Below are 216,337 nucleotides of genomic sequence, written 5' to 3' on the forward strand. Positions count from 1 at the left end.
ACTGAACAGCTCCGCCCGCCCTTTTGCAATTCTGCTCCTGGCCCTGCTCTGCTCTGCTAAGAACACGCCCTGCCCCCCTCTTCCTGCTTGGCAAACTCCACTCAAGCGTCCAGGCTGGGCTAGGACCCCCTCTCCTTCCTCCAGCTGTCCTCCCCGGCCTTCTAGGCTGGGTTAAGTGGCCCACGTGCACCCACGGTACTTGTGCATCACCCCATCACCACACTTACCACATTCTGTTTGTAATACTCGATTTTCTCTTTGTTTCTGTCTCCCCCATAAGTGGGAGCTTTTCAAGAGAGGGCAGGGATTGTACTGCTTTCATTTTACGGTCCCCAGCCTCCTGGTATTCACATAGAAGCTGTCCAGGAAGTGTTCACTGGATGGGTACCTTCCTCTGCAGGCATCTCTTCTGGCCCTCAGCCTCCTCCCATTTGGACCACATCGGGGACTGCCTTAAATGGCTTTCCTATTGCAGAAGACGCACGACCTCGTGCTTCAGTCCCACTGCCTGGTACGCGATAGGCACAAAATAAATATGGGATGGATGAATAAATATCAAACCATAAATCCAAAAACAAGAACAGTAAAGGCCCGAGGTTATTAGAACTTAGATGTACTAATAAAAAAATTGGGTCTATTTTGTAAATCTGAGTATTGGCTTATTTAGTTTGTCTCCAAGAGCTCTCTAAAATAGAAGTTAAAATCCGTATCTATGAGCTGTTGGCAATACCTTATTTAAAATTTTTTTACTATTCTTAAAATTATAAAAATAATACATGCTGATAGTAAAAACAGAAGAAGGAAATGTAAGCAATACAGAGGGTTTAGAGCACAGAGTTGCTCCTTCTTCCCTCCTGTCCCTCTCCCCAGAGATAACCACTGTTACCAGTTTTCGTATAACTTTCCAGATATTTCATATGCATCCACAAACATACACATGTTTTATTTTCTTATACAGTGGGATGCATACTGTGCCCAGCCCTCCTCAGCTTGCTTGCTTTCACTTACTTTAGGGTCTTACACATTTTCCATGTCAGCACCTGTACATCTACTGCACCTTAAAAATGGCTGCATATTATTTCTTCGTATGGATGTATGATAACTAGACACTATGAGTAAGCAATCAGTGTTTTTTTTTTAATTAACAATTCTTTTTTAAATTTTATTTATTTTTGGCTGCGTTGGGTCTTCGTTGCTGCATGCAGACTTTCTCTAGTTGCGGCGAGCGGGGGCTACTCTTCGTCGCGGTGCGCAGGCTTCTCATTGTGGTGGCTTCTCTTGTTGCAGAGCACGGGCTCTAGGCACGTGGGCTTCAGTAGTTGTGGCACACAGGCTCAGTAGTTGTGGCTCTCGAGCTTTAGTGCACAGGTTCAGTAATTGTGGCGTATGGGCTTGGTTGCTCCGCGGCACGTGGGATCTTCCCAGACCAGGGATTGAACCCGTGTCCCCTGCATTGACAGGTGAATTCTTAACCACTGTGCCACCAGGGAAGCCCCTGGGTCCTTTTTTTTTTAAGAGAAGGAGGATCTTTGAGGTAACTTCCCAAGTCGTGGGCTTCAGAATAGGAAATGAATTTTGGGCCCCTCTCCCGTAGGAGACCGACCACCTGGTTTTAACAGACTTGTGGAAGTAAAGAGGCGGACCGGGAGGTGGATTGGGAGAGTCACAGACCTGTGTTCTAGTCCAAGTTCTACTGACCTGCTGGTGACCTCAGTAGAGTCACTCCTCTTTGGGCTTCCGGAAAAGGATGAGGTTGGACAGGTCATCTGGTCCCTTCCAGCTCCAGTGTCCCCCAACTCTAAGAATGGTTGCTAAGAATAGTTCTGATCTTGGCTACCCACAGTTTACAGACTGCAGTCCAAGCTCCTAAGCCTGGCATTCAAGTTCCTTCCCAATTTGGCCCCAACCTACAGTTCCAAATTTATGTCCCAGTTAAATGCCCTGGACCCCATCACAGAGTTCCCTGAATACATCCTGCAATTTCAGGCCCCTGGTTTCCTGTGCTGTTCCTTCTCTCCACCTCACCATCCCTGTCCTGCATCTTCTTTCAAGGCCGACCTCCAATGCCATCTCCTCCAGGAACCCTTCCCATCCCATACAAATTCCTCCCCCAGCTCCTCAGCTACCCCTGAATAACCACTCATCACAAGCATCTGTGCCTTTTAGTTAATTCAGTTTTGCATGAGTTTGAGGGGATGACTTGAAGTGCATAAGATCTGGATTCAAACCTCAGATCTACCTCCTGTTTTTACTTTAAGCAGTCTACTTCACTGCCAGTCCCCAGTTTTCTCAACTGTAAAATGAGGAAAACAGTATCAAGTTTTGCAGAGTTACAAAGGATAATGCAGTTAAAGAATCTCACGCGATGCCTGGCTCAAAGGCCCTGAAGGGTTTGCTTCCATCTTCTTTAGAGACCAGCAGGGCAGGAACCCTGTCCCATCCGTCCAAGCACTTGTTTGTTGGCCATGCAACCTAACTGCAGCCTGACCAGCCATGTGCAGGGCTTGTCACAGGCAGGGACCTCACCCTGAAACAGCCCATATTGAAGGGATAGCTGAAGTAGTAGCAAGATGAGGGCAGAGCCTCCATGCCTGACATCCAAGAATCTGTACCAGCCAGTTCACCAGAGCCATTGTGTCTCACCCCGTTTGCCAGTGCCTCTTGTGAGATGAAAGTCATCCACTCCGGACAAATGGGGTGTGGAAGGGAGAGTGTGGAATCTCCACCCTTGCCTCCCAGCTCTGTGATTTAGGACATTCTGGAACCTCTGAGCCTCAATTTCCTCAACTGGGGAATGTGAGAGATCCCTGTCACCAAGGGCTGATAGGTTTGTTTTGTTTCATGAAAAGTGTTTCAAACAATGCCAGACCTATTAAAACTCAATAAACATTAAATGTTCCATCTCCCCATTTTCCTCACTGTATTATAAGCTGCTTAAGGAACAGAAACTATATATCATATTTAAAAAAATCCCTCATCATCTAGCATGGGGATAAGCACATTACAGAGGATCAACGATTGTTGTTATTCAGGTTGGTAATGACAGCAACCTCCTGGAGGTAGCCAGTGCTCAAAGCAATCACGTACCTGAGTCACCTGATCCTTAAAGCAACCCTGTGAGGTAGAGAGGGTTACGCCCATCTTGTAGATGGAGAAACGAGGTCCAGAGAGATCAAACAATATTTTCAAAGTCTCGTAGCCAGTAAATTCGGGACATGAACCCAGGCATCTCATTTCCAAATCCCACACTTTCCCTCTAGGGGGTGGTGCAGCTGACATGTGAGTATTTCTGCCTGATATTCTGGGGTTTCACCTGTGGCCCCGTCATAAAGCAGCCTGGACACTTTAAATGTGGCAGGGCCGTGGCCGGGGCTCCTTGTGACAACATCTGGCTTGGGAGATGGCGTTTGATCGTTCTCTAAGTTGATTCCCAAGCACTGACTCTCCACGTTGTGTTCGCCACACACTCTGTTTTCAAATGTCTTCAGTGGCATTGCTGCAAACGTGCTTGCTCTTGGAGACTCTGCCCCTGCCTCACCTTGGCCACCTGCTGGGCCAGGATGACTGTGGTCTCAGGTGAGTCTCGTCCAATACGTGGCCCTCCATCCAGACTCTCTCCCTGTTTCTGAATGGAGGCAGAAGGAGCCATGTCAAGTTGGGTGTCACCCTCCTTCTGGCAACTAGAACCCAGACATCTCACATTCTTTTCTTATGGCTTCACTGTAGAGCAGTCATTTCAGTGAAGGCTCAACAGTTGCAACAGGAAACCTCTCTTGCCTGTGACTAACACGGAGTGAGGTGGAGCCATGATGCTTCCTGCCAGTTCAAGGAAACGCCACAGGCAGGGGGGCTGGGAGGCCCTGGCTCTGCTTGCTGGCTCACATTTGCATATTTTACTCTTAAAAGAAAAGGTGTCTAGTGGTAAAACATCTTCAGCTATAAAACAATATCCATTTAAAGCTGTAGCATCTCATCAAATTTTAGTACAAGAGATATTAACCTCATAGGTAGGAAACAGGGAAAGGGACTGTCACTTGCCCAAAGTTGACATTTCATGAACTCGGTTTTTATGTGCAGATACACTCACTTTTGTGTATCTTTTCTACACCATGAGACTATCAATTCCAGTATCTGGAATTTTGAATTGCATCTGTTGGTGGTAATTAGAGAAAGGAAGATTTAGAGATTGAAAAAAGGAGAAGGGAAAAATCAGGAGAACTTTGAGACAAGCATCAAGAGAGAAGAAGTAGAGGGCTTCCCTGGTGGCGCAGTGGTTGAGAGTCCGCCTGCCGATGCGGGGGACGCGGGTTCGTGCCCCGGTCCGGGAAGATCCCACAGGCCGCGGAGCGGCTGGGCCCGTGAGCCATGGCCGCTGAGCCTGCGCTCCGCAAGGGAGAGGCCACAACAGTGAGAGCCCAGCGTACCGCAAAAAAAAAAAAAAAAAAAAAAGAGAAAGAAGTAGAAATCAGGATTGCTTCCCATGAGGGGAAAGGGACTGGTGTGTGTTTGGTCTGAAATTATCATGGGCATCACTATGGCTGTATTACTTGGGAGCTGGGAGGCAGTTGAGCATCACTTACGTAGGTATCCTTCAATCCTTTTAATAAAAGTGCCTCAAAGCATCACAAAACTCCATGGGACTCTACCCTGGGGTCATTGTGGGGATCAGCAGATGAGGACAGCAGCTCTGAGAAAAGAAATCAGAGGCTCTAACAAGTAGATGGAGGACCAGGCAAAGCACAAAATGTGCTTTTTAGTATACATATGATCCTTAGTAAAGCAAAGCTGATGTACCGGCGTCTCACTGAAAATGTGGAGAAGAGAAATCCTGCAAAGTTTCTGATGAGCTATGGTGGTAAGTGGAAATTAATTGTATAAACCTCATTATCACCAATTAGATGTGTAAAATCTCCTAAATGTGCTGCTTCTATGACATGTGACATATATCATTTTATCTTTGTGAACTCTATTTTTCATATAAGGTCTCAGGTGTCTTAACCTCAAAATCTCCCACCCAGCCCCAGGTGTATAGGTACATACTCAACTCACTGTCTGGCAATCAAATTGCTCCATCTGGAGACCAAGGCATGTTAGCACGAATGTTGTAAATGCCCTAATGAGACGTGTGCTCCATGCATTGGGAAGGATGGATCCTGCCTGAGAGCTGAGGTGGGGAAAGTGGAGGAGATGGCATTTGAGCAGGGTCATCAAGGAGGAATAAAGGTTCTCCTGAGACAAGGGAGGACACTCCTGACAGAGAATACAGCACGAGAAAGGTGCCGAGCGCGAGTGTTCAGAAGCCCCTTGCCCGAGATGGAGGGAGAAGGCGCAGGGCGTGAGACAGGGAAAGTCGTGTGGGAGCCACATTGTAATGGACCCCAGGCCAGCCCATCGGGTTGCAGGCGGCAGGGAGCCATCAAAGGGTTTTGAGCCTCAAAGTGCTATTAGCTCTAGTTTTGGAAAATAACTGGCAGAGGAATGAGAAATGTTTGGAAAGGTGAGAGGTTTTGCAACCTACCCGTGGGGAGGAGATGAGGGCCTGAGGTGGGCGGTAACTGTGTCGACGGAAGATTGGACACTAGCCAGAGAGAAACTCGGTGGTGGAACTACCAGGGCTGAGTGACGGATGAGACGTTGGCGGTGACAGGTAGCGAGGGCTGGCGACATATAGCTTGGGTGGTTAGCCAACGGAGCTGTGACTGAGACCTGAGCACAAAGGACAAACAGGCTTGGGGAGGAGGCTTGGAGGAGGGGTTTGGTGAGGATACACTCTCCTCACATATGCTAATGTTTTCTTCTTTGGAGTAGCATTGTGGTTCCTTAGATTCCAAACTGACATCACCAGGGGCTGAGGTCTTCCAGACATAGCTCTGTAAGTTGGTAAAGCCCACGGATTCTGGAGCTAGGCTACCTGAGATCAGAATGTCTCAATGTCCTTATTTGTAAAATAATACAGCACCACATCATCCGAGATGACGCAAGGATTAAAAGAGGCGATTTGGGTCAAGTGCTTAGGACGGTGCCTGGCACATTCTGAGTACTATATAGTTAGTGGATGAGGCCACAGGTAGACTGTGGGCAAAAGTTATGCCCATTTCCTTCCCCCTTCTGTCTTAAAAGTACTTCAGTTTGATTCCAAACCAACATTTGGAAGGCAGACAACTACGTTCATTCATTAAGTAGTGATCATTGCACTGTGGTAACTGATAAGAAAGTAGGAAGCTTTTTGTAATTTTCCTTTTTTTATCATCATTACTTTCATCAAAGGCATTTATTAAACAAATACTGGATGTGGGGCTCTATATGGAGCCATGAGAAATGGCCCCCAGTCTCCAACTTCCTGCCTAGTTAGGACAACAGGACACACGCTGAATCAGGCTATACTAAATGCCAAAAACAGGAGGCGCTGTGGGTGCAGAGGAACTGAAAGAATGGAGCTCCCTTTGATGCCTTTTCAGACAGAGGGGGGACTGAAGTAGGCTGGGGTCGGGGAGGTGGAGGCAGGTGGTGGGGGGTAGTCCCTATCCTCTGCGCCTGGGGATGGGTGGTGCGGTGCCAGGGGATGAAATGCAGACTCTGAGGCCGATCCACCCACTCTGATCCTCAGGCAGTGGTGAGAAGGGGGCAGGCAGGGGAGCCCCGTCTGATCAAGACGCAGATCCCTGGGCTGCACTTTGAGAAAGACATTGTGGCTAGATGGGCGTGGCGAGGGGCTGGCCCCTGCCTGAGGGCCCCAGCAGGCTGACTGCTTAGGGTGCCAGGGACCCCAAGCAGAGACTGTCCCAGGGAGACTTTTATTGCTGGTGTGAATTTCTAAGAAGAGAAAGGCGAAAGTCAGTAAACATGTTTTATAACATTTTCTTATCCTCTAACATGGTAAAGAACACATTTTTGCTACTTTAACTTAGGGAGTTTTAAAATTCAGAGACCATTTTTTTCATTTTAGGTAATGTTTAACTTAATCACTTAATCTGAATTAACGTGGACAACAGTGGTGACAAAAGATAATTACATTTAAGTGGTATTCTAACTTAAAAATTCCTTTGGGAATATCTGTGTGAGTCAGCCTGTTCAACTCAGATATCCATAAAGCATGTACCTTACATGTTTTATGGATATTTGATATTTGATAATTTTCCAGAAGGAACTCATTGTTGCAGAGGGCAAAAGGCCAAGTCAGCTGAAATAGCAGGTTCTTAATTTATAGTCAATAAAGGACTCTTTTGTAAGTTCTTCTCAAGTCGTAGTGTATTATCAGGTAAGTCCGGCACTACAATCACTTTATGCTTAAATACTTCACAAGGGAACATACACTAAGGGCTTCTTGAAAACATTTTGTGAGACAATACTGTGTGAATTTACTCGGCTTTCAAGAATGCAAAGGCATTTTAAATTTTAAAAAGTCACCGGCTAAATACTCAAGATAAAAATACACACTTTTAAACACTTCTAGCTATCTGCAATATTTAATAACTCAACAGAATTTTATAGCCACCATACTTTGGAAATTCTATTCAAGGTTTTCCTTGAGACTCGGAAGTAATGCTTCTTCTTTCCTTCTAAGCAGTATAGCTTTCTGTGTCAACATACGGTGGAATTAGTACTTCTTTTTTTTCCCCCCCTAGGTGGCTTTGTGCCAATGGAGGGAGGAAAAATCCCAAAGAGATAACAAAGCACTATAGACACTCTGCAGGTCAGTGTTCGGCCTCCTTCCTTTGGGCTATAGAAGTACCACTTCTGAGTGGCAGTGACAGGTCTGCTGCTTCCCGGCCAGAGGGAAATGCTACCCTTCAGGTGAGATAAGGCTCCTCGCCCTGTGAACAATCATTATGTTCCCATAACAATGTTGATTGATCCCATGCAAGAGAAGCCAAACCTGGCAGGTAGGAGACACTCCCATTCCTTTTAAGTCTAACACAGAATCTCACGCTGCCTAAAGAAACCTGCATTTTTTTAAGGATTAAAACACAAAAAACCCCAAACCAACAGAACTACGTTCAACATGTATGAGCTATTCCTGTAGACTAATGAACTGTTTGGGACAATGTTCTGTATTCTCGTGGGACAAGACGCTCATTGTATTTTCACCGGATTTAAATTTTTAAAGAAAAATTTTAACACATTTAAAGTTTTTGCTTTAATCTACTGTGATGAGACCTTTAATTGCTGTAGCTGTAGATGGATAGATTTATCTAAATACATCAAGTGAGAAAACGTGTAAAATGTTCAATAAGTAGATAGGTGCTTAATGAGTGCGTTTCACAGCTGTGCTTTCCGAGATGTTTTGATGATCTAAGACAACTAAAAATACGAAATTTCACTCAATTTCAGCACATGCATGCTATCTTTGCATGGCCATGAGCTTAGACTGATCACTGAGAGACATAAAACAATTTGAAGACTTTTTTCCCAGAAGTATCTGCTGTATTCTATTTTCACCCCCTAGAAGTATCTGATTTCACACTTTTACAATGGTTACTGGATCTGAGACCATGTGAAATCCTACTTGGTTCTACTTCCCTTTAGGGTGGTCCCCTAAATTGTAAAATTATGTTTCACTGCAGCGGTAAGCAATTTAACTAAAAAAAACAAAACTAAATGAGATTTATTCATAAAAGAGATTCCATCCAAAGGAACAAGTATCACAAGTCCCTCTAATGGCAAGATAATTTATTAGTTCCCCTGAAAGGGGAATCAATTTGAAAAGATTTGATTCCCGCTTCTGGCAGGGGCAGCCTGCCCAGGAATCCAGTTCCTCCACGCCCACGCCTTCCAGGGGTGTAGGTCTCTTCCCCGTCAATGCTCCTTGTGGGCTCTGTTTGCACATCCATTATGGCACTTTGCCTGCTTCTGCCTTATTTCATAACCATGTTCTTTTGCAGTTTAGAAATAGCTGAGGCAAGTATTTAGGCAGAGAAGGCTTGAGGAGACCACCTACAGGGTGCCCTGTGCCAACACGGGTGGGGTGATGGCAGCACAGAAGGAATGGCTGCCCAGCCTACTAAGGTGCCCTGAGGGTGGAAAGGACCCAGAAGTAGCTCCCAGCGAGGATATGGAAGGCGGCTGTTGGAGCTGAGTGGAGCTGAGTGCCCCTGCCTGTGGACGGCCCTGAGGCCAGTGGTTCTCACACTCTAATACGAAATTTCACTCAATTTCAGCACATGCATGCTATCTTTGCATGGCCATGAGCTTAGCCCTCCCGGTGTATGAGAATCACCTGGAGGGCTTGTTAGCCAATTCAACTCTTTACTCAGCTGAAGTCCCACAGCACTTCAGATCATGGTGCCGATTCCATAAAATTCATATTCAAATAATTTTCCAGTCAGATCTTTGGAAAGCAATGTTTTAAGTTATAGAAAGACATGCTTCTCATATACTCCCCCCAGTCCCACCCCTGAGCGGAGTGTTGTCGCTTGTTTCAACAGTGCGTCTCTTTTTATAGCAAAGTATTCCCTTGTATGGATGTACACCGCATCCATTCGCCTGTCGATGGCCATTTGGATTGTTTACCTTTTTTTGTGATCTCAGATAAAGTTGCTAAGAATATCTGTGTACAAGTCTTTGTGTGGAAAATGCTTTTATTTTTCCTGGGTAGACACCTAGTAGTGGAATGGCTGGATCATATAGTAGATATATTTTTCACTTTTCAGAAACTACCAACCTGTTTTCTAAAATGGTTGTACCATTTTACATTCCCGTCAGCAGTTGGGAGCACCAGTTGCTCCCAATCCTTGCCAACACTTACTATGGGCAGTCTTCTAAAATTTAAGCCATTCCACTGGGTGTGTAGTGGTATCTCCTTCTGGTTTTAACTTACTTTTTCCTAATAACTAATGATGTTGAGCACCTTTCAAGGGCTTATTCATTGTCTGTGTATTTTCTTTGCTGAAGTGTCGGCTCAAATCTTCTGCCCATTTTTAATTGGGTTGTTTGCTTTCTTATTATTGAATTGTAAGAATTATTTATACAGATACGAGCCCTTTGTCAGGGCTTGTTTTTGCAAACTTTTTTTGCAAATATTTTCCCCCAGCCAGTGGTTTAAATTTTCATTTTCATAAGTGTCCTTTGAAGAGCAAAGCTTTCTCAAAAAGAGACAGATAACCTGAATAACCCTATAGATATTAAACAAACTGAATTTATAGTTGAAAACCTTCCCACAAAGAAAACTTTCCCAATCCAGACCCAGATGGGCTTCACTTCACTATCTGCTAACAAGTTCCATACACTTAAAAATATTGAGACAGATTGCTCAAAGGTATAAAAAGTGTGCTCACATCTAAAAACTATTCAACCACAGGAAAAGCTTATCCACCTACTGCCTGAAAGGGAAGAGGGGGATTACTGCAACAGTAATAGCATGCATTGAGCACCTCCTATATAAGAGGAAGAACCCAACACAAATGCTTCTGGAAAACAAACAAGAAGAGAAGGGGATGCTTCATAACTCATAACTCAACTCTGTGATTATAGCATTACTCTGATACCAAAACTGGATAAAGAAATCACAAGAAAAGAAAGCTACAGAACAACATTCCTTATGAACATGGATGCAAAATTTCTTAACAAAATTTCAGCAAATTAAATTCAACAGTACTTTAAAAGGATAATAGATCATGACTAAGTGGGGTTTATCCTAGGAATCTAAGGTTGGTTTAACATTTGTAACTCAGTGTAAACTACCATATTAACTGGCTAAAAAAGAAAAACCTGCATCTCACAGATGCAGGAAAAGCATTTGGAAAAAAAATCAACATCAATTCCTGACCAAAACCTCTCAGCAAACTAAGGTAGATGGGAACTTGCTCAACTTCATAAAGAGCATCTATGAAAACCTTTTCTCTCTATACTAACTCCCTAGGAGATCCCATCTAGTCTCACCGTTTTAAAATATTACTTATATGCTGATGATTCCTACATTTAAGAACTGCAGCTGATCCTTTTGACATAGGTTGGATCACATCTTTCTTTTGCTCAAAAATGTCCAATGGCTTCCTGTGACACACTTGGGACAAAAGCCAAAGCCCTTATCATGGCCTTGAAGGCAACCTCTTCCAAGCCATCTATTATCTCCCTCCCCTTCAACCCCCAAACTCCAGCTGACCCAAACGATTTGCTATTCCCTGAATCCATCAAGCGTACTCCTGCCTCAGAGCCTCTGCGTGTTTCCTCTGCCTGGAATGATCTTCCTCTGGATGGCTACAGGGCTTGCTCCCTTCATTGTACTTCATACAGGTTGGTCTCGGCTCAAATGTCACCTCCCCAGAGGGTCCTCCTTCAATTACTTTTTACAAAATGGCCCACCTGATCACTTACCCTTTACTTTTTCTTCATTACACTTCATTACCCCAAATATTATTTATTTGTCGACTATTTGTCCCTGCCCAATTAGAATGGATGATCTTTAAAGGCCCTGTTCAGTCCTGTACCTCCAGGGTCTGGCATGTGCCTGGAACATAGAGAAGTTGCTCAGTAAGTGTTTACTGCATCAATAAATGAACTATGAATCAGAATGCCTCATTTTCCAATATCCTTACCAGGTATTATAAACCTTTATAATCTTTGCCAATCTAATATGTGGGAAATAATATCTCCATAATTTGTATTTAATATGAGTGAGGTTGAGTATCCTATCATGTTTTTTAGCTTGGCCTTTGTTGTTGTTGTTGGGTTTTTTTTTGGTGGTACACGGGCCTCTCACTGTTGTGGCCTCTCCCGCTGCGGAGCACAGGCTCCGGACGCGCAGGCTCAGCAGCCATGGCTCACAGGCCCAGCTGCTCTGCGGCATGTGGGATCCTCCCAGACCGGGGCACGAACCCGTGTCCCCTGCATCAGCAGGCAGACTCTCAACCACTGCGCCACCAGGGAAGCCCTGTTGTTGTTGTTGTTGTTGTTGTTTTCAGAAAGCTATCTTTTCATATCCCTTGTTCAGCTTATCTTTTTCCTATTGCTTTGCAAGTGGCATTGATACATTAAAGGAATTATTCCTTTGTCCATCATATACTACAAATATATTTTCCCAGTTTGTCATTTGCCTTTGCCTTTGTAGTCACATTTTCAATCTTTTCCTTTTGGTTTCTGGTTTTGAGACATCTTAGAAAGTCCTTCCCCAATCCAAGATCATCATAGCATTCACACTTGTTTTCTTCTAATACTTTATATATGTATATATAAAGGATTATAATGTTTAGATCTTTGATCCATCTGGGATTTATTCTGGGATATAAAGAGTTAAGGAAGTGATCTAGTTTAAAAAGAAAATTTAGCTTTAAAATACAATGAATACAAACTCCTGGATACCATTTATACAACATTATTATTTTAACAATGAGAACATTCATAATTTAAAAAATAAATCCAAACAAATTTCACCTGTTTTCTTTTTTTTTTTTTTTCCAGTATGTGGGCCTCTCACTGTTGTGGCCTCCCCTGTTGCGGAGCACAGGCTCCGGATGCGTAGGCTCAGCGGCCATGGCTCACGGGTCCAGCCGTTCCGCGGCATGTGGGATCTTCCCGGACTGGGACATGAACCCATGTCCCCTGCATCGGCAGGCGGACTCTCAACCACTGTGCCACCAGGGAAGCCCACCTGTTTTCTAATATACATTTTAATAAGTGGTTTGATACATATATTTGTATGTATGTACATGCTTGCAACAAAATTTTTTGTTGCAAAATATATTTTGTTGCAAAAAATATTTTTCACCATTCTCTGTAATATCATATTACAATTTGACATTACTGTCACTATTAAAATATTTTCCCCAGGAAGTTTCCATTTCATTTTTCTCAACATTTTCTTGCTTTCCTGGATCTTGAAGATTTCTTTTTTGTTGTACTGTATTTTGCTTTAAAAAGTCTCTTTTCTATTAAGCTCACTTCTTCATGGAGAAGGGAGGTCTTTATTCTTAGCAAGAAGGAGAAAAGATTTAGTATAAACTGATAACTCAGAGAGAAATTTGATTCTTCGTAGGTTGTCACATGCTTACAATAGCTAGAAGGGGAAGAAAAAGGAAGACACTACATTTAAAGGTCTTTTAGAAACGTATGCATCCATCCCTTGAACATCCCCCAAAAAACTTAAAAAATATATATGGTTAGGCTTAAAATAGTACTCTGAGCTGGAAGAAAACAGAACAATCTGGAAGCAATCCTAAATTTTATAAAGGAAAAAGATTTCAGCACTGTCCCTGGCCACCATGCCATGGGACACAGGTGGTACAGAGCCAGGTCTCATGACTTCTTCCACTCCAGGTGGGCCCCCCTCCTCTTACCATGGTCAAGACAAACAAAAGCAGACAGGGAGAGATTCTGGACATATTTTAAAACAAACGAAAGAAAATAATGTATGTTGCAATTCTGTATGTATTATAGAAAGAAGAGTTTACAAAGCAATTTTGCTTATTTTAAAGTAGTAGAACCTGAATCTGATCAAATCTCTCACTACCATAAAATCTCTAAAACACTAATTAAAACTGCTAACTCTATCAATCTCTAACTATATCAAGGTATAAGCAGGGGGACAGGAGAACACCTTAAGTGGTATCATGGTCTGTAATCAGTAAAATCTAGACTATGGGAAATTGTACAGGACACATGACCTGGATTACTCAATAAGTAAACTGCAAGGGGGAAAAAAAAGAGATAAAGGGGGAATTTATGAATTAAAGCACTTAAGGGATATCTCTACCACCTGCAGTGTATGGACTTTACTTGGATTCTGAGTTATTTAAAAAATTACGTGGGCTTCCCTGGTGGCGCAGTGGTTGAGAGTCCGCCTGCCGATGCAGGGGACACGGGTTCGTGCCCCGGTCTGGGAAGATCCCACATGCCGCGGAGCGGCTGGGCCTGTGAGCCATGGTCGCTGAGCCTGCGTGTTCAGAGCCTGTGCTCCGCAACGGGAGACGCCACAACAGTGAGAGGCCAGCGTACCGCAAAAAAAAAAAAAAAAAAAAAATTACGTGACAATCAGGAAAATCTAGACATTGGCTACTTGTTTGACGAGATTAAGGAATTACTATTAGTTTTTTTTAATGTCTGATTAATGGTACCATGGTTTTATTTAAGAAAATTACAATGTATGGGATTTTCTTCCACATAATCTAGGAGCAGAGGGGTGAGGGAGTTGGGGCATGGGGGAAGCAAGTCTAGCCATGTAGACAACTGCTGAAGTGGGGTGGCTACGGGTACAGGGGCGTTCATGATATCGTGCTCTCTGCTTTTGAGTGCAATTGAAATTTTCCATAATAAAAAGTTTTAAAAAACAAGTGAACAGTATACAGAGGATATAAATGTATAGATATTATGATTTATATAACATATATGGCCTTAAATTCCTGAAGGAATGTTTCTATTTGCACCACAAAGTTTGCCACCCATCAGTTGTAACTATGGGTAACTACTCTTGGTTCTTTCATCTGTAAAACAGGAAAAAATAACAGTACCACCTCATAGGATGGAAAAGAGGATCGCATGAGAATATATATGAAGCACTTAACCAATGGTTGGCACACAGTAAGGGCTCAAAATTGTTCACTTTCCCTACATTCCTTTAAAATTGATTTTTAAATTTTCACCTAAAATCTTAAGCATATTTTAATAATACACAAAAAAGCTAATACCCTACTATGTTCACTAGTAGGAAACTGAAAAGCCTCAACTGTTTGTGCATTGACTGGTTTAATGGAAAAATCAAATGTAAGTCATTGATGGTGCCCTCTTGCTTTTCTTCTTTTCTAACTTTTTTTTTTTTTTTTTTTTTTTTTTGCAGTATGCGGGCCTCTCACAGCTGGGGCCTCTCCCATTGTGGAGCACAGGCTGTGGACACGTAGGCTCAGCAGCCATGGCTCATGGGCCCAGCCGCTCCGTGCATGTGGGATCTTCCCGGACCGGGGCACAAACTCGTGTCCTCTGCATCGGCAGGCGGACTCTCAACTACTGCGCCACCAGGGAAGCCCTCTAACTTTTAATTTTAGCTATATTAAGAGATTCTTTCAGACAAAATATTACCAACAAAAAGGGTAAAAATATTGTTCTCTTGCCTAGGGACCATAAGGAAAACTCTGTTTTTTACAACAGAAAGCTAAGAAAAGGTATACGAAGTATCTGCTACAGTAAGACTTTTTATTTCTAAGTTGAATCAATAACAATATCTTCTAAGGATTACATTCCTTATCATAAACTCAGAAAGTTTAAATTTTCCTAAAGTTTTAAGTGATAAAACCAAATATAATATATAATCATTTAAATTCATCAAGATTGTTGGCTCTGCCTCAGAGAAGAAGGATAAACACCTTCGAGTATCTGAAGTGCTCTTGCGGCCTCTCTCTGCTTAGTTCTCAAGGCCTGAGTGTTCTCAAAATTATTTTATAGTACAATGTTTGTCTCTTCTGAACCCGCAAAAATGAGTCCTTCTGTGTAACAAAATTCTCCATGTAGCTGAAGATCTGCTCTCTTAAGCATCAAAACATTTCATTGTGACCATTTTGGATGGAAATCTTTTAAAACTCAGTTATACATTACTTGGTTATTATTAAGCAAAGCATATTCAGCATATTTGTTAAAGCCTTTACAATTATATTGTGACAACCTGTCCACTTTTACTGTGGAAATATTAGAAAATACAGGTAGAGAGGATGCACACAATTTGGGGACACGTTCTGTGTTAAAGCTGAGACAATGGTCTGGTTTATTTAGTTCTGTGGAGCTATTGTGTGTCATGAATGAACTTCAGACCACTGTAATTTGAGTTCTTTTGTCTGCTTCTGCTTCTGATGCTGGTTCCTCTATTGTTTGTCAAATGAATATCATTTATATTTGCTGTCAAGATGCTTATCAGCAGACACCTCTCAGTCTCCTGCCTACCCTGTTTCTTTTGATGATGAGGAATTTGGAAATCAGACAACTCAGCCTGACAGAAACACACCTCCAGGCAGAGTGAGCAGGCTCGAGTGAGCTTTCTGAGAAAAGTGTATAAGCTTTAGTCATGGACTCAGTGACCTTTTGATAGGTTAGCTGAACCCTTGTTTGCTTACTCTGTGGTTCTAGGCTATGGTCTAAATAGGCAGGTGGTTCGATGGATGATTTTGGTGCATAAAATCATGGGATCATAAAATTATTCGTCTACATGGTTTGGTGTTTAGCCTCGTAATTCCTGCAGAGAAAAATATCTTGGTTGTTTCATCTCCGACTATACCAAGGTCTATTTATTTGTAACTAACTATCTTTTATTACAGTATTAAACCCATGAGGAACATCCAAAAGTCCACTGATCGTGCGACGTGAAAAGTGTAGGGTACAGGCTCCCCTCTAACTTCCCCAGGCTGACTCTGCAGACACAACAGCACCAGCACGTCACGTCCTAACAGGCCCGGTCCTGTGTGTGGGCCCCTCGCGGGACAGGGCTACAGCCTTTTCTCCTCTTCTCGAGGAAAACTTAAATCTTTTTTTTTACATCTTTATTGGAGTATAATTGCTTTACAATGGTGTGTTAGTTTCTGCTTCATAACAAAGTGAATCAGTTATAAAAAAGCCATTGCACTGACTGCTCAAAGGCCTGCATCACCCCAGATGCGGAGCTGACCGAAGGCTGGGATTCTGGCCTTCCGTGGTTGCTGTTAAGACAGTTATATTCCTTAACCATTCTAGACTCGGCTAAAGTTTTTTTGAGCAGTAAATTTTAATACAGATAACTTCCTTTTAGTATCTTCTACTGTATTTTCTACATTTTATTTATCTTGATTGATACTCAACTCAGGAAGTTAAACTCTTCAACAGAAAATTAGTTTTGTTTAAAAAAAATGATCATAGTTATCATTTATCGAGTATTTACTATGTGACAGACACCATACATCTCATTTAATTCTCATGAACACCCTATGAGGCAGCTTCTATTTTCCATTCATTCATTCAACAAATACTTGGTGAGCACCTACCATGTGCTACGCACTGTCCTAGTCTCTGAGATTTTTCATTAAATAAGACAGAGTCCCTGCACTCAAGGACCTGACATTCTAGTGTATGTATAATAATATAAATAAATATATAATAATATGTAATAAATATATAACAGTACGTTATATATATAATAATACATTCAATAGTGAGAAAAGCTATAAGCAAAAAAGATAGGCAGGGGGGTTAGAGAGTGATGAAGTGTGTGTGGGTGTGAGGGCAGAGCTGTGATATTTTAGACAGGATGGCTAAGAAAGGCCTCTCCGAGGAAGTGAAATTTGAATAAAAACCTGAAGGAAGTGAGCCTCTGTAGACACACGGCGGAAGAGCATTCCAGGCTGAAGGTACGACACGTGCCACGGCCTGCGCGGGGAGTGTGGCTGGCAAGCTCCAGGAGCGGCCAGGAGGCCGGTGTGAACCTGCGCGGTGAGTGTGGCACGCGGAGGAGCGGGAGGGCAGAGAGGAGCGGGGCTGGCGGCCCCACAGGCTCTCCTGACTTTACTCAGAAGGAGATGGGAGCTGCTAGAGGTTTTGAGAAGGGGAGGAAGGTCAGTACCATACCCTGCGTTTACAATCAGGGCAACAGAGCTGTAGAGATGGTAGATAACCTGCCCACACGAGCGAGCGGCAGGGCTGGGATATGAACAGCTGGATTCACGAGCACGTCCTCTTAACTATGGGAATGTGCCTTACAGACAATTCCTATGTCAATATGGGAATGAGATTAGTATAAAAATATAAGGTTACAATCAGAAAAGTCTTTATAATCTAAAACTTCTTCCAGCTTTATTGAGATATTACTGACATACAACGTATGTGAGTTTAAGGAGTCCGACACGATGGTTTGACACATGTGTATATTGTGAAATGATTATCACCGTGAGGTTAGTCAACACGCCCATCCCTTAAACAGCACTCAGTGTGTAATTCTGAGTGTCTTGATTCTAAGTTCACCACCTTCTAATTCCAACAAATAACCTATCTGGCTCTTACTACAGCCAACTCCTTCAGGCCAAACTAGAAGTTTCATCATGTTTTTTATCCTGTCATTTCTAAGAGCATCACATACCTTTTACAGAATTTCTGAGTACTCAGCCAATAGAGGGAATTCTTGGTCATCAGTGACTGGCCTTTCTGCTTCAGGACTCCCTGGAGGCTATGCCCATGGAAACAAGGTCTATCACCGCCCTCTTCGGTCCAGCTGAACTGAAAACTTGAAGGGCTTTGTTTTTCAACAGTTGGTGTTGAACCAACCAGTGTGATAAACTGTTTTTGTAGACTCACGACCATTTCTGGAAATGAAGGAAAAAAGAAAAGGAATAAAATAAAAACTAATGTGAAGTCACGAATGAAGTCTCTAGTTTACTTGATAGTAATGTGCCAATGTTAGTTTCTTAGTTTTGACAAATGCACCACGGCGATATAAGAGCATAACACTAGGGGAAACTGACAGTGGATGAGGATGTCAAGGAACTACTTAAAAAGGCTTTAAAAAGGTGAATTTTATGTTACGTACATTTTATCACAATTAAAAAAAAAAAGAATGAACAAAACAACCTAAAGGCAGTTCTCCAGATAAAGAGTTCTGAAAGTCATAGATATATGGCATTTTAGATTTTGGTGGAAACTTAAGTTCTGTTTTGAATAATGCAATGTTCCTGAAATAAATAGATAAGATTCCTATGGACATTTCTTGCAGAGGATGATGTCTCTTTGGATGTACATCGGAACACTTCCTAAAGAAGTGAAGAAAGTACATACGCGTTTACTTTTCAAGTTAAGATACTTAGCTTTTCTACAACTGTATTGTTACTTGGCATTAACAAGAGGAAATGCAGCTCACCCCTTCTTTTATACACCACTGATCTGTCAATCGCTGAGTGGTAGAGTGGTTTTTCACTTTTCCATAGATACCTGTACAAGGTAGAAAAACATTTGGAGCAGGATGGAGAATAAATGGACCTCAACACATTTCAGAGAAGTTTCTCTAAAGCAGTGTCTGAAATTCGTGATACCCCGTGTAATAGCTCTGACTTAGAATGACCTACTGACACATGTCTGTATAGAGCTTATGACCTAGGAGCAGGCAAGTAGCACTGAAGGAGGCAGCAAGGCCACAGAAAGATATGCTCCTCCCCAAAGGCTCCCAGATGCCATAAGATCCCAAAGAAATGATTAATTACATCAAAATGCAGAAACAGGGGCTTCCCTGGTGGCGCAGTGGTTGAGAGTCCGCCTGCCGATGCAGGGGACGCGGGTTCGTGTCCCAGTCCAGAAAGATCCCACATGCCGCAGAGCGGCTGGGCCCGTGAGCCATGGCCGCTGAGCCTGCGCATCCGGAGCCTGTGCTCCGCAACGGGAGAGGCCACAACAGTGAGAGGCCCGTGTACCGCAAAAAATAAATAAATAAAATGCAGAAACAGCTTCCCTTACCATAAAATTCCCTTGCTGTCTGCTCTCATAAAGTGGAGCCACCTAAGAAATAACTGTTCCTCCCTGTCTTTGGCCAAATGCCCTTCTGCTGAGGATGAAGTACTGGTACTTCTGATTCTGATAACCTGTACAAAGTGAACTGTAAGTGCCCATCTTCTGATGTAGAGGTGTAATCATGGTTAATAGGTGATGGTCTTCCTGAAAATTATGGGTGAACTAAATTTTAATGAACCATACCACATTTAAAATATTCAGAGAGCTTCTCATTTTTGATTCTTTCAAATATCTTTTTGTTATTTGTTTTATCAAATAATAAGTGACAACATACTCAAGGTAAAAAATCTCTTAATAATAAAGAAGTTCCCTAAACAGTCTAATCCCACTCCCTAGATAAACCCACTGTTAAAAATTCCTTGTGAATACCTAATCTAGATAGATTTTCTTATGTATTTATAATAAACGCCCATACAGGTGGCAATTATGCTATAGTCAAGGAGGCACTCTTACTTCCTTGGGGTCATATGCCCAAGAGATGGGATAAGTGGGCGATCTAAAATGATAATACTGTTTAGATAGTCCTTCTTTAAAAATTTACTTTACTTTGTTTACCTCTTCCCAAAACTACAAAAGCTACAAAAAAACAGAGGTCTACTACAAAGTCCTAACATTTTCTCCAGGATGCCACAAAGCCCTGTATGCTTTGTTTGTCCAGTCTCCCCACGTGACTTGTTTCCCCACTGTTAGAAATTAAGGTTGAATTTACATGTAGTAAAACTGACCCTGTTCAGTGCACAGTTCCACTAGTTTGGATAAACACATACAGTTGTGTAACCACCACGATTAATCTACAGAACAGTTCCACACTCCAAAAATCTCTCATGCCTCTTGACAGTCAGTCAACCCCTCTCCATACCCACAGCTGAACTTATCTCAGACAACCACGGATCTGTTTTTCTATCCCTATAGTTTAGCCTTTTCCAGAATGTCAAAAAATGAAATTAGACCATATGTAACCTTTTGAGTCTTTCATTAGCATACTGTATTTATGATTCACTCATATTTCTGGATGTATCAGAAGTTTGTTCCTTTTTACTGCTGAATAGTATTCCATTTTACAGATATGCTACTGTTTATCTGTTTACCAGCTAAAGGGCATCTGGGTTGTTGCCAGTTTTTGGCCACTGTGAATGAAGTATATATATCTACATATATTCATATATAGATCTTTGTGTGAAGTTAATCTTTTGCCCATTTAAAAACCTGAATTGTTTGTTTTCTTACTGTATGAGAATTCTTCATATATTCTAGATGCAAATCTTTTATCAGATATGTGATTCACACATATTTTCTCCCAACCTGTAGCTTCTCTTAACGGCATCTTTTGAAGAACAGAAATTCTTTCTTCTGATGAAGTCTAATTTATCTTTTTTTTCTTTTATGAATCATGCTTTTGGTATCACATCTAATAAAATTTTTGCCTAACCTAAAAGGCTGCAAAGATTTTTGGCAAGTGCTTTGAAATTTTCCTCCATGTTCTTCTCAACATCTCCATGGAAACTGGAAGTCATCAAAGCAGTCTCTAAAGGGGTTTTTAGGCTTTCAGCTACTGTTTATTAGTGTTTTTCATAGTCCCATGCATAGGGACCCATGCTTAGTAACTTCTACCTGACAATATGGAAGATGATGTCCAGAAGAACAGAGAGGAAAATTAGAAATTTACGTCAACAATGGAGGTGGGGTAGGGTAAAACAGGTAATCAGCACGCAGTGGGGCTCTGTGCCCACACATCAGTCAGTAGTGACTTACATAAGTTACCTCACTCAGCCCAAAGCACATACTCTATGAAGGATCTTGGTAATGGATCCCCTGGACAAGCTCCTCCCTGGGGCCTGGTGTCTGTCTGGAAAATGCCATTTTGATACTAGACGTACTTTTTTTGGTCACTAAATTCTCCCATAAAGTAGCTAAAAGTCAGGAAGTCTTAGATGTGCAACTGATTGTAGCACTGCAACATGAGTTTGGGCTCTAATAGCTATGTCTGAAGTGTAAGCTGTTGCCCAGTTTGAGTTCATGAATGCCTATTCACTACTGAGACGCCCAAGTGGCATGGCCCCTGAATACCTAGCCTCGCAGTATCGGTCAAGACAACCCCAGCTGGCCCCCAAAATGAAGGTCCAATGGCTGATTCTCCAGGACAACCTAAAAACACAGGATAACCTTCCGTTCTTGCTGCTACTCTTACACCTGCTGAGATCCAATGACTTCTCCAACAAGGAAGAGGAAGGGCCCACCCAGTTCCCCGGGGGCCCGCGGCTTTCAGAAGTTCACCTCCCACCTCTTCTCCCTCATCATTATCCAACCTGAACAGGAAGAAACTGCTCATCTTCTCCCCTTTTTGGCAAGGATCCTCTCTCCCACAGCACTTTATTCATCCCTATAAGTCTGTTTCTCTGTTTAAATGCTCTCTTAAATTTAGAGGAAAAATAATCTAATTCTACCTGCAAAAACTGAAATTTAGTTGTTAGAGTATAAAGCGGGCATTACTAGCCCTATTTTATTGATGAGGAAACTGGAGCTGAATGAATTATCATTTTAACTAATTTGAGGAACATTAACTTTTCTCAAGGGATATAAAATTACTTGATCAAATGAGTACTACTGTAAATTTACATAAACTAGAGAGATGTTAACTTTTTCTTCAAAGTCTCACAGAGACTCCAAGTTTTAAGAATAGATATAAAACCGTTCAAATCAGAGATCTATAGCAATGTACCCTATATTACGTAAGATAGTGTCTCTGAAAATTTATGAGCTAACTATGTTTTAGTGCACTGAGGCTAAGAACTTAAGTCCTTTGCCCACAGTGAAACAGCTGGCTGTCATACAATCAGGATTCAAGCCCTGCACTGTCTCTAACGCTACGCTCTTTCCACTTTACCACAATGGACCTACGTCAGAATGAGAGCTCAAAGTCAAACAGTGAGACGGACTGAATTAAGTATACTACTTTCTTTCTGCTTTCCTTTGTTTTGATTTTTATAGGGAACTTTATTTGGGGGGAACATTCCAATTACATATGTCACAGGCCGACATTTGTAATCTTTGTAATATTGGGAAGCATAGATGGGAGATGATCCACTTTGAGAAAGGAAAGAGGCAGGAATATCAGAAATGCAGAAGAGAGTCATGCGAATCATAAACAGTTTATGACTAAGTACAATATGGTACCCTGGATTGGATCCCGGATCAGAAGAAGGACGTTAATAAAAAAGGACATTATTAGTTTAGTTAATAGTAACAGAAAGAAGAAAAAAGTTAATTTGGATAGATGGGTCAATAGTTCTAGAAAAAATGTCACAATGCTGGTGAGTCTAAACTGATGAAACTTCAGCTTTCAAATGTAAAGTAACAGACTTGAAAATAAAGTAGGTAAATCTAAAACTAGAAGAGATAACATACTTTGCCCTGGCTTCCTCCCATTTTTGTTTTTTTTCATCAACAGCTTTCTTCATAACTTGGTACCATTTTCTGAAATCAAACCATGGCTTATCTGAAAGAAATGAAATCCATGATTATTAACCAAATATGTCACATTATTATAACACACACTGTTCCTCTGAGTCTTCACTCACTGATGTGACTCAGTATTTACATACCAGCCCCTGGAGACTACGGAGGGAGATGCTGCTGTATCCATGCTCTAACACCACTGCTGAGTAATCTGCCGTCACTCCCTTCTCTGAGCTCCTACCTGTACTGTGGCCCTAACTAAATTATACCAAAACCAAAAATGTCTGTTTCTCCTAGATTTGACTATCACCCCCCTGAGAACAGAAGACATATTTTGTTTATGTAGAAGACTACACAATCAGGCCTCTTCCTCCTGACCCAGATCCCAGCACAGTGCCTGGTACAGGGTGGTGCTCCAATACGTCTAGGGATACACGAATTAAGGGACAAACGATGGCTAGATGTGTGCAATGGCACCAGACTTCTAGTTTCATCAGATCCTATTTCTGTTCTTCCTAATCCTAATCCAAATCCAAAGACTCTGGAGATAAGTAAGAAAGTGGATTGCATTGGACGGGTGGAGTGAGTGTGTGTTCAAGACGTCAGGGTGAGATAGACAACAGAATTGAATATATAGTCAAGCATAAAACTACACTCCTCACTCTTTTCTTCAATCCATGTGGGGAGATGGGAAGAGTAGGGAGGAGAAAAATGAAATTCAAGGTAAAGCAGGAAAGAGGCTTAGAGAGCGAGGAAGTCTGAAGAAAGGAAGGCTGGCAGGAGGAGGATGGCTGAGTGAGAGGCTGAATTTCTTATATATTCTCTAATGAAGACAGTCTACCTTCAATGTCTAGTTAAAAATCTTTCAACTGGCCAATATAATCATTACTTATGGCCTTGTAGACCACAGAGCAACAGAGCCACAGAGGACAGGCAACTACCAGAAGAGCTATAAGGAAGAAGGAAAACTATAACAATTAATAGAACACAAGGTTCTTTGACCTTAAGTGAGTCACAACTTCTTAAACTCCTCATCAGTAATGTGGGAAGGCAGGGGGACAGTGGACAGCTAGGGAGCAGAGAGAATGGGGACCACAATCCCTGCCCTGCTGACACTGTAGGTTTATTTTGAGGGTCACAGGAAGACAATATGTCAAAGCACCCTTTACTCTAAATGTCTGCACAGTCAATGAAGGCCCTTTAACGTCAGAAAACATCTTGTCCAACCTTTTACTCTATGTAGGAGCCAACATGAAGCAATGTGCAGAAAGAAGCATGCTGCACATTCTGGAAAGAACACACAAACTAATGCCACCATTAAACCTAAGCTCCTAGAGCCAACGAACATATATGTGGACTCCTAAAAAAAAAGTCAGACTCATAGAAATAGAGTAAAAAAGGGGCTGCCAGGGGCTGAGGGGTGCGGGAAAGAGGGCGAGATTGGTACAAGGAGACAAACTTTCAGCTGTAAGATGAATAAGCTCTAATGTAAAACATGGTGGCTATAGTTGGTAATACTGTATTGTACACCTGAAATGCAATAAGAGAGAACGTAAATATTCTCACACATACAAAAAGGTAAATATGAGAGGTGATGGATGTGTTAATTGACTTCATGGGAATCCTTTCACAGTGCAAACACATCAAATTGCTACAATGTACACTTTAAATATCTTACAATTTTATATGTCAATTATACCTCAAAAAAGCTGAAATTAAAAATTAAACAATGAACATAAACCCTAGTGAGAACATTAAGAAACTGGAATTGAATGTAAGAATTCATGCCTTTACCACACTTTATTAAGTGGATATTAGGCCAGTCACTCTGCTAAATATTAAAGATACATTAAAAAAAAGAAAGTAAAAAAGATATGGCCGCTCCCTCTAGAAGCTTGCAATCTACCTACTTGTCTGCCTGTCTGTCACTTACACAGCCGTCACTACGAGGCAGATACTCCAGGCACTTTACAAATACTGGCAGCCTAACAGGGATAGAAATGCTTAGTCCGCTAGTTACAATTCAGTGTTTTAAACAACTAAGAGAAGTCTGGACAGGAGTGGCTGTGGCAGGGTCATCGGTTCTGGTTTGGGAAGAGGTGAGCTGGGGAGTAGGTGTGAAGAGAGGCCGAAGAGGGCATTTACGTTGCGTCTTGAAGCATGAAGATGGACTTGCCAGGGACAGAAGGAGTTGGGGGGAAGAAGGAAGGAACACTTCAGGTAGAAGGACCAATGCGAGCAAAGGTTGAAGGCACTGGAATAGACAGTACACTCACAAAGCTGCCAGTAAGTTCATGGTCTCGTATGGCTAGTGAGTAGGAGCTGGGAACGAAAAGGCAGGCTGGCCTTTACACACAGTAGGAAGTCACTGAGGTTTTTTAGTAGCCTTGAGATATAATTAAATAATTATACATATAAAACATTCTGGTACAAGGTACAATTTGTATATATGTGTACATATATGTGTATATTTCTCAAAGTTTCTTCCCTGCGTTTATTGTATCTTTTAATCCACCATTTACAATCACTTTGAATTTGATTCATAAAAAAAGTAAGTACCTTCTTCATTCTTTTCATTATATTTCTCAGCAATATTAGACAAAGACCTGGAGATACAAATAAAAAAATCAATTTATTTAGAAATCATTTATTGGAAGACAGTTATATTTTGAATTCTTCTGAAGGAAACGTATAGAACAGTACTTGAAACTGATGCCAACTTTTAATGGAGAAGCTATCACTGAAACAGGGAAGGAGACACTATAAATACTGCCACTCTGTTGCCATTTTAAGATTCTTTTACTTTCCAAAATAATCTTTGAAGACACATAGTGCCAGAAGCCTAAAGGTACACAGATGAAGTGCTAAATGACTCTTTAGGATTTTGTATGATGATTTAAAACTCAGGAATCAGTAGAGCAATGAGAAACACGTGTATCTACCTAAAAATAGGAAGAAAACATGATCCAAACAACCTACTAAGGGAAAATGAAATCTCTCACAACTAGCTGAGTCAAAATATTATGTACGAAGTAACTGTTGCTACTAGTCAATGTTCTATTAACACCCGAGAGTCTCTATTTTCTACTGAGATATAGCATATGGATTCCTTTACTCTGAATAATTAGGTAAAAGCAATACAATTTTCTCCTCATAAAATTGACATACACTTACCATTCTAAATTGTCATCCAATAAAAAGAGCAGTTTCAACACCACCACAATGACAGCTACAGCTTGTACATCATATTTAACAGCTTTTGCCTTTTTAGCTATAGGATCGAATGTTAGAAAATCCACTTCTCCCATTCCAGTCACTTTTACCACGTGGCAGGTTAAATCATGCATTTCATCTGTTGAAGAATAAAAGAGTAAAATGTGAATTAAATTCTTTGGCTAACTAGACTATACTAATGTGTATATCTGTGAGATAAGTGTATCTTAAAATATGATACTATGCTAGAACTCTGAGACATACATTTTGTAAATAAAATCAACCAAGAAATGATATTTGTATAGAAAAATTAATGGTTGAACGCTAGCAAGGAGTATCTTCTCCTATTTTGACTTCCCCAAACATCTGCTATTTATAGGACACATCTTGCCACCTAAGGCACAGCCACACATCGTTTTTCTATTGTTTCATCCATGTTTCTTGTCTGTGTTTCTACAGCAATTTGCATTTACCTGAAACTAACTCTCCTGTAAGACCAAGAGCTTCTCTAAAAATGCACTCACTCACCAGCAGGAAGCCTGGCTAGCACACTGGAAGCCTGATGTGCATCTCACCAGCTGCACTGCTTTCCCAAAGAAACTCTATGCTCAGCACAGACTGCATCTATTATTCAAGGCTGAATAATGTGGGACTTGGAGCCAGAAAATCTATGGCTTATGTATTTAGGCTTTCTAATCATTAGCTTTGTGACTCCAAATTAGAGTCACCTAACCTCAGTTTTTTAATTTGTAAAATGGGTTATGGTGAGGATAAACATTAAATAAGATAGCACAAGTGAATATACTTTGAAAACTCTAAATTACTGAGCAAATTTCTTTACTCACTAATTTAAGTACCCAGGATGTACCATATTCTATTTTAATTAAATTCAAGTAGAATGGCTATTATTTATAAGAGCATAATAAATTGTATTGTATTGAATCTCCTACACGCATTCAGTCATTATATCCTGTTGATTCTATTCTCTTAATGTAGTATACTTTAATTTTATAGTAGTATATACAATATTACACACAGCATATATATTACCATATATAGTATATAGTATTATATATAGTATATATTATTATATATAGAATTATTACTATAAAGAATGGCATTTCTTGAAAACTGTCTCCTCAATTTATTTAAAATTAATTATCTTGAAACTTTCTCTTATGCCAAAAGTACAGAGTAATAAAAAAAAGCAAGTGGAAGAAGTTATGAGGAAGGAAGCCAGGACAGCAGAGAAAAACTAAGCAGTACAGGATTCTGAACTGGAGCATTATGTGGAAAGAACACTAGCTCTGGAATGGGACGGCTGGATTTAAGTATGTACTCAGCCATCTACCAGCCAGGCGTCACTCAGTTTGCCTATGTTTCATCTATAAGTGAGAATACCCACCTGCCCACCCTTCCCACCTTCACAAATGAGGTAATATAGATGGGGCACTTTGGAAACTCTGTAATAAAGTTCCCCACAAATTATATACTGATTGTGAAAGCTGCCAGAAATTCTCTCTGGCAGGCTCCTCAGTCCCAGTATGAGGGACAATACCAAGAAATGTGTTTGGAGTTCACTCAAAGCCATCAAAGAGGCAGTGCTTACTCAGTAAGGGTGTGTGTGACATGCTTGCTAAAACCTTCCTACCGAGTTCCAGAGACGACACCGTCATACATAAAGGCACTGAGGAGGGGCATTTGTTGCCCCAGTATGCTTAAAACCACTTTTAGCTTTCCAGGAAAGGGCCAAATACATGGGTTTCTTCTTTTTGATCAACAGCACCATAGAACTGATAGTACTATAGAGAGCAAACTTTAAATTTTGAAAATGGCAATATTCTAGAGGTCTTCTTATAATCTTACGGGTGCTTTGTCAATCAATGACACATTTTACAATATAAATCTTAAGGTGCAGGGTCTTCCCTGGTGGCGCAGTGGTTAAGAATCCGCCTGCCTATGCAGGGGACACAGGTTCGAGCCCTGGTCTGGGAAGATCCCACATGCCATGGAGCAACTAAGCCTGTGTGCCACAACTACTGAGCCTGCGCTCTAGAGTCCGTGAGCCACTACTGAGCCTGAGAGCCACAACTACTGAAGCCCGTGTGCCTAGAGCCCGTGCTCCACAACAAGAGAAGCCACTGCAATGAGAAGCCCACGCACAGCAATGAAGAATAGCCCCTACTTGCCGCAACTAAAGAAAGCCCGCGAGCAGCAACAAAGACCCAATGCAGCCAAAATAAATAAATTAATGAAAAAAACAAAATCCTAAGGTGCAGGGACTATTACATGTTAGTCTGTCGATCTATTTTGTGTGTTGTTTCCCCCCCACAATTAAGTAATACAGACTCAGTACAGGACATTTACAAGATACATAAAGGTAGAAGAAAGGAAAAAAGGCATTGCCATAGCTTAGAAATAGCACTTCAATATTTTGGTATATTTATTTCTAACATTTTAATGAATCTTTTAATTTTATGTAGCTATGCTTATATATAATTTTATAATTTGACCCATTTCATTTTTATTATAACATAAACATTTGCCATGTTTTATATACTCTTCACAAACATGATTTTAAAAGCTGCATAATGTTCCACTGAATATACATAACATTGTTTACTTAAACATTACCTTTCTGTTGGATATTTATTTCTAATTTTTCAGTATAAATAAGGAGGTCAATAACATTTGTGTATAATTTTTTTTTCTATATTTCAAATTATTTCTATTGAACAGTTTGTGAGAAGTAAAATTTCTCTATCCTGGTTCTTTTTAATACAGTCTCCAAAAAGGCACTTAACATATCAGATGCTAGTAGTGTCTCTCTGCCTATTATAATGGTTTTAATTCTACTGGTTACTCTCAGGAAGACTTAGGTAAGAAATAGTATTATATCACACACAGTGGTCAGAAAATACTGCCACCCTCATCTCTGTCCAACAGCAACTACGTGAGCTAGACACTTTCCATAACCCAGCCCGTGTCAGTTACGCGTTGGTAATTCCTTGTATTCCTTCCATATCTTAGCATTCCCACTATAAGCTCAGGATTTTGGAGTATATGAGAGAACACAGGAGCTTTCCATATTTTGAAAGAACCATCAAAAAAGTAAATGAAAAACACCAAAATCCAAAACAATAATCTGATCTATGTAACATGCCAAAGCGCAGAAATCAGACTACAAATTCTGGAGTCTTTTTAAAAAAATTTTATTTATTTATTTATTTATGGCTGCTGCGTTTGATCTTCGTTGCTGCGCACAGCACTTCTCTAGTTGCGGCGAGCAGGGGCTACTCTTCGTTGCAGTGTGCAGGCTCCTCACTGCGGTGGCTTCTCTGTTGTGGAGCACAGTCTCTAGGCACGCGGGCTCAGTAGCTGTGGCACGCAGGCTCAGTAGTTGTGGCGCACGGGCTCTAGAGCACAGGCTCAGTAGTTGTGGAGCAGGGGCCCAGCTGCTCCGTGTCATGTGGGATCTTCCCGGACCAGGGCTCGAACCCGTGTCCCCTGCATTGGCAGCTGGATTCTTAACCACTGCGCCACCAGGGAAGTCCCCAAATTCTGGAATCTTAATCAAATGGCTAGTGACTTCTGAAATCTTAACCAGAGATGTACATTCCTTAGCTTAATAAATGATGTATTTGGGGCTTCCCTTGTGGCGCAGTGGTTGAGAGTCTGCCTGCCGATGCAGGGGACACGGGTTCGTGCCCCAGTCTGGGAAGATCCCACATACTGCGGAGCGGCTAGGCCTGTGAGCCATGGCCGCTGAGCCTGCGCGTCCGGAGCCTGTGCTCCGCAATGGGAGAGGCCACAGCAGAGAGAGGCCCCCGTACCGCAAAATAAATAAATAAATAAACAAACAAATAAATAAATAAATGTATTTGAAAAGTTTAAATTATTTTTCCTTTTTAAAAAAATATTTTAAAAGTATACACTTAATATTTACATTTGCGTATATATGTTACTCCAATTTATGTTTATAGTTGAAATTATACCATACATACAGTTTTACATATTGCTTTTTTCATATAACATATTTATTTTCCTCCCCTATTAAAAATACATTCAATCACATTTTTTATATTGCTTAAGCAATAATATAGTCACACCATGTTTGTATTTTCTGTTAAGAATAGAAATCCTGCATTTCTCACATTTCTAGTTTAGCAAGAAATTCAAGAATGGATTCCATCGGCAGATTCCATTCGGGCTACCTGTGTCTTGGTATATTGTGAACAACAGCTAGTAAGGCTGTCTTCACATTCTGTGTTTCATCCTACCAGACCTGGAACTCCATTTCTTTTAGGGACTGGAAATAGCAATATATTAGCGAACAACAAAAATGTTACCATAGATTAACTTCTGGGATTTTTAAAATTAGAATTCTTTATGTAATAATCATGCTTCATGCAAATGAAGAAGTGCTGCTTTTCTGGGGGGAGTGGGTGCCTAGGTAATTAATAACACATACTGAAACACGTGTTACTTTACTTGTACTCAGCAAACTTACTGTAAAAACCGAACATATTCTCTCAAAATCCCTCACACCAAAATAGAACTAATTATTTCTGAACAGTGTCCTTTTATCCATTTTAAATGGTCCAAAATATTTTAAGAAAGGATTTTAAAATTAAGCTTCATGTTACTATGGACCCTGTCAGGTGACTCTAATAGTTTCTGATTTGAGAAGATGCAATATATTGTTCACAACAATTTAGTAAGTCAAAGCTTGTTCATTATATACACCACACACTTACCAGGGAGATTGACTTCCATCAAGTATTTCATACACAAGATGTTTGGATGAAGATAGCAGTCTTCAGTTATGTCTGGAAAACGTGGCAAATCTAAAAATGTGGCAACTTCAATTACTTTTTTATAGATATCTTCATAGTTAGGCCAAGACTGGAATGAAAGAGATAGTCAAGGTAGCAATTTTTACAACACAAATTATTTTAAAAACTACTTTCTGATTTTAAAAGTAATATGGGGACTTCCCTGGTGGTGCAGTAGTTAAGAATCTGCCTGCCAATGAAGGGGACATGGGTTCGAGCCCTGGTCTGGGAAGATCCCTCATCCCATGGAGCAACTAAGCCCGTGTGCCACAACGACTGAGCCTGCGAGCCACAACGACTGAGCCTGAGCTCTAGAACCCGTGAGCCACAACTACTGAGCCCGAGTGCCACAGCTACTGAGCCCGTGTGCCCGGAGCCCATGCTCTGCAACAAGAGAAGCCACCACAATAAGAAGCCCATGCACCGCAACGAAGAGTAGCCCCCGCTCACTGCAACTAGAGAAAGCCCAGGCGCAGCAACAATGACCCAACACAGCCAAAAAATAAAATAAATTAAAAAAAATGTTTTTAAAATAAAAAACAAAAAAATAAAAGTAATATGTATTCATTGAATAAAATTTGGAATGTAGAGAAAAGCATTAAGGGGAAACGCCCATAAATCCCAAATATCCTCACTAAGCAGTTTTCAACAGTAATAGTGGTCAATTAAAATTCTATCTGGCTCATAAAACTCTTACTGGCCTTACCCATGGTAGAGTGAAATCATTCCTTCTTGCCAATCATGGAAGAATCTGGTATACAGCTGCAACCCAACTGGAGTTACAATGTCGTCATAATCACTCCAAAGCACGACTTCCCTCTCACCCTCCTTCACCAGCACCCTCTCGCCAATCTTCAAATTCACAGCTAACAGATTTAGCTCAGTGTTACATGATAGTCACATGCTTCTATGTGAGAGATGACACCAGGGTTTAAGTCTAGTAGATAAAAATGTGCAATTCAAACTTCTATTTTCCCACATTAATAGCCTATAAGAGTATCTTATAGAATTCAGGAAAATCTATGAGCTAATATTAATAAATTAATTCTGTTCACTTTAAGATCACCCTTGTAGTTTATTGGGTGTGCTACTTATATTTCTGCAATTTCCAAACATTCTTCTTATTAATACTACATATAATTTTTCCTCATTTACTCATCTACTCACATAAAAATATTAAATTTAGAGTCTATTCTATGCAAGATACTTTGGGCAATATAAAGTTGAATAAAGCAATCTCTTCAAGGAGTTTATACTCTAGAAAAGGGATCAGTGTACAAAAATAACTGTAGGATAAGATAGAAAGTTATCGAGTACTACAAGCAAGATTTTTTTTTTAAGGCTTATGGGATTTCAGAAAAACTAACATTTCCGATACGGCAGGACCCCATTAAAACTAGGCCTGAATACAAACATTCTGGAAACCTGTTTGGCCGTATCTGTTAAAGTTGAGTGTGGACATATTCTACAGCAAAGCAGCTCTAGCTACATATACCCAACAGAAATGTGCATGCATGTCCATGAAAAGACATGCACTAGAATGTTCATAACACTATTTGTGAAAGTCCCAAGCTAGAAACTACCCAAATGCCATCACCAATAGAGTAAGTACAAGAATAACTATCTAGTAAATTTTGATACAGTCTCACAGTGGAACATTATACAGCAAAGAAATGAATGCTCTACATGCAACAGTATGAATGAATCTTCAAAACATAATGTTAAAAGAAGCCAGATGCAAAAGAGAATGACTCCATGTATGTAAAGTACAAAACTCAGCAACTCAGCACCGAGCTTCTAGTCTACACGGTTAGAAGTCAGGAGAGTGATTGATTACTCTTGGAGTCGTGGAGGTAATGACTGCAAGTGAGCATAAGGGTGGAGCTCCTAGGGTGCTAAGGTTGTTTCCTGATCTCGGGGCTGGTTCAGGTTATGAAAATTCATCAGGTTGGGTACATTTGTGATATGTTCACTTTTCTGTATGTATGCCTATTTAAAAAAAAAAGTGGTAAGAGAGAAAGATAATATCAGCTCAATAAACTATTTTGTGTAACAGAATCACTTCATACATCACCTTGTAGGAGAAATAATCTAATTGGCAAATTCAGAGTTGGAAAGACCTTTAAAAGTATATGGTCTAACTTTACAAAATCCCCAGCAGGTATATGTCTAGCCCTTCTTATAAATCTCCAGTGATGGGAACTCAATACCTTCCCTGAAGGTAGTCTATTACATTTTTAATGGGTTTAATCATTAAAAAGTTCTTCCTTATTCTAAGGAAAAATCTGTTTCCCAACAATTTGTGCCAATTATACCATTATGTCATGTCTTGCCCATTTTCTAAATGTGTGAAGGTGTTTGGAAGCCAACTGAAGGAATGAATATTTCTCTGTTAAATGTTTCTTTGGTACATTCAGCTCATATGCTGATAAAGCTCATAAAGCACAAGGAAATGCTTTATAATGGTACAAGACTATGCTTATAGGGACTTCCCTGGTGGTTCAGTGGTTAAGAATCCGTCTTGCAATGCAGGGGAAGCTGGTTCGATCCCTAGTCTGGGGACTAAGATCCAGCACGCCGTGGGGCAACTAAGTCCACGTGCCACAAATAGAGAGCCCGCACACCGCAACTAATGAGCCTGTGCACTGCAACAAAAGATCCCGCGGGCCTCAACTAAGACCCGATGCAGCCAATAAATAAATAAACAAATATTTTTTAAAAAGAGTATGCTTATAGAAAACAATCAAAGTGTTAACTATGCCTGATTTTACTTTGCCTGAGGTTACAACCTTCTTTGTATTGTATTTATTTTGATACCACTATTTCAATGTCTAAACTCCAGTTTTATCAGGAAAAAACAGGCTTTCAATTAGCTATATTATTAACATATGATTAATCTGTAGCTCAAGAATACAAAGTAAATTTCTGTCAATCCAAAATAGCAATGTGCCCTTTCAAGTCTTTTTTTAAATGTTGAGATACAGTAATTCTACTTGTACGCTAAAATACTATTAATTGTATTCTAATCTGTGAATTTAAAAGAGAAAAAAGGAAAACATATATTCTCAGTGACTTTTGGCAAAAGCTCTTTTTTCTTTATAAAATTAACTTATTTAGACATCTGCTGCATTTCGCACAAAATCTGAAGCATCTTTTCAAGTTAAAACAATTAACATTACTGACAAGATTTATGGCAACCCTAACCCTTTCAAATAATGAAGGTAGGAGATGAAATTAAGTACTTTTATCTGCAAACAAAACAAACAATAGAGCAGTGAATGTTCCCCTCTGAAAAATAACCATCTCAAAAAACCAATTTAATGGATGATAAATTCATGACAAGTAATTGCAAAGTCATTAATGAAAAGGAATCTGGTAAGCTAAAACACCCACAATAACATCCACTCCCTTCCGCCACGGACATCACTTGAAGTGGTGGCCCAGCTGTCCCTACAGGGCTGGCTATGGACTAATCTCCCTAGACATCTGCTCCTATTCCAACCAAGGCAGCACTCTTGAACCACTAGCTCAGCAAAGTATCCAACCTTGGGCAGAAGGCTGGGAGTACTGTTACACAGCATTGTTTTAGAGAATATGATCACAGTGTCACATTTTTCTTTCTGTCCCATTGTCCTTAGCCTGGAGAGGTGAATCAGGCTCTAATTTTGACAAGATTGCAAAACATGGATATATAATAATTACAGTGAACATTTAATGACTGCGTTAGAATAGTCTTACTTTGACTTTTAGAAAATGCATGCATGTACAGAACACACCCAAGGAAAGGGTCTCATACAAGCTGCTGGGTCTTTGTATTTTCATTTGGCGTGGGGAATCTCTGATGTATTAAGTAGAATAAGAGGACTACCAGAATCCTGTTTAAAACTTTGCATATTTAGTTAAGGTATAATAGCACTTTGTTTTATACTGGTTTTTGGTTATCTGCTAATTAGTCTACTTTTTTTTTTTTTGCGGTACGCGGGCCTCTCACTGTTGTGGCCTCTCCCGTTGCGGAGCACAGGCTCCGGACGCTCAGGCTCAGTGGCCATGGCTCACGGGCCCAGCCGCTCCGCGGCATGTGGGATCTTCCCGGACCGGGGCACGAACCCGTGTCCCCTGCATCGGCAGGCGGACTCTCAACCACTGCGCCACCAGGGAAGCCCTAATGAGTCTACTTTTTACCTCAAATTTTTTGTGGAATAAGATGTAATAACAAAAGAATGACAGAGGCAGAGATAAGAAAACTAGTCTGTACTGCTCAAAGCACCATTTCTATCAGTACCACTTGCAAGGTGCTTGCATAAAATATTCCTAGATCCCACACCAGACTTAATAAATCCATCCCTGACACTAGGACTAAGAGTCTATAGTTTAAACAAGCTCTCCACAATATTCTTGTGCAAAAAAAAAAATAATAATAAAATAAAATGAAGTGGCTCTCAACCTCATTTTTCTTGTCGCCTGGAAGAGACCCTCAGATGGTTTTACTTCACAAGCTTGACAAGAGAAGCACACCCACAAATTCCAGTGATGGTTGAGACACTGTGGGAAGCCAGGAACAAAAGAACACATCAGCTGGTTTCTATTCATGTAGTCTGGCAGTAGTAATTCTGGAAGGGAGTGGGAGTGAGGGAAACTGAGAACACCTGTTATCATTACACTCGCCTTAATTTCCCTCAGGTAGATTTCAAACCTGTTAGATTATTACTCTAACAAAGATTGCACAAACAATCCCAAGAGCTACACACAGCCTACAGAGTAAGATGGTGAAAAAATCTAGAGTTTGAAGACTCAGAGTGTTATCAAACCTTGATCCAACAAGACAGTCATTTGGAGAGGCTGAAAGAGTGACTGACAGCTCTGGAGGAGTCTTTTTCTTCCTTCAACCGACGGGACCTAGTTTCACAAAGGGTGTAAGTTGCTCCAAGGCAAAGTGAATCATCATGGCAAAGTGCCACTCAGTGGGTCTGGCTGAACCAGCATTACATCTTTTCTTTTTACTCATTCAGAGAGGATGCTGTTGATCAACATTCAAAATACTGGAGATGGACTTTGGAATGAATTTCCAGTTTCCTCTTTATTACTTCTTGCTGAGTCTAGTGAGGGATGATGAAATGACTAATTCTTGAGAGGATTTAGAATTACTGTCAAGGACCATGGCAGAATAACATGTATGTTACATATTAACTGTTAAGAAATTGGTCTGTGGGTTTTAAAATACATAAAAATAAAGAAAATCAAGGCTGAAAAGATAGAAGTATCCCTACTGTGTGTTAAGTCATTGGCAGAATAAATTCTATCTGTAATAGAGATAAGTGTGTCTAGGCCCAACCTTGGTTCAAGCAGCAATTTGACTATTTGGTACTCCATATGGAGATGGTATCCCTGAAAAAGAATAGATTTTTAGTTTATTCTACCAGATGAACTGAAAGATTTTTGCTAGAAGTAATTGATGCTTCAAATCAGCACCACACTTCAGAAACGACTCAAAAATAAAGCAGCAGAAGAGGCAGAGGCAGAAAAGGGAGGAGGAGGTTATCTTTAAATTAGAACACGGACCTCCCTCGTGGTGCAGTGGTTAAGAATCCTCCTGCCAGTGCAGGGGACATGGGTTCGAGCCCTGGTCCAGGAAGGTCCCACATGCCACGGAGCAACTAAACCCATGTGCCACAACTACTGAGCCTGTGCTCTAGAGCCCAGGAGCCACAACTACTGAGCCCGCGCACTGCAACGAAGAGCAGCCCCCGCTCTCCGCAACTAGAGAAAGCCCGTGTGCAGCAACCAAGACCCAACGCAGCCAAATAAATGAATTAAATAAATAAATAAATTTATTTTAAAAAATAAAAAATAAATTAAATAAATACGGAAAATGAAACAGCTACCTACCGGGAGTTGGGAATCACAACTCAGTAAAACGAGATGGCTGGAAATACTAAAACTTAATTTGCACACCTGTCTCCTCTCCTGAACTTTGCTCTTAAGTCAGGGTAATGGCAGGAAGACTCAAACTCTTATGGCCCGCTTGTTAGAAGAAACAAACCACATCAGTACTCCGTACTCTGTATTCCATTACCCTATGTTTTAAAGTGAGTTTTGTCAGATTTGCTGTTAGTGGGACAGAGGGGCCCACTTAAATATTAACAGAACAATTTAATGGAAAGAAACAGTTCACACAGGATAATGGTTTCAGGGTCTTTAAAGCTTTTTCCCCCCCTTCCCTTTGATTTGTTTTTAAGGTGTGCTCAACTTTCTGGAATAACAAAAACAAAACCAAACCAAACACAGAAGAAAAACAGTCCCCAGCAGCCCACACACACAAAACCCCACTGGCATTATCTTCATCACCATCTCCTAGAACAATTGCACCTTTTTTCATTTCTGGTGGAGGTACAGCTGCTGAAGAAGCCAAGACTTAGTAGAGAAAGCTAAGACATGGAAGGAGGAAAGAAAATGCTTCCTTTGTTAATGAAAAGCTGTTTCCACTTAAAAGTTTCAACATACTATGGAATAGTGAATGCACTTTTGTAAGCAAAGGCAAAGCATACAATGAAGAAAAGCTGCCTGTCAATTAAGTAAACAGTCATTTGAAGACATCCCAAACCGCCTCCATTTTTCTTGAAAAAGTGGGGGAGGGGAGGAAGGGAATATGGACATGGGAATACTAGACATGGCTGAGGATGTGTCTAAAAGGTATAGTAAATATGACACATAGGGCTTCTAGAGTGCTATAGATTCATTTAATTATAATACTAAGAAATCACAAGGCTAATATGTTTTTTAGAAGACCACAAGGCTATAATAAATTGTTCTAGCATGCATTAAAAACGAGTGCTTGGGAAAGCATTTTATTGAATTTCACAAATATTCCAGTGAGTTTATTTTCCTTCATGAAGCAATGCCTTAAGACAGGTAAGGACAAGCTAGAGTTTCTGTTACACAACAGCAGGCTCTTGTGATAAACCTGATTACAATACCCTGTCAGAGGTGAACTTCCTGCTTTGCTATTAAAAAAAAAAAAGTACAGTGCCTCACCCTTACTTATTCTTAGTGTTGTTTTGAAGCAAAGATTCAGCTGAGAAAAAGCTAATGCTACATGCACCTGTTAACCCAAACTTAAAATAAGACTTCCTATTGCAAAGGAAAATTAACAAGGAATAAAAATGTCAGAAGAAATGACAAAGCACTGTAATATATTATTCATGAAGGAAGGATAAAATGAACTCCACATGCCTTATGATTCACAAAACAGTTCAATTCGCATTTTTAGTCTGCTGGAATTATCTTAATGGTTGTAAATCTATCAGCAGTAGCAAAAAATACTCTTTTATGTTCAAAGTCTAATCTTCTGGAAGTTTGTGGTGAATACATTATTTTATGTGAAATACGGTCTTGGTCCTGGGGATGAGGTCATTTCAGAAACATGCTGTCGACTTGCACAGACCAAGGTAAACCTTATGAATAAACACGAATTTATGAACTGATGACCAGCTGAACAGGAGGCAGTTATTCGTTTTGGCCCCAGGATCAGAGCTGGGAAAAACCTATCCGAGTCCTCCTTCTTAAGATGTGCCTGTCCTCCAAATATTCTGCTGACTGTGGAATACCTATGTTCAAATTTCACATATCTGTACTAAAGGAGGTTAAAAGCTGGTATCCAAAGAGTAGACAATCCCCAAATAATTTTGATTCGATTTTGGCAGGGTTACGTGATCATTTTTGTAGCAGGCTAACCTTTGTCATTATTCAGTTTTCCTTAGATGAGCATAAACCTTGGTTCTCATTCCTTCTCTTGGGAAGCAGAGGTAGGGGGAGAAGTGGACTGAGCATGCTGGGTACTAGGGGTGGGCACTGGCAAGGGATCAAACTAAATCACAGACAATTCACATGAAATCACTGGTTTCACTCAGCAAACAGGAGGTATGATTCTCCTAAAACAAATATCATCAATGTAGCCTCAAACATACATTTTCTGACTAGAGTAATTTACTATTGGTTTCAGTATACTGGTGAACAGTACAAATAACTGATAAGATTATTTATCTCACACACTGGTTTTCATGAGTGATACTGACACACCCATAACTCAGCTTTTTAAATGTCCTTGCTTATAAGCAGAAGTTATATCCCTTACACATTTACCACTAAAATATCAGTGGAATGCTTTTTAATTTTCTCAGTTAAATGCCACTACTGAATAGCCTCTGGGTATATTATGTAATAAATACAAAAGAAGCAGTCTGGATGTTTACCACTTAGGTGGAAAAAAATCCCCAACAAATCTATTTGAAATCTTCTCTAAATAAAGCATTTAAACTAATTCTGTTTTTCAGCTATTTCAAATCATTTAACCAATAAACACAGAGTTCTTACCATGTATACATAATGATTATATATTAGGTCTTATGTATGATAAAATAGAAGCATTACACATGATCCCTATTCTCAGAGTAGTTAGGGATGCAAGAAATATACAAACAAACCCGACTGTTACATCTACCAGTGTACTCCTTCTCTAGTCCCCCCTCTGTGCCTCCCCCTCCAGAGGTAACTAGTATCCTGAATTATGCTTACCATAAACTTATTTTTTTAAAAATAGTTTTATCAGGCACATAAACATATTTTCATAAATATATTTAGCTTAACTTCTTTTGTGAGCTTAACAAAAGTGATTTCATATGTATGTAGCTTCCTAAGTCTTGCCTTTTACACTAAACAGAACATTCCTTAGAGTCATTCCTGTTGCTTGTGGCTGTAGTTGATTCGTTTTCACAGTTGTTTACTATACCATGTCTGATTATGTCACATTTTATCCATTTTCCTTGACAGACATTCAGATTGTTTTCAGTTTTGTTTGTTTTGTTTTTTCATTACCTAGCTGCCTTCTTTAGCCTTTAATCCCCAAACACAAAACTCCATCAATAGAAAACTAGTCAGGTAAATTGTGGCATATCTATACTGTGCAGCTCCTAGAAAAATAAAAAGTTAATAAGTAAATTGCAGTTATATAAGAGAATATCCCTACTCTTAGAAAATATACACTAAAATATTTAGGGATGATGGGCCATGATAAATGTAACTTACCCTCAATGATTCAGAAATAGAATTACATAGATAGATACATAGATAGGGAAGAACAGCACAAAGGATAAAATAAAATATTAACAATAGTTGAATCTGGGTAAAGGATATATTTTTATTTTTGCAGCTTTTCTATAAATCTAAAATTATTCCAAAATAAAAAGTTTATTTAAAAAAAAGCTAAGATACAAGTGAAAAAGGTAAAGTACAATAGTTACTGTTACCAAGACATAATCTCATATATTTTTATGCTTATACTTTCTATCAAAATCTCTACAAGAAATCACTCCCCTATTTTACATAGCCCTGTCCCCTCAACTCAAGATTAATTTAAAAATAGTCAACAAAAGAGATTATTACTAGGCAGGTATTTCAAAACACTCAGCTAAAAAGCATCTGAATATTGACTCTATTTCTAAATGTCTAAAAATGAGTATTTAGAACAATTCTGTTTCTGCCCTTAAAGGATTAACTACAATGGGAAACTACTACGGGAATTTACTTCCCATGATAAACAGAGAACTGGAAAAAATATATGAAACAACAGTTTTAGGCATCGGGTAACAGGAGGCACAGGACTATATAATCGCTGAGAGAAGAGAAACAAATGGCCCCAGATTACTGCCTGGAGGCAGTCTCCAAGCTGTAGTGCAGGGAGCAGGGAGTGAAACAGGGCCCAGTGGTCTTGCTGAGTTAAGCAGAGAGAGATTAGAGTTCCTGTTAGCTGAGGTGGCTATAATTTGCAGGCAGAGTACCAATGAGGATAAAACTGCAGAGAGAGAACTCTGGAGGTCTGCAAAGGGGTCCTCTCAAGTCTTTGGCTGAGTACCAATCTGTGCATGTGTGAGAAAAAACCTGAGGCCAGGGGAGAAAAAAAAAATCACTGGATTTTTCCAATGAATGCAAACAATTCTCAGAGTTTGCATAAGGCCCCAGCTGGAGTGGAGAGACTTCACAATACTGGGGGCTCTGGGTAGAGTCTCCCAAAGGGACATGCCTTAGTAGTGGGGCTTCCTTAGCCTCACAATATAGGCTCTGGAACAGCCATTAAAAGAACAAGCTTCTAAATGATCAAACTGATATCTAAGTTACCTAATCATACACCAGAACAAAAATCCATCAGCAACACAAAATTCACACTGTCTGCATCCAATCAAAATTACCAGGAATGCAAAGCAGGAAAATATGGCACATAATCAGGAGACAAATCAATCAATAGAAACAGACCCAGAAATAACTGAGATAACAGAATTAGTAGACGATAGCCTTAGAGCAACTACTGTAAATATTGTCAATAAACTGGAGGATGTAAAAGAAAACATAATGAAGGAAACGAAAAAGATGAGACTAACATGGAACTTCTAGAAATGAAAAATACAGAATCTGAAATGAAAAAATTACTAGATGGGTTTAACAGCAAATTAGACATTCAAGAAGTAAAGATCAGTGAATCTGAAGATATCATCGTAGAAACTATCCAAAACAAAACACACTGAGGAAAAGAAAAAGAACAGAAGCCTTAGTGAGCTGTGGTCTAACATGTAGTTGGAAGGAAGGAAGGAGAGAAGGAAGGAAGAGATGGGAAGAGAAAGGAAGGGAAGGGAAGGGAAGAGAAAGGAAGGGAAGGGAAGAGAAGAGAAGAGAAATCAGACAGTCCTGTAGAAAGAAACATTTTTAAAGTGCTGAAGGAAAAGTACAAACCCAGAATTCAATACTAGTGAAATGTTTTTTCAAAAATGAAGGCAAAACAAAGACATTTTTAGACCAAAAAGAATTCACTGCCAACAGATCTGTACTATAAGAAATGTTACAGGACATTTTCAGACAGGACGAGTGCCAGAAATGGCAAAAGGTGGGTAAATATGAAGTAGTTCTTCTCATTTTAATTTCTTAAAAAGATAAACAACTTTTTAAAGCAAAAATAATTCCAACGCATTGTGGAATATCTAACAGGTAAAGATAAAATGTTTAACACTAAGGGATGGGAGGAGGGAAGTGGAAGTATATATATTCTTGTAAGGGTCTTACACTATACATATACTGGTATATTATTGAGGCAGACTGTGGTAAGTTAAAGATGAATTTTATAAACTCTAGAACAACCTCTTAAAAAAACAGAGGTATGGTTAATAAATCAATAGTAGAGATAAAGTGGAATCATAAAAAAAATCTTAATTCAAAAAAGGCAGAAAAAGAAGAAACAAGAAATTAAGACTAGATGGGACAAATAATAGTAAGATGGTACAAAAACAGAACAAAAGACCATACAATGAGTAAAAGGCCTAAAGCACTGTAGTTCCAAGTCTGAGACTACCATCTGCAGGACCTTGGCAAATCATTCTACCTGTCTGAGGTGTGTACTCACATGTAAAATTGGGAAGATGGTGAACCATACTCATGCAGGGGTTTAGTAAGGATCATAAATGTCTCTTGAATTAAACTGAAAACAATGTGAAGGTTGTGAAGGTTAGGAAAGCCTATGAAAATAATTCCTTAAGTGGGTAAATGGAGGATAATATTTAATATTAATATTTAGTACACTGAAAACCTTCTGATGAAGAGCACAGGGAAAATAACCTTTGAGTACTATAAATAGTGACAAAGACTCATAATTAAAAGGACAGAAGCGCTGCCATTGGAGACAGCTGAAAAGAGATCTAGAAGAAGACTAACACAAGCAAAGGACTTAAAATAGTGCCTCTTGAGGGACTTCCCTGGTGGACCAGTGGTAAAGAATCCACCTCCCAATGCAGGGGATGCGGGTCTGATCCCTGTTCAGTGAACTAAGATCCCACATGCTGCGGGGCAACTAAGCCCATGCGCTGCAACTACTGAGGTCATGCGCCTCAACTAGAGAGCCCGCGTGCCACAAACTACACAGCCCACGCACCCTGGAGCCTGCGCCACAACTAGAGAGAGAAAACCCACACGCCACAATTAGAGAGAAGCCTGCGCGCCGCAACAAAAGATCCCGCATGCCTCAATGAAGATCCTACGTGCCACAACTAAGACCTGACGCAGCCAAAAATTTAAAAATAAATAAATAAATATATTAAAAAAATATATGCCTCTTGAAACAACATAATAACTTTCATCTCTTCTCTCCAAAGCAACATAGTGTGCAAATAACAACAAAAAATACTGTTTTTTAAATTTGAAATTACCTAATGGTCTCTATATAAAACTTTTAGTCTCCACACTGCACCTATTTGCAATGCACACACCTAACATTACAGCTGTATTTTGAGGATCGCGTAACCTAAAGGATTAGATGTAGCCACGTAAGGAAAACAAAACATAACAATTCTACTCTTCATTAAATTATGACTAATGTCCATATTTGAATAGAACAAACACTCGATGACATTTTTTAAAACTCCAACACCAAATAAGTCAGGAGAGGAATATAAATCACCAAATTACTCTTGCGTCTTATAAGTGACTACGAAGTAAAAAAGAAAATGACATACCTCTATAGCAAAGATTCCTTTGTCACGCCCATATAATTTCATCTCTTCTGGAAAATGCTGAAAAGCATTTATATAAGGAATATGTTCCTCTTCAACGAATCTATATTTTTAAAAAGAGCTTCAGTAAAAGATATGTACTGATTTGGCAAAGTAAACAAAAGAGGTAAAAATGTATTTCAAAGACAAGGTAAGAATCAGTTGAGTATACCGTATATCCTACATATATGTAAGGATAATTAATCTGAAAATATCTATTATTCTCTGTACCCCTGTGTGGAGAAAACATTTAGTTGATTAATAATCTCTTAAGTTTCTGCCCAAATAGATAAAATATTTCCAAAAGGTGTGTTTATCTAATTTGTCAGTTTACCACCAGGCTTGCAGACATGGCATTCCTTCCTCCTATTCCTAGTTCCTCTCACATGATTAGCTCCTACTAATCTCTTAAATCACTTCTTCAGCGGGACCTTCCTTGATCCCTGTTTTCCTTGTTAGAATACCTCCTTGCCCACCATTCAGTCTCTAGTACCTATGACAGTGCAGGGTAGGTGACTGTCACTGGAAGAACAATTAAACAAAGGAACATTTGTTCACCACTCCATCTCAATGTCTGGTACATAATAGCTGATCAAATATTTTGAGTAAATTATTGAGTTTAAAGAAACTAGCACATATATATAAATAAACACTCATACATACTTACCTACAATTCATTCATTCGTTCAACAGAAATTTATTGAGTGCTATATACCCAACACTATTCTAGGCTGGGGGATACAGCAGGGAACGAAACAGTAAAATATTCTTGTTCCCATGGAATTTACATTCTAATGAAAAGAGAAAGATGAGAAAACAAATAAGTGAAATTTATAGTATGTCAGATAGGAAAAAATGGTAAGAAGAAAAATAAAGTAGGGAATAGAGAAAGAGGAATGGGCACAGACTAACAGCATCCCATATACCCTCCGAACCAACACACCACTACTCCAGGCACGTCCCCTGGAAACACTGTCTCTGTTTATAATATTATTATACTTTTCAAAAGCTTCAATCTGTGACAGACTGGAAATTTAACAAATTGGTTCTTCATTACAGGTAATTTAAGAAGCACTGCATTAGAGGAAAGTTGTCTCTACCTGTAAAACATATCCTGAACCCCTTCATCTCATTCCATTTCTATTACCACCACCCTAACCCAAGCCACTACCCTCTTGCTTTGAGTACAGAAAAGATCGCCCGGTCTCCCTGCTTCCACCTGCGCCTACCTAGAATCCGCTTTCCTCACAGTTGCCTCAGTGACCTTGAAAACATTAATCAGGTTATGTGTCTCCTGCTAAAATCTTCCAGTGGCTACTATCACACTTAAAGCCAAACTCCCAGTGGGAATGGGGTTTCCTTTTGGAGTGATGAATATATCCTGGAAATAGAGGTGATGGTTGCACAACCTTGTGAATATGCTGAAAACCACTGACTTGTACACTTTAAAAGGGTGAGTTGTATTGTATATGAGCTATACCTCCAAAAAAAAAAAAAATCCAAACTCCTAACTTGGCTTACAAAGACCTACGTCTGGCCCCTGTTTATTATCTCCCTGTCCACATCTTCCTACTCCTCCTTCAAGTTCTTACTCCCATCACTTCAGCCTCCTCTGCTCCTTGATCACACAGAGCTTGAAACTGCGTTAGAGCCTGGCCCTAGCAGCCTCCCTCTACCTGGAATGCGAGTACTTCAGGTTTTCAGCTGCTGGCTCTATTTTCAGTCAGAGTGCGGCTTAAACTCCACCTTCTCAGTGAGGCCTTCCCTAATAACCCATCTAAAGTAGCCATCTGGTCATTCTCTATCACATCATCCTACTTCTTCTTTTTTTTTTTTTTTGCGGTACGCGGGCGTCTCACTGTTGTGGCCTCTCCCGTTGCGGAGCACAGGCTCCGGACGCGCAGGCTCAGCGGCCATGGCTCACGGGCCCAGCCACTCCATGGCATGTGGGATCTTCCCGGACCGGGGCAAGAACCCGCGTCCCCTGCATCGGCAGGCGGACTCCCAACCACTGCGCCACCAGGGAAGCCCCATCATCCTATTTCAATCTCCTGAACAGCACTTCACTGTCTGATCATTTTTTAATTTATTTGTGTATTTGCTCATCTAGTCTTAAACGTCACGAGAGCCGGGACTTGATCTATATATGGTTCACAACTGTATTTCAGGCGTCTAGACTCTAGAACAACACCTGTGTATAGTAGGTATTCAATGAATATTTGTGGAACAAATACATGTTAGCTATTTTTATTTATTATCATTGTTATTGTTAGGGAGGTAGGGTTCTTTAAAGGCTATACAAGGGCTATGAATTTATCCTAAGGACTGTGGATGCTGCTAAAGGATCTAAACAGGGAAGTGACATGCAGGATCAGTATAAATGTATGGGTACTGGGGCCAGGCAAATAACGTATTTCCCAGGCAAATAACGTATTCCCTTCAAATCAATGTGCTTTAAGTAGTTTTTCAATAGTAGTTCTCAAACTTTAGCATCCATTAGAATCCCCTGGAGGGCTTATTAAAACAGAGACTACCAGGCCCTGTCCCCAGAGTTTCTGATTCAGAAGGTTAGAATGGGTCCAAGAATTTACATTTCTAACAAATCACTGGGTGACGCTGACGTGGTTGTTCGGGGGCCACACTTTGAGAAGAGCCTGTGATTTAGAGCTCTTTTCCAAGAAAAGCAGAGAAAGGGGATCAGTGGTGAAGTCTCTTTTCCTACTGCTCCAAGCAGTTAAACTGGGTCCCAAATTTGTATGTCCCACAGGGCAAAATAAAAGCCCTCCAGCTAACTAGATCTAATCTCCTTGAAGGGAATTCCCCTTGGAGGCGGAAGGGAGGAAAGAGGGAGGAAAGGAAAGAGCCAGACAGAGGGGTGGGGAGAGAGGCAGAAGGAGAGGGGGGAGAGAGAGAGACAGATAGACAAAGGTGCAGGAGCTTATCCCATCCTTCCAACCACATACAATATTTTCCTTGAGAAGAATTTTCGGGCAGATATTACTTTCTCCAACTTGTGAGATTTCTAGGAGAGTTGCATTACCCCCTTACAGACGGCCCTGCGTAGGATGGCTAACCCTGTTATCCAGCTCCAGTGACATGATTAGACTGCTGTTTCTATTAAGATCCCTCTGGTTTTCAGGAGGAAATGGACAGGAGTGGCATAAGACTCACTTGGAAGGCTGCTAAGTAACCCAGGTGAAGAGAGAGGGAATCGGGGAAAAATCGTTTGAGAGTTATTTTGGAAGTATAATTGAGAGGACATAATGATTAACTCTATTAACTATATGTAGAGAGAGGAAGGAGTCAAGGATGAGCCTCAGGTGGCTGTATGGGACGCAACATGGCGCAGGTATTTACGAAGAAAGGAAACACTAGAGGAGGAGCTGGAGTGAGGAGAGAGATGATGAAGGAGTGCCCAGAAGGCAGGTGAATATATGAACATATGGGTCTGGCCCTCAGTAGACAAGTCTGGGCTGGAAATCCAGATTTGAGAATCATCATCGTATAGATGGTAATTAAAGCCTTGGGAAAGGATGAGATCACCCAATGAGGGCATACAGAACAAGATGAGGTTTATAGTTATTTATTTTATTTTTGGCTGTGTTGGGTCTTCACTGCTGTGCATGGGCTTTCTCTAGTTGAGGTGAGCGGCGGCTACTCTTCGTTGCAGTGTGCAGGTTTCTCATTGTCGCGGCTTCTCTTGTTGCAGAGCACGGGCTCTAGGCACGCAGGCTTCAGGAGCTGTGGCACGTGGGCTCAGTAGTTGTGGCTTGCAGGCTTTAGAGCTCAGGCTCAGTAGTTGTGGCACGTGGGCTTAGCTGCTCCGTGGCATGTGGGATCTTCCTGGGCCAGGGCTTGAACCCGTGTCCCTTGCACTGGCAGGCAGATTCTTAACCGCTGCGCCACCAGGGAAGCCCCGAGGTTTTTAGCTTAACAGTAAAATTCACTGAATCATGGACTCTCTGCATGTACTGCTTTTTGTGTTTTCTTTTAAACATCTTTATTGGAGTATAATTGCTTTACAATGGTGTGTTAGTTTCTGCTGTATAACAAAGTGAATCAGCTATACTTACACATATAAGCCCATATCCCCTCCCTCTTGCATTTTCCTCCCACCCTCCCTATCTCACCCCTCTAGGTGGTCACAAAGCACGAGCTGATCTCCCTGTGCTATGCGGCTGCTTCCCACTAGCTATCTATTTTACATTTGGTACTGTGTGTGTGTATATATATATATATATATATATATATATATATGTCCATGCCACTCTCTCACTTCGTCCCAGCTTACCCTTCCCCCTCCCCGTGGCTTCAAGTCGATTCTCTACGTCTGCGTCTTTATTCCTCTCCAGCCCCTAGGTTCTTCAGAACCTTTTTTTAAAAATATATATTCCATATATATGTGTCAGCATACGGTATTTGTTTTTCTCTTTCTGACTTACTTCACTCTGTATGACAGACTCTAGGTCCATCCACCTCACTACAAATAACTCAATTTTGTTTGTTTTTATGACTGAATAATAGTCCATTGTATATATGTGCCACATCTTCCTTATCCATTCATCTGTCGATGGACACTTAGGTTGCTTCCATGTCCTGGATATTGTAAACAGTGCAGCAATGAACATTGTGGTGCATGACTCTTTTTGAATTATGGTTTTCTCAGGGTGTAAGACCAGTAGTGGGACTGCTGAGTCATATAGTAGTTCTGTTTTTACTTTTTTAAGGAAACTCCATACTGCTCTCCATAGTGGCTGTATCAATTTACTTTCCCACCAACAGTGCAGGAGGGTTCCCATTTCTCCATACCCTATCCAGCATTTATTGTTTGTAGATTTTTTGATGATGGCCATTCTGACTGGTGTGAGATGATATCTCATTGTAGTTTTGATTTGCGTTTCTCTAATGATTAGTGATGTTGAGCATCCTTTCATGTGTTTGTTGGCAGTCTGTATATCTTCTTCGGAGAAATGTCTATTTAGGTCTTCTGCCCATTTTTGGATTGGGTTGTTCGTTTTTTTGATATTGAGCTGCATGAGCTGCTTGTATATTTTGGAGATTAATCCTCTGTCAGTTGCTTCATTTGCAAATATTTTCTCTCATTCTGAGGGTTGTCTTTTCGTCTTGTTTATGGTTTCCTTTGCTGTGCAAAAGTTTTTATGTTTCATTAGGTCCCATTTGTTTATTTTTGTTTTTATTTCCATTTCTCTAGGGGGTGGGTCAAAAAGGATCTTGCTGTGATGTATGTCAAAGAGTGTTCTGCCTATGTTTTCCTCTAAGAGTTTTATAGTGTCTGGCCTTACATTTAGGTCTTTAATCCATTTTGAGTTTACTTTTGTGTATGGTGTTAGGGAGTGTGCTAATTTCATTCTTTTATATGTAGTTGTCCAGTTTTCCCAGCACCACTTATTGAAGAGGCTGTCTTTTCTCCATTGTATATTCTTCCTTCCTTTATCAAAGATAAGGTGACCATATGTGTGTGGGTTTATTTCTGAGCTTCCTATCCTGTTCCATTGATCTATATTTCTGTTTTTGTGCCTGTACCACACTGTCTTGATTACTGTAGCTTTGTAGTATAGTCTGAAGTCTGGGAGCCTGATTCCTTCAGCTCCATTTTTCTTTCTCAAGACTGCTTTGGCTATTTGGGGTCTTTTGTGTTTCCATGCAAATTGTGAATTTTTTTGTTCTAGTTCTGGGAAAAATGCTATTGGTAGTTTGATAGGGATTGCATTGAATCTGTAGATTGCTTTGGGTAGTATAAACATTTCCACAATGTTGATTCTTCCAATCCAAGAACATGGTATATCTCTCCGTCTGTTTGTATCATCTTTAATTTCTTTCATCAGTGTCTTATAGTTTTCTGCATACAGGTTTTTTGTCTCCTTAGGTAGGTTTATTTCTAGGTATTTTATTCTTTTTGTTGCAATGGTAAATGCGAGTGTTTCCTTAATTTCTCTTTCAGACTTTTCATCATTTGTGTATAGGAATGCAAGAGATTTCTGTGCATTAATTTTGTATCCTGCTACTTTATCAAATTCATTCATGAGCTCCAGTAGTTTTCTGGTAGCATCTTTAGGATTCTCTATGTATAGTATCATGTCATCTGCAAACAGTGACAGTTTTACTTCTTCTTTTCTGATTTGGATTCCTTTTCTTTTTCTTCTCTGATTGCTGTGGCTAAAACTTCCAAAACTATGTTGAATAATAGTGGTGAGAGTGGTCAACCTTGTCTTGTTCCTGATCTTAGTGGAAATGGTTTCAGTTTTTCACCACTGAGAACACTGCTGGCTGTGGGTTTGTCATATATGGCCTTTATTATGTTGAGGAAAGTTCCCTCTGTGCCTACTTTCTGGAGTGTTTTTATCATAAATGGGTGTTGAATTCTGTCAAAAGCTTTTTCTGCATCGATTGAGATTATCACATGGTTTATATCCTTCAATTTGTTAATATGGTGTATCACATTGATTGATTTGCGTATAATGAAGAATCCTTGCATTCCTGGGATAAACCCCACTTGATCATGGTGTATGATCCTTTAATGAGCTGCTGGATTGTTTGCTAGTATTTTGTTGAGGATTTTTGCATCTATGGTCATCAGTGATATTGGCCTGTAGTTTTCCGTTTTTGTAACATCTTTGTCTGGGTGTGGTATCAGGGTGATGATGGCCCCATAGAATGAGTTTGGGAGTGTTCCTCCCTCTGCTGTATTTTGGAAGAGTTTGAGAAAGATAGGTGTTAGCTCTTCTCTAAATGTTTGATAGAATTCGCCTGTGAAGCCATCTGGTCCTGGGCTTTTGTTTGTTGGAAGACTTTTTTTGTTGTTGTTGTTGGAAGACTTTTAATCATAGTTTCAATTTCAGTGCTTGTGATTGGTCTGTTTATATCTTCTATTTCTTCCTGGTTCAGTCTCAGAAGGTTGTGCTTTTCTAAGAATGTGTCCATTTCTTCCAGGTTGTCCATTTCATTGGCATATAGTTGCCTGTAGTAATCTCTCACGGTGCTTTGTATTTCTGCAGTGTCAGTTGTTACTTCTCCTTTTTCATTTCTAATTGATTTGAGTCTTCTCCCTTTTTCTTGAGTCTGGCTAATGGTTTATCAATTTTGTTTATCTTCTCAAAGAACCAGCTTTTAGTTTTATTGATCTTTGCTATCATTTCCTTCATTTCTTTTTCAGTTATTTCTGATCTGAGCTTTATGATTTCTTTCCTTCTGCTAACTTTGGGTTTTGTTTGTTCTTCTTTCTCTAATTGCTTTACGTGTAAGGTTAGGTTGTTTGAGATTTTTCTTGTTTCTTGAGGTAGGATTGTACTGCTATAAACTTCCCTCTTAGAACTGCTTTTGCTGCATCTCATAGGTTTTGGGTCATTGTGTTTTCATTGTCATTTGCTTCTAGGTATTTTTTGATTTCCTCTTTGATTTCTTCACTGATCTCTTGGTTATTTAGTAGCGTATTGTTTGGCCTCCATGTGTTTGTATGTTTTACAGTTTTTTTCCTGTAATTGATATCTCGTCTCAGAGCGCTGTGGTCAGAAAAGATACTTGATACAACTTCAGTTTTCTTAAATTTACCAAGGCTTGATTTGCAACCCAAGACATGATCTATCCTGGAGAATGTTCCATGAGCATTTGAGAAGAAAGTGTATTCTGTTGTTTTTGGAGTGAATGTCCTGTAACTATCCATTAAGTCCATCTTCTTTAATGTGTCATTTAAAGCTTGTGTTTCCTTATTTATTTTCATTGTGGATGATCTGTCCATTGGTTAAAGTCCCCTACTATGACTGTGTTACTGTCAATTTCCCCTTTTATGGCTGTTAGCATTTGCCTTATGCATTGAGGTCCTCCTATGTTGGGTACATAAGTACTTACAAATTGTTATACTTCTTCTTGGATTGATCCCTTTATCATTATGTAGTGTCCTTCTTTGTGTCTTGTAATAGTCTTTATTTTAAAGTCTATTTTGTCTGATATGAGAATTGCTACTCCAGCTTCCTTCTGATTTCCATTTGCATGGAATATCTTTTTCCACCCCCTCACTTTCAGTCTGTATGTGTCCCTAGATCTGAAGTGGGTCTCTTGCAGACAGCATATATACGGGTCCTGTTTTTGTATCCATTCAGCCAGCCTATGTCTTTTGGTTGGAGCATATTTACATTTAAGGTAGTTATCAATATGTATGTTCCTATTACCATTTTCTTAATTGTTTTGGGTTTGTTATTGTAAGTCTTTCCCTTGTGTTTCCTGCCTAGAGACGTTCCTTTAGCATTTGTTGTAGAGCTGGTTTGGTAGTGCTGAATTCTCTTACCTTTTGCTTGTCTGTAAAGGTTTTTTTTTTTTTTTTTTTTGCGGTACGTGGACCTTTCACTGTTGTGGCCTCTCCCGTTGTGGAGCACAGGCTCTGGATGTACAGGCTCATCGGCCATGGCTCACGGGCCTAGCCACTCCGCGGCATGTGGGATCTTCCCGGACCGGGGCACGAACCCGTGTCCCCTGCATCGGCAGGCGGACTCTCAACCACTGCGCCACCAGGAAAGCCCGTCTGTAAAGGTTTTAATTTCTCTGTCGAACCTGAATGAGATCCTTGCTGGGTAGAGTAATCTTGGTTACAGGTTTTTCCCTTTCATCGCTTTAAATATGTCCTGCCACTCCCTTCTGGCTTGCAGAGTTTCTGCTGAAAGATCAGCTGTTAACCTTATGGGGATTCCCTTGTATGTAATTTGTTGCTTTTCCCTCGCTGCTTTTAGTATTTTTTCTCTGTATTTAAGTTTTGACAGTTTGATTAATGTGTCTTGGCGTGTTTCTCCTTGGATTTATCCTGTATGGGACTCTCTGCGCTTCCTGGACATGACTGACTATTTCCTTTTCCGTATTAGGGAAGTTTTCAACTTGCATGTACTGTTAATCACATCTGAGAAAAGCCTTGTTATTTGGTTGATGTGGCCAAATTCAAAGGCACTATCCTCATTTACCAGAGGCATTTTATTTAATCAAAGGGCCTAGTGCCTATGATGATGATGAAGAAAACATAAACAACAATAACCAGCATTGAGTTCTTATTACGTGCCAGGCACTGTGTGCTTTTCATGTAGTACTAATTATTGAAAGTAGTCTCAAACCCTCTGAGGTAGATATTCTTATTAGCCTCATTTTACCAATGAAGAAACAGAGGCAGAGAGAAATTAAATAACTTACTCAAGGTCCTATAACACATAAGTGGCAGAGCCAGGATTTGAACCCAGGAGTCTGGTTCTAAATCTGCGCTCTTAAAATCACTCTACACACTAAAAAAAACTCAAATGTTATTATTTAGAACACATATTAAGCAAGGGAAAATTAACGCATTAATGATTTTGGCACATCTTCTATTTAATGAGAAATTCTTACACAGAACGCCATAATTTATTCATTAACTATAAAACGCGGCAGATTACCTTGAAAAATGTAAATGCTGACTATCTACATAACAGGTTCTTTTAATAGCTTTGTTTTTAATTTTGGCTTATAAACACAACCTATATTTTAGCTCTTAACAATACCAATGTATGCTTTTGTGTAACTACTACTAACATTTGCCAATGTAAAGGTCATCTGTTCATCTTCTCTGTCAAAAATGAAAAACACTTAATACTACTACTCAGTTAATTAAATGTCAGTTTTCATCTTCAAAGCACTTTACTCACATTAGATAATTAATTTTCTAATACCCCATTGTAAGATAAATAGTATTATTTCCACTACATAAATAAGGAAACCACGGAGATGAATTATTAGCCCAAGGAGAATTAAATTTCAGAGTTAGAATTCAGACTGCCCAATCTTTCCCTTCCTTAATTTAAGCCTCCTTGTAAAATCCAAAATACCCAAGGTTGTCTCCTAGTGCACACAGATAGTCAGTAGAAGCATCATTATACGAGAGGCCCAGCTTACCTCAGAAGATCCGCAAGAGTGATTGTCTCCCTCTGCCAAAGCAATGACAGGTAGCAGAAAGCTAGCGTCCGTGGCACAGTCATCTTCACAATTCCCTTCTCCTTTCGCAGTGAATACTCAACTCCGTCAAGAGATCCAGAACAGACAGATGCTGTTTCTAAAAGGACAAAGGGAGATTTTTAAAAGCACAAGCAACTATTTTGGACAACAAAGAAGAAACCAGCAAAATCCAAAGAGGTATTTTAAATATCTTTAGGTTACTGATATGATCTTTACAAAGAACAATTTGGCAATAAAGAGCAATAACGATTCAGAAGAAAATTGGCCAAAAAGGTAACTGCTGGTTCTTTGTTGGGAGTCGGATGAGCTGAGATTCCAAGGAGGGATTTGTCTTGTTTGAATTTTTGTATAGTTAACAGGAACAATTTTTCAAATAAATAAAAGGACAAACAATTACAAAGCAAAAAATGTGTAATTCCTTTGAGTCACGCCTCAACTCACGTGTCCCCTTCTCTGAGAGGCTCTCCAAACACTAGCTAAGGCAGCACCCCCTCCCACTCCCATCCTCCAGGCATCCTCCCCCACGGGGCATTATTCCATCCTCAACTCATTCATTCCACAAATACTTATCCACCTCATTCTTTGTGCCACTCTTCTACCTCTGGGGAAATGACAGTGTACAGTCTCTCATCTCTCCTAAAACCTACATACTAGTAGTGACAGACAGTAAATAAACGCCCCCCCCACACACACAAAAATTTGCAGACAGTGGTTAAGCACAACACAGATGAATAGCACTGGAGCGGCATACAAAATGATGGAAGGGAAGAGACATGTGCTATTTTACACAGGTGGTCAGAGAAGCCGCTTTGGGGAAGTGACATCTGAGCAGAGACCTGAATGAAATCAGAGAATAAGTCTTAAGGATCTGGAGAGGAACACCAAGTACATTAGCAGAGTCAACCTGAAGGAACATCAAGGAAGCCAGTGTGGCGAGAGCACCACGGGTGAGGGGCAAGTGTTAAGACATGACAGGAGAGAGTAAGAAACCATATTGCTAAAGGGCTTTGTTGGTCATGATTTGTACTTTAGATTTTCTTCTAAGTACGTAAGAAGTTTCTGGAGAGTTTTAAACAGAAGAGCTACATGATCTCATTTATGGTTTTAAAAGGTTCCCCTGGCTGCTATGAAGAGTGGAGCTGGGGCGGGCACACGGGAGACCACGATTCCAGGTCGACAACGACAGGCACTTGTACTGGAGCGGCGACCCTACAGATGGTGAGATGTGGCTGGATTCTGGACATATTTTGAAAGCAGAGTCAAGAGGATTTACTGATGGACTGGATGTGAAGAATGAGAAAAAAAGAGAAGACAAGTAGGATTCTAAGGGTTTTGGACTGAGCGACAAGAATGGAGATGCCAGTCACTGAGACAAGGAAGATGGCAAAAGATCAGGTTTGACGAGAAATCAAGATATCAGAATTGCACAAGTGTAAGATTTTATTAAGCATACAAACAGAAATGTTGAGGGTAGCTGAATATAAAAAATCCTATAGTTGAGAGGATGGGCAAGAGATAGGAATTTTAGGGTTGTCAGGATATAACTGTCAGGATATATCCTGAGGGTTGTCAGGATATAACTCCTTTAAAGTAAGGAGTGAGGGTAGATTTAAAAAGCAGGATGAGGAAAAAAAAAAAAAAAAAAAAAAAGCAGGATGAGGAATGACCCTGAGAAACTCCAAGTTTTCTCGGGCAAAAACTCTCCAAATTATCCCTCAAAATCCCCTTTTCCGGGCTTCCCTGGTGGCGCAGTGGTTGAGAGTCCACCTGCAGATTCAGGGGACACGGGTTCGTGCCCTGGTCAGGGAGGATCCTACATGCCGTGGAGAGGCTGGGCCCGTGAGCCATGGCCGCTGAGCCTGCGCGTCCGGAGCCTGTGCTCCACGACGGGAGAGGCCACAACAGTGAGATGCCCACGTACCGCAAAAAAAAAAAAAAAAACATGCAAAGATTCAGGGTCAAGGCATGTTGTGGCAACACTGTTTATAATAAGACAAAAATTTCAAACAACCAAATGACTGGAATAGAAATGTAATTAAATAATTCCATGCAAGGGAGCAGTGCATAACAATTTACACAATGCTTTAGATCAGTGGTTTTCAAGGTGCAGACCCTGGAGCAGGTATATTAGCATCACCTGAGAACTTACTAGAGCCGCAAATTACCGAACCTACCAGTCTGTGGTTTAACAAGCCCTCCAGGTGATTCTGGTGGATGCTAAAGTTTGAAGACTACAGTTTTAAAGAAATATACAAGGACACAGATTTCCATAAAATATTATGTTAAAACCTTCTATATATATTATATATATAATAACATGTAGGGACTTCCAGTTAAGATGGCAGATTGAAAACATACATTAGGCTCTGTTCTGTCCCACTTCAATTATAAAGACATTTTCAAAAGATATAAATACGAGAACAAATAACATGGAAAAGGAGACAATGGTAATAAAATTTTAAAAGCTGGAAAGCAAATGGATGGCTGATTATTGCCTTAGCAGTGCTGAGAAAGCTGGATTCACAGCCAGCAGTAGGGAAAGCCAGAAAGCAATCTAATTTTCCCCTGGGGACCTCTAAGGAAAGCTCAGGAATCGATTAAACCAGGTACCCCTGGAAACTGAGTGAAGTAGGACTAATACTGGGAGGAGAGCTTGAAAGTCCGATTAAGAAGAAGTTAGGCACCCAGACTTCTCCCCAAACTCCATGCGGCCAAATGACTGCTCCCCAATCTTGCCAGAAAATTGGAAGTTTCTCCTCTAGAGACAGTAAAACAAAGGGCTCTCTGGGATAGGGCGTCAGTCACATACACAGTTGAAGTAGGGGTATCTTACTGAAAACAGGAGGATTAAGTGAACGTTTACATATTGAGTATTGAGACAACTCCTTCCTCCCCTGAGGCCTTTTTCCCATCCAGTTCCCAGAACAGGCAGGTTTACAACCTCCAAATGGAAAATCTGATCAGCTAGGGGGGAAATAAATTAAAGATGACAATGCTGAAGGTTCACTAAGAAAAGAAACCAGAGCAAAGCTGACAAGATTAATCATGGGTAGAAAGTTTCAATCAACTTTTCAATCTCCATTCTTAAACAGGACTAGCCTTCTTAGGCTTGCTAAACACTTAAAGAAATCCTCTAATATAAACAGGCAAGGCCAAAACAAATTTTCAAATCCGTGGGAAATAATATTAATATCCTCAGCAAAATAAGAAAAGATGCTCCACAAAAATGAGGGCGTGAACCAAGAGGGAAGATGAAATGAGATCAAGGCAATAAGAAATTTAACGAGAGAGGTGACAGAATCCTTGGAATGGTGGTAAAGAGATCCCAGAGACAGCTGGGACACAGGTCTAGAAATACATCATTCTAGATCAGAGCAGCTCAGAAGCTCCAGAAAGTCTATTACAGAAGATGAAATTGACAGAATATCTAAGGAATTGAGAGATTTTCAGAACTGAGGGGAAGTGTGGAGATACATTAGTAACAAATTATGGATTAGTAATAAATAAATAGAAAACTAAACAAATAACAAGACAATTATCAACTCTGGAAAAACCAAAAGATATACAGAAAAAGTAATCATAGTAAGCTATGTGGTTCAGTTCTGACTAGCATTTATACACTTACAATTTAAGCACCAAAAATTGATCCAGTAAAAAATTATATTGGAAAGATAGAGAATGAGAAATTCATAATTGTGTGTTGGTAACTACATGGGGAGGGGGGCAGTGAAGGATAAGTGAAAGAGCTAAGGCTTCATCTTCCATAGTGGGAATTTAATCGCTAATGTCCAAAACCGGAAATCAAGATGTAGTACTAGAAGCATGCGATAGGGATACGCAGGTTGCAAAAGAGTTGAAAATGAATGCCTCTTGGAAACAGGACATTTCGGGGAGACAATGGACTGCAATTTATTTTTATTTGTTATTTTTGTAATTTATTATAACAAGTCATAAATTTATTTGAATTAACATGCATGTAGAATTCTGATTAAAAAAATTTAAAGAATGATGAAATAGCTCACATTTTTGCAAAACAAAATAATAAAACTCTTTCCCTTTCTCTCTATATATACATGAATAAAAAACCTGAGCTACGACGAAGTGAGAGAGTGGCATGGACATATATACACTACCAAATATAAAATGGATGGCTAGTGGGAAGCAGCTGCATAGCACAGGGAGATCAGCTCGGTGCTTTGTGACCACCTAGAGGGGTGGGATAGAGAGGATAGGAGGGATGCTCAAGAGGGAGGGGATATGGGGACATATGTATACTTATAGCTGATTCACTTTGTTGCACAACAGAAACTAACACAACATTGTAAAGCAATTATACTCCAATTAAAAAAAAACAAAAACAAAAAAACCTTTTGGAGTATAGTAGAATTCAGTGGCAGTGGTTACTCTGGGGTGATACAATAACTGGTGATTTTATTTTCTTTATGAATATCTGCATTTCTTTGGCCGCACCGCACGGCTTGTGGGATCTTAGTGCCCCAACCAGGAATTGAACCTGGGCCCCGGCAGTGAAATCCTAACCACTGGACCGCCAGGGAATTCCCATGAATACCTCCATTTTATAGTTTTGTAATAAGAGTTGTCTGAATAGTTACACTTAATGTAAAAATGAAAATAAGGCTCTAAGGATCACCATTTACTAAAAAACAAACATGCAAACAAAAATCCCTAACATAGGTAAATAATCACGATGCTTTCTTTAGAAGGCTTGGATGGGGGTACTTTCCTGGTGGTCCAGTGGGTAAGACTCTGCACACCCAATGCAGGGGGCCTGGGTTTGATCCCCGGTCAGGGAACCAGATCCTGCATGCATGCCACAACTGAGAGTCTGCATGCCGCAACGAAGATTCTGTGTGCTGCAACTAAGACCCAGCACAGCCAAAATAAACAAAGAAACCAAATAAATAAATATATTTTAAAAAAATAAATAAAAGGCTTGGATGGTTTAGAGTCGTAGTCCTCTGGGACTATCTGAGCCAGGCTTGCCTGAAAGCATGGAGAAGGAAACTCCAGAGACTCCATGCAGCCCAATTGTCCTAGGATTCTAACTTCTTTGGACACAAAATGTAACTTAACTGATATCTGTGTCATTGTGCAGTCCAACAAGAAATGTAGATATGCTGAAGAAAACAAAACAAAACAAAACAAATCAAAACCAATGAGGATATGCTGATAATAGGAATTTTTAATCTTTGGAGGGCTAGGGGCTTGCAAATAAGCACTCCACACTTCTGAAGTGTTTTGCTGAAAATGTTATATAACCATGCTTAATGCAGATTTCAACAACCCCTCACACCAGAGGTTTGGGAAGCTCTCTCTCAAAGAACTCTATCAGCACACATCAAGATTCTAGCAATCTATAATATATTCTTGGTCTGTTCTTTGAGCTCTGTTTTCCACCACTTTTTCTTTTTTAAAGGAGTGTGGAAACTAATATGAATAAATGCTTTCAGGAGGTCTATATCTGTAACCTTAAATATATTCCTCATCTACTTTAAATTATGGAATTAAAGCAGAAGGTAAGACACATGTATACACACACATAATATGGTACGTTTTATTCAGCCTGCTATGCTGAGAAATTGGGCGACTCATCTTTGACTCTTGTCTGTCTTACCTTATGGCTAAGTTCTGCCATTTCTCTGCTGCAACTTTTCTCTGAAAATTCTGAGCCCACACCTATCCTTACGGAGCTAGCATCCTTTGTGGATCTACTTACTGTTTAGCTCCCTTTAAAAATCACACCAAAAAACTCACGTAGAGACGATGTACCTTTTTAAAAATCGCACTAAGATTTCATTTAGTTTACCTTTCTCCTTGCCATATGATTCAACAAGTCATTCTTCCTTGCTAGGCCAAGTTTCCCTCCTTGGAATATGAAGAGATTAGACTATTTTTAAGATGCATTGCCAGCTAGTTTGATTCTCATCTTACCTGATTGTGATGCTTTGATGATGGGGAAAGGCTTTTGAGTGTGGACATCAGGCTGAGATTCTGCTCCACTTTCAACAAAAGAAGGACAGCTCAGGTCACTCAGCAGCTCAGGCTCACTGTCCCAGTCTGAATGACTTGGATTATCTTCTAATACCTATTTTGTAAAATGTATAAATTATGATTTTACAGGAATTTACAACATAATTAATTTCCACAAACGTCAACAATTCCTGAGCATCACAAACACCAGAAAAGGACCCCTCTAGAGACCTGCAGCCGTCCGCCCAGTCCCCGCGACTGGAAGAGCCCGACTTCCGCACGTGCTCCCCAGCACCTCCCGGCAACACTTCTTGGAGAAGGGCTTCAGTCAAGCGTGAGCAAGGAAACAGGCAGACATGTCAGGCCTCCTTCTCTCTGTAACTAACACCTCTCTTGCAACACCAATAAAAACATCAAGTGTCAATAATGACTCCAGGCACACTAAGGCTTGACAAGGATATACTATCTCTTACCCTTGTTTAATTTTTCACACATGTATTGTTGGAATGGTGGTCAGAGTGTCCCTAAGAAAAGTCAGCGGGCTGGCTACCTAAAGGCCTCACTGACTGACATTACCTTGGGGAACTGATCACAGTCAAAAAGCCATGCTCTCAACCACGCAGGCCAAGAAACTTGATCTTATTATGAAGAGATAAAGCTCATGTTAAAGAAAACCACAAGAGAATGAGACAAAAAAAATCAGGGACAGGATAATGCTTGCGTGTTCTGTCAAGCACATCCCCTCCGACAGGCGAGCCCACGAGGGGCCAGGCAACCATAAAGCTGGCTGATAAGCGGAGACTCTGAGAAAACCGAAGCAATCCTGAGGAAACGTCCACAGGCTCCCGCAGGCAACCGTCTGCCGGCGGCTCCACCACGCGCTCTGCCCTCCATCGGATTCTTCCGGTGTGCTCTCCACGCTCCCCTCTAAAGCCAGTGTCTCCCTTTGTGCACTCGATCCCACCCACCTTCTACTCAAAGGTTAGCACTCACTTCTATTCGTTCTCCATCAAGAATTTCTTCTTTCTCCTGTATCGTTCCTATCAGTGCACCATCATGAATTCCACTTGAAGAAAAAAATTCCCCTTGACTCCAGCTACAAGGCGATTTCTCTGTACTTCTTCGCAGCAAAGTGCCCAGAGAGAGCTGTCCAGACTCGCTGGCTCCAATTCCTCTCCTCTCCGTCCCCCATTCCAGGCGGAGTTTTGATCCCACTGCTCCGCTCTTCGACTGTCAGCCCTCTCCCTTCCTGAGCTGGAGGCAGCATTTCTCCCAGTGGATCACTCCCCTCCTCTTGAAACACTCTGTCCCTTGGTTTCTAGAATGCCCCCTTCACTCCCTAGGCTTTCCTCCCACCTCACCAGTGGCTCCTCAGGCTTCTTTGCTGATTCCTCCCTCTTTTATCCCAGACACCTTAACCCTAGCATGGCCCAGAGCTCAGTTCTTGGTCCTCTTCTCTGTCTTCACTCCTCAGGGATGTCATCTGGTCTTGTGGTTTTAAATACCATTCACTACATATATTGCTTTCAATTCTAAAATGCACTCCCATGTCTCCGCATTCTAACATCCCTGAAATCAGGATGTGTCTTACAATCAGAGGCATGTCATGATTTAATCTGCAGCATTATCTTTTCTTGGAAGTACTTAAAATAATGGTGCATCTTACAAACAATGGCATTTTAGTTTTGATTATAGTGTAAGCTGCCAGCTTCTAAATTTACATCTCCAGCCCAGACCTCTCCTCTGAGCTGAAGATCTGCATATCTGAGGACGTGACATTTCCTTTTGGATGTCCAAAAGCTGTCTCAAATTTATGCCCAAAACTGAACTATCATTATTCCTGCTCCACCTGCTACTTCTTTTCTTTTTTATTTATTTTATTTTTGGCTGCATTGGGCCTTCGTTGCTGTGCGCGGGCTTTCTCTAGTTGCAGCGAGTGGGGGCCCCTCCTCGTTGCGGTGCACGGGCCTCTCGTTGTGGTGACCTCTCTCGTTGCGGAGCACGGGCCCTAGGCGGGCAGGCTTCAGCAGTTGCGGCACGCAGGCTCAGTAGTTGTGGCTCGCGGGCTCTAGAGCACAGGCTCAGCAGCTGTGGCACACGGGCTTAGTTGCTCCACGGCATGTGGGATATTCCCGGACAGGGCTTGAACCCATGACCCCTGCAGTGGCAGGCGGATTCTTAACCACTGTGCCACCAGGGAAGCCCCCACCTGCTATTTCTAAACTTCTTGTTCTTAGGACCTATTTCTTTCACTGCTGGGTCACTAAATTCTGCATGTGGAACCTACGAGACCCCAACCAAAGAAGGAAACACTGGGCCAAGTTTCTAAGCTCTTAACAAAAGTCTGTCAAATAGGTTCAGAATCTCTTCCCAGCCCTGGAGAGTAAGTATCACACATAAAACACATCAAAGCTTACCAAACCCACGTTTCTCAGCAGTGGAATCCGCCCCTACCCCAAATAAAATGATCCATGGCACACTTACAAAGCACTAATAGCAAACTGCTAAAAATCTAACTGCTTTGACGGATGGGGGTGCGTGGTGAAACACCCAGATGATAACTGAGCTGAATCTTGAAACACCGAGTAAAGGAAGTAGGTGTTCCAAGCAGAAAGAATAATATACGCAAAAAAGCTTTCAATAGCACAACGGTAGAAATTCCTTAAGCTTCTGTTTAGAAACTTAGCCACAAATTTCTTTGTTTTCAACTGGCCAAATAAGACATCAATGTCTTATTTGGGGTCAGTGTCTAGATCAGTGACCCTGTCCTTCTGGACTGTAAAGGAAACCTCTTCACTGAAAACCCTCTGACAAGCAACATAAACCCAGGTAAGGCTGAACCTCATCTTCATCTCTACCCTTCACTAGACATGTTTTCTGGTCCCACTTTTCAGATTTGTGACTTACCGTAGTTTTCCTTCTACTGGTATAAACTGGGTTTTTACAATATGCCTGCTTGCTCTTCTGAAGGTAGCGCTTCCAAAAATTATGTAAAACTTCATTCTAAGGTAGAAGGGAAATGAGCGGTGCTTCAGGTTATGATGACAAACATACTGGCACATCTACACCACAGAATCGCTACTCTCCTGTCCTTTACATACTGCTTCCATCTATATGTATTCTTACCTTTCTTACCTAAATTTCCTTAAGAAGAATGATCATTTCAATGTCAGGTATACGGGAAGCATGGAATAAATTCTTCTTAATCTTAGATTTTAGTTCCTTATGGTCACCTAGTTGAATCCCTTCCTTTGACAAGTTAAGCAAATTAAGATTCAGAGAAAGAAAGTAACTTACATGTGACTACACTTCCAGTTAGGGGCAAAGCTGCTCCTGGGTCCAGTGACCTATTGACACCCCTCCCTCTTACTGCCCCCACCCTCGTCCAGGTGAAAGTAAAACAAAACAAACAAACAAAACAATTTTTCCATTTATTCATCACCTACCTGCTAGGTACAAGGCATCCATAAGCTTTAACACAATCCTGCAAGATAGCTACTATCTCTTATTTTACCACTGAAGAAACTGAGTAACTTTGCCAAAATGACCTAGCCAATAAGTAGAAAGGCCATGAATGGGATTTGGAGTCGGTCCTGATTCCAGAGCCTGTGTTCTGGCTGTGCCATTTAACTGGTCAGGTCTAAACGGTTATACTCACGGGTTAATTTCAGAGAACCTGTTTTCAGGATTAATCCCGATGAAGCAGATAGAAGGCTACACAGGTATAAACCCTACTGAAGCTAGTTGGTGTAACTAATAGAAACCACTTATTGAAAAACACTTATACACAGGATGACTGCAAGGAGAAACCAGATTCACAAAGCCCAGACTACCAGTAATCTTACCTGACGCAGTGACTGTCATGGGTAAGGCTCAGAGTCCACTTAGGCCATGCACTGGCCTACGGGTCATCCTGCCAGCCTGCCGCAGACACTGGTTTGAACAGCAAAGGCTGCTTTACGAATCTCTTCTTGGTGACTTCAGGAGACACTGACCTTTCTCCCTTTTCTTTTTGCTCTTATTTTCATTTATGAGCATACTGCTATATACCGTCGTGTTTACTCACGCCACATATGCATGAAACCCTCTCTCCAGCTACGCTGAATCCAGCAGCATCACTGTCATCTGGAAACTTGTTAGAACTGCAAATTCTTGGGCCCTACTCCAGACCTACTTAATCAGAAACTCTGGAATGAGGTCAAGCGATCTGTGTTTTAACAAGCCTTTTAGGTGATTCTGATACACACACACTCAAGTTTAAAAACCACTGGTTGAATGTATCACTCCACAAAGCGCATTCTCTGGAACTCGATGGATGCTACCCACACGTATACATGCCAAAGGATTTTGCTCTCAAATTGTGAATACTGCATACGACATCCCCTAGGAAATTAAAAAGCACACTAACACAAAAAAGGCACCAATAAGTGGGCAAAGTTATTTGTTTTACTTTAACCCAGTGTTTCCTAAATACCTGAAGACTAAAACCTTATTTTCTTTTGGACGTATTACTTATTTCTATCCTGTAGAACACACTTTAGGAATTGCTGGTCTAGTAAAAGGATTAAAGCAAAATCATCAGAAAAATGATTCTTTCTAGTAGGCCTAATGTTATTACTGATAGCCCTCCTTAGTATCACTCTAAGTCTACTGTTCTTCAAACAACAAAATGTAAAGCTAACATCTAGGCACAAATGGACTTACCTTTAACTCTGGGCCTACTCCAAGGGTCTGTAAGGCTTTTGCTTGTTGATAAAGTATGTGCTGAAAACCTTCGCACACATACCAATCCCAGCCTTTCTCTAAATGACAAATGACAGGTTTCAGATATTTGCATTCCCAACTTACTAAATGTAATGGTGCTACATAGTTACAATTGTGTTTTATACACTTCAACTGGAATTTTTTCATACCCCTGAGTAGAGTTTCCATTCTTATACTCTCTTGCTTCCCATCTGGCAAACCTGTACATAAATGCTAAAGCTAAACAACATATTTATAATTTATCAGATTTTAAATATTTTAAATTATTTATAGTTTTTCTGAAATGTTAATGTTCAGAGACAGAAAAATGAACAGTCACCACATTAAAAAAATGAAATAAGTTTTATAAATGTATACTGTACTGAACAATGGCCAGCAGAATCCTAAATGAAAGGATACTCAACACTCAGCCACTGCTTGTATGACTCCTCTGTTCCAACTCACATGGAAAGGGAACAATGAGTATTTGGAGAATGAACGAACAAAAGTGAAGATGTGAAGCTCCAAGATCGCAGGAAAGGGCAATAAGAATATACAAAGAAAGTAAACTGCTCAACGGCATTCTCCTTTTCTCAAGATGGTTCTAGGTTCTTGGGTGAAACTGAAAGCAAGGAAGTTAAGATTTATTGAGCTCAGCCTAGTTACCAGGTATTTTAAGTAGATTATTTTCTTCCAACCTCAAAACAACCTTAAGAGATTGTGACGAGAACTGCCACTGCAATGGACAAAGCTACATGTTTAAATAAAACTACCAGTTGAAGAGAATGTTAAAATCTGTTAAGACCCTTATGTTTTACCCCTCCCTACTGGACAAATACTGTAACTCTTTGAAAAATATGTTATGAGCGCACAGCTTCTGAAGTCTGTTACCATGACTCCAAGAGGTTCTCTCCCCTCAGAATGTCACAGGACTCCTATGCCCTTCCCTTACCTCAAATGTCACAAGGCCTTCCCACCCCTGCTGACTAACGCACTTTCTGGAAAGGGTCTTAGCTTGTATAGGAGTAAAATAGGAAGCCTGTAATTTTGACGTTTTCCAAAGGTGAGGGAGTTTAAACTCTCCAAGCTCTATCCATGTGTGCTCTCTCCTTCCTGCACACTGCTCTGACAAACTGATAAAGTCGTATTTTAAATTCTCAGTCTGGGTTCCTATTCTATATAATAAATGGTATTACATTCTCACTTTACAGATGAAGAAGCAACTAAGGACAAAGAGGTTGAATATAAGACTCAACATTTAATTTGAAGCACCTGACGTTCCTTCAGCAATTTAAGTTTAAAATATACAATTTTAACTATTAGATAGGTCAAGTCCAAATTAATCAGGTTTTACTCTAATAAAATTTAATTAAAATTAATCAGGTTTAGCCTAATAAAAATAGTCACCACTAAAGGTTAAACAGGAACATGAGTTGGCATTTTGGCAGTCTCTCTGTTATTCATCTAAGAACAGCAATGTATTTCATATAGATATTTCATTAACATTTATATATATAATGTATTTCATGTGTGTATCCTTAAAGCTACCTCAGATAGAAGAGTCCACCATTACCATTAGCCTAGTTTCAAACCTGAGAATCTGGCCCTAGGCAATTAGTCACAGAAATAAAAAGCATCAGCTAAACTTAACCTCAGATTCTTCTCAATAATGGTTAATTATTATGTACTCACTGGATTAATGAAATAGAGTACTTTTCAAAGCACACCCATGCTGAGCTTATTTTAAGGGAAAATAATTTTCCCTATTTTAAAAGGGTGTGTTCAAAATTCAGTGTGAGAAATGGATTTCTGAAAGCTGAATATCATGTTTAACCTGCCTAACCTGACAACTCCACAGCTGATTCATTTCAGAAAATAAGCATTTTTCTTTAAAAGCACAGAAAATCATATAATAGATAACAGATACAAAACAGAAAAACATACACCAACACACAAAAAGAAATATGCTACATTTGCCAAGATTATTTTTGGCATAATAGTTGCTCCACTGGAAAATCAAGTCATTAACAATAAGCAGAATAAAAAATGGACATGTTTTAAGACATCTGCTTCCAATTTTACAATCAACAATTATCCACTCTAATTCTACTTTGGATTACCTGCTTAAAATTCTGGCAACTTCTTTAGAATCTATTTAAAATTCCATTCCACATCCCCAAATCATGAAAGTGAAAACATGATTGAAAAATGCTAAGCACATATGAAGAAAGAGCTTACCAAGTTTTCGTTTTCTTTTAAGTCCCCGGTTGATGGCTTGTATTTTAGTATTAGGAATAGCCCCAGTGTTTATAACTTCCCTAGATCTCTGCAGGAAATAGAAGCAGACCATTAAAAAGACCATAAAAAGATAGTTTTACATCTCCTTAACTATACTGCCAAGCATGTTCTGGGATGTATAATGAATCAGATTGTGAGTGCCAGGACCAATGATGGTAATATTTTGGGAAAATTAGATAAAGTGTAACATTCTGGTTAGCCTTTATATTGCTTTTTTTTTTTTTTGCGGTACGCGGGCCTCTCACTGTTGTGGCCTCTCCCGTTGCGGAGCACAGGCTCCGGACGCGCAGGCTCAGCGGCCACAGCTCACGGGCCCAGCCACTCCGCGGCATGTGGGATCTTCCTAGACCGGGGCACGAACCCGTGTCCCCTGCATTGGCAGGCGGACTCTCAACCACTGCGCCACCAGGGAAGCCCTATATTGCTTTCTGATTCAAAATTTCTCAGTACCTAAAACTGTGCCAGGAACACAGTAAACACTAAATAAATGTATGTCAAATGAATAAACTTTTATTTTAAATCGATTTTTAATTGTCTGAAACCAATCGTAAAGTCAAATTTATTCACTTTTTTCTCTATCCAAAACATACTTTGAAATTAAAATAACTTCTGTATTCACTGTAGTCAGCAATGCCTAAGCTACATACAGATTAGTTTCATCCTACTTTTCTATGTGTTTGAATAATACTCTAAAACAGCTTTATTTATGAAATTATAAAAGTGCTACTTTTATTCTTAATCAAACCTATAGGATTTTAGAATGACTAAATGCTGAGTACAGTTCATCCCAAAGTCTTCAATTCTAAGTTCTCTCAAGGGCTGGTATCTAAGATTCTGGCTCTCTCACAACCAAAATATAAAAGAATTAGGTCTAAATGATGGGGAAAAGGTGAAGATTTTTAACCAACAGGGAACATTTGTCCAAATTTAGAGATTTGGAATGAAATTTATCTTCAACTTTCATTAAGAACAAAAGAAATGTCTCTAACAGGATTTTTGGAATACATCCTCTCTTGTTAAAGAAACCACATTCAGAGCAGTTCTGGTGGACTGGGTTGGCCACACTGAGAAAATAAGACATGTCAGAATACACACCAAAGCAGTTACCCAGCAAAAACAGGTAAAACCTATAAACAGTAGGCAAGAAAAAAAAAAAAAGGGCTTAAAATCTGGATTAGACAAAATGTGAAATAACTAAAAGGTAGAAAAAGCTACATATACAAACTGAAGCTGTAACTAATTAAATTACTGAATAGTTATATTGTGGAATATTTATACAGTCAATTAACACGTCCACAAATGTTCAGAATAACACAGGACAATATTTATTAAGACAGAACATTCAGTGGTACTCACCCACATCCCCTTTCCCTTCTCATACACAGAAAAAAAAAAAAAGAAGACTAAATGGAAGCTATGAAAAGAAATGTTGTATGTTGAGATCACTGATAATTTTAGCTTTCATCTTCATAATTTCTAAATTTTCTACAATAAATCTGCTCTTATGATCATAAAAATCTATTAAACTCACACAATTCTAGCATACACCTTTATTAAATACCCACAAAATACTTCCGAGAATGTCTATAATATAAATTGGCCGGATTTAAGACCTGAAAACTTTTTTCCTGTATAAAATCAATCAAGATAACATTCTAATTCCTTTATCAATTCAGAAGGCCTTCTTCCAGACAGTGGAGTATCTAAAACATGGGAATTATATACAGAGTGAGTTGAAGGGCAATGAAAGGAGCAGAAAAACAGGGGAAGTTGTGCCACAGCCTCCACTCTTTGCAGGTGCAAACCACCATCTCGTCGGCCGTTCCCCACCCGCTGGATTTCCACACCGCCACGCCACACCCCCGCTCTCCAGGAAGGACTGATTGTGTCACACTCTATATGAAGACAATAAAACCACTTAAGTTGTGCAACACAGAGCTCTGCCTATCACATGGGAGGCACTGAGACAGGTTCTGCGTCTGTTTAAAGATGGTGCCCACCCTCAAGAATGCTGCATTCTTGACAAGTTATTCCATACAGGCTGATATCTTTCAAATGTGGGAACAGTGGCATTAGGGGCTTTCAAGTTAAAAAACGACTGCAGCAGATTTTATCAGACAGAAACAAACAGAAACATTATCAAAGACAGAAATAAAAGAAAGCAATTAGTTAACGTAGTTTAATTTCTCCAAAAATAGTATATGCTGACTTCATCTGCTAACGATAAACAGTCCATTTAGACACATCTTCCTTCACCATGTTTACATTTGCACTGCTGGTACAAAAGCAAAAACTATTAATGCCTCAATATACATCAAAGCAAACTGCACATATTTAAAGTGTACAAGTTGATGTGTGCGTATGTATGTATATCCACGAGACCATCACCACAAACAAGGTAATGAACATATCCATCACATCAACAATTTCATCGAGTACATATCTTCTTTTTTTTTTTTTTTTTTTTTAGTACATATCTTCTTAATACTCTGTGTGACCAAATGGGAAGCAGACTGAAGAACAAAGACTGTCTCAAGGAAAAGCTCTTGGGTGATTGAGTCGCAAGCGACATTAACCACTTTTCTCCAGAAAACTATTTTTTACTTCATACATTTTGTCCAGGCTTTTAGTTGTTTAAGGTGGGCTCCTGTTACTTCATCCTGGCCAGAAGAAGTTCACACAGTTACTTATATTTGTCCCAAATTTACCTTTCTTATATAGGCCTATACGGCAAAGGTAGTATATCTGTTCCTTCCTGGCTCTGTAGACTTTGAGCAAATCCTTTTCCAGAGAGCAGAATCCTGGCATGTTTAGCCTGTCCCAGAGGACCTAGCACTCCCAGTGTGAAGGTAGCCTCATTTACCAAGGTTCCACAGCACAGTAGGCCAACCTCTACCTTAAGAGACAGGAGTGGTGGAATAAAATGACCACTGACGTTGGAAGCCTGAGGTTCAAGTCCTGGCTCAGCACTCTATCCATGTGACTATGGCAAACTCACTCAACTGATGAGCCTTGCTTGCCCCATCTACAGATAGGTGTAATAGTATACACATCTCACGGGTTGTTATGAGGGGATGAATTAATGGATGAGAAAACACTCTGTAATGTGTAAGGCACTGTACAAAGATATAATGACGATGAAGCACATTTCTCATACTCCCAACAGTCTTTCTAACATTCTGTCTTCCAAACCTCTAAGCTACCACAATACATTAAAAACTCTTAAATAAGTGGTAACTAATAAAAATAAATACATCATCTTGTAAGTGCAATTTTAATTATTTCCCCTTATATACATACCACACAGTCTGAATCAGGAAAACATTTATATATGTGGCCCAACATAATTTCAAAAGCTCATCCTAAATCTACCTTACAAAGTCTTCAACCCTTGTGTAAGCATTTGAGGACCGCTTACATTTTTCATATTTGGACATTGCCTGAGTAATAAAAATAGATCAGTTTTGGGGGGACCTATGCCACATGTTAGGCTGAAACTGCAACTTTTAAAGCACAAGCAAATTCATAAATGAGGTCTGTTACTTACTTCTGTAACATTGTGGCAAGAAGTGCAATAATATTTGCCTTCATCAGTGAGACCCCAAGAGACAGCAGCACACTGAGAACAACGGTCTTTGAACTCTTTCTGTAGGAGAAAAGGAAAACCACATTCAATACATTGTACCTAAACGCTGCAGTTCTACTTAGAGGGTTCCCTACAATTTTACTCTATAAATAAAGAATCACTGAGAATAGAAAATATAGCAGAGGGATTATCTATAAACAAGAAGAACAGTTCAGTCTGAGCCATCTGAAACTGAATTAAACTATTAAATGTTTCTAAAATATGCAGTGTGTGAGGGTGAAAAAAAAAAAGACAAAGAAGACAAGGTGGTAGGGGTAAAGTGGGAAAAAAAGATGAGTAAATAAAACTCCTTGAACATGCTGTGAGGAAAAAAGATGATAAGATTCAAGAATAGAGAAGATTTAAAAAATATAAATAGCATACCATTTGGAACTTCCTCCAGGACACTAAGAACACATACCCACCACGAAGGAGCCACAGTTTTATTAGGGTTGTTTCAAGTTTCGATTTGTTCACGCAGCAGTATAATGTATAATGTATAATGTATGTACTAGGCACTTAACTAGGTGCTGGGGATTTGAGGGTGAGCAAAACAGACAAGATCCCTACTCATAACTATATACGACGCTAATGGTGAGTTCTAATTGCTAATTTCATTAACCTAGCATCTACAGACGTTAACCCTCATTCAGTAGACATTTATTGAGCGTCTACAATGAGTAAGGCCTTCCATCACCATAATGCTTCTGTACATACATAGACTGGCACCAAATTATCCATTCGCAACTCTCTGGTGCGTGAAATCTTATTATTGTTGATCTAATTACCGACTGTTCCTCTAACACCATCAAAGAGTGGCATTTTATGAAGTGGGTCAAAATGCATGCCAAATCTACTTCAACAAGTTGGTCAAGTTTTCAGCGACTCCATGTGGATAACTATTGTAATCTTGGAGTGTCCCCAAACCCGAATATGGAATTCCTGCACAGGCCATGGCTAAGATTCGCAGAGACACCAGCAGGGGTTACTTGGGGGCGTTCTGGTTCCAAGCCCCGCCTCCCTCGCCTAACCTCCAGCATCAAAGGGAACTTCTGGGTCGTCCCGTTTAGAGATGAGACACGTGGGTGGCCACCCCACAAAACCCACAACTTCAGCCTCCTCCCGAAACATACCCACATCGACGAACACCCCACCGTCCCTTCACCCACAACCTCACCCAGCCAGAAACTCCAGCCTCTTCCCCCAAAGCGCGGGCACACGCGGCCCGCCAGCCCCGCCAGCCCCATCCCTGTCCCCACGCCGCAGCCTTCCGCCCCGTTCCCCTTCGGCCAGTGGCCGCCCCCACAGCCAACCGGCGTCCTCCACCCCTACTCCTCAGCCTCCCTCCCCTCCCGCCCCGCCGCCCTGCGGCGCGGCACTCGGCCCCCTCACCGCCTCCTCCAGGTCCATAACGACAGCGCCGCCGCCGCCGCCGCCGCCGCCGCCGCCGCCGCCGCCGCCGCCGCCGCCGCCGCCGCCGCCGCCGCCGCCGCCGCCGCCGCCGCCGCCGCCGCCGCCGCCGCCGCCCGTTACCCCGGCAGCGAGAGCAGCTTCCGGGAGCGGCGGGAAGAGCCCTCCGGGCGGAAACCGATACCCTTGACTTTGGATTTCCGTCTCTTGCTAGCTCAGGGATGAAGCGCCACTGATCCTGCATCCCCAGGCAGCATCCCTTTCCTAGTCGAGGTAACTAAAACCAATCAGTAAAAAAGTGGGCGGTGCCTACTGCTGAGAGGATTCAGTCTCTGTTCCGGCAGCCGTTCCGGCCCGGCAGCTCTCCTGCTTTCGGGCTGCGAGGGGGGAGCGGTGGAGTGGACGCAGAGCGCTCGGGGCTCTCCACCTGGTTCTGGCACAGGAGAGGCACCGGGTTCTGGAGAAAAGAACACGTGGTTGAGTTAGACCTGGGTATGTAATCATGGCTTTTCTGCTTCTTTGTGCCTCAATTTCCTCCTCTGTAAGAATTAGGTGTTATCTGTGGGTCCCTCGCGATGGAGCCGCACATGGTAAATGCTCATTAAATTTAGCTTTATTGTTGTCCCTTCATTGGGCACTTTCATTTCATTAAACAGGCGCTGTTTTAGGTCTTGGGGATTAAGCAGTGAACAAAGTAAACAAAAATTCCTGCCTTTATGGAGATTATAATCTGGTGGGGAGAGACAAAAATACATAAGGAGAATATGTGGTATGTTAAACGGGCATGAGTGCCAAGGAGAAAAATAAAACAGGAAAGGAGAATGGGAGCCATACTGTGGTTTCAGTTTTAAATGGAGTGGTCAAGAAAGGTCTCCCTGAGATGGTGACCTTTGAGGCAAGGGAGCAAGAACCATGTTGGGAACCTCATTCCCGGCAGAGGGAACAGTGAGTACCAAGGCCCTAGTCCTGAACCTCATGCCGGACCATTTAAGGATCAGCAAGGAGGTGAGCGAGTAGCTGGAACAGTGAGCCAAAGGGAGAGTAGAAAATGAGGCAGGGACAAATTACAGCTCTAAGGACTTAGACTTGGAGAAATTAGAGACGCCGTTGGGGGAGTTACACAATCTTACATGTTTAACAGATTACTTTGGCTGTTGTGGGGAGAGTAGACTGCTAGGGGGCAAACGTAGAAGTTGGGAGGCAAGTCAGGAGTCTGTTACAATAATCCTGGTAGCTTGAACCAGGTAAAAGCAGCGGAGACAGTGAGAAGTAGACAGATTCTGGAAATGTACATTTTGAAGGTAGAACCATAAGGATATCTTGATGGATAAGAAGCCCATCAAAGCAGCTGTCGAGGATGAAGGGAGTCAAGGATAACTTAAAGATTTTTGTCCTGAGCACCTGGAAGGGTGAAGCTGTATTTGACAGAGTAGGGGCAGACTATGGGTGGACAAGTTTGGGAGGGGGGTAGAGGAGGAATCAGGAATTTGACTTTGGACCTGTGAAGTTAGAGATGCTTATAAGACCTCTAGGTAGGATGAAAAGGCAATTGGATATAGCAGTCTAGCATTCAGAGGCAAGTTCTGGACTGGAGATATATATTTGGGATTTATCTCTGTCTAGAAGGTATTTAAAGTCATGAGAGTAGAGAAGATCACCAAAATCTCCTTATTCACCTGTCAATTCATTTCTTTTGCAAAGTCGTTAAACACGCACTATGTGGCAGGCACTGTGCCAGCAATTGGGAAATGAGAGATAAACAGGACAGGGTCCTTGCCTTCAAGAGGCACCCGGTCCAGTGGAGCATTCAGTCTTATTATTTTAATCATGGCATTAGATAAATGCTCTTCTCCAGCTGTGTCACCCAGGTCATTTACCACGCTTGGCTCTGAAACTTCAAACTCTTTCCAAAAAACCTTACCCATCTTCAAAGCATTAAGTATTGTCATATGAACAGCTTGATTATAGGCCTGTAATTTTCTAGACAAACCCTGATTTCAAATGTTGAAATTTTACAATGGGAAGGGGGCACTGCTGAATGCCCAGCTAAACTGGAGTTAGTATGTTGAACTGAAATACGAGCACCATAGCATCAGGAAGTTTTGTCTTTTTGTTTATTGCTGTATACCCAGGGCCTAGAACAGTACTCAGCTTATAGAATGTGATCAATAAATATTTGTTAAATGGATAGATGACTTTGTAAGATTTTTACATATATGCAAAAGAGTTTAAAGAGATGACGTATCTTGATTTGAGGCTTTGGACATGTGGTTGCACAGAAATGAGTCACAGATTTTCCCAGCCATTCCTTAACAGAAAATTGAGTGTTTTGAGCAAAGTCAGACTCCTTGGAAGAAAATGTTTTCTTAGACTGTAAGACTTAGATGACTATTTCAGCAGAGAAGCTTTAATATGCATTTCTTAAAACTGGTTCACATGCCATTGCTGACCTGTCAGATTGGCACAGATGATTTTTGCTTAATGGAAATAATCAGTGGCAGAAGGGCTCAGTGAGATGGACTCTGTCTTGTACTGCAGGTGTGAGTGAATGTGGGCATATTTCTTGAGAAAAATTCAGCTGCATAACAGGTGATATGGTGGAGCAATATTGAGGCAATGCCAAGAAGAGGAAACAGGGAAATAAAATTAGAATGGAGATAATAAACCCTTACAGGGATTGAAGAGTCCCTGGGCCAAGATTTGATATAACACCAAAGCCTGATTGAAGGTATTAATATATCTAAAGAAAGAATGTGTAATCAGCAAGAGATGTATTTAGCCCTTCAATCCTAACAAAAGGAGGACCTAACCATAGCAAGGACCCCCACACCACTCTTATGCCCACGCAGTTAACGTCCCCAGGGAACCATACCTCTTAAGTGACAGATACAGAATCCAACACAAACTATTATTCAATTCTGCCTGTAGGGAGAGAGGACACTGAATATAAAGGATATTTTCTCTGGGTGTAGATTACTGGATTAGCAGTTGTTCTTTCAGCTCTCTGAAGACATGGTTCCATTTCTTCTAACTTTCATTGTTTCTGTTGAGAAGTCAGCTGCAAATGTTATCAACTATATGCTAAGTAACTAGAAAATTCCTAATTGTTTGGAAATTAAGCAATAAACTTCTAAACAGCCCAATCAACTGAGCAGTCACAATGGACTGACAGAACATTTTGAACTGAATAAAAATGGAAATGTAAAATGCAATGTAAAATGCAAAATTATGAAAGTGCATTATGAAATGCACTTAAATCTGGAGGGCAATTTAAGTGCATTATGAAATGCACTTAAATCTGAAATGCACTTAAATCTGGAGGGCAATTTATAGCCTGAAATTCATGGATTAGAAAAAAGAAAGGCTGAAAATCAATGATAGAGACATACATCTCAAGAAGTTAGAAAAAGAAGGTTAAACCAGATAATAATAATAATAATAGAAGGAAGGAAATTAAAAAGGAGATTAATAAAAGAAAAAGCAAACATTCAGTGGGGATGGTCCACAAACTAATATTAGCTCTTTAAAAAGAATCATAAATTCAGTAAACCCTGGAAAGACCAATCAAGAAGAAAAGCAAAATTAACCAATATTAGAACAATAAAAGTGACATCACTACAGATACCATAAACATTAAAAAAATCATAAGAGGATACAGCTCTAAGACAATAAATTTGAAAATGTTGATGAATGGACAGATTCCTAGAAAAACACATAATCAAGAGCTATGCAAGAAGAAATACAAGATTTGAACAATCTTATACCTATTTAAGAAACTGACTCTATAAGTAAAAAAAAAATTTCTCACAAAGAAAACCTCACTCTCAAATGGCACAGCTGATAAATTCTACCAAAATTTTGCGAAAGAAATAACACCCATCTTACACAGACTATTCCAAATAATGAAAAAAGAGAGAGCAGTTACCAATAAATTTTGTGAGTCTACCTTAAACTTGATGCCCAAATCTGACAAGGATATTTCAAGAAAAGTAAAAATTGAAGTCCATTCTCTCCTCAGGACAAATGAAATATCAGCAAATTGAATGCAAGTCCTTTGCTGTATTCAACAATATATAAATAGAACAGTAAATCAAAAGGACATTGGGTTTATTCTAAGAATGCAAGGTTGGTTTAACATTGAAAAACAATAACAACAACAATTTAAATAGTAATCCAGATAGTGTGGTGCAAGGATAGACAAAAGATCAATGGAACTGAATACAAAGTCCAGAAACTGACCCATAGATACATATAAGATAACCTGATTTTCAACAAAGGTGCTGCTAAAATTCAGTGGGGAAAGTATTGTTCTACAATAAATGATTCTGGATCATTTGAATTGAATTCATATGAAAATTATTGACCCCCTATCTCACACAAAAATTAATTTGAAATGAATCACATACCTACATGTGATAGGTAAAACCATAAAGCTTCTAAGAAAAAAAAAAGTAGGTAAATATCTTTATGGCTTAGGATAGGATAGATTTCCTTAAACGATCACAAAACAGCACTATCCATGAAAGGAAAGATTGTTATATTGGACTTCATTAAAATTTAAAATTTTAGTTCATCAAAAGACATTGTTAAGGCAAACAAAAGACTGAGAGATGGTATTCATAATTCATATATTCAACAAAAGAGTTATCTCCATAACAAAGAATTCTTACAAATCAATTAAAAAATAATTAAAAATAGGCTAGACTTGAACAACTAGTTCACAAAAGAGGACAGCTAAAAGAACAATAAATATATGGAAAGGTGCTTAACATCATGAGTCATCAGAAAAACGAAAATTAAAACAACAATGACAGGGGACACGGGTTCGTGCCCCGGTCCGGGAAGATCCCACATGCCGCGGAGTGGCTGGGCCCGTGAGCCATGGCCGCTGAGCCTGCGCGTCCGGAGCCTGTGCTCCGCAACGGGAGAGGCCACAACAGTGAGAGGCCCGCCTACCGCAAAAAAAAAAACAAAAACAAAAAACAACAATGAGATGCCACCACACATCTACCAGAACGACTAAATATTTTTTAAAAATTGAAAGTATCAAGGTTCGCCAAGAATATGGATGAATTGGGTCTCTTCTACTTTCCTGATGGGAGTATAAATTGAATATTTTGGAAAAGTCTTGGAAGTTATACTAAATCTATGCTAATTATGACCTGGCAATTCCACACCTAGATATATACCCAAGGTAAATTAGTGCATATGTTCACCAAAAGATATGTACAATTATTTTCATAAACCTTTCTTTATAATAGCCAAAAATTACAAACAACCAAATGTCCATCAACAGGAGAATGGACAAGCAAATGTGATTTAGTCATCCAATGGAATACAGTACAGCAGTGAAGAAGAATGAACAACTGCTACATAAAACAACATGAATGAAACACAATGACATGCAGAAGAAGCCTATGGTGAATTTAAAATGGCCTTAAATTTTTTTGCCATTTCTCGCATTGGTTCTTGAAGTAGAATATGATGTAATAAAAACCTGGGACTTCCCTGGTGGCTCAGTGGTTAAGAATCCACCTGCCAATGCAGGGGACATGGGTTCAAGCCCTGATCCCACATGCCACGGAGCAATGCACCATAACTACTGAGCCTGCGCTCTAGAGCCCACGAACCACAACTACTGATCCTGCATGCCACAGCTACTGAGGCCTGTGCGCCTAGAGCCCATGCTCCACAACAAGAGAAGCTACCACAATGAGAAGCCCATACACCGCAACGAAGAATAGCCCTCGCTCACCACAACTAGAGAAAAGCCTGCGCTCAGCAATGAAGACCCAACGCAGCCAAAAATAAATAAATAAAATTTTTTTAAAAACCAAAAACATGTGCCCAGATCTAATCCTATCCTAACACATACCCCTTAGACAGCAAAATACCAGAGAAAAATTTTGAGCATGCATACCCATTATACAGATATGTATTTTTGTGTATATTATATATATGCAGGACTGTTCTAGTGATGTATATTATAGCACTCATAAATATATAAAATAAATGTTTATATGTTTATTGATAAAATAAATAAAAATTTAATTTACTTATTAACATAATAAATAACTTTCCTTTCAGTGAAAATACTAGTAAGAGTTATGTAATTAAAGAGTTCACTAGTCTTTAAATCTTGGCTTAATACTGTAATACAGTGATTTGTAGTTTTTGTCCTAAGTTCAATTTAATACTTCTTTTTAATGGCAGTCATAAAAGAAAAAGATACCTCACAAAGATGCATAGAACCAAGTGTTTTCATAACAATGGACACATGTGCAAACATCTAGTCTCAAAATGCTCTCTCCATAGCATGTTACTTCGAAAAAAGCAGTAACTTTTTTTTTTTTTTTTTTTTGCGGTACGCAGGCCTCTCACTGTTGTGGCCTCTCCCGTTGCGGAGCATAGGCTCAGGACGCGCAGGCTCAGCGGCCATGGCTCACGGGCCCAGCCGCTCCACAGCATGTGGGATCTTCCCAGATCGGGGCACGAACCCGTGTCCCCTGCATCGGCAGGCGGACTCCCAACCACTGCGCCACCAGGGAAGCCCCAAAGCAGTTACTTTTTTATGCATTAAACAACTGAGTGCCTAGCTTGTGCCAGACACTTTTTGTTTTTGTTTTTGTTTTTATTTTTGGCTGCGTTGGGTGTTCGTTGCTGTGCGCGGGCTTTCTCTAGTTGTAGCGAGCAAGGACTATTCTTCGTTGCGGTGCGTGGGCTTCCCATTGCAGTGGCTTGTCTTTGGTGCGGAGCCTGGGCTCTAGGTGTGTGGGCTTCAGTAGTTGTGGCTTTCAGGCTCAGTAGTTGTGGCTTGTAGGCTCAGTAGTTGTGGCTCGCTGGCTCTAGAGTGCAAGCTCACTAGTTGTGGTGCACGGGCTTAGTTACTCCACGGCATGTGGGATCTTCCCGGACCAGAGATTGAACCTGTGTCCTCTGCATTGGCAGGCAGATTCTTAACCACTGCGCCACCAGAGAAGTCACCAGACACTTTTTAGATAAAAGGAGGAGATAAAGCAATAAACAAAAACATCTCTACCTCATGAAGCTTACATTCTAGCTGAGGGAGACGCATAATAAGCAAATAAATAATTATAAAATATGTCAGATAGCAAAACACTGCCACGAGGAAAAAGAAAGCAGAATGTGAAGATTGGGGGTGGGTGGGAGTTGCTATTTTAGACAGAATGGCCTAGGAAGGCCTCTCAAAGGTGAAATTTGAGAGAAGACATAAAAGAACTGGGGGACTGGGACTTCCCAGTGGTCCAGTAGTTAAGACTCCGCTCCCAATGGAGGGGGCCCCGGTTCGATCCCTGGTTAGGAAACTGTATCCCACATGCCGCAACGAAGATCCCGCGTGCCGCACCTAAGACTTGGCCCAGCCAAATAAATAAGTGTTAAAAAAAAAAAAAAAAGGAACTGGGGGCCTAGCCATTTAGATTTGTTGGGGGTTAGCACTCCCGGTGCAAAGACCTTGAGACAGTAAGGTGGTCCTTAATAAGCCAGGAGGAGGTGGCAGAGGGCAGGAGGTCAGAGAGGTGGCCGGGCCAGGTCATGAATAAGTTCTTGTGGATAATAGTAAGGACATTAGAGTTTATCCTCGGTGAGATGGAGAGCAGAAGAGTGACGGCAGCTGACTCATAGTTTAGAAGGATTGCACTGGGTGTCTGGAGAGTAGATTGGAAGGGGCTGGTGGAGGGGCAGGGAGATCACTCTGGAGGCTACAGAAATGACCCAGGTGTGGGCTGCTGGTAGGGTGAGGGTGGAGATGCTGGTGAGAAGTGGTCACCTTCTCCATAAATTTCAAAGGCAGAAGTAAAAAGCCTTTCCTTACGGGAAGGGGTGTGAGGAAAAGAGAAGAGTTAAGGATGACAGCAACGTTTGGGGTCTGAACCTACATAAGAATGCAGTTGCCATTTTACTGAGACAGGGAAGACTTAGGTGCGGGCTTATGGTAGGGTTTGGGGAAAAAAATCAAGAGTTCAGTTTAGAAGATGTTTAAGTTAGTGATGTCTATTTGATATCCAAGTGGAGATGCTGAACGTGCTGTCACATAGATGTTTGATGCTCAGGGGAAACGTAGGAACTGGAGGTATAAAGTGGGGAGTCCAGAGCCTGGCTAAGTCATCAAGGGTCTGAGAGTAGACAGAGAAAAAGGTGTGAGATCTAAGACTGGGCGCTGCAGCGTGTGCACGAGGAGGGGCCAGAAGGAGGACCCGGAAAAGGAGCCTGAGCCAAGTGCCTGGGGGTAGAAGGTGGCCAGGAGCATGCGGTGTCCTGGATGCCAAGTGAAGAGAGCGTGGCCAAAAGGAAGAAGCCCTCAACTGTGTCCAGTGCTCCGGAGAACTACGAGAGGACAGGGACCGGGGGCCCACCGGCAGATTTGGACAATGGTACCATCAACAACAAGAAAGCCAAATAGAGTGTGTTCAAGAGCGCAGACCTCACTTGTCAGGAACTCTGTTGCAGACAGAGGCGGGGGAGCCGTAGCTGGTAGGCGATGTAAAGTCCAGAGAGACTTTGGTCTGCTTTTGTTTCTTTGCTTGCTTAAGACGTTTATAAGCTGATGGAAACGAGCTGTCAGAGAGGGAAAAATGCTGATGCAGAAGAGACAGGGCACGATTTCAGGGGGCTCTCCCTGAGCTGCGAGAGGGGCGCGGGATATGCGGCCCAAGCAGAAGGGTTGACCTTGTAGGCAATTCATCTGTGAACTGAGAGCATGTGAGCAGGCTCAGGCACTGGTGGGAATGGCTGGAAAGGCTTTCCTGAGTGTTCCAGTGAGATGGGAAGCAAGTCATCAGCTGAGTGGGGTGGGGGCTTGTACGAGGTCTAAGGAGGGATGGGAGGTGTAATAGCTCTTGGAAATGGGGGAGTTAAACCAGAAATCTAATAAATTGTCAGGCAGCATTAGGGGCCCCCTGGGCGTCTGTGATGTAAATATAGAGATAAGGCCACTCAACACATCCAGCCATTCAGCTGCTCGCTTGGTTAAAACATCCCATTTACTCCAAAGGGACAAGTGAGGTGTATTCACAATTCCAAAAATATCTGCCAGGCAGTATGCCCCTGACAGCCACTTGTTATCACATGTCCAAATCTGATACTTTCATTTTGTGTAAAAAGAAAAAAAAGACAACTCATCTGCAAGTCTGACAGGTCTTTTCAGTATTTTGCCATGAGACAACCAACAACCTTCGAGGTAGAAAAAGGACTTTCACGGGTATTCAGCCCATTACAGGTTAGGGTGACAGTCCTGTGGCATCTGCAAGGTCTTGTGTTTATAAAATTAGCCAGACCCGTGGCATCCTGCAGCGATGTGCACACTTCTGCCTTCCACCTTTGCTGCCACTCCCTGCTAGTGCATGAGGCCATGGATGGATTTCACCCGCGGCATTCTAGGCAACCTTATCTCAGGGTCCTTTTATTATTCTAGTCAAAGCAGCCACTCTTTCATTGGTTATATGGACACAATCTTACCCGAAATATTGCTTTTATAAAAGAAATTATTTACTGTTGAGAATATATGCTCCCGGGTGCATCTTCCCATTAGCAGCTCCTCGAAAGTAATTCCTTCCATATTTCATTTTTGAAACAATCTAGTGACTACCACGAACAGGGACTTGTTAGAAACGTCTGTATTTTATCCAACTATATAGCAAACCTTCAAATTGCAAACCTGTGTAATTTGTTCTCATACTTGTTTCTTCTAAATTTTCAGCACTTTCTACGTCTTCCAACATTATTTGTTGTCTGTTATTTCAGCCATATTTATTACAACAGAATAGAAAACTGATAACTATAAAATATAACTTTAGGGAGTAGAGAGATGCTTTAGAAAACGCAGCTGGGCAGGTAGGTACCGTGACTAGGTGGGGTGAGTGCACAGAATTTTTATGGGGTCATCAGGGAAACCTCTCTGAAGAAGGGCCAGGTGAGCCAAGGTGGGAATGCACTGAGAACCGTGCAGGACTATGGGGGACTGTGTCCCAGGGAGAGCGACAAGTCCCGAGACGGAACCGGGCTTGGTGTGTTTGAGGAACAAAAGGAAGCCTGTGTGTCTGGAGGGTAACAGGTGAACAGTAGAGTCATTGGCCTCGGGGTCAGATGCTGGGCAAGGCCCAATTGCTGAAGGTCTCCTGTACCCACGGGGCTAATACGAGGCCAGTACACCCTTACAGCCCCTTCTACGTGTTACACCAGGTGTCCCTGGTGGGTCCTGCCTCCTGGCCACCATCACTGGCTCGTACCAGGGAGGCGAGAAGGGACTCCTGGTGGATCAGCTGCGGCTGCCTTGTCCTGCCCACTTAGCCCAGACCTGTGTGTGGGGATAACAGGCTTCACAAGATTCTGACTCAGAGAGAGCAGGGAGAGCCTGGGGGAGCAGAAAAATGGGGCCCCACATAGGCATAAGCCAGGTGTTGGGGCTTCACTGGGAGGGCAGATACTCCCACCCCAGGAGTGGAGGAAGGACGGGCCTGAGGACACCAGGGTGCAGCCCCCGCTTCTCACTTTTCTTACTGAAATTCACTTCCACCTAAGGGCATGCATTTGTTAAAACCCTCCGCGAGTCTTCCGGCCAAGGGCGCTAACAGCGCTGCTTTCCTTGGTGAGTGAGAGCCAATGCATATGTAACGCCTTCTGGGCCAAACACCAGTCTAAACCTGTGAACTCCTTTGAATATTAGCAGCAGCAGCAGCCCCATTTTACAGACAAGAAAACTAAAACAAAGAGATTTTAAATTTCTGTAAGTGGCCGAGCCAGGAGTCAAAACCAATTAGCCTAGTGGAGAACATGGTTTTGGCCACATGGCCCTCTCTGGAAGGTCAACCTCATGCAATACGGCAAAATACGGCCCTCCACAGTGGGTCCCTGTGGCTTAGCCAGTAATAAGATATTGACTACGTTAAGAACCTCAGATGATATTGTAAGGCTCAGAAAATGTTTGAATATAATTACTCTTGGTTCAGCAGAAGCTGAGGGACAATTCAGTACTGCAAACAATATTGTTTTATTAAGAGAAATTCTGTATTTCAAGACCACAAGTGACCTAGTAGCTACTGATTTAATGGGGAAGTTATTGGAGGAGTTTGATGTGTTTCACTCTGTCAAATCCTAGCCCCAATAGGGACATTATTTAATTAGCGAGACTGTATCAAACCAAAGATCACAGAAAAACCAGAAATGACTTAGAAATTATTGCACTGATTTGATGAATGCTCTGTGTTTCAACTTACATCATCTGTAAGCAGTTTTATTATATAAACAGATATAGTTTGGTTTATTTAGAAAATAGAAGGGAATGTATTTTTAAATTGTGATTTACATAGAAACTTATACATAATATATATTTCCCTACCAGTTGCTAAATATGAGTATTTTGAATATTTCTTCTGAGGCCACAGAAGGTATTTCAATTTAATTCTAAATGTGTTGCGAAGTCGTTGAAGGGATTTGAACAGAGGAATGACAGGCTCTAGTTTCTTCTTTTAGTTGTCGTTCAGGTCTCTGTATGGGGAACAGCCACAGACCACAAGGGTGGAATGAAGATGGCTAACTGGGAGTGTCGACTGAAAAAATGCACCACCTAAAAGTTGGGAATCATGTTTTATTCAGCGGACATACTGAGGACTTGAGCCCGGAGACAGCCTCTCACGTAGCTCTGAGGGATTTCTCCAAAGAGGTAAGGGAGGAGCCAGGATATATAGGAATTTTTTGCAACAAACAAACAAAAAACAAAAAAAACCCAGGTAGTCGGAACGTCAAAAGATTACTGTTAATTAAAGAAAAACCAGGATCTCAAGTTAATGCATTTAGCACTTTTCTGCGTACGGGCAGGTGCAGGACGCTCATTGAAATCGTTTCTTTGATATGCACCTTAGCCATCTGGGGCCAGTATCCTGCTCGCTCCATCCTGAACACCCTCCGGGTGCACCATGGGGATGTGGGGCACCTGTGGTTGCTGAGGGCTCGATGACCGCAACAGCCTTTGTTTACTCATATGGCAGGCGACATTCTCTGTCCACAGGAGGCTGTTACAGGAATCCAACCCAGACATGGGTGTACTTGGATAAGAGCACCGTCGTGGGCAATGGGATATAAATATACTTTGGAGGTGGAGCCAGCAGTGGATTGGGTGTAGTTGTGAGAAAAATCCTAGGGATCTAGGATAACGTTGTGAGGTGAATGGTGGAGCAGAGATGGTTATGAGTGGGTTTGGGGTGAAAATCAAGATTTGGGACACCTCAGGTTTGATATGTCTCTTAGAAATACAAGAGGAGACATTACATTTAAATGAATCTGGAATTCAGAGATGTTCTGGCCGGAGACGTGGATTTGGGTGTCCTAGTGTCAAAATGAGATTTAAAGCCCTAGGACTAAATGAGAACACCTGGGGAGCGAGAGTAGCGAGTGAATGAGGCGAGAGCCCCGGGCTGAGACGCGGGCTCTGTGACCTTTAGAAGTCAGAAGGGCAGACCAATCTAGTAAAGGGAGTACAGAAGGAGCGGCTAAGGGGAATGAGGAAAACGGGCAGAGTATGGTGACCAGAACCACGTGAAGAAAGTGTCAAGAAAGAAGAAACATCAAATGCTATTAAGAGTTAAGCATAAAAAAACCCGACAAAAATAGTTAAGCATAGAGTTGAGCTTAGCACAGGACTTAGCAAGATGCGCGGCACTGACAAGACGGTTTTAGTAACGTGTTAAGGATGACAGTTGAATTGGAGTGGGCTCAAGGCAGAGCCGGAGGAAAAGGTAGACCGTCAGTAAAGGCCTGTAAGGAAGAGCAGGGAGGTACAGAGAGGGTAAAAATGTGAACTATTACAGCAGGTTTGTATGTGAATGGAAATGAAACATTGACTGGGGTGGGGGATAGAATTACAGGATCAAAGTCCTTGAGTGGATGAGAGGGACGGATCTGACCCCAGATGAGGCCACCCTGAGGGGCTGCATTATTCTCACCTGACCAGGCCATGGAAATTCCTGGAATGTGGCCACCTCTCAGCCAGGCTGGGGCCCCTGTCTGCCGGGTGTGGCCACATCTGAGCATCGGAGCTGGTTCCACCGCCTCCTCAGGACCTACCCCCCTCCCCTGGTGTTGCCAACATCCCAGGGCTTGGAGCCCAGGACAACTCAGCTAGATTTTAGTTAAGAGGTTCTGCTGAGTGTGGAAATAGCTAAATACTATTTCTAGGAGGCGACAGAGCAGAGACTCTGCAATCAGGAGAGTAGATTTGAATCTTGGCCCTGAAACTTCCCTGCCAGCTGTGCGACCTGGACAAATCACTTCTCTGAGTCTCAGGTTTCTCATCTGCAATGTGGAGATGATAACTTTACCAAGACGCCTTCTGAGATTGTGAGGTAGAAACGGGATAGTGGGTGTGAAAAGGCTCCGTCAAAGCTCTGTAAGCTGGGCCGTGAGACGCAAATGCCGTAAATTGTCACGAGGCTTCATTCGCTCTATCATTCCCCCACTCATCTCTCAGAACAGGCACAGCTTGTAGAGGAAGCATTTCTTGGGACACATTCCTGGGCACTCCTCTCTGTGGGTTTAATTTTCATAACTAGACTTTTAAGCTTTTTTAAAGATAAGAGCAAGTGCTTGGCTCCTTGTGAGAGCCTCCAAATTTCACTACCGACATAAATATATCACGTCAAGATCACCAGCTGAGAGGGAGGGGAGACGTATTATTATCTTCAGAGCTTTCTGGGAACCTATTAAATGCTAATAACAAAGCACTGGGATAGTCTAGAGTGCAAACACCTGTCACATGCATGAGGCTCCTTTCTCCTTGGGCGCCCATCAACATTTCTGCTGGAGGAAGAGAGAATCAAGTGTGTCCCCGAAGAATGGACCCTCCGAGTGCTCCAGGACCTGCTAGCGGCCTGGCCTATCCACACCTGAAGCTGAAACCCCCTGTGTTTTGCGTAGTGCTAGGGAGAAAGGTAAAGAAACGAATACGGGCTGGGTACAGAGTGTTTAGAGCCATAAAAGGCCCATGACTCAGGTTATCTCATCACTGAGTTGGGAGGTAATCGTTCTCTCCTCATCAAACTGGGAGGGAAATTGAGGCTCACTGGCTCACATGGCCAACAAGAGCCAGAGGGGGACACGGTAACTCATTTCTCCCTGCTTCAAAGCCCACTCGTTCTGCTAACAGAGTAGGTGCTTCCTAAAGGTTTTCGTAGGGAACGAGCGAGTGGATGAATGAATAAAGTCCTCTGGATGCAAAATTGCCTTTTGTCAAAGGACATCAACAGCCATAGGCACAGCCCCGATTACACAGAAGCAAAACCGCCTTGTAAGATTCATGTGAGGTCTCAGAGTGTGGCCTGAAAAGCTCAGGAGTTTCCCAAACTCTCGAGTGATAAGATCACAGGCAGGTTGCAGAACCTGTTGGGGGCTGGTTTCTGCATTTCTAATCTTGGGGCAAACATGTCTTGCTCCTCCCTCCCTTCCAGGAAGCAGAGTTAACAGAACACAGGTGTTTGTAGCTCTGGCCACGAGCCTTAAAGTCCTTGAAAGATGAGTCCTGGCGCGCGACCCTCCCGTGGCCAGTACTGGCTACGTAACTCGTGGGGCCCAGCACAAAATGGAAATGTTATGCCCGTGGATTGAAAATTAATAAGAACTTCAAGGCGGTGGCCTCAGAGCAGTAAATCGAGGCTGGGGCCCTTCTGAGTATGGGGTCCCGTGTGACTGTACAGGCCGCACACCCACGAAGCCAGCCCTACCTGTGGCTGTTGATTCTGGAGAAGGGAAGAAAAGATCTTAAAAGGAGATTGGTGGGACATCTTGGGAGCACCCAGAATAGGACAAATCAATAAAGTCACCATGGAGATCAGGTTCTAGTTTCTTGAAAGACACAATTTCAGACTAGAAAGAGGGTTAAAATTCATCTAGTAAAGACAAATATCATATGATATCACTTATTTGCGGAATCTAAAAAAATAGTACAAATGAACTTATTTACAAAACAGAAATAGAGTCACAGATGTAGAAAACGAACTTACGGTTACCAAGGGGGAAAGGAGGAGGATAAACTGGGAGATTGGGATTGACATATACACACTACTATACATAAAATAGATAACTAATGAGGACCTACTGTATAGCACAAGGAACTCTACTCAATACTCTGTAAGGATGTATACGGGAAAAGAATCTAAAAAAGAGTGGATATATGTATATGTATAACTGATTCACTTTGCTGTACACCTGAAACTAACACAACTATATCAAACTAAATCAACTATATTTCAATAAAATTTTTTTTTAAAGTATTAAGTCCATAAGGACCAAGGAAATGGGAAGAGAGGCAATGGTAATTGAAGAGGATTTGAAAGTGGGCATGTGGGGTAGGAGGACGCACAGACCAGAAATGGGGGAATTGAGTGAAAATCTGAATACTGCCCCTCCCCCTTCCTAGAATGCCAGTAGCAAGTTTTATATCCCCACCCAAGGCAGGAGATAAGAATCTTCTCTGAAGTAAATCCCAGAGACTACCATTTGGGATTCTTTACAATGAGCTGGTTTGAAGTTCTGTCCTATTAGACTGAAGCCCTAGGACCCAAGTCTGGCTTACGTGCAAAGAGATTTCTAGGCTCCCAAGTGAGAGCCGATGGCTAAGTACCTCCAGACACAGGGGAAATCTTTTAACTTGAAGACAGAAAACAAACAAAAAAAAAAAAAAGGGAAAAAGAATTGGGAGGATCAGAGACAACCTCAAACTGACAATCTCCCTGAAAAGAGTAGGGATGATCTATGAAAGAAGAACCAGAAAGCTTTGGGGAAAAAAAAAAAATCCACTAAATAAGGAAAACCTCTGGAAAGTTACATATACGACTCAAAATAAAAATTCAATATAAAAAGTAGGGCTTCCCTGGTGGCGCAGTGGTTAAGAATATGCCTGCCAATGCAGGGAACACGGGTTCAATCCCTGGTCCGGGAAGATCCCACATGCCGCAGAGCAACTAAGCCCGTGAGCCACAACTACTGAGCCTGTGTGTCACAACTACTGAAGCCTGTGCGCCTAGAGCGCCTGCGCGCCTAGATCCCCTGCTCCGCAACAAGAGAAGCCACTGCAATGAGAAGCCCATGCACCGCAACAAAGAGTAGCCCCCGCTCGCCACAACTAGAGAAAGCCCGTGTGCAGCAACGAAGACCCAACACAGACAAAAATAAATAAAAATTTTTAAATCTAAAAAAATAAATAAAGCAAGAGGATAAGTCTAAGAGGTTAAAAGCCAACTACTAGAAATGCCAGATAGAGAGCCAAGGGAACAAAATTATGAAGGAAACTTCTCAGAACTAAAGCATGATTTTCCAACTCAAAAGAGCTAGCTCAAGGGATGGGCCTAGCACGGAGAATGAAAAAGACCCATGGTCAGGTACACCACGGTGAAGTTTTTGACTATCAGGGATACAGAGAAGATATTATAAACTTCTAGAGAGAAAAAGAAGAGGATCAGAATCAATGGACCTCTCAACAACACTTTGGGATCTAGTGGACAATGGGCCAATGCCTTCAATATTCTGATTTATATCCTACACTTCTATATTCAACCAAACTGTTCATCAAATGAAGATAGAATAAGATACTTTCAGACAGGCAAGAACGAAAATCATTTACTTCCCTTGTACCTTTAGTGAACTACTGGAGGTAGTGATCCAATAAAACGAGGGAGTAAACCAAGAAAGGAATACATGGAATCCAGGAAGCAAGGGATCCGAAGCGCAAGAGGCAACATGAATCCCCACGATGATGGTGAATGGAAATTTCTGGTTGACATTGGTACCGCATACAGTTTAAATTGGAGAACTTGGAAGGAAGGCTCTGAGAAGAAGGTCTCTAGGAATAAGATGAACATGATATATTTGAGATTACGGAAAACATTATTAATAGAACTGAAGCAGGCTTTATTGGGATATTAGGAAAAATTAAATGTGTAGAAAATCAGGCACATGAGAAAATGAGTAACTCCAGTAAAAGTGAAGGACTGAATAACTAAGGTGTTATGGGGTGGGCAGAGAGTTCGAGTGATGCTCTAGTGAATGACATTTGCACAATCATAATTAAATATGTCCTGACTATAACTACATTGGGGGGAGAGGGAAGTGGAAATGGGAAGGTGAGGGAGATCTGAGTCCTTATTTATCATTGTAGGGACTCAGGAGTAGTGTCTCAAAATGTAAATTAATGATTAAGAAATAGGGATAGCTCCAGTCCATGGTTTTTAATATCATCTGTAAGATTTCCAAGTTTAAAATGGTGAAGGAAAGGTGTTCCCACTTCTTTTTTTGCTCAAAAACAACCAAGGAAAATAGCAAGAAACACAAACTCTATTCTTGACACTTAACAGACATTGCAAATCTGAACCATTAAATGTGAACCGCTAAGTGGCTAGAAGAATGACAAAAAAGTGAACGAAGATGAATCCAAATGCCAATAGAAGCATAATTTATTTATAATAGAATTGACCAATTTTAAGTCTACATGATGAATTTTGACATATGTCTTTAGTAGTGCAACTGCTGTCAAAAATATGATTTAGAACATTGCAGTCAGTCCCCGCCCCCATCCCTGAACCCCTAGCAACAGCTGATCTGCTGTAACCACTCCAGGTTCTCCTTTTCTAGAACTTCATATGAATGCATATAGTATGTAGTCTTCTGTGTCTGACTTTTTTCACTTAGTAATGCTTTTGTGATTCATCATGTTGTTGCATGTATAAGTAGTTTATACCTATTAATTGCCGAGTAGTATTCCGTTTAGGTATAGATTTTTCTTTATCCATTTACCAATCAATGGACATCTGGACTGTTTCCAGTTTTTGGCTACTCTGAACAAGGCTCTTATAAATGTTCACGTACAGATCTTTGTGTAGACATATATTAAATATTTTCACTTCACTTGAAAAATACACAAGAGTGGAATTCCTGAGTCATACGGTAAGTGAATGTTTAACTTTGTAAATAAATGCTAACCCATTGCTCCACCTTCTAGCCAAACTTGGCATTGTCTTTTAAATTCTATCCACTGCAGTGGATATGTAGTGGTATCTCCATTTGGTTTAAATTTGCATTTCCCTAACAACTAATGATGTTGAACATCTTTTCATGCGCTTATTTGGCGTCAGTGTTTCTGATAAAATGTTCAGATCTTTTGCCTGATTTTAATTGTCTTGTCTCAATATTGAGAATTCCTTACATATTGTGGACATAAGTCCTTTATTTTGTGTATGTTTGCAGACATAGTCTCCCAGTCTGTGGCTTGCCTTTTCTTTTCTTTCTTTTTTTTAAAAATTTATTTTATTTATTTATTTTGGCTGTGTTGGGTCTTCGTTGCTGCGCGAGGGCTTTCTCTAGTTGCAGCGAGTGGGGGCTACTCTTCGTTGCGGTGCACGGGCTTCTCATTGTGTTGGCTTCTCTTGTTGCAGAGCGTCGGCTCTAGGGTGCGTGGGCTTCAGTAGTTGTGGCACACGGGCTCAGTAGTTGTGGCGCATGGGCTTAGTTTCTCTGCGGCATGTGGGATCTTCCCGGACCAGGGCTCAAACCCGTGTCCCCTGCATTGGCAGGTGGATTCGTAACCACTGCACCACCAAGGAAGTCCCACCTTTTCTTTTAACTAATTGTGCTTTCAAAGAGCAGACATTTTCAATTTTGATGAAATCCAAGTTATTGATTTTTTAAATTTTATGTGTCCTATTTTTTAAATCTTTGCCTAACCCAAGATCACTAAGGTTTTCTCCTATTTTTTTAAAGGTTTATAGTTTTAGCTCATTTTCGTACGTATAGCCACCAATTATTTTAGCACCTTTCGTTAAAAAGATTATCCTTTCTTCCATTTAATTGTCTTGGCACCTTTGCTAGAAAACCAGTTGACCACATGTATGTGTGGATCTATTTCTGGACTTTCTATTTTGTTCCCTTGGTCTATATGTCAACCTTTACTTGAATACCATTTTATCTTGATTTCTGTCAGCTTTATAGTAGGTCTTGAAACTGGATTGGGTGAGGCCTCCAACTTTGCTCTTTTTCCATGTTGTTTTGGCTATTCTACATGCTTTGCATTTCCACATAAATTTTAAAATTTGCTTACTAAATTTTTCAAAATAACCCTGCTAATATTTTGAATGTCATTGTGTTGACTCTATAGATTAATCTGGGGGAGAATTGGCATTTTAACAATACTGAATCTTCCAGTCCATGAGTATGGTATGTCTCACCATTTGCACTCACCTTTAATTTCTCTCAGTAATGTTTCATAGTTCTCAGAGTACAGTGATTGCATATATTTGTTAACTGTATCCCTATTTCATAGTTCTGTGCATGTGTGCTTGTGTATGTGTTTGAGAGAGAGAGAAGAAAAGGGAGGGAGGTAGAGAGTTTCCTTTATGTTCCCAAAGTTGAGCAAAAGAAAATTGGTTAATTAAGGATTGTGGTTAGCTGAATTCCAGTTAAGTAAGATTTTACTGTATTTGGCATTCACGCTAATAGCTCTGATTATGTCACACCCCATGTTCAGAAACCTTCACTGGGAAATAATTATGGGATGTGCTCAAAGAATGTAGTATCAATTTACAAAGGGAAAAATTGGAAACAACTGAGCAAGCTGATTAAGTGATGCTATGCTCTTACCTTGCAGCCATAAAAACGACATTAGGCAACAGTGTTTTTCAGAACGGGGTCAGGGTGTCTTACAGGGTCAGGCGGACATCAGGGCTCCCACCCATGTTCTGATCACAGTAGTTCTACTTATATCCCTTTTGGCCTTTGAGGTTCCTGGTAGGATTTTGTTTAAAAACAGAGTTCCGGTGCATACAATGTTTAAAAACCATTATTGCAAAGAATTTTTAATGACCAAGAAAGATGTTAATGGAATTATAATCAGATTAGAAAAGAATATATGTTTTATGTCCCTGTTTGGGGAAAAAAGAAATATGTGTACAGAAAAAAATTGGTAGGTTATACATGTTTCAAAATATTAATAGCAATTATATCTGCACAGATTGTGACTTATTTCTGAATGTTCTCATATGTATTTTTCTAAATATGTACAGTGTAAAGTGTATTGTTGTTTAATGAGAATAGAGTAAACTACAAATTCCTTAGTGTGTCATTCAAGGCTCTCCACCATCTGATATTAAAGGTCTTTCTAGATTCCTTGGTAAACCTCAGCTCATCATAGAGTTACAAGTTTAGTCTCGAAGAATTACTCACCGTTTCCTGAATACGCCCTTCATTTCCCTGTCCCCACACCTTTTCTCCAGCTATGTTCTTTCTTTTTTCTTTCTTTTTTTATTTGGCTATGCTGGGTCTTAGGTGCGGCCAGCAGGCTCCTTAGTTGCGGCTCGCCAGCTCCTTAGTTGTGGCATGCATGTGGGATCCAGTTCCCTGACCAGGGATCGAACCCAAGCCCCCAGCATTGGGAGCGTGGAGTCTTAACCACTGCGCCACCAGGAAAGTCCCTCCAGCTATGTTCTTAGTCCAGAATTCCCTAATCACAGACCCACTGGTGTTTAACCCATTCAAAGAAGATGTGATAAAATGTACATTAAAGGGGAGAAAAAGACAATTCAAAGCCATATAGAGAGTATGATTTCAACTAGTTTAAAAAACACAAAGAAAAAACTGGAAGGAGCAATGTAAGTGATTTATAGAGGCAGCACCTCTGTATCAGGATTATCGATCTTTTGTTTGTTGCATTTTATTACACTTTCCACATCATCTACAGTGACCTATTAAAATAGGAAAAAAGGAAAATAATCATAGCCATTTATAGACCTATATCAAATGCTAATCCCTCCAAGAGCTTTTCACAGAATAATAAATTTTTTAGATTCTCCGGCCTGCGTCTCCTAACAATTTCACTGTATCTGTGTGTTGCATGGTATAGTATGAAGTGACCTGAATCTGTAGGCAGAAGACCTGGGGTTAATCCTGGCCTCTCCACTTGCTGGCCTATACTTGGCAAATTGCCTTACCTCTCTGAGTGTCTGATGCCTCCCAGGGCTGTAGTAAGGATTAACTGAGACAACATGAATAGGCTCTGTAAACTGTAAAGTGCTTTTCAAATGTATGCTGTCTGATTCTCCCACGAGGCTGAAGTTCGGTCATCCCAAACTATCCACCATAGGCGACACTCAACAAAAGACTGTTGATCTAAATCTTCCCACAGTTCCAAAAGAGAGCAAAAATCTCTTTGTATCCTGAAATGTTACCAGTAGACTGGGATTTAATAAAGGCCTGTGCTTCGGAGAGACTGTGATTTTCGTTTTGATTTCCCTTTGCTGTTCCCAGGACCTGTGGCCTTAATGAGCCATCCAGTCATCAGTGGGCTCCAGCACAGCCTGGGGGTGCTAGTCAGTGTCACTAAAATAAGAAATTACAGGCCAGAGCAATACTTACCCTGAACATGGCTCTGGGTTTATGACACCTACCCCCAGGAGTTAACTTCAAGACCCTAACCAAGGGGCTTCCCTGGTGGTCCAGTGGTTAAGACTCCGTGCTTCCACACACTGCACAGGACATGGGTTCCATCCCTGGTCAGGGAACTAAGATCCTGCATGCCGCAATGTGGCCAAAAAAAAATAAAGAAAAAAAACAAGACCGTGACCAAGAATGTTACAGAGATTAAGCGTTTGTATTTGTGAGCTCAGAATGAACATGTCCAGATCGAAGCCTGCACTTACTAGAATATTCGTTCCAAGGGCAAGGTGTGGGAGAAAGAGTATAGAACTGCAAACCAGAATTCCAGTCCCAGTGTTGCCACCAGGGCCATGTGTCCCTGAGTAAGTTCTTTCTTTGCTCTGGGCCTCAGTTTCTCTATCAACAACGTGAGCATCTGGACCAGCCTGCTTCCAGCTCCGGAGTTCTGAGATGTTAGCATCCCTATCAGCTTAGCTTCCCAGTGCCCCAGCTTGTGCCCTGCTATGGGGACCCTGCCTGTGTGACCTGCTGCTGTCACATCCTAGCCAGGGCCTCTGCCTTGTCCCCAGGCACACGTGACCCAGGCGGGCTGAAACGCTGATGGAAGCTCAGTGAGAAGGATGGCCTGACTTCGGGCTTGAATTGATTTCTCAGGCTAAAATCAGACAGACGGGGGAGGCAGATGAGTACCAGCCAGATGGAGGTTCTGTGGAAAGTAGACCCAGGACCTTTGAGGCTTTGCTTTTGTAGGGGAGCAGGGTCTTCCTTCTACGTTCCTAGGGTTTTTCAGCTGGCCTGAGAATTAAATTGACATAAGACAGGTCAGCAGGAGAAAAGCATACAGATTTATTTAACAGAAGTTTTGTGTGACACAGGAGCCCTCAAAGGACATGAAGACCCAAAGAAGTGGCAAAATCTCTGTGCTTTTATACGAGGTAAAACAGAGAGAAGCAATGGTGGAAAAGAAACTAAAATAAGAGGATCGGCTAAAGGAAGATAAGAGTTATTTTAACAAGGCACAGAACTCTGTGGTCTCACCTGACCATTCTTGACGATATGCATGTTACTGTCTCTCTGGTGTAGGGAGGGCATCTTTCACATGGGAGTTTCATCTCTTGCTTTTAAGAAAAAAAAAGGAAAGTCCGGGTGTTCTTCTTGTACCTGCTGTTTTTTTTTAAGTGCCTTTAACTCAAAATGGGCGATATGCCAGAGTGGCGTGTTTTTGGGGTGGCGTTTGGAGTGGCGTTTTTTGGGGTGGCGTGTTCTGACCTCCTCCTTGAATTGATGGTGTTGGACCAGATTTTTTGTAACAGCAGTCATTGTATTGGGCCCTGGCCTGTGCTTGGCAGTCCACAAAGTGCTTCCACACACATTGCCTCGTTGTGCAATGAGTCTCCTTACTCTGAGGCTACAGGTTGGGAGACAGGCTGTGAGATTTCCCCAAAGACAGAGTCACCTGTGGGGAGTCAGGGCCTGCACCCCTGCCTCTCCCCGCAGTATTGTGGGCCATAGTGATCATGTGTTCACATTGGGCCTACCATCGGGCAGGCACTTTTTGCCTTGAGTCATTCAATCTTTACAACAACTCTGCAGGGGGATAGGTTTCACTAAGGAGGAAACCAAAACGGAGCAGTGGAGTAACTTCCCTAAATTCATGCAGCCAGTAAATGCATCTAAGGGCTGGAACCTGGGTCCATGTAAGTCGAGTCTGAGCTCTTAACCTCTCTACCCTGCCCCCACCCCCCAGTGCCTGGAAGAGCAGGAAGGTCTGTCCAGGAGCCAGGTTTCTGGTTCTGTGACTTCATGACATTTCAGTCTGGGCTTCTGGAGGACGAGCCCTCTTAGGTTTGCTCTCATGATCTCACCTTTTCTCTCCTAACCCCAAAGCCGGAACCACGTGGCATGAACTGACTCTCCTCTGCGTGACCCTGGACAGGTCCCTTGACCTCTCTGGACGGGGCTTCCTGGTCTGAGAAGGCAGAGGAGAGGCACGAGATGCCTGCTGAGGGCCCTGTGCTCCTGTGTGTGCTGGTGTGTCCCCCTAAGACCAAAACCTGTGTGAAAAACACAACTCCAAATCCCTGCTCCGCTTCTGAAGTATCATTGGAAGGATTAAGGAAGAACAAGGATCCAGACTGGCTAGGAGTCAAGTAGGCCCTTGAGACCCATGAGGCCTGCATTCTAGAAACTTCTAAAAGTCCCAGAATTCACAAATGCCAGTAGAGCGCACAATTTCTCCTAACAACAAATGCTGAACACTAGAACTGAAAACATTCCCGGGACCGCTTGGACCTTTAGGGAGCACAGTGGTGCTGCACAGGAGCCCCCTGGGAGACCCCCAGCTCTGTGCCCAGCCACCCAATGACATTTCAGAAAAAGGACACGTTACCACGTGTGGTGGCTTCCCGGGTGGCTCATGTAAGCCAGACTCTGAAGGCCAGAAACCACCTGGGAACCTTTGGGCCCCAGAGACTGAACATCCTCACTGCTAGCAGCCAGGAAGCCTTTTGCAATACTTCTGTCAACTTTAACATCTTTGCACTCTTCCCTGGGAGACACTGCAAATGATGAGAAGACATTTCTGGGGTCTCTCACCATGTAAACTGGGTGACCCCAAAGAGGGAGTTTCTTTTCCCTGCACGTGGAACTGAGAGTGAATCACAGGAAAAAACACTATGTGCCTCAACACAAGGCTTTGAGATGAAAACACACACGTGAGATCCAGCTGCCTCGTAATTTCATCCCGTTCAGTTTGACAAATATTTATCACTGCCTCTGCACAGAGCTGTGCAAAATACCAGTGGGAACCACCCCAGGGAGCCTCTAGATGCTTTTGCGTCCCATCATCACCTAATCTTAGGTGCTTGTGATGGTTCCGACTTTTCAGAATGAGAAAATGAATGTTGGACAAGAGAAAACGACTTGTCCAAGATAACACCATTCATAAAATGGTTAATCCAGAATTTTAACCCATTTCTATGTGTCTCCAAAACCTGAGACTGAGTGAAAAGGAGAGGGTAGTTTTCTATAGATATAGAAAAAACACTAGAAGGAAACACGGAAATGTGAGCAATGCTTCTTGCTGGTAGTAGGGCTACAATCATTTTTTGTGTATCCTTGTGCTTTTCCATCTTCCAATTTTTCTCTGTCCTTGGACCTGAGGTGCAGAGGATGGCACTAAACGTACTCCTCAGTCCCTCTCTAGCTTTATTTATTTATTTATAATTTTAAAAACATTTTATTTATTTTTGGCTGCGTTGGGTCTTTGTTGCTGCACGCAGGCTTCCTCTAGTTGTGGCGAAGGGGGGCTACTCTTCGTTGCGGTGCTCGGGCTTCTCATTGTGGTGGCTTCTCTTGTTGTGGAGCACGGGCTCTAGGCACGCGGGCTTCAGTAGTTGCAGCACTTGGGCTCGGTAGTTGTGGAACACAGGCCCTAGAGCACAGGCTCTAGGCATGCAGGCTTCAGTAGTTGTGGCACGTGGGCTCGGTAGTTGTGGCTTGCAGGGCTCAGTAGTTGTGGCACATGGGCTCAGTAGTTGTGGTGCACAGGCTTAGTTGCTCCGCGGCATGTGGGATCTTCCCAGGCCAGGGCTCGAACCCATGTCCCCTGCACTGGCAGGCAGACTCCTAAGCGCCACCAGGAAAGCCCTGCAGGTTTATTTAAATGATGAACCAATTCCCTTTATCCCCAGACCCTACTCCCGCTCCTCCAGACAACAACTCCTCTACGTGTTAGATGTGTATTGCTTTGTTAGTACTCTTGTAAAATGTGTTTTGTTTTGTGTATTATATATTTAATTTACCTAAGAGAAAATCTCATTTTGTTTATCACTTTTAAAAATACTCAGTACTCAAGAAAACAATTTTTTATTCCAGAAAATGTCCAGCTTTTAACAGTCGAGAGGATAATATAGCACCTTGTTTATCCATCACCCAGCTTTGGCTGTCGCCAGTGCGTGGCCAGTCTTATTTATCTATACCTCCTCCCATTTCTTAACTCTTCGGATTATTTCAAATCAAATCCCCCACATATTATTTCACCTGCAAATATTTTAGTCTATATATTTAAAAGATAAACGCTCTTTAGAAAATATAAAACTATTATCGCACATGAACAGAATTAAAAATAACTCCTTAATATTATTAAAAACCTAGTCAGTATTCATAGTTTTTGTCTTAAAATTTTGGGGGGTTAAAATTTGTTTGTTTGAATTGAGATCAATGAGGTCCATACATTGTGATTGTTTGCTATGATTCTTCAATCTCTTCTAATCTAGAGGGGTTTCCTCTATTTTATTTTCCTTGCAATTTTTTGCAAGGAAACAATCTTGTCAAATTTCCTGCACTGTGGGTTTTGCTGATTACATCTTTCTGGTGTTGGTTAACATGGTCCTCTGTCCCTGGTATTTCCTGTAAATTACTAGCTACATCTAACAGACTCCAGTTGTTTTGTGGGGTTTTTTGTTTATTTTGTCTGGACAACTTCCTAGGTGGTACCATCAGGAGGTGTGTTTGTCTGGTTCTCTCTCTTTGGTGGTGTCAGCCATTGGAGATCATTGCCCAGATCCATAATTCATTAGGGGTTGCAAACTGGTGCTTGTATTAGTCTGCCTGGGCTGCCATAAAAGATTAACACAGACTGGGGGCCTTATACCACAGAAGGTTATTTCCTCACAGTCTGGAAGTCCAAGATCAAGGTGCCAGCAGGGTTGGTTTTCTGGTGAGACCTCTCTACGTGGTTGCAGATGGCTGTCTTCATGCCATGTCCTCACATGGCCTTTCCTCTGTGAGCCTGATGAAAAAGAGATCTCTGGCATCCCTTCCTCTTCATATAAGGACACCAGTCTATTGAATTAGAGCCCCACCCTTATGACCTCATTTAACCTTAATTACCTCCTTAAAGGCCCCATCTCCAAATACTGTCACACTGGAAGTTAGGGCTTCAATGTATGAATTTCAGGAGGACAAAATTCAGTCCATAACAGTGATATTTTAATTTCTATCATTCTTTCTTTGTGTATTTGTTGGAATATATATATAAAGAGAAATGTTCCTTCATCACCTATTTGGTTTAACTCTGAAGTACAGTTCATTTCAGAAAAGCACGATAATTACTTGATTCCTTCCCCTTATTTATCTGCTTTCAAAATAATGAAGCAGTTTCCTGGTATTGTCTAAAAGCAGTCAATCCTTTTTTGTTTGCTTGTTTTTTGGCATCATTATGAACTCATGAATATAAACACGTTCAGTTGGTTTCCACTGTGGTTATTATCATTATTGGTGCTTGAAGCATCCCATCTTTGGCCAGTGGGAGCGTCTTCAGGTTGGACACTGAGTTCTTTTAACATGACTTTAGTGTCCTCATCTGGTTCCTTGAGAATCTGATCTGACCTATTTAGACCTGGAGTCAATCAATCATGATGTTCCCCAGAGATGCCTCCACAAAGAAAGTTCCTGTGGTGGGATAGGGAAGGGGGGGGAGGGGGGTGGGGGAGGGAGATGCAAGAGGGAAGAGATATGGGAACATGTATATGTATAACTGATTCACTTTGTTATAAAGCAGAAACTAACACACCATTGTAAAGCAGTTATACTCCAATAAAGATGTAAAAAATAAATAAATTTTAAAAAATTTAAAAAAAAAAGAAAGTCCCTGTGGGTGTCCAGGGGTGGAATTGCTGAGTCATGTATTAGATTAGATTAAATTACATTAACCTAATTGGTTAATTGCTGGACGAGTTCCTGCTCCCACTGCACACTTCGAGGGGCCTCTCCCTGCTTCCTGCCTCTCCCCTCCCTGGCTCTTGGCTCATTGAGCCCTTTGCTGTGGGAACCCAGCCTTTTGTTATTCTGGTTTCCTTTTCTGTGGTTATTGATGTTTAACAGCATATGTTTGCTTGCCTTTCAGATATCTCTTGTGTAAAATGTCAGTGGATCTTTGGGATGGGTTATGTTGTGTTAGGTAAGGAACAGTTTTATTTTTCTCCTTAGAGTGAGCCAGTTTTCCCAATACCATTTACCTTTAAAAAAAATCTATCTTTCCCCTATTGATTAGTGATGCCAAGTTATCTTATATTAAATTTGCAAATATGCACGAGTCTGTCTAAGTGCTCTGCTGTATTGCATTGGTCCATTGGTCTCTTTTAGGGCTATTTTTATTACAATGGCTTTGTAGTAGGTCTTAACTTCTGGTAGGGTAAATCCTCCCTCTTTGCTTTCCTTTTTAAAAGATGACTTACCTAGTCAAGGATCTTTTTTACTTCTATGTAAATTTTAGGGTAAATGTCTAAGCTCCTGTAAAAAAAAAATCCGATTCTTTTAACCTGGAAATTTCTCCGCCTTTCTTTGTCTTTCATGACTGATGTATTTGAAGAATACAAACCCACTGTTTTGAGAACCTCCTTCAATTTGCATTTGTTGGATTGTTTCCTCAAGATTTGATTTGGATGTCTCAGTTTTGGCAGGACCCGTGCGTAAGTGCCACTGTGTTCTTCTCAGCGGGTTACACCAGGAGGTACCTGATGTCAGAGTGTGTCATCACTGTTGATGTTTACTTAACCACTGGTAAAGGCAGAGGCAGTGCACTCTACCTTCTCCACTGTATTTCTCTAGCATAAAGATATCCGTCTTTTCTCTTTGTAATTACTAAATAATCTCTGGGGAGCTACTTTGAGACTGTAAATATCTGTTTACCCAACGATCTTTTACTCAATGGTGTGAATATTCTTGTTTGAATCAGTTACTCAGTGATGGTTGCAGAAGGTTTGTTTTCTAACTCTCATCCCTTCCACATTTGTCATCTTTCTACTATAAAGAAGAGCCTTCCCATCTCCCCCAGTTTATTTGTATGTTGGTTTAATTTTTAGGATCACTGTGGACTCATGCATTCTTTTTGATTCAATATGTTATAATTCATTATTGTCATCATTTTTTTTTTTTTTTTTGCGGTATGCGGGCCTCTCACTGTTGTGCCCTCTCCCGTTATGGAGCACAGGCTGCGGACATGCAGGCTCAGCGGCCATGGCTCACGGGCCCAGCCGCTCCACGGCTTGTGGGATCTTCCCGGACCGGGGCACGAACCCGTGTCCCCTGCATCAGCAGGCAGACTCTCAACCACTGTGCCACCAGGGAAGCCCAGATTCATCCACTTTTAAAAAGGGGGAACTGAGACACATACAGGGAGAACAGCACATGAAGACAAAGACAGAAATGAGGGCAATGCTTCTATAAGCCAAGGAATGCCAGAGTTGCTAGCAAACCACCAAAAGCTAGGGGAGAAGTCATCTCCCTCACAGCCTCAGAGGGCACCAACCTTGCTGACACCTTGATCTGGGACTTCCAGCCTCCAGAACTGGGAAACAAAACAGTTCTGTTGTTTTAAGCCACCCAGTTTGTGGTACTTTTTACAGCAGCCTTAGGAAACTAATACACTCACCTTTCTCTGTTCCTTACTTATGCCTCCTTTCTCCCACAATGAAAACTCTGGCTCCTAACAATATCTCATTTTCTCAGTCTTATGATACACAAAAATTGTCTCAGAATTGTTACACTCCTATCTCTACCAACCACAAAATTATTAAGTAAAGTTAAAGATTCTTTGCAGTTCTTTTTGTGTTTATACGAAGGGTATAAAGTCAAAGTACTGCATTCAAAGCTACTTGGATTAGTTCTTTTTTTCCCTCCTTTTTCTTATGCGGTTATCTTATCGATTTGATATATAGTTCAGTTTATTTGTTTTGGTTTTATTCAGTTTTAGGGGTGGTGAGCTCCCCATCCATACTGATGGAATTTTATTTACTCAACATATGACACATTAACAAAGTTCCAAAAGTTTGTCAAAACTATGCAGAAAAAAGTATATTCAGAGAAATATCATTCTCTTTCCTTTCCCTTTCACTCCATTCCTCCCCACCCCTGTGGGTAATTAAATGTGGTTTCATTCGTTTCTAGTTTACCCTTCTTGTGATTTGGCAAAAATAAGCAGATTTGTATGTATTTTCTTATTTCTCTTTTTACACAAAAGATAACATACAATGTATCACTCTATTTTTCTACTTAACAGTATATTCTGGGAATCGTGTTCCATAAGAACTTTTAGAACTCTTTCTCATTCCTTTTTTACAGCTGCCTAGTGGTGCATTTCGTGGGTGTACCATGTTTAATTCATGCTCTCTCTGATTATGGGTATCGAGGCAGTTTCCACTATTTTGCTATTACATATAATGTTGCAGTGAAGAACCATGCACATAAGTATTTTCATAAAGTTGGAAATAAATCTTCAGGATAAATTCCTGGAAACGGGGTTGCTGGGGCAAGGGTTAAATACACGTCTAGTTTCATTCGGTATTGTCACATCATCCCCATAGGGCTTTACCCCTCTGATTTCCACCAGCAATGCCAGAGAACGCCAGTTTCTCCACAGCCTCTCCATGTGGTGTGTTGTCAAGCTTTTGAATTTTTGCCAACCTGATGGGTGAAAATGGCATTTCAGTATAGTTACAATTTGTATTTCTCTTATTATGAGTGAAGTTGAACATTTTTTTACTATGTTTAAGGGCCATTTATTTCATTTTTAGTGAATTGTATGTCCATGTTTTTTGCCCAGTTTTCTGTTGGAACTTTGGTCTTTTCCCTCACATTTTAAAGAGTTCTTTAAATATTAATCATATTCGTGTTTTATCTTTGATATATGTATCACAAGTACTTTCCTTCAGTATGTCATTTTGACTTTGCTTATAGTGCTTTTTGCCATGTAAAAGTGTCTTTTCTTTCTTTTTTTAAAAAACTTTCCTTGGATTTATCCATTTATTAAACTTGGATTTATCCATTTTTTAATTGAAGTATAGTCGATTTACAATGTTGTGTTAGTTTCTGGTGGATTTATCCACTTTTAAAACTGCATCTGGATCACGTTTGAAATGTTAATGGCTAAACAGTAATAGCATCCCTGTTGAATCCTAAGCAATCAGAACACTTGCTTCTCTAGATTTTGCCAAATGCCAATCATACTGGGCTGAGCTAATCTACCCCTCTTTCTGAAACTATTATGGCAAATAATTAAAATAAGACTTCCTCTTATTTTCTTTAACTTATTTATTTGGCTGCGCCGGGTCTTAGTTGCGGCACGCAGGGTCTTCGTTGTGGCGTGTGGAATCCTTTAGTTGCGGCATGCATGTGGGACTAGTTCCCTGACCAGGGATTGAACCCAGGGCCCCCTGCATTGGGAAAGTGGAGTCTTAACCACTGGACCACCAGGGAAGTCCCAGGACTTCCTCTTACTTCATCTTGCTGGGCCACAAACTGTCCCTTGCTCCGAGTTCAAACTGTAACCACCTTCTAGCTACAGTAAGGGGGGCCTGGGGCAGAGCCAGACGCTAACGGTGGACCATCTGGTCGATGTATTGTCACTGTGAATTAAGCAGGAGACGGCCTTGGGAACCAGAGAAGAGTCCTAGGGTCCAAGGGAGCTGATTTTACTGGTTATGACGGGGACCTATTTCTCTCATATGATTTGAGGCACTTCAGAAGGCTCCTACCTTCCATATTTGGTCATCTCCAAATACGGGCCTGCCATTCCGCCTGAAATTTCACTACGGGTCCCCCCTTTGGGCTAAGACATTGAAACAGAAGGATAATGTGTGTATACATACCTGCTAGTCCAGAGGCACAGAGTGGTCGTGAGCTTATCAGCTCCTTCTTAGCAGAGCTTGGAAAGAATGGGACATAGGAAGGTCATGCTTTGATAGGAAGACTGAGCCTGGGACCAAGGGTGACAGAGGGCATTGAGGTGGGAGGACGTGCCCTCGTGTGACCATGTAGAGAAGGATGTGAAGCTGAGGGTGCAGACACGGGGCAGAAGTGTCAGGACAAGGGGTACCATCTCTGGGAACGGTCCATCTCTTCTCCACTTCCTTGCCCAGGTCCTCAGTGCAGGATGTGGCTTATTCCCTAGTGACCCTGCCTACTCCCCTCACATGCAGCCAGAGTGGTCTAGAGCCTTCCAGAGGCTCCCTGTCACCTTCTGAGTCCTAAACAAACCCCTTACCCTGGCATTCAAGGCCCATCTCTCCAGGTTCCTGTCCCTCCAAGTTTGCCCACAGACCCTATGAGTCTTCTCTGAACAAAAACATTGGAATGTGCAAGGTGACAAGGACAGAGTATTCATGACAACTGGGGAACTGTGATGTAAAACTAGGACGTTGCTCGTAAATCTGGGTTCAGGTGCAGCCAAGGTGGGAACTGTCTCAAACACACTCTCAGACCTCCAGGTCCTCCCTCCGTCTTGGGGGTCCTTTCCCCATCCCTGGCATCACCGAGGCCCCGCATTCTGAAAGGCTCCAGGGTGCCCCTCTGGCAGAAGCTGTCTCTGGTCCCCCGCAGCAAGTGCCCCAGCTGCCTTGCTGAATTCAAGCTGTCTGAGCTCTTGGCCCCGAGGGAGGGGTGCAGGCGCCACCTTGTGGCCCCAAGCGTTTATGGCACTGAAAGCTGCCCCTGGACGGGAGAATTGCTGTGGATCCCAAAGCTTGAGGGCCCAAGACCGTGGGTGGGAAGACCGCATGCTCCCAGCCTGCCTGTCCTGACACCCCAACCCCGCTAAGATGGGTCACCGGGGTGCCCCGGGCCTCCTGACAGGGAAGTTGCTTTTAGCGCTTGGAAGGGGAAGGTCCCACTGGTCTCATTCCTACAGGTCCTTATGTTTCTCCATCCCCGCCCCCCAGGTCTCACCAGCTCTGAGGCTGCCAAGTGGGGCTGCAGCAGGATGCTGCCTTGTTGGGGTGCCGTGCGGCGTAGGAGCTGAGGATGAGCTTGGCGTGCAGAGAGGCCCGGGCTGAACAGCCCGCCGTCACAGGCACACCACTTGATCTCTCGGGGCCTCCGATTTCCTCTTCGTAAAGAGGGTAATGATTTGCAGCACGGACGTTCCTGAGAGTTGGAGATATGGACGTAGACTCTGGGCACTTAACAGGTGCTAAAAATGGCAGCTTGGGAACTTGAGTGGCGGCCGGCACCTTCTCCAGGAACGCACTCCCTGCCCTGTCTGGGGGACGTCTCCCCTCAGTGGCCCCTGGGTGCCCTCATCGCTACCCTCAAGCCCCTGTTGGGCATCACTTACTTGCTGGCATGCCCACCAGCTGGGAGATGGTGCATGGCAGGCAGGTGCAAGATCGTCTGCCACAGTGCCAGGCACCTGGTACGTGCTCAGATGGACACGTGGGTCAGATGTGACTCCTGACGTGGGGGCGGTGAGACCAGCGTAAAATGGACGAGAAGGTCGCCCTCAGGTCTTCTAAGATATGGTCAGTGAATGGAGAAGTTGGGGGGAAAGCACTCCCTGAGTTTCTCTCAGGAGGACTTGAGTGCCAAGATGCCAACCAGGAGACCAGAGCTCTGCCCCACCCAGTCAGAGCAGCAGGGCGCCCACTCCATCGTGGGAAGGGAGCTAGAGAAGACAGAGCTGCCCCCGCGGCGCCCACAGGCTGCGTGAGGTGAGGCCTGGCGGGACGAGCGCGTGGGTCTGCGCTGGCTCCAGGAGAGAGGAGCCTTGAGCTGGGGCTCTTTTCCAGAGCTTTCTGGAAAAGGGGACTGCACTCCCTTCCTGTGCAGAGCCTTCTGAGTCCACAGGATAGAGGAGAGACCGTGGGGTGGAGGGCGGACACCGGCTGGGCTGCAGGGCTCTCGGGCCTCAGGTCACCGAGCAGGTTGACCTCTGGGGGAGCTGGGTGGGCTGAGCCGGCCGGGCCTCCTAGCAGGAGCACCGAGCTCGGTGAGGCCGCAGCCTCACCTTCTGCATGGTGCCTTTGCCACGGTGCCCAGACGTTCCCGGGGCCGGGCAGGCTGCGGGGCTGGGGCTCCGGATGCATTCTCGGGGCAGCTGGAGAGCCACACTCGGCTGGCCTCCCTGTGGGTGCTGCCCGGCCATACAGCCCTCTCCGGCCAGCCGCCTGGTCCCTGGAGGAGATGAGGGCAGAGCTCTAGCAGGCAGCTCAGATACCCCTGTCCTGAACCCCAAATGTGCTGGACCGTTCCCAGAACTCTCCACAGAGCAAAGGGGAGGCCTCGGTTAGCCAGGAAGGAAATCGCCTTCCCTTCCTTCCTCCTGCTTTGATTCACCTCGACAAATACTTACCATCACCTGCTCTGCGCTGGGCCCTGTGCTGCCCCGAGGGCTCCCGTGATGGCAGAGTGCAGACGGGCGGGCAGGTCCTGCAGTGCAGCCCCCTCCTGGCTTGGTCTGAGCCCACTTTCTCCAGGAAACCTGCCCGTGCACCCGTGCGAGGTCGGTTGGTTTGAGAGCAGGAAGGCACCTCGGGCTGGGGTAGAATCTCACTGCCGCCTCCCAGGGCCGGGGGGCATAAGAGGCTTCTCTGGGGTCTGGTCTCTCGCCCCTCACTGGCTTCAGTCCTTGGGTCCGAGGCGGGCGGAGGGAGCTGCGAGTCTGGTCAGCACCTTCTCTGAGCTTTCAGGCTGCGTGATCCCTGTGGCCTCCCCGGCTGGCGCCCCGGGGCATGGCCTGAGCTGCGTCCCTCCTCCTGGGCTAATCGGGCCTGCCACTCGGAGGCCCAGCTCCCCTCAGACGGTGGCCAGGATGTGGATAGTGCTGGTACAGTTACCCACACGTGATAGCAGGACAGTAGCAGTGGGCATTAATCATGACACAGGCGACATCTGCCAGGAATGGGCTGGACCCACAGGAGATGGAAACTGAGGCTCCGAGTGGCGAAGTGACTTGCGCATGGCTGCACAGCTGATGGGGCAGGGCCTGGGGTGGTCACAGGTCTGCCAGCCTTAGGGCTTCCCACACTTTTCTAAGTCAGGGAGTGTGTCAGTTTCCTAGAGCTGCTGTAATGGAGGGCTTGAAACAACAGAAGTTTATTCCCTCCCAGCTCTGGGGACCGCAAGTCCGAGATTAAGAGTACCAGGGCTGTGCTTCCTCTGAGACTTTTCCAGCTTCTGGTGTGGCCGACGCTTGGTGCTCCTTGGCTTGCCCTGTGTCACCTCAGTCTCTGCCTCCGTCACCTCTCCCTCTGTGTCTCCATCTTCACGTGGCATCTCCTCTTCCTAGAAGGACATCAGTCATACTGGATTAGGGCCCACCCCCATGGCCTCACCTGCAAAGACCCTCTTCCAAATAAGGTCACATTCGCAGGTACGAGGGGTTTTGGACAAGAACATATCTTTGGGGGAAAGGGGGACAACTCAACCCACAATCGAAAAGAAACAGATCAGGGGCAGAGCCTGAAGCCATGAGTTCCCGGTTTGAAATTTCTTTAGAGTCTCAAGTTTCATCTTAAAAATTCTTGCATTTCATACATTATTCTCTATTTTAAATTCATGTTTGTTTTCATAGGAAATATTATTTCTTCAAAGCTCTGACACTTTGGTGAGGAGGAACATGTATATCCTATGGCTTCATGAGCCTTCAGGACATTTCTAAATTTCCTCAGGGGAATTTATATCCCAGTTGGAAAAGTATCAACCAGCAGAAATTCATTTAATTCCCTTAAAAACCCAGAGAGGCAGATATATTTAAACAAAGCGGAAACTGAGGCTCCTAGAGGTTCATGATCTGCTGAAATCACCCCATAATGGAATTCGGTTCTTCTGGCTCCTTGATCGGCTCTTCTGCTGTAAGCGTGTGACCCGGGGGGGGGGGGGGGGGGAATAGGCGTGTGCCCTTCACCACACGCCCACATGTGCAGGGAGGGATTTTTGTACCTGTTGTGAAGTTCAGTTACATGAATTCTGGAACATAAACATAGTTTGCTACATAAAACCATAAATTTTTCAGTAAGATAGAAAAGAAAATCTACCCACACCGCATTCAAACGTTATATTTGCAAATACTCATGTTAGAAACGCCCTTCAGTGTTTACTGAGAAGGGGCGGTGTTCTTCATCAGCTCTGTTGGTTATTTAGAAGGTCGTTAGTGGACTCTGCATGGAGAGAGTTGTTTCCAGCAGCTGCTGTGAGCGGCTCTGAGTGAAAGTACTCGTGTTAGGTGGGTGCCCACCCGGCTTCACCCAGCCCCGCCCGTTTACCCGGTCGCCCACCCTCCCTCCACGCAGCAGACCTCTGCTGGGTATCACTGGGTGACACACGCCTCTGCCCGCAAGGAGCTCGTGCGCTGGAGCACAGGGGCCCCTGACACGAGACTTCCTCGTACCCGGGAAGGAGCAAGGGGGAGCCTCGGGCGCTGGGAGAACAGCCCCGTCCGCGTGCCAGGCGGGCCGAGTGTGCGTGTGCACGTGCGTGCGAGTGGGCAGGTGGCAACCCCAGAGCTGCCCATTGGCTCGGCCTCACCTGGCATCCATGGCCCCGCCCTGAATCCGCCTCCTCGCCTCCGGGGGTGGGTGAAGCCAGGACACCCGTTGCAGACGTGAGCACCTGCCCAAGCCAGCCCCGGACGCCAGGCTGGGACCACTGACACCCCTGCCCTGCCCAGGCATCGCGCAGCCTGGTCCTGGCCCCCCTCCCCTGTTTGCTCCCAGAGGCCGTGGCCCTGGTCTGGGGCTGTGTGAGCATCTCCTTGTGTTCACCCACAGATCCCAAGGGTTCTCAGGAGGATCTGCTGGAGGAAGGAGATAATTTAGGCGACACCCATGCAGGGTGAGTCTGAGGTCTGCTCGGGAGGCTCTCGGGTCTTAGTCCTGCCACCCCGTTGGCTGAGGGATCACCAGCTACTACTTCTGAGTGTCATGGCGCAGAGCGCCGTGCTGCCTCCCCAGGGCCACTGTTGTAATCCTCTCTGCAGGGATCGCTTGCTTCCCTCCCCAGAGAGGTTAGGTGACTTGCCCAGTGTCTCCCAGCCAGGATCGGTGGAGCAGTACTGCCTGCCGTACCCTGTGGCGTCTCGGTGTTTCCGGCCCCTTGGTCCTGGCCTGGGGGAGGATCCCGGGACGCAGAGCAGACGTTTCTCATGGAACCAGCCAGCGCTGCGTGTCAGTGAGAGAAACTGGACGGGCCACAGTGCCCACATCTCCCAGCTGCCTTGTCTGGGTGCCTGAAACTTCTCCACTTTAGCACCTTTCCTCTGTGTGGAGTTAACCGTGTCAGCATCCTTGGGGAAGCAACCCACGCCGCCACCAGCACCGGTACAAACAAAACCTGGCGTAGATGTCCAGGCTGGTCCTGGGTGGGAACGGCATCCCGGGTCCAGGATCTCGCTGAGTCCTCATCTCTATTGTGAGTCTGAGGTTCCAAGGTAGGAAACTGAGGCCCAGAGGGGCTCCCAGAGGTGCCCAAGGTCACCCCACAAGTAAAGAATTGATGTTCAACTCTTTAAAGTGTGGTGATGACAAGGACATTTGTAAGTGTCTGAAACTGATATGCCCCTGGCACACCAGCACTGAGGCTAATCTGGGAACAAATTCGAGTGAGATGCCACCTGCAGGCTGGTAGCAACTCTTTATGGCAAGGGGAATACAGCAGTAATAATACTCACCGCCGCCTTCAAGGGCCCTCTCGGCACAGTGGTGATCCCAAGCGCTGAGCACAGAGTGATCATGTTTGATCTTCAAACAACCCTGCAGACAGGCATTCTCATTTCCCAGTTGAGGATGTGATGGCGGCAGAGAAGTTATTGATCTGACCGAGACCAGCCATTGGTGTGGGGAGGATCTGGTCCTGACCCCAGAGCTTTTCAGTTGCACCCACTCGTTTTCTAGAAGTTTCGCTACATGATTAGGAACGTCCTTTGCAAACATGATTATTTGTATCTGCCCTTATACCAGATGCTAGGCTGAACCAAGGGAAGAGGTTTTGTCCACACCAGGTGAGCATGGGGTGCTGCAGGGGGCAGCAGTCGGGTGCCCGGCCGGGAACAGATGTGGGTCCTCCCGCCTCCCGATACGGTCCCACCTCTCCCTCAGGCTTGCCGCTCAGCAGGCCAGTCCTTCCACCAAAAACCCCGACGGGGGCTGCGCCAGCCTTTGTGAATGAGGAGGGAGAGGGGTCGACAGAGTCTCGGGGGCAGAGGGACAAGGAGAGGCCCAGGCAGTGGGCCTCTGGGGTGGAGGGTGGCAGTGAGGAGGCGTGCCCTCTGGGTAAGGTGAGTGTACCTCAGGCCAGTCTGGGCAATGCCCGGAGCCTGGGGGGCACTGGGGTCAAAGGCTCCCAGAGGAGCAGGGAAACTGAGGCCTTCAAATGTGTCTTCTGTGGACCCATCCGCTCAGCAGCTCCCCCTAGAACAGCTGCGTGCGCAAGCACGGTGGCCCCCGGGCTCTGTGAGCCTCTCGCGGGGGAGCCGGGCTGGGGTGAAGGGCACGGAGCAGGGCGTCCACTGGGGCTTTACAGGAGGCGGCACCAAGCTGCACGCACGGCGGGAGAGCAAAGAGATGGTCTTGTGGAGAAGAGAAGCCGTAGAAAGAAGAGCTGCAGCACCGAAAGGGGTGGGGAGGGGCTGCAGCACTGGAGCAGGGCTGGCGCACATCATCGTGTTGCTGGGCTCCTAGCTGCCGTCAGGAGCAACCCAAGTTTTAAAGAGAGAGCGAACCTCTGAGAAGAGAAGGTGACGTGTGTAAAGAGATAAGGACGCGGGGTCAGGGACGATGGCCTCGGCGGCCGCAGCTCCTGAGCCAGTAGGGAGCAGGCGGCCACTCCAGCCCCTCGAGATCCAAGCCACAGTGACAGGGCCGTGCTACGTCCAGCTCGGAGGGCTCAAGGGAAGCTTCTAGATAGAAAACTCTGTTGGAACAGCCACCAGTCAGTCACTGGCCGAGGGCCACCCCAGGGGACTGAGCAAGTGCTGACCAAGTGGCTTCAGGAGCCTGAGGTCGGTGCTCCCAGGAGAGCTGCGGGCGAAGCCACAGGGAGCGCCGGCAGCTGACGCCCAAGAGGGGTGCCCGGAAGGAGTCCCAGGGACCCGGGTGTCTGGGTGGAGCCAGACAGTGTCCAGCGTGGCGAGCGGAGGCGAGGGAGGCCCAAGGGCCGCCCGGAGCTCTGCGGGCGTCCGTCGACTTGCTTCCACTCTGTCTTCATCCTCTTTCCCTCCCAGCCTGTCTCCAGTGCTGGGCGTCTCAGGCTCAGATCCTCCAGACAGTCTGTCTGCGGCCCCCAGGGATGGGAGACGATGGTCTCCTGGCTGCATGGGGAGTGATACGCACTGCGGGTCCAGGTCTCTGAAGAAAGACTTTCCATCACTCCCCTCTTACCAACGCCAGGCCTCCTGTGCTTCATCAACTTCGAGAGCTTCAAGGGCCTGCGATTCTGCAAGGCAAACTTGACCCTTACCGCCGTTGACCTGCTCTGCAGGCCCTTATGTGTAACTTCAGTGCTGCTACCTCCGTTACCTTAGCTCCATGTGCTTCCGGACAGTCCGTGAACTCTCACTGCTGTTGCCCCTTTGTCTTTGAGCCCCCATCACTCTACGGGGCTGGGGGAACCACAGGTGATAAGCACACGGGCCAATCTGCCATTGCACCGGGAACCAGGCTCTAACTATTCACCCATCAGCTTGCCTGGGACAGATGCCAGCCCCGGGGTCAGAGGCAGGACTGGCGTTGGGGCTTGGAGCCAAGGTTCTGACTCAAGCAGAGACAGGGCTTCAGTAAGAAGTCAGGGTGGAGGGCGGAGGCTCCAGGGGACTGCCAGGCCCGCTTGCGAAGTGGCTGTGCAGGCTGGCCAGGGCAGGGCACACATAAGCTGGGGCTTTGACTACAGCAGGGTGACCGGGCAGGGCTGGCCTCAGAGGGTCAGGAGGCCCGGAAGTAGATGGTAAGCAGCAGAGCTCCAAGGGCCCCGGAGCGGAAGGCAGGGCATCAGAGAAGACCAGAAAGATGGGCTGGTGAGGCCGGTGGGCATGGCAGGCAGTGTCCAGGCACCAGGGCAGGGCAAGTGGCACCTCCCACTGTGGTCCGGGCTGAGGGCGGGCCCCGCTCTGGACCAGAAGCTCTCTATCCGTGGCCCCCGGTCAGGATGGGCCGCAGCACCGTGGCCTGGGGGGGAGGCTAGGCAAGGGCCCTGGGTTAGGGTGGAGAGGCTAGTGGGCCCAGAGTCACAGAATGCAGAGAAAACAAGACAGACCCTCCAAGGGCTGGCGAGAGTATCACTCTGGAGGAAGCCGCCCAGTAGCAAGTGGATAAAAAACACATTCCTGGAGGAGCCCAGAGACAAGGGGACTTGGGGGAGGCTCTCAGAGGAGGGCTGACTGAGTCAGAGTGCCATTAATCCTCATCTCTGCGGGTGCCACGTGGGGAGGGGCAGCCTGTGGTGAAGGAGCCTTCAGCCAACGCCATCGCAGGTGGGTCAGGGCGGGGCAGTGCCCAGCAGGCCCCTCCGTCCCAGAAGGGTTGCTGCAGGGCCTGGGCCTCCGAACCCTAAAGGATTTATGTACCCACCAGGCCTCTGGATGTCAGCCTTGCAGGCTTGGAACCGGATTTGCCAACTCGGCAAGATGGATCCATCTCTGGAGGAAGGGCTCACGTGGACCAAGCTCACGTGACTGATGGATAAAATGTCAATTTATCAATAATGAATGTCATATGGACCAACTTTTTGCTTTTTGGCTGTGTTGGGTCTTCGTTGCTGCACACAGGCTTTTCTCTAGTTGCGGCGAAGGGGGGCTACTCTTCGTTGTGGTGCGTGGGCTTCTCATTGCAGTGGCTTCTCTTGTTGTGGAGCACTGGCTCTAGGCACGTGGGCTTCGGTAGTTGTGGCGCATGGGCTCAGTAGTTGTGGCTCTTGGGCCCTAGAGCTTAGGCTCAGTAGTTGTGGCGCACAGGCTTAGTTGCTCTGTGGCATGTGGGATCTTCCCGGACCAGGGCTCGAACCCGTGTCCCCTGCATTGGCAGGCAGATTCTTAACCACTGCACCACCAGGGAAGTCCCTTGTTGAAGTCTTGAGGAGAATTCCTTCTTCTTGCGTTTTAAGTTCTGGAGGCCAGAAGTCCGAGATCAAGGTGTCAGCAGGGTTGGTTCCCTGTGAGAGGTGTAAGGAAGGACATGTTCCAGGCCTTTCTCCTTGGCTGGTAGATGCCACCTTCGTGCTCACATGGTGTTCTCACTATATGCAGGCCTGTATCCGAATTTACCCTTTTTATAAGAACACCAACCGTATTGGATTAGGAGCTCACCCTGCTCCAATATGACCTCATCTTAACTAATTACATCTGCCAGGACCCCATTTCTAACTAAGGTTGTTTTCCGAGGTCCTGGGGATTAGGACGTCAACATATGAATTTTAAGGAAACACAATTCAAACCATAACAGAGACTGAATTCAAAGGAGCGTAGAAAACCAGGTCTGGGCATAGCCAACAGCCATGGCAGTTCTCGAGGCTTCAGAGCAGGAATTAAAAGATCTGATTTAGAGCCCACACAGTTGGGCCAAGCAGCTAGCTGCCCCTTAGCCTCTCGAGAGGACTGGCTCACCATGCCCAGGTGCTGTGTCTCTCTCTTCAGAATTCGAATCCCAGCAGGGAGCAGCTGGCTGGTCTAGTTGAGCCAAGAGCCTGACCCCTTAGCCTGCAAGGGGGCGGCAGGAGACAGTGGGGAGCTGAGGACAGGGCCCTCCGAGGTGGGCCCTCCAGACCGTGTCCCACGTGGAGGAGTCACTCCAGCGTGTACTGGGGGAGCGGCAGGGAAGAGGGAAGGGGCCTTCCAGCCCTGCCTCTTTTAAGTGGCTTTCACACCTCTGCTGTGATCTGTGTGCGTTGATGTCACGGCCTAATTCTCAGAGAAGGTTCACAGATGCGGACTCTGAAGCTCAGAGGTCTGGCCAGGAGCCTGGAGACCCAGGTGCCCCTGACTCCACCGGGGAGCCCTGGGCCAGCCCTCTTTCATGGGGAGCATTTGGGCCAGGTGAGCTCTAAACACCTTACAGCCCAAATGTCTGCACAGGTAGTGTGTGTGGAGCAGTTTCTACAGCGCCTGCGTCCTCTCTTCCTCATCTCCTCCTAAGAAACTGAGGCAGCAGCCTCCCACCATCGGGGAGGGAGCTGGGGCCATATTTCCAGGAGGGCTGGCCAGGGGAACGTGCCAGGCTATTTTTGCCAAAATCTCGGCTTCTGTACACTGGTGCCGAATAGAAATATGAAGACGGAATTTAGGAGGAAAGAGAAAGTGTAACTTTACTCTTTGCCAGGCAAAGAGGGAACACTGCAGCCTAGCGCCTCCGAAGACTGTGCCCCCCACCCTTCCAGAGGGTAGTGAGAAGTTTTATAGCAATAGTTCAAAGAGGGCGTGATCAGCTCATGGACATTCTTCTGATTGGTTGGTGGGGAGGTAAGTGGGAGTCGGCATCATCAACCTTCTGGTTCCAACCGGTCTGGGGTCCACGTGCTTGTAGGCAGCATAACTTCTCCCACCTGGAGGGTGTTTCAGCATCTGCAAAACAGCTCAGAGATATTGTTGCGTGTATCCATTGATGGGGCACCAGCACTTTGCCCCAAGGCCGAACTATTGTTCTCTTGACTTTGTTTCTCCCTTGTCTTGCATTCCCTCCCTTCCCTAATTAACAACTGCTTGAATCTGCCCCTTGGAACTCAGGGAAGGTTATGGAGGCTGAATGAAGCCTGTTTCCTGTAATCAGAGAAATGGGGGACACAGACATCATGCCCAGGAGCCCCACAGGGCCCTGCTCGGTATCATTATCTGTTGGGACTTCCCCGCAGGGCCCGAGAGGAGCCAGTGGGCGTCCCTCCTGAGTACACGGACCTTCCACCCGCTGGCTCAGGCCAGGCCTCCCGGCAAGGTCAACATCCCATGCGGCCCGGACCCCCATGCGGTCACTGATGGGAGGCCTGGGCCAAACTCTTCTGAGTGGCGAGCTACCAACATGCAGATGGCGTTGGGGAGTGAGAGATGACCTTGCAGTGGAGGTGGGATAGAGACCGCCGCCGCCAGCCCTGGGTGCGTTCCCGCCTCTGCCCGGAGGGGCCTCGGCTGGCAGCCAGCTTGCCACCTCTGGGTGCAGCCACAAGCTTGAAGCCCGGTGTCTGAACGGCCACAGGGACTGGGATGTCTTTGAGGAATCACAGAGAGAAGGATGTCCAAGCTACAGGAGCCTTCAGCTAGGAAATGAGGCTCCGAGAAAGGCGGTACTTGGACAACTGGACAAACCAGACACTGAGCTGGTTCCTGACCTTCAAACTTCTGCTCTCTGAGAGTTCCTCAAACTGGGGTCCCCTGGGTCTGCTTGGGAGTCTAGGAATTCTTTACAAAGAAGACTTTTAATTGGGTGTTTGTAACCTAAGAAAATCTAAAAGGAATACGATTTGCATATCCTGGCTCATCCTGACAAACGTCTAATAAGTGGGGGACAGCCATGCGCTGTCTGGGGCCCAGATCACGTGGGGGCTCTTTGAACTACTGCAGGCTGGTGAGAGAAGGACCCAGAGAAGCTGGATGATGTCATGGCCCCCGGCTGGGGAGGGCGGGCAGCAGGGAGGGAAAGGCGGTCAGCCCCAAAGAGGAGCCAGGCCTACGGCTCTGCAGGTCTGAGGTCTGCGGTTCCCGCCAGCCTCCGGCAGCTCCAGGGCGTGCAGCTCCTCTGACACAGCCCCGTGATTCATGCCTCATCTTGGCTCAGTAACTGGAGCCAAGCCAGAGGCAGAATTTTCTAGGCTGTGTGGCAACAAGATCAGCCATCCTGAGAGAACTGGGTGTGCCAAGGTTGGGGGGCGGGGCTTGCAGCAGAAGTTGGGAGGCTCTGAGTGATCCCCAGGGCAGCAGGGACTGTGCAAGAGCCATAAAGAAGAAACCGGCCCCAGACACACGCAGAGCCCCTCCTTCCAGGCACGTAAATTGCATGCCTCCGTTGGGTGCTGCCCGCCTCCTACCCCTTACCCACTACCTAACACAGATCTTCACTCACTGCCCTGAGGACAGCCTTGCAGGGAGGGACAGAGCCAGGCTGACACCAGGAAGCCCACGGGTGGATAGGCAGGTGTCCGCCCACGGGTGGGTAGGCAGGTGTCCGCCCACGGCCGGTCAAGTTTCTGCGATATTGGTCATGGATTCTGTTTGGGCCTCTGAGAAGCTGCGCTTTGCCCTGCCCTGGAGGTGTTGACAGAGTGGCCTGGAAACCTGGGTCAGCAACGGGCAAATCCCGACAAGTGGCCCCAGTGCCAGGAGAGACTTAAGAAAGCATGAGCTCAGCTGGGGACCGAGAACCCACTGTCATGACACATCTCGTTTCCGGGCCCGCCCAGAAACCCTTTCTCTGGAGGCAGCGTGGCGTAAGGGAAGGGCCGGAGCTTGGAAGGCTCGCTGTGGGTTGTCACAGAGCCCTCGGTTCCCTGGGGTTTGGGCTGGAGCATCTCGGGGTCCCCCTGGCTGACCCTCTGGCCAGGGACTTCCTTGGAAGCTGGCTGACTCGCGCTGTAGCCAGCCTGGGACGAAGGAGTAAAACCCTCAGTTAGTAGAATCCTTACCGCCCACCCCACCCCCCGCCCTGTCCCCAGGACAGCCTAGACCAGGGCCATTGGTGCCCTAGGGCCACCACCAGTGGGAAATCCCAAAAGGACAGGGAGCTTCAAAAGGGGGACAGGCTCGCAACTGACTTCATTTGGAGCCAGGCTCCAAGAGGCTTAAGAAGGCTTTAGGGTTCTGCTGGCAGTGGGTATGAAAATCCCTTTGCTACAAATGCTCTGAAGCAAGTCATGAATTTCTCTCATCCATCCATCCATCCCCACCTGCTCGTCTGGCCCAGCTGATGTCCGGCGAGCATCCTAGCACAGATGTGGCTGCGGCAGCTCCTGGGCTGGAAAAGGAGTAGTCCTGCCAGTCCAGCCACTTCAGCCAGCCCCAGGCAGCACCACAGACTCAGACCTTGAGATACCGTCCACCAGGGATGGAGCAGGAGGCCTGATGAGGACACAACTTACAGCCAGGGGGACACGATTCTGCCTCAGCACAGCCTGGACCTCCGCCCTGAGAGCAGGGAAGGGCCAGGCTGAGGGAAGTATAGCCTTACCCCGAGGATCCCAAGTCCCTAGGTAGGAGAAACGCGCAAAGGCTGAGATGAGGAAACCAAGACGTAGAGGGAAAAAAGTGCCTGGCCCAGAGTCACTCAGAGTCAAGGTTGACCCAGGAACCTGGAAGGGGAGGGAGGAGAGGAAAGAAGGAGGGGAAAGAGGAGGGGAAGGAAGAGAAAAGGGGGGCTCTGGAGCTGAGACTGGAATTAGCAGGGGAACTGCAGAGATGTCCTAAGCCCCAAGCCGGCTCGCCTGGCCTTCTCTTGTCCAGAGGTCCAGTCGCTGGGCGTTCAGGGACCCACACAGCCCCACCTTCTCCCAGTGGCTAGGCCTGTGTTCCCGCTGCTGTGTGCGCCTGCCCTCTGGTGGCAAGATCTGCAAGTGCATCACCACTGTAGGATGCAAGTCCATTCAGCACCTACTGTGCACCAGGCGCAGAGCTGGTAGTCAGAGAAAAAGGAAAATGGCCCCAGTTCTGAGAGCGCATGGATTAGGGTGGAAGACAGAGGAGAAAACAGGCCATGATAATACAACGAGGAAGGGACTTACACTGGGGAAGTTTGGGGTGTTACAAAATAGGGCTGGTTTAAAACAGGACAGCCTCAAATCTGAGAGTAGGAGCCTTTCCCAGCAGGAGGCACCGCCAGGTCCGGGAAGATGTTGCCAGCCTCCACTCCGGAGGCCCTAGGCTTCCCAGGAGGGGTGGGAGGGCGCCAGGGGTACTCTCCAGTACTGGTCTGTCTGCGGCCAGAGCCCCAGAGCCAGAAGGGACGCCTGGAAGAGGTTTGTGACCATGTCTGCAGACGAGCCTTGGGGCTGTGGCGTGAGGGGTGGAGAGGATCCCAGCCCTTCTCCCTGTCTGAGCCCAGCCTCACACTAGAGAGGCCTCGGGGCCAGTTAGTTAAGTACCTGGGCTTCGGAGCCAGACTGTCTGGGGCCTCACGGCACCATGTGACCTTGTGCAATCCCTCTCTCCGGACTTCAGTTTCCCCATCCGTAAGATGGTAGTAAGAAGGCGAGTGCCCACCTCAGAGGGTGGCCATGGGAGTAAAGCACATGGAACGGCATGTGGCACGTGGTAAGTGCTGTTTACACCGGTCCTTCTTTCTTTTAAAAGTGTCCCCTCTCGGGACTTCCCTGGCAGTCCAGTGGTTAAGACCCCACCTTCCAATGCAGGGGGCGCAGGTTCGATCCCTGGTCAGGGAACTAAGATCCCACATGCTGCGCGGTGCGGCCAGAAGTTTTAAAAATAAATAACTAATAAAAGTGTCCCCTCCCTCGGTCTGATGCCAGACAGTGCCCATGGGGCAGAGACCCCAAAAGAGGTGTCCCGCCCGAGGACGCTGGCTCTGCTGAGCCTGGAACCAAGAGCCGGGCACAGGCCTGGGTGCTGCAGAGACTGTGTCCTGATTCCAAGCGCCCTCGTTTGATTCCCCGAGGCCCGGAACTGCTCCCCTCTGGGCGGGCTGCTCTGGATTCTCCCACGGGCCCTGTGGGCAGCTGCAGGCTTATTTCTGAGCTGCATCGTCCAGTTTGCATGAAAGCATTGGCTACAAGCCACACATCTATTGAACTTGTCTTTCTGGGGGCGAGTTCTCAAGCCTCACCACTCAAAACGTGGTGTCATGCTAACCAGCAACATCGGCGTCACGTGGGAGCTGGTTGGAAGTGCAGACCCTCAGGCCCCGCTCCTGACCTACAGAATCCGAACCTGCATTTTAACCAGAGCCCAGGTGACTCACGTGCCCATTACACCTCGAGGAGCGAGAGTGTCTTAAGCAACGGGGCTCAGGGGGCAAAGGCATTGCAGGGTGATGCACGTGCCCACTGGGCCTTCCCTGGGCAGCACCCCTGCCAGGGGCCAGAAATTCCAGGGATGTTGGCCAGGTTCAGAGCGTCCTGGCCTCCACACAGCCCGGGCAGCGCTGACCAGCAAGTGCTGAGAGGGACAGAGGCACACAGGCCCCTGTGAGCCCAAGTCTGCCCAGGGGGAGTCAGGAATCTGAGCTGAGACTTGAGGGGAAAATTGCAGTTGGCCAGGCAGACGAGTGGCAGAGGGCGTTCCAGGAAAGGGGACAACCTGTACCGATTCCAGGGCTGGCGTTTTCAGAGGAGAGGACTTCGCAGACCTCATCCTAACACCGTCAAGCCCTGGGGCAATCGGAGGCCCACATCCTCTGTGGCTAAATATTTTAAAGCTATAAATCAAGCTCATAAACTATTAAATAAAGTATGTTCCGGCCTCTTACCTTGACAAATATGCCTTCACGAGGGCCTGCAAGGCCAGGTTCAAATTTAGAATTTTGGGCCTCCTTGGAGTTAGACACCAAAACGTGATGGTGCGGGGGAGCCAGCTTTGCCCGCCCCTTCTGATCCCACCCACCCTGCACCACGAGGACACATGCATACGGGCACACGCGTGCAATCGGCCCAGGCTGCCCATCCTCACACCCCTTGCCCCACAAACAGCTGCCTCGGGTGGCCTCCAGGAGGACAGACCCCAGGAGCAAGCCCTCGGAGTTCCTGGAATTGGAGGAGGGTAACCCTGGGAGGGCGTCTCCTTGACCCCATCGGGGGCACGCCAGCTGGAGAGGCTCTGTGACAACGAAACTATGATACCCTCTATAAGATACACTCTAATTTCAGGGATGTTAAAATGTCAACAAAATGTGCATTTTTTTAAATTTAATTTTTTATTGAAGAATAATTGATTTACAACGTTGTGTTAGTTTCTGGTGTACAGCAAAGTGATTCAGTTATGTGTATATAACTGATATATATATTTTTTTTTCATATTCTTTTCCATTATGGTTTATTACAGGATACTGAATATAGTTTCCTGTGCTATACAGTAGAACCATGTTGTATATCTATTTTATATATAGCAGTTTGTATTTGCTAATCCCAAACTCCTAATTTATCCCTCCCCCACTGCTTTTCCTCTCTGGTAACCATAAGTTTGTTTTCTATGTAAGTCTGTTTCTGTTTCGTAAATATATTCATTTGTGTCAGATTTTAAATTTCACATATAAGTGATATCGTATGGTATTTGTCTTTTTCTGACATACTTCACTTAGTATGATAATCTCTAAATCCATCCATATTGCTGCAAATGGTGTTATTTCATTCTTTTTTGTGGCTGAGTAATATTCCATTGTATATATGTGCCACATCTTCTTTACCCATTCATCTGTCAATGGACATTTAGGTGGCTTCCATGTCTTGGCTATTGTGGATAGTGCTGCTATGAACATTGGGTGCATGTATCTTTTTTTTTCCCTAATAGATTTTACTTATTTATTTATTTATTGGCTGCGTTGGGTCTTCATTGCTGCACGTGGGCTTTCTCTAGTTGCGGTGAGCGGGGGGCTACTCTTTGTTGTGGTGCGAGGGCTTCTCATTGCGGTGGCTTCTCGTTGCGGAGCACAGGCTTTAGGTGTGCGGGCTTCAGTACTTGTGGCACGTGGGCTTCAGTAGTTGTGGCTCTTGGGCTCTAGAGCGCAAGCTCAGTAGTTGTGGTGCACAGGCTTAGTTGCTCTGCGGCATGTGGGATCTTCCTGGACCAGGGATCAAACCCGTGTCCCCTGCATTGGCAGATCCTTAACCACTGCGCCACCAGGCAAGCCCCGTATCCTTCTGAATTATAGTTTTCTCTGGATACATGCCCAGGAGTGGGATTGCTGGACCATATGGCAACTCTATTTTTAGTTTTCTTGAGGAACCTCCATACTGTTTTCCATAATGGCTGCACCAACTTACATTCCCACCAACAACAACAAAAAAAATTGTGCATCTTACATTGGATGTCCAGCAGCCTTCTGATTCCCTGGCTGTGAGAGTGTTTTTAAGCCTAATGTTGCACTGAATCTATAGGTCAATTCACATAGTATTAGCAATATTGACAATTTTAAACCTTAATGATGTTAAATCTTCTGATCCACAAACAAGGGATATCTTTCCATTTATTTAGGGCTTTAATTTCTTCAAATGGTGTTTTGTAGTTTTCTGTGTAAAAGCCTTTTTACAAAGTCTCTTTACAGTTATTCCCTCTTCAGAGCCTTGAAAACCCTCTGTGAAGTAGAGATCACACTCTGTACATCAAAGATGCCTCAACTAGTAAGTGACAGAGCTGGGATTTAAATCCCTGGCCCGCCAGCAGAGCTGGGCCTAGACTTGCTCTGCTGGGGGCCGCTCGTTCCAGCCCCTAACTGCATAGGGACCGAACATCTCTCCTCTGTCTGGGAAACCTGCTGACCTGGTGACAGTCCCTCTGACTTGGAGGGGGGGTTGGAGGGAGGGACAGGGGCAGGACTGGCATGAGATGCTCAGGGTCAGGGAAGGAGGGTCCAGGGGAGGGTCCCACACACAGGCTACAGGCAGGGAGGGAACCTGTTTGGTTGAAACAGTGTCCCCAGCCCTTGGCTTCGATGAAAACCACCTGGGCGCTTAAAAAGTTCCCAGCGTCCAGGCTCCACCTCAGACCAATTAAAGCCGAACCCTGGGAGCAGGGCCAGGGAATCCGTGATCTTAAAGTAACCCAGGTGAGGCTGCAGCTCGGGCGGGGAACCGCCGGGTCAGGTGGTGAAGTTGGCCGTCAGTCCTGACCCATCAGCTCTGCCCCAGCACACACTGAGGCCAGCAGAAGAGTCCAGACTTTAGATCAGACAGACCAGGCTACAGTCCCGGGTGTGGATCTCGGTTCCATGTCACAAGTTCTGTGACCCTGGGTGCTTGACCTCTCTGACCCTCAGTTGATGAATCTGTGAAATGGAGACAGGTATACCTACCTTGAGAGACGGGATCTGTTTCTCCTCTTCTTGAGCCTGGACTGGCCTGTGACTGCTCTGACCAGCAGGGTACAGCAGAAGGGACGCTGCACCAGCTCGGGGTCTAGACTCAAGAGGATTGGCAGCTCCCCCCTCCATGTCTTGGGCCTCTTACCTGACTTTTCAGGTGAGGAGAATATGCGGCTGAGAGGTGACTTGCCCAAGTAAAACTATCAAGCGCTCACTGCTTTCCTGGCTCTGAGGGAGGAAAAGGCAACATCTGGGGCAGCAGATTTGACCAGACTTTTGGAGTTTTGAGTCCTGGCTCTGCCACTCCCCAGCTGTGTGACCTTGGGCTGCTAGATAACCCTCTCTGTGCCTAGGCCACTGCTTTTGTAAAATGATGATAAATGGTTGCACCTCAGGGCTGTTGCAGGGGTGAACTGAGAGTACCCTGTCTTGACACAGCGGCTAACAGCTACTGTTAGCAGGGAGGCTCTGCTAGCCCCGGCCTGGAGGTCATGAGGGGCCTGGCCACAGCTGTGCTGATCTGGTGGCTTATTTTTGAGGAAGAAGCGGGACCCAGCACGGAAGCGCCTGGGAAAACCCCCTGTTTCCCACTGGTCCCCTCTTCTCCCCTCTGGAGACAGCAGAGCCATCCAGGGGGTGTCAGGGTGGGGCAGGATTTCCCCTCTTGTGACAGACCCCCACTTCCTCGGCTTGCGTATCACGGCCAAGGTTCAAGTGTCGGGCGGGGCTGGGGAGGCAGCGTAAGTTTTGCCCTCCTCCTGAAGCCAAGGGCCCGTGACCCCACCTTTTCCTAGGGGTGAGCCAGATGCCAGGTGGGCCTCCTGGTCCCTGGATGCACAGGTCACCTCCTCTGGGCGCTCCTGGTTCTGAGGCCTGTGGAGGCACGTGGTCTTGCCCAGGTGTGCCCGGTCCCCAAGCGCCTCGGGGTTCCTGTTCCTCACGCGAAAACCTCAGACCTTCTCTGTGCTTCTCCCTGGTGAGCGCGTCTCCCCGAGCAGCCCAGACCACCCCTGCGTGGAGTCCGTCTTCTCACTGTAGTGCATCGGTCACATCTCAGATGACAGTGGACAGAATCTGGGGCCAAAAAGGGCCTCAGAGATGATCTGATCCAGCCCTTGATCAGAAAATCATTTTTATTGTAGTCAAATATAACCGTGATTTACCATTTTAACCATGTGTAAGTGTACCGTTCAGTGGTGACTGATTTTTATAGCTGAGGAAACATTCATTCAAATGAAATTCTCAGCAGAAGCCTGATATAAAACTTTCCACGTTTTGTGGCCCATGAAGGGCTGGGCCTCCACAGCCCCTGCAGGAGCTGGGAGGGAGCAAAGTGCAGGGCACGGAGGACAGAGGCGGCCCTGGCCGTCGTTCCCGCCACCGCCCCTGCTCTCCATCAGGCATTTGGCCCCCTCGTCCTCGCCCTCCAGGCCTGGTCTGACCCGTGAACACCCCGTCCACTCGGGGACTCGTGGCCTGCTCCCCAGTGCCCACTGGGACCTCCAGCCACAGGTCAAGGCACTGTGGACAGTGGCTTATGGCAGGTCTGGGTGATGGACGAGGGGATGCTGGGCCTGAGCCTACCAGATAGGGACCAGGACGGCGAGATGCTGTCTAAAGCACTAAGGGTGCCCATTCAGTGCCAGGAAGGACCTGCTGGCTGGCAGAGCCGCCCACAGAGGCACAGTTCTGAGATGACTGGGCAACCGTGGAGCTGTGAGCTCAAGACACAGGCCCATGGAGGAAGGAGCCTGGCCATGGGCCAGCCCCCAGGATCCCTGTCAGGCGCGCTTGGACTGGAAGGGACACATTGGCTCCGTCCGTGAGGTGTTGGCACGCTGCCCGTCTGGATGCATTTCTTCTGAGTGAAAAGCGGGTCACGAGTGAACCCCTTGGATGAGGGCTTGCGGTCCTCTGCCCCCGCCCAGCGGCGGGAGGCACAGCGTGAACAAGGAGGGCCCTTCGGGGACGGAGGGAGGGTGGGAGGAGAGAGGAGGACCCTGTGTCCCTGGTGGGCAGGAGGGCATCCAGCTGCAGAAGGAGGCTTTAAGTCAGGAGATGTGATGATTTTGTCCTCCACATAGAGGGCCCACCACGCTCCCCTCCTTCCAAAGGCTTGAAGGAGGAAAACAAGGAATATAGGAGACGTTCTGTGAAGAAAAGCAGATGAACAAAGCACTTACAGTTCAGATGAGAAGCCTCCAACGTGAGTGAGCACATCTGCAGCCTGAAATCCCACAGCTGGACGGTGAGGTGCCGGAGCCGCCACCGAGACCTCACATCCTGCCTGCACCTCACCCAGAGCGAGTGCTGGACCTTCGCAGAAAGGCCGCGGAGGGGGGAATTTACTGCGCGGAGGTAGAGAAGAAGCTCCCCGACGTGCGTGGAAACATCAGCCTCACAGTCACTGGAGTGACCTCCTGCAGGAGGAGACGGGAGAGGAGACAGGAGAGAACAACCTCCTTCCCTGCAACAGAAACGTCTTATCTCTTCTGAGAAGGAAGCTAGAGAAAAGTGGGCGCCAGCTCTTCCCACTGAGGGGAAGCCCAGCTAGTGAGAAGCGGGGGGGACGCGGACACCAGTCGTGGAGCAGAGGCCCGGGGCCGTGGGTCAGCAGGTCCCCGGGGCAGGAGGCCGCTGAGCCTCCAGGACTGAGGGACCCGGCTCACTTGCGGGGGTGATGCCACATTCGCAGCAGCAGCCCCGCGGGCCCAGAGACCTTTACCCGTTTTCTCTCCTAAAAGCAATTTTGATCAATAGTTTTTAGTTTAATTGATACCGCACCTGCTCTTATTGAAGTTTAATAAAATTGTGTTTCCTAAGACAGTGTTCTTCAAAGATGGATGATTTTGATATAATCATTACGAATACATTATTTCCACTTCATTGGACCCTCTAGAGCTAGATGGGATAAGTATTGCATTTTGATTGAAACACAAGGTCCACTATTACTTAACCTGTAATTGAACTTGGACACGCCAAGATGGAGACGCGTGAAAAATAAATCCATTTCTATATTCTGGGGAAAAAACCGATGAGAGTGGGCTCCTGCCCAGGATGTCTACTGAGGGGAGCCCTGAAGCCCCGGAGCTTTTCCACGGATTTAACCCTTCACGTTGCAGGTGGGGAAACAGAGAAGCGATTTCCCTGGGTAACCCTGGGAAATTCACGGCAGCACAGGTACGAGCGCCATGTCTCTTTGTTTCCAGTCCAGCTTTGAGCCGCGAGTTGCTCAAGAAGAATAGGCTTCTCGGCCCCCACCTGTAATTCTAAGAAAATTTAATCAGCTTCCTGGTGCTTTACAAAAAGAGCCAGCTCTTTCTACCTGTTTGCAGCCTGGCCTGATGTTACCTTGGCAACAGCTGTCAACAGAAATATTGCCTCCCCCCCCCGGGCCTGTCACGTCCTTTATACCAGACATGTGTGTGCCCAGGTGAAGGCGCAAAGCAGCTGGGCCTCGTAGACCCGGCCTCGGGGCTCCTTTCCGCTAAGATCTGCTTACTTATAACCCAAAGGAAATTTGTCCTAAAAACAGGATTTCCGTGCTCGCTTGGCTAGTTTTCTTTTTGTACTCTATAAGGACTTAACGGGGAGAACCTTGCCGTTTGAAGAGGTTATTTTTAACAGCAGTATTAGCCTGACATCCTAAACATGGGACGTTACAGATCAGTAGGAAAACCTACCGGACCTCACCGTCCAGAGGAGAAAAGGAAAGCCTCTCCAGGAGAGCTGATTGCCCAGAGTCTGTGTAATTTATTGGCGATGCAGGACTTGGACTTGGCTGGAGTCCTGGTTGCCTTTTAGGGGTTTGGCGTTACTGCAGGTCTGGTTTGCTGACAGCAACGCCGTGTAGGTGCTGCCATCCCACGGGATGGGCACAGGCTTGTTCGTGGCCTGTATTAGAGATGGGGCACATTCTGGGGGCTAGATCCTGAGTCATCTTCTGGGAACCCCATTCTCTTGCTCCCAACTCTCCCTTCCCTTGTCTCCCAACTGTCCGCCACGGGCTGGAGACCTGGAATCTCTAGGGTTTGGGCAGGGGACGGACTGAGTGAGGTGGGCAGGGAGGGGCTGGTGAACTGGTCATCTGTCCCCACTCGGCCTGCACGACACCTGGGGCCGGAGCTTTGTGTCTGTTCCGTCTCCCCTCAGTCAGGATCCGAGGTCCATTCTGCTCCCAAGGCCCCTCCTGGACTTCCACAGGCTCCACATGCGCCCCTGGCGTCTGGCTGCACCCCCAGGAGGGAGGAGGGCTTGACCTCTCCCCTCTTAGGTCTCCAGCTGGGCCTGAGGATTCAACTGACCTAAGACAGATTAACAGGAGAAAAGCATGCAGGGCTTTACCTGCACATGGGGGCCCTACAGGAAAACGAAGGCCCAGAGACGTGGCAGAACCTAAGTGCTTATATACTAGGTTGGATGAAGAAAGAAAACTGTGGAAAAGGAACGAAAACATCTGGAGAGGCTACGGGAGGAGAGTTAGTTCAACAAGGTCCGTCTGCACGGCATCCTCCCTGGCTTGACTCCCTGTCTCTGATGATGAGTGTTTCTTCCTCCTGAAACAGGGACCCCATTTTGATCTGCCGGCAGCAGGGATGCTTTCTGCGTTGGGGACATGTGACGAACCACAAAGACCCCTTCATGGGGGACACATATTAAAATAGGCAGGAAAGTAGATTTCCAACCGCCATCATGGTCTGCACCCCCGGGGAGAGCTGTGGACCCCGCTGTGGACCAAGGACGGCACTTGCTCCTGGTCACCCAGGCTACCAGCTGGGTTCCTCGTTTTACTAAAACGCTCACCTGTTCGCTGTACTGCCTCCCCGCCCCCCCACCAGAGTGATCTCATGTGCGTGGTTGTCTTTTCCATGACTTGCAGGATGCAACTCAGGCAGCATCCCCCCTGCAGGCAGCCTTGCTCTGAGCTAAGAGGAGATGTGCTACAGGGGAGGGATGGGTGCAGAGAGTCGGGCTGAGGTTACTCCAGAGTCACACTTCAGATCCCATCGAACCCTCCATTTGGACTGTCTGGAGGGGCTCACGCTCACCAGTTGCCAAGGGCTGTCCTGCTCAGAACACCTTCCCCATGCTTGTCCTGGAGAAATTCTGCTCTTGCTTCCAGAACCAGTAGCTGAGGAGCCATTTCCATAGTTGAGTTGGGTTCCAGTACTAGACAGAGGTCCTGTTTTGGCTTTCCATCATGAGTGTCCCTTTCATGTAGAGTGGTCCCCACTTCCTGCCTGCCTCCCGCTATGGGAGCAGGGAGTCAGAGTTCCCCCTCTTCTGCCCCCGACTGCAGGGCTCGCGTTGTGGTCCAGACCGTGACTGTGTCATCAGTGGTGGAGGTAACCGTGCTGGGGCCCAGAGCCGGAGACGCAGGCTGTGACAGCAGCAGGTGTGCCTAGGTGTTCTGACAGCAGCGGGGTCTGCCTAGGTGGTCTGAGAGCAGCAGGTGTGCCTAGGTGGTCTGACAGCAGCGGCTGTGCCTAGGTGGTCTGACAGCAGCGGGTGTGCCTAGGTGGTCTGACAGCAGCGGGGTCTGCCTAGGTGGTCTGACAGCAGCGGGTGTGCCTAGGTGGTCTGACAGCAGCGGGTCTGCCTAGGTGGTCTGACAGCAGCAGGTGTGCCTAGGTGGTCTGACAGCAGGGGGGTCTGCCTAGGTGGTCTGAGAGCAGCAGGTGTGCCTAGGTGGTCTGACAGCAGCGGGTCTGCCTAGGTGGTGTGACAGCAGCAGGTGTGCCTAGGTAGTGTGACAGCAGCGGGTCTGCCTAGGTGGTGTGACAGCAGCAGGTGTGCCTAGGTAGTGTGACAGCAGCGGGTCTGCCTAGGTGGTCTGACAGCAGCAGGTGTGCCTAGGTGGTGTGACAGCAGCAGGTGTGCCTAGGTGGTGTGACAGCAGCGGGTCTGCCTAGGTGGTCTGACAGCAGCAGGTGTGCCTAGGTGGTGTGACAGCAGCGGGTGTGCCTAGGTGGTCTGACAGCAGCGGGTCTGCCTAGGTGGTGTGACAGCAGCGGCTGTGCCTAGGTGGTGTGACAGCAGCAGGTGTGCCTAGGTGGTCACCACTGCCTTTGGCTGATCTCACTGTGGCTCATTTGATTTCTGCCTCTGACTTGTAGCTTCCTATCTATTCTGTGAGCCTGCAACGTCCTTAAAAAAGTAACAGCAACAAAACGAAAAGCAAAAACAAAAACAAAACAAAAGCCCTTGTTTGCTGCAGGCGGTCAGAATTGATCTCCGTTTTGCAGCCAAGAGCCCTGATGGATGGAGAATCCTGCCTGGAACTCTGGGATCCCGTGTGCTTCTCTGAGGTGGTTCGTACATGCAATGCTTCAACAGCAATGATGGCTGATTCCTCAAGCCCTTTCTGGGAACTGGGACCTTGACAAGAGTTCTCGCATCAGTTCTCGGAGGCCTAAGATCTACAGTGATGTCCGCGGGCTCTGATGGAGCAAGTGGAAACGGACTGGAATTACTGGAGGATTTCCCAGCACGACAGTGTGCAGTGACGCGCTGCCTGGGTGCCTAGATCCCCCCGTCTGAGTCCCAGGGCGAGAGTGCTCAGTCCCCAGCGGCCAGGAGGTCAGGTCCTGTCCCCAGGGCAGCCTGCATCTGTGGTGCCGAAGCCATGGCCAGGCATCCTTTGGCATTTCTTCCATCGAGGCGTGAAGTCTGCATCCCCTTCCTTGAATCTGGGCATGTGCTGGGACTGCTTGGGCATGGATCGCAGCAGGAGGAAGGCTGCCCAGGTGTCTGCGCCGAGCCTGGAGAAACCAGTGGCTTCCGTATGGCCCTCGTGGTGCCCTCTCTCCGGGAGCCCTGACCGCCCCATGAGAAGACCAGTCGTCCTGGGTCGGCGTGGCTGTGGTCAAAATAAACAGTAGATATGACTCAGGGCTGCGTCTTCTGTTTTTGTTTATGTTAAGTGTGTTTGTTGGCCCCTCCGGGGGAGCAGGGGGAGATAGGATGGGGTGTGTCAGGTGTCGCAAAGGGCCTCGGCAGCCAGGCTCAGGCCTGGGGACTCATCCTATTGACAGGAATGAACCTGAGCCCTTTCTGAGCGGCGGGTTGGGAGCAATCCCCGTGGCTCTGAGTGGGAAGGTCACGGGGCCGGGGCAGCAAGGGCCAGGAAGCCAGGTGGGGCCACTGGAGATCTGGGGACACGTCTGCGGAAGAGACCGGGAAGGAGGCACCTTCCCCGAGCTGTGACGGGCTCAGCCATTCTCTTAGCCTGAAATCCTTCATCCTAGTGAGTCCTGAAGTCCCCGACTCAGTGATTCTGAGAATTCATGATTCCTCGATCCCACGACGTGAAATGCCCGTGTTTCTCCAGTTGTGTGATCTGGTGATTCACAGAAACTCTCACCCGGCAGCTCTAAAATTCTCTGATTCACACGCTCTGCTGAATCAGCCCTTGCAGTTCCTGCCAACCCCTGGCCCATGGCTTCTCCTGGGAATTGAGGAAAGGCTGTTTGTTTCTGTCTTTTCTATTCAGACAGGTGTCTCTGGGGGGCCTCTACCTTCCTCTGAGGTGGCTGAGATGGGGATTGTGCAGGTGGGGAAGATCCCGGAGGCAGCTGGAATAATGCGGAGTGTGTGACCCCCGTGTGCCCCGGGTGCCCGAGTGCTGAGGCGGGAGCAGAGCCCCACCTTTGGGGGGAACTGAGAGGTGCTCGTGACCCAGGGCCCATCACCCACTCTGCTCACGCCCACCTGCTGGAGCAGCACCCCCAGGGCTGTGGTCTCCCTGAAGAGCCCTCCAGAGACAAGCTTCTGGGGTGGGGTCGCACCTTGTCTTAAGCCACGAGCTGGAGTCACCCAGTGGCATCCATAACCACTGGAGTTGACAGGAGGCCTGAGGACATGGGAGACAAGCAGAGTGGCCTGTGGATTTGGGTGACAGGGATTATGGGGGACAGGTGAGCGGTGCTAGTGGCAGGGCCACAGAAACGAGAAGCCTGGATCGGGGACTTGGATAGGCCTGCTGGCCCAGGGCCCACAGTGCCATGAGCTGGTCTTTATTCTTCTCCCCCTGAGCCAGCCTCTCGGCATCAAATCCAGGAGATGAGGCCCCGCGTGCCAGGTTGCTGTGAGGCCCAGTCAGGGAAACAGGGAAAGCTGTTGGCACCGCGCCTGGGACTCTTGCTATCAGTTTCTAGTGGCTCTTTTCAGGGCCGTGCGTGGCCGTCTCTGCCGGCCAGGCCTCCCTGGCCCTCGTGTGCACGAGTCTCCCTGCAAGTGGGGGTTGCTCTGAGACGGTATCAAGAGAAGGAGGCGGTGTGGGCGGGAAGCCAGGCCTACCTCTAATCCACATGGCCCTCCTGGTCCCTCCTTGGTCAGCCTTGGGGTTTGGGGAGCTGCTCTGAGTTGGAGATGAAATGGGCCACAACCATGGTCACTGTTGGTTATGAAAAGTGGGGGAGACATGATCCAGCATGCGTGTACACATCCATTCATCCATTCATCTATCCATCCATTCATCCATCCTTCCATTCAACTGTCCATTCATCCATCTATCCTTCCATGCATCCGTCCGTCCATCTATCCATTCATTGATCCATTGTTCCATCCATCCATCCATCCACAATTTATTAAGTGCCTACCGTGTCTGAAAGAGTGCACCCCACCCCCTTGGATGACTTTCTATGCCCCTATCCTGCTCTGTTATTATTATGCCTTTGTTCATCTGTTCACTCTCTTTCTCCCCCACTAGAGTTTTAATTCCATGAAGACTTTGTCTTATTCACCACTGCATCCACACATCTAAAATCAAGCCTGGCACTTAATAGGTGCTTGAAAGCATTTCTTCAATGTATGAATTTAACCCCCCTCCTGCAGCAACCCTGGGAATAGGTGTTATTATCCTTCATTTATAGATAAGGAAGCAGGCCCAGAGAGGCCAAGTGACTTGCCCACGGTTTCATTATCAGTAAGTCGTGACCTGGGAGATGAAGCCAGGTTTCCAGAGCTGGGTCTAACCCTTCATACTGCTCCATGCTTCGTGAGGAGGGAGAGAAGGGCACAATTAGTTCTCACTGGGCAATCAAGGGAGGCTTCCTGGAGCAGGGGGCCATGGGCAATGGAGGGTGGGCGGGACGTCCCCAGGCAGGGGAGTAGGTGAGGACAGCCAGCTGAGGAGACTTCTTTGGCCAAGGCCTGGGGGATAGGAGTGTGGAACCGGCCTCTGGGGTGAGGAGGGAGGCCTTACAAGATCCAGCCAAAAGCCTGCCAGACTTCTCGGAGCTAGAAGCAATCCTCCACCCCTGCTGGTGGCACTGTCATTAGGACATCGGTGCTGAGTCTGGCCTGTCCTTGTCAATCAACTGACAGCAAGACATGTCCCCAAACACCTCGCTGAAAGGGCCTTTCTCCCAGGTTGTGGGCTCAGGGGCACCTCTGCCGTGCAAAGTGGGCTCCCCCTGGGCCCAGGAAAAGGGTCAGCTTAGCCAAGCCTGGCAGACAGCCGGCCGGCCTGGGAGCCCTGGTTACACTCTCCCTACCTGCTGGACAACCTCTTCCCCGCCCTGGACCTCAGCATCCCCATCTGTAATCGAAATGGTTACTACAGCCCTTTGTCACCTGTGATGCTGGTGACCTCACCCAAAGCTGACTCTCCTGTGCATCTCGCTGCAGGTGAGGTATCTTTTCACATTGGACCCCTCCTTTGATCATCAATAACCCCGTGAAAGAGGCAGGGCGGGATCAATATCTCCATTTTCTCAGATGAAGGAACTGAGGTTTGAGAGAGAGAAAGTCGTCGGTCCAAAGTTGCTGAGTCAGTGAGTGGCGTGTCCTGGTCTGGAATCCCAGCTCATCCCTCTGCGGCCACGAGGCCGGAGACTGCAGTCAGAATGGTGTCATGTTCTGATTCTGCTGGGGTCCCTGGCCAGGGTGTCCCTTTTTGAGTTCTCCTGTCATGCCACCCTCTGCCCACCCCCAGGGAAGAGGCAAAGGGCCCCCCTAAATACACCAGAAATGACTCCCCTCCTCTGATCTAAACCCCCATCCGCGTTTGGGCCACCACACTGGAGCCTTCTAAACTGCCCCGTCATTGGGGCCGTCCTGCGGTTCCCACACTGCCCATCCCAGGGAGGAAAGCTCGGGTGAACTTACAACCTGACCTCATTTCCGGGAGAGATTTCTTTAACCCAGAGAAGCTAGCCTAGCTGGCGCTGGGCATGGGGGCATTCTCAGGTGGGGACAGCAGCTTCTTGGGGCCAGGCTGACTGCACCAGCAGCGGATTCTCAGGGTAGATGCAGGGGGACCACAACTCTGGCCCCTGGTGGACAAACAGCAAGCCCTCGTGGAGGCCAAAGCCTTTGTTCTAGAACTCTGGGCTCATTACTTCCCTTTGCTAGGCCTCCCTGCCTACAAAGCGCGGTAATCCCCCTTCCCCAGGCTGTCCAGATCCAACAGGACAGACGAGGCAGGGAGAGGGGGGAAGGGTGCGGGGTTCTAGGTGGCGACGCAGACCTAGATTTCCGCCCTGGTTTTGCCACTTACTAGCCTAGTGGCCTCGTGCAGGTTACTTAATAATAAATACCATTCACCTGCTAGGATTGTTTGGGGTCAGGGGGGTTAATTTGATAGAAAGCACTTTGAAGACTGCTGAGCTCCCCAGGGGGCTGCTGTGTTAGGGGTTATTGTGACAAGGTCCCAGCAGTGGAACAAGCAGAGGGATTAAGGCTCTGAACAGCGTGATGGTTCAGGGCCAGACAAAGGCTCAGGGCATGAAGCCCTTCGGAGATGCAGATGCTAAGGACGGGCTCTGGGTTGTAGGGTGGCAGAAGGAGCCAGGGCCAGATGGGGGTGTGTTCTGGTTTGGGAGGAGACCTTGAGCTGTGGGTACGCTTTTGGGTGAGCTCCAGGGAGGGGACCAGATGTGAACGGTCGTTGGATGAGTAGGGAAAATGCACAATGCCGGTAGCTGAGAGCCTCTGCAAGGCTGCCTGGGCCTGTGCGGAGGGCCGTATTCTGAGACATCACCTTGGCTGGCTTCCCTGCAAGACTGGGGGAGCTGTGCTTTGTGAGGTAACAGAGGAACAAGGTGGGGGCTGTCGTGGGGTGGGGAGAGCCCCCGAATGCTCGAGTTTTAGGGCACAGGTGGAGACTCGAGAAGCCCCGAGATCCCCCAAGAGGAGAGTAGGCCTTCCCTCACCCTGTGCTCCCTCCCTCTGTGCCTCTCAGCCACCTGGTTCCTGCCTTTTCTCTAAGGCCTGTCCCAGAGGGACAAACATTTCTGTAGGTTGTGGGCCCACTGTGTGTCAGGTCTGGACACGGACACGGGACCACCGAGGACGCAGACTCGCTGAATTCTCTCAACAGCTCCGAGAGGAGGTGTCATGACCCCCGTGTGCCCACGAGGAAGGAGAGGACTTGGGGGATGGGGCTCTGGCCGTCGCCCAGGGCCCCGGGGCTCTGGCCCAGCTCTCCCAGCAGGTCCTGTCCCCTCATGCAGCAGATCCGAGTACAGGTGGGGGTGCTCGGGGTTTGTGGCCTGTCCGGGGGGCGGCTCCCACAGAACCCTTCAAAGGCCCTTGCTCTGGCTCCTGCTACGTGTGCTACTTTAAAAAAAAAATCTAGAATGAAAAAGAAGAAAGTTTCTATTTTTGATGAGACACCAACGAAATGAAGGCTTTTAAATTATTAAAATCCAGAAATAAATTATTTATTCAGGTCAGCCTTTCATTTCACGCACATTAACCCCACCAGCACACTGTCACGAATTTGCTGAGTGTCCTGGCAAGTCATTTACCCTCCAAGGACCTCGGTGTTCTCTTCTGTAGGATGGGTCAGGGGCCGGCAGGGGGCTGGGTTTCCCAGGTGCTGGAGGAGCCTGCCGGGGGGAGCCCAAGACCGGCCAGAGCAGGCCTGTCTGTTCCCTTCATCTCTCTTCGTCCTGTATCCTTGGCCTTCACGATCAGACCTTCCCTGAGCAGCTCAGGTGGGTGGGAAGGGGAAGAGCTACTATTAATAATAATAGTACGGGCCAGCCCTGCACAGTGGTTTATACATCCAACTTATTTATCCTACAACAACCCTCTAAGGTGGATAATGTTACCATCTCCAGGTTACAGATGAGGAAATTGGGCACCGAGTAGTGAAGTGCCTTGCCGGATATCACCCAGCTTGGAAGTGGCACAGCTGGAGTTCAAGGGCAGGCAGCCTGGTTCCCGCACTGACTACTGCAGCACACGGCCTCGCCTTGGGTGTGAGTGAGGCCCTCAGGAACCTCCCAAGATGACTCTTCTTGCAGGTGCCGTGCCTGTTCTCTCTGCCTTTGCACTTGCTGTTCCCTCTGCCTGGGGTGCCCTCCCTGCCCCAGGACAGCAAAAATGTCACCTCCTCCAGGAAGCCCTCCCATCCTCCCTCTGTGCTTCCACAGCATTCTCCCACTTCCCTGTGAAAGCCCTTACCCGCCGAATCGTCCTCATTTACACACCTGTCTCCCCACCAGACTGTGGCCTTCTTGAGTTCAGGTACCGTGTTGGATGAATTTCCACAACCCCAGCACGGTGCCTGATGTAGACCGGCTGGTGTTGAATGAATGAGCGAGTGAGTGTTTGAAGGGATGTGACTCCCTTGCCCGTGGGGGAGGGTTGCGGGTTGCCTTATGGCCTGGCCCTGGGAAGACCCCTAAGTTTGCCATCTCTGGCATCCCTGAGATTGTTCTCCCACCAAGAGACTCAGCTTGGCGGAGAAGACATTGGGTTTCCACGTCTGCCCGAGCAAACATTTCCACAGAAATCCCAATAGATGCCAGTGGGTGCAGTGGGCACTGCCCCTCCTCCCACAACCTGCACCCCTCCCGCCTCCGCAGGGCTCTGAGCCCAGAGCCAGCCCTTCTTCTGTGGGTTTCCACTGGGTTTCTCACAACTGCCCTATCTGAAGCTGCTTGCCGCCGTGCCATCTTCGCCCCACACCCTCTCTGGGTGATGAAGGGGCGCCCTGGCCCCAGGCTGTCGGCATTAGGGAGTCCAGCCCCACCATCCTCAGACGGGAAACCTCGGCCCAGGTTGGGGAAGCAGAGGGCTCCCACCCCCTGCCCTGGCTTTGCGCTGCCGTCTGCAAGCCCCTCCTCCCCTCAGACATGGGCGCCTGCACCTCCCCCTCCCCCAGGGCCCTGGGGTCAGGGGGCCTCACAGGGCTCACCTGGCAGAAGCTGAGAGGCCCGAGAATTACAAGGTGTCCGGCCTCAGACCCTGCCGAGCACCGGACCCACTGCCCTGCGATCCCGGTTGAGCCTCTGGGGGTGGGGAGGAAGGATGGAAAGGCACTTGGTGGTAGAAGCTCAGAGAGGTCCGTGGCTTTCCTGAAGACACGTGGCAGAGTGGCAGAGGCAGGATCCGAGCTCTGGTCCCTCCGGTGACAAGGCCAGCCTCTACCCACTCTCCGGCCAGGAGGGAGCCCACTTTCCCCACCTAGATATGGGGTGGATGGCCCCTTCTGGAAGCACGGGCAGAGCGCCTGGTGTGCATGTGGGGCACCGGCTGGTCAGCGGAGGGTCCAGCCCGAGGACTGAGAGCTCACTTGGCCCTTGAGACCATCAGACCATCAGAGAGGTGAAGTGACTTCGCCCAAGCTCACAAGTGGTGGCCCAGGGGACGGATATGGGACCTGTCAGACTCTGACCACTTCCGTCTGTCCACGTCCCCCCCTGCACGGCTGTTTTCCCAAAGCCAGTTATTACCTCTCACTGCCAGGTCCCTGCTCTGCTCTCCCTGTGGGCTTTGCCTCATCTGTGGACTCGGCACAACTGCCGGTGAGGGAAGAGGGCCAGGGGTGCGTGGCCCTGAGGCAGGGACAGAGGCCCCATGGTCTGGCTTTGTGCAGCCAGCCGGAGACCAGCTAACAAGCTTATCGTTTCGTGCCCAGGCCTGCCACGCAGGCAGCTGGTCCTGCCATCCCGGATCACCTCAGACTCCCACTGGACCCCAGGAGTCTGCCTCCCAGCCCAGACCCTCAGACACCCGCCCTCCCTCCCTCCTGTAGTCGATGGATCTGTGCTTGGGCCTATGGTGTTCCACCACCCACACGGACCGGCCCAGCCTGACATGTCCAGCTCTCATCACCATGGCAACACTCACCACCCCCGTGCGGGACCACTGTGCTCAGCTAACCCGTGGCCTGTCTCCTGCCACTGGCCACCCATTTGGGTCGGGAGACACCCACACACCCACTCAGGCCAAGACTCGGAGCTCACTCGTGTTCCTGCCCCCCCCCCACAGGCCAGAGTGACGGTGTGCATGGGTGTGCACAGGCATACGTGTGCACACGTATAGGCGCAGGTGTGGAAAACACTGACAGCTCATCCGACTCTGGTCTGTGGGACTCGGGGGCTGCCGGCAACGCCTAACTGTGTGTCGTGGGCCCTCTGGGGGGGTAGTCTCTGTCTGTGTACCTGCACCTCATCAGCTTCGCGTGTCTGTCTGTCTGTCTGTCTGCGTCTCGGCAGAGGCCAGGGAGGGGAAGGGAATGCGTCAGAGATTCTGGACAACAACTCCTTTCACTACATTTCTCCAACCGCTGGAGAAGGACACCCTCTCCTCTGGCCCGTTCTCCTAGGACGTTCAGGACCCAGCAGTGGCTGATGGGGGCGACCCACTTACCATCTTTGCTGGGCTCTCCCCTGGGGCCAACAGTTACACTGGACTTTGGCCCTTGGAATCCACATCATCTTCTCTTGGGGCACCACCTGATTCCATTTTCCTGTGCAAAACACAGAAGCTGTGGAGAGGGGCCCGGGCAGGACATTGGGAGAAGGGAAACGTAGTCTTGGTTCTGTTGACAGCTGGCCCTGTGACCTTGCTCAGGACACCGTGCCTCTGGGCCTCCGTTTCCCTGCCTGTTAATGATTTCTTGTGGACTTTCTATCCATACCATCCAGAATTCCATCAAATGGCAACTGTCCCAATACATCTTCCTCTCGTCTTCACGACAGCCCTGTGGGTCGCCTGTTATTATCCCTGGACGATAAGGAGGAAACTAAGTGCAGAGGATGCTGGTGGGATGGGGGCCCAGCCGCATCACCCTGACCAGAGCCTTCGCTCTTTCTCTCACCCACTGCCCCCCGTGCTCTGCCCGCAGGTTCCAGGGCCAGGATGGGCCCTCTGTGCCACCTGCCACAGCACAGCCAGCCCCTCACGGGCAGGGGGCTGCCACTGACAAAGGGCACCCACCAGCCCTGCTGGGAGACCCCTCCTCACCCTCACCGTGGACAGGGCCAGATATCAAAGGGGGGAGTGTGGGAAGGCAAAGGAAAAAGACAAAGCCGTCAGGCTGCCCGGCGCTGGTGAGTAATGACGCATGGAGTTCCGAGATCAACAGGCAGGGCTCGGCTCCAGGGCCGTGTGGGGATGAGCCTCAGAGCTGGAGCCGGCAGGCGGGAAGGGCTGGCGGGCGCTGGGTCAGGTGGTGGAAGGCGGCCCGGGCTCCGTGCAGGGCAGTAGGGCAAAGCGGTCACCGGACCCTTGTTTAAATGCGCGTCCTGGTCCAGCCCGTCTGGGGTGGGGTCTGAGTTTCTGCATTTCTCACGAGGTCCCAGGTAACGCTGCTGCTGCTACCCATGGTCTGGGACCGCCTTTTGAGCGCCTGAGTGTGGGCTGAGAGGTCACACGAGCCGGGTTTGAACTTGGATCTGGCCCTAATTCGTTGTATGAGTGGGCATGTGAGTTCCCAACTCAGCAGGCCTCCGTTTCCTCACCTATAAAGTGGGGATCATAATAGTACCTGCTTCAGGGAAGCGGTGGTGAGGGTTCAGAAGTTAATCTGTGTTAATCTGTGTCAAAGCCTGTAGATGGTGCTTGGTGAGTGTGTTATTATTCTACAGTGCCGGGCTGGAGAATATGTGCTTTTCTGCTGTGGAGAGTGGGTCGCTGTTAAGTGTTAAGTGGGGAGTGACGTGACCGAAGTCTCACTGGAAAGACTTCCTCTGGGAGCTGCTGGGAGTTGAGCTGGAGGTGGCGGCCGGGCCTGGGGGAGCCGCGTGGGGCTGTCTCAGGAGGGGTGTGGGTGAGAGAGGAAATGGAGTCTGGAAGTGGTGGATGGGAGGGACGGAAGGAGAGAAGGGGCAGGAAGGATGGATATTTCCGAGGCAGATCTAACCGGAGGTGGCCTGGGAGGGCCTGGTAGTTGGCATTGAGGTCCTTGGGTTCTGCTGTGTCCGCTCACCGCTTCCACTCCTCAGCCCGGCCCAGCTGACTGTATTTGACTATATTATTTGGGAGCGCAGCAGGCAGAATTCTGAGAGAGGCCTGCCTGCTGGTTTCAGCCAGTCTGGACACTGTAACCTTGACTCCAGCTATTGAAAAGAACCCCCCTGTGCAGAGAGCTATCTGTAACAACACATTCGGGGGATTCGCAGGGAATGACTGAACCAAACTCCAGAAGGAAACATAAGAGTTTGTGCGTGTGGGTATGAATATGTACACACATCAAGAGTATAACAGGGCTTCCCTGGTGGCGCAGTGGTTGAGAGTCCGCCTGCCGATGCAGGGCACATGGGTTCGTGCCCCGATCCGGGAGGATCCCGCATGCCGCGGAGCGGCTGGGCCCGTGAGCCGTGGACACTGAGCCTGCGCGTCTGGAGCCTGTGCTCCGCAACGGGAGAGGCCACAACACTGAGAGGACCGCATACCGCAAAAAAAAAAAAAAAAAAGAGTATAACAGAGTGGGCCTTCCCTGGTGGCTCAGTGGTTGAGAATCCACCTGCCAATGCAGGGGACATGGGTTCGAGCCCTGGTCCGGGAAGATCCCACATGCCATGGAGCAACTGAGCCCGTGCGCCACAACTACTGAGCCTGCGCTCTAGAGCCCGTGAGCCACAATTACTGAGCTCGCGTGCCATAACTACTGAAGCCTGCGCACCTAGAGCCCGTGCTCCACAACAAGAGAAGCCACCGCAGTAAGAAGCCCAAGCACCGCAAGCAAGTGTAGCACCCGCTCGCTGCAACTAGAGAAAGCCTGCGCGCAGCAACGAAGACCCAACGCAGCCTAAATTAATTAATTAATTATTTAAAAAAGAGTACAACAGAGTGAATTTTGTTAGCAATTCCTGATTTTTCCCTTCAAAAGAATTGAAGGCAACTGTAGCCAGTGTGGTGAAACAGGTGTTTTCTCTTCTACATGCAGCCCTGTTCTGATGTCCCACATTTTGTTGGTCCTGTCCTGGGGGTGTTTTATTCTCTGTAAGTCTTGGGCCCCAGCTAGCCCACAGGGGCCTTTTGTGTGAATTAGGGAAGGGTGTCCCCTCTGGACAGATACAGCCTCATGGGCACATAGTGTAGTGAGTGGAAGGCAGACTGGATTCTAGTCCCCACTTGTCCCTCAGGTGGGCGCCCTTGTGCAGTGGACAACCTGCACAGCTGTATGTGCCGTCTCTGCACACGGACCACACAAGCTGTTCAGGAAACGGACGCTGTAGAAAATTCTTTAACTGTAGAAAATGCTTTATCTGGGCATCAAGCTCAGCCCTTTATCCCAGGTTCTTTCTTCGGGTGATTTCTTCTGGGCCTAGGTCTCCCCTTGTTATTCTCTGCACCCTGCATCTGCTGGCTTTAGGCTTTAACTCAGGGAAAGCCTACCTATTGCTGCAGCTTCCTGGGCTGCTCTTTGGGGTGAGGGCCCCGAGTCCTCATTTTCTTTGTTGATGGTATTATCTCCCAAGACGCGTGCTTAAAATTGCTTCGGGCTGGACCAATGATTCTAATAGGGGGTCTACACCGAAATGGCATTATTCTGTTGTGCAAGGCTGTGACTGCCTATTGTAACACCAGTCAACATCACCACCATTCAGAAGGGTTACTCTGCACCTCATGCCAACACCATGCCAGCCACAAAGGGAAACCTTTATTCTTTTCTCCAAACTTTCTATAATGCCATATAGCTTTTCCAACATGAATTATTTTGACTAAACCAAACAAAACATAAAGAAATACCCTTTTGGGGTAGGGTTGTTTAACCAGAAGAGATCTACCTAACTGCACCAGAGTTGTCTAGAGCCAGACTGCCTGGGACCAAATCCTACTCTGCCACTTACTAGCGGTCATCTTGGAGAAGTCATTTAACCTCTCGGTGCCTCCGTTTCCTCATCCATAAAATGGGGATAATAATAGTACCTACTTCAAAGGCTTGTTATGGGGACAAAGTGAATATACGTAAAGCTCTTGAAACCACTCCAGGAACAGGGTCAATGCTGTGGGCGTGTTAGCTCTTGCTCTGGTGACCAGACCAAGAGGAGAAATTGGTCAGATGCCTTGTTGAAATCCTGATTCCGCCTCTCTCCAGCCTTCTCTGGTTTCCACACTCAGAATCAATTCCAGTGTCTTCTGGGTTTGTTTTACATTTTTTCTAGTGTCTCTATCAAAGCTCCCAGGACAGTGTCCGTCACTCTGTGGCTCTAATGGTAGCCCATGCCAATCTGCTCAAATAGAAGCGCTCCCGGCAGGCAGGGACCCCCTCCTTCATTTTTGCATCCTTCATGGCAACAAAAAGCCTGGTACGAAGCCAATGCTTGATCAAGGACTGTCGGCGAGTCGGTGGCTGCATGACCAAGGGCATCCTTTCTCGTCTTCACCCCCCACTTCCCTCCTGGCACCAGTAGGTCCTCAACAATTTTGTTTGAATCGAACTGAATATATTCTGGAAGCTTGAGACCACACATCCTCACTGAATGGGTGTCTTGGAAGCCCCGGAAGGTTATGGGATTTTTTTCCCAAAGGGTGCAGTAAAATCCTGAAGGCAAAGGGGTCCTTCTGCCTTTCCAGATGGACTGAATGCGAGGTAGAGATGTGTCCAGGAGTCTTCCACCCACTGCAAGGTGTTCCCAAGTAGTTGGCAGAGACGTTTCACATTTCGATTACCCTGCCGAGATACCCACTGCCCACCTTTCTGGAAGCATCTAGAGTTTCTCTCCGGTGCACTGTTCTTCTAAGTGATAATTCTAGAAACCCATTCCTTTGTCTTTGGCAACAACAACCCAATTCCCAGGACTCCAGCTGGAAGATAACAGCCTTAATTCCCAGACCCCTGGGGGGAGGAAACGCCAGACAGAGTCCTCCCAGCTGTTACGGTTCTGTCTGCACCAGGCCACATGCATCGAGCCCAAATGACTACTTGAAGCGTTATTAGAATTCAGGTTGCCCCGTCATCACGATTCTCTCTGAGCTGGGAGACTGGGAAAAAAATAAGGCAGATTGTGTGCTGTGTGCAAAAGCCGGACCAGGGAGCCTCTGAGATTAATTACACCTGGTGAATGCAATGTCTGGGAGCCCCGGGGAAGTGCTATCTGGGGGAAGCATAAACCAGGCTCCCCAAAAGGAAGTAGAGATGAGCTCCATTCCACTGTGCAGACAAAATTAATGCTGCTTATCAAAGCCCTTCCTCATCAATATAAAGTTGGATTTCTATTAGTCACCAAGGGCCATTTGCCTAGATGCAAACGGCCTGACCGAGCTGGACGATTTTAGCGCAACGTCTGATGGAGGTTGTGGGGAGCCGACAGCCCGTGCCAGTAGATTTAACAAGCACTGGGGCTTTTTCCTTTGGCTCTGAGGCTAAGCTCATTATCCAAGGAACAAATGGAATATGAAGGCTGCATCGGCGCTGCCAGAGACCATAAGAAATTCGCTATGAAACAAAGTTGGTGCATTGTTCAGCTGTGCAGAGAAGAAACTTGGAAGCAGAGAAGGTAAAAACAAGGGTGGAAACCCAGTTACACGGCTCGCTCTGTGATTTTCTGCAAGCTCACGTTCACGTCTCTCACCACCTGGTGCTCAGCCAGCACACAGACTTCCTCAGACAGTTTCCAAAGAGCCCTCTCTGACCCCCATTGCACAAAATCATCCTAATTACAAAGCAACTCCCAACCAAAATGTCCAATTGTGTATCCTCACCTTCACTCTTTAAGCAACAAACAAGAACCATCTGACATCTTCCTTTCTCAATTCATATGCCTCAAACTCAGTCAACTCAGTACCTTCTGAACTGCTTCTCTCTCCGACTCTCCCAAACTCGCTCTCCCTCCTGTGTTCTCTCTTCCAAAGCCGGAACCCTCGGAGCCCTCATAAACCCCTCACTCGGTCAGTGCTTATCCATCCTGCCTGCACGGGAGGGTCACCTGGGTCCTTTTAGGAATTACCCGTGTCTCCTACACCACCCAGACCAATTCACTGAGACTGATTGCCAGGCCCAGGCGTCAAGACCCCTCCAGGTGACTCTCTACTTCTCTTTACTTGCCCACCCGGGCACCAGGTCACATAGACCTTACCTCCTGGGCTTTTCTCCTCTCTACGTCCCCTCCCTCCCGCCTCTGCCTCTGCCGTTCCTGTAGACAGTTTGCACTTTTCACCTGAATTATGACAGTAGCATTCTAATCAGTCCCTCCCAACCCCAAGTCACACCTCTCTGCCATCTCTCCTCTATTTGCTGCCAGAATGATTTTTCTCCAGTGCACAACAGATCTTGTCACTGCCTTTCTCTCCCTCCCTACCTTCCCCCCATTTTCTAACCATCCACTATAACCAGGACCTCTTCTAGGTCTAGAGAATTATAGGGTGGAACAAAAAGACATCTTAGTCTCTGCTTTCTTAGAGATTATATTAACATTGGCTCGGAGGAAATGCTAAACATCAAACTATATCAGTAGGTTTTTTGTTTTTGTTTATTTTTGCTGCGCTGCACAGCTTGCAGGATCTTAGTTCCTGGACCAGGGATCAAACCTGGGCCACGGCAGTGAAAGCACCATGTCCTAACCACTGGACGGCCAGGGAATTCCCAGTAGTTGTTTAATAACAACTGTGTTGTTATAAAGCAGAAACTAACACACCATTGTAAAGCAATTATACTCCAATAAAGATGTCAAAAAAAAAATAAACTGTGGTTCATACCTGGAAGAAGTAAGGGGTAATATGAGAATGTTTTCCCTGCTTAAAATCTCCCAGCAGCTCACATACAAGACTCCTGGCTGAGGGTTAAAGCTCAGCTGTTCCCATTCTTACTGGGCTACTTAAGGGCCGTCTCACCAAACAGCCCCTCCTCTGAGTACACAATGCTCTCGTGCCTGAGCCTCTCTCTGCTGCCTGGATTTCTTTCCTCCACTTCTCTCGTCCAACTCAGATGTCACCTCCTCCAGGAAGACTTCCCTGATATGCCCAGCATGGATTAGTTGTCCTTACTCTGTGCTTCCAGACTGCTTCTGCCTTCCATTGTCCTTACACTTTCCCTATCACATTGTAGAGGTCTGTTATGGGTTATGTATCTGCCAGGGCCCCTGAACCACCATTGGACTGGGAGTGCCCCAGAACAGGACAGTCTTTCAACCGTGCTCCTAGCACAGGGCCTGAAATGCATTCAGTGAATTAATGAATGCAGAATAAAGCTAACAGTATCTGATTAGCGGGAACACTGAGAAAATTCTAAGGAAAGGGGGAAATTTTGTTTATTTATTTATGTATTTATCTATCTATCTTTGAGACTTTACTGAAGTTCTGGAGATTGGGAGTCTCCTGGCTCCCTCTGCCTCTAACAGGAGTGCTATAGTTGAACCCTGACAAGCTCTTAACCAAGATGTGAACTTAACATAACAGAAGGGAGTAGAAGTATTGGGCTGGAAAAACCCGAATGAACTTTTTGGCCAACCCAATAATACTCTAGTAATATTTGTGTCTTGGATCTCATATTACTACAAGTCATATTTATGATAAGTAAATAGAGTTATTAAAAATCAAATCCAACGTAAATATTTCAGAAGCCTTGCTCCCTGGTTTCAAAGCCCTGTTGATGTAAAGAACCCCCTAGAATAGGAGCCAGACAGTCCCTTTATACTCACAGTCCGTGACACTAGGTTACCACGTATGTGGGATCAGTTTGTAAACCATGGGCACTAAACAAATGTCATTCGTGAAATGCAATCCTAAAGCAAATAAGTAAGCACACCTCTTTTGCGTACTTACCCATGTTTAACCTTAGGAGCTGCTCACAGCCAGGAACACCCGTTGCCCTAACCTGCTGGCTAAGTCACCCAACCCCAGGTTCCGCCGCTTGCAGCTACACCCCACCTCTGCAGCCGGTGGGCCTGACCTCAAAGAATTCTGATCAGATCGCAGTGACACAATGTCCGTGAGAGGTAAATCGAGGATTATTTAACCAAACTAGTATCTAGAGGTCAAGAGGGATAGGAGCCCAGTGGCCCAGCTGGTGTCACAGAGGCTGCTGAAGGGACACAGGACGTCAAAGGCGGGCCACCAAGGGAAGTGCTTCAGGTCTCCGTCTGTGTCTGGTTGGAGAACCTCAAATATGGTCACGATGGACAAGGCACAGTTGTGCGGACGAGGCCAACCTGAGCGTGAGCCCCAGCTCCATCCCTCCATCACGGACCAGCTCCGTGGCCATGAGCAAGCCGTTGGGACTGGGCCGCCCTTTCCTCACCTGTGATAGGAGAGACGAATACCGCCTACTTCCTGGGGCTACCTCGACAGGAAACAAGTGAATGGCGTGGAGGCCGGCCTCTCTGCGGGACCACGTCAAAGGTCCAGTCTTTCTGTCTGGTCCCTAAGAGATGAGGGCCGGGGAGGGCACTGGAAGGGCAGCCACGGCTGAGGCGGGCACTTTAATCACAGCTCTGCTTCTCACAGCCCGTTGAAACAGAATCTGTGCTCATGGCCTTGGAGGTTTCAGCTGCCCTCCCAGGTGGATGCGCCAAACCTATTTCTCATGGGACTGATTTAGGAGATGCTGCTAATCGGTCGCTATGGTTTCTTTATTTTCTCTTGACAGAGAACAAATTAACCCGGCTTAGGAAGAGTTCTTTCAATTATGTCCCAGGGAGAGAAAAAGTAGGAAGAGGAACCAGTGCTTGAAGCACGGAGGAGCTGGCCGACCTCAGAGGCAGTCTCGTGTCTTCGGGGGGACGGCTGGAAGAGCTATCGAACCCACTGCCAAACCCGGGGACGCTGATGCAGCCCCTCCAGCCGGCCCGTTGTGGACCCACTTCCTGAACACTCCTCCCCAGGCCTCCCAGTCTCCCTTTTCACGCGTTCATTCAGGACCAGGTACTGACTTAATGCTATTGTACCAAGAAAATAAATAGGGCGGGCTGGCCAGGGAACATGGGCGGGGGGTGAAATCTTCAGTAGAGCTGTGAGGGAAGGCTGAGTTAGGAAGCGACAGCTGAGTGAAGGCCCGAGGGAGTGGGGACAGAGACAGGAACGACTGTCTTTGATGAGGCCAAGTCCCTGGGAATGGCCTCGTGGAAGGGCTGCCCCTTCTTCCCTGACTGCTGAGGACTTAACATGTATTATCTCATTAAACCTGAGACCCCGTTGAAACCTCCATACCAAGGGGGAAGAGGGGGAAGGATAAATTGGGAGATTGGGACTGACAAATACACACTACTCTTTAGAAAAGAGATAACTAATAAGGACCTACTGTGTAGCACAGGGGACTCTGCTCAATACTCTGTAATGACCTATATGGGAAAAGAATCTAAAAAAGAGTGGATATCTGTGTACGTATAACTGAAGCACTTTGCTGTGCAGCAGAAATGAATACAACATTGTAAATCGACTATACTCCCAAAAAATTAATTTTAAAAAGTAAAATCAATAAAATAAAAAATACAATCTCCATTTTACAGGGGACTGTGATGGGGGACTAGAGCCCAGACAGAAGAGGAACCTGCTCAAGGTCGCCTACCCGGTAAGGAGCAGAGCTGGGATTTGTCCACTTATACCCTTAGCACAGCACTGCCCCCAGAGCCTGGGGAAAACACACCTCCTGACTCGCCATGCCCGATGCCGCACTTGGCAAAGACAGGAGTGGAAACCTCTTCTGGTTGAGGTTATCAGGGAAAGCTTGCTAGAGAAAGAGGCATGTGGGACAGGCCTTGAAGGCTGTGTAGCATTTCAGTGGTCAGGGATAAATGAGGTACAGGGAGAAGCAGACAAATGCATGAGAAAGGCCTGAGAAAGGCCTGTGCAGGGCAGTGAATAAGCCCAATAACGGGAGTCACAGGGGAACTGAGCAGGGAAGCGGTGGGCCAGAGTGGGAAAGGCTTGAGCGATGCAGACACAGCAGATCCGCTGTTGGTTCCGCATCTGGGCTTCGCTCCCACTGCTGCCTGAGATCTCTTTTGTCTGTGAATGGTGGCAGCTCCCGAATTTCCACAGGAGGGTTGCCCTGGCCTCTACCTGCCCTTCAGCGCTGCCACTGTCTGTGGGGAGGGCTCTGTGCCCAGACTCACTCTAAACAAGGGCGGGTTCCTCGGAGCATTCAGGGCCAGGCAGGCTGGGTTCAGAGGGGTCTGAGCGCCTGCGTGGGGTCCAGTTCCCCGCCTCTGCCTTCCTTCCCTCACTCCTTGTTGGGAGCTGGGGTGTGGACAGGTGTGTAGTGGCACAGGTAACAGCAAAGGTAAAAAATAAAAGCCAGCTGTGTGTGGGCAAGTTGGGAAAAACGAGGAAGGTTAGAAAACGTGGTGTCCGGGGTCTGCACGGGGACCTGCTGAGGGCTGGGCGCGGCCTGGGTCCAGATTTCCTGAAGATGGAACTTCTGGGAGCAGGTGTGATCCTGGACAGATAACGTGGCGGGCAGTTCTGGGGGTGGATGGGGCTCGGGCCAGCCCTGAGAAATGTAACTCAGCTGTCTGTGCTTGAGGGGCGGTAGCGGACAAGAACCAGGAATGGAAGAGAAGAGAGCCCTGGAAGCTCATCTCCAGCCATCTGGCGTCGACACCATAGCCTTGTGCTGCCGTGGGCAGAAAACCTCTCGCTTTGATGAACTTGTCATAAAGTAATATTTTTTTTGTCTCCCATCCTGTATTAGTTTTCTAACTCTGCCGTAACAAAGTACCACAGACTGGATGGCTTAAAACAACAGAAATTTATTGTCTCATTTCCCCTTCTCATAAGGACACCAGTCATATTGGAATAGGGCCCATCCTACTGACCTCATCTTAACTAATTACAACTGTAATGACCCTGTCTCCAAATAAGGTCACACTCTGAGGCGCTAGGGGTTAGGACTTTGTATTAGTTTTCCAGAGCTGCCATAACAAAATACCACAACTAAAACAACAGACATTTATTTTCTCACAGTACCTGAGGCTGGAAATCTAAGATCAGGGTGTCGGCAGGTCCGGTTTCTCCAGAGGCCTCTCTCCTTGGCTTGCAGACAGCCGTCTTCCCTCTGTGTCCTCAAGTGGACTTGCTTCTGTCTTTGCATTCCTGGTGCCTCCGTGTGTCCTAATCTCCTCTTCTTATAAGGACACTGGATTGGATAAGGACCCACAGAAACAGCCTCATTTTAACTGAATCACCTCTTTGAAGGCCCTGTCTCCAAATACAGTCACATTCTGGGGTACCAGGATTAGAGCTTCAACATGAATTTTGGGGCACAATTCAGCTCATATCAGGCTTTAACGTATCTTTTGGGAGGGACACAGTTCAACCCATGACATATATCATGTAGCACGGTCTCTTTTTTCCTTCGAGCCTCAAACATTTTCTCAGCTCCCATTCTGTGCCAGGTCCTGTGCTAGATGCTGGGGATACACAGAGAGAAGCCAAGAACCAAAGTGCTGTCCTTCAGGAGCCCCCAGTTTGCAGGGGGAGGCAGACCGGTCATGATTGTGGCACGGGTGATAACCCCAAACTAGAGGCCCAAATGGAAGGGGCTATGAGAGCCCAGGGCCAAGCTAGCTCTACCTGGGTCAGGGAAGGGCTGGCTGGGAGTCAGGGCTGTGCCTGCAGATGCTCTGAAGCACCAGGGAGGCTGGTGCATTCCGGAAACTGCAGGTGGTGACATGATGGAGCACAGGGGGGGAGCGTGGGGAGAGGAGTCCAAGCAGGTCCAGCTGTTGGGGTTTAATGGGTGACCGTAGGCCTGGGAGTGAGCTGGTCTGATCTGACAGGTGATCAGAGTGTTTGTTTGAATGAGTGAATGAACAGATGAATAAAGAAATGAATCCATTAGGCTCACAGACCATGCTAGACATTATAGATGATTCAGAACAAATGAAAACAACAGCCAGTCTCCCAGAGGCCAGGAAGATTAAGTACTGTGCCCAAAGTCACCGTGCTAGGAGCGGGCAGGGCCGAAATATGAAACCACACAGATGGGACCCTACAGGCGGCCCTCTACGCTGTGCTACCTACACAGCCTTATTCTCCACCCAGATTCATTTAAGACCAGCGGTAAGGGCAGGGAATCAGGAGGGGAGCGGGAATGCCTCTCTCCCGAGACAGTGCCACTCTGTGTGCTCATGGCCTTGGGCTGGCCTCCGCTACCACTCTGACCCACAGCTGCTTCCTCGCTGTTGTTTCTCAATTGTGGGTCAAAGGCCTTTCTCTGGGGCCTTTTCAGGCTCCTGTGTGACCATCCATACTCAGCTTTCCTTCTTCCCCGCCCGGCACTCCTGCAGGAGCCCCTCCCGCCTGCCCTGAGCTCCCGCAGTCCTCCTTGCAGAGCAGCATGGCCCAGAGCCGCGGCTGCTGTGACCCCGTCAACCTGGATGGCATCTCCGACAGGTTCTCCTGGCTAAAGCGTCTCTTCTGGCTCCGAAGGCTGCTTCTCTCCCTGCAGGAGTCTGCTCTGGTCTCCATGCCCACGCCGTCTTTCTCTGAGCAGGGGGTGCCCGGCATGACAGAGTACCTCCCGCCCTGGCTCCCGGTCCCTCTAGCTGGACATGCTCCCATCTTATCTTTCCTGGGATCCGTTCTTCCATCCTGCGCCCACGTATCTTCGTCACTCCCCAGCCCGTCCTCCCCAGCCCATCCTCCCCTATCCTCCAGCGTATAACTGGATCTAGCAAAGGAAAGGGGTTAGTATTTGTGGTAATTACACCTCACGTAGGCACGGGCTCTAGAGTTCATACATCTCAGGTGAGACTCACCGCAGTCCTGTTAGATTCGTGCGCTCAAAGAGCGCCACGCTCTGTGTGTGTGTGCACATGTGAGCGGTAGAGTATTGATGTTCACTGAGCACCTACTGTGTACCAGGTGCCGTGCTAAGCCCTTTCCTCCATGCATGTGTGTACATGGGGGCAGGTTCTAGCCTGAGCCAAGAGTGCCCTTGCTACTCAGAGCACACTTCAGAGACTAGACAGGCAGCTCCAAGACGCACCTGTTTGGCAGGAGGGATTGAGGAACCCCTGGATCCTGAGGGAACCCCAACTAGGCGGGCAGGCTTGGCCCGGAACAGAACTCGGTCTTTGGGAAGGACTGACTCCAAGCCGGGGTGCAGTACAGCTGCACAGCGTGGCCTCCAGCCCAGGCTTTGGGGGCTCAGGTGTGAACCCCGTGGATGTAGTGACCTTGAGGAAGACCCAAATGTCAGTGCCATGGTCACTAACAGTTCTTCAGGGCCAGAGCCGATATTGCTTTGGTCCCCAGTAGGATGCCAGAGAGGGCAGGGGCACTGGCCACAGCATGCCGACCACCCCAGAGGATGAGGCGCCGTCGGCCTCGGCACTGGGACCTCCCACCAGCAGCCCCAGATGGTGTCCAGAGGGGAAGGAGCCTCTGGGGGAGGGGGAGGGGAGGAAAGGGTCCGAATGTGAGCCTCAGAGACAGGGGCTGGGAGACAGAGGAAGACTGGGCACCAAACATCACTGCGGGCAGCCCGAGTGGGCGCTGACAGATCTCCTCAAAGGGTCTTGAAAGGTGTAGGGTGCGGGGGCTCTTACAAGTGTCAGGCAGCTGTGGTTTAGCACGCGGGGCCTGGCCCAACTGCAAGCTGGCTCATTTCCACAGCAGACCCAGGACATGGGCATCTTCCCTTCCACTAAGGCTGGGAGAGGCTCGGTCACCTGTACAAGGTCACTGGTCTGACAGGTGGGCAAGCTGGGATTTGAACCATTTGGAGGCTTAAAGAGAAAGAGGAAATTCTTTTTTTTTTTTTATTGGTGTATAGTTGATTTACAGTGTTGTATTAGTTTCTGCTGTGCAGCAAAGTGCTTCAGTTATACACATACATATATCCACTCTTATTTTAGATTCTTTTCCCATATAGGTCATTACAGAGTATTGAGTTCCCTGTGCTATACAGTAGGTCCTTATTAGTTATGTATTTTCTATAGAGTAGTGTGTATATGTCAGTCCCAATCTCCCAGTTTATCCCTTCCCCCGTTTTCCCCCCTCGTAACCATAAGTTTGTTTTCTACATCAGTGACTCCAGCAATCCCACTCCTGGGCATATATCAGGAGAAAACCATAATTCAAAAAGATACATGCATCCCAATGTTCACTGCAGCACTATTTACAATAGCCAGGACATGGAAGCCACCTAAATGTCCATCAACAGATGAATGGATAAAGAAGATGTGGTACATACACACAATGGAATATTACTCAGCCATAAAAAGGGAACAAAATAATGCCATCTGCAGCAATAAGGATGGACCCGGAGACTGTCATACTGAGTGAAGTAAGTCAGACAGAGAAAGACAAATATCATACGATGTTGCTTATACGTGGAATCTAAAAAAATGGTACAAATGAACTTATTTACAAAACGGGAAGAGGAAATTCTTGAATAAACCGTCCCAGGCAAGGCCGACGAGCAGGCAGACAGTCAGAGAGGCGGCACTCGGAGCGGAGAGAGGTCATCTCTCAGGGTCTGGAGTGTAAGCTGGGCCAGCCTTAGAAACAAGGCCCGTCCGACCTGAAGGGGAGCCCACCATGGTATGCAGATTCCATGCTGCCATCGCTCCGTCTGGGGTTGGACCTGTGAGAACCACGACGAGTGAATGAACAGACTTAGTGAGAATCCAGGCTCGTGCCAACTAATCAGCATTTACTAAACAACCGTGTATCCCAGATGCTTCCCTTTTTTGTCTGTCTTTTTTCACTGTGAAATATGCGCTTCGATGTCCAAGACTTTTTTTCCGATATGTCCTCGTGGAGGTATAACTGACATTCACTGACCTGCACACATTCAAAGTGCACAATTTGACGAGTTTGACATACAAACACCCATGAAACCATGAGCACCAAAATGTCCCCGTGCCTCTCCATCACTGGTCCCTCTCGTCCCTCTCCACCCCTCCATTTCCAGGCGGCCACTGGACTTCTTTCTGCCACTATACATTAGTTTGCATCTTCCAGAATTTCAGACAAATGGAATCGTGCAGCATGTGCTCGTCTCTGGCGCCGGCCAGGTGATGTCTGACTTTTTCAGGAGCCGCCAAGCCGTATTCCAAAGTGGCGGCACCATTTTCCTTTCCCGCCTGCGGTGTGGGAGGCTTCCAGGGGCTGCACGTCTCCGTCAGCCCTCCAGATGCATCAGTCTTGTCCATCTCGGCGCCCCCGCAACGGGCATGAGGTGCACCGGCCGCATTTCCCCGGTGACCCGGGGGTCGCGGAAGATGCTCCGCCGTCACTGTCCGGCTCGACCCCGCGGCTGGCCTGGGGGCTGGGCGGGCTGACCCCGTCAGGCACGGAGGCAGCTCCGGCTCAGCGCCCGTGGCCGCCAGCGGCTGCGCGGCAGAGCCCCCTTCGCCCCTCTCGCTCAGCTCCTGCCTCCTGCGCCGGCGCGTGCTCCGTGACCCCGTGAACTCTGAGCCGCGGCTGGGCCTCCAGTCAGGGCCGGAGCACGCGAGCTTCTGGAAGGGATCCGTCTGCGGGGACGAGTCAGCCAGGCCCCCCGCGGCTCCGTCTGCAGGAGCAACACACACGTCAGCACTTAGCACCGAGCCCGGCCGGCTGCCTCCCTCCGCGGAGAAGGGCTCCCTCGCCGCTGCGTTTCCGCACACTCCGCCTCCGGGCTCGCGAGCCAGGCCTCCTGGAGCTCAGGCCGCTGGGACGTCTCCGGAGGCCGCGGGTCCGCAGGCGCGCGCGGCCCAGGTGTCCTCGGGGTGTAGACAGGCCTCCTCAGCCGGCGGGCCACGTCAGACCCGGCTGGTGGCGGAGGAGGAACCGCGGGTCAGCTGGGCCAAAGGCCCCTGAAGGTCTGAGGGAGATGCAGACAGTGGGTCGGGGAGGTGGGAGGAGAAAGCGCACGGCGCCTCTCCCCAGCCAGCGGCCTCCTACCTGCGGCAAGGGCTCAAGGCGAAAGGCGAGAGGTGCCCATTTTAAATCAAATTCAGGCCTGGACCTTTGAAATTCCTGGACTGAGCCCATTTTATCAACTAAGAGCCACCAGAAAAGCCACAGGACTAGAGTGTTCAGAGGGAGGAGACGCTGCCTGGTGGTTTCGTCCCACGAGTCCAGCTCATGCGGCGTGTTGGTCTGCTTTGGTCTGAAGGAACGAGGCCAATCGAAGAGCTCCTGACAGGTGTGCCTTGGTCTCTTACCTGTGCGACTAGCCTGGCTGGTAAGTGGTGGAAGGATGTGACCCAGACCTGTCCAACTCAAAGCTCCCACGTGTGTCTGCCTCGGAGGGAAGCTTCCTGTCCGGTAAGAGGAGAAGGCCATGAATGCAGCTAAAATAAAGTAGGATTGAGTAAGTGCTACCATAAAACCCACAAGCTGGAAGCTGCCCTAGAATAGAAGAGGAAGCCATGTCTGAGGGTGCTGGGGAAGAGTAGAAACCAGGGAAGGCTCCCCTGAGGAGGTGGCGTCTACACTGGGCCTGGAAGGGAGAACGTCAATAAGCAGAGAAAGGAAATAATTTTTCATGGGTTTTAAAAAAAATTTTGTTGATTGATGGATTGAGTTTTGGCTGCGTTGGGTCTTTGTTGCTGTGCACGGGCTTTCTCTAGTTGCGGCGAGCGGGGGCTACTCTTCGTTGCGGTGTGTGCGCTTCTTATTGCTGTGGCTTCTCCTGTTGTGGAGCACAAGCTCTAGGTGCACGGGCTTCAGTAGTTGCAGCACACGGGCTCAGTAGTTGTGGCTTGCGGGCTCTAGAGCACGGGCTCAGTATTTGTGGCGCATGGGCTTAGTTGCTCCGCAGCATGTGGGAATCTTCCCGGACCAGGGATCGAACCTGTGTCCCCTGCATTGGCAGGCGGATTCTTTTTTATTTATTTATTTACTTACTTACTTAACGGCTGTGTTGGGTCTTCGTTTCTGTGCGAGAGCTTTCTCTAGTTGTGGCAAGTGGGGGCCCCTCTTCATGGCGGTGCGCGGGCCTCTCATTATCACGGCCTCTCTTGTTGCAGAGCACAGGCTCCAGACACGCAGGCTCAGTAATTGTGGCTCACAGGCCTAGTTGCTCCACGGCATGTGGGATCTTCCCAGACCAGGGCTCGAACCCGTGTCCTCTGCATTGGCAGGCAGATTCTCAACAACTGCGCCACCAGGGAAGCCCCGGCAGGCGGATGCTTAACTACTGTGCCACCAGGGAAATCCTTTCATGGGTTTTTAATTTACTTCTTCCCGTAACTCTCCCCTCTCCCCCTTTAATGGACTGTATTGGGAAGGAGCTCGAACAAAGCGGGGCCTTTCCTTATCTAGATTTTGCCATTTCACGTGAAAAAAACCCCAAATCACCTCTAATTTTCCTCCTTGGGAAGCTTTCTTCTAAAACACTCATCCGTTCAATAGGCATTTATTAAGCACCAACTACATACCAGGCACTAGTAGCTCTTCATGGCTTAACCCACTTAACCTCGACAATCCTTTGAAGTGGGTACCAGTATTATTCCCATTTTACAGATGAGGAAGCTCAGGGACACAGAGATTAATTGCCCAAGGCTCCTGGTGAGTAACTGGCAGAGCTGGGATTTGGGCCCAAGTAGTTGGGCCCCTGAGTCTAAAAGCTGGACCATCACCCTCTATTGCCCTTTCTTTAATAGAAAACTCAGGGTGACTGGCCATTTGGAAAGGGGGAGAAAATGTGCCACCACTATTCAGATGGTCTCCCATAAACTGACGCAATACTTCCCCGTGTCTGAGGCAGCTCCTTCTGCGCAGCCACAGTTAGCTTCATGGCTCCAGCCTGTGGTCAGAGCATCTGCTCCCACCACTCATGGGGCTAAATTGTCAGAAGAAGGAAAAACCATACAGCAGGTGTGGGGCAAGGAAGGGCTGGTCTCTCCCTAGGCACCAGGAGCCGCCTGGGGAGCTTGGGCTCCAGAAAGGCCTCTAGCACAGGCCAGCTTGACTTCCCCTGAGGGACCTGCAGGACCCAAGGGATGAAGGAACCGAGACTCCCCACGGCCACCCTAACATGAGTGTAGCTGATCATGTCAGCCTCCCGTGACCTCTCCCTGGCCCAGATGCTCCACGGGGTCCTCCCAGCCCTAACCCCACACACGCAATCAGTCGTCCGGCTTCTGCCGCGCTCCCTGCATGCTAACCTTCCGGCTCCCACCCCATCACCTGAGGCCCTCAGCATGTCTTACCTGAACAGCTGCAATAACTTCCTAATCAGTTTTCCTGTCTCCAGGCCTGCGACCCCTTAAGTCATCTTCCAGCTCCCAATTCACTTCTTAAAGTGAAACTCATTGTATTGCTTCCCCTCCTCAAGAGCCTTTGGGGGCTCCCCAGTAACCTACTGAAATAAGCATTAACTGCTCAACTTGGCAGTCAAGCTGGCACGCATCCATCCCAGGCCACCAGCCTTCACCGGCACAGAGGAAGTGAGAACAGTGTGCTGCAGGCTTAGGGGTCAAGTCCTAGCTCTAGCACTTGCAAACAGGGTTACCTGGAGTAAGTCCCGTAAAGTCTTAGAGCCTCACTTTCCTCATCTGTTAAGGGGAGATAGGAAACAACCTCCCAGACTTGCTAGGAGGCGTAAATGGGGAGATGCATGTAAGTGCTCAGCAAATGTCCCCTCCTTCCCTCTGTAGAGAGGTGTCCATTGGCTGAGCTGCCTCGGAAGCAGGGTGAGGACAAAGCAGGTGGATTTGGCCAGGGGAGATGAGTTCCCCTCTGCGCTTTCATATCTACATAAAGAATTTCACAGATGTTTTCCGCAGTGAAATTAGATCCTGACACATATTCAGGGGACTCCCAGCAGGTGTTTCTCCAAGAACAGAGAGTATGGGGTGGTGGGGACACACCTCCAGTCCATCAAGGCCGCAGGCGCTGAGTCACCAGCCCGGCCCAGACGTAACCGGCACCATGAGGAAAAGCAAACAGCATCGAATCCGCGAGAAGACCATTTACAGAATTCATGGGGGCAGGGAGCACAAGCCTGTTCCTTTCCCACCTTGGCAGTAGAGATGGAAGGGCTGATTTGCCCAGTAAGACATGAATCATGGAGGAGCCAGTGCAGATCCCCTGGCCTCAGCAGTCCTGCCCTTTTTGTGCCACGGGCCCCTTTAGTAGTCTGGTTACTGCCAATATTATTTTTGAATGAATGAAATAAAATACATAGGATTTAAAAGGAAACCAATTATATTGAAAGACACTTGACAGAGAATGCGCAGTATGGTAGCATAGGAGTGTCATTAGGGAAACATTAGATAACAGGATAGCAGCAGACGTCAGCCTTGGTTTGACTGTGTGATGATGCACGTACCCTAGATTTGGAGCCGCCCATAACAACTGTCATGTTATCTGAACATATCTGTGACTGCACGGTGATAAAGACACTAATAATGCACTATTAAGTGCTTTGGTTTGTTGCCCACATGTATGATTGAAAGAAATGACAAATTTCAGTTTGAGATTAGGGAAATTACAGATGCTTTTTTTTTTTTTTTTTTTTGCGGTACGCGGGACTCTCACTGTTGTGGCCTCTTCGTTGCGGAGCACAGGCTCCGGACGCGCAGGCTCAGCGGCCGTGGCTCACGGGCCCAGCCGCTCCGCGGCATGTGGGATCTTCCCGGACCGGGGCATGAACCCGTGTCCCCTGCATCGGCAGGTGGACTCTCAACCACTGCGCCACCAGGGAAGCCCCCAGATGCATTTTTTCTGAGTAAGGTTATAGAAAATACTATGGCCCCTGTTCTGTTCTGTCTCCCCATCTCGTGCACCTATACGCACACAGATATCTCACTCTGGGGGAGCCAGTTGTCCTGAGAGACTCTGCGTGGAGTCTGGAGGTGCTCAGGAAGGAACTGAGGACTCCAGCCAATAGCCACTTGAGTGACCCTTTTGGAGGTGGGTCCTTGAACCCTTTCAAGACTTTTGATGATGCCGGTCTGGCCCACAGCTTGACTGCAGCCTCGTGAGAGACCCTGAGCCAGAACTACCCAGCTCAGCCACTGCCGGATTCCTGACCCTCAGAAACGGTGGGAGAGAATAAACTGTGGATCAGTAGATAATACATCAGCCTCTGATTTCTCACTACCCCGGCCGCAGAAGCCCCGACCACTCGGGAGTGCCGGGCCACCATCCCTGTGTGCGCCCAGCACGTCCAGGCACAGGCAGACATTGCTAAGGGCCTCTGGAAGTAACCGAGGACGGGCGTCTTTGAGGATGCTCGGGGGCCTCCAGGTGAAGGCAGACCAGAGAATACGATTTGCTACAGAACGGTGCTTGTGATCATTTTCGCCAGGTGCTCTCTGGCCAGGGAGAATACGAATCTCACATCTGCTAAGTGCACTTCTCAGTGTAAATTCTCCCAAAGGTAAATATTATGAACTTTTAATAGGATCCAGGTTTGTCTAATATTTGTGGAGCACTTACTAAGTACCACATACCTAATCCTTACCAAAGCCCTGTGAGGGTGGCTGTTCATCTCACTTTTGGATGAAGAAACTGAGGGTCAGAGGTAAAGGAATTTGCCCAGTTTCAAAGCTAGTGAGTGATAGAAAAGGAATTCAAACCCAAAGTCTTTGGATTCTAAGTGGCCTTTCCACCGTACCATGCTGCTTCCCTCAGGGCAGGAGGGGTCAGAGAGAGGGTGGGGACGTAGCACAGCCCTCCCCAAGGTGCGGGGAGGAGGCCGCGGTTCTGGATTCATCAGGATCTCTACTGGCTCCCTCTTGAATCCTCTCTTCTGCTGCAGGAAAGAAGACAGGAAACTCACAGGTGCGTGGAGGCCTGTCCACGGTGGGCTGAGGGAGTGGCCCTGGAGATCACAGCAGGGGATCCCCAAACGTTCAAAACAGTTTTATTTATGTTAAAATAATACTTTCACATAGTTCAAAAATTCATACTGTATACCTTTTCCACTCCTGTCCTTCAACTAACTATTCCCCTTTCCCAGAGGCAACTAAGAAACCCAAGGTTTCCTGGGTACTTGTATTAGTGTCCTCTTGCTGCTGTAACAAATTGCCACACGTTTAGTGGCTCAAAATAACACAAATGGGGCTTCCCTGGTGGCGCAGTGGTTGGGAGTCCGCCTGCCGATGCAGGGGACACGGGTTCGGGCCCCGGTCCGGGAAGATCCCACATGCCGCGGAGCGGCTGGGCCCGTGAGCCATGGCCGCTGAGCCTGCGCGTCCGGAGCCTGTGCTCCGCAACGGGAGAGGCCACAACAGCGAGAGGCCCGCGTACTGCAAAAAACAAAACAAAACAAAACACAAATTTATTACCTTTTAGTTCTGTAGGTTGGAAGTCTGACACAGATCTTATTGGCTAAAATCGAGGTGTCATGCATTTTAATTTAAAACTTAAAAAGCAATGTTGCACGTTCAAATGTGGTATATACCTAATTTTAACCTACTGAAAATGTGCAACCTATTAATTGCCCTGCTTCATGACCATCATTTATTTTTAAGGAAATAGGATGCATAGCATATAACAAAAGTAACTATTGCTTTGTGAAAAAATAAAAATCACAGCAGGGGGAAGGGTGGGATCCAGGAGGGAGCGTGGGACGCTGGTGTAGTGACGGGGATACAGTCAGATCCAGTGTGACTTCAGGCTTTCCAAGAGCCAGAGCTGACAGCGCAGGGGCTGCCTTGGAGGAGGGGCTTCCAGCCCGCAGGGCCTTCTGCCGGGGTGGGGAAAGGGAGGTGAGGGTCGCAGAGGACATCACCCTCCAGTGGGGCAGGCTCCCCACATTTTGAGCGTGGAGACCCTTTTGAGACATTTTATAACACTGTTTTACATCAAAGCCCCTCGTGATGATGATTGTGCTTTTAGTATCCATCATCTGAGAAAATGTGCGAGGATGAAAAGCCATTATAAATTTAGGAATGCCTTTAAAAAACTATCTTTTATTAAACACGGCAGCTTCTACAGATGTGTTTAAAAATAATAAGTACAGAGCCAGGCTTGGAAATATGCCAATCCCTCAAATGTGTCATTCTCTTCCCTTGGGAAGAGAACCTGGTGGCAAACACATCACCCACCACTGGGTACCACCAGACCAGAAGCCAAGCATCTCGCTGCTGAAGTGCTGCCCCTTCCCTGGGTGGTCCAAACCCACCTCAGTTACTCTGCAGTGCCAGAGGCTCCCTCCACGAGGGAGGTTGCCCCAGGAGAGCAGCAACCTGTAGTACATTTAAGGTTCCCAGGCAGCCCTCGACTAACTCAGGCCCCTGTGGATACCCTGCACAGCCTGCTCAGCGGGAGAGGAAGCCCAGAGCCAGCTGGACTGGCCACCTGCTGCCATCGCCCTGACCCCCTCTCTCAATGCTCACTAGTGACTTCCCTGAGGCCCCTTTCAAGGCCGGCATCACTAACCTCTCCTGAGGTCCGCAGCTCAGAAACACGTGTTCAAGGCCCCCAGGAAGAGGGGTGATCTGACTGACTGGAGAGATTTTAAAAATACTGGAAAGGCAGAGCCCCTTCTTTTTTAAAAAAAAATTTATTATTTATTTAATTTATTTATTTTTGGCTGCACTGGGTCTTCGTTGCTGCACGCGGGCTTTCTCTAGGTGCGGCGAGCGGGGGCTACTCTTCGTTGCGGTGCGCGGGCTTCTCATTGCGGTGGCTTCTCTTGTTGTAGAGCACAGGCTCTAGGCACACAGGCTTCAGTAGTTGTGGCACGCGGGCTCTGTAGTTGTGGCTCACGGGCTGTAGACCGCAGACTCAGTAGTTGTGGCGCACGGGCTTAGTTGCTCCGCGGCATGTGGGATCTTCCCGGACCAGGGCTCGAACCCGTGTCCCCTGCATGGGCAGGCGGCTTCTTAACCATTACGCCACCAGTGAAATCCCAGAGCCCCTTCTTAAAAAGAATGCCCTGGCTTCACTTTGGCTCAATCCTGGAGAGACCACCATTAAATTGTCCATATTTGTGTATTCATTTTGCAGAGACCCAAATTCAAACACAAATGCCCACAAGGGAATTAAAACCTTAAATACTCACGGGCTGTGGAGCGTATCCCCCTGGAATGCAAGGTTCCTGGTGGGGCAGGAACCATGTGTGAGTTGTCTTTGTATTTCCATGCCTGCCCCACAGCAAGGGCTCCGGACCTGTTGGACGGATGGATGGATGGATGGATGGATGGATGATGGATGGATGGATGAACAAGGAGTGAAAAATACACAAATAGAGGGGAGAGGAAAATCAAAAAAGTCTGTGTCCTTGCTTGTTTCCGGGAAAGAAGCACGCTGCTCCGGACCTCCCACCATGTTTGTGCCTGGACAGTGGGTCCCGGGACCTCCTCAATGGCGTCGGCCATCTGTGCAGAGAAACAGCTACCTGGGCCCACAGGCCCGAATAGAGGTCAGGCTGCCTCTGCTTCCCGAGCACGCACGTCACCTGGGGAGGGAGAGGGAGCCCCGGGGTGAGATCAGGCCCCCCTCCTTGGGAGGAAGGGGCACATGGGTCAGTGAGAGGGCTGATCCCGTCCTGGGGCTAGGAAAATCAAAGGTGCCGGCAATCCTAAGAGAATCAGAAAGCAGAGCAGCCGGTCTGTAAAAGCAGGGCCTGGGGCCACCTCTCCACAGGGGCTTTCTGGAATGGGACCGCAGGCTTATCTCTAATCTGCAGAACCAGGCTTGCAGATAAGGGAAGCCTCATGCCAAGAGATGCCGCCCTCCCTGGCTGCACAGCCACAGGAGGGAGCTGGGAGAGCCTCTCTTTCCCCTGCTGCTCCCCTGGGGCCTCCACGTGCCTACAAGCAGAGCGACATCATGTGAGGATTCCTCTGGTTGTTAAACGGATGCAGTCACTGCAAAGGGACAGCAAGAGAGCCGTCTGACAGGACCATGAATCTTTCAGTGCCGTCCGTCTATGATAGGAAAGGAGGCTTTCACTCCCAGGCCTGCCAGGCTGCCTGAGGATGCGCTGAGGGTGCAGACCTATTGGGTCACCTAGGCCAGCCAACTGGTTCCCTCTGAGTCTTAGTTTCCTTACTTGTAAAATGATAATAACCCCTTTCTCGTAAGGTTAGGATGAGAACAAGAAATAAGGTGGGTGTGTCAGGCCCACATGCCTCTGGCTCCCCTTTCCTGCCAACAAACCAGAAGCCAGCTTCATTCAGGTATCCCCGTGCTTCAGGAGAGGCAGTGCGTCTTCCCAGCTCAACAAGCGTGCGTCCTGACTGCGCTAAGCCAGCTATGGCAAGCCCATTTCATCTCAATGGGTAGTTTATGAATAGGCATGTAATTTTATTCTGGCTAAGGGGCCAGGAGGGGAAGCATCTGGGGGAATTTGCAGATGTTTCCTTCATCTTAAAAAGAACCATAAGGAAGGGACTGGCTCTTTTGATGGCCTTTGGGTGTTGTTAGATAAGGATGTGATACTTGGAGCTGCTGCAGCCATGTTTTAACATAAAGGGATAATACTGAACAAAAAAGCCAAGAGGTTAAAGATGGCGGAGCACAAAGATGAAAAGAACCCCGGTGCTTGGTGGCAAAGTTGAGCTGTTGAATTAATTGCCCTTGGAATGTTCCCACCTTGGGACATCTTGTTAAGTGAAAGAATCCTATCCTACGGTTCAATGCACAGTATAGTGGTGGTCCCGAGTGTAGGCTCGGAGCTAGACTGCCAAATCCAGGCTCTACCACTTACGACTTTTAGCACGCTTATCTCTTTCAGTCTTCCCATCTGTAAAATGGGCATGGAGATAATAATTATATCTACTTTATGAGATTGTTGCAGGATTAAAAGGGTTAATATGTTGGCCATTATTATTACAAGCCATTTGGGGTCTTTTCTGCTTTTTATAGCTGAAAGCATCCTGATATATTAAGCGCCGAGCACTGAGTAGGTATCCAATCAGTAGAAGCTGTGTCCACTACTTACTAGACTGAAGGAATGTGTGTGTGTGTGTAAAAATGGCAAAAATGATCAAATGAGCTTCTCAAGGCACCAAGGCTGGCACTGGAGAGGTAGGGGGTCGAATAAGGGGCAGCTCAGGAGTGACATGTGAGGAGTAGCAGAGGACAGTCCTGTGCGCGCACCAAGAGCAGGTACTGCTGGCCAGGACTTGTTCCCTGTGCGTGAAGGCCAGACAAGATCAGACAGGAGCACAGATCATCCCAGAAACAGATCCAGGTCTCTGTGGACCTGGGCTGGGGGGGCGGGATAGCCAGTGCTGAGCTGGAGCCAGAATAGGGAGTGAGGGCCCAAACGAAAAAGCCTTGGTTTCCAGTGAGAGGAATACTCTCGCACTGAAGTATGAGAAGGGTTGTAAGGTGGACTAGAAGGGAAGCTGGGAGCAAAGAGGAAAGCTTCTGATTACGGGGGACACCCCCCCGAATCAGAAGGAACTGAATACTGAAAAACCCTCCAGGTGACGGGAACCATTGCGGTTGAGTCCCCAGTGGCCAGAAAGCCAGCAGGGGGGCCATTATCTTGGACTTGGAGGAGGCTTTGGAGGAGCACAGGAGAAGACAGTGCAACGCAAAAGACCTGTGCAGCGGCAGCCCGGGCCAGTCCCCGGCCCAGCGTGCGATTCAGGCCAGCCCTGGACTCAAGACTCAGCCACGTCGAAAGTCGCAGAGAGGTTTCTGGCAGACTCTTGGCTGTTCAAGGAGTCCCAGAGGTTCATATCTTTTCAAGGAGAAGGAGGAAAAATGTGACCCCGTCCCTGCTCTGCACCCTACATTCCCCCACAGATCAATCGCTTTATAATGCACAAATACAGTAAACAGTGACCGTCTCTGAAAGAGAAAAATGAAATTTCCTTAAATCCTTCTTTATCTCTGGCATTGGAAAGACTCAACCCCAGTGTGGTTAGTTAAGGAAACACCCTACGAACCTCTCTGGGAAGGACATAAAGAAGGCGGCGGCCCAGCAAGGGCTCCTGTGGACTGGGACTCATCCAGTGACAATCAGAAAATTTCAGAGAGTATGGAATTTAGGACCAGACTGTTCCTGAGTCATCCAGGTCAGCACCTTTGGCTGCCATGTGGGAAGAGGAGCCCCAGAGAAGTAAGCACCCCAGGAGCCCAAGTCACCCTGGGGGCATCTAGCCCAACTGGCTCATTTTCTAGCCGAGGTAACTGAAGCCTGGCCAGCTTCAAAGATTGACCTCCAGCAGCTCAGCAGACTGGGGCAGAGGGTGACCAGGTCTCTGAGTCTGAGGCCCTTTCTTCTTTACATTCCTCCTCCCCAATTCCCCACCTTCCTGTATTGTTGAGAAATCAACCCACAAATGCCTGTCTCCTTCCCCATCCTATGCAGACAGTATTCCAGACTGTTACAACCTCGAATAACAGCCCCCTCGGTTCCCCGAGTGAACATTTCCATTTTTTCAAAACTCTGCATTGATGCAGTGGTTTCACAACATCTGAATTATATGTTTTCAAGAGCAACTCTTGCAAAACATGCAATTTCCCGAAGAACACTGTTTGGAGCTTCAGCGATGACTCCCCTACCCAATTAGAAAAGCAGAGTTTGGCTCCAGGGCAAGTCGAGATTTTTAAACCTTCATGACAAATTTGCATAAACACTCTCTTTTAAAATGAAAATTGCAAAGGAAAGCCCAGGCTTCAGATGACAGGCTCTGCTGTAACGCAAGGTTCACTGAAACTCAGCTCTAATTTAAATGTTTCTCTTTCCAGAAGACGGGTTTGGAAGAGCCTTCTGGCCATACCGGACCCTGGCAGAGATAAGGAGGCGGATTTTTGGAGCCAAAGCTGGATCTTGACCAGCCTCAAGTCTCAGATTCAGTCTTAGACCCCGAGGGCCTCGTGGGCCCCTGGAGCACAACCCAGCCAGTGGTTTCTGGGCAAGGAAGAGCCCGAGGACTCACCTGGGGGGCTGCCTGGGGGGAAATGGGGGACACGGTGGCTGCTGACAAAATAGCTCATGGTTTGAGCCTGTCCAGGAATGAACAGAGTTGGCCAAAGACAGGAGAAAGATCATGTTCTTGGATTTTTGCGAACCTAAGGTCAAATTATCGGCTAAGGCCACCTTATTGATGTGTGACCCTGGGCAAGTCACTCATCTTCCCTGAGGCCTCATTTAGCACCTCTCTTCAGTGGCACTAACAATATACGCTGTGGGCATGTTGTAATAACAGAGGTCACAGAGACTTTGCCGTTGCAGGGAGTGGACAGCATGATTTGGGGGAAAGTGGGGTGGCGAAAACTCTCAAAGATTGGAAATTAGTGAATTCTGCTATGGGGACACCAGAATTCCCAACCTGCTCATTATTTGACCTGAATTCTGTTCCGAACGTATATGAGTGTGATGTATTCCTCACTGGGCTTAGTAGCACTGTGATAAGGACCAGATGTTAGACTCTTTTTAGAGGGTCTTTTTAGAGGGTCTGTGGAGGTAGGAGGGTAGCAGTGTCCTGAATTAGAAAGAGCACTGAACCGCGGGTCCAAAGAGCAGGTGTGACATCCACTCTGGTCTTAATAACTATGGCCTAGACCTTTCCCATCTCTGGGGTTCACGCCCACCTCTGGGGCTGGAACAGTGGTTCTCTATCCTGGCTGCACGTTAGAACCACTTGGGGGGCTTTAAAAGCATATCAGCGCCCAGGCCTCATTCCCAGAGGCTCTGATTTATCTGATCCAGGGTGGGGTGCAGGCATGCGCATTCCCCGCTGATTCTAACGGGCAGCCGGGATGGAGAACCCCAAGACCTCCATGCCTTTGCGGCCTCACCTTCTCTGATGCCCAGGAAAGATAAGATGCAGAGCACAGTGGAACAGGCCCGCCGGGGGTCAGTAGACTTCAACACCATTGTCTTGCTGTGTGGCCTTGGGAAAGTCACCCGTCCTCACTGGGCATCAGCTTGTCCCGCCTGCAAAGCGGAGAGAGGGAGAAATTCAGGGCCAGTTTCAAATGACGTGAGGCAATGCGTCTGGCGGCTCTGTGATCCTGAGACCCAGACCCTCCACCACAATAGAGACCGTCGGGCTCAGTTTCCCTGGAAACCCAGGCCCAGAGGTTCCGAAGACCTGTGCTCTATGAACTCCCGTTGATCTTCCCCTGAGCCTGGGAGAGACTCGAAGGGAAATTACGAATAGTGCTGCTGTAAACATTCTTGTGCGTGTCTTTTCATGAACATAGGAACGCATTTCTATCCAGGAGTGGAACACCTAGGACGCAGGATATGCGTGGACGCAGCTTCAGAGGGAAAAGCCTCCTGAGAAGGCAGCGTTTGAGTCAAGGAGGGAGGGAGCTGCCCTGTGATGTACGCAGAGGATGGTTCAGGAAGGAGCGGCCAGGGCAAGAGCTGGGTCCTGGGAGCCTGGCCATGTGCCCAGGAGCCACAAGATCGCCAGCGCCTGGAGGGAAGTGAAGGCAGAGAGCTGAGATGGAGGAGGGGCCCGGGTGACTCCAGGCTGCCGGCTGAGGTTAGCCTGGGGAGGACACGGTGAGGGTGAGCTCAGCAGTGCTGCTCTGAGCAGGATATGCTGAGATGCCCACTAGACCGTCCAGTGCGGTGTCTGCGTACGCTGCGGAAATGAGTCTGGAGTTTGTGGGAGGGGCTGGTCAAACAGTGACAGCACACGTACATGCTAATGGGAATAAAGCACTAGAGAGGAAAAGTTGATGCAGGTGACAGAGGAGAGGCTGGGATCTGGTGCACATCTGTACCTGAGAAGGAGCGTGCACAGGTCGTGGAATAAGGCTGGCGGAGGAACTGATGGAGATTTGGAGGGAGGAGAGGGCTGAATTCATCACCAAGAGAGTGGAGGAGTGACTGGGTAGGGGAAACGTTGGGTTGCCAGGAAACTCAAGGATTTAGTGGTTGTGAATGAGGGTCATGTGTGATTCAAGTTTGGCGGTTGTAGATTACAGCTGTGATGACCGAGAGGTCATCACCACTGGTGGTGACAAGGCTAGATATTTTTTTTTTTTTTTTTTTTTTTTTTTTTGCGGTACGCGGGCCTCTCACCATTGTGGCTTCTCCCGTTGCGGAGCACAGGCTCCGGACGCGCAGGCTCAGCGACCATGGCTCACGGGCCCAGCCGCTCCACGGCATGTGGGATCTTCCCGGACCGGGGCACGAACCCGTGTCCTCTGCATCGGCAGGCGGACTCTCAACCACTGCGCCACCAGGGAAGCCCCGACAAGGCTAGATTTTGACCATGGAAACAGGGGCTAAGGTAGGGTTCATTCATTCAGCAAACATGGATTAAGCACCTTCTACAGGTATAGACCCTGTGTAGACCTGTGCAGATTAAGCACCTGTGTAGCCCCTCGGTACTGAGTGGTGACTAAAATAGACACATCTATTTCCAAGTCCAGAATTTTCTGTCACATGAGTTTCCATTAATCACAGCCTGGCATTGTACTAACAACTACCATTTACTGAACGATTACCTCATGCCAGGATCTAAGCTAAGAAAATGTCCATACTTTATCTAATTTAATTTTTACCCCAAAGAGTTTTCACTTCCAAAATGTTACAACTTGGGCATTTGACCTGGACTACTTAAAGCTGTTTCTAGTTTGCCTGTTTTTTGAAATAGAAGTGGGGTTGGATTAAAAAGTTGGTGGAGAAACAAACCACTTTCTACAGGTGGCCCTGGAGTAGAAGGACCTTTCGCTGCAACGAGTTCTCATCCTGGAAGCTCCAGGCCCTTCATGATGCTGAACCAAGCTGGTCTCCCCGCTTGCGAATTATTTTCCTTCTAGGAGTTTTTCACTGCAATGTCTTATTTCTGTTTCAACTCGTAAACTTTGGGAAATGTCCTGTATTTGAACCTGAAAAAGAAACCCAACTTTATGTTCTTCCTCTCTACTGAAGAGGAAAAAATAGGGGACACTAGTGAACTGTGTGACTTTGGACAACCTCCCTACCATCTCTGAATCGATTTTCTCTCACCTTTTCCTGGACTTGGCCATGCCCCCTTTGCCCTTCTCCTCTGCATAACTCTTCCTACGCTTCCGGTTAGATCATCCCCGTCAGCACACAGCATGTGCTGTCACCTCCCATAGTATAATTTTAAATCCTATAAACAACAAAGACTGACTGTATAGCACAGGGAAATATATTCAATATCTCGTAATAACCTATAACGGAAAAGAATCTGAAAAGGTATATATATATATATATATATATATATATACCGAATCACTTTGCTGCATACCTGAAACTAACACAAGATTGTAAATCAACTATACTTTAATTAAAAAAAAATCTCTCTGTAGCTTCCTTCTCACTCTCTAGTCCCCTTCAAGGCAAACGTCCAGAAAGTGTTGTCTAGGCAGGTGTTTCTACTTCCTAATCCTCTAATTCACTCTTTGGAGACCTTGCTTCCCCACCAAGCCTGCTCTTGTTGAGGTCGCCAGTGACCTTCACATTGCCCCACGCAGTGGACAAGCCTCCGTCCTCTCCCACCTGGACACTCAGCCCCACTCGGCACGGTTGACTGAGTTCCGGGGTGCCGCCCGCTTGGAGCTTCCCTTCTGCTTCTCTGGTCCAGGCCCCGTTTATTGGCTGGATCCTCCCCTCTCCTCTTCCTCTAGATATTGCGGTTCTTCAGATCTGGTCCCAAGCTTGCTTCTTTTATTCCTTTTCAACTCTCACCCTAGGTAATCTCATCAATTCTCACGTCTCAATTCCCATTTTTAGTTTTAATTTATTTTGTGGACTAGGTGATACACACAGTACAACATCTTTAAAGTACACAAGGCTTACAATGGAAAAACCGTGTCTCTCCCTTTCCTGTTGGCCACTTCCCAGAGGCAGCCACTGATCCTAATTTCCTGTGCACCCTTCCAGAGATGTCCTATACATTACAGACAAGTGTATATATTTCTCCCCATGTCCGTGTTACACAAAGGTCCTGCGTGTGGTGGCCAGGAAAACGTGCTCACCAGCCTCCTGCTGCAGGGAGTACAGCTGGCCGACAGCCCAGCTGCTGCCCTCTGGATCCACTGCCTTTCTTCCCCGAGGCCTGGCTTCCTTCAGGGCATTTCCAGCTCGTGACTGCCAGCAGGGGCACCTAGGCAGGCCTGCGCCTTCTGTGAGACAGGAAACTCCCCTGGACAGGCCGCTTCGACGTGGGAACTCCCCATTAACCTGGTGGAGACTTTCTTGCCCTGAGCTGCCATCAAGATGCTTCCTAACTTCTCACCCTCCCTCCTTCCTGCTCTTCTCCCACAGGTGTGAGACCTGCACCCAGTCCAATGGCTGCCGCCACCCCTACCTTCCCCTGATCCCTCCCCCAGTAAGTGTTTTGTACTCTAATCCCATTTTGGAATTGGCTTCTAGTGGGACCACAACTATCACATTGCTGAGCTATCATATTTCTCCCTTAAAAATATTTTTAGAGAAATTTCCTTTTTTAGTATATATAGAGATTTCTCATTGTTTTCTCTGCCCCATCTTATTCTCTCACTTATTTAACCAGCCCCCTACCAACGGGCACTGAAGTCGTTTCCAGTCATTTGCTAGCACCCTTGTGCACACATCACCTCCCCAGGCGCGAGTTCAGCTGGAGGACAAACATGCAGTGACAGCGGCAGGTCACACCCCAAGTGTGACAGGGGTGGCCAGTTGACCTCCTTAGACGTGGGAACAAGTCACACTCTCAGAAATACAGGAGCTCGAAAACTTGGCCGCTCCGTCTGTGTCCTGGCATTCTCAAACGCTTTGATCTTTACCAACCTGAGAGATGAGAAATGGTATCCCTTGTAGTTTATTTTCCATTTCTCTTATCACAATGAAGGGACATCTTTTCATATTTTTACGGTCCATTTGTGTTTCCCTCTTGTGCAACTGGTTGTTAATAGCCCTTACCTAATTTCCTATAGTTTGTTAGTCATTTTCTGAATGATCTGTAGACGTTCTTTGTTGATTTATTTTAGCATTTATTCATTATGCCACTTGTTTAGCTGTTTTTTTAACTGAAGTATAGTTGATTTACAATATTGTGGTGGTTTCAGGTGCACACTTGCTTAATTATTTGTTGTTTGGGGTGGGGTTTTTTGCTATAAATGATAAAAACAGTGTCAATTTTACTGAAAGTTTCTGCCTTGATTTGCTCATTTGCATAATGAGGATGGGAGCGTGACTCGTTACCCACGTGGGCTCATGGGCCCCAGTCCAGGGGCACAAGCACCTCACCAGCCTCTGGGAAAAAGTCCTTTTCTTTCTTTTGCTCCTCTAACCCCCACTCCCTTTGTTTTTTTTGTTCTTCTAACCCTCCCAACAGCTCCAATTCCCTATATTAAACTCCCTCTGAAGTGCCTAGAATGGTTTCTGCTTCCCTGGCACTGGACTGGACGCCGACTGTCTTTGTCAGCTACAGCTGCTGTAACAAAACATCTCAGAGACTAAGTGGCTTAAACAAGAGAAAATTATTTCTCACAGTTCTGGAGCCTGGGAAGTCTGAGTTCAGGGTGCCAGCGCAGGCGGGCTCTGGTGAGAGCCCTCTTCCCGGCTTGCAGACAATCACCTTCTCACTGTGTCCTCAAACGGTGGCGAGCCAGCGAGCTCCAGGCTTTCTCTTCCTATCGGAGCACTGATGCCACCCGAGGGCCCCACCCCCATCACCCTGTCTATACCTAATTACCCCACCTCCAAATATTACCACTTGGGGATTAAGGGTTCAACATACGAACTTGGGGATGGAGGCAAAAACATTCAGTCCATAGCGTTGACTGATATACTTAACTGAGAACAAAACGTGCTTTGTGATTCCCCGACTTCATCTACTTTGCACATGCTAGTCATAGTGCCTAAGGTGCCCTTTCCCCTATTCTTTCCCAAGTGACTCATTCTAACCATTCAGCCCTTTAGCTGAAACGTCACCTCCTTTGAATGACCCGCCCTTATCCTACAATCTAGGTAGATTTACCCCACAGACACATTAATCTCTACTCTGCATCCTTTGTTCTCCCTTCACTGTGCTTGTCACAGTTTGTAATTATTTTGTTTCTTTATTTCCATGGCTCCCCACAACCCTACACTAAACCATAAGGTGCTTGAGGGCAGAGTCCGCTTCATCATTGAAACTCCAGGGCCTAGAACAGTTCCTGACACAGGGTAGGTGCTACATGAATAAATGACTGGAGGAAACGCTAAGGATGGTAGACATAAATTGAGATTGTGGATGTGGAGTGCTGTATGAACACAATATAATTTTGATATTGCTTTTAGCATAATTATTATTGGCCTTGTATCATTTCTTTCCACTCCTTCCACGGTTCCCTGGGCCCGATGACTGCTCTAAAGATTGGTGAAATTGGTCAATTTTTTCCAGGGACTTCATTTTCTCGCATGCACACCTCTCAGGGCTGAGCTGGAGGCGCAGCTGCCAGAGGTTACCATGGCAATGGCTTGACAAGAGAGTCTGGTAGCTGCAGCCTCATGTCTGTGCTGGTGGAAAGGGCAGCTTTGGGTGACAAGGGCCTTGTCCATGGACTTTGGGGTAAGGGGACAAGGGTGCTGCAATCTCCTCAGGGGAGCCTGGCCCCAAGCCTGTGGTCTCCACAGCTGGGTGTGTGGTTTTTTGAGAAATGGGAACAGAATACCTGTGCTTTAGCAATTAGTGACTGATGAGAAAATACAGAAGGAAGCTAGAGACCTAGAATCAAATCACTTGACAGGCAAATAGTTACCGGGAGGGCAGGAGTCAGCCAGCTCCCTCAGCCAAATCTATCCCTACCTGTTTTTTTTAATTCAGTTAAAGATTCTTTCAGTTCTATAGTGCTTTACAATTTTCAAAAGCTTCACGCACATGATTTCACATAAAATAACCCTTTCCCCCACTACCTCTATATTGCCCCTCCCCCCTCGGTAACCATTAGTTTGTTCTCTATATCTGTGACTCTGCTTCCTTTTTTTTTTTATTTATTTTCGGCTGTGTTGGGTCTTTGTTGCTGTGTGCAGGCTTTCTCTAGTTGCGGCGAGCGGGGGCTACACTTCGTTGCAGTGCGCAGGCATCTCATTGCGGTGGCTTCTCTTTGTTTCGGAGCACGGGCTCTAGGCACGCGGGCTTCAGTAGTTGTGGCTCATGGGCTCCAGAGCGCAGGCTCAGTAGTTGTGGCGCACGGGCTTAGCGGCTCCGCGGCATGTGGGATCTTCCCAGACCAGGGCTCGAACCCGCGTCCCCTGTATTGGCAGGTGGATTCTTAACCACTGCGCCATTAGGGAAGTCCTCTACTTCTTTCTTCTTTTATTCACTAGTTTGTTGTATTTTTTAGGTTCCACATAGCTGAGTAGTATCCCATTCTATATATACGTACCACATCTTCTTTATCCATTCATCTCTGATGGACACTTAGGTTGCTTCCATACCTTAGCAATTATAAATAATGCTGCTGTGAACATTGGGGTGCATTATCTTTTCATACCTCTGCCTGTTTTTGTAAATAAAGTGTTATTGGAACTCAGCCATAACCATTTATTACATATGGTCTCTTTGCTGTTTTTATGCTGCATGGAAGAGCTGAGTATTTGCAACAGAGACTTAATGGCCCACAAAGCCTAAAATATTTACTAACTGGCCATTTACAGGAAAAGTTTACCAACTCCTGGGTATGAAGTTTTTGAAGGTCGGGGAAGGAGAGAACCAGAGATAGTTTATATGGCCTTCTGCAGGTGCTTGTGTTTTCCTTCGGAACGCTGTTTCGCGGTGGATTCTTTAATACATTATCGAAGTTACTCCTCACAACAGTTCCCTTTTACCTTTTAAACTTAGAGGAATAATTAGAGTTGCCAGGTGTCTTAGTTTGTTCTGGCTACTGTAATAAAATACCAAAGACTGAGTGGCTTACAAACAACAGAAATTTATTTCTCATAGTTCTGGAAGCTGGAAGTCCAAGATCAAGGTGTCAGCAGGTTTGATGTCCGATGAGGACTCACTTCTTGGTGCACAGATGGTTCCCTTTTGCCGTGTCCTCACTTGGCAGAAAGGGCAAGGGAGTCTCTTTCATAAGGGCACTAATGCCATTCACAGGGCTTCACCTTCATGATCTAATCACCCCAAAGACCTCACCTAATACCGTCCTCCTGAGGGTTAGGATTTCAACATATCAATATTGGGAGAGACACCAACATATAATCTGCAGCACCAGAGTTAGCAAATATTGCGTGGAACATACTTATTCTAAAAACACCTATTCACTGTCTACCTGAAATTCACATTTAACTGGACGTCCCTTATTTTAGCTGGCTGTTGATAACGCGCTCAAGATTACACAACCAGTAAGTGGAAAAGCCATTCTTTCACCCAGGGCTTAAAGCTTTAAAAACTATCAGCATGGGTATGGGCAGACTGTGAAAAAGCCACTGGCTTAGAAGGCAGAACCAGAACTCCTGGGCCCACCACAAACAAGCTCTGACTAGGGGAGAGCCATTTAACTCTCCAAGCCTCAGTGTGTCATACTCATAAAATGGGATAATAAACCCATCTTCCGTATCTCCCTGGTTAAGAATAATAGTAAACTTCTCTAGTCCTCTGAAAGATGACAGTGTAAGAGAGAAAGCATCTGGGGCCCCACAGAGGGGAAGTCTCTTGTCTTTCAGAAATAGCTCCAATTCTCCAAAAACATCTGGAAAAATTTTCCCCAGAAACATTCCCCAGAGCATTCTCTGTCTTCCAAATCTGCAGGGCTCAACAAGGCATCTGCTAACCATGTAGGTGTGGACCTCATTCTTCCCTGATCGCTGTCGGATTCCTAAGTCGAGGCACCCCTTGTGCGGGGGAGGTTGAAGTGACCCCTGACCTCAACGTCGTTACAGCACTGACCCAAGGGCCAGAGAGGAGTCAGATGCCAGGCCTCCCCCTGCGCCCCTCCCTCTGAGGGGGGAATGCGCTCTCTCGGGTGGAAATCCCTCAAGCTTGGCCTTGCCCGCTGCAGCTGAGCGCGGGGAACCCCGGTAGCGGTAGCTGGCGGGAACTAGTCCCTTGGGATTCTGCCTGGCAGAATCACCTGTGGAGTTTTCTTCCATTGGAATAAACCTCAGCCCCTTAGTGTGGCCTTCAAGGCCTCCATGGGATAGAAAATGTTATCCCCATTTTGAAGCTGAAGAAGCTGATGCTCCGCGAGGCAAACGGACTTGCCCAACGTCTCCCGCTCGTGCTGGGCACAGGCAGGGCAGGCCAAGGTCCCCACCCAGAGCTCAGCCTCCCAGAGGATCTAGGGCCTGGAAAATTCACATGTACCAAACTGGTTCCTGGGGGGCCAGGGTGGGCTGCTTCGGGCCTCCGGGAGCCACAGAGCTCCTGGCGGCAGGACCATGTGTGATGGGTTCTAATGAGGCTGGTTTATTATTTTTTAAGTTTATTTTGCCCACGAGGCTTGTGGGGTCTTAGCTCCCCAACCAGGAATCGAGCCTGTGCCCCCCGCAGTGGACGCGTGGAGTCCTAACCACTGGAGCGCCAGGGAAGCCCCAAGGCTGGTTGAAATAGAGCGCCAGAGGGGTGCCACTGTCACCTCCCACACCTGGCAGGGAAGCATCTGGAAGCTCTCATTGCTGGTGAATCAGAGAGACGGCCCCTTTACCAAGTGCACATTGAGGGTGCACGTTGAGCTCAGGGGACACCAGCTTTGGAAGCAGGTGACCCCGAGTCCTTCCCCAGCTCCTCTGTTGCTGTGTCCAGCTGTTCCACCTTTGTGGCCAGCTGACTGCTCCATGCTTCTAGTTAGGATCTAAGACAACGTGGAGGGAAACCACTCCGCCGATCAGAGGACTCGCAAACGCTTCCTTATCATAGAGATTTTACATGTTCGCTGCAGATAAACTACAAAAATAAGGATAACCAAAAAAACACCACGTAAAAGTCGCACATAATCTCACACCTAGAGATTAACCATGTAACGTGTTTGTGTATACCTGCTAGAATTGTGTGTGTGTGTGAGTGTGTACACTCTGGAATATCACTTTGGCGGGCACTTAAGTAACCCATCAAAAGAACACGAATCCCCTGCCGTTAGTTCTGTAGGTTACATGCAGTCATTTACTCCAATAGCCAATGCTATTAGGGGTGAGCATTCTTGTAAATAAATCTTTGAGCTTATTCTCTTAGAAGTAAAGTTTCCGTGGCAAAATGTCCTCTTATGACTTTAATGTATATTTCCATATTCCTTACTTTTGGTTTTATATGCAAAGCTGTATTTTCTTGTTCCTTTTAATTTGCATTTCTTTTCTCTCTAATGTGGTTGAGGTTTTATTTGAGTGCTTACGGGGCGTTTACATTTCTTACCCTGGACATTCTGTCCATTTTGCTATTAGAATATTTTTCCTGATTTATTTCTTTTTTAAGTGTTCTTTTTTTTTTTTTTGCGGTACGCGGGCCTCTCACTGTTGTGGCCTCTCCCGTTGCGGAGCACAGGCTCTGGACGCACAGGCTCAGTGACCATGGGTCACAGGCCCAGCCGCTCCGCGGCATGTGGGATCTTCCCAGACCCGGGCACGAACCCGTGTCCCCTGCACCGGCAGGTGGACTCTCAACCACTGCGCCACCAGGGAAGCCCCGTTGTTGTTTATTAAAGGCTTCCAGGCAGGAAAGACAGGAGCGGAGCCGTGCATGAGGCAGGTTCAGATGACGCTGACTGTTCCTGCAGACGTTCCCTACAGGCCTCTGGGAATATCATTAAGCACTTTCAAAAATAAATCCCCCTCCTCTTTCTGAAATGACCAAGATGACTTGCCAAGAAGGGCCCAGGCAGCAAGATGCAGAAAGCAGAACTGGAAATAGCAGGTGCAGAGGCACGTGCTCTGGGCAGCCAGGCTCCTGGCCGTGTCCCCATGTCCCCATGTCCCTGTGGCTCTGTGGTCCTGAGCAGCGTCCTAGCCTCCCCAGTGCCACCTCCCACTTCGGGCTGGGTAGGAGGGTCACGCGTTTCTGGGGGACCAGTTCTCTTTCCAAAACTGCTGACTAATAAGGAGCATTTGAAATAAGAAGCCTGCTTCTTAAAACAAAGCTACAGCTGAATTTATTGAGCCCCTGCACCAGTCCCTGGACATCCCCTGGGGAATCAGAGTGAGCAAAGTAGAGCCCCTGCCCTTGAGAGGCCCCCAGGCAAGACGAGAGTCAATAACAAATACCGGACACCGGTGCCTGTGATGGGTCTAAGAGGAAGGGACACGTGGGAAGGAGCATCCGGAGCTGGGCAGTCAGAGGGCTAATAGCAGGCAGTAGACAAAGGGAATAGGAGGCAAGGACGCGGGTGTACCCCAGAGGTGCAGTCCTGCTGGAGGCTGCAGGGCGAGGCGGCAGCAGGGGGCAGGATGTGGGTCTGGCGGGGCCGATGGGACCAGAGGTCCAGGGCCTGAGGTCAGCAAGGACTTAGGCACCAGGGAACCACTTGAATGTAAAGCAGGGTCAGATTTGCATTTCAGGACTATTGTACCAAGGGGCAGTGTGGGCTGGACCCAGGGGGCTGGGCAGGAGATGCTCACTCATCTTGCCCTCTCCCTAGACCTGGAGCCCCCCCAAAGGTAGGACAAGGCCTTTCCTGTTTCCTCGATACCAGGTCACACCCAATCACGGAGCAGGTGATGGATAAATATTTACTGAATAGACACATGAGTGACATGAGTGAATGCATCAAGTACACACTTAGACCGATATTTTCTAAAATAAATTCCCAAACCAGAAGATTAATTGCTCAAGGAGGGACAAACTTGCTAGATATTTACTTACTGCTAGTCTTGGCCGGGTCCTCACATACGGGATCGTGTCCAGTTTCACACAACAACTCTCCCATCCGCACTTGACAAATGCAAAAACCGAGACTCAGAGAGTTTACTCTTTTGTCGGAGACCTTAGATGTCATGGCGGAGACAAAATTTGAAACCAGGTATTTTTATGTCAGGTCCACTGTTCTTTCTAACACAGAGCGCACACCTGCATGTAAAAACGTGTATTCTGCATCTCCATTGTGTGGGCGGGAATGTGTGTGTTCACCAGCCATCCTCTGCGAGTTTCCGTTGAACCGCTGTGTAAACGGAGGTGGCTCAGCCCTGAGGGATTCACGGGAAGCCCCCGCCTGAGGTGTCATCAGAGATAAAGCCAAACGCACACCCAGAGGACCCGGGCCGCCTTGGTTTGCTAGGAGCAGAGGCTGCCCGGCTGAGGGGAGCACGGATGCTCCAACGGTTGTCTGCAACTGCTCTGCATCTGGAATGTTTTTAAATAGAGTGATTTGCCCTCTAAACATGCGTGCTTCCAGCTAATCTCCTTTCCAAGCAGAGCGTGTCATCACCGGGGGATGCCAAATCCCAGCAAAGTCCAAATGGAAGGGGTCACTCGGGCCCCTCTGGGCCACTCTGCAGGGCTGTCACGGCAGGAAGGTGGAGGCACTGCGGTGACAGGGTGGTGGCCGGAGCGGCCTCCGTGACGGGAACAAGCTTTTGTCTCTAGGGACGCAAAGCTCCTGCGAGCGTGAGGACAGACTTGTAGCCTTGCACGCCATCTGCCCCGGGTTCTCGGAGACTTTCCAGAGAGCACCCTGTGGTGACATTGTCAGGGCCCCAAGTGGGGAGACTGAGATAAGCTGTCACCCGGCACCTGGCGCAGAGCAGGCTCCGGCTCCTGAGACTCCTCCCCACGGCCCTGAAGTGGCTTTGGCCCCCTCATGCTACACAGGGGAGAGCTGAGACGCAGCAGGACCTGGTCACTCGCCCAAGGTCATGCAAGAAGAAAGTGGCAGTCAGGACTCCAACAGGCTTAGCTGGGTCCCAGGCCCTGGCTTCTGGGAGTCGAGTTAGAGGGCTAGGTCCGTGCAATCCTGTGCCGAGTTCACCCGCAATATACTCACACTCCGTGGAGGGCCACAGTCTTTTATCTCTTTTGCTCTCTGCTGTGTCTCAATTTTCTAGAAACATTCCTGGCACATAGTAGGTGCTCAATACGTATTTATTGAATAAGTAACTGGTGGTTATCATTTTTCTTGTTCTTGTCGTTTGGTGAAGAGTGTGGGAAGAGAGCTGATGAGGAAGGCGCTTGGTCTTTCAGAATTCCCAGAAGCGTGGAAAGAGGTGGACGCTGGGGGAGAAGGGGAGGCGGGGAGCGTGGCCTGGGCTTCCTGTTAGCACATCACCCAAGCTGGAGTCACAGGCAGCAAGTCTGATCATGGTCCTCCTGCCGAAACCCCTTCGATGACTGTGGGCTCAGTGACGGCCCTTACTTCGCACGACACTCAAGGCCTCTGCAAACTCACCTTTACTGACTCTCTTACTCACACATGAGCGGGAGCCACGCGAGGTTACTCTCGTGTCTTCCAAACACAGTCACGCTTTTCTGGCTTTGCTCACCCTGTTCTCTACTTTGCTTTGCGTCTGTCTGGTGAACTCCTACTCATCACTCAAGGCCCAGCTCAAATGTTCCCTTCTCTGCCACATTTTCTGTCCTATCATCTGTTGGTGCCTCCATGTCCCTCTGTTCCAGCCCCCATCCTACTATGTAGTAGCTATTTGCTTCTTCTGTCTCCCCTTCATAGCCTCATTCATCCTCGTGGTCACAGAGTATGGGTTCAGTGAGCACCTGTTGAATAACTGGGCGAATAATGTCATGATGGGAATGCCTGCATGGCTGGGAGGGGGCGAGAAGGAGAGTAAGAAGGGGCCCGTTCCCGGTGGGAAATGCTATGATACATGTTGCTCAGATATTTGAAAATTTTGTGCACATCCTTTCCACTCCAGCTGCCATCTGCCAAAGCCAGCTCTTCAAGGTTTGAGTTATCGGATGGACCAGGGAAACCCAGGAGCAGAAATAGATGTTAAAGTGATTTACAGGCTGCAGAGACAGAGCCTGGGGGAAAAGTTAAAGGATCCAGGAGTCATTAGCCCAGGAAGGGGGAGCAGAGGGGGTTCCTCCTGGAGATAAGGAGCCTCCTTCACAGACAGCTCGACCCCTGGGGATGCAGCATGAAGGCTCCCCGGCAGACCAGCCTTCTCCCAGGGGCTGTGCTTCCTTCTGCTGTACATCTTCTCACCCTTCCGTCCTCCACCCTCTGGGCCCTCCTAGGCTCTAAATGGGGCTGTGGAGGAAAGCATGAGGACAAACTTTACATCCTGGCCACCACTTACCAACAGGACAAGCCACTTCACATGCTGGCTCAGACACAGGCTCAGCAACGGCCAGCTTCTCCCCATTTCCTCCCTCCTCACCACTCCACCCCCAGCCCGCCTCTCCCCGCAGCTGAAGAGGAACGAGGGCAGCCTGCCTCCCCGCAGGCCAAGCCCCAGAGGCCATCGTTTCAGAGAAGAGGCAGAGAGGGCCGGGGCAGAGCGCACCGCAACACCCTCCTGGGCCCCCAAGCACCCAACACGTATCCACCTTCTCTCCATGCACACATGTACACGCATGTGCACACGTATGTGTGTGTACACACATGCAGACACGTACAGGCATGTGCACACGTACACACGCGTGCCTGCTGCTCCTCAGCTCACCGAGCTCCCTTGTCTCCCATCTAGACCAGGAGGTCCCTGAGGGTAGGGACCGTGTCTCATTTTCTGTTTTCCCCATGCCTGGCATCCGACAGGCACCAGTACATGTTTGGTGAATAAATTAATGAGTGCGAGGGACGAGCATCTTGCTCCGTGGTGGTCGCGGTATTTGATGTGTTCTGTGGGATGAAAGGTACATTAAAAACTTTTAGAAAAGAGCTGGAGAGTGCAGGAGGCAAGTGGAGGTCTCTAAATCCCATGGCCTTACGGGTGGCGTCACGGAAAGGGGCTCTGGGTTTCTGGGGACGGAAATAAGGGTTTTTCTCCCTGCATTATCCCCCTCCCTCCCCCCAGCAGAAGAGCCAGCAGCCTAGGTCCCAAGCTTTGGAGGCCTTTGTTACAGGCCCCAGAGTCCTCTCCTCCCTGTCCTTTGTTTCCTAGTCTGCTGGAGGAAGGTGGAGAAAAGAGGGCCCCAGGGGCCAGGGAGGGGTGGGAGCCAGCGAGGGTCATAGGACTGTAGGGTCCTGAACCTGCTTGAAGACCCTCGCCCTCAGAAGGGGGCACACAGGGAGGCTGGGCTCAGGGCCCAGGACGCCAGGCTGCAGGCTCAGAGGCAGTGGGGCCTCGGGCTGTGCTGTGCAGCTGGGCCAGTGGACATCTCAGCAGGAGCAGTGGGGAGTTTGCACATTGCAGGGTCGGGATGAGGGCCCAGGAGTAACCGACAGCGCATTTCTCCCTGCGTGGCAGGTGGGCTGAATTTGGTTTAGGAATACACACGCTCATAGTCAGGCCTCACACAGGTCACCCACGATCGCCTCTGCTGAACAGGCGGGAGGCTGGGTGTGGAACAGGACCCTCGCCTGGATGACAGCTAGAGAGAAGCAGGGTTTGTGTTTCTCTCACTTTGCAGGCACACCCTCCCTGGCAGCAGGGCAGGCCCACATTCCCAACCTGATTCTGTCCAAACTTGAGACTTTCTCCTAGAAATGTCACCAAACTCCCCCTAGAGTCACCCTCCCTGTCCTGCCCCAGGAGCCCAGGGCATCCCTGGAGGAGGTTTCCTGCCCACTCTTCTCCGATCCTTACCTGCTCCTGGAGCCCAGAGGTGGCAGGTGGTGGGTGGCATTCAGAGGAGCCCTTCCACTTGTCCGAGGCCAAGCAGGCTCTCAGCAGTGGGCCAGGACTCGACCCAGGTCTCCAGACTCCGAGGTCTGGCCCATCCTGCTGCCCTGGCCTCGACTGCTGGGCAGCTCAGGTTGCCCCAGAGAGACCAGTGAGCTGACCAGTGAGGATGGGGAGACTGGGGGACACTTGGCTTCCCAGCTCTGGGCGTCAACTGCTAGTTACACTTTCCACTGGTCTTACCACTCCGGGCAGACCGTCTGTGTCTGTGTCCCTGGTGGGAGAGGGTGTCAGTCAAAATGGGACGGTAAGGGGGGCTCAGGGACCCTAACACATGGGTGTTGGCAGTCAACTACCCAAATCCTCCCTGGAGCTAGTTGCTCAGAACTCAGTGCCAAGAGCCATGGGTGGGTGGCACTCAGGAACCAGAGGTAGTGGCCTCACCCCAGGCAGCTCCCTCACCCCAGTGAGCAAACACAGTATAGGAGCTTGTGTACATGTGACTCTGGCACAAAGAGGCCAACCAAAGCCTCTGAGCTGGGTGTGGTGGGTGTTGGCGGCCCCGTGGTGGTGAGTGGTGGTGACAGGATTCCTCGTTTCCCTGGCAACCTAGTGGAGGCTGTTCCACAAATACCAGCCAGTGGCTGCCGCCGCTGGGCGGCTGGGAGGACTGAGATCTGAGATCCGAGTCTGCCCGGCTGCCACCAGGTGCAGGGGGGCCCTGGCCCCCTTCTCAGCGGCCGTCCTCTGTGGTTGGTTCTGCGTATATTTATTTTGTCATTCAGCAAATCCCTTACATCTCTGCGTACCCATCTGTGCATCTTGGTACAGTCTCTGCCAGCAGTGTCCTTTCTCCTTTGACTGGTGAACTCCTCCTCCAACCTCAATGTCCACTTCAAATAGCCCCTCGTATGGTCACATGACCATCCCGAGGTAAGCTCAGGACAGTCAGTGGAAAAGATAAGCTTTATTCAAAAGGCCTCAAGGAAGGTCTAGGCGAGCAGATCAGGACAGAGGGAACAGCTCAGGTCAAGGACAGGACTTCGGGGTGAATAAACCGTTAAGACTCTCCATCAACTGTCTTTAGAGGCATCGCAGAAGGAACACTATCTTGCCCTGACTGGGTGGCCTGGGACAAGCCCCTTTTCCGCTCCAAGCCCCAGAATCGCCTTTCCTAAAATGGGGACATCAGAGAAGGTAATTCTTAAAGACCCTCCCAGTGCTGACAACTTCATGACTCTGTGATTCTGGGGTGCCCTTTCCTCTCTCTCTGAGTGTTACCTATCTTCCTGGGGAGCTTACATCCTACCTGTCTGTCTCCCAGGCCGGCCTCTGTCCCACTGGCCTCAGCCTGAGGCAGGGCTGTCTTTACTAGGTTTTCTAGCGTGGGATCCACCGGCCGCTCTCCCCGGAGAGTCCCACATATCTCCCCAGTCTACCTGGGGTCTCTGCCACTTCCACCCTCACTCTTGCCAGGATTTTCTCTACAACGGCTACTCACTTCCTTTTTTTCTCAGATTCTCTCCAAACTCTTTCCCCGGCCTCAAAAGGATTTTACTCCTTCTGTGGTAGGAAAACCACCGTGTGGTTAATGGCGTGAACTCCACGCTCTGAGGCCTCTGGACTTTGCTCATGTTACTGAAACCAGCCTTCCGGGAAAAGACGGCAGAAAGAACATCTAGTCTTACTCTCTCCCAAAACCTCACTAGGGCTATGGTAAAGAGATCCACGTATGCATGCGCACGCACACACACGCGCGCACGCGTGCGCACGCCAGGAGAGCAGACCACAGCAAGGTTTGAGAAGCTGGGAAGCAGGTGGAAGAATGGAACTGACTTAGCAGATCCCAGAAAGTGAAATCTCAAACCCACAGGGAAGAAAACTAAGAACTAGAGTTGTGCGTCTCAGAATTCTCAAGGAACTAGGAGTATCAGGAAACTTTAGAACTCGGAGTAAAGGCGTGGCTGAAATGAGGAGGGTTAATCTAAAGTAGCCAAAGAAGGAGGTGGGTCCTGGGGTCCCCTCCACTCCTCACTAATGGGCAACTGCCCATTCCCACCCCAAGGGAAGACTGGAGATTTACACCCTGGAAAAAGGTAAAAAGTGACCCTTTGGATTGGAGGATATGGGGGTCTCACCACAAACGGCGGGATTAAGTTAATGTGGGAACTCTGAATGCTAAGGTCATACCCCCAGGCCCCCTGCCTAAAGCCTGGGGGCTAAGTCTTCACTCTGGGGGTGGAAGGGGGCCGCTGGAAATGTCCTCTCTGGAGAAAGGAGCCCTGGTGAGCGTCTGTTCTCACTCGTGCATTCAGACCACACCACGACCCATCACCATGACATTTCAGTTTACTGTGGCCCAAGAGAAGATCCTACCGGCTTCCAGAGAGAGGAAACAAGTCACATTCAAAAGTCGAGGCACGAGTTTGGGTTCTTACAGAGGCCCTGGAAGCTAGAAGACCTTTCAGAATTCAAGGGGTAGTGATTTACGATCTAGAATCCTATAAACAGTGAAACACTTCGTCAAGTGAGAAGTTAGAACAAGGATGCTTCCAGACACGCAAGAACTCAAAATACTTGCCTTCAATAACCCTCTTCTTGGAAACCTCTAGAGAATGTGGTCCCTCAAAAGGAGTAACCCAAGAAAGAAGAGGCCACCGGACCCAGGAACCAGGTGTTCCGACACAGAAGAGCAGCAGAGGAAGCGCCTCTGCAGAAGCCAAGACAGAGGCCGGGCCACAGCTGAGCTCGGGGCACGGGGTGACAGGTCCTGATCAGGGCGGTGCGGAAGCACTGGAGAGACGGGCTTCTCCAGGAAGATGAAACCGAGAGAGCCCCAGACACAACTGAATGTCTCGGGAAGACCCTTTGACAACTGGCAAAAAGCCTGCAGTGGAATCGGTGATAAATACACGGAGAATCAGGCTATGAAGCAACACGGTGATTAATTTCAGGGATAACAATACTCTGCAGAGAAGGAGAAGGAGCCATAAGTCATACTTCACCACACTTTTCAACTATAGAAAGTGTTTCCATGGCTTAATAATATAAAGAGTGGCTGGATCTAAGCAAAATTGCATCACAGTTCAACGGGGACCAAGGGGTATGGGAAGGGCTCACACGTCCCTGAGGAGCAGCGGGTGGAAGTCAGGAGACAGTGTCCACACGGAAAAATTAAACTGTGGGTGTGCACGCGTGTATCTGAGACGCAGAGGCCAGCCCAGATCCTCGGGGAGCAAGATTGGGGGTGACTGCTTCGGGGCGGGAAACATGGGCGGAGCGTCCGGGACTCCTGTTGTGTTTTCACAGCCCACCATCTAGAGCACTCTGCCCCCTTAGTAGATGCAGCGCGTAAAACTGAAAGCACAGGGGAGCGCAGGGTGGCTGAGGCTCCTCGCTCGGGTGAGGTGAGCAACGGCCTCGTGGAGAGCCCTGGACAGCACGGAGGGGCACGTGCCTGTGGACCGGGATCTACTTCTGGAGCCTGAGTGGCCAAATTACAGGCTTCCTGAGGCAGCCTACAGCGCAGAGGCCCAGAACCAGTGAGAATCCCGAAGCTTCTCAAGTCCCACCCTGCGGGACAACGACGGGAACGCAGCAGCAGGCAGTGGCAACTTTCCAGCCTGGCCTCACCGTGGACGGCGGTCACCCACACCTGATGCAGCCCCAGGTCCCAACCCCCCCCGGCCTGGCGCCCCTTGGGTGCTCTGAACGTTTGTTTGAATTCATGTCATGGACAAAATGTTGAGCTAAATTTGATCTCAAACCTGGTGTGGCGGGGGGAGGGTAGGGGGGTGGTGTAAGTCTTTTTAAGGCCATCTTCAGGCTATAAATAACAAAATAAATACACATGTGTGTTCTGGCCCCGGACTTACCCCTTCTGATCCTCACATCCTCTAAGGATGTTATAAGGGAGGCGTTTTAATTTTTCTCTTTGCGCAGAAGGCAAAACTCAGAGTCTGGGAGGTTAAAGCATGAACCCAAGGCCGCGGGGCTCCTTGTGGAGCCTGAGAAGATATTCTCAAACTCCCCCAGCTGTGCACGGGGCATTTTATTTATTTGTTGCCTTTTATTTCACCTTTAATTTCTGTTTCCATCAGGCCTCCCAGAACCCACAGCAGGGAGGAGGGAGGCTGAGGCGTCCAGGCACTGGAGACGGTGCGTACAGACCCCAGTGGAGTGATCAGCTGGCCTGCCCAGCTGCACCTTCTCTCCTCACACAATTCATCTGAGACAGGCTCAGGAAGCAGCTGAGGGAGGGACTTCCTTTACACAGCCAGGGGGCATCAGATCTGGAGGGAGAGCAAGGGGAACCCATCCTGGGATCTGAACCCTCCAAGAGGGACTGAGCAGAGAGGAGGGTCAGGGGAAGCGGGAGACGACGTGGATCAAGCCCTGGGCCTGGGTTAAGCCCTCCACCCAGGCTCTCATTTAATTGTCACAACAATGTTATACATAGGAAACATTACCCCCACCTTCCAGATGAGGAAACTGAGGCCCAGAGGCTCCCGACGGGCCAGGCTCACCCAGCTGGGAAGTGGGAGGTGGCACAGCAGGGCCCTTCCCACCTGCCCACACGGACAGACCAGAGTGAGGTTGCTGGGAGTCAAAACTGCCACGTGGGACCTGTCCTTGGTGTCGCGAGGCACACCTCAAACTGCAGAGGGATTGACTCAAGAGAGGGCGTTAGCTGGTGGCGGGCCTGTGGGAGCTCGGTATTTTTAGTCATTTTGTCATACAGACCAGGATGGAGAGATGGGAAACCACAGGGGCTGGCACAGGCCTCGGGATGAAATCATGAGCCCAAAATAGGTGGAGCCGCAGCCCTCCGACGCCTGTCGTGGAGCCTCTGCGCTGACAAGCCACAAACACACTGGGTCCTTTTTTTATTTTTGTTTTTGTTTTTTGTGGAGGGCCCCAGACCTCTTTTAGAAGGTATTAAATCAAAGGATGTTGGAGCTGGCAGGAACCTTAGAGATTGCAGAGTCTGATCCCTCTCTGCGTGATTGGGGTCACTGAGGCTGGAGAGCAGGGAAGTTTCATCTAAGTGAGCGGCAGAGTGGGGACCCATCCAGGCCCCTGGGCTGCATCCTCTCCCCCGTGCCCTACTGCCTCTGCACCAGCCTCCTGCCCTGGCTGCCACCCCATCTCAGGGGCGGGATGAGGCAGCGTGTGGAGCCTACAGCTGCCACACAGGGAGTTAGAAGGCCCTGGGCTTGGGGACTGTGGACCCACCGCTTTCCTTTTTTTGTGATGCCCATTTCTCAGATCAGAATGTTGTGGTTTTTCATGAGATTCCAAGGATACAGCATGTAAACACGACTTCCTGCTCCACCGACCTGGGGGTGTTTCTGGAAGCAAGGTGGTGTACAAGGTGGCATAGGCATCCCTGCTGGAAGCCCCCAGTCCCTCCTTCCTCCATCCTAGCAGAACCAGATGGTGTCAGGTACCCGCTCTCACGAGTTGTCAGCCCCCAGCACCAGAGCCTCAGGACCATGGTAGTGACCTCATTCTCCTGGCTGGTCACTGTTCAGCGTGGGCTTGTGACACAGTTCTGGCCAATAAAAGATGAAAGGAAGTCTGCAGGGGGCTTCCAGGGAAGGCTCCTTCATGATTAAAAGGGATAAAAAAGCACATGGGAAGAAAGAGTCCCTGGACACTGTCATGAAAACGTGACAACTGGGTCCATTATAGCTTTACCACGAGGGGCTCAACTTGAGGGCAAAAGACAGCAGAGCAGAGAGAGGAAATGAACTTGGGTCCTTGTGGCAGATCTTGCCTCTGACTGCTTGCCATGTGAGCTCACAGGTGCGTTTACCTTGGGGGCTTTTAACATTTGAAGCCCAGATCATACCAGATGCTACCGATGAGTCTGAATGGAAGTACACGGTAATTTTATTTTTAATGCCAAGGCTGACTCAGGACTTGGATCTCCTTGTGACCCTTTCAAATGATGGTGCAACCTCATTTATCCAGCAGCTTCCCTCTTTTATTTGAACTTCCTGATGCAGACTTTTAGCCTCTCACCTGCTCCCAGGGCCTACATGTCTTGTTCAAGGTGTGTCACTCTTAGACCATGAGGTCAGGCGTCATGACGATGCCAGCAGACATGGTGAGTGCGTTCTGCATGACCCAGCATTGCTGCTAGTCCTTGGCAGTGCTGGGCACCAGACTGGGGAAATCTGTCTTCTGGTCCATGCTGTGTGATCTCCTCTCCCCACCTCATGGTTCCAGCATCTTCCTCGTGTTCTCTCGCCATTCCTCACCTGGTACCTGCCCTCAGATGGTGGGCGGGATCGAATTCCATGCAGGGGCTCAGAAGGCTCAATTCTGACTCTGCCACAGATTCTCTGGGGAGGAGCCATGTCTCCAGTCCGAGCCTCAGTTTCCTCACCTAAACCATGACGGGGTTGGGTTATAGCAAGTCCTGCTTCAACCAGGACAGCTCTGTTTATGCCTCTGGGTTTGATCTTATATCTGCCCCCAAAGATTTAAATTCACTGGATGAGATTACCTTTAAGGGTCCTTCCAGATCTGATGTCGTCTTCTACCCCACGTGGGAACAATCTAATGCAAAGCGTGCACCACAAGTATCCACAGGGCAGGGCAGGGGATGTGAACAAGTGAAGAGGGCCCAGTGCGGGCAATAGGGAACGGTGAGGACTGAGGTAAACGTAGGAGCATGGACAGCTAAACGGACCGGCTGTATTTTAGGTGTTGCCTTGAGGGAGTTCATAATCAGGGCTCCCAGAGTTTCTGATTTTTTGAGAGAAACCAGGAATCTGACCTTCTATGGGACATATTTGGGCTCAAGCCCAATGAAGGAAATCCAGCATGTGGGCTACCAATTAGCAATCCTTCGTGTGCGGGGCAGCTCCCGTGCAGAACTGTTGAGCCGAGGGATGAATCGAAGTGTAATTGGAGTGACTGTTTACTCAGTGTCCCTTGAGTGCAAAGCCCTGGGCTCCGAGCTTCACGGGCAGCATCTCATTCCCTCCCCGCCACGACCTGCGACCTCTGGGGACCTTGCCAGAGTCTGCCTTCCACCCCGCCCCCTCCCTCGTGAGTCAGTTTTAGCCCCTGTGAAGCCCTGCAGTTTGTCCCTCCCAAAGGCAGCCAGTCCTGAGCTGAACCACAGAGTTTAATCTGGGAGAGGGCTGGAGTGGGGGCCTGTGAACACGGGGTGGAGGTGGTGCAGCAGTGGTAGGAGGGAAAGAGCGGTGACAACGCTGTCAGCGCCTGTGTCGTCAAAGCAGGGGCCCACCTGTCAATGGCCTTGACTGCACTCTTTGCCCTAAAGGCCCAGGTGAGTAGGTGTAGTTTGAAGGCAAGAAACTGGGAAGGGAAAAAAAATCAACAGTTACTGAACACCTCCTGTGTCCCAGGCCCTGTCCTTTATGTATGTTACTTCATTTAATCCTCACAACGACTGATGAGGGTGATATCCCCATTTTACAGATGAGGAGACCGGGGCTCAGCAGGTGGAAAACATCAAATCCAGGCCAGAGGTCTGGTCCATTTAGCTCCAAAGCCTGTGCTTTCCACAGTACGAGCTGCCCTTCCACATCCTATCGCAGACAGGCGGTACGGTTAACTGGACTAACTACAGCTCCTGTGAAGACAGATCTTACTGCACTTGGCTCTTCAGGGGGGCAAAACAGCGTGGCCTGTTCCATATGTCTGCCCACCAGGAACAGCGAGGCCGCAGCTTACAGCCTCCTGCTTTCCCGGACAGTGTGTTTCTTCCCACTGTTCTCGGCGAGGAGTGGCCCCAGCCCTGTTGGCTCCTGTCATTCCTGGCTGGTCCCCCGTGATCAAGCCGGGAAAGGCAGGTGGTCGGAACAGCAGCGTGTGTGTGTTGAGCTTGTGACTGTAACTCTGGGTGCGTGTGTCTGTCTGTCTGTCTGTGTGTAGTTAAACCTGATGGGGAGGGGGTGAAATTAAAATGTGTATGTGTATTTATGTGGCTAAGTGCCAGCTTGTCTGTGTGTGTGTGAGAGAGAGAGAGAGAGAGAGAGCGAGAGAGAGAGAAACCTAAATTTGTGTGCATGTCTCTGTCCTTCTGTCCTTCTGTGTGGCTGAATTTCAGCTCAGACCCCTGTCGCCGGAGCAGCAGCTCCTTCGAGCCAGCGTGAGAAGGTTGGCAGCCCTACCAGGCTCCTCATAGGAATCCTCCAGGATTAGCTGTCAATCTCCACTGCTCTCCTCCCAGATGGGTCCGGACAGGTCTGGATGAACATAAATTCTGAATCTCCTGTGGGCCACGTTTCTTCCATAAGATTCCCCTCTGTCTTCTGGAATGAGCAGAGTGAGATCAGACTGAGGCCTCATTCTGGGGGCTCCCCTCTAAATCACAGTGCCCCGAGGCCGCCTTAGAGCCCCGTGCTCCTGGGACATCAGGGTCTTGGGAAGGCAACAACACTCTTCCTGGCAGGGATGGAGGTCCTCCTTAGCCCCTCCCCACTGTGGCCCCAGCCTGGAAAGACCCCAGTGCTCAATGGACACGGATCCCAAGGGGCAGACATGACATCCCCCTCTGTCTCTCTCCCAGGTGTCACTAACTAAGGGACCCTGGAGCCAGTGCCTTTCTTGCTCTTGCCCTCATTTCTAACGACCCTCAAGTTGTACCTGTGACAGGGGCCCAGAGACCCACCTTCTCTGTAAATTTCAAGCCCATTCCTTCCCAGGAAGCCCCTCAGGCCTGGGGAAGCATCTGGGATGTGGAAGGAGTACTTGCCTTCACCTCCAGACCTGCCTCCGCACTCACTGGCTGGGGGGTCTGTGGCCAGTGGGCTCCCCAAGCCCCTCTCCTCTCCTGAAGCAGAGGTTAGGTTCACGTCCACCTCAGCTGAGACAAACAACTGAGTTCTGTGCAGTATAAACTCTTGGTGAAAGAACTTTGCCCAACTTTTTCTCTATCGTGTATGTAAAATACCTTTTGCTTTTTGTTATCTGTACAAGTTTCTTCTGGTTAAAGGTAATATATCCTTTTTCAGTGTTTACTTTCAACATTTCTGAACTCTTATGTTGTAGATGTAAATGGAATAGAGTGGAATTTTGTCTTTTATCCAGTCTCACAATCTTTAACACGATTATTCAATCCCCTTTAACATAGTTTCTGATTTATTTCTGGTTAAATGTAACATTTTTGTCATAATGGTATTGTAGTGCTATATTTTTAAGTCCTTATCTGGTAAAGATACATCCTAAAATATTTATGAATAAAATGATGTGATGTCTGGGATCTGTTTTAAAATACTCTAAGAAGAAAAATGAGGGAGAGAATTGAAACTCGATTATTAAGTGTCTGGGATGATGGGTACATGAGGTCCATTACACTGTTATGTCTATTTTTGTACATTATTTAAATTTTTTATAATAAAATATTTTATTTAATCTGCCATCTTATTTTATAGTTTCTAATTGTCCTGCCTATTCTGTTTCCTTTTCTCTCATATCATGCCTTCCTTTAGATAGATTATGTTTTAGCATTCTACTTGTTTCCCCTTACTCATTGGGAAATTACATATTCTGTTTGAATGCATTTAGCGTTTACCTTTAAAATTACAACCTGCAATCCTAGCTTAGCCATCTTTTTACTCTGCTCCCTCCTTTTAACTCCATTTACTTCTCCGTCAGTTTACAGGCAATTGTTGTCATGTATTTAAAACCCTACAGGACATTGTTTTCATTGCCGGATACAGTCCGTCTTCATTTAAATTTATCCACATATTCCCTAGTTTCTTTGTTCCTAGTATCTTCTTGCACTTCAGTCTTTCCAACTGGAGTTATCTTTCTTCTATCTGAAGTAGATTCTTTGGAATTTCCTATAGTGTAGGGCTTTGTGTGACAGACTCTCTTAACTGTCCTTGCATGAAAACACCTTAGTCTTTATTCTTGGAAGATATTTTGTTGAGTGTACGATTTGAAGTTGGCAATTATGTCAGCAGATTGAATTCTGTTGTCTTCTGGCTTCTGTCGCTGCTTTGAGAAGTCAGCCCTCAGTCCTGGTGTCGCTCATGTGAGGTTTCCCTCCAGCTGCTTTTCAGATGATCGCTCTTGGTGGTTTTTCTGAAGTTTCACAACGATATAGCTAAGTGTAGATTTCATTTTATTTTTCCAACATGAGATTCATTGTGATTCTAAAGTTTGTGGATTAATGTCTTTCTTTTATTAGTCGTGGAAAATTCTCAACCATTAGGTCTCAAATATCACCTCTGCCACATTCTTTTTCTAGGATTCCAATTTTATATGTATTAGACTTTTCCACTCTTTCTCTTGCCTTTTCACCCTGAATTTTCCATCTTTCTGCTCTTTCATGTTGCTCCCCGGAAAGCTTCTTCTAGCCTATCTTACAATTCATGAATATTCTCTTCAGCCATGTACATTCTGCTATGGAACCCATTCTTATAATTTTGTGTGTTTTTTTAAACCTGCATTGGGTCTTTGTTGCTGTGCGCGGGCTTTCTCTAGTTGCGGCGAGCAGGGGCTGCTCTTCGTTGTGGTGCGCAGGCTTCTCATTGCGGTGGCTTTTGCACGGGCTCTAGGCACGCGGGCTTCAGTAGTTGTGGCACATGGGCTCGGTAGCTGTGGCTCGCGGGCTGTAGAGCGCAGGCTCAGTAGTTGTGGTCCACGGGCTTAGTGGCTCCGCGTCATGTGGGATCTTCCCGGACCAGGGCTCGAACCGTGTCCCCTGCATTGGCAGGCAGATTCTTAACCACTGCGCCACCAGGGAAGTCCCCATTCTTATAGTTTTTATTTCAGTTATTGAATATATTTATTTCTATTTGGTTCTTTATCAAATTGGCTCCATGACTTTTGATAGTTTCCTATTCCCTGAAGATATTTTCAGGCCTGCCTTTATTTTGTTAAACATAGTCGGCATAGTTGCCTTGTAGTCTGGTTCTTGCACGTGGAGCCTAGTTTCCTTGAAAGCCTCGTTCTCTAGGACTCTTCTAGTCATCGTATTTTAAAAATTACTTGTGGGAATAATTTGCCAACCATGATAAAGATACCTTCCCCCAGAGAGGATTTCCATTTGCTTTTCCCACACCTGGAAACATTACCAAGTTCAAGGCTTGAAAGTTTACGACCCAGGGGCTTTTCCACTTCCAGATTTTAATTCTGTGTCTCTCACCTCAAGAATCTGTCAAACTTGGGTTTTAAACTTCTGGGTTTAGCAAATGACCTTGGTGCCAAAACATCTTCAATTGAGGCTTAGCTCTCCAAATGCATGTTCCTTTCATTTTGGATATGGTTGTTCCTCGCTGTCTTGAAATCTCTTTAATGCTGTGATGAAGATGCATCTTAACCATATGTTTTTGGTTCCTTTCAGTAGCAGAATTAACCCAGATGAGCTGCCAACCGTTCTGGAAATTAGAAGTCCTTTTGAATTTTAGACTCAAGATTCTAAATGTTTATCCTAGAGCAGTGCTTCACAAGCGTTAATGTGCGTACAAATTACCTGGAGATCTTCTTAAAATGTAGACTTTGACCTAGTAGTCTGGGGTAGGGGTCTTGGACTGGCATTTTTAACAAGCTACAGAAAATGCTGTTGCTGCTGTGGTCCGTGGACCGCTACTCTGAGTAGCAAGGCTATAGAAAACGCTTTCCCAGAAAACACTGGGAATCTGTAAGTTCCTAAAACAGGGCTCCTGAGTTTCCTAAATGGGTGTTATAAAATCAAGTGTCTCTACTCTCCTTCCTCCTTATTTGGAACCTATGGACTTAAATTTATACTTAATTTTAACAAACCTTTATCTGGTTTCTCAGGAGAGAGAAAATCAGGAGTATGTGTGTGTGTTGGACATTGAGGAGGGTCTGTGAGACATGGAGATAACTTAGATCTTTGGTCCTTGAATGACCTTGAGCTGCCTCTTCTGGCCAAAGCAGGGTCAAGTATAACAAGTAGCCTCCAGGTTTAAAAGCTCATTATCTACAGCAACAGTCTTCAAATTTTTTGGTCTCAAGACATCTTACTCTCTTAAAAATCATCAAAGAACCCATAGAGCTTTAAATTATGGAGGTTGTATTTATCAATATTAATTCAATTGGAAATTAAAACTGATAAAGTTTTAAAATATCTCTTAATGAATTTTAAGTAATAGTTACCCATTACTGTGAAGGTAAATATGTTTTTAATGAAAAATAACTGTGTATTTCAAACAAAAAAAATTTACTGAGAAGAGTGACACTGTTTTATATTTATAGCTGGAGTTTTACACCATTTTGCATTCAGTCAATTGTGATATATTGTTTGGTTGAAGTATTTAAAGAATAGCTGGCCTCACAGATAACGTAGTTTGAAAAGAGGAAGATTTTAATGGTCTTTTCCAGGTAACTGTGGACATTCTTCTTCAACATTACGTAAATTCTCAACAAGCGGTAGTTTCTTAAAGATAGTTGCAACGTGGAATCTGAATCCATATCGATACACTTTTTCTACTCTGTTACATCAAAATCCATTATTCTGTCTTGTACTTTGAATGGATCTTTTATCTATGCGTGATTCTGTAACAATGCCTTTGTTGTTTGGAAGATATTGGTTCGTTGAGTTATACAGAGCTTCCAAATGTTGACACATTTCATCATATAATATTAAAAAAAAAAACCCACGTTAATCTTTAACCACATCTCGTCAGTCTTTAAGTGCTAGGAGGCGATCAGCTTAAGGTGGCAGATACAAATTTTCCAAATTCTAATTTCACTGGAAAACTTGAATCTTCTCATCGGCAACAAATACTGTCAGTTGCTTTCCTTGAAGTGACAGGCCACTTTGTTCATTTTTGTGGAAATGTTTGCCAAACATCCAAGTCAGAATAATCAATCATCCCTTGCCTATCAGTTGTTCTTTTCAAGTAAAAATGATGTTCCATGGAAAAGGCAGCCCATTCAGCTCGCAGCTCCATCACACAAGTGCCTTTCTCCGGACGACCGCCGCGTTTCAGTATGCATAAAAGTGCCTTACGGTTATTTCCCAGTTCTTCCCACAGAATGCTGAAAGGCCGTGTCTTTAAAGGTTGAGATTTAACAAAATGAATAATTTCTACTGCCCCTTCAGGGACATTCTTAAGTGCAACTGGTTTCTGTTTTCCACTGTGAGCGCAAGGTGGTGAACAATGGCCACTAGAAGAGTTCGGGGTCTCTGTCTGCTTTGATCTGTGCTAAGGCACCCGCAGATCACTCAGCACTGCTTTTGCATCCTCAGGGCAACTGTCAGCACAGAGAAAAAGGCAGAACATCTTAGTATTTGTATGACAAAGTCTTGTATGACAAGACTTTTGATTTCAAGGACTCCCTGAAGGGTTTCAGATTTCCCTAGAGATTCAAGGACCACAATTTGAGAACCACTGATCTGAGATTTTTTAAAATGATGGTTAATCCTACTGTAAAATATGCCATTAACAACATAGAAACAATGAAGTAGAACTGTATATTCTCACATGGAATTTTTTCCAAGTCAAATTTAATATGTTAAAATTTAAAAAGTCATGGGATAGTAGTATTTTATATACTACAGCATTATCGCATTATGTTAAAAAATATATACGTGGTCTATATGACACATATACCATACTGTTTGTAATTATAATTTGAAATTAGTAAATGATAAATAGTAATTAGTTATAGATGTATGACACATACCATACTGTTAGTCATATCTTCTGGGAAGCTTCAAGCTTTCATTGATATGCCTGTATTTGAATCTATTATAGTAACGTATTCACATGTTGCTTCTTTCCATGACTAAACAATTTTTTAAGATGAAAGGGGGGGAAGAGCTCATTATCTCAGCTTAACACCTCCTCCCTTCAAGCCTTGAGTCTGGCAGGCCTCAGGAGGCAAAGCAGCCCGATTCTCTGCTACAGCAGCTCTTTCCCAGGAAATCTCCCCACATTTGTTCCTTCAGGAGGCTGAGGTGGCCCGGGGGTTGGGTGGCAGGTGCAGAGCTGGTCCCCCGGTTGTGTGATCCTGCCTGGAGGGCCTCGAAGAGGCCAGAGGGATGCAGCACCTTCTCTTTCAAGGTTTACAAACAGCCTGGCTTTTCTCACTTTGGAGAGGAAGGGAGCCATAGGGAGAGAACTGGATGCTTTTTCCCTCTTGTTGTTTAAAACATTTGCAGAATCTGTAGGGACAGAGGCAAAGTGACTCTCCCACCTCGACCTCTGACCTCCGGATGGCAGCAGGTGGCTCAGGGGTTGGCGGGGAAAGGCTGGACTGAACTACCTCCCTGGGGGTGGAGCCATGGGAGGCCCTGGGAGGAAATTTGCTCTACAGGTGGAACCTGATGCCTGAAGGGGCCTCAGAGTCCCCAGGTGCAGAGAGAGACTGGGTCGAGGTCCTGACCCCACCCCTCCGAGATGGTGAGATCCCAGACAACTGACCTCATCTCCCTGACTCTCAGCTTCCTGATTGGTAAATGAGGATACAATACTCTCAGGCTCTGTTGGTGAATGTAAAGGAGGTACTGTGTGGACAGCATCAAGCAGAGTCTGGCGCATGGCAGACAGCCATTAACTTATGAAGAATATGCACTAACATAACGTGGGGAGAGTCTCACTGGGGTCTTGTCGTAGACGTGCCACTTTGGGGGGAAGAGGCCAGAGGCTGGCAGGCAGGAGCAGGGCGACGCTGGCAGGCGCTGGGGCTCTCGGCGCAAGTCTGGGGTTGGGACACAGAAGAGCCCCCGTAGAGGTGGAAAGACGAATGTCTAGAGGGAACCAGAACAGGAGGAAAGTCACCAGGAAAGAACCTGACGCAGGAAACCAGAGAGCTCGGCAGGCAGCCCGTCCTGCAGGTGGGCAGGCAGGGCTGGCCAGACTCTCCGAGTGCTGCCCTGGCCTCAGCATCTCCAGTGTGGCCATAAAGGCAGCAACGCAGCGTCCTTCCCCGTTCCCAGCCCTGAGCCCGGGGGCTGTAAGGAAGGCCAGAAGGAGGTGTCAGTGGAGGTCTACCATGAGTCTGTCCTGTGACGTCCCAGTCCCCACATGCTGGGCCACAGCTCCCCAGATTCTCCCAGCCTCTGACCCAGACTGGCCCTAAGGCCTGGGCTGGCTTCTCCTTCCTTCTCAGGACCCTCGCTGTATGCGGAGGGTACAAATAATGAGTGCCACGGGTGTTTGTTTATTCTTTCATTTATTTACTTTTTTGTTTTTTTCGGCCGTGCCGCACGGCATGTAGGATCTTAGCTCCCCAACCAGAGCTCGAACCCACGCCCCCTGCATGGAAACCCAGAGTCTCAACCACTGGACCTCCAGGGAAGTCCCTTATTCACTTCTTTTTAAGAAGTATATATTCTCAGAAGCTGGAATAGATGAGTAGATTTGACTACTGTATTTAAAAATTTGTGTGGCAAAGATAAACAATAAAGGAAGAAAGGAATAAAATACAATAGTAAGAGATCTCAAAAAAAGGAAGGAAGAAAGAAGAAATAAATAAAATTAAACAACAAACTGAGGAAATTTTATAATATATATGAAAACAGACTAATTTCCTTAAAATATAAAAGACTTCTACAAATCAATAGAAGACTTCTACAAATCAATTGAAAAATAAACAAATATGAAAATGGGCAGAGGACATTGTAACTAAGCAGTTCATTACGAAAGAAATTAAAATAATCAAACTACAAAAAAATACAACTTTACTCATAATTAAATTAGTGCCAGTCAGAACAGTGAATTATATTTTCCAGACTGATAAAAAATCACAAGGGTTGATTATATTGTATGTCATGATGGTAAGAGTTTCTAGAAAAAGACACTTACACCCTGTACCTAGGAATTTAATATGTTGCCATCTTTTTGGAGAGCATTTGATAATTTCCAGATACTTTTTCTATGTCCTAGCAGTTTCATCTCTAGAAATTTATCTTATAACTATCCCTGCACAAGAGCAGAAAAGTGCATATTAAAAGGAAGACTATTCATGCTGCATTCTTTTAAATATCAAGGAAAAAATCAACTTAAATATTCATGAACACAGGATTGTGTAAATACATTTTTCTACACTTACATTATGGTATGTTATGCTGCCGATAGAAAGACTGAGGTGGATCTATACACACTGACGTGGAAAGTTGTCTAAGATACATCAGTGAAGCGTGAGAAGCAAAGCCAGGGACAGAGTGCATCACATGACCGGCGGTATACGCATCTGCTCACAGACTGTGCTCCTTCACACCGTAAATACCCGGAAAGGCCTCTGAGGAGCAGGACTGAGAAGTGACAGAGAGCATTACTTAGTTTTTGCTTTAGACCCTTCTGCAATGTTGGAATTATTTTAAAAACCAGTTTGAAATTGGTGCTGAGCACCAGTTCTGGACCTGGCACCATGTTAGACCCCGAAAGAACAGAGATGAAGGTCACACATGCTGACCTTGAGCAGCCCCACAGTTAGGACAGGAATGCAAACAGACAGGTTGGGTACAACGTTTTGAGAGTGACAGAGTGGGCACAGCCTTCTGTGGGGAGGAGAAGGGGTAGCCCCGTTTTGGAGGAGCTGGTGTGTGGGCTGAGATCTGAAGGTCAGTGAGGGCAGGTGGACCTAGGCTGAAAGAAGGGCGCACACGGGAGCATGGAGCCCTGTGGGCAGGGTTCTATGGCTGTGGGTGAGGTGAGAGGCATGGTTGTACAAGGGACCAGAGCACGTGGGGCTGGGGGACCTCGGCCCAGGGTGGGTAGCTGCCCACCTGCTTCACCAGGAGTTCTGAGGAAGGAGTCATTGAGGCTGCAGTCAAAGTGGAGGCCTCTTGGAGGAAGAAGTTTCTGGCTGCTTCTGGCACCTTCTAGGATTGTTGGAGCAAGATCCTAAACTCCATCTCTCTCTTGGTTGGGTTTTTTTAAGTCTTACTGTGATGGGGAGGGTGTGAAGGGCCGACAAGAGAGAAGCCAGAAGTTGGGATCGGGTCATCTGCATTACTTCTTGAAGAGGACGTGTTTTCCCAGCTGACTTGGTGCTGCTGTAAGTGAAAATTGCTGAGAGAGTTGGCTCCTGGGTGCTCATAACAGCTCCCCCAGGGGCCTAGCTGTGCAGGCGGATGAGCTCCTTCTTCACCACTGTCCAGGAAGCCCAGGGCCGTGTGGACCAGCCCTGTGACCGCTCGGACACGGAGGAAGGATCGGGGGCAAGAGCAGGTGACGCGTTTGCAAATGCGTGATTCCTTTGCGTTGATCTCTGCCTGTGTTTCTGTCCAGGCTCACTGAGGGGATAAATCATGCGTGATGTCAGCAAGCCCAGGGGTTCTGACTCCTGAGTCATCCTCAAGGGAATGGGGCATCTGGTTAATTGAATTCTATGGCTGCATTTGAGTTACCACAGTAACAGAGGATGGATCTTCCAGGACTGAGAGCATTAAGACATTTAAAGAGTGCACTTAACACTCCCGCTCCACAATGGGGAATCAGAGAACCCGAGGAAACCTGATAGCTGGCGAAGCCTGACTCATTGTAATGGGCATCGGTTTTCATTGCCCCGGATTCTGGGCCCCAGACATAAGAGGTGCTGGAGTTTGGGCTGAATCAACCGCTTCATGCGTGTCTTGGTTCGAAACCCTTCATTGACTCCCGAGTTATGATCGCCAGATTTAGCAAATAAAAATGCAGCATGCCCAGTTAAATTTGAATTTCAGATGCCCAATTAATACTTTTTTAGTATAAGTATATCCATGCAAATATTATTTGCTGTTTATCTGAAATTCAAATTTAACTGGGCATCTTGTATTTTATCTGGCAAACCCTATCTCTCAATGGCTACAACTTACAGCCCAAATTCTGGCATCCAGTTCTCAAGGATTTAGCCCCTTTCTAACTTTGCAACATTGCCTCCTACTCACCGTTCCCTTTCCTGCATCCAGTTTAGTTTCCAGACAAACTTAACTACCTTCTATGTGTGGCTTTGCCTTTTGCTTTCTTGCTTCTGGGCCTCTGCAAACGTATCCCCCTTCACTCTCCATCTGAAATGCCATGTCTAGTATGGCATCGCTGATCCCCGATGGGGCAGAACCTCTCTCCTCTTTAAATGTCTTTTTGAACGGGCTTCTGCAGGGGAGGGGGATGGCTTCTGGCTTTGCTTGTCTGCCTCTTCCTCTTTCTTCTGGGAAAGCACCCTTCCTTTTGAGAATGGCTCCGCCAACTCCAACCCCTTGATTTTAGCAGGAATTCCCATGCTCTTAGTGACTTGGTGGCCGTAGATAATTAGCCCAAAAGTGGACACCTGATCTGAGCCGAGCCTATGAAATCCTTCCCTAGGCATTTTTATGCCTCATCTTTTCTGGCCCTCAGCCCAGGTCACACCTCAACACCTATACTCAGCATTGAGCAAGATCACCAAGGCTGTCAAGGATCTAATCAATTCACCTATAAGGATCTACCATGCTAATTGCCCTACCGTGTAAGATCACCCACCTCCATGTGACCGTGGTGATAGAAGAGGCCCCAGTAGAATGGGATAAGCACTGCCCTGGGAATCCAGAGAGAGACCTGGGCTTTATTCGGAGCTCAGCTGCTAACTCCCTGCAAGACCAATCATCTCAACAGGCTGCAAACTCCTTGAGAGTGAGACCTCATCTTATTCTTCTCTGTAGCCTCAGATGCGTACACTTGGAAAGTGTTAGATAAATGGTAGACGGTGGTGGTGGTGATGAAGATGGCAACAATGACACAGCAAGTCGCTGCCTCTCCCTGGGCCTCAAGTTTCTTTACTAGGAAATTGGGAGATTGAATTTGATGGGCTTTAAGAGCACTTCCAGTTCAAATAGTCTATCACCACCAATGCCAATCCTAAACGACCCTGAGAAGTCGTCACGATTGCCAACGTCACGATTGCTGTCAAAGAGACAGTTAACCTGTTAGGGCCCATATGCAAAGGGTCAACATGTGCTCCAAGGTTTTATAAAAATGTGTGCAACCAGAAAAATGATACTGACTCGTGAAGATGACAAAATCAAAAACGTTAAACATTTCATTAAAGTATTATACCAACTGGTCATCCACCACTCGAGTTACAGAGTTATATAATTTTACTAAGTTTAAATTGCAAGAATTAAATATCCTTAACAAAACTCAAAATTAAATATTTAATGTGGTTCTGTGAAAGGCACCATCAAGAGAATGAGAACACAAGCCAGACTAGGAGAAATTATTTGCAAAAGACATATCTGATAAAGGGCTGTTATCCAAAATATACAAAGAACTCTTAAAACTCAACGGTAAAAAAATGAACAATCCAATTTAAAAATTAGCAAAAGATCTGAACAGACATCTCACCAAAGAAGATGTCCAAATAGCAAATATTAGCATATGAAAAGATGCTCAACGTCATGCATCATTAGGGAATTGCAAATAAAAACAATGGTGAGGGACTTCCCTGGTGGCACAGGGGGGGTCCCAATGCAGGGGGCCTGGGTTTGATCCCTGGTCAGGGAACCACATGCATGCTGTGAATAAGAGTTTGCATGCCACAATTAAGGAGCCCGCTTGCTGCAATTAAGACCCAGTGCAACCAAATAAATAAATAAAACAGTGGTGAGCTATCACAACACACTAAATAGAATGGCTAAAGTCCAAAGCACTGACAGCATCAAATGTTGGCAAGGATATGAAGCCACAAGAACTCTCATTCGTTGCTGGTAGGAATGGAAAAACGGTATAGTCACTTTGGAAGACAGTTTGGTGGTTTCTTACAAAACTAAATATCCTTCTACCATATGATCCAGCAATCATGCTCTCATGCTCCTTGGTATTTACTCAAATGAGCTGAAAACTTATGTCCACACAAAAACGTGCACACCGATGTTTATAGCAGCTTTATTCATAATTGCCAAAACTTGCAAGCAACCAAGATGTCTTTCAGTGGGTAAGTGGATAGATACACTGCGGTACATCCAGACAAGGGAATATTATTCAGCACTAAGAAGAAATGAGCTGTCGAGTCAGGAAAGGACACAGAGGAAGACAGAATGCATATTCCTAAGTGAAAAAAGCCAATCTGAAAAGGCTACATACTGCATAATTTTCTAACTATATAACATACTGGGAAAGGCAAAACTGTGGAGACCGTAAAAAACAAAAAATCAGGGCTTCCCTGGTGGCGCAGTGGTTGAGAGTCCGCCTGCTGATGCAGGGGACACGGGTTCGTGCCGCATTCTGGGAGGATCCCACATGCCGCGGAGCGGCTTAGCCCGTGAGCCATGGCCGCTGAGCCTGTGCGTCCGGAGCCTGTGCTCCGCAACAGGAGAGGCCACGACAGTGAGAGGCCCGCGTACCGCAAAAAAAAAAAAAAAAAAAAAAATCAATGGTTGCCAGGGGTTGGGGGAAGGGAGAGATGAATAAACAGCGCACAGAGGATTTTTAGGGCAGTGAAAATATTCTGTATGATACGTAATTGTGGATGCATGGTATATAATGATGTATTTGTCAAGACCCATAAAATGTACAACACTAAGAGTGAACCCTATATAAACCATGAACCTGGGTGATGAAGCTCATCAATGGTCATAACTGTACCCTCTGGGGGAGGACGTTGATAATGGGGGAGGGGGAGCATGGGGTGGCAGTGAGGCTGGGGTACATGGGAAATCTCTATACTTTCCTCCCAATTTTGCTGTGAGCTTAAAACTGCTCTAAAAAATAACGTGTGTGATATGATATGGCGTGGAGCTACAATATTCTTAAAGCAAAAGTGAAGTCCAGGAGTAGAACTCTGGGTACGATCATTTTTCACCTTCTTCTTTGTTAGATGTACACCTTGTCAAACTTCTCTTATGGCAATGGTCACACTGTTTATCCAGCTGAGGTGTGCATAGCATTAGCAGTATGTGAAGTGATTTTAGGTGGTACACAGATGAACTTTTTTTATTCTGACATTTTTATGTTTATCAGAATATAGTTAGCATGTAGAGTATTGATAGAAAGTTTCCTTTCAAAGTATTAAGTGATAACTAGTACCAGTGACACTGAGATGGCCTGATACACAAATATGGGGAAAAAAATCCCAGCCAAGGGAAACACATAGGTCACAGGCGAGTGGATACGTTTCGTGACCTTGCTGAGCGGTCCTGACCTGGTTATGCATCAGGGCACTTGCAGGCCGGCCCCAGACCTGTCTCAGCCACCCTGAACGAAGGCCCTCTTGTACTCAGCAGGCCTGCATGCAAAACACCGGTGTCGCTCCCTTTGTAAAACCAGCACATTTTAGGGAAGTTGCGCTTAAATTGAACCTCTGCAAAGTAAAAATCTGTAGTGACGTTTACTGTTCGCTGGACTGCTGCAGTGACTTTTAGTCCCTTAAGGGGAAAAAATGACAGGGCCGGTGAGAAATCCGTCAGCTCCCTTGTGTCGCGGCTAGAGAATAACTAATGGCCTTGTCCAGGGTGATGGCTGCCCAGAAGGGTATTACGAAGGAATAAAGAGCATCAGCGGAGTTATACTAACTCAAAACTCATAGCACCTTAAAGCTGTCATGAGAAGAAAATGAAAACTTATATCTCCATGTGCTGACAGGGAGGCTTTGAGAGACATTCTCAGAAAGAGTCAGAAATCTGACATCGGGGAGTGGAGGGTGAAGTGGGAGCCAAAGTGTGGCTGGGGGGCTGCCTGTAGGAGGGGGTGTTATACAAAGCAGGGTGCTACAGAAGCTGAGAGGAGGCTCAGACGCCTAAGAAGGGGCTCAAAATACACTATTCTTTCATTCATCCATTCATGAGCCTCACAGCTCCTTCTATAAAATAACAGCGTTCAACTTGAGAGTCTTCGGGACCATCCAAAGAGTCTGTGAAATATTCTGTTGGTGTTTTCTCGGCTGCATGGAACTCTTTACTTTTTAGGTAGAGTTAATATCTCCTTTTGTATTCATGAGTAAACAAAACCTTAGAGCGTTGAAGCCAGCAGGGCATAGCGTGCAAATTTGCTGATTGTAGTGTCGAATCTACACATTCTAAATCAGTACCTGCACCCAGGCCTCAGGTTCTGCCAACGGCCCCCAAGAAGGAACTGCCAGTCAGCAAACCAAATGCTCTGACGCGGGCTGGCACCAGCCCAAGGAGAGCAGACGCATGTCGGTCTTGAGCAAGGGCGGGGTGTGGCCCGTCCCAACAGACTTCACCTTCCCAGGCTCCCCTCCAGGAAAGGAGATAGCAGCCACAATATACCTTTGCCAGAACAATTTATACAAAGGTTTCGTGCACTTTAGACTTGGCGCTGGGATCTGAGAGCTCAGCTGCAGAAAATTGTGCCCATGCTATGGAATGAACTGTTCAGGTTCACCCCCTTACACGTGTCTCAGGACTCAGAAACATACATAAAAATGAAAACATCACTCCAGATATAAACTTACATCTACACACACGTGTAAAATAAAAACACCACTCCGGAGGGAGTCTGGAGTTACCGGCCAATTTCACCCCACTAGATAGCACTTAATTCCCACCTGGGAGCATCTGTAGTCTGCCCTGGTTTGAGCCCAGATAGCTTTTCTCATCACTGCCTTTGTGCTTGATCCATTCCGGCCCCACAAAGTCCATGCGGTTACAGTATTCACTGGTGTCGACAGTGTTAACTGCGGAGAGGTCTCATTCTCTCTGTCCACCAGGTTTTACCCACCATCCCCTGATCCTGGAATTTCCATTTCTGTTCATTACTGTGGGGACCATGTGAGGCTGAAGGGCTGGTGGGGTCTGTCTCCAGGCACGCTCTCCTAATGGGAACAATTCTGAAAATCTTCCTCTAAAAATGGCTGTCACAGCTGCAGGGCTTGGGAGATGTTTCGTTGAACTTTTTGTCACTACGCAGGGAAGAGATTCATTCCAGAGCTGAATGGAAGACCTCCCTCATCCTTGGGTTCTTCTTGTGTTCTGTTACCAAATGATCTCTTAGTTGGAACAGTCAGAGTTAAGCACTGTCCGCATTCTACTTCTTCCTCCCTAGGGTTTTGCAGCGTGGCGGTTTCACACCCGGATCACCTGGGGTATCCTCTCTGCAGTGACCCCTGTGGTCCCAGCAAGAAACTCAAGACCCTGATTCAAATCTTCCCATGGAAGTCTCCTCCAGACCCCCAAACCCCACAATGACATGTTTGGAGTCTTTTCTTTTTCACTCAGATGAGCATCTTATCCAAATGAAAAACAATTTCCTAAAGGGGCCAGTTAAATGAACAGATCAGACCGTGTTTAAATAGGATTGGAGAATAAGTTAGTTTTTTTCATTCATCAGTGGGTGGGGAGTGGAGGGTGGAGGGACTTCAGGAGAAAGACCGTATTCATTATGGAAAACATAAAAATTGCACTCACTTTGCACATTCAAATGGTAGTGAGTTACGTTCTGTCCTACTCAAGTTGTGGACTAGATATCAGTCAAACAGAAGAGACAGGAAGCTATGGGACCGAATGAAATCTTGGAAATGGACACAGAGAGTTTGCATAGATCAGTAGAAGACTGAGGACAACATCTTGAAAATGCCCTTGAATTGTATCAAGCAAACCCGATAATCCTGCAGAATTTGGTATCCTGTGCATATATCCTGTTACTGCTAAAGCCACAGTTAATTGAAACATCTGCCTGTCCATCTTACACGAAGCAGGGTTACCTGTGCACATTTCCAACAGTGACTGGCACTTTGCAGTAATCAGCTCGCCATCACTAGGGCCAACAGTACCGATTGTGTGCCACCACTGTCAGAGACCAGCCAGTAAGCTGAGGACAGGCCAGTACTTCACAACCTGTATCATTTCGCACCTTGAAGTTCTTGTGTCAGAAAGGCAGCATTTGGGGCTTCCCTGGTGGCGCAGTGGTTAAGAACCTGCCCGCCAGTGCAGGGGACACGGGTGCGAGCCCTGGTCCGGGAAGATCCCACCTGCCGCGGAGCAACTAAGCCCATGTGCCACAACTACTGAGCCTGCACTCTAGAGCCCACGAGCCACAACTACTGAGCCCGCATGCCACAACTACTGAAGCTCACGCGCCTAGAGCCTGTGCTCTGCAATAAGAGAAGCCACCGCAATGAGAAGCCTGTGCACCGCAACAAAGAGTAGCCCCCGCTCGCCGCAACTAGAGAAAGCCTGTGCACAGCAACGAAGAACCAATGCAGCCAAAAATAAATTAAATAAAATTTTTTTTAAAAGGCAGCATTTGTTTCTCTTTAGTTGAACTCAAATCTGTTAACTGGTAGGAAAAGAGACAGAAAGAGTTGAGAATACATGTCCTGGTAGAAACAGGAGCAGGCAGATCGGAGACAAGCATGCCACCATCCAGCACTACCTTCTCCTCAGCTGCTGCGGACAGTTCAGGCGAATGCGTTCAGGGATAAGCACTGAACCAGGAAATGCATGCCATGAAAACTGAGATGGAAGAGGGTAAAGGAGTCATCTTGGCTGCAAAGAAACATTGCAGTGGGTTTAGAGACAGGCCACTTGCTGGAGTCTTGGGAATCAGCTGTTCCAGAAGGAAAGAGAGAGGCAGGTGACCTTATTACCAGCACCTTCTGTCTGTCCTGCATCTTCTTCTCCCACCTTGCAACCTGGTAACTTATTCAGAGAAGCACAGGGATACTGCTACAGTTTTGAGTATTGTTAACATCATCCTCCAAAAGTTCTTATTTTGCTTTTAAATATATATATTAGAATGATTGCCACATTTCTTTCAATTTCCTTAAAGGAAAAAAAAATTTTTTTAAATAAAAATCACCCAGGAGTTCCCTGGTGGCCTAGTGGTTAAGATTCTGGGCTTTCGGGACTTCCCTGGTGGCACAGTGGTTAAGAATCTGCCTGCCAATGCAGGGGACACGGGTTCGAGCCCTGGTCCGGGAAGATCCCACTGGCTGCGGAGCAACTAAGCCCGTGCGCTACAACTACTGAGCCTGCGCTCTAGAGCCCGCGAGCCACAACTACTGAGCTCACGTGCCACAACTGAAGCCCACACGCCTAGAGCCCGTGCTCCGCAACAAGAGAAGCCGCTGCAATGAAAAGCCCGCACACCTCAACGAAGACCCAACGCAGCCAAAAAGAAAAGAAAAGAAAAGAAAAGATTCCGGGCTTTCACTGCTGTGGCCCAGGTTCAATCCCTCGTCGGGGAACTGAGATCCTGCAAGCCACATGGCATGGACAAAAATAAAATTAAAATAAAATAAAATAAAATAAAAATCACCCACAATCCTGCTACCCTAGCCCAAAACAGCCCTTTTCCATTTCACACACGACCTTACACACACACACACACACACACACACACACACACACACACACACACACCACACACACACACACACACACACACACACACACACTTATATACCCTTGTAATCAAATGTGCATACGATTTGGTATTCTCTTTTGTTTCATTAAGAGTGTATCAAAAGCATTTTCCCACATTTTCATAATGATCATTAATACTGGCTACAATTTCATCACGCGGCATACCGTAATTTACACAATTTATGTTCTGGATTCAAAGCAGAAGCTGTGTCTTACCTACCCTGTAGCTACCATGACACTCAGCCACAATAGATCCTCATCAAATGTCTGTCAGAGAGCCTTGTATCTGATCAATAATCAATAGTATGGCAACATCAGCATTTATCTTGGCCTTTGTCAGCCTCCGGCATCATCCCACTGCTGCTCTGCTTACTGACACTGGGTCTCCTCCCTCAGCCCGCTTCTCACCGCTGAGGGGGGCTCAGAGGGGCACAGGTGGTGACTGGGCTTGCCTCAAAGGCCCGCCTAGCTGCTGGCCAAAAGCAAGCCCAGGAGCAGGGACCACTGAGAGCCACCTGAAGCGGGAGGCACCAGCTGCTGCAGGGCTGTGGAATGTTCTGGGCCGTGCTGTCCTATGTTTAAAAGCAGCTGTACCAGTGACCCAGTTCCATGGTGTGGTCTCAGCCACGACTGTGGTCATTTCTTCACTCCTGATCATTTTCCACACCTGGTTCTGTGACCTCCTGGCAAATCTAAAAGCTACTCAATATACTGTCAATAAGTCTCTTTGCTACATCATTAGCCCGAGTCTGTTTCTGTTGTTTGCAACTAAGCACCCTGTCTGGTTCAGTCCTCATTTTCTATTCCTACTGAAACCTGTCCAAGAAAGAATTAAAAATCTACTCCTACTGAGGCATAGAAATACTGTCTCTTGTTCACCCAAGGCTTTACTGCTTACGATATTCTTCCTTCGTTATGCACTCTCTCACTTGATTTAAGTCAAAGCATTCTAACATATGTTTTTATTATATCCAACTTAAAGATAAGAAAAACAGGTGGCTCAGTGACTGGCCCAGGGTCACGCAGTGAATCATCAGGTCTTCTAACTCAAAACTCCACGTCTCTTCACTCATCAAGCCACTTCCCACCTGAACATCCTCCGCTTCAGGTATCTCAGACAGGAGGGAATAACTGGGGACCAGGAGAGGCAATACAGAAGGGGGAAGGCTTCTCAGAAGGAGAAATCATACCAAGCAGGTAGCAATTTGTGCCACCGAAGGGAAAGCGGTCCTGTGTGTCCACACTCTCCCGCACGCGCACACACGCACCCGCCCGGCTGATGGCTCCCCCCTGCTTTCCATTACAGGGTGCAAAGCCTCACAGGAATTGGTTAGCAGCCACCCAGCCGAGCAACGCACACCTTTGACGATCTATTTTTGTGATACCAAGTGATCCATCCGTGAGGACTTTAAAAGGTACACACGCAGCAGAAATGACTCACACGTGGAGGCTCTAGTGAGGGGAAGTGAGCCAAACTCTGCTGCTTTGAGAGCTCTGTGTGAGGGGCAGCCAGACACGTCTCCTCCCATTAAATGAACAGTGTGCTACCTGCAGGCGGAGATATCCGTCAGCTTTGGAAGGGCTTAGAACATGTGCAGGGAGGGCAGCTCCAAAATGGGTTACGGGAAACATGAGAGTAAGGCTCCTGAGTCTTCGAGGTAAAGTCCTAATGTTTTGAGGCACAAAATACTAGCAGGTCCCCCGCCTACACAATGCCGGTGACAGACGTGGTACAACAAAGCACACAGCACCTCCTGAGAAGCCGACTTGCCAAAAAGAAAAAGATAAGGAACCTGAATCTGGCCAAGCCTCTAGATGTAACCATCCCTTACAGGGCATAAGGAGGTGCCTTAGTTCGGGACCCACCAGGAAAAGGGCCTGAGACAAGGATTTGGCTGGAGGTGGCTTGTTTGCCAGATGGTCTCAGGAAGAAGTGAAGGAAGGAAGAATGTAAAACCTGGGAGAAAAGACAATGAAGTCTGTGTGTTAATAATAGAGGGTGGAGGACTTCCCTGATGGTGCAGTGGTTGAGAGTCCGCCTGACGATGCAGGGGACATGGGTTCGTGCCCCGGTCCGGGAAGATCCCACATGCCGCGGAGCGGCTGGGCCCGTGAGCCATGGCCGCTGAGCCTGCGCGTCCGGAGCCTGTGCTCTGCAACGGGAGAGGCCACAGCAGTGAGAGGCCTGTGTACCGCAAAACAAAAAAACAAAAACAAAAACAAAACAAAACAAAACAAAAAATAAAAAGGGTGGTTACCTTCTATTAATTAATAACAAAGAACCAATGAAAGATGGATAACTGGGGACCCTCTGAGGAATTATCTAGAACATGCCTCAAAATAATCCCACCAGAGGGTGGGGAATTTATCTGTCACTGGTTAAGGGTTCCCAGAAATGTTAATTCTCCCCCTTGACCTCCCCTCCTCCACACGATGTTTGGGAGAAACCCAAGAGGCAGATAAGCAGAGTAACGGCTGCAGTGTTTCGTGTGGGATCACAATTATCATCATTTAAGCTTCACTGAAACCAGGCGGGTCCAAGCCACGTGGCCCAGTGCATCACAAGCATCTGCTACCCCGGGATAGGGGAAGGTGCCCAGTGTCACGAGGTGCGTGCAATCAGCCACACCCAAAATGTGGGCGATGTCTGCAGGACCCATGACCTGGCTTCTACAAATAAACAGTCTTTTAAAAATAAATAAATAAAAAGAGAGCAACTTAGAGATTAAAACAGACATGGAGACGTACCAATCTAATGCCACACATACTCTTTTAAGAATCCTCGAATTCCCTGGCGGTCCAGAGGTTAGGTCTCGGCGCTTTCACTGCCGACAGCGTGGGTTTAATCCCTGGTCGGGGAACTAAAATCTCCCAGCCATGCGGCACAGGCAAAAAAAAAAAAAAAAAAAAAAATAGAATCCTCATTTGAACAAAGCAACTGCAAAAAACCTCTTTTGATACAAGGAAAATTGAGTCGGGTCTCAGTGTTAAGATGATATTAAGAGATTATTGTTAATTTTGTTAGTGGCAAAAATGGCACGTAGTTGAGTTTTTTTTTTCGTATAAAGTCCTTTCCTTTTCAAAATCTATACTAAAGTCTCTATGGTTGAAGTTACATGATGACTGAGGTTTGCTGTAAAATACTCTAGCAAAAAGTGTTGGTGGGAGTGTGGATGAAACAAGAATAGCAACATGATAATTGTTGAAGCTGGGTGATCGGTACATAGTGGTTAATATGCAATTCTCTCGAGTTTTGTGTAAAGAAAATGTCTATAAACTAGTGTTAAATTTGGAAAGAAAGAAAGAAAGTGGTAATAGGCTCAGGGAAGCATTGATCTATCCACTGCTCATTTACGGAGTAGCTTTTCTGCGTGTCCAAAGTAACTGGAACGATCTCTACCCTGTATGAGTTTAAGAGAGCAAAGTACTCAAACAATGCATGCACATTCAGTAGTTCAGTGACAGCACTGGACAACTACAGGTGGTCACTTCACAGCAGTGATTAATTCACTTCTACACAAGTAATTGTGAAATAATAATAAATATATATATTAGTCTCTGTTCCCAGTTCCTGGCATAGAGCTCCTAAGTCCCTTAGAGTTTCCTGGAGCATCTTTTGTTCTAATGAGATGGCTCCGGGATAGCTTCAGGAAGGGGGTGCTCACCAGAAAGACCCAGCCATGGTTAGAAACTTTCAGCCTTACCCCCTATCCTCCATGGAGGAGAAAGGGACCAGGACTGAGCTAATAAATGATCATTCCTACATGGGGAGCGTCCATAAAAATCCCTAAACTATGGGATTCAGAGAGCTTCCAGGTTGGTGAACGCATCTATGTGTTGAGGGGGTGATGCGTCCCAGCTCCACAGGGATAGAAGCTCCTGCACTTGGGACCCTTCCAGACCTTCTCGTATGTACCGCTTCTTCTATCTGTTCATCTGTGTCCTTTATTATATAATAAATCACGTAAGTGTCTCTCTGAGTTCTGTGAGCTGTTAGAGCACATTATTGAACCTGAAGGGGGCTTGCGGGGACCCCCAGCTTGTAGCAAAGTCACACGGAAGTGGGGCTACCTTGCCATTGACCTCTGAAGTGGGAGCAGTCTTGTGATATTGAGCCCTTAACTTCTGGGATCAGCGCTACCTGCAGGAAGTTAGTGTCAGAATTGAACTGCAGGACCCCGACTTGGTGTCCAGAGAGGTGGAGAATTTGTTGGTGACACATTTGGGGTCAGAAGTGTGGATGTGACTGTGGGTAGAGGGAAGAAGGGTTTCTCCTTTTAGTAATATTAACAGGAAGTCCTTGAGCAACTCTGGATTGAGTTGCTTTTTCCGCCACTGGGAAAAGACAGACAAGTTATGGGACGCCACCCCTTCCCCCAGCTGGAATCCCATAACTGCCTGCATTAAAACTTTCCTTCTAAAGCCCTGTTTGAAAAAAGTCCTATCTGATTTCTGATTTTTAAGGTATCTGTACATTCAATTAGCTAATAAACTCAAACAGTATTATTTAGTGTTTTGAGAACTCCTAGAAAAAGCAGAACTGGGTGGTTAGGGGTTGAACAGAGAAAGAGCAGGTGGTGTTTTGGAAAAGCTTCACCAAGGAGGGGCTGTCAGAAGCACGCTTAGTGGCACCTCAGCAAAAAAGGTTTTAAAAAGGGAAGTCACTGAGCACCCACTGTGGATCTGACGGCCTTGTTAGCCTCTCTGCGTTCTGTCTAGGAACAGAAGGAGAAGGGGAAGTGAGGAAGAGGGTGAGTTCAGGGGAAGGGGCTGGGGTGTGTGTGAGGGGTGCCTGCCCCTTTTCATAATCTGTATGAAAAGTCTGTTCTGTTCTGTTCTTGGGTGAACTCCTTAGTCTATAGAACTCTGAAAAACAAAGTGTTTCACAGACACCCAATACAAGCAAGGAAACCATCTCCCATTGTCTTTTCAGTGATGTGCTCTTAAAAGGAAAACTGATATCCAACAAAGATGGGCCCCAAGCGCTGAATCTATATGAAAGAACAAATGCTTAAAAAAAAAAAGGCTTTGTAAGCAGAATACAAAATTGTATGTTCACTGTGATTACCAATGAGTATAAAATATGCAGCAATATAGACAAAGGCTGGAAGGCAAATGTGAAAATTAAATCAGTCCTGTGGCCAAGGGGTGGTTTATTTTCCTTTCTTAAAAATGTATTTAATATTTTTATCATATGTGCAATAACAAAAGACTTTGCTATCGTGTAAAGAAGTTCATAATGTGAAATACAAAAGCTGTTCACACAATAGTATAACCCAAGATGCAGCTGCTGGAGTCCCTGGGAGTATTGCTGCTTGGTTGACCATGTTTGACCTTGACCGGTCCTAGTAATGGTCACCATAGAGATAGACAGGAAGAGAGAGGGGAGGGAGAAGCCTCTTCACTGGGCAGTTTTGCCGACCGCTTGTTATTGTAACATTTTGAATGCAGACTGTTCCCTACATCTCCATTTTTGCAGGGACTCCTCTTCAGAGCAGAATCAATTAAACTGTACAGAGTTCACTGAGCACCAACTAAGTGCTGGGCCCCAGAGGCACAAAGAATAGTAGGACAGGGTCTCTGCCCTGTGAGACCTCACACCCAGTTCAATCCTTGGCAGTTTTTGGAGGCTGTGGAGTGCAAAGTCACATGGTCTTCACACACCCCGCTCCTCCCACAGCCTTCCCCTTTTGGCCCCCCTAAAGGGAAGACTTCCAGAATTAGAGGCCCCCTCTCTGCATCTTGTCCATTGCACCTAGCAACCAGGCAATGCCAGGCACATGGTAGGTGCTCATTATATATTGGGTTGGCCAAAAAGTTCGTTTGGGTTTTCCCATTAGATCTTACTTTCCCGAACAAACCCAAACTTTTCGGCCAACCCAATATTTATTGAACAAATTTCAGCCCTGCCTCAAAGCTGACACCCGCTGACTGGCTGCATGACCTTGGGGAAGTCTCCTGGACCCCGCCGTGCATCACCCTCATTACAGCTCGATGATGAGGTTGTGGGATCTGGGGTCTTATCCTTGTATTGCCAAGCCTGGAAGGATGAATTGCTGTTCCAGGGACTCAGCTGAGGCCTGCTGAATTGACTCATCCTTGGAGGAGGCTCAGCTCCTTGGTGGGCTTCTGTGACACTGTCTCACCTACTCAGCGCCTTACAGGTTACACGGGGACTGTTCAAAGAAGCCACTGCAGGAGCTTCGCCATGAATCCAAACTGCTCTGGCTGCCTCCCTTCCCTTGTTCCTGTGTTTGTTCTCAGAACGTGCCTCCCTCCTAGGTGGACCACAGAATGATAAGAAGGCTGTCTCAGGGTCCCGAGGGAGAGCTGTCTTCCCAGGACATGGCCAGAGGGCAGCTGGCCATCAGGAAGCCTCTTTCAGAGAGAGATATTGATGATCAACTCTAGTCTCTCTGTCTCTTAGAAGACAAACAGAAAATTTCAGACCTAAGCTACTCCAAAATTTAAAAAACACAGAGCCCAGAATGTATCTCCTAAGTTGTCTCCAAGTCTTGCTGAGTAATTCTCCAGGCATTTTTCCCCCCACTAGATGCAGAGAACTATTAGGAAATAAGGCTTGTATATTTTATTCTTATCCCTGGACTGTATCATCAGCTTCTGGAGAACAGGCACTGTGTTTTACTTACAACATTCCTGGCACTGGCCATAGCACTAATGCTCAGTGTTTGCTGAATGTATTGAGCGCCCACAGTGAACTGTGTACTGTGCAGAAAGGAAGAGTGGGTGGCTGGACAGGAGGATGGGAGGATGGGTGAGTGGGTGAATGGATGGATGTTTGGGTGGATGGATGGTTGGATGGTTGGATGGATGGATGGATAGGTGGATGGGTGGATGGGTGGATGGATGGATGGGTGGATGGGTGGATGGATGGATGGGTGGATGGGTGAATGGATGGATATTTGGGTAGATGGATGGATGGATGGATGGATGGGTGGATGGGTGGATGGAAGGTGGATGGCTAGTAAGGCACCGTGTCAGGAAACAGATGCACAAATTGGGAAATCAAAGGAAAGTTTAATTAAGAACTATTTACAAAGTGGTGGGTAAGGGTTTAGGGCAATCAACAAAAGATGGATGCAGTTCCAGGGCAAAGGGAAAAAATGATTACCAGAACCTAGAGAGAGTAGCTGACAGGAGAGGAAGATGTGGTTTCCAGTAGAGGGAAATAGCCAAAAAAGGGAGCAGGCAAGAGACCTTGATCTCAGCTCCTCCTGATATGTTCTGGGTTGAATTATGTCCTCCTAAAAGATGTGTTGAAATCCTATCCCCCAGCACCTCAGAATGTGAACTTATTTGGAAATAAGGTCGTTGCAGATGTAATTAATTAAGATGATGTCATACTGGATTAGGATGAGCCCTTAATCCAGTATGACTGGTGTCTTTATAAGAAGGGAGAATGCCACATGAAGACAAAGACACACAGGGAGAAGATGGCCATGTGACAACAGAGGCAGAGATTGGAATGATGCATGTAGAAGCCAAGGAACATGTAGTGGAAAGAAAGAGAGAGAGAGAGAGAGAGAGAGAGAGAGAGAGGAAGGAAGAAAGAAAGAAAAAGAAAGAAAGAAAGGAAAGCGAGAGAGAGAGAAAGAAAGAAAGGAAGGAAGGAAGGAAAGAGAGAGAGAAAGAAAGGAAGGAAGGAAGGAAAAAGAAAGAAGGAAGGAAGGAAGGAAGGAAGGAAAGAAAGAAAAGAAAGAAAAGAAAGAAAGAAAGGAAGGAAGGAAGAAAGAAAGAAAGGAAGGAAGGAAGAAAGAAAGAAAGAAAGAAGGAAGGAAGGAAAGAAGGAAAGAAAAAAGGGCTGGAGAATTACTCAGCAGCAGGCCTAGTCAGTTTTAGAGATGAGGAAGTTTAGGTTTGAAAGGAGTACCTATGCAAGGTCCCCCAGGCAGTAGGTGGCAGAGCCAGAGCCAGAAACTCCTGTGGGCACAATCTACACCCCATCGTTCCCCAGCGTGGCACCCTGGGCCCAGGCTGAGTATGGAAGATAGAATGTTCTCTCCCACGCATGCCACTGGCATGCTGGGTACAAGTGAGGCCAGCACCAAGAGGCTGCCATCCACAGCATGTACTTGGCCTCCCAGATGTCTGGTGTCCCCGTAAGTGTGATGGGTGGAGAGGAGGGCCTCCCATAAAGCCCTCTCCAGAGCTATGCAGGCCTCCAGCCCAGGCCTCCTTGGGGCGAGGAAAGTAGCCCTCCAAGCAGCGTCTCCAGTCACTGTTGGACCCGGCAGGGAAGGAAAGCCAGTGTGTATTTTACACTCTGAACACAGCTCAATTCGAGCCACATCTCAAGTGAAGTGTTCATGTGGTTAGCGGCTACCATACTGGACATTGCCCTTCCATACCCATTTCAAAAGTAAGGCTCAGAAGAGCAGGGAGCTTTCTCAAAGTCACACAGCTAGGAACTGGTAGAGTTGAGATTTGCATTTTGTCTGTCTGACACCAAACCTGGGCATTGCCTGCTGCCCCGCACAACTAGGATGCCTAAAAGTCAACATCTGAGACCAGTGCCAAGCATCCCACATAGGCTGGGCAGAGGTGCCCACTGACTTCTAGTTAAAAAGGTGGCTCCTGGACTTGCCTGGTGACGCAGTGGTTAAGAATCCGCCTGCCAATGCAGGGGACACGGGTTCAAGCGCTGGTCTGGGAAGGTCCCACATGCCGCTGAGCAACTAAGCCTGTGCACCACAGCTACTGAGCCTGCGCTCTAGAGCCCGTGAGCCACAACTACTGAGCCCACGTGCCACAACTACTGAAGCATGCGAGCCTAGAGCCCAGGCTCTGCAACAAGAGAAGCCACTGCAATGAGAAGCCCACGCACCGCAACGAAGAGTAGCCCCTGCTCGCCGCAACTAGAGGAAGCCTGTGTGCAGCAACAAAGACCGAACGCAGCAAAAATAAATAAATAAAATAAAATTATAGGAAAAAAAGAATTTCTGAGTTTAATTGTCTGCAATGAATACTTTTTGCTATAAAAGATTCCTGACATTAATATTTATTGAATACCTACTATGTGCTGGGAGAGAGACAAACACTGTCCCTGCCCTTAAGTTAGGGAAATATCAAAGCATGTAGTGAACAGCAAACCTCTTTTTCAAGACACTAAAAGATGTAAGGACCTGAAAAGTAAACTGTATAGGGTGATATAGAACCTCAAGCCTCAGCCAAAGTACCTTCAGATCTGTGATGTTTAACCTCAAAGAGCAATTTTTTTTAAAGCACCTTAAAGGATTTTCCATCAACAAATATTCGATTCTGTAATCAATTGGTCAATTAGGTACATGTCCAGCCCTGTGGATCTGGCCAACAAAGCAAGTGATCTAAAACTAGACACCATGAAAAGGAAAGCACGTGTCTCCCTCAGGCAGAGAGAGCCTAGCCCGGTGGGAACAGACAAAGCTAAAGCCATTTCCTACTGGTGTGAGTTTCAAAGCTGCCTCCGACTCACGTCTTATCCATTGTCTCACCTGCCAGTCTCTTCTCAATCAGCAGAGTTCACACTGGCCCCTGCTTTGTCCTGGATGCAGCCCTGCACCTACTCACGCACCGGCTATGCAGCCGGCACAGAGCTCAGGGTGTCCCGCTGGTCCCTGGGGCCTGGCCACCCAGGGGAAAGCCTCATCACCCAAGGCTCTAGATAAGATTCTGTGGCCAGAACACACCTTTCAAAAGGGCACCAGGGGCTTCCCTGGTGGCGCAGTGGTCGAGAGTCCGCCTGCCGATGCAGGGGACGCGGGTTCGTGCCCTGGTCCGGGAAGATCCCCCATGCCACGGAGCGGCTGGGCCTGTGAGCCATGGCCGCTGAGCCTGTGCTTCCAGAGCCTGTGCTCCGCAACGGGAGAGGCCACAACAGGGAGAGGCCCGCGTACAGCAAAAAAAAAAAAAAAAAAAAAGAATGGGAGATAGACGGCTGTGGTTCAAGAGAGGGTAGAGCGAAGAGGGCATGACTCCTGCACCTCCTGCGCTCCTACACCCGGCAGGAGATGAAACATCTCAGCTGCTAAGGAAGACTTGGGCAGGGTGACTGGAACCAGAGCAAGTTGGGAGAAGAAATGAGAAGCAGGGAGGATGAGGCTGGCAGAAACATCACGTGCCATGTTTTTCCTGCAGAAAAGCTGAGGCTGAGTCTTCAGGGAGGGAGAGAGACCATGCAGGGAGGAGGCCAGTGCTTCCTTTCAGAACCACGAGGAATGAACAATTCCATCTCCCTCCAAGAACTCCTGCAAAGCGCAGGGTTTCAGCCCTGAAAGAGGCCTCCGAGGTGGTAATGCTGACCGTCGTCATCACCATCAAGACCACAGCAATCGCAGCAGAAACCGAGCACTTACTGTAGGGCAGACACTGCTGTGCTTTGTACAGATCAGCTCAGTTAATCACCAACCACTTTACTAAAGAGGACACAGAGATGCAAAGAGGTTAAGTAAATCGCCCAGGGCCACACTGCTGGTGAATGGCAGAACTGGGCTGGGATCCAGGTTTTCTGAGATCCACTCCAGACCCTATGAGTAGTCAGCTGTCCTTTGAAGGCAAGCGTCAGATCATTCTTCCTAGCACAGCAACTGTTCTGAATTGCCACCGCACGTTTAATGATCACAAACTCCTCTTGTAAATTATTTCTCTTTAAGAAAATCGATCATAGCGTGCAGTGATCAAATCCATCCCGAAGTCCCCTCACACATCCTACAGTAGTGATGTGGGGCTGTGCTTTGCCATCTACACAGGCTGTAATGTTGAAATATTTGTGAGCCAGTAGGGTCAGAGGGATATTGAAAAATCACTTTTGTAGGATTGTAAATCCTCTCTCTCTTCCTCACATAGGAAGGGGCGTGGAGGTCCACATAGAGAAAATAAAGTAGAAAAAGATGCCTAGGAGTAATCGACTCCAACATCTAATCAATATCTCTGAAATGTCTTCCCTGTCTGTCTGCCACTATCGCCATTGCCCCGATTCAGCCTTCTCAGTTCTTCTGGAGTTTTCTGCCACCGCTTCCTACCTTAAGTCTTCTAAGCCATCCTTCATACTGTAGGCAGAGGGATCCTTCTAATTCCATTAGGTCATTGTCTTGCTTAAAAGTATCTGATGATACAGACAGAAAGCAGATGGTGGTTGCCAGAGTGGGGGTAGGGGGAGGGGGAATGTGTCGTTGTAGTTTAACAGGCACAGAGTTTCAGTCTGGGAAGATCAGAAAGTTCTGGAGGGCTTCCCTGGTGGTGCAGTGGTTGAGAATCCGCCTGCCAATACAGGGGACACGAGTTTGATCCCTGGTCCGGGAAGACCCACATGCCTCGGAGCAACTAAGCCCGTGTGCCACAACTGCTGAGCCTGCGCTCTAGAGCCTGTGAGCCACAACTACTGAGCCTGCGTGCTGCAACTACTGAAGCCCGTGCGCCTAGAGCCCGTACTCCTCAACAAGAGAAGCCACCGCAATGAGAAGCCCGTGCACCACAACAAAGAGTAGCCCCCGCTCACCACAACTAGAGAAAGCCCACGCGCAACAACGAAGACCCAATGCAGCCAAAAATAAATAAATAAAATAAATTTATGTAAAAATAAAAAAGTCCAAAAGTTCTGGAGATGGATAGTGGCAACTGGTGCACAATGATGTGAATGGCCCTGATGCCATTGAAACTTACGTTGCAAAATGGTTAAAATGTCAATTTTATGTTACATATATAAATTACCAGAAAAATAAATAAATAAAAATAAAGATAATTCCTGGTGTCTCAGGATACAATACCCCTTCCTCAGAAAGATATTCAAGGATCCTCAGAATGTGGTTCCACTCTTCATTAGAAACCATATCGCCCTGCTTTCCGTGCCTGGGCCACACACACGCCACATCCCACCCATTCTGTTTCCCAAACACATCACAGCTTTTCATGATTCCTTGCCCCTGTCTATGCCTCTCTCTGGAGGGCACTACTTCCTCCCACCCCACAACGGCTGAGAACATCTTAATCTTTAAGACCCATTTAAACCAGGTCAGAAGCCTTCACACCCCCGCACCTGCACCAGCAATGACCTTCTCTAAAGCACAGGCCCTGTCTTTGTCCCCTCGGTCTCCGCAGGGCCTCACAGACACTCAATAAATGTTTGTTAACTATTAGATGAATGAGATTTTTGTCTCCATCCTGGGGGAGATTTACAAGACATATATAAATGAAGCAATTCATTTCTAAAAAGTATGATGCAATCTAGAGGTGAAATAACATCTTGGACCAGAGAGAGATCTTTGTGGATCTGGGAGGAGGTCCAGTTTGAATGGAGACAAGCCTTCCAGGTAGGGGTGTCAATGACAGCAAAGCACCCTCCCTCTTTTTTCCAGAGAGAGTAAGATGAGACCCACGTTAAGGATTTCCTCAGGCTCCAACTTTCACATGCCCCTTTCCCCCCACCACAACGGCTTTTGCTTTTTTCCACCATGCAGACCCAAAGTTCAAGTATAATTGCAAGGGACGTGGGCTATTTTGGGGCTGCCCAGCATCTGAAGCCCCTCCCTTTGAGGAATTCCTCACTTTATGAATCCTATTTGGGGGGGGATGGAGGCTTATACACCTTTTTGGAAGGTGTATATTCCAGATACCCACCTCCTAGCTTGTCTTGCCACAAGATATGGCACTGAACTCAGGCCTGGCCAGACACCCCCGACTCGGATTTTGAATCTAGAGCAAGTGACCCAAAGAAGCAGGGGTTGTGGAGAATTCTTTCTGGGGGCAGTGGCAAAGCTTCTTTGGATTTCCGTGAGGGTGGAGCCAATGCAGGGTCCAGGGTCCAGTGCCCATGGAGTCAGAGCAGTAGGGACTCGTGTCTGGGGTCCAGTGGAGGAAGCAACAGGAATCCCTCTGGTCGAGGTCTGCAGTGGGATTTTGGCCATGTTTCGGACTGCACACTCTCTCCAGTGCCCACCCATCTTGGAGGCCTGGTTCGCCAGCCTTCCTCACAATTGGTAAGAAGTAATGGTCTTATATTTAAGTCAACTAGAGTCAGTGTGTGTTACTTACAAATAAGGACTCACGTAGAAACTAACCTTGACCAAGCTGGTCTTCAGGAAGGGGAAGGAAACACACGTTTTCTGAGCGCCTACTAGCACCTACTAGCTAACGTGGCTAAACGTGCTTTTATGTGTGGATCCTCTGAGGACCCTGAGGACCTCTGAGAGTGCAATGGGGCTGCCACATCCCCGCCCCCTCATCATCATGTCCAGGCTGAGTTTCAGCATCAGCGCCCTAATCCCCAACCCTTCAGGGGCTGCCTGTGCGGCTGAAACTTTCTTCTGAAGACTCCAGACTGCCTACTTTGGTCCGGAGAGCTAAGTTCTTGTTTCACCGACTTCCTGTATGTTTTTTCATCTCTCTTGTTCTAAATCCATTGGCTCAGGAGCGACAGGCTGCTGCCTTTTCCCCTTCATTTCAGGAGGCTTGCCCGACAGCTGTAGCAGCTGCTGCTACCGCATTCTGTTTGAACACATTTTGGCAATTCGGCTGCTGTACGATCCTTCAAAGGGGTCCCGGGCTTATCAGTCTGACTGGCATGTCTCTGAGTTTCAGAACCGGGAGCAGGGAGAGTGGCTGGGGATCATTTGCTCATTAACATTGATTAGAGCCCTGGCAAACCGTCCAGGCACCTCACGGTGTATTAAAAGCCGAGCAGGGCAGCATCCGCTCCTTCCTTCCAGGGGCGGCTTTTGATGGAACAAGGTTTTATGTATTTTGTTTAGACGTACGATGCCCCCAAATTTCTTACCTGGGCTTATCCTGG

The 216,337-nt window shown here is 46.7% G+C and overlaps 1 protein-coding gene and 1 long non-coding RNA gene across 2 annotated transcripts; one reads left to right on the forward strand and one right to left on the reverse strand.

Moving 5' to 3' along the window:
* Window positions 1-12,173: 12,173 nt before the first annotated feature.
* TAF1B (TATA-box binding protein associated factor, RNA polymerase I subunit B) lies at window positions 12,174-71,678 on the reverse strand. Its single transcript, XM_060027107.1, has 15 exons — window positions 71,559-71,678; window positions 70,089-70,187; window positions 66,482-66,569; window positions 64,205-64,302; window positions 62,408-62,503; window positions 59,462-59,615; window positions 53,450-53,606; window positions 43,490-43,589; window positions 30,864-31,011; window positions 26,068-26,245; window positions 25,453-25,499; window positions 22,843-22,933; window positions 18,794-18,864; window positions 18,020-18,242; window positions 12,174-12,991 (listed from the first exon to the last, which is right to left on the reverse strand). Exons 1-15 carry the CDS (start codon window positions 71,574-71,576, stop codon window positions 12,787-12,789), a joined length of 1,773 nt encoding a protein of 590 aa, XP_059883090.1. The 5' UTR covers window positions 71,577-71,678; the 3' UTR covers window positions 12,174-12,786.
* Window positions 71,679-71,810: 132 nt separating this feature from the next.
* On the forward strand, window positions 71,811-214,380 carry LOC132435131 (uncharacterized). Its single transcript, XR_009521488.1, has 4 exons — window positions 71,811-72,068; window positions 143,484-143,758; window positions 144,343-144,404; window positions 213,823-214,380. It is a non-coding gene; the product is annotated as an uncharacterized lncRNA (long non-coding RNA).
* The last annotated feature ends 1,957 nt before the right edge of the window (window positions 214,381-216,337 follow it).

Source organism: Delphinus delphis, chromosome 12 (genome assembly GCF_949987515.2).
Source record: "Delphinus delphis chromosome 12, mDelDel1.2, whole genome shotgun sequence".
In the NCBI taxonomy this organism is placed as follows: Eukaryota; Metazoa; Chordata; class Mammalia; order Artiodactyla; family Delphinidae; genus Delphinus; species Delphinus delphis.

What these genes read in the sequence shown, in the direction of transcription:
- TAF1B (XM_060027107.1), bottom strand. An exon ending in CCAGTAGAAGGAAAACTACG is followed by an intron (nt 59,616 to 62,407) that starts GTAAGTCACAAA and finishes TTTACAAAATAG; the next exon opens with GTATTAGAAGATAATCCAAG. An exon ending in ACTCTTGCGGATCTTCTGAG is followed by an intron (nt 43,590 to 53,449) that starts GTAAGCTGGGCC and finishes TTAAAAATATAG; the next exon opens with ATTCGTTGAAGAGGAACATA.